We start from the raw sequence: 238,970 nt of genomic DNA, 5'->3' as shown, positions 1-238,970 counted from the left end.
ATCAACTGATGACTAGACAGCTGATGACTAGAGAAATAATCTATATCTATAAAGCTGAAGAGTTTGACTGAATCTGCTAATCTCAGTAACTATCAATCCGTCTCATATGCATTTTGAATCAGACTCGTTATAGGTTGAAGATTATATAACTTCCTAACTTACCTACAGCCCTTTGGAGCGAAGCAGTACAACCGTCAACGAATCCGACAAACTGTTAATTCAACGTAGGTATGAAGGAGGCGTGTACAATGTAGTCAGATGCATTGTATAATCCAAAGCATTTTTGTTTTGCCTATTTTATAATGAAAAAAAATTAAATAAAAATATATCCTATCCTGTTTTCATGGAAAACAATACAAAAACAATCTATCTTTATTTATACGTACTTTATGTCCTATTATACTCATATGGGTATTAACTTTGTCGTATACTTAAACATATGATACCTACTAGAAAATAGCGCTTGGCAGGTAGGTATAAGAGTAGCCGTGGTGTCGTGCCAAACAGGAAGTGTGCATGCGAGGCCGGGACGTGGGGATCGAAGCTTTGCCAAGCGAATCCGAACCATATTTGCATACTGTTTGTATATACAGGCATTTTAATATTCCGAAAAATGTGTATCAGCCTATTTTAATGTCATAGCTTGAAGCGAAATGGAAAGATTCAAGTTTAGGGTATATTCTAAAATTAAGTACGTCTATGTTATTTCTGTACGCCGTGTTTTGAAAATAACGAGAGCTGTTCCTATTTTATCATTAATTAACCCATAATTATACTGCAGTATTTTACGATAACAAATATGAAGCCGAGAATGAGGAAGTAGCGTTTCATATTGCGATTTAGAAAACATTCTCAAAATGTTTTATCACACCGTCATAATTTCTCGTTCCGTAAAAATAACTTTACAAGGAAAACACAAAGTTACGCAAGCCAAAACACAAGAAACATACTGCGTCACGGAACTCATCTTCGGGGATCTTCTATTATTTACGAGCGGAATAAGCCCCATTTTTTATAAAACACGTAAATTTGTCTGGCGGCCGCAATAAATCAGGATGTATTCCGGATTACAGTTAGAGTAATGACTCAAGTCCACCTGGTGAGGGACTGCAATTATTCAGCCATTCGCTCGACCGTACAGAATCCACTTTCGGGTCTTACGTAGGACAGTCTTCTAGATCATGGTTTAGTATATTTAATTATACCTACAAGATGACGTCAAGTAATTTGGGCAAAATGATAATTAGTAAAAAGTAAAAAAAGTAACATCCAGTGAATGTTCCACTACTAAGCAATTCCTTTTCTTCACTTAAGGAGGAGGTTTGGAATTTATTCCATCTCGTTGTTCCAGTGCATTTTATTGGATACACATATGGCTGAATTTCATCCAAAATATTTTGATTTCGTCACGACTATTTCGCTTGCTGAGCACGAAATTAACTTAAAGTATAAATTAAATACTTGCCACTAGACCATATTAGCTAATTTCTCTGTTTACCGAGTGCTTTTAACTAATCTTCGTAAGGAAAGTGAGACATCGACAGACATAAATAAATCCGTCAAACTTTAAGGTGGCTAAATAGCGATATAAGCTCTGAATCAGGAAGATTCAAAAATTGGCATAAGTCTAGTATTTTATAATTATTATACCTCAACTAACTTAATTTACCCGTGGAAGGAACATGTGCACATACTCATTATTTAAGAGAATGACCCATCGCAACAAGTACTAGACATAGGTATGAGAGAAATTGACGATGTAAATAGTTATTTATACATTTAAATAGTCGAAACTAGAACACATATAAGTTGTTATTAGTTTTTTGTTTACCTTCGGATATCTCGTCAAAATTCCAAATATTACCCGCACCACCTAGATGTCCGAAAATTCACTACAGCGCGATTTTTAAGACATTTTCTTCCTCGCACAACCACTCTGTGGAACCAGCTTTCGCCGGCGGAACCAGCTTTTTCCGAACCGATACGACTTGGGAACCTTCAAGAAAAGAGCGTATTCATTCTTTAAAGGCCGGCAACGCACCTGCAAGCCCCCCGATGTTGCAGATGTCCATGGGCGGTGGTAATAATTTTCCATCAGGTGAGCCTCCTGCTCGTTTGCCCCCTGTAACAAAAAAAAAGTTGTTGTAGTTTTGAAAAAAGACTTTGCTTAACTCAAATACGTGTAGAGTGAAAACTCGCAACATTTTTAATTAATAAATTAGTTTTATTAATAAATAATCAAAATAAATCTAGTAAAGAGGAACTTCTTAATAACAAATTGATTACCTTTATCGTGTATAGCCAATTATATGCATTTCATTTTGTTATGTAACTAAGATATATTGGATTAAATAGAAGATAAATACCCATTTCATTTAAAGTTATGTATTTTATTACGTTATACGTACTACGATCAAAAGTAAATTTATCAACTTCTGATAATTACCATTAATACACTTTTTATTTGTTGTGATAAATAATTAATCAGACGAATCGGAAATACCGACGAGTTTTTAAATATTTCTAATGTAATGAAAATTTAAAGCCAAGTCGTATTTTTAGAAAAATAAAATGAATTTCATTACAAGTCGAATAAAAAGTATAATAAATATCTCTTAAGTAGGATCCAGTAATGTGTCACTGCTGGGCAATGTCCTCCTCTCCTCTTAAGGAGTAGCTCATACCACTATGACCTAGTTTTATACATAATTTAGCCTCATACTTGCTGGTTTTCTAAATTTTTTATAAATTATAAACACAACCCACGTACATATATGAAAATTCGATCTTGCTCGGATTTGACCCTCGTTCTTCTTAGCTAAAATCCATGAATTCTACGCACTGGGCTATCTCTATAAATATCTATAATAAGTAAAAACTATAAAGCACGTTTAATCCTACGCCTAGTAACAAAATCCGTGGAAAAGCTGGAGTAACTTTGATAGTCTTTTATGTTGAAATTAAGGCTTCCATGAGAGGTTTATAATTAACGGTCTAATTAGGAACGTGAGACTGCCTACTTTATTAGGTGGCTTGGGTTTCGTGACGCTCTGATGTTTTGATATCGGATTTTGGTACTTTAATTAAGTATTTTCATGTTACAGTCGTTTGTTAACTGGTATTTGAAGATGCTTGGTTAATTATTGCAACTCCGAACTAGGAAAGAAGTGCTTTAAGTTGCATTAATTTTATTTCACTTTTAACTTATATCATTATATAACAAAAAGTTTACACATACAGATCTGATTGACACTCATTTATTTAATGGATATGTTTATACTATGTTCAAAATATACCTATTGCTTATAAGTATATGTAGGGTACATTTCTTAATGAATGTAGTAAAATTTGTTTCAAATGTAATCTCGCCATTTTTTGTTTTACATCACAAATGGGGATAAAGTGTGTGATATAACAAAGGTACCTTGAGTTCTGGCTCTCATGGCATGCATGTGTATTATAATATCTCCTGTGCCAGTCTCTGTCAAGACAGGCTGCCTTGGGAGAAATCAATCTTGAATATATCATATTCATCATAATATTCAGTATAAAAGGTATCGAAACATCTATTAGATAACAAAACATCTAAGAACATCTTGTAAGGAGATAATAATATGAAAGAATTTTGACTTCCTTATTGTAAGTGAAAAGCGGTCATGTGTCTATAATTTTATGATTCCAATATAAATAAATCTCATATCCTAGATCCTATTGAAGGACATTCTCTATACACGAACCAAGCTTCATTATAACCCGTTCAATTTAAAGTTCAATATAAAGCGTTATTTAGTAACAGACATCTTTAATTAATTTAAAAAATCATCACATTTCTCTTTATGAAGGTAAAATAAATAAACAATAAAGAAATTACGATAAGTATATTCTAAAACGACACGGAAAACCGTGTTACCTTACAAAATAATATTATAATATTCTTAAACTTTAGTTTAAAAGTCGGCCAATGAACATTGAATGGTTTAAATTGGGACGTAGAATGGTTAACTATATTATAAAGTAAACATTATTATACTAAACTTATGTTGACCTTCTAAAAAAGTCTTCTAGTCTTCTAATAAAGTCTAACTATTTTTTTTTATTTTATTAGATTTTCCGATAAACATATTTAAGGCAACTTGTACGCGCTAATGTTGACGCCAGTTCAGTTTGTTTAAAAATACACAATATTTCATTACGAGACTTTAGAGAATCATGAAGTAGTAGCTTTATAAAAAATTAAAAATTATTTAAATAATACCCACTTCATTAATTCATCTATATCGACAAAAAAAAAATGTTCTTAAAATATGTATTATACTGACTAAAATACGTTTAAATTGTGCAACCTACAAAACCGTGACAATAAGCTTAACAATAATAATTTGTAAAATCTTTCAAGTTTAGCTATCTTGTGTACGCGCATCCATATTTCGCCGTCGACGGACATATTGAGTTATCTTAATTGGAGGAGGGAACCCACATACAAGCCATCCTGTTCCGACATGAACCTATTAAGGGGGCACCGCATCCATGTAATGAACTAGTATAAGATACATGTTTCATTTGTAAATTACAATTACCTCTTATAACATTAGTACTCCAATTCCTTAACCATTTTAAGATAATTACACTTTTTCTTAAAGGTCACAAATTCATTTAATTCAATTCCATTCTTACGGATACATTGGGATCGTCATCAAATTGTAGATATCCTTCTTCTATTTAGAACGAATAAAAACAACAATAAACGTGTTCATACTTCATTGACTAATTGCTTTAATTACCCCCTTTCTTGGATCAATCACTTTTATGGCTTAATTCTCGAACGGCAACAAAAAAAAACGAACGAACATTAACCTTTGAGCATTCTAAGCAAACATAACTAAGTATAAGTTTCACGTACGAGAACATAAATCCTTCTGTCCACAATATCGAGAAAGACAACTCCCGCGCAGTGCGGACATGCTCCGCGAATCGTGCAAGTACGGCAGATAAGATAAACGCGGTGCGCGTGCGCAGGTCCCCGCCGCGACCGCTAATTAAGTCTTTAACTTCACTACTCATGCTTTTATAGTTTATTTGCTAATAGATTGTTGAGTGCTGCTATAAACTTTGATCGGGTTTAATGCCTTAACGCGATAATGTTGACACCTCGCTGAGTGATTGTTGCGTAGGACGCAAGTTTATTGCGATTATGTCTCAACTTCGTATTCATTTATCAAATTGTTAATACATGAAGATTATTTACTGATATCTTGTTCAGCGATAAATAGCAACGTTATAATGTCCCGCGAATGTGGAGCTAAGTTCATATGACTTTTTATGTTTGATAATTTTTTAAATTATTCACACGGATGACACTGCATGACAATTTCCTTATTAGGTATAATCTCACTATAATAATTATGATATTTATACCTTTCTAAAAATAAATGTAAACATATTTATACCATAATAATAGTATTTAGGTAAATATGAATAGCATATTTTTAATTCTCATTTATATATTTATACAAGTACATATATACAATATAAAATTTGCATTATTCAGCTGAATTGTGAATCTGTAATATTGCACCGACAAAACTTTTTACGATGTTCAGGTAAAAATAAAAATAAATAAAACAAAATACAGATAATAATGTTTGTTGTAACAAAAACGAGTATACGACCGCTGGAATGCACGTAGACAAAGAAGCCTTTGACCAACTCTGTCATAAATGCATGATTTACGCAATTATATTGCAAAGGAGACGATAAATTGCTTTTCACTCTATGGCAACCTACGGTGATACCTCAAGACAAATGTTAACAATTAACTATAAACTCTATTATGAATGCACTAAATGTTATTATCACTTGTAATTCAAAAGTAAATACTGAGTTTCGAGGTTTAGATGTGGTCTGATTATTCACAGATATTGTGTTAAGTGTACCACCCGCTGCCACGAGGTGAAGATAAAAATATACCTTTTTAAAAATGTACAATACATATTTATGACCAGATTTGCATTTACAGGTGATTTTAAGTTTTTTATTGTGTGCAAATTTTTATAAAGAAACGTTTTTTGTGAATGATCGATGATTATTTTACGGACCATAGGCACGTATTGTGCTATTGTTGAAAATGTCTTTTATTTTCATGATATTACAAACATTGTAAGTATGTTTAAATGTTAGAGTAAAATAATAATCTATGAGTTACCCACTGGGCCTGGTCTCTTCTCAAGGTAGTATTGAAGCTTATTTCACCACGCTGCTCCACTTGCAGAACCTGTTGGCGACGTACAGCAGGTGTCATATATATATTTTCATGCTTAGGTAACGTGTAAATATACTAAGGTAACTAGAGCATATAAAGTGAATTATCAATAAAAGATAAATACTCTATATATTATATAAAACAACTATATTATATTTGATTCCTACAAATATTATAAATATAGTCTATACGAATTCTTGGTTTTGAAACGGCTGCAACAATTTTATCTTGTCTAACTATGAGATAAAAAAAAGCATTCGAAGAGTTTCCTTTTCATCCGGTGTCGAAAAAGTTTCACACACCTATACAAATTTAAACATGGCGGGACCATAGGATATAGGTAGTCACCATCGCTCGAATATTTTGTCACTGTAAGAAATTGAAATGATTGCTAGCATAATCAACGTTGGACAATTATCCTGGAAATTATATTGGATACAATCCCTCGTGTCCAAAACTACATTGACTTGCTCAATCTTTTGACCAAACCACGCCAATACGAACGATTGCGGTTTGGTCATGGAGTAGTAGTACTATTATAGTAGTTTTCATTAAAAAAACTGAATCCAACTTAATCAATTGTAGAACTGATGTACTTTGACATTATATTTATTTTATATTCCCACGCGAGAATTTATATTTTTGAAATATATTCCTTAAAATGCAGTACCATAAAACGAACACGATTAGCATCAATTTAACTTCAAACGATCATTATTCTACGTGCGAAAGTATCAACATGACAATTCAAGGCGACCGGCATGAGCAATTGTAGTCTCCATACCTTCCTAATGTCCTGTCAATCATCGCTGCCAGCAGTTGCCCCTGAATACTAACATGTTTTTTTGTTCGATGCCGTTTCACTGAATAACAAGTTGATTATGCGTCACCGACTTCTTTAGTTTAACACCTAGTCTTGTAGTCTGTAGTATATGAGTTACGTTGAAATTTTTATTACAACTACTTCACGTAGATATTTTGTTTCTTTTTGTATGTTATTTTAAATGTCATGTTTAATAATATTTGATATTAATTTAAAGGGAACTTTCTTTGTAAAAGTAAAATCAGGTATCAAAGTACATCGCTATCATATGAAACTATTTAAAATGAATTGTACTTATGTGGTAAGTAAAATCCAAACAAAGGCTTCTTTCTCGATTGAGACGAATGATTGTATAATAGTGAAATAGAATAAAAGTGCTAATACCATCAGGATATCAATATGTATTTTCTAATATTTTTGTAGATGCAGCGTTTCTCGTAATGTTTATATTGTAATGTACGTATTATACATATACTGGCAACTGTTTCATGAAATTTATTTATTAACGGATTCGAACTTCTCACTTTCAGATAAGATTACCGTATATTAAATTAGTCAAATGCTTTTTTATTTTTGTATGTTTCGAGATTTGTTCCAGGAACATGGAATTTGCAAATACTGCGGACTCTAGACTGGAGTGGAATTATTATAATTATAATTATTTGTTTATAGTAGTTAGACAGACTGGTAAATGGGTCACTTGATGGTTAGTGGTCACCACCACCCATAGACGTTGCCACTGTTTATTAACAGTCATTTACATCGCCAATATGGCACCGACCTTGTACACTAAGATGTTATATGTTTGTTACATTGAGTCACTCACCCTTCAAACTGGAACACAACAATGCTAAATGTTGCTGTTTAGCGGTAGAATACATGATTAGTTGGTGGTACGTACCGAGACGGACTTGCACAAAACTTACTTATAATAAATTAAGTTATATAAATATAAAAAAAACAAACATCTTGCAAAATACCCCATTTATTGATAACTAAGGAGAATTACCAAGGGTTAACTAAACTTTAAATTGGAATTGGTGATAAGGTAACTACACATACTAAGTAATATGTGCCAAATTTTGGAAATCGGTCAAACGGTGTCTAAGTTATGTGTCTCGGTCATAATTATACAAATACATACATATTTTTATTTCTTTAGAGCACACGTCGGTTCCTTGAAATCATTTTCTTCACGACCGACCTCGAGATGAATTTTAATACAATTTAGCACTTAAAACAACTACTTAGGACTATTTTTGAGAATTTGAACCAGATGTAACCGGTTATAATCACTCGTTCTATTCATTAGAACATGTCATCTCTTCTTTTAATTCATGTCTATATTTATAAAAGACCTCGTACTAAATGTATCTCTATAAAAGAACCATTAGTATGTAAAAAGGAATATACATAAAATAAAACATACGTAAAATGATTACATCTCAATCCTTTTTAGTAATAAATACTTCAATATTTTTTTTTTGATATTTATATATTTAATTATTGACTTAAATGATTTGAGATAAAGAGGTTTTATATTTATTTCTTTATTCAAGAGTTATCGCGTGTTACTTGTAGGAATAAAATAAAAATATCTTACATTTCTTAATTATAAATGTCGTTAATTTAAAGACCGAAAGTGTTAGTGTAAATTATATTTAAAAAAACAAAAACGAGAAATGACGCTCCAGGAATATTAAGAAATACTTTAAAAATAAAAATCAGATAATATATCTGACATTCATACTTCTTAGATTGGAATAATAATTTAGAAGATTTTTTTTTTGTAATTCGTAGCCGAAAAAACTACTTAATTAATATAGGTATATATTAAAATTATATTAGTATACAGCGTGTTTCGAGTAATGTAAAGTAACACTATTATGCTCCACTTCGTAGCTTAATCAGCTGTAAATTTAAACTATTGACGTGACAATAATAAATTACATTTTTTTTTTTTTTAATTATACCTAAGTAGTAATTTCTTGTGGAATATGATGCAGAGACAATTAAACAATTTCAGAAAAGATTTTATTTTAATATTAATATTTTATATAATATTCTGTTACGCTGATATATAATAGACAAATAGTAAATTAATTTCATAAAAATAATATCTTCTAATGTAAAGCGTGAGTATTTAAGGGAAAGGCAAAAAAACCCGCACACACATTTGCAATGTGCAAACGGACTTCAATAATTCAGCACTTAGAGCACTTGTTTTATTCGCTTTGCCCTTATTTTGTTATTCATAAAAGTTAATGTTCTGATAATTCATAGATTAATTTAGTTTTTATCTTGCATCAGATCGTAAACATTGTAAGCGAGTCTGCGGTAGGCAAAGCGATATATCTAGCTGCCGATTGACGGTTGATCGGTCACGTCTATAGAGCACATATTGACTATTGATTAATTCGATTATTCTGGCGCCTGACATGACGTCACCATTGTAACGTAACTTATACAATCTGACCGGCTACATCATTCTAACAACATTTCGCTTACACACACATAAATATTAATTACCTTTATAAGTCCGTTTGATTCAAATATAAAAAAAATTAAGTAAGCAACTTGGTTGTTTAAACTGTTTTTAAATTATCAAAAAAATGTGCAATAACATATTTTGATGGCAATCTATTTAATTATAGTGAAAATATGTGTATTAATATATTAATATCTTAACAAAATGGTCTCTAATAATTATAATATGCTATTGAAAACGGTTCTTTCAAAACATCTTAAATATTAATACCTACTAATTAATTCTATAGATTGTTGATCAAATAGTACCTACTGTTAAATATACATAAAAATCAATAAACTACATCATTTCCCATTCCATAGGTGATGGTATTTTAACGTTTCCTTATTTATGTTTTCCGTTTGAAACTGGTATTTTAATGAATCATTATAATCAAAGAACCGTATCCGGAGTAGATGAAGAAACACCGTGATGGGTTCAGTACTGTGACATAGTATTGGTGCCGTAGTAAGTCGTATCTATGTGAAATGGCTGTTACTAGTCTATGATACTATTGTCTATACATAGTTCGGCTTATTTGAAATCAGACATAGTACAATTGCGAATTCGGCTTGTAGACCGGACGCGCAATTCACAGGCATGTATTGTTTTAGATTTAGACCCAACGCAGCCCACGTTCGAAAACGCTTATCTATTTCATCTATTCCTTATAAAATACTATCTATAAATTTATATTTGATTATAAAAACGTCGGATATGACGATTTGTATTAGTGACTGAGAAGTATTTATATCAGAATATAAGTGCCTCAGTCTAGTGTCTTATTTTAGCATATCGTTAACAATAAGTTTGACTGTGAATTAAAATCGGTTTCATATGTGTTTTTTTTAATTCAATAATGACGTAACTCACGCCTGTATCAGCTCCTGTTCTATAGGAGAGAGTTGTGTGTTGTATAACAAGCAAATATAGATTGAGATAGATATATATGGAGATGGCTTAGTGGTTAGTACACGTGAATCTTAACTGTGAATCGATGGCTTGTTCGTAACATGGAAAGCACCACGTGCTCGAGGTTGAAGGTAACGTATTGATCGAATGAAAATCTACCACATCAGTCCTTGTAGCAGCGTTGTGGATTAAACCTCAAGGCTTCTTTTCAAAAAGAAATAAGAATGGTAAATACATCTGTTATTTTTTCTTTCCAATTACAATAATTATAGGTATCTAAGATACTAACGTGCACTGTTACGTACTCAAATTATATAGTAATTCATCCTTACATATAAAACTATGTTGATTGATTTTTATTTAATTTTTAATTTGACGGATACATATGTACCTAATAATCTGAAATTAAATGTGAATTTAATACATGATTCCTCTTTTATTTATTCGCAATGTTTCATCATTACTTTTATCATAAATCACTTTCAATGTATTATGTGCAGTTTAATTAAAATGTGTCGATAAACGACACTAAAACACAATATTACGCCGACTTTTGCGCACAAGCCTTAATTAAATAAAATTGAAATGAAAATGCCAAATGGATTTTACGTGCTTTCATTAATGGTTCGTTTCGTATTATTTTCGAACATTTATTATTGTGTGCGTAATGCGAGACCATTATTCATGTCTTGTTTAATAATCTGCTTAAAAACAACATGTTTTCATTACGAATGCCCGACTGCCCAGCCACCAATAATATTTAGCGAGTAACGACAATGTTTGGATACACTTTCAAACGCCGACAAGTGTTCTAATCATATCACTGTTTTCGTTTCTGATTATTGTAAAAATAAATTAATACTATGTAATATTTTTAAGAAGATGCGTTCGGTTGATCTTTATAATAAAGCGAATACAATTTAGTATTATTTTTGTTCTGATTATTGGTGTTGGTGACTAAAAATGTTAGCTTAATTCGTTGGAAAGGGCTATAAAATTCGGTCGCAGCATTTCGTCCAAATTTTATAAAAAATATAAGCAACTGACAACCTTCTATACATTGGACTCCTTCTACAAAGCTATTAAGACTCTTTCGGGTCAGATCTCTAATGATTTCATTTCCATGAGGTTCCTTTTATTTATCTTGTCATTATAAAATAATAACATAGGTAAAAATTTATCGAAAGCGCTGAGGAATAAGTACTGAAGTCATGGCTTCGCTAGGGAAAGTGTTGTAATGTAATAGCTCTCGAAATTTAACTAAAAATTTTTTGTCAAATAACTTAACTGTTTAGCAGACAATGACTCCAGAACATTTGTTAGGGGACCGCGCAATTTTTTACGCGAAACACAGCAATGCGGTACGCTTCGCAGAAAAAAAGGAGGGATGAGAATAAACAGACGACGGCGAATGGCGAGAGAGAGCTCGAATTTTGAATACAAATGTAAATTAGTATCTCCACTAATTACCTCAGCAGACACGTTCAGGGCTATGTGTCTTACGGACTTACGGGGGACATTTAATTTTTTTACAACGACTCGCTGAATCGGTCGCCCGTTTTCTCATTAGCTGCAAATCAATGAGTAATTTGTTGACTTTGCCAGGGAACGTGACCATAATGCTTTTATACTGAATTTTATGGCGATGTTTGAGGTTCTCTGGTTATTTATTACAATTTCTAATACTTTACTTCGACAAAGTTGTGAAAAATGCCAAGTTAATATTATTTTTAATACAATACATAGTTCGTCGTTTGCATATCTCATATATCATTCTTTTCCCTCCATCTATGCTAACCCTTAATAGGCCGGTCAATAAAGCCCGTGAAGGTCAAGTAATTAGTATCATTATGATACTAATTACTAAGCAAGATTTAAGGTTCTTGATACATATAATTATTTGTAGTAAAATTTTTATTTTATTACAAAAATAGTCATCACTCACAAAATTATTTTCTATCTTTACATATTGTTTAAAAGTATTTACTTTTATGACGGGCTCCGTGATGTGTTTTACCGCCAAACATTTAAAAACAACTTCATCGCGCCCAAAGAACATACTCTTCGATAATTCACTATCAAAACCTTTTTACATACATAGGAAAATTATAGTCCCTGCCGCCCGTGGTAAGTTCTCACCAACATTTCACTCATCCTTCCGACCTGGTCAGAGCAATACAAATGATCACTATTTGGCGGTAGAATAATGAATTAGTAGGTATTGAACTTGTGCAAACGCATCTTAATAGGTCAAACTATACAAACAAGTAAAAGCTTGCTTGTATATTGTCGAATGTGTCAACCCTCGTATATCAAATTTTTCCCGCTACATATTTAATGTGTTTGTGACGTCATCTGGTGCGATACTTTTCGTCACTTCGCCACCTGCACACATGTTAAATAATCACAATTCTTGGTGTCATTATATCATAATTATGGTTATTTAAAAAGAGAAAATGTTTTTCACAAACTTGCCTATCTTTAAGTTAATAATTCATCTCATCCTGTCTTTGATACTCAAATATAATTTATTTAATCTTGGGTAGGTGTAAATAAAATTAAAACAATTGGTACACTTGAGTTACAATGTCAGCAGACCATAAGCAGAAGAAGTTTGAAGCGAAAGGTCTACTTAAAACCCTGCTAGGCATTCTTAATGCAGTCACAGAAAATATATTTGGACCAAAAATTTATCCCAGATAGTGGCTCAGAAAGCGTAAACCGTAAAAAATGTAACTAGTACTAAAATGCACATAAGACTGGTATATACAGCTCATATTATAAAAAGCAAACTAAATTGATTATAATAATAATTATAGGATGTACGAAAACATCCTGCAGTCTACCATCAGTAGCAGTTCCATCACTCGACAGATAATCGATAAATAACACCTACTTAGAAATCACTAATTGCTTGAAATTGATAATTATACATAAAATAGATATTTGGTTGCTCTTTTCGTTTTGAACCAGATAGTTAAATTCTATACACGACACAAAGTGAGTTTAATCTACATTCAACACTTCCGGCAACGTTAAATATCTATCTAGTTGATATTTTTGTTTCAGTAATAACAGTTGTTTTCTTTACGATAATTTATTTTTCGACGACATTGTTTCTCATCAATTTACGTTACTAATTGATATGCTATGAAGGTACTCATTAAGGAATTCTGTCATATTTTTGTGAAAGATACTAAGCCGCGTCGCCGTCATTCTGGAAATCATGCAGTTCGAAAAAAAAATACATTTTCGGTCGCTTTGGAATTATTATTATACAATTACAACACAATAAATTACGAAAACATTCCAGCAAATAAAAACGAAACTCGTTTTTAAATATAAAGCGACCTAATTCGGCTTTGACGTTAAGTCACACATATAGTCATGTCACGGACAACATACCGTCGCCTCGGAACAAAAACTACAAGCTCATACGACTCCGTTTTGATTCTTCTTAATTGATAATTGCGAAGTATTCGTGGACTCCTCGGAGGCTGCGTGCTGGTGGACATCTAGAACCGAACTGACGATAACAATGTAAATTCAACGGTTATCTACCGATCGTAATTTTTTATCATCAGCGAGAATTAGTACGTGCTCAATCACCATAAAATAATGACAGGTTAACGAATTTCGAGTGAACGGGTACTTAAAAATTTTAATGGTTTTAATGACGGTCATAGAATATGTCCGCCATTAAAAAATACAGAAATTAACAAAGTGCGACGCGAAGCCCACGGTAACATACCGAATCATGTTAAGTTCCCACCGTCGGCGCGTCCGTCGGAAGTTTTTAAAAGCGTTATCATCTTTTAATTTTCTCGCACACAATTTGCATGTCCCGCTTCAGAGAGAATTTATTGTTAAATTATGCTCTAGAAACTTATTTATAAGGTCTGCGATGTTAATATAAGCAGTTAATTAAGTAAAATACTAACATTTTAAATCGGCAAATTCCCCCATGCTACTAAGTGGTTTACAGTTATCTTCTTAAATTTACAACGTTGCTTTACAAATATGAGAGCAACATAATTAAGTATCAGAGATAATATACCTACTTTTAATAACATACAATTGCTACCGGTTACACGGTCCTCTATTTATTTTGTTAACTTTCTTATAAATTTTCCATTTAAACTGAATCTTAAACATCTCAGTACTGTAGGAGATTTTTAATACTTAATTTATAAGTGTTAGGATTGCACCCCGTAAACTTCGATTAAGTTATACCTACCCTATTGTAATTACTGGGCGATCTACGAAACTAAAGTTTGATATAATTTTTTAAAATATGAAACTGATATTTAAATACTACATCAATACACGATACCAATAACACGAATTTGAAGAATAATATATGTACCAATATAACCACTTTTTATTATTTATATATTTTTTCCGAAATATTAAATACTTGCCAATTGATCATGATTATCTGCGGTTACAACGACAATTAAAAAGAGAAATAAATGATAAATCAGCTTTCATTAAGCATGAAAATATCATAAACCATGGCATTAATAAATAACTCCATTGAATGCTACGAATAATAACAGAGTGCATTGTTCGCATTATATCTAATGTAAGAGACAATTACAAACACAGACGAGGGGTTGAATACATTAATCAGAGGACGAAATTTAAAATTTATTTAGACCCAAATGTTAACTTAATTTTTAACGAATCACCGTTGGCCCATTCGAATATTATCTTACCAACAAGCTGTTCACAGTTTCATTTCATTTTAACATCATTTTTGTTTTCTAGAATTTACTAGAAAGAATAAGTTGAGTAGTACCATCGTGTGAACTTAAACCTGTATACTTTCTGATCAACAAGTATTCGATTAATAAGATTTTAGGAGATTTTTTATTCAAATATTTATAGTAATAGTTGATTTCTAAAATGTGTAATTTCATTCTAATATAATCATTTTGATACGTATAAAGGATTATACAAGTAAGCTGAAGACAGAGTAAACATTATGAAAAGTATGTTAAATAACAATGTTATCTAGACAAGTAGAAGTATTCTGAAAGAAGAAATTCGCAACTCACCGCCGAACACGGGCGTGAAATGTCAGAATGTGCTGTGTGACATTGACCATAATAATTATACAATTTGTTGTTGAAATTGAACAGCTAACTACACGGGATACATTAGATATTGGGCACAAGTCTTTACGAAAATTTAGATGCACTGTTGTATACTCACTCATATAATCCGTTGGGTCGACAAATCCAACCCGATTGAAAAGAGTTCAGGTGCAGGACCAGCGGCTTTGCGTACTTTCCGAGGCACGGGAGGGTACAGACTTACATCTTCCAGGCTCGAGATTGTAACAGCGTATTTTAGGGTAAATGAAATGAGATCGTACTTGAAATATTTATATTTGGAGTGTAATACTAATAATGTATGAGGTAAATAAAAAATAAGATAAAGTATTCGACACAAAAACAAAATGTACCAATAGTAAAATTCGTACAACTCACTATTTAAAATGTAGAGGCCACATAGTCAAAGTTAGTAACGCATTATACGAGACCCAAAACTCTAACAACAGTAGTATGGAAATTTCCATAGAGCGAAACGGCACAAATCAGATGACCGGCACACTGATCATGTAGACATACATACTTAGCTATACATGACAATTATCTAAACTCCCACAATTTAATCTGAGTCAAACTGGCTTGGGTGCAACGTGCCATAAATTATTATGTAGTAAGAATCTTAATAAAGCGGCTCTGGCTTTTGTAATAAATGACGAAACAAAAATAAGGACTGAATACGTAATGCGCGATGGAGCTATCCGTATTATAAACAACGCGTCGCACTCATTTTGTCATTCGAAACAACTTAGCATACGTGAATTTAGTAGCGATGCTTAAGCGGGACTTACACTGGATGCTTTGATGTACGTCCAAAGGAATCACGCAAAGTGGAAACGTCCAGAATAAATCATCCTGTTTTGAATATGTTCATCGAGTTTTAATATTTCTACTATAATCCATTCATGCATTAATAATCAAATAAAAATGTTTTTTATTCATATAGATATATAAGTTTATTTGCATTGTCGATAAGAACTGACTTTTATGAAGAAAGTTTGATGCACAATTGATTAAGTGTCACCGTTCCTCTAATTTGACTCTGTTAGAAGACAACTTTTAATGTCAAATGTTGGAATGTCTCATTTGAGAAGGATTAAAAGAATAACACAGCACCAAGAAATTATATAACGACGGAACGAAAATGAATCTGTGAAATAGTCTTTACGTTTTTCAATGCAACTTCACTCTGGATGAAAAATTTGTTCGGGAAGACTAGTTTTTCATCATAAGGATTATAGTAAGGTAAGTATATATTGTGTACACTTTGGAAAAATTACAGCCACTTATCATTTCAGTCTACATTAGCTCTCAAAAGTCCTTGTATTAAGAAAATACTCGTTTAAATTACATACATCACATACTTTAGCAGCCTGTAAATTTCCCACTGCTGGGCTGAGGCCTCCTCTCCCTTTGAGGAGAAGGTTTGGAGCATATTCCACCACGCTGCTTCAATGCGGGTTGGTGGAATACGCAGGGCAGAATTTCGTTGAAATGTTTTTCTTCACCGCCGAGCACGAGAAGAATTATAAACACAAATTAAGCACATGAAATCCAGTGGTGCTGAAGATGCAGGCGTTCTAACCACTGGGCCATCTCAGCTCAAATAAAACCAAATTATTATAATACAATGAAAAACCGTTTGACAATGAAAATGTTTTAATGTTTTAGTAAATAAATAAACTTCCCTCATTCGGTCATTATATTGTAATGTTTCGTTTCGGAAATAAATTGATAGTGCGGTTTAGACTAAGAACTAGAAAATGGACTTAGTTTCAGCAAAGACATTAAAGTCCCGTGAGTGAAACCGCTTAAGCTTAGACTATTATAAAACTATTAAATTTTAAATTGTTTCTTACAATTAATTTAGTTGAATATAAAAATAAGTATTCTTAGAGAGTAGCATTCATTGGGTTCTTAGATTATAATAGTTTAATTGGTTTATATATAGTTTTTAATTAAGTAAACACCACTTTAATATAGTTTTCGCTATTTCTATAAAAATATTATAAAAATCTTAGCACGTGTTAAGTTTTTATTCGTTATGTAGTCAGTTAATTGCGTGTTAAAAAGATAATATAATAATATCTCTGTCTATTTGTCTGTCTGTCATATGTTATAAGACGACTTCACTAAAATGTACAACAATAATAACGTTGACAAAATCATGTAAATTTTAATTATATTTCAGAACCAATAGTTTAAATTGTTACAACTGTTTTAATTAAAACAGTTGTAATAATTATTATGTCGATATTTTATTTAGATCATGTGACGTCGTTTTGATGTACATCCGAAAGAAAGAATAGTTACTTATTTAGACCGCATATAATATGTATATAGGATATCTCTAATATTGTGTGCTCTAAAGTAGAATATTTTAGACGAAAAAAAATCAATGCAAAAAAACTTTATGTTACTCGTCTCGAAACCTGCTTAACAACTTTATCCTAATGCTAATGTTGATCTTTATTCTCCGTACAGTTTACACTGACTGTTAGCATTAGACTGTATAATGCGTCTTTGCATTTTGTACGAAAAGACTTATTTCCAACTAGATTTGTATCAGTGCCAGGAATAGTAGAACTAACTCGACGCAGAAATAGAAATATGTATTGAACGTAAACATGTTTACAGTTCGTGGGACGATTAAAAAACATTGAGGGGTAAACAATTATTCACCGTTCGGACATTGTTTATTATGTTAGTAATATTTTTCGAGGAAATCCGAGCTATTTCGATGTGTGCGGTCGCGATTACTACGATACAATTACATAGAACTCCAGAAATATAATACGTCACACATATTTATATAAACAAATGAACTGAATAAAGATTTTTTTTTTTAAATTTAACCAGTAGTAACAATAACAACAAGATATGGATACATACATTAATTGTAATTATAAGTACATATATATTTAAATATACATTGTTTTTAAATGTGTTTTTTTTATTTTTGGAATTATTTATTATTTATAAACCTGAGTTGTAGCAATACTTGTGATAAATTATATATTTGTACTGTGAATTGTGCAGACGTTGTAAACGGAGGTATAGGTTATATATTTTTATACCACTGATAATGATATACATAAATTGCGAACATGGCTTGTTCGTATATTTATTTTATAAAGTCCGCTTTTATATTTAGACTACACATTTTAAAATGTTATCATATCAACTATCTTACAGTTCTAGTTAATTAATGTAAACAATTTTTATCAGAAGAAATTCAACGTTTCTAGCGGATAGTCAAAGGACTTTTTATACATCCAAATATTTAAAATAAAAAAAATAAAATAAATTGAATTACACGTCTACAAAAACCTTCTTAATTAAATATAAGCACCTTGTTTCCCACATGATAATATATTCAAATATGGTAAAAAATTCAAATATGAAAACTGCATCTTATTTATTTTCTACCGCTTGGGGAAGTGGGGGTATGAATAGTGTGCATTGGTGGAAAAATACGACTCAGGCACTTAAATCGACAAATAGCTACGTTGCAATTGACAGTGTATTAAACAGCTGCCTGCATGCCAGAATAGCACTGTATCCCCTTTATAAGGACACCTACACATCGTAATGATTTGATTGTCTGTCTGTGTATGATTAATTTGGACCTTATGTACCCTTAGATATTGCCAATGCGTCAACCTCCTTAGTCTCCAGACTAAGCTTGACCCTTTTGCGTGGAATCACACTGACTTACTCACCGGGACACAACGATACGATCCACTTCTATTTAGAGGTCAAATAATACACCAAGTAAAATATTAAAATAATAATCTTAATAATTTTTTAAAGTCAGTAACGTTATGTAAATTAATACCATAATTGTACCACAAGTTAATTAGCAAAGTGGGTGTCATCGAGAATGAGACTAGCCTTTATTGAAGTGCTGCGCAAACGCATTTTTTATAACTATTAAAAATGTAATTATCTAATATATATTATTATACTTAGTAAGGACAGGATGTTCTAGATCGCGCACATTGTCACTGGGGCATGCAAATGAACTGCCTACAAACTGATAACATATTAAATTTACATATATGTATGTATATATTTAATTATGGGTGAACTGTGAGTATATAAATAAATTTATGATTAAATATATAAACATAAAATATAAATTAGTAAATAATGGGTATGTATATTTAAAATTAGATATTTTATTATAATGAGCATTCCAACTTAATATTTACTACTGTTAGACCATAATAAAGTTATTTCACTGCCAAAGCATAATTACAATTTTAAACAAAAAAATTAAATAAAACCCTAAAATTATCATCTATAACCTCTCTTGCAGTGTAAAGGTAATATGTAAAAGGTTCCTTAGACCGGCGGATTTGTCACAGCGCCTAGCGGGTTGCCAGCGAGAACTTTTTCTTTGATAGAGTTCCAATAAATCTGCGCCAAGACCGGCAATGCAGACTCTTGCAGACGTGCTCGGGGAATCTAGAAAATAGTTGCTTTTCCACAGAGAAAATACAATTTTGTTTTGTGCTTTTCATAATATTAACGCGACATATAAACCGAATCGACCGGTTATCGATATATTTTCACTGAAGACGTAATATGTATGTGAATAAATACATTCTAAAATTGAAATTTATTTCATCGTCAAATAGTATTCTAGTTCTGATTTTTAAATAATTTCGTAATTATAAATAAGATAGATAGATTAAATGCTATAGATAAACAACGTATAAACTTGCTTGAAACCTATTTTACTGCTATTTATCAAATTTATTCGAGTCTAATACGGTCCCTAAATACAATATTTATGTATTTTCATACAGTTTCATACTTTGTTCACGATGTCCTCTCGAGCGCTATACATATCCATTTTACTTTGATACGCGAAAATTCTTAATCTTCTCTTATTTGTCCTTTTTCTGTTTAAATAAAAGAGAACCGAAGGTTCTCGCTTCGTTGGTTGCACGGATACGCGGAGTAGCGAATATGAATAATGCATTTTTGTTTTGGATTTTTATGAGAAAAGTTTTGATTATTTTCAGTTCGGTGGCAAGTAGGTAGAAATATAATATCAGAGCAGGCGGGACTCTTCGATGCGCAGCTCGAATAATTGGCAAAACTCTCGTTTTAGAGGTAGGAATGGATTGCTTCGCTATAAATTTCGAGTGGGAAAGTTATTTGTAGTTCATAACAATTGATTTACTTCTGTGTACGAAAGATATGCTATCATATGGCACTAGGTACTCACTTTGACAATATTTACGTAGTAATTAATAGTCGATTAAATAAATAAGAAAAATGATTTGATAGTAAAAATGACTTTACGTTTGGGCCTCACGGGTTTCCAAATTTCATTTTGCAGCGTCAATCAGTTATATACCTGGTCGTGAAAATAATATGAGCACGTTATAATAGAACTATCACATGGTTTATGTATAAAATATTATATGAATATTATTTATCAGAAAAACTAATTGAAATATACTATTTTGAAGACTTATTTTTTTCATCGACATTCAAAACAAAGACAATATATTACTTTAACTTATGAATTTATTATATATATATATATATATAAATATATATATATATATATAAATATATATATATATATATATATTAAATGTTTCTACAATGTATATTAAAATTATAAACGTGAAAGTAAACTTGAGTGTTTGTTATTTTACTTCGCCGCGGTTAAAACAATCGTTGAAATGTTACAAAGAGGTAGCCTCCTCCATCGAATAAGGCGTAATATAGATAACATGATTTACTTATTCTTCATTATTTTTGCGTTGGTGACTCGCTTGTACAATATATACCGAAGATAGCACAGCGGATGCAACACGTCGATCTTAGAGAGATCCCAGAGATCGGGAGTTTGAATTCGATAAGTATGACGTTCAAGTGCTTAATTTGTTTTTATATCTGATTATGATCAATCCATCGCACGGGAGTGTTTTGCCCATCGGTGGGAAGATTAGATTGTTACCCACTCCCTATACTAAAATATATAAAAGTAAACGAAAACGTTCATACTATGATATTACTGATCTACCCAAACCTAGAATGTATATAATATATTCCTATTAAACGTGTATTATTTATGTTTGTTTATAATTGTTTTCGTCGCGCCTTTCGGGGGCATAAATCAGAAGTTATAGTGAGCTGCGAACGGGATATAACAAAAAGTACAAAAATAAGTAAGCAATAAATCGATCTCGGTACATTTATCATGTTAGTTATTGTTTGTGCTACGACAGTGGAGGGACGTGCTTCAGTTTCGCCGCAATTCGGACTGGACTACAGCTGGAACTACTGGCAAATACACACATGATCTATGGACAGAATATATACATACTATATATAAATTATGAACTGAATTGAACTTTGACCTTTGTTAAAATTATTATCGTTCATTTTTTACCATTATTCATTTAGGAGTCTTCCTATTTATCAAAAATTCTGACACATTATTACAAAAATCGGTTATTTATTGTCTGTAATTAATGAATAAAATAAGTATATATGTTACTGTAAAAGCTCGAACTAAGGTAAATCTTAAGATTTTCCAGTAAAACCTAAGATTTACCGACATGAGTTGGTAAATGTAAGTATTTAATATAAAGGGACGACTATTTCGGACTTTTATCATTCCAACCTAACCCAACCTAACATGTTAATCCTAAGATTTACCAAGTGAATGATGGTAAAAGTTCGAATCCCAAAGTTATATGGACATTTACCATTCATAGTCGGTAAATCTTAGGTTTAACTGGAAAATCTTAAGATTTACCGTAGTTCGAGCTTTTACAGTAACATATATACTAGTTAGTTTTGTCAACAAGATTAAAGTGAGTTCTTTGTTTCCAGTTCAGTTGTGTAGAACAGACTAAAAATTCATAATTCAATTTTAGTGTTTGTATAATTGTCTATTAATATAAAAGTCACAGATTCAATTCTGGCAGTTAAACTGTTTTTTTATTTAATTAGAAGGGAATAAACATTAAAAGTATTAAGCCGATGAGAACAGTCAAAGTTTATTATTCTTACAAAAATCAAATGTATAAAAAAAATACTTTAATATGACATAGCTAACAAATATAGCTCAACAAAATTAAGAACGAAGCTATGAAAGAATAAAAGACTATAAAATAGTCATGCATTCAAATATAAATCATAAAAGTTGTTTTGCTTACAAAATTATTGCACTACATAAATATGAATACACTGGTAACTTTAAGTATATCGCTCGTATTTATATGTTTTCTGTCGATTTGTTTATCCGGTAGTCTTTCTACATACTCGAATATATCTGATAAACATTTGAAACTCACTCACGCGATACACAGCTTCCGATAAGAATGTCGGCCTGATCGACACTGTTTACGTAAAACGCACCCGTGTTCTTTCGTTTTAATTTATTTTTAAAAAGCTATCTGTCTCTGTTTCGCACGGGTAGAATAAAGGCTACATAAAACTTTTATATCATAATCAATATTATTATATATTAAAGCTTCCAGTTAACATGATATTTTCTGACGTCATCAACAGTTATCCTCAAATTTCAACTGATTTATACAATACCAAAATTAAATATAATTACACCTTAACCTTCCTCATGAATCACTCCATCTATTGCAGAAAACTGTATGAAAGTCTGTACCGTTAACCGTTCCCTCTTACAGCAGCTGGCTATATATTTATATATATATATATGGGTGTATAATATATAATTCAAATGTGAGTGCACCGTTTTTATATGGTAATTATTTCATACAAAAACGATTTTCACATAGCATATCTCTTTTAGTAAGTGATTTGACGTATAAGGTAGATAATTTAATTATTACTGCCTCTTATTTAATTTTACCTTTTAGTGTATGATGGTTTTGTATTTTAAGCATTAATTCTTGTTGTAGTATTAGGAAAAATATACTTACTTTTGTTTTGAAAATACCCGCAGATAACAGGTACAAATAAAAGTAATGCTCATTTTGATTTTGGTAACTTGCAAATAGACATAGATACATTTTAAAAAGGCATTTATTTTGTAATGACAACAGACAATTTCTATATACAGATAAAATGAGCAGGTAAAAATATCATATTATCTATAATACAAGTGTCATGTCTTTATAATAATAACAACTGTATTTTGCTCTTCGTTTAATATGTAAGTAATCAATTTTATGTGCTATATTTAAATCGATTATTCAACAACTTTGTAACTTATCGTTAAATTGTAAGAGAATCGAAAACATTACGACCGTCCGATGGCTCTGCGTCGGCTCCCGACTGTCCGCACGCGTCCAGCGACCGAATTTCGTGATTCTACACACACCTTAATTCGCCGAGATTGAACGATTAAACAAGTAATTAAGTATCGACGCTCATTCTGTCGTGGCGACTTTCAAATTTGCATGTTAAACGAAGTTTAACTTTAGTTTTTATTTTGCACCCCGTATTGAGATGCTTGCGTGCTTCGCCTCCGGTTCGATAATAAGCGACAATTTCAACCTTATTTATTAATGTAATAGAGTGTATTATAGATAGTGTTAACAGTAACAGTCAATGATGGTCTTTTTAATTGTATTATTCGCATCAGGGTTAAGGCGTAGAGATCGCATGCTTCGATTTTACAAAGTCACAATTTGAGTCTGATAACTTTGTCAAAACCGAAATTAAAAAGTAAAAATAAAACGTTTAATTTGATACGGATATAAATTGTATTTATACATAGTTATATACCTTTGTAACCTAATTTACTTTCTTATGTTACAGTCATATTTAAATAATACTTTCAGTTCATTGTGATGGTTCCTAATTCCCATAAATACAATAATATATATCCAACTACTTGATAAAGCCTCCTCTCCTATTAAGGATAAGTTAATTCCTTACACTACTCGTACCCTAACTGGGTGAACTAAGCTTAGAACTTTGAAACATTACGTATAATATTTTTGCTATACATTACAATATATAACCACAAATGAAGATTTTGACTATATCAAGTTCTCGACTGTCTAGTACCAAGTTTTGGATGGTAAGATCCATAATCTTAACCAAAAATAATGGGTAAGTTAATTCTAACCTATAATATTTTTTTAAATAAAGAAATAATAACGGTTTATACGAAATTTATTATTATTTTGTTTTCAATAAAATAAGTGAATATTACATTGAATTTCATTTTTTTTTGTTCGTTGTAATTTAGCGTTGGTCACTGAGTTAAGCGTAGCTCCTACAGGAAAAGGAAATAAATTACGTACTTACGTCGGTAAGCCATATTAAGCGACCCCAATTAGTCGAGATGTAATATATGGTTATATAATATATAATTTTGTTTTGAGGGGGAATCGATTCCACGTTAGCGGCCGGCGGTCAAGCTTTAAAATATTAAGGGGCCTCTAATCTCCCATGATTGAATTTGCGTTTTCACTACCCCTTTACGGCTTCCCTAACTTTAACGGTAACTCTGTACTACAATTATACATAACATAAATACATGACAATATGTATCTGAATTTTCTTTGATTAAAATAAGACGAAGATCTCACATGTTATCTATAATGTTTATTTGCTATACAAGCTACTGGATTTATAAGTTTCAATAAAATACAAGTTTCCCAACATCGATATAAATAAAAACAAGTTTCGTTTAGGAATTGCAATTAAATAAATTAACTAGTGTCCAAATATTTCTATTGCAATATCATCGATGTAGAATCGAGTTAACGCCGAGAACCGGTAGTATATTATAAGCATATGAAATAAATCTAAAGGCTGTACACAAAGCGTGCGGGAGCCCGATAGCGCATCCAAAGCCGGAGGAACGAAAATTAGCATTTTAATAAATACACACCCTTTACAACATACCGTCTATAAATCCGGGCTGATCTTTATAATCAAATTCAAACACATTACTCTTATTTTGTACGTGGAAAGCCGCTGTGAAAATGGTTTGCTAGCTCTCGTGTTTTTGAAAGAAAATTTATTTCGACCGCTATAAATTTGTATGGTTTCAATATTTTATTGTAATTTCGACGATTTATCGGCGATTTTACAGATTTTATAGTAATATTAATTAATTTAAATCTCATTTTATCTGTCAAATATATATGTACATAATATAATTTACTTTTAAAATTAGTCATCTTTTTATATGATGGAATACATTTACAATATTAAACGAATGATATGGAATGATAGGTGTTTTAAAACTGATGTCATTTTAACTACGTTGTGGCAAATATTTCACGAACATACACTTAATTTGTTCGACGTTTCGGCGAAATTGCATTCGGTCACGAATTCAGTCATAGATTGTAACCCATGGATAATATTAAAACCAAAAAGTTTGGTTTAATAGAAAAACCAGAATATATTTATTGCTGGTGTATGCCCGTTAGAGGTCAATTGTTATACGGACAAATATAAATTGGTAATTTGTATTGATATGCTCCGGGTTAAAGGATAAGTAAAGTTGTTTGTTAACTACTGGGTTAAAGACTGTTATCTTGACGCGATACATACAGACTTACTCGTTATGATTTTCACCGTAGTCGAAATTAAATATAATTAAGCATCTGAAATTACAGTGATCCTTGCCAAGTTTTGAACTCACAGTCTTCGGTTTAATTTCGGTTCATATCTTCTATCTGCTGAGCTTAGATGGACTACTCGAAGGCCGAGTGAACCAGTGTATTTAAAGGCACTAATCTTAAGTCTGGTTAGAGGCACATTGTCGGTCTAAGAAGTCATTAAAGAAAAGAAAATGTATCTGACTAATTTGATACACTTAATAATAGTCAAAAATACACGCGCAAAGTTCATTCTTAAACTAAATAATTACCTACTTTTCAATATAATACATTTATTTCAAATTATCAAATAAATGTATTGATTTATAAATGACCTAATGTATTCTGCAAAGTACATTTTAATGGTAAATGCCCATAGATATTGGCATCACAAGAGGCAATGAGACATTCTTTACATTACTAGAGTGCTGTCAACCGAGGGATCTGAGTTATTTCCTTTGTGCTAGTAATTATATTAGCTCGGTTTGAATGAAAATATTCTTTTTGATTCTATCGAGAATAAACGACAACAAACTTAATAATACTATATTATGATGTTAAAGGATTTTTTCATTCAGCTATAATGATCATTATTTGTGTTAATTAAATATAATTAAATTATGATTTAATCTGTATGAAAACAATCTCGCAATGATTACGTTAGTATAGATAAGATGGTATCACATACTTAGACTGTCTACGACCGTCAGACGTCAGTGTCTCGGTAGCTATTGTAGAACTACAAAACGAACCAGCAGGTGCTTGGTCGCACGTTCATAGATATTTCCAGCCATTGTCGCTCCGTTTGATCACGCTAACGTGTCATATATGTCTTCCAATGTAAACTTATATCCTCTTATACGTCATAATAATTTATACGTGTTATTGTAAGCTGCAAGGTATGATTTTTTCATTTCAATACAGATAGAAATACGATTTATATTTTCAGTCAAAAACTATATTAAAATTTCCAACATCAGTCTAACCACTGTATACCAAAGTATTATTGATAAATTATATATAAAATTATAGTTAAACAAAAGGCACATGTAATCGTGGAGCACATGTTACTTATACAGTACAATATACATGATACTATTAAGTTAAGCAAGTGGATCGCGGTCATCGTAATCTTGGATAAGGGCTGCTGCATAAATCAGGGGGTGACGCCTCGGGCCTTCACTTTATCTACTGCGGGTGACGCTCGCCCTACACGGAATAGTTATACTGGAAGCAACAATGTACAATTAAAAGGAAAAAATACATTTTTTGATTTTGTTGTTAACGCGAATTAAAAACTGTTAAAAAATGAGTACATTTAAAAATGCTCATTGTATTTTGCTTATTACTTCTTTTGATAAAGCTCTGTATAGATAATTTTCAGTACTAATTAGGCACTTAAAATCTATACACACCTTTAGTAATTCTAAAGAACTTTTTACATTACTTGAAGGTTTTTTATTCGATGCAATCAAACCTAAATTGTTGTTTACCTATATTTACATTTTAATCCGTCTTATTAAGTTATAAACATTATCATTGTCTTATAATCTAAAAGATCCTAAAGATCTTAAAGCTTTCATATCTTTTATAAGCAAACGAAACTCAAAAAAAGTTTTACTCTTTAATAAAATTGAAAAAGATTATAGTCATTAAAGGTCCTTGATAATATTTTAAAATTTATGAAATAATTACACATAAAATGATTTATAAATCGTATACATGTTACTCTATACAAGATTATTTACAGTAAAAAGCTGGATATATATTTTTTATGGTATAGGTAGACGAGTAATTCGCGCTGTAAGAAATATTAACCATTCCTTACATCAATCACCCATGGGTCCACAACCTTGGGAACTAAGATGTTATGTCCCTCGCGTTCGTTACACTGGCTCACTCACCCTTCGATCCGGAACACATCAACACTGAGTACTGCTGTTGGGCGGTAGAATATCTGATGAGTGACTGGTACCTACTCAGACAGACTTGCACAAAACCCTACCACCCAGCATTGTGGATATTGTATTTCTTTGATTCCATATGGATAAATAATCTTAATTTAAAATACACTTATAATACAAAAAGAGCAACTGCCGTGTTTGATCATCGTCATTGTGTTAAATACACATTGTACAAATGTTTGTAACAGCAAAGTATAAAAAGGTTTATACAATAATATAAGTCCATACTATGACTTTTATAAGTACATTATAGTTACATGTTTTGTGAAGTTTAATTAATCACATTTTATATATAAAAGTAATTGAAACAAAATTGACTTTTAGATATATGATAGTTATTACTATTAACTCCAAACTAAGAGTGATAATAGTCACATCTAGTATATTTACATTGGTGTGCTATAATTGCGGCCCGCCTCGCCCCTGAACACCTCTGACCTCCTGAAACTTGCAGCCGATCACAATAATTTATTAACGTACAGCGATTTAGTGCAGCTTTAGACAATGGAAAAAGAGACTTAATTATTTACTGATCGCGTAAAAACCTGTGTAATTCAGTGATTAGTATTTTTTTTTATTCCAATTACTTTGTTGTGTATTTCATTATGGTTATAAATGACTTTTAAAATTTAATGAGCCGAGATGGCCTACTGATAAGAGTACTCGATACTATGACAAGGATTGCGCATACAAATCCATTAAATATATATACCTACCTAAAAATGGGCTACTTATTTCAGATTTATGTACAACATTAAGTCAACTTAACACATACCTTACATATTTTTTTTCAGGTGGATTTTTTAAAAAATAAACTTTTTTTTATTATCATTTTTTTATGTACAATAATAGATATGTAACATTAATCGTTACAGGCACTAACCATGATAATTTTCAATTTGAAAATATTAAATAAAACTTGATCATATATTTTATAAAAGAGTATTGTATAATATTGTATAATATTTACTATAACATACTCGTCGAGACGTTACAGTAATAAATTAATGTTACCTCTAATAAATAGGTACTAAGGTCCTCACATTAAGAGGCCCATCACGGGTATCATGTATATAATTCCCCGATTTATATTTCACAACTACTATTCAGGACTAGCTAAAGGCCCAAAATTAAATATTATACCAATAAAAGGGATAATAATGGCTTCCCCCGCATCCGACCGCGCCGATAATTCCTCCGCTCGCTTCCCTATAAATATATCTTCGACATTTTGAAGTCGCACAGAGTTGGTATATTTCATAATAACCTGAGGCGAGACAGGAACCAGTTCGCCCTTCAAGCCGGCGCAATAAAGGGAATCCCTATAAACGTGCTAGGCGTCTATGTCCCTTCTTATAAATATCAATTTATACGCCACGTCAAATACGGGTAAAGCCTGGCCATTTTCAGGTTACGAATCGTCCGCCATACGTCTTCTAAGCTCTCGATAAATCTCCATTTTTTTCCTTGAAATTTTACATGGAACAGACCGCACAGCGCTGTGGGTAATTACCGAGATGGATGGTTTTTACTTAAAAAGTCTCTCTTTAGAACCCTATTTTGCATATTTTCCTTGCTTTTATACAATTCTCATGTCGGACCTAATTTCTGTTATGTGTTTAATTAAAATATTTAAGCACGCGCTGAGTACATACATACATTAAGATATACGTAAGCAAGAGCTGAGTATAAATCCAATGATGTTATGGCGAAAATCTTGTAAAATACGCTCCTGAAAGCATGTTTAAACATCCTTTACTTTATTGCTTAGATACACAGCAGCCAAAACACAAATTCCGCGCGGCGTTACACCAATTGCGAAACGCGAATCCAAGTTGACATTAACATTCATTAAATACCGTTCCTGACTTAAATTTCGAGTCAACAGACAAAAATAGAGCGATATTTTAAAAGGATTTACGGTACAAATATATGTTAAGTTTGCCAGATATATTATATTTGGGGTTGGTCCCGAGATGAGGGGGTACGTGAAAACATTCGACTACGTGCCTTAGCATAATGCCTTTGAAAGGGCGCTGTGGATGCTAAGCTTCCGTAATTCGTCTTCAAGGAATCCCTAATTTGAAATGTGGATGAGTCTCGAAATACCGAGAGGTAAATAACAGGATAAATTTTAACCCTAGACGCTGGTAAAAAGAGCCAAAATGGTCCACAAGATAGTTCTAGCGAATCTCACACTGTGGCTAATATTAAAAGTCAGTTAAATAAAACTAAGTTTTCATGTGCTTCATTTCTTTCATCACATCGCATGGAACGAAAACATCTCCGATAACTGTGACCAAGAAGTATCCGTCTGAATGATATCAGTCCATTCATCCATAATGAATCAGCATGATGGAACCATTTTTAACTGGATATGGTTTTTCTTGTTAGTGGAAGGTTTATAAGCATTATTTACTCTTCTAGCTTTTCTAAATCATGGACCTTTACCATACAGATAAAAACATACATGATATGCTATTCATAGTTAAAATCTAATATTTTATGTGATTTCATCAGAATAAATCCTCAATACAAGAAATTTATGTTAAAACAAAAAAAAAAAACAAAATGTGACAAAATCAGAAAGTTTTTCTTCATTAAAACCCCAGTAGCGTCCGTGGATTTAAAATTTTCGCCAGCAACTTGTCCGGGATTAGAGACTAACCGGCGGATATCTTAAATGTGAATCTGCTGTAAACAAATTCGTGAGCGCGTCTGAATTTATGGGTTTATTTATCATTAACAAATTATTATTAGAGCGGTTTTCGCCTTTTTGTTGCTGCTTTATGATATTCTGTTTAATTATAATTTCCGTTTAGTACCAAAAGCATATTTTATTTTTTTCATTATATAGTCGTTTCATTATATTATCGATGTCGACTTTTTATTTTCTGGTTAAATTTGTATTACATTAAACTAAAATCGATCGTTTTTAGTCTTAAATATCGAATTAAATAATCATAATAGTTTATTTATTAATAATTCAGTCGGTTTTTAACAAAAAAAGATCAAATCAAATTTTAATTTTATTCAAGTAAATTTTACAATAAAGCATTTTTGAATCGTAAATATTTTAACTCTACCACCTTTCGGAAAACAGACTCCAGCGAGAAGAAACGACATCAAACTCAAATAGTTGCTCTTTTATCCATGACAATAACCATTTGAAATCATTATACAGTCTGCGGCATTACCGTATCATATAATAATTTCTTAAAAGTGTTTTCATTACAGTGCGTATTTCCAAAAATCCTTATTATCATACCTTAAATAATTCCTTAATAGTAAATCCCAAGTATGGCGTTTATACCGTGCCGCGATAGACGGTCCTAAGGGCGAACAATGCCCATCTGTGCCCGCTTCCAAGATTCAATTAAATTTTTACTGAAGATTATCACGCAGCGACGTGAAGAAGTGGGTTGAACTATTACGTGTCGTATACATTATTGGATTATACAATTTACATGCATAATCATGTTTATTATAATATTAAGCTATTATGTTAATAGTTTTTTTTTTTTTTAATTATAGTGTTTAATAAATAATATACTAATATTGACGGTTAAAAGCTTTTACAAATAGTACCCAGTCAGAGTTTGAAAAAATATTCTGTATAATAATATAATTATAACTTAAATACATTCTTTTTCTTTATTTTTTATGTAGATAACTCTAAGACTAAGGACACGGACGCTTAGTCTCTGAAGATTTAACTTCATAGATCGTCATAAATTTTCCAATACATATTTAATGCTCACGAAAAATTTCAGAATAAATATATTGTTTTGATATTCGTGTTTTGACATTTGCGATGTCAACAAGATATCTATTACATCATTGATATTATCGTTGAACGAACGAGAGAGAAAATGATATTATTAAAAATAAATGTAGCTAGGTACGTATTAAATATCTAATAGTTACATGAGAATTATTTTAATTAAAATATAATACAGATCAAAATTAAAAATAGATAATATTAATATATTTACTAAGATATTTATGTCTTTCAATCCTAGTTATAGTTTTATATTCTGTGTTCATTTGTGACAGCCCTGATCGAGGTCGTAAATGAAAAATAAACATGCGTTGAGCTTTATGTGTCGTGATGTCATACGAATTATCATTGTTTGCGAGTTCACACGGCTCTCTACGATTACTTATACATACGAAGTGTTAATTCGTTTGTATGAACAAGAAATACCGAAAAAGAAAATTAAAAAGAATAAAATTAATTTTTACTTATGTAAATTGGAATTCGAAAACATTTGAAAGTCACGTGTTATATTACAACCGGAGGTAGCTTTTTCCAGGACCGTCCGTACGACCGATTTATCAATTATTCAACCGTCAAGTATCAATACTCTGAATTACATTGTTCCGATTTGGATGATGTTTAGTCAGTGTGATTATAGTCACGATGGAAATATTTTAGATCCTATGGTTGGTGACGTATTGACGGTAAATAATAGCTTACTTCTTGCTGTACCGATACCTAGTAGTATATAGTATAATAGAATCAAGGGCCTGTATATATAATTTTACTATTACTGGGAGTAACAAGGCAATTTTTTTTAGGAATGTAATATTGATACGTTTTATACAAATAAGTTTCACTTCTGTTACATATCAACTATTTATATATATTTATTTTTATATGAAACATAGCTAGGTACATATGTATGTTTTATGTGAATATTTTCCAAATAAAACAAATTATTGATTATGAGAGATAATTCTGTCTCGATGTTCAAATTTCACAAGAACGAAGGCATACATTTATCGTATATAAAAATAGCGCATCCATAAAAGTTAATAATACTAAAGGTGTACATTTTCAATATAAAAAGTGCATTTAAGCTAAATTTTACTTGAATAGAACTATGTCAAAGTATAAGTATGCGACTGGAATGTTCAAACAAAATTAATATAGCTAATTTTATTTGTGCATAATTAGATCAAACTGGTTTTTATATACTTAATAGTTAGGACCAGTTATGAATGTTATTTCTTAACAAGTACGATAATTATTAAATGTCATTGCTTTGAGATTTATTAGCTTGATTTATTAACAAACTCATTTACATAAACAGAGAAATACTCATTTTCTAATAATCGTTTAAGACAAATATGTAGTGAGTCATGAGTATGAACAAATATAAGAATTTATTGATATACTATCTAGTATTAGAATTATGAAGGTGTTACGGTTGTAAATATAATATGAAAAACTAAAAATTGCTGGATGTTATTACGTATTTTGTTATAAAATGTATTCTCGTATAGTATCTGTGCTCATATTGGGTATGATGGTTGCTTGAATTTTGATAACTCTACAAGTACAAGCAGATAGAGTGACTTACCTAGCACTATTCGCAGAGACCTCAACCGCGGGAAATAAAAAAAATCGCGATATATTTTTGACGCAGCGCTTTTGTCCAAAATTTTCTTATGCTAAATTATATGACATTTTGAACGGTAACGTTTAGTAAACGACTTTGAAATTTTGTGTCGATTAAAAATATTTATATGAACACGATTTAGTTTAATCCATAGACGGACTTACATAAATTAAAGTATCTGTGAAGAATAATATATTTTTCTTGAACTTATTCGCCATAAACTATTTCTTACTTTCATTTGACATCAGCAGACGTATTTTTACAATACGACTCGGGCGCCACCTTCTGTACTTTAATGGTACCTACATACTATTAGAAACTTTGCCACGCCAACAAAAACTGTACAAAGTTTCAACTCCACTGGATGATCGAAAAGTTATAGAAAGAGAATAACTTAGTTTATTTATATAGACTCATTATATCATACATATTCATAATTATTTATTCAATAAAGATACCACAAAGTAATACTTTTATAAACCCAAAACAAATTACCATAGGAAAGAGATTGAAAAGTTTTCCTACTCTCATACCCATTATAAGTTTTCCAAGAAAAACGCTTTTCGTACACACGTCGCTCGCAGTTTTTTCTCGGCGCACTTTTCTAAGTGCCATAAATCTTTCACGTAAATAATTGAAACGATATTTTATGCCAAAACATTCTGCGGGTAGGGAGATGTCGCGAGTACCACCTGCCGCCCTCTCTCCTAACTAGTACCACTTCCACTTCCCACTTTAATTTGGTTGCGTAATGTATTTTCAATTACATTCAAAGTAGAAACGTGATTTGTTGTTGAGCTGTGGGAGATCAGTAGATAAATTCTTTCTTTGCCTAATTTAAACTCGCCTGAAATATCGAATATTTAATAGCTTCAAATATCAACTTTTCTATTACGAAAAACTTAACTAATACATATTATAAAAATGAAGTAAGTTTCAAATTATTTATTTAATACTTGCAATTTCATTGTTTTATTATGAAAAAAATATATATTAAAAAAACTCATCACTAATAATAATAATTTAATTCTTAATATATAAAATAGATTTTTATGCAGTTTAATCAATGCATTCTACAATACAAATAACAGTATACGTTTTAGTCATAATTATAGGTACTTCACTATGATAGCGATTAGACCATATTCAGAGCACAAAAAATATTTAATAATTGGAAATTTCGAGTGGTATCTAAAAGGCTGTAAATAAAAGAATAGCTTTATATCTAACTAAGAACACAAATGAAATACAGCAGAAATAGCTCAGTAGATGGAACAACTGAAAAATATCACGAGAAAATCAGCATAAGCCGAGTAAAATTCTGCTACATATCATTTCCACGAATGTTCTGACGATCAGAACGCTGAAGTATGCGTCTAATCGTATGCTAAAGAGAGGAGACCTGTGCCCAAATTTGGGATATTCATAGTAAATAATTATTCCATTTTATTTATATAATACAATAAAAAACTAAACGTAAGATTGAGAATGATTTCAATTATCTTGTTTAATATAAATATGCTGCCATTATCTTACATACAAATTACCTGTTATAAATGTATTAAAAGCACTATAGGATCAGATAATGACCTTCGTCGAAACCGCAATATTCACAGCGTCATAAATAAATGCTCACTTTTTCACATCGGACGGGAAATTTATCATTTTGTTGAACGTTACTTTTCTTCCTCTTTTTGTGCATCTCAAGTCACACATTTGAGCACCATTTATTTCTCCATTCGACGTAGCATTACGCCTTACGCGGTTTGATGAAGGTATCGTTATGTGATATCTGATAATAAAACGCTCGAGTTGCTTCGATTTGCATGTTTTTGAATTGAATTTATTTATATCTTTATAATGTTAAAAGACGTTTAAGCCAGTTATATATAACATTCGTTTATCATACAATTTTTTTCTTAAAGCTATTATTAATAAATTAGCAGATATTTTTGTTTGTAATTGCTAATCAAAGAAACTACTAAATTAATATATAAATATAACTTACAGTAGAACATACAGCGCGTTTAGAAGAACCTTTTTGCATTTATATGCTCAATTCAATAATGTTATTATTATTATATAAATAGCTACGCTTTTCAGTTTTACGGCTCTAAATTAAGACTATTGACGTGACAAGTTTGAATCAAATCAATCAAAATTAATAAATAGTTAAGCTTAATGGATAATTTTCGTGTTCATCCAATTTATTAAGTTATATATAAAACATAATGTATTTTTTACAACGTTAATAAATTTTAACGCAGTGTGTTTACGATACAAAAATACATTAACAAGCCGTTAAACATTTTTAAACCCTTTAATTTACTCAATCAGTCAACACACGTGACCGATGAAGCGAATTTCGCTCATTGTTCGGATTGATTTTTTAAAAATTGAACATGATTTCAATGGAGGCGATTCTATCGTTTTGTATTCTCTTTATAAGTGCATTATATTTTGTTTGAGGCAATAAGTCATACGTGTAATGAATAAGGGCGATTTGTTTTGGATCCGTCCAAATTTATGGACGATATCGGGCTTTTTACAAGCGTTTTTCTCCTCATTCCGCCATTGTGATCGCCTTTTTCTGTCCCTTTATCCTGGCCCGTAGTTTTTTTATCGTCCTCAACACTGACACTTTACGAGTTATTAATTGGTTGTCACAAGTTTATTTATTTCTCTATTTTGACAGTGGAACGTTTTTCGTCGTACATTATGGAAGCCGGATTGAAAATCTATCATATTCAGGTTGTCGTAAATTCGCCGTGATATAGTGCGTTACACGGTAATAACTCTGCGAATGCGTCGACTAGTGCGGACGGATGTGACGCGCGTTAAATAATGACGTTGGATATTAAAATGGCCGCCGAATATGGATTTTTGGGATTGCACATACCATTGTATTGTATATAGACATGCTGATATACCAAATGCCTAGTACCCTGTTTTACAGTAGGATTAATAATTAATGTTCTAAAATTGTTAATTAGTTTTTTTAAGCAGATGTAATTTCAGGTTAAGATCAAATATTTCGGCATTGTCATTACTAACATGCTTACCATACCAACTTTAAGAATTTAATCGCTGTCCTGCGTTGCTCTAATTAATTTAACTTGTTTCTTTGTACCCTAGTATATGAAGTATTGCTTACTATAGAAAAGCAGGCGGATGGGTGGTGTCCGAGTGGATTGACCAGCTCTGAGCGTTACCGACACTAAATAGTAGACATAGTATGATGTTATTAACATAAATAACTACCCGACCTAAGTTCTTTTGCGCACAACTAGTTTTTTGTGTCGTTTTCAGTACAATTACACAGATGCAAGGGATAAGACTTCAAAGCATTTATACGCCTTCATTTATTCTTGGTGAACATTGTGGTTCGGTACTTAACATTACTTTGCTTTTTATCCTTGTACAATGTGCACATGTCGAACCTCCCTTTTTAAGGTTGTACCATCATTAAGAGGCCTACATATAAAAGACATGATCGAGATATTTGTTGCTTCATAATATACATATGTTTCCCTTAGTTGGTTAGTTTTAACAATTCACCTTATTTATTTATAACGATTTTTATATTTAAATCGGTTATATGTTTTCTTTGTCAAAATAACAAGGACATAAGTAAAGTTTTAATGTTAAGGTTACAGTTAATAAAATGTAAAGTGGCTTATGACATTACAGACAAGTGATCAAAACTATAAGTGACTTATGGAAGTGTAATCAATAAGGTAAGTATCTTAATCCTTCTATACTAATTATCGTAATAAATTACGCTTATTTAAGATACAAAAATATCAATACTAGAATAAATATGAATATCATCAATGTTAACATTCATCTAAGCCCACTTAATAACCAGAAGGCGTTATGGAACGTATCCTGAAGCGATTCCTTACGCAATACTAACATTCATAATGTATGTATGTGCAAAGGTCTGTATGGTATTTTCCCGTCTTATGTAGGTTCTTTTTTTCAGCTATAAAGCATTGTTGGCTGCTTTATTCCTTGATTTATAAGAGACGTTGGAAAGACAAATAGCTGGATTGTGTTCCAAATTTTTAAAGGCACATTTCGTTTCGCGCACACTCGCACCCCCACTGTAATACGTTAGCTGATCTGATTAGTCTTGGTCCTTGCAGGCATATATATGACCTACTCACATATTATAACGTATTATATATATACAAATAAATTTACCATTTATAATGCATTTATATTGATTCGTTTTGATGTAACTACCAAATTATTAAAATGAATACCTCCTCGGTTGAACCTAAAAATAATATATTCAGCAATAATGTAAATAAATACCTAAATCAAATAGTAAGAAATTCAAGTATCAAAATGGTTTGATTCAGTAATAAAGTGTTACTTAGAAACCCCTTATTAAAATGTGTTTTTCCAGAGACTTCTCGCTGCTTAGCCGAAGCGCCACCTATCGGCCTGTTAGAGAGATTTAATGGGAAATTCTCTCATTTCTATCGGTTTTACAGCGAGATTTATAACCGCTTCGGAACTTTTTCCATACAATTCAGCTTTCGCGGATTTATGCCAGACTTGTAATTGCTCTTGGTTAACATAATGTCAATATCAGAAATACATTTGTAGAAATATTTATAAAGAAATTATATAATACAATTAAAATACTAATTATTTAAAGATCAGTAACTTATCTTAGCCTAGAGGTCGTATTTGATAAATTAAAATTCTTAACATTGTCGGTTAAAAAAAAACAAAAAAAAAAATGGTTGTCAAACAGACGAGAAAAAAGTACTGAATTAATTTGCCTTTGCCTCTTTATATAGATGACGCATAATCCATCCCAATAAAATGATCTTCGTTCTATAATTAGGCTCATTAACTACTAATTTTTAAAAACCCATTTAGGTAAGATTGAGTTCCATCGCCACATCTACATACTTATATATATATATCAATAAAAAACTTCATCGTTTTTAATTCGAGCAAGCACAAAAGATTTCAAATGCTTTGTTTTAAGTTCCTATTATATTATATATTCGTTATATTTATTATATATGTTATTATAGCGTGTTGAACTACTCTCTATTTTTTTCCGTAATAAGCCCAGCAACTGTGCATTAATAGGATGTTACTAAATTTTATTTATTTACTAAATAATTATTCTATATAATCTCTCTTGAAATGGTACTAATAAAAGTCTATATATATGTAATGTATATATTTTTAAATTTCTAAGACAAGTGAAAGTGATTTTAAGTAATGCAGTTGCAAGGTGAAGCGTAGAGCCTTCTATTATGCTTAGGATACACTGACAGGAAAATTAGATTACGTCGGGAGCAACGTGCCTCCTGCTTATTTAATCTATGCTTGGTTTATAATGGTTTTTTGCGGTAGAAGAATATCTATTACCGTAATTAAATATGAATCATTAAATCTTATAAGAAAAACAAATTTGTTTGTAAAAAAAATATAAATAAAAATAAAATAAATCACTTTGACGTTTTTTTGTTTATTATATCCAAACGAACTGTAATCATTTTTTTATAAAAACTGAATTAAAGGCTTTTTAAAAGATCAATAAAATATAACTGTTAAACAACAAACTACACTTAAAGTTCTTACAGTGAATCAAATAGTAAAAGAACTCTATCTTCAAACATCTTCGGAGATCTTCCATCAAACTAACCAATTGAAAGTGAACACTTAACTGCGATCGCGACTTAATTTTTACCCCATAAAAGCGCCCCACGAATCGCGATACGGTATGGAAATTCGCCTCCCGTTGTCGGCAATATTCGACAATATTCGGGCGAACGTGCGTCCCGCGCTAAATTGCCTATTTATTCTTAACTTCATATATTACTTTACGCGTGTTGTCTGCGCAAAGCAATATTTATTGTTTGACCGTTATTGCGTCAAATGACGTATTGGTCGTACGTATAACCGTATAGGTTAAGGATGGTATACGCGTGACGTATACGCTGTTAGGCAACGATTCTTGTAATTGGCGATACTGGCGTGTCAAAGAAAACCGGTAGATGTCGCTCAAAGTTTTGAGCCTTTTATCCATTTTTTTATTCCAAGTTGTTTTTTTTGCCTATCGTGTTCGCGAACGAATGATAAAATCAGCACAATATAGTGAATGAGAAAGACTATTTATTGTTAGATGAATAAAGTAACAAGTACATAGGTATTTTCATTATTCTTCATATCGTCGTTCGGGGATGTCCGCTTATTTCAATATCGGAGAAAATAGAAAAACATATGAGTTATAAAGTAATTAATATAATCAGATAGCATCAATATTACAGTAAAAAATAAGCTTATATGATATCAACATTTCTAGTAGATTAGATTACCTATAGCATCAATTCTCCTATTCAAGAATGAAAGTTTCTCTCGGAAATAATATAATAACGATTCCTGTCATTATAATGGTTCCTTCCACTTAGGAGTATAATAGTGATTTTTGTATTAAATACTTTCCTAACGTCTGTAGGGGAGTAATGAATGCTTGTTATTTATGAGCCGCAGACTGGCAGACGATAGATAACGTCCCACCCAATATCATATCGCCATTACATTCGGTTACTGAATGAGTTATGCGAGTTCTGTTACTGTAAGTGTGTTATTTCAGGTTTTAATACCGATTTTGTTTTGTTTTAATCATGTACCAAGAAAGTAAAATTAAAATAACACCCTGTAAATATCACACTGCTGGACGCGGGCCTTCAGACCTCTCAAGGACCAGATTCTTTGAATTCAATCCACTATGTTGCTCTAATACAAGTAGAATATGGCAGAATTTCTAACGACACACGCCAAATTTATTTACAAAAGCTAGAAACAAATAAAAAAAAAAACGACTCGCTTGTTTTTGAGTTGAGGTGACTAGTCCACCTTGGCTCTTCCCTCCGGTTTCATATGTGCACCCATTCGAATAGAACTAGTAAATTCACAAAGTTCTCAAAAACTCAGTACTTCTCAGAACCTATTGAACCATTTGCGAGAAGTTTCTTTACATACGCATGCTGATAATTTAGACAAAATATACAAACGTGGATCTGAAATAGAGGTTAAGTTTAAGGAAAACTGTGGAAAAAGATTAATTATCAATCATGCAGGTTTATTTTTCAAGCATTTATGCTTGAAAAATAAACCTGCATGTTTTCAATTCTGAGATGCATTTACCCTACAATTGGGCCCCGTAGCGTAAATTAATGTTCAATTCTTTAACAGCATGGAATAGACTGCTCGCTGACGAGCAATGTTTACAAACTATTATTTTACTTTAAAAAAATCTAAGATTTAATTTTATGAAGACGATAGAACATACAGTTAATAAAAGTTTTCAGATATTCATGACTCTATAAATGAAATTGATACTTACGTAATAAAGAAACGATATACATTATTACTGTAAAAAAGAAAAACACCCATTTTACGCTTCGGCGAGAGAATAGGAATAAGTTGACAGGGACTTCGTCTCTGAATTATGTTTCTCAAGATAAACGACGTGGGCGAAATGAAGTCGCGACCCCCCAACCCCCTCCTCCCTCCACGAAGGCAGAGGACATAAATTTTGAAGAAAAATCCGCGACGGTTTCGCTCCGAACGTGTGATTTGGATTATTAATTGAAGTCGTTGCTGTTAAAGTTTTATTTGATTCAAGTACTTTGTATCTAATTTGTATAAATATTGCGACACATCATTAATTACTAAGAAGGAAAACATAATTCATATCGTTCTTTATAATCTCGACGTCAACTGTTTTACTTACGATGATAAAATACATGAATTGAGGTCATGAAAAAGTTATTAATTTAATACGACTCATAGATCAAGTCGATTGATATTTTTTTTATAAGTATTATAATCATGTGAATAAAAACGTAACTAAACCAGTCGATAAAAATCATCTGAAACACGAACTCGTTTATTAAACGCGGAAATTCTTATAAAGAAATAAAAGTCGTATAGCGTCCGAGTTCACCCAATAAACATCCATTGAACAGCTATTATATATGGAAACTGATAAATATTTCACACATGACTTTTATATAGGACGTCAAACAACTAATAATCGTGTCGTTCGACCGAAACTTCGTCAATCACTTCATCCTTTTATATCCAATGGGCCTTTTTACTGTTTTTCTTACATTAATAATGGCGGCTATCTTCAGAAACGAATCTTCGCTGACCTGTATTATTGTCATAGGGAAATTTACAGCGTTCATTTATTTGCCAATGTCCCCTCTTATTTTCCGTTCGAGGCCAATCCGATAGATGCTACTGTTGAAAATTTTTCGTAAGCAGCAATACGTCTTGTCGCGAGCCCTATCTTTGGGCGAACATTCGACGGTCGCCCCTATAAGAGGCTCATAGAGTAGCGTAGGTACTTAGATGTGACAAACTATTTAATTAGGTCTACGCAAATTTAGTCATTTTTAAAAACCGGTTTAATATTTTTACCTTAATTTAAATGCAACCTGCACTACACACACTTAAAGATTAAAGATTGATCATATTTTTATATGTGATTGTGACATTAACACTTTATGTTAAATATTATTTGGAAATGTTCCCATTTAAACAACATTTTCGCAAGTTTTAACTCTTATTAATATTTTTATACAACTTGCTTTATGATTAACGAAGGAGCGTATTTAATTAGCTTCTTAGTAGCATAGCTAAATTAAAAAAAATTTTATAAAGATAAAGTTTTTAGGTATATTAAGTTATTAGAAACAAAACTTTTAAGTAAACATTACAGTACTATATTTAATTAATTAATTCTAGAAGATTCGTCTATAATTTGCCTACGCTTTATTTCGTCCCCCCTCTCCGAACCGCACCCTCCGATCTCCCGACGTAGCTAAAACCACTTGTGCCAATTTTCTCAGGGACTTCTTCCACTTAACTTGAGCTCCTACATCTACCGACCTCGATGATGTATCTCAATCCGAAAGAAAAACGAAACGTGTTTTATGTTAACGAGGATAAGATTCAAGTTTGCTCGCATAAAATTATGGCTATTGGACCAACGTTGCTCTGTATTGGATACTTGGATATAAGTTTATAGGTTCTATAATTTTTTTCTTTGGTCTCTACATTGTAATGAGATTATTTAAGTATTAGCTCTTAGCAAATATAGTCAATTAAATTAATATTCTGAAAAAAAGTTATGTTTAAACGAGTAAATAATTAAAATTGTCTCTAAATTAACATGATATGTATTTTAAATGCAATAATTATTAACATCGCTGCTACGGGCACTTATTTCAATGTAAACAAGTTACACCGAGGCAAATTTCCATAATTCTTATTCTTAGATCAAACATGTGTTTAAATGTCGACAGAAGATCTCGTAAATTAAATAAAAAACATATTATGTATTTTTAAAATGTTGGATACATCACAATGAATCAACGAACCGTATCAAAAAACGAAGTATCACAAACTCGAAAGAGGAACTCGGTCGAAAAAAAACTGACTCATCCGCGATCATTATCCACGGTCCTTTTATTTCTTGTCACATGTAGGTAAATTATTTCTTAGCGTCATAACTCTGGGTCCCGACCTAAGGCCACGGCCACACTGAGTCCAATAAATCTCGCCTGTCGGGATCAGGTGACACCACCTTCTTTATGTTTTTTCCCAAGCCGTTTTACGGAAAAGATAAAAATCTTTACATATTTTGACGCTGCTTTACGGGGCTTATTCTCAAATTACGCGCGGCCATTACATAATACTCAGAATCATTTTTGAAGGCAGATTAAGGCTATGGTTACGAGAACAGAATATTTTTTTAATTATTTCATAGTAACTCGCTTCGAGTTATTTAAGTAAGTTTTTTATCTCACGTAGAAAAATTTTAATAGATTCATGCTGCTTAAAATATGTTTTAGTTTACAGTATGTAAAGAACAGATAGAGTGGTAGGCACTCTATCTGTAAGTTTGAAGGAAGGAAAATTAAAACGTAAATGAAACAATCTCACTGTGTTAAAATAATGTTGCGACACATTGATGGCACTGACATTCATATTTAGTTGTTGTCCTAACAATGAAATCGTGGTTTTACAAAAACGACCTTATATTAATAATAATAAAGCAGAAATTTCGATATCTGTTTAGACTAAATAGAACTTACTCCGCGCAAAGTGACACACTGCGCCCATCAATCGCGGTGTTTGCTTAAAACCGTCCTAAACGAAACGGCAAAGGTTACAGAAAATACGATCTGGTCAGAGAAAAATTTGTGCTCTTTTCCATTGCCCTGGACCGACGACTGGCGTCAAAGAATTACTGCGAACACGAGCGATGTATAAAACATTAGTAGATACAGAAAAGTACCGGAGCGTACTGACTGGCGTCTATGTACCGTACACCGCACTGGGCAAAACGAAAATATATTACTTTTCCGAAGATTTAGGAGTGTTTGGACCGAACAATAATGTCCGGCTTTTGTGGAAAAAGATAGATGGCGATGCATAGGTTACATGGAGCGGAGTTCTCCTTTTGTGAACGAATGAAACTTTAGCTTGGTTTGCTATGTTAGCGTTATTAATAATATTTACGAGTGTGTTACGTCTTGTATTCAAAAGGATAAAAATATTCTCACATTTTCTTGCAACTTGTATGTACGTTAAAACTTATATTAATATAAGTCTTAATATGGCTGAAAAATAAATATAAAGTATTATATGAATAATTTAAATATCTACTGGTAATAATTTACTGTCAAATGTCGTCCGGTTAATTTGAATATCGTTGCGTAAAAAATTGCCTCTAAAACAAGCTCATATCACAACATCCGATGTGAATAAATCTTTATTTTTTTATACCGATATGCCTACAGGGTGTTTAAGTTATACTTTAATAATTCAATACATCGCTGAATTTTATTAATAGCCTATTAGAATGCCCGAAGCGGCAATAGTTTTTCTTTTAATGTGAAGACGTTTTCGATGTCAAGTAATTTATGCGTAAATAGGTAGATAAAACTAAAACAAACTCTTATTGCAAATCTTCAATTATAGCTTAGTCTAGAAATATTCACAAAGGCCTTTGTAAGGTTAAGAGACACAAGTAAAACGCTTTGATTAATTGCTTCGTACATTTTCCATTATAATGGATTGATCGTTCCCAAGGCTAAATCTCTAATGACTTTATACACAAAACATTGACGTTTTTTTTCTTTTTAATAAGCCGTATATTTTCCCATACTAATATCTCGGTATCAAACTTCACACCTTTTTTTCTACAGTTATCGACACTTTAACGACGTGTTTATGTGTGAGAAAGAGACAGGGATAATGAGTAGATCATTCTTTTAGCTTTCCATCGAAGGAACGCATGTGCATCGTGACTTGAAGTGGAATCACTTATTAGTGAACAGGGCCGGGGTAGGACACTTGTAGTATATTAATCTGCATATTAACTCCATACTGTCTCTTTTGTTATATGGAATACCATGCCACTGTATTGGAAACGGTTTTCCATATGAATATAGAACGGAAAGTAAATTGATGGCTCGTGCGAGGTCTATAGAATTGGCATAGTTAGAAATATTTTCACTTGATTATTTTCCAAGTCTAAAACCAACTATTATATGTGTGAGTTTACAAGTATAATATATTAAGATTGTGTATTTATGATACTGATGAAAAAGATGTCCAGTTTTTTTTTTAGGCATAAGTTAATTCATTGTTTGTTGAATAGATTAAATTTGTCGAATTGTTTTGTATATGAATGCCTGGGGAGTTACTTGATCCAATAAAAATTAAAATAAAATCTTTGTATGATTATCCTTCAATTTAAACGTTTTGAGTAGACTCTTATTATATCCATTCGAAGCCCGAATGGGTAGTTAATGAGTAAATCATAATTAATTTTAAATAGAATAGAACTGAACGTTGACGAGACCGTTTGTATCAAAAACACAAGCACTATTGATTTTTCAAGTGATTTTTTTAATCAAACTTGTATTTGGTGAAATCATTTTGAAAACCCTACAAACGTACTTATACCAATATGCAATCCGCAACCAAGAGCATGTAAGTTTGCAGGTTCGATTCTGAACTCTACTTTCATTTCAACTATTGTCATATCCACACCAAAAACAAACTTTGGAATTAAATTGATAACAAATCAATTTCAACATTTCATTTCGAAATTTAATTTAATTTCATACCTCGCTTTTCAAAGATTAAACTAGGTATATATTTTATGGTAAAGTTATTATTTTTTTTTATAATTGCATTCTAGTATGACAGGTGAAATTTGTGCACAGCCACAAACAGCTCAGTTGCGAAACAGGCGGTCGAAACTCGAAAACAACAATGTACTTAGAAATATTAAACACCCACATCGATAAAATAATACCAAATAAACTCTAGTTCTTTAAAGATATTTAATTCAATGACTCATTCCAGTCTTCTGCATCTGTAATTCAATTGACTATTCATATACCCATTTAATTGAAGTATTAACAATACTTTACATTGTACTTGTAAAGTCGCCTTTGTATGAAAAGTAATGCATATCATTTTTTTATTTATTAGTAGTATTTGCAGCTTAGGGGTAGGGCTTGGTCCAAGCCCGTCTGGGTAGGTATCACCCACTCGTCATATATTCTAGCCAAGCAGCAATACCTACTTTGTATTGTTGTGTTATAGTTTGAAAAGTGAGCGAGCCAGTACCCATTGGCACAAGGCACATAAAATCACAGTTCCCAAGATTGGTGGTGCATTGGTGAAGTAAGGAACTATTAAAATTTCTTACGACGCAATGTCTATGGACAGTGGTGACAACTTACTGTCAAGTGGCCCATTTGCAAGAAAAGGTAGTTAATTTGATGCAAACTTGGATTTTTGAAACATTGTACTAAAAAAGTACCTATTTCTATAACTATATTTTACCTATTTCAATATATTAAGTGGAAGTGTACCTATCTATAAACTTTATATTTCGGTACAAACGTAATATATTATTAAAAAGTATTTTAATAATTACATGATCTGTATAAAACCAAAGATATTTATATCATGAGTATGTTAAGATTTTTACTATTCTGTCTTATAAATAATACCTACATTTAGTTAATTATAAGTTACCAAACAGAAAAAAAAACATTATTAGTATGTTTTTTACAACCAAAGATATGAGTTTCATAGTAGGTATTCATCGCTTGATCCTCTCCTGTCTCATGCCTTAATAATTAATGTGTATAAAATAAATATAAAAACTTATATAATAAATAGCATATTTATATAAGCCTAACTCTTCCAGTAGTTGAACATTTCATCCTACATCTACGTTCATAAGTCATTTAACTAGAAACTGAATTTGGTGTGAAGTGGGCCTTTAATTTATTGGATTAAGGGCTGTTCCCGCTAAGTCGCCACCTGTAGAACCTCGCTTCAATGACTTTAATAAAGTAAGGAGTACCAGTCAACACGAGTAATTATGATAGCTACTGACTGTAAAAAGATATTAAGATAAGACTCGTAATTGTGTTTTAGTTAGTAATGGCTCTTGTAATTACTTCCCGATTAGTTTAGGTTGATTTAGTACTTTAAAAAAATACCGTAATTTTGATAAAGATAATATACCTCTATTTTTAATTAAATTTATTTCATTCTACCAACATTATCGACGAAAGACCGAATAGAAAAAATTAAATCAACACTAAACTCGATCGACAAGATAAAGAAACGACTTAAAAATTGAATATTTTTAATTACTATTTTAAATTATTTATTTATTTTCATAGTTGCTAGCTCCGCTACTACGGCGCCATGCTCGCGACTGCCGTACCCTCTCCACGCTGCACGCGCTCCCCGCCCATAAACATGTCACTTCAGGCCGCATGCCGCGATTTACGACTTCTCACTCTAACTCGCCCATAACTCTGCCAAACAAAAGGGAAAGCTATACGCTCAACAGTCCCAAGCGGATAGTTTAATTTACACACACAGATGTAATGAAATGAGCTAGTATGCGACTCAAAGCGCGTGTATATCGTTATTTTTCAGATGAAACTCTACTTTTTAAAGCAATTTTATAATTTCACAGATTATAGAAGTAATGTAGAATAAGAAAGTATTTATAATTGTATGAAGTGTATATGAATGTATTTATTTATTAGTGAATTTTGCTGGAGTTGGTTCTAATAAATTTGCATATACTGTAGAAACCTTGTCCTCGGTGTATCAGCAGGTCCGTTACGTTAAAGTTAACCGTCGGCAAAGAGTGTAATATTTTCATCCCTTTCCAACTCGCAATTCCCAGATCGTAAATCTCGAAATGGCCGCATGTAGGTTACGCACGCCATCCGCGCGATTTGAGAGGGAGCACATAAACTATAGTTTTCTCTGTTTTATTGCCTGTTTTACTGTGCGATAAAGGAGACGAGAGTATATCGTTAAAATCAGCTGTTTGGGGTATGCTTCAAACGTGCTCAGGAATGTGGCGAACGAAATGTACTGTGCAATGACATGAAAGATGCTCTACTTTGATGTATTTTATTTTATTAAAACAAGAACTTATAACTCAAATCAAATTAACGATATTTTCATATCATAAAAAACATAGATGAGAAACAAGTAATTTAATTTAATGTAAACCAAATATTAAGATTCGAGGGTAGGTCCGAACTTACAAGTTAAAACTTCCAAGAACCATTTGGTAAAATTCTTCATAATCGTAATCTTTACGTGTAACTAAAGAGAATAATTGAGAAAAATAAATTGTAAGTTTTTTTACTAAATAAGGCTTTTAGAATATCTTGTAAATACCGACATTGTGGGTTTGTCTATTAGTTTTAAATTAGGGGTCATGAAAATTGATATTAAGTTGAATTGAAAATAAGTTTCAAATAAAAAAAAAAACATGTATGTACTACTTACATTTGAGTTTATAAAACAGATAGACCAATGGCATTGAACTGTAGTTCAAAGGTAAAGAGGTAAAATAGGCTGAAGGTTATCTTTACTTTTATAGCTAGAAACATAGAAATTGGTTCTAATAAGGATATTAATTTTTGTCGTTAGTAAAAATTCGAGCAAGAGGGGGTAAAATGAAAGTTGCATCTTGGAAAGGATTACTATTTGTTTTGTTGTTAAGGTCATGTATCGCCATTATGCATTTGAGATACGACAAAGTATAAAATAGAGCTTCAACTTTTAAGAGAATTCCATTTCTGGACTTTTCCTATTTCTGGAGGTTAATGAACATCGTCACTTAAACACACTTATTATAAGGCTATTTTTGCTTCAACACTTGTATTCGATACATGAAATTCTTGATACAAATAGTATAATACATAATTATTAGAGAGATGATACTTATACCGTACTCCTTTGCGGTGCTTGGATTGGAGAATGGATTCATGCTATAAGCTCTTTATTTATAGTACTTAAAACGAAAAGTGATAAAATACCAAAGATACATATCAAAGAAATTAAAATTCTAACCCTTACTCAATGCTCAGTTGATGGTATTGCAACATTTTAACGAATTGCGTTATGGTCTTCTTAAGCTGCAGCGTTTTCCACAAGAATTTACCTAAGTATGATCATAGGTATATGATCAATGATCATATTTAAACGATGCCCAGTAGAGCATCGTTGTACCTATAGTACCTTCCTACGAATATGAGCTAGAAATATATATATTGAGGTAGTGAATCTGCTTATAATTATAGGCAGATTCAAACAAAAACCTGAGAAACTTATTTCGGCTATAAAAAATTTTTAGGGCTCTATTTTTGCATTAATAGTTTTTTAACTTTATTGTTATATCTAAAAGTACTCTATTCTAAACACAATTTTGGTGTAGTGAATTGGTAAATTTGAGATGTGACATGAAGCACCTGGTCTATATTTTCAATGTAATGTACCATAAAATCGTTGGACGGATGTGTACTAAATACTCCAGTATCCTTTTTAAAATATCCAGTGTCTGAGATTTTCTCTTCGGTTATTATTCTAATCTACGAATGAATGTACTAGAATAATAATTATTAAAATATTTGTTTTATTTGTAAATTATTAAATATATGTCAGAAGGGTAACATAATGGATGCGTAAATAATTATGAGTTTTCATAAACAATACGCTTATACATCTGATGTTAACAAAACTATTAATTCATGTTTGTCCTACGTACAAATGAGAAATAAAACTAACGACTGCACAAATATAAGCAAGTTTTATTTGATTATCATTATTTTTCTATACTCCTAGTCAAATTTTAGTTTTCAAATTTTATTTTACATTCAGAAATATTAAAGGCACTTGTTTACTTGTTTCCAATGGCTTGGAAAAAAATAGATACATCAGACCTGAGTGTACCCAGCGATAGGAACTCACCGAGATTGTTGTTTATATCTAATATTTTTTGCTTACTTAAAAGTTATTTGTAAAAATATTTTATATGAAACAGTCATTATTACACCATTTTTTTTTTAATCTTTAGCACACAAACTATTCCAACATATTAATTTGATTATAAAAAAATATACACTTAATTAGGAGGAAATATTATTCCTTGATAATTAATAGTAGCAACCCAACTACTTTATTACTACTACTTTAAAAATATTGTAAAATAATCATAATCATAACACACATAAAACTTTATTACAGAGTTTTAAATTTCGATAACACCAATCAATTTTATACAATTCAAAAGTATATGCAAACTATTTACACCATAAGGTATGACACAACAGCGCTGCGACAGTGACAGATGAGACTGACGCTCATCTCAACGCATCCACATTGGTGGGGATAAGAAGATGGCGACCAAAAATAACGCTCTCATTGGTGGACTCAATTTATTGCCTAAACCTTTAGTAATAATATTGTATTTGTACAGGTATCAAATATTTTTATCTACTGCTGACTTAAATTTGGATAAAAAAAGTATAAGGTAACAATTTTCACAAAATTCATATTACATACATTAAATCTAGCATTTTTTTTAAATTTATTATTATTATTATATTTTCGAATTTGGGCACTTTTTATTTTAATGTTTTTTTACTTAGCCATATTTTTGTTCTTTTATTATTAATACGTTAATTATGATGATTGACGAATTTATTATCATGATATTATGGATTGGTAATAAAATCTCCAGATATAGCAGGTCTTATATAAGTTATTACCAATTAATTGATTAAATAAGAAAAATAAAATGAATTAAATCTTGTTAAATATACGTATTTCCAATAATTCATATTCACACTTAACTTAAATGAAATATCTTTGTCTTGAATAACAAGTTTCAATAACTTTTAACTAATTTGAATAAAATTATAAATAAACGATATTTTTTATATTTAAATTATATTATTTATTATATTATATTATTTAAACTATACTATTTATATTTTTATTCAAATTTAACAGTTTTACAAAAATATGCAATACTGTGTAATTGGTAATTTGTAATCTATTAATTATTCCATTGGTTTAATTATTCACATTTCAATAAATTGTTTAAATTAATTAAAAACCGAACAATACAATACCTTTTTGTGATACAAAAAATCAATAGGTACTTATTTAATTTTGAATTTGAAATATCTAACGTAAGTTCTTAATAAAAACATAAATTATTTTTTGTACCTTTATATATTTATGATTATGATAATATATTTTATTCGATATTATTTTATTTACATTTCAGTACAAGACATAATATATATTTTAGCTATTGAATGAAAATAAAATACAGTTTACAAAAAACTTACTAAAACACGTTATAATAAAGTAAAAATTATCTTTAAATAGATTTCCTACCTATTCGTATTTATGAATGTAATTACAGTAAATATAATGGCGGCTTCTTTTTACTGGTAATATGTTTTTGTATCGGTTGTCTTAAAGTATTTATCGCTAGTAATTTGTATAGTGGTTATAATAATATACACTTATACCAGTGCTTGGTATATGTATACATTAAGTACTGTAACGCGTATAGTATCGCGGCCTTTTCTTTTAATTATAGTGATGTCATTGGGTTTCACTTCATGTGCAAAATGACAAATTACTCGAAAGTGCAAAGGTTGGTAAAAATTTAGCTCTATTACTATCCATTACATATATGTACATCTATCTAACATAATGTAAAGCATATAATATGAATGAGTTTTATAAATGTATTTTTTTTTTTACTTAATATATCATTATGGCTTACTATAAAAGGTATAATTAACATAATTACAATTCCAATATTTTTATAATATATAAAGCACGTGCTTGCGCATGCGCATCATATTTTTGCTACTTTTGCGCGAATGAACGGAGCACAAGAGAAAGCCTGGATAAATGTGTAAATTATTTATTGTATATAATCATAAACTCAAACATATTATTTGTACAGTTGAACTTTTTAGGCATTTATTAATTGCTTATTTCTGTTTCGAAGTAGGTAATTTATTTCAGTTTTTACTTAAAATGAATACCCAAGTTGAATTTAATCTACATTTCAGATCATACTTTAAAATCACCAAATCATTTGATATATATATTTTCCAAGTAGAGCAACTTGCTTGTCGCGCGTTATGCTATCAACGTCTGGTGCATCGAACGATACACCAAGAAACTTTACGACGCCGCACTTGCTCGGATCGGCCGTGCTACGGGCGACCACGGCCGATACAATTCTATCGCGCGCTTCGAACGGACCGTTCAATTAATCGCTCCGATTAACGTTGTCTCTCGGACATCAATGGTGTCGGATTAACGGAGGGTGGTGGTGTCCTTTTCTGTTGGTCGCAGATTTAGTGCGGCGCCGCGGCGTGCGGCGTCGCTTGGCGGGGGGTGCGGCGTCGCTCGTAAAGCATCGGTCGGCACACTCTACTGACGCGCGCCTTGGCGACTACGCGTTGCGTAACACACCGCGCCATAAACAACACGACGTGCTCGCCTCCGCACCTGACGGTCGCTCGCACCGCTTACCCACGTGCGTCCGACACATTACGTATTGCGCTCATGCCCTGTCTAAAACGCTGACACGTGACTTGACGAGTGAAACTCTCGGAACTCTTTTATTCGGTAGAACTGTGAGTTTTGTGAAGAAGTTTTTACCAAGCGGGATGCCGCGACCCCGTTTGCCGACGGCGAACGGCGGCCGCTCCGCTTAAGGTGAGTTTATTGCCGATTTATAGCTCCCAACTTTACCCGCTTGGGAGTAAAGGGTCCGAAACAAGTTTTGTTTACTAAACAAACTTATCCACGGCGACGGTTCGCCGTATGATGATGTTTGGTAATGATTGTAATTGCCTATTAAATTCAATGCGTTAGCAATAAATAGCCCTACACTAATGGCGGAAGCGTTTACGATGCATCAAAAGTAGCGATTTTTGTTTTGCTATCATAACGATATTAGGAAATTGGGTAGTACTTGTATGAGTATTTTAATAAGTAATATATTTGTAGGTTTTAATTAAAATCATCAATTAATATAAAAACGTAATAGATTTAGAACTCATCGTATCATTACTGCAAGTCGTTAATCCAGTTTATAAATAAGTTTAGAAGTTAAACAATCTAATAAAATGAACCTACTCTAAAGTAATAAATAGAACCGCCCGCTGTTAAAGTAATCGAATAACAGTATGTTTAGAAAATAGCTTACACTTTGTAAATACAATCTTATATTCATTTAATTGATCATTTTCATAACGTGTGCTCAAGGCACACCGAAACATAAATACTGTATTTTAAATTATTCATAAACAAATAAGGTTATAAGTAAAATTAAAAAAAAAAAAACTCTTTTGAAATGTAATACGGGCTTCTAATGGGAGTTCATCATGAAAAGTTCCAACTAACTTGGGGTAATAGATAATTGCTCAAATTATACGAATGCACAAGCAAGGTACTTATTTCCTTGTCATAAGGTACAAAATAGAATATTCACCTTTTCCAACCATGTTATGTAGATTTCATTTACTTAAAATTTCAATCCTTATCATTTAATTACTTTAGAATGATTTCAAAGTTACCTATACATTATCATCTTACAGTAGCAATTAAAAATACACATAATTACTGTAGATGCGTTAATACCAAATAACTACTTTATATCAGTTACATACAGTTCAGTTTCGTTTGTTTTCAAAAACAAATTCATTACTCTTAAGTACTTCATAAGTAAAAGGTATTGGTTAAGAATCTATTAAAAAGGTTTGATAAGAAGTATATACATATATCCAATTGGGAAGATGATATAGACCTTATCGAGTTTCAACAAACATTAAATAGATAAAAAAAATAATTACTTTTGGAATGTCATTGATAAGGAATTGGTATATTGGTATGTCAAATTAAATAGACATCCAAGTTTTTATTCATGGAGTACAATGGGCATACTTATATTCGTTGTAATTATAATAACATAAATCTTAAAAACATATTTTATGTAACATTACAATGTCAGTAATAAAGTCGGGAATGTCTGTAGGTATTTGGTAAAATGAAGTAATTAGTAATCAAAAATTGTAGTAAGCTTGTAGAACTAGTAAAAACAATTCGTTAGTAATACAAAAAAGGTTGTATATTATTTAGTCAAGTTTGTACTTTGTTAGGTATTTATTTGCAAAATGTGTTTAAAAATATTTTTAATATTTACAATAATAACTTAATGGCGCCAGTTCTAATATTTAGTTCTCTTTCTACAATTACATCTATAATAAGTAAATTAATATCACACGTTTTTACCGTTTTTTGTTTTCTTTTGAATTATTATTGTACTTTAAGAGTAGTATCAGAAGTTTTTAGACATCATTTGTTTTGAATAAATTTTGATCCATGATATATTTTAGCCTTTTTTTCTGATAAAATTGAACGTTCCAAAATTTTTTTTACCTATAATTCCAAGACTAGATAAATGCAATTATGCTTTGAAGTTAAAGGCTTGAATTGTTTGCTTTGAGAAAGAAAAAAAATTATCATCTTTTAAGTGTACCTTGTTTTTGTTAATTATAGCTTTAAACCTACACTAAGTATTATAAAGATTCAACACATTAATTCTTTATACATCACCTCAAGCTCAGACTAGTATATTATTTATTGATTATTAATTGGCAAACATAAATAATAATTAATACATTACATTTATCTTCTGAAGATTGAATATAATCATGTATAACACTTGCATAAAAAAAACTAATTTTATAAACATTGTGCCATTTTTTGTTAAATATCTAAACATAATACTATTAATAACTTTTAATAATATAAATAAGAATTATTTATTTAATTTATCAAACATCTCTACAATATTTTGTGAACTTTTGAAGCCAACCTCATTAGTCAGTGTTAAGTTCCAGTAAAATTATTTGAAGAGTTCATCCGTTATTTCTATCATAAAACAGACAAATGAGATAGATATATAAATAAAATGAGTTTCTTACTTAAAAAATTAAATATAATTAATTTTATGTAATACTTCAAAGTTATAATAGAACTACCTCTCAATTACATTAGAATAGGTATTATGTAGTTAGTATTAAGCTAGAAGTAGGTATATTTTTTGGAGATAGGATTGTCAATATGGTATTTTTTTAATTTTTAATAGAAACAGTTAACACACATATCTAGTATGTAGTATATGTAGTAGGTAGGTATATGATGTCATGAATATACAACGTACCTACTTAGGTATCATTTTTAAAAAAAAAATATTGTATAATGAGAGTCCTTTAATTTAAAAACGAATGTATGAAATATGTTCCCAATGAAATATTCTTGGTGGAACATGGACATCAGAAATATGAATTTTTACATTTTTTACATAATTCGAAAGATAAAAAATGTAATCATCACTGTTACTTCTTCCCACACATCGTTAAGAAAATTATCACAAGCATTGTGCCAACACGTTTTAAAGTGTCAATCTAATTTAGTGCTAGCTCGCAATGAATCGTGTAAAACAAGTTGAAATGTAGACACATTATTTTTATAAACGGATTTAAGACAAAAACGTGAATAGGCCAGTTTATCAAGCCCATCATTCCTTGACCGAACTTCCTCAAGACTAGTTAAAAAACTAGTTCATGGTGTTTCGACGACTGCGCGAGCGCAATTCTCTCTTTGAAATTCTGCGCATGCGTATAGCCATATTCGTCTTATTTCCCATCACCTCTGTTAGATCTCAATCTCAGCTTATTATTCAGTGTCGCTTCTTACTACAGTGTTTGTAAATTCAACTATTGAAGAAGTCAATTTTAAGGTTGAAATATAAGTTATAACGGTTATTGTGCGGTTAACAGCACTTGGTTTTATATAAAATCAAAATGCAAAACTATGTGGAAAAATAAAACTCGAAATACACTTGAATGACGTGGTATTTAGTTAAGTATTGCGTGCATCTATACCATTCATCGGTTTATTCCGCTTAAGTACGTATTTCGCTAAGCGAGTTTTATATAAAAAATAAAACTTTTACTATTAAACGTATTATTAAAAAATGATTAATGTGCGACTTCTTTTGAATAAATATGATTGATGTTTTACATTGAAAATAGAGACTTTATTCAGGTAATAAATCTTTAAATGTTTTGTTCAAGCTTTCTTAATATAATTAGTTATTTGAAAAAAAAAAAGAAAAATAAAAACGTTTTTAATAAACTACATAGTTTTGAGTTAAAAGTAGAATAGTTATGAAATAGATAAATATAATAGATATCATGAAATTGTCTTGGAACCAATAAATTATCATCCTAATAAGTTAATGAGTGATTCCAACAATTCTTCCTTTTATATGTTCGGTCCCAAGTGCCAATGATGCCGGTTGGCAGTCGTTATTACCGTATAAGTCCACAAGAGCATCTGCCTATAGCGAATTTGATTAAAATTCATGTTTGTTTATCGTATATTTATTTTAAATGGGAAACACACCATTTAGATGCGGCAAATTGTAGAATAACCTTTTTTAATGATTAATTGTAAAGATTTTCTTCAAACGAAACAAAGGAATATCTTTTTCAACATAACTAGAATACTATTACCAATAATCAACTTCCTGATTTTTTAAAAGTAAATGATACGGACATACCCACATACGAAAAGGCATGGTAAGACGCCAATAAATTAAAGACAAACAGGAATGTCTATAAATAAAGCAACTTTGTACTGTTAAATCGAGCTCCGTATGCAGCTCACGTGCGGCAACTCATCGCTATCGAATTTTTAATTTCGACAAAAAAATCGATTCGAAGCGTCAAACATGCGCACAAACAGGTGAACGTCTTACCTCCCGCGGTACTCGTAAAAAATCAATGGTTAAAAATGCAAGTATCGCCTCACGATCATATCTACTTGAGACACGTCGCGAGAGACAAATTGCACTCACATCAAACGTCACCGATCGTCCCCGTGTCGGACGGAATAAGCAAATAGCCGATTGTTTAGATCGAAGTAGCATATTACGGGGATTCCGTCCCACCGGTCCGGCAACAAAACGCAAATTGGCTTATCGCTAGAAACCGTGAGGAACCGTAAACCGGACCGTAAAGCACCGCACTTCAGCTTTAAATCCGCATAATTATCCTATAGGCTATAAATTGTACGGTGTGGGTGCACGCGTCGTTTGTATTCTCATTGGTGCCTTGTATGTTACAACATCATTGAATCGTTTATACTATAATGGAAATTTTTCAAATTATTACTTATTATAAAACGACGTAATGTATGAAAACGAATTATAAGTTATTTATTTAAAAAATGCTAATTAATTACTAATTACAATCCACTTTTTAAAACAGTACTCAATAAATATTTATATTCCAATATCTTTAGACCTTATTTTCAAAACACAAGATTATATCAATAATAAAAAATAAAACATTTTATGTAGCTTAATTAGTATGTAGTATAATATGTCACACTGATTGCATTAAAATAAATTTGAATAGTTTAGTTTATAAACATAAGTTTGTATTTGGTAAGCTCAAATCAATCTTGTCCGTATTTTTGTCTATGATTTAAAGATGTTTTGACCTCAGTTCAGATAATGAATGAGCCGGTCGTAAACGCCGGAGTCAAGAGAACATTAATGTCAATAAAAAAGCCATAAACTCTATTAGCCATCATAAACTCGCCGCATCTGTTCAATAACTCGTTTCGCGTACAAAGTGTTAATTATTCGATTATTGTAATATCGATAATACGACAAATCGATGTATTTGCTTCGGTATTACTCATAAAAAAATCAATATGCATTCGTTTACAGCTAATTTATTTTATCTATTGTGAATTAATCGTTTTGAAATATCACTCTATTTTAAAATGAAATAATACTAAGAATTTGCAAGCTTCATTTTTTTCGTACGTTCCCTGAGAGCAGTAAATTCTCTTGTCGAATGATAGTATTTTTAGATAAAGAACACGGAAACGAACTTTTGTAATGAACCTCACAAATAGAGCCATAAATAAACGCAAGGTGCTATAATGTTACTTTGGCCACAATTCTTCAAAATATTATCGACGCATAAATTCATTGTACAATTGATTACCATAATAATTCGTTACCTGTAAGCAGGTGAATTGTTTAAAATTGACAATGCCTGCGTCGATTTGTGCAACACATTCTTTTACCACGGGACACTTCTATTGTTGTACGTTCTTTACTTTTTTACGACTTAACGGACCTTCGAGAGAAAATTGTAAATATAACGGCTCAGTTGATTTTGCATCTTTGCATTGTTCAACGTTATAACACAAAAGCTTACATTTTGCCGTTTTTTGTCGGTCGCTGTTAGACATTGCTGTATTTTGTTTAATAATTCGTTACTGTTATCTAATTTCTGAACACATGTTTTGAGATTTTTATTGTTTTAATTTAGAATATATATTATTTTACTGTTCTCAATTGCTTCTGTGCGATTTCATGTTTCTATTCGTGTTGTTTTTTTATTTTCTTTGACTTTTGTTTCGATGAATGATACTTGTTTTAAACGTCTTTACAATGACTAGAAATGTTAATGTTTACATTTTAAACAAAAAGGAAATAAATTAAAAAAATTTTTGAAACGTATTCTGTATTTCAAAAATATAAGATAACGTAAATTTATACAAAAAATCGTTTAAATTGTTTGTCTAATTTCGTTAAGCCCCGAAGGGTGGCTTGGTACTTTCTTATTATTTATACATAAGAAACTTTGTCGGTCCGTCGAAGGAGTGTGGTGGTGCGGCTCGAAAATTGTAATATTTCAAAATTACTCAAGAGTCGCGTTCGCTTGAATAATGCGATAACTTTGTGAGGGTTGCCTCACCCCGTGCGTGCCTCCCGGCTTTGAACTTCTGTTCCCGAGTTTGATCAAAATATACTCTCAAAAGTTGATTCGTTTAATTAAAGACATTGTATATTCCTCTAAGACACTTAGAAACGGTTATAGCTAACTAAATGACGATTTAATAGTTTTTTCGCTAAGTTACTGGTTTATATATACTTTTCTTTAGTTGTATGTAGTATTTTTGAATTTGTAAATAAGTAGTAACAACTGATCAGCAGATTTTTTAGTTTATAATAATTGTACATATTAAATATCTATTTAAATCGACTAAAATAGCGATAGAGTAGCCATATAATATTTTAATAAATATCTCAATTTCTTAAAATATATTTTCCGTTGAAGTCTCGCAGAGTTTTCATATGACCCACGGACATTCGAAGAAAGCATACCGCGACCGAACCGTTAAAATCCTAACTGAATAAGTCGGTATAAACGTATGGTTTATTATGGCTATATAGTTCCTGGAGGCCGCACGTGCTTGCAGCCATGTGACAAACCGGTCTTAAGTAAGCCTAGTAACCTCCAAACGACTTACGTGAGCCATAGTGATTCCTCAATTCACTTTTAGTCGCCCTTATTGTGCGCTTGTGGGAAACTAAAAATCGTGTGAAAATTTTATCGCATGTCCATATAATTGTTCCTCAATGAAAATACGGTTAGTGCGTATAGCCGTACTAATAGTTACCGTAATTTTACAGTAAGTGTATGATTATAATCATTACTTTAAACATACTTTCTTAATAAATATTTAAAGTTGTTTATCTTTTTAATTGAAATGCTAATATCAATGTGTCTTGGGAATAATCTGTTTCGCATGTTAAGTACATTTATACGTATATCATACATATATAATTGCTAAGCTTATAAATGTTACCTAAAATATTGTTATATCTTAGCTTCAGAAATATGACTTAAATATAACAATTTCAATAAACGTTTCTGAAACTAATAACAACGGATATATTTCACATAATCCGAAACAGAAATTCGCAATTATCACAGAACATTATGCAAAAATTTGTTAAGTCATATCTAACCTACTTTTGCATTTGTAGAATTATTATATTAAATCGTAATCGGGTTTATGAAACAAAGCTATATAGCTTATCAGAAATGGTATTCTAGACAAGTAACCAACTTAAATATTTTATCTTACATCTCATGTGCTCCTACAAAGTTAGGTATGATTCATCTAGAAAATCCCAATGTCTTTGTTTTAGTTTATTTCCATTATGTTTTGATTTATTATACCCATGAATCATATTTACATACATATAATAATAAAACTATATTTTAAATGTGTCTAAATGTTTTATGCTTAAAATATTTGTTCAAGAATTTTTATCTTGAATGAAATAAAAACAAACATGAAATAAAATATGACAATTCAGTTATTCCTATAAGGAAACACAATATTAAAATATATATATATATATATATATATATATATATATATATATATATATATATATATATATATATTTACATCAAGTAGTCGTGATGATATTTTAAATAAAATAATTTAAAAAAATATATCATTTTAACCTAACAATTATTACAAGATTACGACAAGTGTGTGCATAATTTAAAAAAAAACAGAATCAAGAATCAACGAACACGGTACAATTAAAAAAAAAAAATAATTAAGGTTCACTACACACTCACTGGCTTGAGCCAATAACTCGCGTTAACGTATTTTATTCTCGCATATTAAATAGTTCTTGAGTTCAGTTACAACTGGAGCGGAACCTGTACCGACTAGCATTGTCTTATTGTTACTTCGGTTTTAAAACACGCGAATTATGACACGATTATTATGAAATTGTAATTACTATTAAAACATAACGTGTAAAGCTATCACAAATAACGATGATTAACTAAACTTAACAGTTGAAACTGTTTCTGTATTGCTGCATTTATTTTTTGTTTAAATTGGATGACCGACTATAAAAGAAAACTTAAATATACGTAGTGAAAATAAAACGTGTACACTTTTATAATTGTTTAATATAATTTATTTTATAGTATTGTCATAATAAAATTGTGACGAAGCTTAATATAAACAATTATTCATAATTATTTACTTACATCAATTTAATCATTTAGCATGAAGAAAAAAATTACCTAATAATTAATGTCGACTAATTGTCATGTAATAGATACGGTTTAATCAAGCGGTATAAGCCGTTCGGCCTACGTTTATTTGCAAGTTATATTGATTATTTGAAGTAATATTCTGGAATATATTTATGACAATGATAATGTGGGCCACGAGCCGAGGCCCAGTGCTGATTATCTTATTTTTTCAAACGGGTATGCTCATAACACGATTGTTCTAGGAGTATAGTAGTTCATGCCACTTAAAAGCAGTATAAATAAACATATGTTAATAACATCAATGTTGGAAATCCTCTTGACGATATAGTTACTTATAGTATCATAAATTCAAGCTAACAATATTAGACGAAAGTTTTAAATCCACACGCGACTGAGTTCTCGTATAAGGCCGTATCTTTAATTGAATATTCTCGTAAGTCGACTGTAACCGCACCTTCAAGTTCGTTCTCAAAACATGAAGTATTCCCAACTCCGAGAATTCCTAGAACTTGCCTCGTCTCGTTACAACGCTCGCCGCAAAACCTCTTCTTATTCATGCTCCTACTTTATTCCATTTGCGGGCAACTTCCAGTTCTGTAGCTGAAATTTTTAAGTATAGCGTGTGATATGAATTTTCTTTTGATTTTATAATTCACGCGTTATATAAGCGTACCTACCTTAGACTGTTCAGTTTCGAAACTGAGTAACTATCTAGGAATTATTTAGTCGTCTAGATTAAAAAGCATGTCCAGTATTGAAAGATATGGTGTGAAATAACAATAAAACCGTCCTAAAATGATTGTTCTAAGTTTTATAATTTTTCAAACCACATTTTAAGGTGCAGTTAGAGAAAAAATACATAAATTATTTTTATTTAATTGATATTCATTATTATACTACGCAATAAAAAAATAATAGCATGTAATTTTATAAGCGTCGATTAAAAGAAATCCATGATTGCACTGGGATAATATGCACTACGTCACTAATTGTAACTTCTTCTGTGCTCAAAGTTTTTTTAAAGATATCAATGATTCGTTCGATAACTAAGTGAAGAACAAGCAAGTGCATGCCATTATAAGATTGGATTCCCCTAGAACCTTGAACATACACGCAACAAGTAATCCATAATAAAAACTATAAGTTAGTCAAGAATAATTCTCATAACAAAGTTCTATTTTTTGCAAAGTTGATTTGATTCTTCGTAATAGAAAGAAAGCGAGGATAAAAAATTGTGTTTACGGAAACCAATAAATACGGTTACGGCGGCGTAAATAATTGGGTAAATTTTTTTAATACGCTGTCTTACGTCAGTCACACCTAGGAATCATAGCTGGTTCCGTTCACGATAACGACATGAGTGGAAATATTATATCAAAATCACATTTGATATAGCATATCCAATTAAAATAAAAAAAAGTGTACATCGCTTTCTAGAATTCGATACACGCAATTGAAAGGTGTCAGAAAAACGCTTGCAATTCTATGAAAATGCATCGCAGCGAAGAAACCTGCCGTGGAATACCATGTGCTGTTCGTCAATAAACAATATCGATAATAATTCGTTTCAATGGAATTTAATCTTTGTCAGTATTGGTTTAATGTGCAATTTGTTTTGGTTGACAAATGGCTCTTATGTTATTATATTATGTTACCTTAATTGTTTCCACTTTTTGTGCGTGCAAGGTGCGGATATAGGTATCTACCACTTTACCAGGCATGTATAAACGCGTCTATCCAATTTATTATTATAGGTGGTCTAGCACGTATAGATCCGTTTTTATACTTTTCTCGTATACGCGCTGTAGGTACTATCCGCATTAATATTTATGAGAGAATTTAATTTAATAAAGTTTACGGTGAAATGTACATTGTTCGTGATTACTATCAAAACCAAATGGAATGTTTGGCATGTTAAAAATACGAAAAAGTTTTAACTTGTTTTTAAACAAAAGATCACTGAAGCGTAAAGCAATGCATTTATAATTTGAATATGTTTTATATAGAAATTGCAAAAAACCGACGGTTTTAACATTGCGCTTAACCGTTACAAAGTAATTGACTTATTTTTTGTTATTTTTAATTATAAACGCTAATTAAATCTGAGCGATAGTCGCTTGTTTTTTATTTTCATTGTACGTAACTTTGAAAAGGAACACTTTGGTAATAAACATTTTCTTAAATATAAATCTGAATACATCTAGACGTAGGTACCTATTAATTTAGTTATCAGAATTCAAATTTCAAGAAGATTTCAAAACGTAATAAGATTTATATACGAACTATAAAAAAAATCATTATCTAATTTAAGACCTTTTGTTAAATCTACGTCAGTAGAAGTGTAAACCTACGTCATTTGTATTTTTTTACATAAAATAAAAAGATGTAATTATATTCATATATTTCGTAAATAGTCAAGAATACGTTTTTTTCTGTATTTAACATTAGCGCATACTATGAATGTTAACACCATAACATTTTATTCGATAATGGCACTTATGTTTTAAGATATAGAACACATATTTAGCCAAGTGAAATAAAAGTATTGAAAAATAAAATATATATAATTGTATTGAAAAAGTTACTAAAATTATTATTGAGAGAGACAGTAGGAAATGTTTACTTTTGCAATAGAAACATTTAGATTGGATTTCTTTTTTGTTTTTTTTTTAATCATTCTTGATGTCGGTATGAAGCGATACCAAAGGTTGAAGTTTAACTGTTGCACAGATGTATTCGTTTCTTTTGGAAGTAAGTGTGGTCAACCCTAAAATATGTTACGACATTATGTACATCAAGCTCTTTTTAAAAATATTCTCAAATTCCTCTCACTAACCTTCATAATATCGCCTGCTTCTAACACAACTGTGCGAAAAAAGTCTTTTTTAGTGATGTGACTCCTTACACGATTATTTATACGTATTATATTTTCAGTCTACAAAGTATAGAATTATTTTCAATTAACCACGACGTAGGTAATTCAACCCGCGGCTCGGACACCTTAGACATTTGTTATTAAGACCTTTAAAAAAAAAAACTATCACTACCTATTATACATAGCAGTCGTATATTACTATTTATCTTATAAATGATGTATTTGGTGTAATATACTCTAAATTAATCTCTTTAATTAATTGTTATTAGATTTATGTTATTAAAATAGATCAGAATTATTATTTTGATAAACAATTATGTATATTATGAGAATTGTACAAAACATGTTATTACAAATATCTTTACATAATCAGGTATGGCTACATATATGTAAAAATATTTGTTAAAGGTTGAATAGTAGTAGTGAAGTGTTAGGTGATCATAGATTTTTTAATTAATTAATATGATATCTTAAATATTCGGTTCTAAATCGTTCTACAACTCGTGTTTAAAATCCACGCGTTTTCCACTGTACCATGTAATATCAACAAACACAACACATACAAAAAATTATGGTTATGTTATCTATAATTATATCGATATAGGTGTTACAACACTTAATATTAGAAAATAATATTTTTATTTTATTCGCCGTTCGACGCCAGTCATATACCTAATTGTCTTTACAAATAATGTAGTATATTTAACCCAAAATAAGCAATATACATAGGTAGGTATAATTAAATATGCGTGATTAAGAGATACGTCTTATTTTATTTTATTTACTTCCCGATAGCATTGCCACCTAACAGTTCCAATCCAAACCATCGAGGGTCCCAATACACGCACAAAAAAATCTTTGAAACTGGTAGAACTGATTAGGAACAGTTCAGTTACATATATGCGTTCAGAAGATTTATATACATAAAGATTAAATCAAAATTTTTGATAGCTATTTACATTGAATAATTGATTAATATATATAAATCAAAATGAAATACTGACCATTGTGACGACTTTTGTACATAATACCTATATTTAAAATAAACATAGTAAGTAGTAAACTAGTTATTATAAATAATAATATCTGATATAAGATATTATTAAATTTATTAGTTACTTTAGCCTATAATCATTTAAAGGAACACATTAAATTCACTTTCAATAATGGTTTTATTGCTGATAGTAATTGTGTATGTCGGTATCATCGGTTCGGTTTTAGTATTACCGAATTAAACGATACACTTCATACAAAATATACATAATTTTGGTATCAAAATATCTGTATTGTAAGTTTTGATTAAATAAAATGTCGATCTCAATTCGATGATATTGGTCTTTGATTATATATATGTGTTGATGGAAACTATCAAATCAAAAAAATGTCCGATAGCTTTTGGTCATTTTTAACTATAGTTATATTAATGTGCGTGTATTTAATATACACGCACACTAATAAAGCAGTATGACGTTTGGAGATTATCAAGCGTCACGCACACAAAGATAATAAAGTGGACTCGTATGTTTTAGTTATTTTATAGTGTGACACTCTATATACGAGTATAATTAATCTAAGATTTTGATATATAAAACTAAGAATCAACTGTCTTAGATGCGGACAGAATAAAACAGGAATATATCGAGAATTAATCGAGGCTGAACTTACGTTAATAATTTGATAAAAATATCAAATATACTACAGATTTTCAAATATAACGAATATTAAACTAAGTCGATTACTATGATCACTATCTATTATCGCTATCACAGCTAACAATTACTAAACTCGTCTAAGTGCCTCGTACTGAGACCTCGCTCTTCATACTGATTAGTCGCGGACCTAAATAGACGCTATAATTAAACAGAAGTTACTTTCAATTTCAACGCTATTAATACGAAGAAACAACGACCATTTTAACCCAACTTATGCGACTCCACACGCACGTACATTTTCATTTAATTTTGTATTAATTGCATTGTTCTATTAATACATTATTCTCCCGATGTACTTTTATACCATTTTTTTTTTCTATATAGAAAAGAATCGTGTGAGTATCGCGCATAGCTTAAACTATATGCCACAGAAACTTGGAATTTTCCGAAGGTCTCCCTTCGGTTCGTAGTGTAAAAGAGTATGGATAAATCAAGCGAAATTTTGTTTCGGTTTCGGCTCTCTCGCATCCGTAAATATTAATATTAAATCGAACTGATCACATTGTATTCCTTTTTTTAAATATAGTCGTATTCAATTCTGGGGTACGACATAAATATTGCGCTGTGAACGAACTACTAATTAATATATATTTTTTATGGGACAGCGGGCCAAATGGAGGCGGCTAAATAGACTAGCAAAATTGATAATATTAATTTAAAATCCATTTATCTGTATTTAATATGGAATCTATTTTTAATACGAAATGTCAACGATCTCGATACAAAAGCACCGTCTTTAATTAACATAATTAAATATCTATATTAGCGTCGATAAATTTCAATAATTCCGTTAATTAGGAAAGTCACTATCTAATTTCATTAAATAAATAATTAACACTCAAAACAAGTCCAGATCCATAAAGCATATTAACTCCGTTATAAAGCCTATATACATTGATAGCATTTCTTTGGCCGTAAGCCCTCGGACATAAATCTAAATATCACATAGGATCAACTAATTAATTATACCGCTGCTAAAATTGTTCACGCAACTCTGCCTGCACATAAATAGGTACTTGTATGTAATGTAGGCTATTAATGGCTCATAAACTCTCTAGTGTGATCGTGTCTACTTAGTGGCTTTGAGTTAACATAATTTTGTAAAATCCTCAGAGAAATATAGTTAATTGATGATTCCGCTGCGCCCCTGTCGTTGGATTGATTTTTTTTTAATTTGTGACGGTTGCCTTTTAACCATCAATCAAGTGTGTAGCTTTCGGTTTTGTTTCAAAGTAAATTTACTTTTAGTATTTTTTACTTTCGTTTTTTGAGCACTTATTTTATATACATAGGTAGATAGGTACCTACATAAAAATGTAGAGTAATAAAGGTCAAAAGTCAATTATATTGCAATAATACGTTGAGCTTAAAAATTATTAAATAAATATACTTAAGTTAATATATTGTAGTCTTTCCTGTAAACTTTATGGGATTCTTCAATACAATCTTGTAGTTTAAATTGAGCATAATAAGCATTTAGGGCGCAGATTTCCTTCTCAATTCGTTGACATAATTTAAGTCATAATAAAATTGTTATAGTTATAATTAACTTATATATATTACAACAACCAAATCAGGCATGGTATATGTTTTTTAAAACACAATGTATGTATTTTTTATTGCAGATATTTAGTGTGAAGAATTATTTCATATATTAATAATAGATCCATTAATTTATTATGAACAAAAGTTACATACTTCAAGTCAAAACTTGATCCTTGAGAGCAGAGACTTTAGCCCAGCATCAAGTTCCTGTATTATAATAGATTCTTATAAAATATCTAAGTATTATTGAACAATATAATTTTTGTACGCCCTATTACGACTATCAACGAATATTTCACGGTCTTTTATAATGTTAATATATTTTTAACGATATGTAATTTTTATCTAATCTTTCAAATTTAAAAATGCCATCCTAACTAATATTGAAAAGGTAGTAAGTGAGTTTGATTATTTGTTTGTCTGTCTTTATCATCGTTAAATATAGTTTATCTTAAATTTAGTTTAAGTCACAGGAACTAGTCTCTATATAAATGTGTTCAGTTTTTGTGAACGGTTGATTCGTAGCTTCAATATTTATGGATAGTTTCAAGTAGGCGATGCTAACTCTGATTACAACGTTAGACTGTTTTGCCTAATTGGAATGTAAATTGCTTTGACATTTTGATAAATTGTTGGTTCTTCACATGCAACTTTTAATATATTTTTTTCGTATTTCGTCTAATATTTTTTTATTAATAGGCGTTGAAGTTTTTGCGTCTGCTATTAAAGGATGAGTTCAATCCTCTATGTTTAACACGAGGTATTTGCATTCGTGTATGAACCTACCTCAATAATATATTAATCTATTTCTAATGTAATTATATAATAAAATAATAATAAATCAACTCAATTAACTATAATAATACAGATAGTTTCTTAAATCAAATATTATATTAACTTTGGATTTACACTAAAGCTCTACTGTGACATTTGATGCCAAGAAAATAGTCCATTGTTGAATGCACGACTTTGACATTTTAATATATCTAGCCTGTATTTTATTACGGATATACTTCATTCAAGAGTTTACAGTTCCCCGTTATAAATCTTTTTTAAAATAGTGTCAATCCCAGCGTAAGATTCATGCAAAGACGAAAATAACATGAACATACACAAGTGTGACGTCTGTCTTCGTTGAGACTCACATGAAGACTGACATAAAGTCAACGATGACTTATGTTTCGAATGCGCTGTCTAATTAGGCGCAGGCGCATCTCATTCTATGTAAATTTGAGACGGTCTACTGAATGAATGATAGGCATTATTTTTATCGCCGCAATCTCAAATTGTTTGTAGGCTTGAACAAACAAATTTTTGAATAAACAGCGCATGATTGGAATTAACGAGCCTCTGAGTTAAATTTTAAGTATAGTACATGTGGATTTAAAGCTTAATACGGTAAATTAAATGGTAACGAGAAGTGACGCAGGTGATTTAATACCTTGCTACACTTTTAATTAGTTCTTAAAAAGTTCATCATCAATGCTCTTTCTTTCGAACTAAACGTAATTATTCTTAATAGCCTATACCATGATAACCTCATCAATTTATTCACGAAATAGTTACTTCGAAACTAAGTAGATTTGTCCAAATCCTTGCCGTCTGAGCCGTCGCATGGTACGAGGCCGAGGACGAGTAATGTTATGAGCAAGCCATTATTGTCTCGCCCCATACCGTAAAACATTACGCAGTCGGGCCGACCTCGAGATAAACTAAGAGCTGCCAAAACCTCCAAACAAATTAAAAGTTTTATTTAGACGTTAATTTTATATATGTTTTGTATTTATAATAAATATTTTCACCGCAACGTACCTAAAAAACGACCGGATAAAACTTCTCGGTGCATGCCATAAATCTTTTCCTATTATATTCTTCCTGGATCATTTAATTTATTGGCCTAACAATATGTGAACTAATGAACAAGAAGTGACAACAAAGTGTGTAATAAATACGGGCGTTCGAGACATATGTTAAATGTCAAATATTTTTATTATTTATTTTTTGTCGGTGCGTTTTAACAGCTCTATGAAGTTATTTGAGTGAAACCGTTTAGGATCAACTGGAGGTTTTTGCCAAGCGGTAAAAGATGGTGAGATCTTATGGGAACAAAAGAGTTATCAATAACATTCAATCTGATATTTTAGTTCCTAACTTTCATGTAATAACTGTTATTTCTATTAGTTATCGATACGTTTATTTTGTGTACACAATATTGAATATGAAATTGTCTCTTAAACATTCGATAATATATGCAACGTGTTCACATCACTAATTAATATTTACTTGTATAGTTTAATGTCAAATTATCTTACAAATTAATATGGAACTTTGGCCTTATGGAGGTTGGTATATAGGTACGTACCTACTCGTGAATATTTGTACTAGGAACATATCGACGTCGAAAATCTCATAATTGGTGGACTAAATTTATTTTATTTGCTATCATAGTTTTGAATCGATAAGATATAAAAGCTGAAATTGTCACGTCTGTCCAGTTTGACAAGCACGAAATCGCCAAACACAAAGCGAGCGTCAACATAAACTAACATCCGGCGAACGCTGATGTATTGCAGCCGCAGAACTATGGAAACAAATCTCTCTGTGTAATAATTTATGAGCGCAATATTGCTCCGCAGTTTCAAAACAAACAAACAAAAACAGAAGCGCGACCCGCGATAAAAGATGTCGCCACACTCTCGTGGGCCTCACTTTAAAGATAGACTAGCCAGTGCATAGATTAGGAAACAAACAAGACGCGCCGGCAAATAAAGGAAGCGCAAGCGACTGGCCAATCACTGCACGGGGCGTAATTATAGCTTCTGCTCAAATTAGGAGCGACGTTTCTTGCGCGTGCTAATTGAACTCAGAATTAACTGCACAAGCATCAGCCGAAATGTCTCGTCTTATCTTTATTGATGCCTGCTGCAGACGCAACAACCGATTTCATTAAACTCTCGCAATGCTTACAAGTACGAGAACTTAAGAGTGTAACTTAATAAAATCGATTTAAATAATTAGCCCAAGAGTTGTTCGAAATTTGGATTTAAATATGAGTCACCAGAAAACAAATTAAACGACCACTGTTCGTGCTAGGGTTGCCAGCTCGATAAAATGTTTAAAATTACTGGGTGCCTATCGTCATTCCTGGCTCAATTATTAAAAAACGGACGCGCATTGCGTGAGAGTGCGTCCTTGTCCCGCGTGATTTTTGTCAATATAGCTATCCTTCTCACGCGGCGAACAGCCGCTGCGTCCGCGCCTTCGATAATCGCGGAATGCGCCGGCTGACTTCAGTCGAGCGGCGCTCATAGACAATTTAAATTGGAGAAATTGGTAGCCGAGTAGTTCGAGGAACTGGTAATAACGGACAAATGTCGACGTATGTAGATAGCGCATTCACTTGACAATATATTACCAACTTCACCACTGTCAATATCTATTCATATTTATTAACAATGACAAGTGCATGAAACACAGACACGGGAATAATTCATGCAATTTGCATATTATGAAGAATACAGACATACTCGTCCTATAGAGACCTTCCTTCTATATAAGTCATGTTATAATACATCGTAACGGTTTATTCATTTTTGTTTCTTTGTAGAATAAACGTTACATGTTTCGCGTAAACGTGATGATTTTAAAGTAAAACTTTTTACATTTTGAACAGTACGACGTCCTTAGAATTTCAAACGAAGCAAAATTTACAAAACCCTCCACGAATGACCAAAGAAAAAGTCCCAAACTAAACCGTTTACTCTCGAGAAAATTTTCAAGTAGTCTTGAGCACTGTATTAAGGGTAGCATAATAAGGCTTTCTGGATTAGGTGTAGCGCTCTTGAGTGAGAATAAACCCAAGGGAAATCCTGGCTCGCAGCTTTCCACTAATTTATTGCTTCTCCAACGACCAACGGCCTTTTGTATCGGATCTGCCGGCAACTGAAAATATATTTCTGGATGGATTAACATTTATAACACTTGGTAATTAGTGAGGTCAGGTACTTTTGCTTTCACCGCTTTCGGCTTCTAAGTCTTATGTTCATAAATATATCTTTATACTAAATACGTTTGATATTTCTGTTCATGAGTCACTTAGAAAATTTAAAATAAACGTCTTAATGTAATAGAAGTGTTTGTTTTAATTAGTTAATTTTATTTTTAATAAACTGTACAAGAAACTTAATGTTACGAAAGAGTCATACAAGTGATCGGAATAAAATTTCCAAAGGGAGGAGTCGAGTTATTAAAAGAATAATAACAACACATCGAAGCTTACGAAAATAAATTCCTGAAGTATATCAAGGACGTGTGTGTTAAACAGACATTATTCGTGTCCATCCTATTACGCCGTCGTAATTTACTTTAAGGTAAACACAGTTCCAATCGCCTTTCCGTTCTTAACAGACTTTTTGGTAAGAAACGGAATCAGAAATAACAAATAGTTTGGATAGCAGCCATTGAAAACAAAGACACAAGTGCGTCTATATATTACTGTCCGAGAAATGAATTGATTTAATGAGATCTTAAACTAATTGGATTTATACGGTTCGCTTGCATTTACTCTCTGCTGTAAGATAAACGTGCTGTTCCCATCTTAACTTATCCCCGTTCTGTTGAGACAGCCCTGTCGGAAAATAAATTAAGGATTATATACAACATTGTTTTGGCTTTGAACTTACGAGCGTGCCTTAGTGCAAGCAGCGCTTATTTTTTATGTTATTTAAGTGAAATATTTAATCCACTATTATTAAAAACGAATCTATTGTTATTTTAATACAAATAAATAAACAACACGCTTTATTCACCACCATTTTGATACAGCGTAAGTTTATAATGATTATGAGTTAAATTCATAAAGAAAGGAAAAATTATAATCGAGTTATTTATTAGAATGTTTAATAGGTGTATGATATTCATTAAAATTGTTTTGTAAACTTAAAGAGTCAGATATACTTATTTATATTTGATGTAATAAGCGAGGGTAATGGTATTTAAACAAAGAAAGTTGCAAAGGTCAGAAACATAAATAAAATTTCTTCATTCGTTTACTAACAAAATTGTATTGAAAGAGGATCAGTTATACGATTGTACCTTCTTATAAATTGTATAAAGAATAAATAGTAATTACATAAACTGTATCGCAAATACGCGGATATATATTTTTAGCTGGGACGGAATTTCGACATTCCGTAGCCGCTTCTAATCGGTAGTAGTGAATTAGTGCGATGCACACACGTTTGTAGTGTGGAGACACTTCATTATGGGGGCAGGACATAAATCAGGACTTCTAATATTAAACGTGCCTTCGTGAGGCAAATTGCGAGCCTGTCTGCGACCGTGCGGTCGGCTGGTAACCATAGTCGAGCTGATGAAGTGACAATATGTTTATGACCCGTAAAAATGTATTAGGTGCGAATTGATCGATGAATATAGCTTCATTTGTATGGATTTAGTAATTTGTCGTGTACATAGTTGGATTAATTTATTGACAGATATAGTATGTTTACGATAAGCCTGTCAGTTTGCCAATAAATAGCGTCGCCTGCACGTGTTCTCATATAAAGAGACGTATTTACTCTTAATCGTATGATTATATTTTATTTTTAATAAGTAACGCGTAATAATTTATTTGAAAATAGAACATTAAAAATCCATTTAATCTAATATATGGCGTGTCTAACAAAACGAAAATATCAATGATTATACTTTCCTTCCACATTGTTATCATAATTTCCATATAATTTAATTTCTGCCATCATCTAAATGAGATAAAAAAAAAACTCCCAAAAATTGTTTTAATTTATTTTTGTACCGCTAGAGATAAATCGCGGGGCCCTCAGATGTTCCTACTAATGTGATTTTAATGTACCCAGTCAACGTCTTCTATATTTTGTGTGATCTGTATTCTTACACACCCCATAAGAAAAACGGAGGCACTAGGGACAATTGTTACATTTGCTAAATAAACGATTATATTAAAAGAAAAATTAAACGTAAGTAATTTCGTATCTTATTAACGTTGTTAAGCGGGTGAATTTGTTTCTTTCTGACGTCACCAATTTGACATTCGAAAAAAGAAGACAAACAATTATGTAAACTTACGTCATACAACGTTTATTACCAGGGGGTATTTGTCACAATATACTCTTTAAATATTTTATTGCAATTTATTTTTTAATGTTCGTATTAAAACATTGTTAACTAATAAAACAATTCTAAAAACAAAACTATATTTAATTCATTTATATTTTAATTATATTATATTTCACATCTCTATAAAGATATTACGGTATTTAATTTTAAAAAATAAAATACAATGAAAAAAAAAATTACGCTAATTTTTATATAGAACATTAATTGTTATAATATAGTATATCAAGCTAGTTCCTACTAAATTGAAACGTATTATATTATAAAGTGAATGCACATTTATATTTACTTTATAGGTTATAATTAATAGGTGTTGTAATTGCGAAAAAATGTTTTATCGTTGAATCTATGTCATTACATTCTAAATAACCTGTCATTACACAGCGCGTGGCCACCGTATTACTGTTAATGGTATAAATCACATAGTTGTATGGAAATTACATAGTATTATTACGCGATTTATAAAGAATTTCATAAAATATGAACGAACTATTTTAATCTTTATTTTTTATTTGTCTGGTATTCTTATGAGATGCAGTTATTTTTATCTTTGCTTATTTTTATATGTTATGTTTTATATAAATGTTAGTTGATATTAAACGATGTTAGTGCGTAAATATCAAACAGATAAATAAAAATGAGGCATAGGGGGAGAATTTGCAAAGGAGCAATTTATATTATTTTTATCTTTTTTTGACACTATTTGCCCCCGTTCGGCGTGCTGGAGACAGGGGCGGTTCGAGAGTCGTTTAGGTTTTAGTCCCCTTTCTGACCCCTAAAGATGTGGAATGGAGAAGCGAATTAAAAATACCTAACATTGTCGTGTTTCATCGCTTAAGATGACACACGTGTGTTTTCTTAATAATAAGTTTTTTTTTTTTACTTTTTTACGTAATCAAATTAAAATTGAAATAAATAAAGGCAAGGAATATTTAAGGCAACTAGTTAAACTGCCTCTTTAAACTTAGTAATTCTTGTTTTTACTATGGGTAAGTTGCGAAAAATATACAAAATAATATCGATATCATATAAGAGGATAATAAAGCCGCTGCAGCCGATTGAACGCATAAGTTTTTTATGAATGTTGAAGTTGGAATGTGGAATGACGACATTATGTCTGACCCTCGAGATGTTTGCGAGCATATTGACGCTTTTTCACTCGAGAGATATTGTCTTTGAGTCCATTACAACAATCGAGCGGTTGAACGTGCTTCAAATGGATCGGAAAATGTTTGGATGTATGAAATTATTTTTGTCGCGACGCCTCCTGTGGCGTAGACTTTTATTTGCCAATGAATCAACGCCCTACTGATATATTGCCGCGTTGTCGACGCATGTTCTCTATTACGTTTTTTGTGAGTGCATTAATTTTTTTTTTTTTTCTGGTAATTTGCTGATGCTGTTCTTCCATCGTAAATAAACTGTTCGTTTCCCTACTTTATTTTAAAAGTAGAGCCAAATTCATTGCTAACATAGGAATTTCATTAATTCGGTGTCTAAAATTCTAATAATAGTGTATCCAATTTGTAATAGTGTATTGTGAAGTCTTTTGTAATACAAAATTTGTTTAATTTATTTTTAACCGATATAAGTTATTTTTAACCGATATAATTTTTAAATAAAATTAGTTACATACAATGAACATAAATTCTAAATGTATCTATATTGGAAATCAATGAACTCGTAGACAACACACGCACACGTACCTACCACACATGCCTACTATTTTATTAATAATGATAGCTCGAATAAAAAAAACGTTATCTTGACTATTAATAGAAAAGTTTAAAATGTTTAGAAAAATCTATCAAGTAAATTACAAAGATAGAGGCTACAAGACAAATTTAACATTGTTCCCACAATCGCTCTGGATAGATCGAATCGGCTCTGATAACGAGTTTCTCCATACGTGTAAAGATAATGAAACTTCATTTAATTTTATGCTTAATTTCATACATAGGATGTATTGGCGTTAGAGGTTAAGTACTTTACGATTTGCAATAGAACATACTTGATTTATAACCGGTTTAAACTAGTTTAATTATGGAATAGATAATTTTCGAAAGACTATCGAAATAATAATTAATCTTGAAAATAAATGTAAACAAATTGTTAATAAAATACAAGTACACTTACAAAGTAACACGGTAATAAAGTGATAACCAGAAATAAATGAATAAATAACTAAATAAACGTAGTTATTCTTGGTAACTGTAGGTGGTATTTTTAAACATAAGTAAGTTATATTTTTATTGAAATTATTTATAAAATTTTATGATAATTATATTTTCAAGATTATTTTAGCTTATCTACTAATACTAACACATCAGTCTAGTAGAGAATTAATTAGCGTTAAGCGTATCGTGTAATTTAATTCTGTTGTTGTATTTTGTTTTCGTCTAGCAAGGCAGACGAGGAATTGGCTCACGTGATCATTAGTGATTCAAGGTCAGCTTGGCCAATAAACACTGGCACTGCAAGAAATATAAACCACTCCTCACACTGTCAACTGACAATGTGCAATCAACTATCCCAACCGAGATTTTATGCCATTTGTGATTTTAACCATAGACATTCTCACCTTCACACTGAATGTTTAGTGGTTTGTGTTAAGCCCTTGGTGATAATGTTGTCCTCCTAACCGATTTCGAGCGCTTAGGCTAACAAAAATTCATGATTACTGCGCGGGACCTACGACATTGCAGTGTGTGCGCTAATATGATAGGATTCAAACAGGATAAATTATATTTTAAATAAATTAAAATAATTTAACCGTTGGTAAAGAGTAACTTCTGAGCTTCTTGCCGAAACTTATCGATAGAATTTAAATTTAGAATCAATGGTAACTCTTAATTTTAAATGAATCTTATAAAATTACGATTCATAAGTGCTTGTAAGGACTTTTGTTAGTAATTTTGATTTTATGTAAAATAAATAAGCTTCGTCTTATTTTTAAAAATTTAATACTTTGATTCAGGAAGCTTCTTAAGAGCAACAATTTCTGGTGTAACCAGCATTCTGGCGGATATTCCCTCCCCCAAAAAATATTTTTAAGATACCTTCTAGCATGCCACCGGTGAGGCGTTACTCCTTCTGCACCCGGGTTAAGACGGGCCTGCTTCAATGATAAATATTTGCTTAGATTTTTGACCATGTGCAGACATGGGACATAGATTATCCTAGAAGAAACTGTAGTATAGTTCTCACATGAGAAACTTTAGAAATTTTCTTAGGCTAGTAAAAATAGGCAATTTAAAAAAATATTGTTGTATAATTTAAACACGTGTTGTACGTGAGGGTACATGTACGTTATGCATTAAAACTTTCTCGAGTTAAAAGTAAAGTTCGGCTGACACGTTATCCGCATTAAACAAATATATACCCAATTAACTTTTTATTTATGGACTAAGGAATTTTTAAAATGCATTAGCCGTTTACGTTCACAAAAGTAAGCTTTCAAAATAACTCTGATTAAATATTTAGGGTTATATTGAAATATTTTTGTCATTATTATGAACATACTACATAATACTTTGCATTTTAAATTAAAAAAAAATCTATTTGTTCATAACTTTACTAAAAAAAAAGTAAATATAGTTTTTTATTATTTTGTACTTACAAAAGTTTTAGCACTGTTATAATAAGTGTAAGATTAAATTGTCCAACAAGCTGACATCAAAAATTTAAGATAGATTAGTCATCAATTTTAATGGTACTCATATTTTCGCAAAGACTTCCACACAATGATTATACTAAAATTCTGTCTAAGTGTATCTCACAGATATGAAACCTGTGTTTACAAACGTATGCTGTTTCTGAACAATGAAGTAAATCTTACGAATTAAAAAAGGTAACTTAACATTTTTATAAGATCTACTCCAAATAACATAGTAATATTGAGGATTATAATTTTGGATCAATCGTTACGGAGATATTTTAAAAGATTTCAAACCGATTTATCATATCTTAAATCCAAGTTAAAAGCCCCGGGTTATATCGATCCTAAACTTGTAACGCGTAATTCATGTGGCAACTTAAAACAGTGTCTAACATAACACATGGCGCAGACACATAGTTGTAGAAAGCAATAATTTATCCTCCTCATCCCAACTATTCCCTTGGCTCAAATATACATCTATGTATCTTACATTCGGTTACATGAATTTATCCCTGGAACGGCCTTGGGCGCAGATTCTTTATGGAAATGAGCGTACATTGTTGTTCAGTTTGTTATTGAGTTACGCAAAATTAATTCTTGCTTTAAAATTTGTGTTAGAACAAATGACTCGATCTTAAGAGGTGTGACGCGGCACTTGCCTCGCATAAGAATCTAAACTGTGTTGAAACTTCTTTGTGTTAGAATCTGTACTGGTTTTAAAGACATATTTTTTTTCCTTTTCATCGTTAAATCACAGTGAATCTGAAGTGAATAAACCTATATATCGTTCTTTTTTATATGACAACAACGTATATTATCAATTATCAATAATTAATATGTACCTACGTTTAATAAAGTATTTACAGTGTAAGTTTTCACATCACAAATTCATTATTTTACTTTAGTAAGCGTATCGTAAAACTTGCGTGTATTATTTTGTTAGTAAATTTTGTATTAGTGTGCTGAATGTTCATAATGCCTCATCTAGTTAACGTTAACTCTATAAAGCTACCAAATATGAAAGTTACTCGCGAACAGCACACGCGCCGCACAATATATCAAGTTTTGATTCGGCCGCGCAATAAACAATACAATATATCAATACGAAGCACACGGTGGCGAAATTTGAGTGTAGCGAGTGCGTAATACATATTTATGTACGAAACTTATAGTAGGCTTTATAAAGTTGTTCCATTTGTTATTTTATTTCGAAGTGTAAACGCTGAGAGCCAATAAGATTGTTATTAAAGATAGAGTCCGATTCGACATCTTGAAGAATTACGGAGCTGTCGGTCGGAGTAATTTCTTATTTAGCAGTTGTTTATAGTTGATGATAATATTGCTTTCGTTGCATAAATATTGGTATAACGATTGTTGAAAATATTTTAACCAGAGATGAATTATGTTTAAAGTACGTACGAACAATACGTATGAAAGCGTAGACGAAATACAATTTGAGATACATACATAAGAAAAAGTAAAAATTAAATTAATAGTCTGTAACCATGCCTCCTGGCCTCCTCTCCGTTAGAGCGGAAGGTGCTTATTCTACTGCTCTAATGAGGATTGGTGTATGCCTGATTATAAACCAACTCAGATTTCCTCAAGATGTTTTCCTTCTCCACCGAACACGAGATGAATTATAAACAGAAATTAAGCACATGAAAATTCAATGGTGCTTGCCCGGGCTTGCACCCACAATTTTACGTTTAAATTTAAGATTTTAGTCTTCTTATCACTGGGCCATCTCGGTTTATAAATTAATTACTTCATGAATACTATAGGTATAGTATTGTTCCACATGTGAATTAACGCGAACCGCCTTAATACAGTTGCAGCCGCACGTACCCATCGTATTTTGCAGTAAAACCGCAATTTATATAAAAATATTTAGAAGTAAATAATTCATATACGATATACGCATTTATAATATTTTTTAAATTTTGATTTAAGAAACAGTTCTGAGTTTAAAACTTTTGTAAAATTAAAGCGTTATGAAATATATTTTGGTATACCTATAAGTATATCTATAAGTATAAAAAAAAATAGTAATTTCGCTGTAAAATATTACATATAATATATTTTAAGTGTGCAATACGCAGTTACGTCGTTCACGTAAGTATACAAGCACAGCCTCAATCCGCTACACGGGATTGTTTTAAACTTTGATTAATTCGCTACTGGAACCTTGTTGCCAGTTGATTAGTTCTGTTGTTTACTTGTTTAAAGAACTTTCTTTGTTTGCTGTATCGAATGGTAGATGGTAAGAATTTTATTTGAAAATGCAATTAGGTGCTTCATTGATTTTTATTTTGCTATTTCAATAGCACGTGAACGAGATTAATAAAGACATCATAAGATATTTACTACTATTTAATGTCTTTCAGGTAAGACATTATTTAATTGACATCACTTTGTATGTACTCAAATCTCGGATAAGAGTAACTACTGAGTTTCTTGCCATTTTTTTTGCCGTTTTTGTAAGTTTTATTTTTCTTTGAAGCACCTTTGTGCTTCTTTTATTTAAAATAAATTCAAAGACTACTTGAATAAAGTATATTTTTAATTTCATATTCTAAGGTCTGTTTATAATAATTTCCTTCGGACGTTCATTGCAGTTTTCTATTAATAGAAATATGCATTGAGTATCATTTTTCGTATCTTTCTCTCCTTATTTTATTATTTGCAAGTTCTAGTAAAATAAGTATTATCAAGACCCGCTTAAGCTGTAAGAATAAGTCTATCAATCCATTTCTATATAATACATAAACTGTGTATACCCAAATATATATTCTTATCAACTAAACATTCATAACTCCTTGATCAGCTTTTCGGTAAAGACGGTAGATGAGTATGAAACATGACAACTTATGTGTGTCTTTGATGAGACGCCTGACTTTCTTCTTCTACTATTATAAGCAATAAACTTAAAAGGTTCAACAGTTTAATGAAACGGAATCAAAACAATAATGAGTAAATAGTCCTACACAATAAAGGAAATCCAATTTTATTTAACTTCATAGATCGAAATTTGAGAAAACGTTATTACTTGCCTTATTGGTCTGCCGACTTTCGCAAATGTACAAATTCGTTTAGTTTAGTTAACTTATATAGCCTTTTGATACAGCAAAATCTTTGATTGATCGTGCATTTTTAATATAAAATGCATAATAATGTTCGCATGTCCGACGCAAAGCCACCCGGCGTGACAACTCTGAGGCGTCTTATCTCGCGAATTACATTAATTAGAGGTGTGGGGGTAATTAATATTAATTAAAATCACCTTTTAGCTCGCTACACTGAATGCGTATCACAGTTAATAAATTTACTCGGCGCATCGGCCACTGGCTGCAGCTGATAAAGACAAACTGACAGGACTTTGGTTCTTCTTCGAGCGAAAGTGAGCTTTATTATTTAAGATATAAGGTTTAATTGAACCGTAAATAGCCTACATCAGTGCAAAAAATGTGACTATGCGGATACTTGGTTTTAAAGTTAAGTGTACTTCAAGGTTTTTTTTTATCTTGAAGTAAAGTTAAAGTTTATCTGTTAATAATTATTATCGATATAGAATTTGATCAATAAATATTAATATAGTTAAAAAAATATATATTTTATTTTGGTGTTCTGTACGCATTTTCTATTTTAGTATTATATTAAATTTATTATGCTTCAAAAGAGTTAACTTTTTCTGTCTCATGTTAATTACGATCGATTATTTTAATTACTTCTTCTTCTGTAATAACAGCCGCCGGCCAATTAATTAGTTTACGATATAACTACTATAATTTAATTATATTTAATTACTTGACTCGACTAAGGAAATAATTTTCCTTATTACGAAAAAAGATCGAAAATTAAATAATTTTTATTTTGAGTTTAAAAATAAAATAAATGTATATAACTGCGTTGATATACCTATGTATAATAAAGAATGTTAAAAATATTGAAAACTAAACTAATATATTCGTCGACATTCGCCGGTGATTGTTTGACGTTATATATTAGAATATTATATTCATAAATGATCAGATATATCGCATAAATTTTTAAATAATTTTATACGAACACCAATTTCGAAATAGAAAGGGTTAACATATTATTCGTTTGCCTATTAAAAGCGGGTCGTTTTATGAAAATTAAATACGGGGACCATACCCTTTGTCTATGACCACATGTGTGGGATATGCAAATGACGTATCGGATGTTAGAACACAATACCTACTAGATTAAAACTTTATATATTCGTAACTGTTGCATAGTATAATTGTATAAATTGTCATTGCGTAATGAAATTATGCAATTATATACTCGAAATAGTAACTACAGCTGTTTATGTAAGTACGACTTTTATTATTTTATTAATGGTGATTATGTTGTATAGATAGATAGTCTATTGAAAATATTGCGTTAATTTTAAACTATATATGCTGAGTTAGACTTGCACTGAATATATTTTGAAGTTGATTTTGTGTTTCTATTTGCATTATTAACTTCGTTCACAATCAATGAGGAAAACATCGTGAGAAAACCTTCCTGTATATAATACATTTTTCCAAGTTCTGAGACATCCATAGCACATGTATCCGCAAATCTATATCTATTTACATAAGCGCGCTCCTCCACGTTGAATTACCAGCGTTTTAATAAATTAAAACTATACTAATAGATTTTCATTTATATTTTTTTGTTGTCTAACTCTTAGCCCTCTCACATAAATCTTTTAAGGACGAGCCATATTATCTAAACGTGTAGTTGAACCTTTATGAATTAAGCAACGACTATGATGTATAATATCGTCATAGAACAGAAGATAGTCCTAGAAAACTCCATACAGAAATGCACAATAACTATTAAGGATAGTACCACGATACGAAGAAGTTTGACAACGTAATGTTTGTATAATGTTGTACATTCAACAACCGGAATATCTGAATTAGATGGCATATTAGTTGTGGTACATAAAGTATCGTCAAAATCTTACCTGAATGTTCTTAATAGTTATGTATTCCCAGTGTTTTTTCATGTGACAATGGTAATGTTGTGACAAAGGAATTGATTTTCTTTGGCATTTCAATTTTTATTCTTAATTTAATTATTAAATTTTAATCATCTTTTTTATTATTTTTTATATTATAAAAAAAATTGTTCGTCTTTTAATTCGAATAGCTTGAATTTCACGACAGGAAAATATTAGCAGATGCGTCGTTAAAAAGATAACGACTCTTTTAAAACGGCTCACAAAACAATGTACCTAAAAATCACTTAAGATTCCACAGATTACACAAATATACCGCTTGGAAATACCTATCTAATTCAATATTGTAACCTTCCACTATTTTGAGCTTTATAAAAGTTTGTTGGTTTTTTTCGTTTCTCGAATATTATTTCAATGTTACAATCGTTCCGTGAGTCATTTGTAAAGTATACATGTGAATGCAGTAAATTTATCATTCTGACATTTGAACACATTCTGGTTGAAACGAAATTGCACGATAATTTTGATTAGAATCCGACTGGAAGTGATGACGGATCGAAATATATGTCTTTTTAAAAAGTTTCATTATTTCATATTTATTGGTGGATTTTTAGTTCGTCTGGACAGTTACCAACTACTCACATTCTAGTATTAAAATAATAGCTTGTATTGTGATTTTGTTTTAAGAGTGGGACATTGGCTCTAAGACACTTTATGAAACATTAACCGTTCCTTACAAAGCTATATCATCAATGCGTCACAAATGTTAACTAAGATTGTTCCTTATATACATACATACATATATTTGATGATGATCTTGAAATAGTTTTATTGTATAGGAAACTGAACTTAATAAATTATCCTCACCGACGTATACAAGACGAAATAGTAACACTTCCCGTTAAATATATTTTTGTATTCATAAATTCGAAATGATAGCATAAATAAAAGCATTATTTCGTTTAACTATTTACTGGTTTAATTTAATCTTAATTAATTTTGTAATTACCATATTCAAATTTTCTCGCATAAATAGTAATTAAATTAGCTTGTTTTTTGTTAACATGTAATAGATAGAAACTTATGGTGTGAGACAGTTTAATTTTGTTTCGCCTTATTTATTACATGAGGTTTATATCAAACGTGTATTTATATATATTTATAGCTACCGATAGAGTTACTACACATTTTTAATCTATTTATACAAAGTAAATATCGAAAATACAACTGATAATATCGTATAAATAGATAATAATGAAAAAATGTATATTGATTTTTTATTTATGTACATACTAGTGTTACACAAAACTCTCTTCTATGCGTTAAGTTGATTGAACTTAAAGAGGGTAAATGATCGACAAGTTCACTCGTGTCTGATAGTAAATTGAGGAAACCACTTATCAACCTCGTTGACAAATCTCTGATGAGATCTAGCAGCAACTTGATAACCTATATAACAGAAACAATAATGGCATTCCATAAACATTAGTGAGATACGGCGTGAGGAGACAAATTAACTGACAATTGTGGAGAAGAAAATTATCAAATTTCGAGTTGTCAACGCGAGTTGCTATAGTTCCTAGGTAACCTAGCCAGGACCTACCTAGGAGACCTAGGTACTTTATTTTGTGTAATTATAAGCGATATTCTGGCTAATTGATAGTAATGACAAAAACAGAAACAGTCAGCTATTTCTGTGGATAGGCTTCCTGTTCATTGAAAGATTCAATTTATACTCAAAAGTTTGCTTTGTGTTATTGACAGCTAAAGAACAATAACAACTAATTATAATCAAATATATTGGATTAAATATTAACTTATATGCTTTAATCGTGCGATAAGATATTTCTACATAAGATCTATGTATTTTAGAAGCGCTTATAGGAGAGGTGTTCGAGAAAGTGGAACGTTACATGTTCACCTTGTACGAGTACGCCTATGAAATACTAAATTAATCTTATAATTCTACGTTCAGATTCTGATTACCGATAACCGTTAATCATTAATTTCAATTACACCTTAATTAATTTTATTCATTCGAAATTTATGAGAGGTACAGAAGAATAAATATTTTGGTGTTAAAAATTATAGTAAAAAAAAAAAAATTAAGCTACAATACAGTTCGATGTCACCCTTCATATTTGTGAAGAAAAAGACACGATTGCGTGATACATATTACAATGATATAAGGGTAAATTATATTCACCACATAAACCGCAATAGACAATGTGGAATCAAAACTTTTATCCAGTACCCCCAGTTCGTCTTAACCCCTCAACCCTTTCTATTCGGCTCATAAAATTGGCGAAACGTACAAAAATACGAACATAATGCCATTTGCATAATGTTTTGAGCTTTGTTTTTTCATAGAGCCTTGGGTCTCAAATGTCACCGCAGACCAAGGGTGCGAAAACATCCATAATGGGGTGTTGAGTATATTAAAAATCGTTTCGCATCCTTTGCATTCCATTTCCATTCTTAAGGTTATAAAATGCCGTCAAGTCTGAATTACGAGGGGATCATGAAATACTATCGTTATAATTTTAATACAATGTTATGGGTGTTAAAAGGTAGTTTGTGCGACTCAAGACAAATTTGTCTTAAACAATCATGCGTCTAAGATCGGCATGTCGTCGTCAGCCCAAACTCTTTTATCATCAGAATTTAATCAGTTAATTAATTATTAGCAACTATCCCGATTGTAATATCCGTCATCTGACACAGTGGAAGAAATATGCATGAATTTTTGATTAATTCAAATTGTTTTTTATATATTTTTTCTATATATTAAATTCATTATCCTCCTGCTCTTATCCCAATTTTACTTGGGTTCGGCGCAGCATGTCTTTTACTTCCATATTTCTCTGTCGGACGTCAGCTCACAAGTAGCATTCTTTCTAACCATATCGTCTTTCACACAATCCATCCATCGTTTCTTTGGTCATCCCCTACCTCTATATCCCTCCACACCCATGCTCAAGATCTTCCTCACAACATGATCCTCATTCCTCCGCATAACATGCCCATACCATGACTCGGTTTCCACATAGCTTCTTTTTCTTTTTCTATGTATTAAATTAATTGCACCAAAACAATAGCACAATTTAATATTTAATTTGATATTTAATATTATCAAATTTAATATTTAACACAATTTAATTTAATAAAAGTTTTTGCATTACTATTTTAAAAACAGTTTAAATTAAAATAAATTTCTTAATATTGGTAAGATTTGTATTTTTTCAAATGGCGTACCCAAAATGTCAGCACGAGCTTAATATATAAAGCAAATCGAATGTCTTTGCTCAAATATACTAATTTGGAAAATTCTCATATTAATATAAACTTTAGAATTGTCATCTGTTGATTCATAATATGATAATGATTGTTGCATTATTCAAATAAAAGTTCAAGGCTTATCGATTCACATAGCTCCTAAAAACAAGTTTAGAAACAGTTTATTTATCTAGAGACATAAATCTTAGTTTAGTAAATGAGTTAGTGATGTAAGACGACACGTAGGTAAACATTTAAATCGTAAGGACAGGTTAGGCAAAGAGCAGTGTAGTGACCTTAGAGGCAAAAGCGAAAGTGAGGCGAAACTGGGGAAGTCCGACAACGACTAGAAAATTAAATAGGTCGTGATGTTTGCACGTGAAGAGCATTAAATGCCACTGTTCAGTTATATGTCATTAATTTCGATTTCAATCCTTAACTCGATAAAAATAAGGATTATATTTGTATAATCGTCATAAGTCTGTCGATACGAGACGTCTATAAGAATTGCTAAAAAGGGATCAGGAAAACATAGCTGTGAAAGTGATAAAAAACAAAAGTTTTAATATCTGTGTCGCGCGTGTTTCTTGACTATACGTATCGTCAGAAATTTGGAGAATGTTAAATATAATGTGGAAATTAAATTAAATTTTAAAGTATTCTACTAATAGACTTTGCCCAACTTCGTCTAGTGGTAGGATTTTAAAACAAAGTTTAAACGGGAGAGTGAGCCAGTGTTATTTAAAAAAATTCACAAAATACATATCATCTGATTTCCCATGATCAGTGATAGTGTATACTAATAGTTAGACGGCAGGCGATATTACTGCCATTGTCTATGGGCGGTGGTGATAATTCACTAGATAATTAATCAACTCATTTGTTAGTCGGTCTTTCTTTTACATATAATTTAAAGTTTACGAAAAAGTATTTAATACAAGACGAACTCAATACCTATACCCTATTTCCTATGGAATATGGAAATTAAATATATAATGCAGAAATACTTGCGATAGATACAATGCAATATTTTTAACGATATATGAGACGCATTAAAAGAAAAATAAAAAGGGCATTATTAATAATTCGCGAATTTTCCAATACTTAAGAAAATCAAGATTCAGCGTTTAAACGTCAGTAGACTTGAAGTCTACACGAGCGGATGTAGTAGTCGTTCCGGCAATAACAGTTCCGGTACCGACACTCGACTCGCTTCCGTCGTCGACGAGGAAACGGCTTCCTCCCGATTGTTTATGCCTTCGACAAATATCAACTGACAAGAGAAGAACATAGTACTAATCTATGATATATTGCTTAATCTGTATTGATTTGTTTATTCAGTATTTAACAAACTAAATGATAGATAAACCAGACTTATTATATACCGTTGGAATTAAATTAAGAGATTAAACAACATGAACTAATAGATAGATATTCTTAGATTCAGATCTTATAGACTATAATTTGTAAAACTAAGTAAACTAAATATACTTATGGTGGCATCAGATGGGAATCATAATTTATAGCTGTTAGAATATGGAAATTGTGGCGCCTGCTGCAATGAAAGGGCCTCGAATGTTTTTAATCTGGCGCAAAATTAATGAAGATTCCGTTATTTAATTTTCGGAGAATTGTGGTATTCTGAATATTTCGAGTTTACTGTACAATTTTGTTACAACGTTTAATCCGCTTTCGTTTCGCATGCGTGCATATAAATCAAGTGTTTGTTTTTACATACCTTAGGGTGAATCACGTGATTTATGTTATGGATGCGGTTTAAGCTCTTTTGAGTTAGAATATATATGTACATCAAGAGTAAAACAGATATTGTATTCAACGACAATCAATAAGTAATATTGCACCCCATAATGGAATTCTTTTACATACCGCCCCCCTAGAAAACCAATAAGAACAATAATAAATAACTCTTATCATATTTCGAGTATGCTCCTGGTCGCATCGCGAGAGATCCAAACCAATATATCACCAGGAATTTACGAGGCAAGATACGACAGGAAAATTGCAAGAATGGTGGCGCAATCTATCTTAGTTGGGTTCCTTGGGGGAGGCTGGGGTGGCTCAGGAGCGCGGTGGGCCGGGGCGAGGGGACGAAGGGGAAACTTCGAGAGGTTATTAGTCCAAGCATCTGTTGTTGAGCGGGGGCGTGATGAAACTGCTCGGGTACAAGCTAACAAATCTAATTGCTCAGTAGGCGCCCGTGTATAGTCGTGGCTGACAAATGGCCCCTCATGTGGCTGCGCGGTACACGGCAGCAATTTGTTAAACGCACAGGTCACCGTGGGTGATTTAAGATTTTATATTAAATAGTAACATTTCAATCATGCTTACAATATTCTTAAACGCTTCTATATTTGATTGTCTTGATTGATGAAGTAGAGTTATATCAAACATTTGTTATGAAAAAAATTTACAGCTAAAAAATGCGTTCTTTTACATTTAAGTACGTTTACGTTTTTTTTTTGAGCATAGAATTGCAATATATTTAAAGCAAAATGAGAATAACTTACACATGAAATTTTAAAATAAGAAAGCTTAAAATAAGATTTATTACATCAGAAATAGGTATATTAGGTGTACATTATGAAACTAAAATAAAAATTTTCGAAAAATTTAGTTTTGGCATTTTAATAGTATTGAAAATGATTATTAACAAATTTTCAAACTATTAATGTGATCGTGTTATAAGATATATCTTTCATTCACTTCGAAACTCTCATGAAATTCAAATACCGTCATATTAACATTTTCAGTTAGCTTCGTTTTATGATTTTCTTTCATTGAAATGAAACTTTCGTACTTATAAAAGAGTAACAAAATAAATTTAAGAAACGTCAAAAATGTTGAGGATTCCACGAGATTATTCAACGAATCTTTGTCTATTTCATAGAACGGAGAGTCTAATATTTTTATATTGAGGTCCTGCTTGACGTAAGATAACGAAATACGAAAAGTTTAGTTCTACCGTGTACCCACCTCATACAATCTTTTTATGCTTATCTTTCTGTGATTTATGAGTTGTTCGGCGTCCGACAACGGGAAAGAAAGGAGGTATACAAAAGTAATTTATTTTTTACGTTTGTTTTTCTTGTCTTTCCATCCGTGCGTGTACTGGCCAGGCAAACATGTTTTTGAAGTTGGCATTTTTGAGTTGTCGCGTATGATTTATGGGTGACCCGGAGTGTGGGCGGTGCTTAACTCGATCGGTATTTTGGTACATATATAAATCACTGTATATAAATCTCTTATAAACCTTCATCTCTTTATTGGGCCTGACATGAAAAACTTATAACGCACATTGCATTATGATTAAAGTAAGTACTTTTTTTAATGTAGAGTACCTAATTAATAAGTATGATTCATTTTCGTTTCAGGTATGCATTGGGTGTTATGAAATTGAGAGAAAGCTGTGGTTTTGGGTAAATAGAATACATTAAAATATTTATGCTTATAAGTCAAGGGCCTAAGACTTTTAAATTCTGAGGTTAATGACACATGAAGTAGCTACAAAGGGTTAATTACTTTAGATATTACTTTTTTAATGTGGCTTATAATTTTGTATACCTACGTTTTAATATTTGTGTTTTAACAATCTTAAGAACTTGTTTATTTTAAATAACAAGTCTCACTGAAATAGGCTAGACATTTGACCAGTTAATTGTTATTTCATTAACTAATTCGGTTTAAACATTTAAGCTCATATAATATGTATTCGTTTTCTGAATTAAGTATTATTTTTATTCTAAAGCTTTAAAATTTTATAATACCTATAGGACTTTCTATTCAATAAAACCGTTTCATATGAAATTTAAGTTTTGTACAAAGCGTATCAAGGAAAACGTTTTAGACTATCATAACAAACCCTATGTAACCTGCTCTAGCAACATTGTTGCGTGACAAAGAACAATTTCAAAAACATCGAAAAAGATATTCGAGTAAGACCTAAAGCGTCGTTCACAATGCACGCGTCACATTGGATATATCAAAAAACTGCCCGCGGGCAATGTTTGCAAAAGTGCATGCATTATGAAGATTGCAAATCTAGCCGAGCCAAGCAGGCGGGCTAACGCTCGTTGCCAAAAATCACACGATAAATAATACAGAGCCAAGCTGCATGCATTATAGCACTACCTTATCTTAGTGAATTTGAAGCCAAGAATTGTCCATTAAATATACATTAAAATTACCTGTCTCGAATGAAAAATAAGCGAAATTTACGACTGTTGCCTTGGACTATAATAAGGGCTTCGATTTCACTCAAAACATTTAGGCGATATGACTTGAAGATATCTTTTCGTATGCACATAGCCTTATAACTAATTTAGTTGGAGTAAAATCTTATTATGTCTATCATAATTGACAGATAAATCAAATACGGGTAAAGCTAAAACGTCTGTCATGTGAAGCAATCCTCTTTGTATACCGATAGTCCTATATACTTTATTTTATATATGATTGTAGAAACATATTGAAATGAGTTGCAATTATTTATTCCGTTCGCGTCTATATACCACAACCTCCTCGATTAGATGCGTCGCGGATAATATTGTATAACTGGGATTTCTTCCAAGAAACTAGTTCTTATATAATTTGGGTTTTTTCTTCTTTTATAGACGTTGAGTTATTTTATAAATAAAAAAATACTATTATAAATTTACATAAAAGGTTTATTAAATTTTTGCAAAAATAAAATATATTTGAAACCAATATTTTCTTAGAGCACTTATTAAGAACTAACGCTATTTTGAAAATCTATTGTGATTTAAAATTGTTACCACAGATTCGGAATGCGGTTTCTAACAAAAAGGAAACCAACCACCACACAGGAAATTTAGCACTTAGCTCACTCACCTATAGTATAGTTGTAGGAGGTTAGGTTACAAAATATTCACCAGTAGCTGTACAGAGCTTTTCTATGCTTTTATTTTTTTTTTTCTAATGAAGATAGTAAGCCAACCTAATTATCAGTAACAAGCATAAAACTCTCATATACTGGTTAATTTGAACATTTCATTGACATATCCAGTAACTTAAACATTCATTTATTTCATAAAAGATCTTTCATTTTTCAATTTAAAGAATTTTTTTTTTTGCAACCAATCAGCAGTTCCATTTCCATTTGTATATCTTCGCATCTAATGGACATACATAAGCAGGGAAATGGACTTACATATCTTTTAATTTCATGTTTCAGGTTGCTTACAATTTTCACATTCTTATGTCTATCACTGACAGCACAATATTGAGAAGGAAGACATCAATGTTACTCGAAATCGCGTGTCAATTCAAGTCCACGTTCATATTGATATGATACAATAAATAATACGGTTTCACAAGTTCCCATGTCCTACCTATACCGGACATGCCTCTCAAAGTGCCAACATATCAGCCCACTCATTGTCAACATCATTGTCCATTGGAAACTGCCAAGATTACTCCAGTTGAAAGCATACCATTGGTTTCTATTTACGAGTATATCTACGAATTCTTCACAATGGTAAGCTATTGTTAATTACTGACGAAAATTTAATTAGATTATCTGTTTAGTTTACAAAACAAGGTTATTGCGATATTGTAACATTTTTAGAGAATCGATGTACCAAAGAAATATGTATTAAAATTATAAAGTAAAATTATATATATGCAGATATAAGTAGAAAGAAACATTGTTTTTGAGCAGCTGAGTGAGTAATTGTAATAATTATTTCTCAGATATTTATCATGATCTGAAACCAATGGTAGGGGCTCTTCATCACCGGCTCGCTGCCAACGTTCGCCGATTGTTATTCAGCAGCGCACCGCGACGCATGCATACAACGAATACGCAATGTGGGGAATTTTCGCATACGCCGCATACACGCCTCGTCACGGCGTCACATGCATGTCATCGAAGATAGTCATTGACAAGTTTTTATTTTCGTCGGGTAAATAACTAAATTTACAAAGTTAACATTCACAAACAGACACATATTTTTTTGATTTTACCAAACATATATCAACACTGACGACTAAGTGACTGACGAAGGGTAGGAGCGATGGTATTCTATTTCACCTGTAATAGTTGATTATTATATTCTATCACTCTACTAACAAATAGTAATGATTAGAACTCCCGTGTTCCAGTTTGAAAGAATACACTGAACTGTCACATTATTTGTTCATCAACAACTTAAATTCTTCTAAAAAATATGAAACTAAAACCAAAAACAAAAATTATAATTTGTTTTTATAAATATTGGACAACATCACATACATTACTCTGATCCCAATGTGAGTAACTAAAGCACTTGTGTTATGAAAAATCAGAAGTAACGACGGTATCACAAACACCTAGACCGAAGACGACATAGAAAACTAATGAACCTTTTCTACGTCGACTCGGCCGGGAATCGAATCCGGGAAATTCGGAGTGGCGTACCCATGAAAACCGGTGTACACACTACTCGACCACGGAGATCGTCAATTTCTGTACTTATCATCCTTATTTATAGTGTTAACATAAATGTACATTTTCATCAGTAGGTAGCCTACTAACTACCGATGAAAATGTACATTGTTCCAAGATAATTGAAAATATTTTTATCAAATAATATAATCGTCCAATGCTTAATCGACTAATTAAAGAAGACATATAGCTGAGCTTATATAGCAAGCTATGAAACGGTAAACGAAATTGTATTCACATCGAAATATTATTCAAGTCGCTCGGAAGTCAATAAAATAATAGTACCGAATCCTCCAGCGTATACGGAGTCATACACTATAGGACGGTGTTTGTTCAAACAATGAAACTCATAAACTATCTTGGACTCGGAATACTGTGTCCTGTGCATGATCTGTATCCCAATCTAATTACAATGCATTTTAATTAAATTTAGTTTATATCAATGAATATAAAGAATATTTTCGTATATAATTACAAAAAAACATAACATGAATAAGTAATACTTATAAAGTATCTTTAGCAACAACGTAAATTGCTACATAGTGGGTACAGGTTATTTTCTGCTACTAGAAAAAAAAAAGGACGGCGGAACTGTTGGACTGAGTAGGTATATAATATTCATGGCATGTTCATAAATTTTAAATGTTTAACGTTTTCTCAAAGCGAGCTTAACTAATTTCTAGATAAATAAATCATTCACATATGAGTTTTAAACAATTTTTTTTTTAAACCAGTGTGTAACATTCCCAACGGTATTATGTTTGGTAGCGCGATTATGTTTATGTTTAAAACATACCGTATATTACGTTTGTTACGTAAAAACCGTTAAATATATTATTCAATTGATAAATTTATTCAAGGCACACTGTAATCTAGAAGGCAAGTCACAGGCTGTCCTCCTATTAGCTTTGGATTTCAAGTAGTCCCGACTTGTCTCTAGCCCTTCGCATACACTCAACACATGAATGAGAGCGCGCTATTGAGTACAGACAAACTGACAGATGCATTCGTTCCCATGTAGGTTAGAAAACACAAGTGCCTTGAATGTCACATGGCATACACTTGAATAGCTACGTCTTGATACAACGGACTTTAATATGATCCGATACGTTGTATAAAAATAAATACGTTATACCGTATCGACGTTTTTAAATTACAATCGTGACTTTCCTGTACACGATGAAAGCTTACGGCGATGTTTTATTTAAAGAGAGGCGCGAGGGTCATAAATCATTACCTGTCTTTCAGTACGATTGTTCGATTATATTTTAAAGAATAAATCGTAACAGAATGGAAACCTAATTGCGATCGGATCATTGTCGTCAATAGTAATAAAGAACCAGTTTCGTTTATTATAAATTTACAGTTGTATTCACGCATGTAAGATAAATATTTAATGCGTATTATAAATGAAATGTAAGATAAGTCTGAAGGCGCTAATTATAATAAGTATGAAATGGAACGCAATTAATTTAATTTGTTCAGTCGCTGTTATTACCATTGGAATTAGGTAAAACTGGTTGAGAGTTAAATAAGAAGTGGATTTCAAAAAGTCCTGTTCGAAAATCAGATTCAGCGAAGTGCAAAAGTAGACACGAAAACAATCGCTTATTAATGTACCGTCAGCAAAACATCGCTTGAATCGAAATGATAACATTAATGTTCTTGCATTAGGGGCACGTATGAGTCGGTCGTGTCGAAAGTATCGCTTTTGCAAGGAATTGAACTCGGAATTATTTTCATAGGTTATCATATACTTCCCGATTTTTATATTTGTTTACAGATAATATATTATTTACGCAAAAGTATTGGAATTAATAACTTTTTAATCATCTGGACTCGAAAACTCAATATTTATTAATTGTTGTTCAGAGTTCAATCTTAATGTCTTCATCAATAACTGATAATTTATGTACAGCACGATCGGTACAAGACAAAATTGCGGCCGCCGGCTCCCCTTTGTAATCAGTGCAGAATTATAAAGCCATTGCAACACCGCGGGCACTGTTCCCTGAGTTATTAAGAAAGTTATATCTCAATGAAGTTATTCGACGAACGATTCCAACGTTCCGTATGCAAGATTCCTTTAAAACGCACGCGAGCCGAGGTAGAGAAAGGCAAAAATTATTTTTGTGATAACAATTATGTGTCACCGTCTTGAAACACTTAATTACATTGAACGAATTTTTTTGAATCTCGAAACTGACAAAAACATCTTTAAACTGTCACAATTAAAACAATTATCTTTCGTATGTAACCGCCTAAAAGTGCTAATAGGTTTGACAAAACAGTTGAGCAGTGTATAAAAAAAACAAAAAACGTAATGACCGAAGGACATTTTTTATTGCTCTATCGATCTTTGCTAACGATCGTCACATTGTAATATAACATTAAATAAAACAGTAATCTTTCTGTTACTATTAAAGCATATGTATTCAGAAAGATTTATATAGCCGAAGGTAATGATGATACATATTACCCGCCAGCTCAGAACTGATCGACCATGCCTCTTGTTTACGACGGACGAACCTTCGAGCACTCGAGAGTTTCGGTGGCTATTTTAAACTGCCTCTTTTATTAGTTTTAAAAAAGGCCGTTTAGATTAGAGCGTTCGATGGTTAGTGGCTTATTGGTATTTGAAATATTAGGTGGGAGGAATGGCACTCCTGAAGTATTAATAGCCGTTTTATGGAGTAGCGTTTGTTCATGTGTGATTATATAATCCGAATTTATCGCTTAACTAACATTTTTATTACGTAAATATTTTTTTAAATGAATTGTATAAATCAAGCTAATTAGGAATAACACGTCATTAAGAAATATAAAATAACTAAGCATTATTAAAAAGAACTGATTATAATTAAAACAAAACGATATTAAAATCGATAAGATTAATTACTTGCGTAAAATCGATTAGTGCCCTTGCATCGTTTTCGCTAAATAAAACAACTATGCATGCTATCGTAACCAATACAGAAATAATGAAACCCGTTCCCCAATATTTTCATCGAGTTCATTCGATGCAGCTATATTCAATATTCTTCCATAAGAACATTACAAGTTGCACGTATGTACTCATATCGTTCTAATTATATTAATTATTACCATTACAATGTAATCGCAATCATTATTATGGAATAAATAGTTATTAATTTTATTGAGCGAAAGATACACTACTTGCAACTTGTAGTGGTAAAGATTTATTTTATTAATTATTTGAAATAATGTAATTTAACACTGTAGGTATTACACAGTTTACGCTATAATTAAGAACTATTAATTATTGTACGTAAGTAAGAATTATGACTGTTTTTACGTTTAATTGTAACAATTTAATGATAAAGGAAGACAAAATGTTCATTTACTTGAGGCACGTTAAGAGCTCATTGTTCGTATTTTTCATTCGCAGTGTTCCTCCAAATTCAGAGATAAAACAAATAAAAACTACACCGATTTAAAGCATTTCTCTCACTGGCGCAGTTTGTCATTTACCTCACCCTTATCGATACACTGCCAGATAGTCCCGTGTTTATGTCGCTTAAATTAAATTGCTTGTGTTGATTATAGTGACGTTCCTTTACATATACCCAAATTTATGCCCCCGGACCACGACCCCGATACATCTCACGTCTGTTTTTTACCGAGAGATCATTTGTTTAGTTGTTTTGATCATTATTTTCAAGACTATCCTCGCGGAATAAAAATCGATTCGGCCGAAACGAAGAAACATCGAGCAATAACAACAAAACATAAAGTGGCAAGTAACGCCCATCGAGTCGAGAGGGCCGTAATAAAATTATATACTCATAAAAATCAATATAAACACCACAACATTCTATAAAAGCCGCTACGGTTTAACTTAACGTCTTCATTAGCCTCCTCACGACCTCCCGATTGCGAGAACTCGATGCAATTTTCGAATCGAGTCAAGTCGTTGTCGGCTCCGTAATTTGCGTTGTTCGAGTCCCGATTTGTCGGCCGGGACGAGTATTCCGAGAGCGTCCGACAGTTTCTATACCGACTAGAAAGGTAATTTTCAAACGTGAGCGATTGGCGCTTTTGTAGAGTCGAGGTGCTCGAGCACTATGGTGTAATTGAGGCTTTGAGGCAGGCCGTAATTTTAAAATTACATCAATTGAGAACCTACCTTTTACTATAATTGATGCAATAAAACCTAGCGATTCATTTGCTTGAGTATTAATAGAAAACAAATGGTATTTGTGCAGATCCTAAGACTAACCGGTGGTTAATGCAATTATTAGAACTATTCAAAATTCTATGGCAAAAAAGAATACTTTAATTTTCCGTAACCATTACATCGCTGGAGATAATTGTACAACCTGCGTCCTGGAGTATTCGTACAACGGAATGATTTATGATTTGGGGCTAGTTAATTGTATTTCTCTCCTAAAAAACGCTATGCATTATCTCCCAGCGGCCGACAGGTAACAAATCTTGCTTTTTCAAATATTATTACTCATCGCATTCGATTTGGGAGCGGGCGAGCTACGAAAGCTATATCACCACCTACTCGGTATCCCGCTGCTCACAGTATTCTTTGGTCCCCCAAACTTTAATCAAATGCAACACACATTCATCTATTCGTCTCTCTTCCGCGCGTATCGAATAGACGATGTTAGACTATCGCTGTCTCGTGCCCCACTAAAATAGACTTTGCCCAAGCGCACTACTCGTGTCAAAAGTTTTGTGTAGTAATGGCTTACGAAATTTTCCCCTACCTCGTGACTTTTTTGTACAGTTGAGAACGAGTGTTGGGGTCGTAGAGTTGTGTTAGAATTTTTTTTTTTTAAATAGAACTTCGATACGATGTTTATTGTGGAATAGATTTTAGTGCACTGCGCGGCAGATGCCTTCTCACCGCTAGGTGCGTTCCGACTCTATTATATTATGGGCAACAGTGTCAGTTGTAAATAAGGATTTGTATAGACCAAACGTATCGAACAAGTGAGCGTAAAGCTTTATTAACATCATTAATTAATTAATAAAGATGATTAAAATTATATTATATTAAAAGATATTATAGTGATCTAATAAGAAACGTAGATGAACACGTGTATTCGTGTATTCTGTGATAACGAAGATTATTTACTAGTGCATTAGTGTCATCATTAATTTTAATAAGTGCTTTATAAAAGGCTTTAAAAGGATTTATAATAATTGTAAGTATTACATTAATGATAATATCGTTAATTTTATATTGTTTCTAAAACCAATACCTAAGTATTTACAGTTAATATGGTATATAATATCGTATATACCTATACTATGTATGTTCATAAATATAACGCAATAATCAATGCATTTGTATATTATTGTTTACAATATATTCATATGTTGTAAATGTGATAATTTATTCACAAATTACATATTTTTATGGCAATATAAATATGTAATTTTGAACAGTAAGTTATGTGTCAAATAGTTTAGAACCAAACTAAAACCATAAACTTAAACAATCAAAGATAAATGTAAAAATATGTTTTTCTTAGATGTAGAAATTATAATATAATAAACAAACAAAAAATATTGGCGGCTAAAGTCCAAGTCTTTAAAGATCGAGTTGGAATGTATCGAGATAAAAGATGTCATCCAGAATCTTGGACCTTAAAGCGAAACCGTACTTTTAGACACAGTGTCACCGTAATACCGACCGTAAGTTAATCACGTTTGAGATCGATTTCCTTTAACAAAATTCAAAGGTCGCTTTAAGTTTTTTCGACAAAGGTCTGAGACCAAAGTTTTGACCTAGCGTTTGGAATTCATAAAATCAAAGCCGCGTCCAGTATGTAGCGTCATTCCACGAAAAAGACTGAGTTTTATTTCTTTATAATATAAATGTTTTATATTTCATACAGAGATCATCTTAATAAGTAAACAAATCGTAAAAATAACATTACGTGCTATGAATACCAAAAACATAGCAAGCGAACAATATTCGAGGTGCCTGAACTGAATTCACAGCTTTTATCACTTAGGTATTTTTGTCAGCGACTTCCTCAGATAGCGAAGGCTTTCTCAGCCGCGAGGAAATGAAATTCTTATCGTTCCTCGGTAGAAAGAAGCTCACTTCTTTCAGTTATCCGCGCAGGAAATATATGGGGGAGTAGACGCGACGCTCGCAATAACCAACATCTGATTGCTTAAAGGAATCGCGGGAAAATCTCTCGCTCAATCTAAATAATGTATCCTGTTAAACATTTTTGGCTAGCTGGGGTTTTGTGCTACACAATAGAATTATAAGGACGTAAATGTATATTATATTTTCATAATAGAAAAAAGGTAATTTTACTACAGTAGTTTTTAATGTGGTATTTTTGTATTTGATGAAGACAGTCAAGAACAACGGCTGCTTAAAAAATAGCTCTAATCTATTTAACCGGATTACGTTATAGCATTAAGCGCTTAAAAATTTACTTAACACGTATCATGATTATGCATATTCAGAACGGTTTTAAGTTGAAAATCACAAAACGCGCTTAAAAACTTTCAACAATGATGTCCCCTTTTTCATTCTGACGCTACACAAAATTTACGATCGGTCCGCGAGAGCGGGCATTGCGTGCCTGATGTTTCTAAAAATGTGTCAAACTTTTTACAAACTTCTTTCATTTAGCTGCGTCCGGCCTTCCACTGTAGCCTTGTGAGATATTTTTTCTATTGTTTGTTTTTTAGTTGCTATTGAAATGTCTTCGAGATAAGAGATTTTGACTTACGTAAAAACTGGACACCGAATGGGATAATGAAATTTCTCCTTTCTCTGAAATTTCTATTGTATAAATACATTTTTGTCTTTTCAAACGTCACAGCTTGACTTTATTCGTCGTTTAGAATAATAATGAAACGATCAAATTTTATTTAAAAAAATAACTTGCGACTTAAAATTTACGATTTAAGTTGAAATTGATAATACTAATTGCGTCAATACGTCAATGCGGTGCGTTGTGAAATTGTGTCTATGGTGATAATATTTAAATTTTCATTGAATTATTCAGCCATTTTTATTTATCAGCGTGCACAAGGCCTATTTTGCATAATCGGTTTATTTTAAAAGTCTCTACCGAGCCGTTCGGGCGGCGATCCTAAACCGGTTGAAGAATTAGGTTCTACTTTGAGTCATGGGGATGGGGACATGTACATTGTAAATAAAATAACCATCATTCAGCCGTTCGATACATACAACAAAATATTGTTTTATAATATTATCGATTTTTAAATAAATATCGATAAAGACGATAAAATATTATTGAAATTAATATTCTATTATATTCTCAATCAATTCTCAATCTAAATCAATAGATTTTTATATAAAAAATTAGTAATGCAGCTTGACAAGATAATGGTGAAGTCCAATGGAATGAAGTTGCAAATTCAACTCGGAAACCTACAATATAATCGATATCGCTGTTTGGACATAACAATGATAATGGAATTAATTAAGTCGGATGTGTAATTTACAATGAATTCCACAAGATGAAATGATACCGTATTGTACTATTATAATTAAATGAAAACTTAAATAAATATTATTAATTCATTTTATAATAAAAATATTTAAATGAAGACTTCATATCATTCATTTATATTTTGTAATGCATGCAATAAAAATATTAATTATGAAATACAAATACAATATAGCATTTTTTATTATATTCTATTGAATTCCGATACTTTTATTACTATTTGTTTAAGTTTGAATAAAGAACATAATTTGTTTTTAAATCAACTCATTTAATCTAATCACAATAGAATAATATAAAACCAATATCACGGGTAACATAAACAATAATTAAGAGTAAAGGAAAAATTAATTAATTTAAAATCATTTAAATTAAATCAATATTTAAAACTCGTATTAAAATTTATAAATGAATACGAAATACTCAGCAGTCGTTTTCAATTTTATTCAAATCATTTCTATAATTTTGTTTAAAATTTAAAATTCGAACATTCGTCGCCATTTGTTTTTACCATTTGACACCGCATACCTAACTCCGACATGTTTATGTGCTTACATAGCAATAAACTTCTCAAAACTACTACCAATCGACAGTCGAAAATGTAAAAATATATAATACCATAAAGTAAACACGTGGCATTAGACACGCCTGAAATGGTATATCGAATTCAACTAAGCATCATATGCTAATTACGTAGCTCCACACAAAACGCTTTAAGACATTCGACCGGTGTTCATATTACGACTTATTCGAATTTCAAATTTAGAGATGCGTAGGCGCACAAGAATTAGGTGATGTTTAAAAAGATTAAAATCGGTCTCGCGCTTGAGTAGGAAGAACTTGATTTATTGCCTTATCTAATATAAATTTTGCTGTTCATGTCGAATTTACCGACTAATGAGACCCTGGGGAAACCGTTAGCACATACTTTGAGAATCACTGCCTAAATCAAAATGACACGTAGAGTAGCTCGGTTAATTGGGCTTAACGCTCGAAAGTGACATTTAATTTACCAGAGAGCGATGTGACGACGTCAATTAAAATTAAAAAATGGGCGTTATTTACCTACATTCTAATCTAAGACTGATACATTTTGATCTATTATGAGAATATTTTTTCCGCGATAGGTCCGGTCCGTATAATTAAATAGATCTAGATAGCTGTTGCCGCCTTGCTTCACTGTGCGTAAATAAACCTTTACCATATATTTTTTACAATTAAAAATTGATTATGTATCATAATCATAAATAGAAAGTCTAAGTTTATATCTAATTTAAAATGTATCTATTTATATAATGATTGGATGGACTCTCTAGTATTAAATGATCTTTTATGTATAATTTTGGTTTTTAAAAATTACTTCGGCCATACCTGCACATCTATTTACGCATCAAAATATAAGGGTGGGTGTACATAGCGGTCACAGCTGCCCGCCTGTTAACTGACAACTTTTAGATTAGGACCCCTTCCACCAGCCGCGCCCCCAAATTGAGAGTCGTGCCGCGCCGCTCTAAATTAGTAACGGTTTCCAAATTGCTTTTTAATTTCGACTCCTTTATTAACAGTTTTTTTAGAATCACTCGCATCTTTAACTAAATATTTTTTATATTAATTTCAAAATGAAACCGTTGAAATAAAATGAAATCGTACGCAAAAATAAAATACATTTTTGTTTATGGTTGTTTAAAGCAGCGATGTTGTTTGTTTAATATTTATAGCAATAAAACGCATCGGTTCAATATTGAGTTACAAGTAACAAGAACATTCGGACGTTGAGAAATCTTTCATCTCGTCGGCATCGTTGCGCGGCAGTTATTCATTGTTGTATGATTGTGTTCTTTTTTTGTTCGGGCACCGATCCCCAGCCGCGCGCCTCGGCCCAGCCCTAGCTGAGTTTCGTGGCCCAACCCTAATTTTAATGGCTGCTTGACCGACACATCCGGGTAACTTAGTATGGAATAGATTTCTTTAAGATAATAATCATTGTAATATTAACATCATTTAAATTAATTTTTAAATCTTCATATAAAACAAAACAGATTTTTATAAATTATTTTTGATATTATTTATGCAAAAAATAATATTTATCTTTAATCTGAATACGATAAGCTTAATCCATAAGACTAAGCAGATCTCAGCAGAACAGGTAGCATAAAGTGTTAATCGTTTATTTTTTGCTATCGTTATAATGTTCAATCAACATGCAATACGGAGCTAGTATCCACTTTTTAGTAATACCTAGGCAGTCCTACTACGTGTCAATGCGAATTATAACACTAGAGGCGTAACTAATTGCCGTAATTAAACAGCAATAAATCAGTCATTTATGGACAACGCTATGCAACTACACTATTCCTCATATTTTTTATTCACAACTAATGTACAGAAATGTCTTAGGTTAACAATAAAAAGCAATTTTGTAATACCAAATACATCTCGTATTAATTATAAAATATTCATTGCTTTCCCTTGTGCAAATATTGCATAATAGTATTAATTTATTTATACGACATCAATATTTATATTAGTTATATAAATGTAATTTCAGTTACAACGATACATTATTCATATATAATTATATGAAGTCAAATATAAACCGCATGAATTATACTTGAAGATAAATAATATAGAGTTAGCATAATATTATCTTCATTTTCAATTACGCAGGCAGTAAAACATATGCGAGACTTAAATAAACCACTTAAACGTAAAGCATGCATTAATATCAGTATTGAAGATAGCTTCTAAATTAATTAACCCTCGCGGATTGGATTCCTATGTTGGTACGCATTAATACAAAGTATAAGTCATCGAAGCTGCACTCATGGCACTCGTGGCAACCCTTCCGCGCAAGCTGATGCATGAATTACGAGTGTGTCGGACGGGCCTCAGCGACCCCGCCGCCCGTGTCGGATCGATAGACGCTTTTTGTTATATTCAACCCGTAATTGCTGAAAAGTTTTCACGCCGTAGCGCCGGTCACGCGTATTTTATTACTATGAAATTGAATTATTTATGACGCCATGCACGACAGAGCGACCATTGTGAGCGGGACGCGGCCGCCGCTGAATTTTAATATTGAAATTATGTATTTTCGGTACCCGCGGAATTGCGAGATTAGTATCGGCGAGGTTACACGCTCGTCACAAAATGACGTATCTAGAAGCTTAATGCGTCCGCTCCAAAGCCTTGCTCGAGATTTATGTATATCCAATGCCGGTCGCCTAATCCCGCTTCTGGCCGGGTCAATCCGGCCCCGGAAAAGGTTTTCCCGGTTATTTTCCGTGGAACTTTTAATCCCACCGAATACCGACATACATCATAGAGGATTAAGAGGTTTAAATTGGAAGTTACCGACGTCCGAAATAAATTTAAATCGGCTGGCAGTCTGTATTGTGATATCGGTGCCGATGCTAAATGGGAAACGATATTACCCAGCAAGTAAATCTTCTGTAGGCTTTAGCTTAGCGTGGCGGTTAATTCGATATGTGTGTCCAAAGCCGATATTGTTGCGCGGTTTATATTATCTCGATTACGAAATTATTATATTTATTTTTTTCAACGTTAAGTTAAAATATGAATAACATTGAATGTACATATTTTTATCAATAAATACATGAGTGGTCTAGCTTTATTTTAGACCATAAAAAGACAAAAGACATTTTTGTAAAAAAAAAAACAACTTGATGTAAGTAGATTAAAAACATCGTAATCCACCAACAGCATCGAAGCAGTGTTGGAATATGTTTCAAGTATCTCCTCAAAAGGGGAGGAGGCTTTAGTCCAGCAGAGCGACATTACAGGCTGTTACTTTATCCCTGGGGCCGTTGCATCCCTACCCGATTACGAAATGAAATTAAAAGGTCGTCAATAAGGGTATAGTAAATCATGTGAAAACCTCTAGCTCGGCGTATTCGACCCTCCGGAGTGGACTTGGTAACACCTGACCGAACATTGATTTATACAATTGTTATATCGATACGAGGCTCAAATTATGTAATAATAATAATAATATATGGTCGTTAAAAAATTGCAATGTTTCTTGGTAGAATCTCTTCGTTGGTTCAAACCAAACAGATCATCTATTCATTAATCTCGTTCGAAGTATTTTGTAACTATGATGTTATTCACTTAAAATGTATGTGTTGATGTTGGAATTTCAACATAGGTACCGTACCTAATATCAATTATTTCTCACTCATTTATTTTTTACATGAATAATAATATGGATTATATTATATATTTAGTTTAACGAAGAACATATTAAATATATCAGTTAAAATTCAACTATAATAATGTTTTATTACCATCGGGTAGGTCAATTTAAACCATCTAAGGACCGACTCAAAATATTTATATATATAAAGATAAATAATTACATCAATGAAGTCATTAACTCTATAAAATGTTTTATCATTTTGCAATAATTATAGATAAAGTAGTCTTTGACACTCTTCTAACAAACGCTGATAATAACAATATGATAATACATCTATATTCAAAACCATTATACACGAACCAGTAAGGCACAGTAACAACTTTTTAGTTTAAAAATAATTAAAAAAAAATGTATTGATACATGTTATATAAATAGATACAGTATAATTACATCAATATACACAAAGTTCATGATAATTAGTTCCAACACCAAAAATAGCTAAGTTAGAAATGTTTACTCTCGTAGGTATTGTAGCGAGCTAGATTATGTACTGCGCATCCTGGACACGGAATTGGGTACGTAAATCATTAATCAGCTTGCTCATTTGTTCCCGCCGAAATTATTTATGTGTTCGTGCGTGTTAGCGTTCGCGTTACCTCTTTAAAACGCCGTTACAGCCGTCTGCTAGTCCGTTGTGTAGATAAATCTGCACAGATTATATTGCATTATTACATACACTTTAAGATATTTTTAATTGGATATTTTGAAAATAGAATGAAAATATTACGCGGCATTTCCTAAATATAAGATGCGTATTTTGAAACTACATTCTAAATTCAAAAATATTATAAGAGTATTGTCTAAAAAAAACGCAAACGTTTTTATAATGAAGTAGAAGAAAATAATTCTTTAATTATAAAGATACAAAAGATTGGTTGTAAGATAATAAAACTGTATCTCACTTTTGTGCTATACAATTATTGATATGATAAAATATTTACAGTTATGGTAATCATTTAGTTATGTAATAAATAGTCTTTTTTATATTCTTGTTAATCTGTATGTAAAACAAATGCTAGTTTATACTAAGTAGTATAACTCTTGTGTCATTATAGATTTAAGAAAATACTCAAATACTATAACGAATTCAGCAGTAAGCGAAAATAATTTTATAAGTATGTAACACAAAACACTTTCCGTATAGTTCTATATTTAAATAGGTGCTTACAATATTTACTGATTTTATTAATATCAACATTCATTTTAAATAATACACAACTACTATAAATAACTATTTATATAATATAAACATATCGTTATAAATATTAGTTTATTTAAATAAATCGATTAATTATTTGAAATACAAACTGCTGTCTATCTTAATGTTGCAACTGATTGTATCAAATCGTATTTTGTTCTATAAGAAATGTCTAAAACATTCCATGAACTGTTGGTAAAATGTTATTTAGAACGGTTTTAACAGTTGCTATTTACGATACGAATTCTTTGCTAAAATTCCGGACATATATTTAATTTTTAGCCGAAGTAATTGCAAACATTCCAAAAGTTGGTCCCCTTGACCGTTAAAGGGTAAAATAGACCTCGATCTATATTACGACCCTTTAAGAGTTCCTCGAAATAATTACTTTATAACCAACACTAATTTCATTGAAATACTTCACCTCTAATTTATTTTTCTGTATATAGTTCATTGTGAAATATTAAAAAACAATATTAACGTAATTTTTTGTTCTATTTCTTTCGAGAATGATAATCTTGCGGCCTAAAAGGTCTTCGACCTCACTAATTTAATTAAACATTATAATTCTAAACGAGTACCGCGGAAACACGCACCTATTATACATTTATTTATCAAACTCACTAAGTATGTGTATTATGTGGATAAATTAAATGGCCTATCTCAACCATAATCTGAGAACAAGGCCGACCGTCTATTGTCATCGTTCCGTTTAGTTTACCTTTAATTACATAGGCGGTTTAACCTCGACTAGATAAAGGTGAAGAATGCACTTATCTGCTGCCCTAAGTTGGGCAAGGGATAAATAATTAATATATTAGACTGAATAGTGAGTACTCGCATGCTGGGTGGGCCGTAATTGCGCTAATTACGTCAATACGTCAGTCATTGCGATGAATTATTAATGCTTTCCTATTTATGTTGTGATAAACTGCCGCGGTATCAACTGGGGCATTTTTAACACGTTTGTTAGTACTTATGTAATATTTATTAGCCTGTAATAAAAGTTCAATAAAAATTCCAATACTTTTTATACCAAATTAGTTCTTCTATCCGCCACTAGATGGCACTGTTCTAAACAGTGTAGTTTTCTAATCAGATAACAGAACGCATAATCTCGCTGCTATTTTTAATCTATATTTTATTACGTAGTTGCGATGGCTTATTGATACGTTAATATAAATGTAAGCAAACTGGTGCGTAATAGTAATAGAAGCGTTAATCATACTGTGGACAAGATTGAGATAGCGACCACTGCCCCGTGGTTCAATATAACGGCACTAGAGGGCGTGATTTATGACACTTTTGATGTCCGCTTAATTCGTTCACCGCCTCTTAATGACACGTTAAACTGTATTATTACGCGGTTATTTAGTTAAGGTTAATTTTATTGACACTCCAAAATCCATTACTTTTTATTTTGGATGAGCTTTTTAACGCCGTTTTTATAAACTATTTCCGGATAACGAATGCTTCACTTTTGTTTAAATGTTATTGAAAATGTTTTAGTTTTATCGTAACCGATTTCAAGTATAAATTGGGAGCAGTTCGGTCTATTATGGGTACGGTTTCTTAATAATAATACAAGCAGGGGTAGTGCACCCCTAAAAATTAAAAATGGCTGCCAGAGAAGCACTCTCGATTGGTGGCTATAACTCATGCCGCCGCCAGGGTTGTGCGTCATTTGTCTATGTCACCCCCCGCCCCCTTCGAGAATGCTCTGGCAAGAAAGGGGACAACTGATCTATTGTATACCTATAAACAAAATTCGGCCATTCATTGTGGTGTACCTTAGTATTATCTTAAGAAATATTTTAAATACAAAATGTATTCAAATAGCTTAAGTCTAGGCAAAAGATACGGATATAATATTATTTTACAATATATATAATTATAATATTTATGTATAAAATAATTAATACTTACTTAATAATTGATCAAAATAACATTGGTTAATTTTAAATATAAATAAAAACACAAATAATTTAGTTGATTATTTTCTATGCTTAAATTGTTACATAAGTGAATTATATAAGTATTTATATAAATAACTATTGATTCATGAGTATAAAATTGACTCGTACTCTATCTAAAATAAACCCTAAATTTAATTAGTTCGAAACCGCAGTTATCGTGTCTGTAAACAACTGTTTTTCTAAAATTTTACTAAATATTAAAATTGTATAATAAACATAACCTAAGTCCTGGTTTTAAGACAATTACTCTTTTCATTTTTAACTCGAAAAAAGAAAAACTTTTTGTCATTTTTATAACATGGCGATTCTAACTGTCGTTTGGATTGTAGAATTGTATAAAATAAAGAAAAAATGTAATTAGAATTAAAGAAGCGCATATTTGGTTTACGTAGGCAATTTGTTGGAATTTTTAAGTTTTTCATAAAACAAAATACAACAATTACTCCATCAAGTAGTTTCTTCGTTTAATAAAGTTTTCTATATAAAATATTTGATCCATGCACTTAGGTCTATGTTTTCAACTCATACATAGAATTGACAAGATAAATTATGAGCATATCTTGTGACTTATTGACATTCATTTGACATATTGTTGCCAACTAAATCTGTGTACATACATCGTCGCGATAAGATACGTACGAACTTATACATTTACGTCTAATGACTTTTTCCATGTCACCTAAAATAATCTTAATCTATGTTTATGAATACGCCACAACAATAACTCAGAGGGACTGGTTTAACCTCCGATTACGTTTCTATTAAAAACAATATTAGGCAACATTGTTCGTGAAAAGAATTTTTCGTACTGTTTCGCTGTTTGTCAAAGCAATAAGGTCCAAAGTAGATATGAGGTTTCCAGCTTAGAGAGCAAAGGAAACTTTGCGTTGGCTACTTCGCGTGACAGAACGCAGTATCGGAACGCACCGCACGCACTTTAACAAAATTATTTTAATAAACCAGGTTAGGTGGTTGTTTTGATTATGCCCCGAAAATCAGGAAGAAATGTGTAAAGTTATACGACGAGACCTTGTATATTTTTCAACGAAATTCCTTTGGCACTTGTAAGAAATGCTAATGTTATGTTAATGTTTTAAATTTATATATGTAAGAATTTCATGCTATTTTTATATGTTAATATTAGGTTGAGATGCGTTGAATTTAGAACCGAATAGTGAATTTTATTTCACAAGTCATTCGCAGTCGTAAAAAGTAGCAGGTAAGTCTGTTCGTATAATAAAGTTGACAAAATATTGAATAAACAAGTTTTTAATGGTACGAACTTAAAACTATGGCGTGGGAATCACTGTCACCGTATTTCGTGGAATGCTGCTGTTGGATGTTGTCTGTATATTATGGAATTTTATGTTTTCTACTTATCTTAATTTTATAAAGAAATCTTTAGAAATTATACCCAGAAATTATTATAAGTCATGCTTATTATATCCTTGATGTAATAAAGTTACTTGATATGGTCAGTGATAAGAGAGTTATATTTAACTTGTTCTACTATTTCATTATATTATTATATTAATAACTATATTATAATATAACTTCATAAATAAAATAAAGAACATTTCATGAGGTTTTATTGAAAAAAAAAAGATATTTATTTGTTACAGTCTCCAGCAACAAAAATTCAGCAGTTTATAAATTAGTTGCAACATTTGACCCAAACATATTTTCAGGTGATGTTTATGTCTTTGTCTATGAAAGCCATGTCTTTTTATAAAAGCTTATAAAAAGACAATGTCCTGATTGACTGACTGTTGACGCACACGTTAAGCTATACAGAGGCTTTGGATTCTACGAAAACCTTCATGCGTAGGACAGATGCGTTCTAAGAATAAAACATGAAAATTTTATTTAAAGGAGTCAAAGAGCACTCTTTAAGCACATTTTACTCAATCACTATTTGATTCAATTCTCTTTTGAGCACAACAAGACAAATTTATATCGTCGTATAAAAAGTACATATAAATTTTGGATACTAAGTTTCGTGTCGGTTCTTCTCGGTAGCATCTACTTTCCAAACCATTGGCTGCAGTGTGAATTTGCAAGGAATCACTTCGTAACTCACTCTGGAAATATTGACAACCGATTTACGGTGACACGCCATTTTGATACGTGTTTCCTTTAAATTTTCGAATCGCTTAAGCATTCGCTCGATTCTGCTTAAGCATTAAATTAATTGTAAAAGTACATTACAAGAGTAAGTGAGTTTATAAGACCTTACTTGAATAAAGTATACATACTTTTATTTTTGATTTCGCCTGACCTGCCGTAGTTTTCACTAGTATATTACTTTTTAATTACCTTAGTCGAGACCGTGACTTGTAGTTCTAGTTGCTTATAAATACTTTTAAAAAGCAAAAGAGATAGTATTCACCAGTCCAATAAATCAATGTTTATCAACAATAATACCAATTAATAACAAATTCGCCTAAACACTATATTACGTAATACGGATTTTAGTCAAATGATCGCAAACTCAAATCAGATCACAAATTTTTCATGCGTTGGTTAATTGATCTAGTACCAAGTACCTACTACCCAGAAGTAAGGCCATTGTCCAGAAGTGGGATTTTAACGGTAATATTTACTCAACTATGTCTGTTAAAATCGAACCAAAATTATTCATAATATATATTTTTTAAGTACTAAGTAATTATATCTATTTTATTTGAATGTTTAATCTATACATAACATTATAAGGATCAAATCGCGAACGCCGTCTAGTTCCGTATAAAATACTTTCGCAATCTTTTCAAAAGCAAAGGATACTTAAAACGTGCCTTCGTATAAAAGCGCATCGCCTTTATTTCTATTAAGTCCAACAAGAGTTGACCAAAAATAAATCACTGACGACAACTCTATCTTTGAAACAACAAAGCATTCGCATTCGCAACGATTATTATCTCTAAAACAAACTTAATGCATTTACGGCTAGTAGCGACACGGTCTAGAGACATTTTACTAACCTACCAATTAAACAATGCGCTTATTCTGATATTTATAACCGGGATATAGAGTTTAATTTCATTCGTCCCATCTATGTTATTGCATATGAGTATAAACCAAATTGTATTTGCTGTTGGCTTGAACCTTAAGATGATAAATATAAGTTCCATATTTGTTTGTTTCGTATAAATAATATGTGGGTTAATAAATAGTAAGAGCCAGTCGTGATCAAGGATCGTGATTGCAACACCGCACTGCGTGCCCTTTGGACACGGGTTCCGTAGCCGTGAAAAATCACTTGAACATATGCAAGCTGGCTGCCTCCCTCCGCGACGTTCTAATCTATTGCACCGACAGCAAAAACTTTCATCTCACCGTGCAAGAAATATTAATTATAATTAACATTAAATGCTAGTTAGTTAATTAACATGTAAATCTAAAAAAACCTATACCCAACGTAAATTTTTCGCAGTATATGCATATTTTTTGTATATATTTTGCGTTACTAGGTGGTTTTCGAAGAGGTAAATATATTTTTTGAACACATTATTTTAACAGTATTACTTTAAGAGGTAAAGCCAGCAAAATTTCGTGATCATTGTCTAAAGACATTTTATATACATCAATACTCGTTAAAACAAATAAATCTTAGGAAGCTCACTTTGAAATCCTCCAACAATAGAATTTAACAACCCACAGTAGTAAATTATTCATCAAATCAACAAATATAAAAGATACAATAAAGTATCGATATATTTATTAATGGTAATAAAATAATTGAATATAGTCTAAAAGCGCTTAAACTGGAACGAAAGAGTCAACTTAACAGCTCAATTTCGTTCAAGCGTAGTTCGATATGTTTTGATGGTATCGATAATGTCAAATGCTTATTTATTTAACATTCGAACACCGAAGTGCGACCAGTAAGGCGCACAAGGGATCATAAAACATTATAGCTCTATTCTATTCGATACGTGATAACTCCTGGAGCATTTGTTCGGTGAATTTTAATGTAGGGCTCACTGGTGCCAGCCTGACACCGATTAACTTCCGGGAAGTATATGACGATTACAGATTTTTTATTTATATTTAAGACTTTGCGATTCCTTTCAAATCATTCATTCGTTCTATCTGTTTATAAAAATCTATAATTCGTTGTAATCAATTTTTGAAATTACCAATATTTTTTTACTTACCTGCATTGTCATAATATTTTTTTATTTAAATTGATAAATATTTATTTTAGCGGTTATAATTATCTTAAAACACAGAAATAGGAAAGTATTTTTCATTTCAATTAATTTATTTATCAGTTTTCAATGTTTTTGTTTTTTTTAAATATCGTAAGTGCTGAACAAATATTAATTTAATACAACAAATACGTACATATATGTATATCAGAAATTTCTGAAATAAATACAAATAAAAACGATAGCAAGTGAATTGAATGAATAATTTACATGCGTTTTTAAACTTCTAAGGGATCGATTTGTCAATTTAATAAATTCAATTGTCAACAACATTTATATAAGGAGTTGCTAGTGCGAATGTGGTCGGTAACTTTTTGCTACATCACTATTTATAGAATATTTTATGAGTTGTCAACAAATTATCAGCGGCATACATAATTAATAATACATGAAAATAAAGCATCTTCAGGTGTTAAGAAATATTTGAAAAAACATTTATTTAAAATGATAGTGCTTTAAAATACTACAGTATTTCTCTTATATCTACTAAAAGAAGAATACGAAATCCCTATTACTATTATACAGGGTTATTGGTAATTCGACGTATTCCCGTTAGGAGGTGATAGGGGTGACTATTTGCGATAATTTTAACCCCCATATTAACGTGCACAGGATTAAAATGATAATACAGGATTCAAATGATAATACAAAATGTCTTAATTGTAACTTAGCTACTGAACTGTTTATGAATCCAAATTTAATTTTAAATTTGTATTAAGTAAGTAAGTTAAGTAAATAAGTAAGTATTTTTACATTAGTTATTATTTTAAATCAATTTTGTGGGAATTTTAAAGAGAGACCTTTAGTACGAATTCGGTCATGTTCGAATACGAATTGCCGCCAGCGTACTTTCTGATCATTTTATTTCGGTTGCTTTGAAATAAATTCCTAGTTTTTATACATTTTCGGAAAGCAAATTAAACGATTATTTTTTTTAAATAATCTGCAGAACAAGTTTCATAATGATTTTTTTTGTTTTGCAGGCATATTTGAGGGCAAAAAAAAAATTGAAATAATATCGTTTTCCGTCTCGCATTTTTAAATTGGACCGATAATTATTGTTTAAATATTGAAAAATATCCAGTGTTTAATCGTTTTTATAAATCAGAAGAAAAAAGTAGATTTTAATCGAAACCTTTTTTTTTAATAAATTTTTGAAGTTGCAATTTTAACTTATTTTGAAAAAATCTAAAAAACGTGATAACTCAAAAACGGTTCACTTTTGCATCATGCATATGGGGGTTAAAATTATCCCAAATAGTCACCCCTATCACCTCCTAACGGGAATACGTCGAATTACCAATAATCCTATATATGCGAAAGTTGATATTGATTAAAGATATTCTTCACGCTGAAACCGTTGAACCGATTTAAATGAAATTTGGTATACAGACAGTTTGAGTTCCGGGGAACAACATAGGTTATTTTTTAATTACTTAAATCATCATTTAAGGGTGTGAACAGGGTGTGACAGTTTGTTTGGAGAATCAATCATTTCTTAAGTAAAGAATATAACATTTATTATAATTTAACTTTTTATTGACTAAAATAAAGTTATAAGTTTGTGCGTTCTTGACTGATCAAATAAAAAAGAAGAGGATTTAACTTATTTAAGGACCTTTATATATGCTGTATGGGTGGCAAGGCGCGGGTTCAGCTAGTGTATATAATAAATGTTTTTATAATAGAACAAGCATTTATACGCCTATTAAATTTATTAGATATAAGACTTGAATTATAAATATAAGTACTTTAAAACTAATAAAAATGTTCGAACTCTCCATTAAGTCGATATATGTTTGTTATAAAATTGCGTGTTTGAAATAATAATTATATTTCGTTAAGTACGTGACACCTCATTGTTGGATTTTATTAACGGTTATTTATTATTGAATATTAATATCTCTAATAGACCCGAACTAAATAGATTATTTATGCACAATCACGCCTTCATAATTCTCATCATAAAATAAAATAAATTCAACAAAGTAATTCACGAAATGTAAAACGTGATAGTCGTGTTTTAGTTTATTTTCAAAATAACAATTGAATTTGGAATAATTGTATAAGTTAATATACCTATATTTTTTAAATTTATGTCAACTTTAATAAGTTACTTTCTATATATTTTTTAATCTATATTAATTTGTTAATTCAATTCGTAATTACTTTTTTGTTTAATCTGTACTAATATGATAATAAACTATATATCATATAGTCTTGGGCAGTAACTGACTCCCGAAATACAGCTAATGTTAATACAATAAATAATAATTATGTTTGATCTTATCCGAAATATCACAAGCCCATAAATAATATTAGGTCATTTAATTTAATAAAACTGTAAAATAAATTAATCGGTGTAAACTGTATTTTATTCCATAAATAGTTTTTTATTTTAATTAAATAATTTGCTTCTTATCTACAACATGAATAGTCTGATACTAAATGTTTTATTACTAGCAAACATAAAATAATTATTAATTAAATACTATAAAAATACACTTTTTAATTTTAGATTACACTCATATAAATACGGACGATCTGATATCATTAACATTTATATATAATTTGCTCTCTATTATTTTTACAAACATTATATTATCTTAACTTAAATGTAATCAACAATATCAGAATTTAAACCACACAAGGTTTTTAAACTATTCCTAATAATGATCTTACTAATTTTTAAAATTAAAAGTAAGTATATGTAATTAAACAGTGTTATTTTGCAAATATACGACGATAATATTTTATACACGCTAAACATTTCTAAATGAATTCAATATTTTATTTTACTTATTTTTATTTTATTTTCGGGAAAACATACAGCATAGTAAACTACACAAACATTTGATACCAATAATGTCTTACATAAGCCAACAAAGTTTCCATTGTTACATTAAAACATTATAATCCATATAATCCTTTAATATACAACAATAGATTATCATACAAATACATACCTATTGGTTTAGGACAACACGTTACATCAGGTGAAGTTAGCGGATAATATATATTGAGACTAATTTAATTACCAATTGGAACAAATAAAAATATACATATATATGTTTAGTGAAACTTGGTTACTTTTTGAACAATTTTTTTATCAGATTAAACTTGCGTCTAGTCAACATTCAAAGTATCAAAAGTATTGTGTTGATGTACAATAAAGAATACTAACATTTTGTAATTAAATATTATTATGAATTAAACATTATTTGATTATCCTAGTATCCGTAGAATTGGGATATACATATTTAATCATTCGTTAGCATACCAATCTGCATGCGTAACGCCGAATGATGGCCAACTGAAATTAATAATTTCAGTTCTGAGTAATTAACGTTGAAAACAGATTTTGGTGACGACGTTAAAGCAGAAATATATATATTCTTTATATACTAAAGAAAACAAACTTATAGTCTTCTCTTGATGCGAAGTGATGTATTTATTCATTTTGTCATCGCTATGGTCTTCTGTCATTGAGAATCGATTTCAAAATAAGCTAAAAAAAACTTAATTTTAGTTTCGTGATTTAATTTAAAAATTACATTTGAATGATTTATAAATCAGTTTGTCATTTTCATATGTAACTTATCTTTATCCCTACTAATATTATAAATGCGAAAGTAACTCTGTCTGTTAATTCTTTTTGATTAAACCGCTGAATCGATTTAGATGAAATCTGGGATGGAGATAGTTTGAGTCCCAGGGAAGGAGATAGTAAAGCAGAGGTAGAGAGAGCTAGTTATACACAATTATAATTTGAGAGTCGTTTTAAATATATTATAATGAAGTCCTCCTTTAGAAATCGTGTTATCACTCTGCTGTTTAACAACAAATATTTTTATATATTTGTGTTAGATTTATTGTTGCAACGTAATTTTCTTTAGGATTTTAACACTAGACAACCCGCTGGTCTAATGTAATCGCTGGACAGATTAAAAATATCATGAAACGTATCAATTATCCCTTCATAATTTTGTTTCGTTAGAGTCAAATTAAAATAAATTTTTATTGCTATATAATTTTTTTTTATCTGCATATTAATATGTGAAGCTATGTAAAGCATATTGAACGCACGGACGAGTATGAGAATTGGCATAGTTGAAGATTACATAGAGATGGAGCACAGAAAGCTAAAATTTATACATAATATGTTTTACTTCAACTACTTTAATAAAACAAATCATTTGTATTTTACGTTTATATCGCCAATGATATTTTCATTTCTATGACTTCTTAAATTACGGTTGAATTTCGACCAATCGATGGTTAGACGTCGTAGAATTCCGTGAGATATTTAAATACGTATATATTATTTAGATATTTTTCGACCGAAAGATTTTTCTTAAGCGTTATCTATTTGTAGAATAGGTAGAAAATACGTAGTTAGCACTCAAAGTCGATGTATATAATCGCACAAAAAATGTTTGCTATAATCATATTATGGAACTATGTGAATGTTAATAACGCCATTAAATTATAATAATGATAGTTTTATGACCGGGCTATGTCTGTTTCATCTGCGTCGGTTAATACTTAATAAAGTAACTAAGTATGACATATTTTTTGCGATTATTAGTCATTATTAATGTGTTATGAGACCTTTACGACTAATTTAAACACTGTAACACTTTTTAATAGAATTCATTTGGGACGTTGAAGGATTACGTAAACAACATATCACCCACTTCGATATAGAAATGTGTCTTTATAATCACTTCAATTGTTGATGATAATCGTGTCCATACACAATTGATATAGACAAAAGTACCTTCAAATTTAGCAGGGTTATTTTCAAAACTGTGAAATTATAATTTCATGAGTACTTCACAATTACAAGGAACTTTTTTAATTTTTTTAAATCTACGATGACGTACAATCGATATTTATTCTAAAAATATGAAAAACTATTATGTATTAACATAAATGGCTTAAGTCGATGCATTTGTATGGACTAATTTTGTTTTATTTTATATTTGGTATATCCATTCATGCTTTGAATTAATCCACAATACTCGTATATAAATTTATATCTACCGGAAATTAGAACACTTTAACGAAGTGGAGTATATGTGTGAATTATTCCTTCCCAAGTCAGTATAATATAAAATATAAACAGTTGGAGAAGGCTCCATTAATCACGTTCTCTGGATAATAAAATTATAATCAACCTTTATATCTCGTTACTGCGGTAACTAACTGACGAAGATACGGTTCATTTATTTTTACGTATTGGTAATTATGTAACACATCATAAAACAAAAACAAAGGAATCTGAAAAAAAACCTTAAGGGTGGTTGCGTGAAAAAAATCTAACGATGCATGAAGTTATTGAAGTTTTTATAATAAACAACTGAATGTGTTTCTGTTGTAAAGTAAGATTAATCATGAATAAATAAACACTTTCCCTTTAATGTTGCCGTCTTAATAAAAATGCTTAAAAAATCGCTGTTTAAACATAAAAAATCAAGACTATGAGGATCATTTAAATAGCGCAGTTAGACATAACTTAATACGTAGTTATTAGATAGTTATACGGAGGTAGGTACTTCGAGTTGCTGAATTATGTGTGTGATCATTATCTATATATATCTTTTAACCATAAGTCATCTAAATCACGTATATTATACAATCTATAAATATCGTCCATAATTACGAAACACTTTTGTAACATTGCCATAGCGCACACGAAATAACTCATATTTCATTGGGATTATTTCAAAATCCCCGGTCACACCTCCGAATTATTCGTGATCGACACGCGCGAACCTTCCCTCAATTATTTGTCAGACACATTGATATGCGAAATGACGCCGAGTTTCGCACGTTGCATACATACGATTAAAAAATCGTCGCTGTAGGTGACCGGAGTGTAGTCAGCTTTAATTTAATAGATATAGCGTCACATACCGACTCCTAATTGTCTAATTTGTAGCGAAAACAAGGCATGGTTTGACGGGCGAATATATTACTATGGTATGCAGAAGGACTTTCTTTTGGAGCGGGAAATAAACAAGACCCGTAGAGCATAATAAGCAGGATTACGATTTTAGGCCTTGTTTTAAGGTGACCTCTTAGCAATGCTTTAGATACTTAGACCACGTAGTCAATCTAGTCGAGAACACAGAAAGAGTTAGTTATTTATAAAATACACTTTAAATATCGAACGAATCATCGCATTTGTATCATCAAAGAAACAATAATTAAGCAATAAAAAACTATATCACATGCCTTTGTATATACCAAATACGAATATTAATGACTAACTAAATAATTCATAGCGTTAACTATATTTTTCAATAGTAGATATGCCTCCACTCTAATATAACGGTAGCTGTTATTTAAACAACACTAAATCACCACATCACGAAGCTCCGACTATTTTAAGGTATGATAACAAAACACCTTTTAACTTTCCAGTCACAGCGCCGATCCGTTAAACATATATCGCTTCAAGACCTAGGTAGTATAGCGTTTTAGGGCGAAAAGCAATCAAAATTTCCTATTGTTTCACCGCCTGGTGCGTCCGAGCATTTATATTCTCTGTATGTTTGATAGCACCAGGTATAAGCCGTCATATCACACGGGTGGCCCGAGACTTGATACCTAACGCCGTAAAACTAGTACTGACTATGAATACGAAACTTATATGAATCTCCTAAGCCTACTAATAAGTGATTCATGCTCATTAGTCCTGTTGAATCAATTGTTTGTGTCAGCTTTTTGACTTGTTTATTTACAACTGATCCCATAAGCCGATTCGTAATCGTAAAAAATACCACGTAAGAAATTGTAATGATAAAAATGCGATCTAAATCTAATAAGGCTAATTGCGAGCGGTGAAATTGAATATTAATGAAATTAAATAAAACGAATAAAATATTTTATGAAAAATCAGATAAAAATGTTCTGTGTAATGAATTAAAAAATATATATCTGTTGAAAAAGAAACTCAAGTCGTAAACAATGTAAATTAAGTGTCATCTGATAAAACATATTACGATTACAATTTAAACTGGACATCGACCATTTCCGGTCCGATATCAATAAAAACCACCTTTCCTTAAAGAAACCAACTGAATAATACAAAAATATTCCTCCATTATTACACCACTTGAATATTAATAAACGTAAGTGCCTTAATTTTATAGTCGATGTTAACACAATCAAGATAACATCCGCCACAGGAGCCGATGGTACGTGGTCGTCGTATGTCGACTTTGATTTATGACTTTGGTAAAATTTGACACAGGACGTAAATGTTAAGTTTAAATTTTTATCTCAATTTACTGAGACTCCGCTCGTGGCAGTCGAATTTACGTCTTTCGATTTATTACGCTCTATAAACATCGCCAAACTAAAACAAGCATGTTCTCACAGCGGTAAAATAAAGACAAAAGACGACATCCATAAATCGCTGCTGAAAAGTAACCAAAGCATTATACAGTTGCATAACAGTACAGTAACAGTAAATAAAAAGAGGCAAAAGGAGCAAAACTGCACGAAACTGTGCGCTTTTAAATACGGACGACGTTGAGCGCGGGTAAGGCAAAGACATTTATGTTCACTAAACAAGTAGTAAAAGTCACTACTTGAGCGTTTTTATGGCACTCATAAATGTCAGATTGTGCGCCGGGGTTTAGCGGCCCGCACGCTCGGGACTACCCGAACGTTTGAGGCGCCCCTTAATTGATTCCACGCGTTTTTCAATTTGTTCGCCTTAATGATTTCGTTTACATATTTTTATGACAATCGTATACCGTTTGTTACACCTGCTTCTTTTCTTTTTTCAGGTGAGCGTTTTGGTGCTTTCATTTATAAAACGGTAATCCAGTTTTAAGGTGAGTTTTATTTAAATACATCTTTAGTATTTACCAAACAAAATGTTTTCCAACCGACCCTTGTTCCTTACTTACATTCAAAATTTCTATAATTATTCATCGCATGAAATGGTATAACAAGAACGTCGACTGTAAAAGGAAACGGTTCGCGTGGACAGACGTGAGAATAGCGTGAGTTTTCACCGCAGGCTCACTATGCAAATTATTGCATCATTAAACACCTTGCTCGAGCTTTTGCGTTAGATTGACACTGGTAATGTCACTTATCTCGCTAACTTAGGGCTAGTCCAACCTTCTATCAAAACGAACTAGATTTGCTTTCAGTATCTCATTATAAAGAATTTATTACATATTTTTTTTTATTTTGAGACCCACCATTTAACTTGCCACTTTTAAAATCGTATATTTGAAGACACTAGCGCCTGAGACAGTCCCACCCATTTAATAAGTACGTATGTACGTACCTAATTTTAATGTTATTTATAAGTCATGATATATGTATGTATATTACTGGTAATGGTTCTAATAATAAAAAAATACTAACAATAATAGAACGTTTGGTCTATAAGACGTTTAGAAATTCAAGTCAGGTTTTTCAAGCTTGAGGAACTTCGTAAACATTTAAGAGCGATACAAGAAACAACAAGTCACAAACTGAAAGTCCGTTTGCGACGATTGTTTTATCCTAAACGGGATATAGCTTGGCTTATCTCTTTACTTTATTCCCTCAAACACAACCTATAATAAAATGGTCTTGGACTTGTATCGAATCACGACAACATATTTATTATAAGGCATATCCACAAAAAAACATAAGTAATCGCTTTGTGAGTAAACAAAAAGTTATAAATCTATATGAATATGTCATATATATGTAGGTATGTACGACATTTACAGGGAGACGTATTAAAACTTCTTCGTTACAATTTTTTTACATGAATATTACAATTATTCGAATTATGTAGTAACATTGATTTAAGCAGATTTTTTTAGGAAACGCCGAAGTTAGTCATGTCATGATATTACAAACACACAATCTTTAATTCATCAGCTTAATAAAACTTGGCAAGTCATAAAAATACTACACAAGTTTATTTGTGTTATGCTATAAAATAAACATTGTATCAAATGAAATGCACTCTTTTTATTTACGTCTAACTAGTTGTCTATTACCAAGGTTAGATTTACCGCTCGTGGATTTGTTCCATCGGATGCATTTGATTGGCATTTGTTCAATTATAGTAAAAGGTGTTCGCTGTCTTGTCTTGTTTGTTAGAAGTTGATAGGGCGAACTTGATATTCGTAATGCGTGACACTCGTAACGGTTTAGCTATAGGCTTCTAATGCGCTCCATGTATTTATTTATATTAGCATTGGATTTTTAATTTTGTCAAAATTAATAACTGATCATCGTAAACACTCGTGGACTTGTGAACACATTTTTGAAACAGTTCGAATAGTCTTCAATAAAAATATGTTGATCTTGATTTTTTTAATAAATTGCTAATAGAATATATAATTAAAATTAGCACAGTTGATTACAAAGAAAAATATAATTGTTTTTTTTTTGAGAATTTCTTGTGAAAAATTTCAATTTATTCGAACAGGTTAAATACTTATATCCTAATGTTTGATTGACTGGAAATTTAGTTATACCACCATTTACTGTTCAAATCACCCTTATCCCTCTCGAGGTATTTTATATTAAGTTCTGATCAAAACTGCTTACCTTCCATCCAAGGTTTTAAACCAAAATGTTTGTCAATAACGAATACTCATCATGAGCAATATGCACCGAGCAAGTAGCTACTTACTGATCAATCCTCTGATCTGATTAGCAACGTTTATTTGATAATCTAATGTCCATATATTCCACATAAGTATTCTTTACCCAGTATGCTTTTTTTCTATACTTGTAAATCTATTATTAGTGTTAGTGAAACAGTATAATCAGGCACAAGGTTTATGTTTGAACAATGAAAAGACAACAAGACATGTCTGTATTTTAGCTCAAATAAAAATAAAATCATTGTGCTTTAGTTATTATAATTGTTTCTTATTTATCTTCGCATCGGCAACTGAAATTAATATAATAAAATAAATCAATTGAAAACAAAAGTGTTTTCACTTAAACATTATAGTATAGTTCTTTGTGTGTTTATGTTGTATATATTAGGAGACGTGATAAACATTCGATATGCCAGTCACTTCGTACTAACGTTATTCGTTTTGATAAAATCGCAATGTTGAGACAATGACAATAAAATCACGATAAAGTTGCGGTGTTCTCTGAATATAAGTGATATAACTTCTATAACTTTGTTTCCCGAACGTATTTCTCTACTCGCAATGAACGTAGAAGAAAATACTTATGAAAATACTTACGACTATCAACTATAACGACATTATAATTTTTTTCTTTTATTATACTGATATAACTTCTACTGAATTAAATGAAATGTAAATTTTAAATTTCGATAAACTTTCAAAAGAATAAGAATCTTGTGTTCGGTAAATAATTATATTGTAAATATGTTAAAATTGTATGTACTTAAGTCTTATGAAGTTTGGATAGGTTTCGTTGTCTGTCACGATCATGTGATCCGTTACCTGTTCTATTGGTTCTTAATTATTTATTTGTTATCACAGATCATATAATTTAACATATAATCGTACACATTTAAATGTAAATGTAACATTAAATTGTATGAATTGAAATTTGACACCTTCCTATGTTTCTGCTCAAAAAGATAGGAGGTAGAATTGGATATTCATCACCATCCTCCTGCCCTTATCCCAAAAAATTATAAATCTATATGAATATGTCATATATATGTAGGTATGTACGACATTTACAAGGAGACATATTAAAACTTCTTCGTTACAACTATTTTACATGAATATTACAATTATTGGATATTATTTCATAAAAAAAGAACAAAATATTAATAAAAAAAATACTCATATCATAGTTTCAATATATTCGGTCAAAACACACTACGAATTTATAAATTCAAATTTTTCACCGAATTTTACTCGAGTCAATGTACAAGATGCTGTTGTCAAATACAAAATGAAATTTACGCTACGAGAAGAAACTCCGATACAGTTTTACTAAATCAGGCGAGTGCCAAGCACTTTCTACTCCTTGCAATTCTATTTGTTATCTTACTACGTGCGATTATTACATGAATACTAGATTATATCTAGATTCAATACGAGACGATTTCCAATAAATATACTAGGAATGCGTATTTACGGAAATAGAATATTTTATCTACATAATTACCACTAGAATAGAATAATATCGAAGCTATTTTATGTATTAAATACTGCACACACAAAATTTACATCGAAATCGTCTTATTCATTATCACTATCGATATTAATATATATATATTTATATATGACATATGTAAAAGGTTATTGATAAAATGAAAGGTTGTCGAAAGAGTAACAGGACAATTATTGATGAAACATTATTCTAATTACTAAAGCTATTGAATCAATTATCACATCGTTAAAAACACTTCACATTTATCAAGGTATTAATTTAAAGCTAGTGTTATATTAATGTTAATGAATAAGGCATTTTTGTCTATATTAAATTTAAGATATTAAAAATGTTTTACCACCAGTTCGTTTTCATATAAATATAATTTACAAAAATATATAAATTTAACGGATATATTCTTTTTCAGTAATATAGTTTATGAAATAACGCAAAATATAAGTTCAATGCTGTTTCTTGTCTGCAGTGACCAATTCATAAAATAAAGAAAATAAATATATTTGAATACAGAATGTTTTCGATTTTTAAAGATGCATGAAGTGTGACAATTAGTCAAAGTTCAAAATTATTTTACTAACAGTTAAAATAGTTTAAACAATTTTGAATACTAAGTAACTAGATATTTCAAATTAACTTGCAGTATTTGTAGCATAAGTTTTATAGCGAAGAGAAGTGAGCGTTAAATGTCGTTTTACGACCTTTGGTTTGCGAATGTTAAGTGGAACCATGGGAATAGACTTCAACAGTGGTTACAGATGACCTGTGGATGAAGTCATGATAGATAAATACTTAAATTATAAAAGTTTTATTTACAAATGTAATAATTCTTGTAAACTGTATTTTATTTAATTAAAAATGTAATAAAAATCCTTGGAATGCAATATATAATTACAAAGACGATGAAATATAATAAAATAAATAAAACAAAGTCGCAGTAGTTCTGTAGTATAATATTGCCATTGAAAATGTTTTCGCTTGCAACATTTTCGATTATCTTATCTAAAGGCTGTCGTGTTGAAGGCTTGAGATAATTCCAGAATCGCTTGCTTCGTGCGTGGTTCCTTTAACAGAATTACGTGAAGAATTAAAGGAACAATATTGAAAATAGCTAATCACCGGCGCATAGGCGCGTCGGGGAACCAATCGTAATGGCGCGAGAGTGCATGTCCGCGATCGTAGCTACGATAGCATTGTGCGGCCTGCGCAAGCGCCGATCGCGTCGCCGATTGGGGAACCCTGTCGCTTACGTGTCGCCTCTCGCCCCTATCTCACCCCACATCGCACGCAAATTATAATCGATACCATTATTGTAATATCCGAGTAACATTTGCACCTCTATTGTTTCTCATCTTAACCTCTTTGTCTTAGAGGAAGGCCTTTCTTGCTATTTTAATTGTTCGTGTCAACGGTACAAATATTATTTTTTATCATCCTCAGCATTATAATAAGGTCGATGATGACGTGTGGACTTATTAATTGATCGTCCACGGGTCATTAGTGTTCGCTTCTGACAAACCGTTCATTCGTATCAGCGACGATGTCCAATTTAAGAAGCCGTCGCGTCTACACGTACTTGACAGGTGAGTTGTCGTAAAAAAGACGTATTTTCTTACGATGTTTATATCATTCCCAAGTAACCTTTGGAAGGCATCGCTTTTGGCGCGTTCGTACATCGGGTTAAATTCACATGGCCAAGAATTATGATTTAATAGCAACGAGCTGCCAGCTCTTATAGTCATTACGCTTAAAATATTGTAATTGGATAATTTGTCTGATTTTTATCTTTTCAATTACGCCTGTGACTCGTTTTATTTTATTAAAATATTTATCGAGTGTAATGTTACATTACATATTAACTCGAATGTTTTTATTGGCGCCTAATGAACACTTATGTAATTTGAATATAAATTATTATTTTCACTCACTTGCGTGTATATAAATACACACACGTATTTGTAATATGCGTATATGTATATAGATACCAATATTTCATTACACGAAACATTATAATCGATTTCTTTCTCAGCACAATCAGAACGAGATATGGGCGTGTGCAGCCGCCACTGTCCTCATAAATCTCGCCACTTGCAAATTTATTGTTCCAACTCATAAATACTGTGTAGCTGTAAAGTCTTCATTCGTATACTCAATAAGATTGTCTCAATCAGAGCTCGCCATATAAGTACAATGCGAGCGAAATATAATCGTTAAATTAATGAGCAAAGTTCCAGAACGTAAGATCTTTGAAAATAAATACCTCCGTTTTTTTTTTAAAACGTATCACTTAATTTTTTTTTATGTTAACATTTTCGAAATGTATTAACGTTAATTAACTATAGAAATAATTAAACAAGTTGTTAATGAAGTTATTAAGAAGATAATTAATTATATTAGTATTGTCGTTAATAGATCTGATCGCCTTTCCAGGTTGACTAATTATGACTAGTCTAGACTATAAAATTTCCAAACAAATGAAGAAACAGGTGAAAGTTCGTATAAACAAGGTCAGTGTGCTAAGGCATCACGCGAGACACAACAGCTGTTACGTAAAAGAGCGTTAACGGCTCCGAGCTATAAATTGACACGATATAAGGTCAGGGTCCCCATATAAACGTTCAGTGCTCGATGCACTACACCGCAAAGTGGTCATTCGTTTCAAATAAATTACCATGTAATGGCACGTTAATTTGCATACTCTGTCCAACGTTACCGCAATCTCAACACTGCAAAAACAACTCTATATTCTCCTCCTTAAAATATGTTTCTCATGAAGTATTCGATTTCATTCAAAAGCTCTGACTGTGGCGCTGCTGTAGCGGACAATCTGTGAACTACATGCTTTTTTGGAAGTTCATGCACCATCCCAGAGATGGCGTTAGAATAGCGTAAAGCTCGTTGAGGTACGCTAAGGGTGGCGCGAGGGTGCAAATGGTTCGTGTTAAAGTTATAGGGGTGACTCGCAAAAATATTCAACTCTTTTGTACGATTTTGTAGAGATGGCGCGACTGTACGTGTGCGACAAGAGGCTGCTAGTTAAGTTACTATTAGGTACGTTTGCAACTTCAAATCCGAAAGTGTTACCTTCCTAAATGTACCGGTTAATGAGGTTTAACTTTTTTGATATGACACGTGAAAGGATGTTGTTTAAGATTTTATTACGATCCTACCTATAAGCGTTACAAAAAAAAATCGTAGCAGATACGAAATATTAATTATTTGATTCGGCGTGCGGTTTTACAGACGTTTTCAATTGGAATTACTTTCTAAAATCTATACTAACACAAGTGCTCAAAATTAATCTATTAGCAAAACATTTTCCAAAAGTAATTCTTACGTTTCTATGATTAGAATTTCGTCTTATACTATCGTCGTAATAAAAAACTCGTCCTAATTTTTATAATGATTGGATTGAAACGACGAAAGAAGAGTTCTACCCGAGTTACATTATAAGTACTCGAAACATCATAAACTATGCGTCGGTTCAAGACTGTTTATAAACGGTCCTATTATTCTAATTCTGACAATAAAAGTGAAAGCTTCAAACTTCATGCAAATTCCGATTGATGTAAACATACCTGACTTCCTTAGTTTTTACTGTTGCATAATCGTTGACAAAGAGAGTCGTAAATTTCATCTCCTACGGGAGCCAAGTCGTTTCTTTGCCGGATGTTTTTGATTATTGTTCACCTTTTTTTTTTCAATTACCTGTGGATATTAATGAATAGGATTTGAAATAGTAGTAAATTTAGTATTGTGTTCGATTTTCGAATGTAAACTTTTTTTTTTTTAAATAGCGTAGACCTCTGTCAGTATGTAGTTTTAGTGAAATATTTAAAGATTTCCATGAATAAATAAGTTCCTTTAATAAATATGAAATAGTCTACAGGTCGAAATTAATTGCACTGTAAAATTATTTTGTCTTACACAGAAATACAAAAACCTCTATTAATTAACGCCTTTTTCTCAAGTATCATGTGGGTATGCGGATAATTACACGCGCATAAAACAGGCCAACTAATATTTTTATAGAAGTCATTTCAACTTAGTACTGTAGGTGTTTTCTTAAGTATTCCAGTATTGAAATAGTTACATGTAAACTACTTTTTATAACTTCATATAAACGTTTAACATAAGACCTAACAATGTTGTAGCATAAATTTGTATCGTACTTTTTTACATCAATAACAGCCGCTATGACTTAGTTGAAAGTAAACGTGAGCTGTAATGGAAATTCACGAGTTCTAGCCCGAGCAATTATGTTTTCTATGTGCTAAATGTGTAGCAGTTCATCTTGTTATCGTTTATAAATTAGAAATGTGCGTTTAGTTTGTTGCGCTTGTATGTTTTCATTTTAAAGGTTGGTTACAATTTTAATAACTTTCTGATGTTAGTATTGCATTTTATTGATAAGTCTTTAATAGTACAAGGATTGTGTGTCTCAGTGTAAGAAGAAAATTTGATGTCTGTTATACTACGGGAAAACAATAATAAACTTAAAGGTGTAAATAATTTTATTTACACAGTGTTGACGTTGACTGTTCTCATGTTGCTGTTAGTACCTAAACAATAAAATGATTAACAAACATAAAAGATTTCATATCGCATTCAAAACAACGTCGAGCGAACAATCGCACTCCTCAAACAATTACACCCCTGCCCATAAATACAAAGACAATCCAAGCATACATCCGAGAAATTTAGTCGTCTACGCTAAGCAAACATATGATTTATAGATAAACACGGGACCGATGACGTTTCCACACCATAAATCGCGCCCTCAAGGCGGACATTGGGCGTATATGAAGAGGATTCTACTATGAATACGTGTATTTGTACACTAAGCTGCATGAAGACTTCTCAGCGATGGTATACCGTTCACACTGGGTATGGACTTGTGTGGAAGTATAAATCTGGTGCATCCGGATACCAACCATGCCGGTAGTGAAGACGATTATTCACTGAACATCGAGTTCAGTTGCACTTGCAAGTTTAGTAGGTATTATCAATAGTATATCTATATTGATTAAATATTGAATACTTAAACTTATTTGCCCACGCCGGTATCTGACATGTAAGAATTAATTTAGGTGTAAAATTTATTTAGAAATTTCGACAATATTAATTCTACTTTCAGCGAACCGTGAATTGCTGAATGATATTTTAAACAGATAATATGGCTAAAAAAATACATAGCTAGAGAAAATATAAAGCTTAATAAACTAGGGAATCTAGAATGTTGCTTATCACAGTCGTTGTTAGCTTCACTTGCTTACAAAAATCTGAAAATATACGAATAATAAATATAGTTGATCTAAAACAATTTATAAAATAATGATGTGAATTTTTTGTTAAGAATTTAACTTACGTATAATATAGACTACAAACACAATAGTCTTTTGTGTTTTTTTTTATTCATAAGACATTAACAAATTAACACAACACCGTGATCTTAAGTCCCTATTTGTTTATGAAGGTGACCTATTTCACCTCTAGCAAAATACTAATTGAATTTACAAGATAACATCGTGATTCGGATATAATTCAAGTAAAATACCTACGAAAACTACCAACAAAGATAAATGGTTTAATAAACCTGTGAAACAAATCGGCTTTAGAATTATCTAAGCTTTACAATAAACGCTAAGGTTTTTTTTATTCGTTATAATTAACAAGAAATTTCTCAGAAATTGCAATAAAATCCTACTTACCATATTTTTATAATAACAATTTTGGAGATTTAGAATAATTGTACCGTTATGAAAAGGTTAATGCACTTTACAATTTCGAAATAAATCTTATATTTAAAGTGCATAAATTTAGTATCAAAGAGATTTTAATTTGCGGTAAATATGGCTTCAGTGATCTAAATTTAAATAATTTATGCAAAATTTATAATCTTTTCGTTATTTGTAATATTTGAGCTTGAGACTTGCCTCGATTTGTTTTTAATGAACTAGGAATAAATAGTTTAATTTAATAGACTACGCTTTATAAAATATTATATGAATTATAAAAAAGCTATTTGTTTATTTCCATATGAGTGTAATTGTATACAGTTGTTAGGTATATACATATATATATATAGTTACATATAACTTGATTAGTGCAAAAAGTGACCTTCACCTAATCACCTGGCTTGTAAGAAGTCATTCAAATAACTTATATTTAATTTTTTTAAATATCAATTCGTCTCTTAAAATAAGCATTTTCACACATCAATAATTTTTCTAATCCCAGAATCACATAGCTAATACGCGTGCCTCGTAAATCAGCTTGCCATTTTTGTTTTCAACGCACCGATAACTCTTTTGTCATAGGGCGATGTAGGCGCAGGGCAATGGAGTTATTTATATCGTATTTTCTTTGTAGAAGAAAATTTTCCTTTCTGTTCGGTTCACGGGTCAGTGATCAGATTCCTGACTGCCTTAGGTTGCGTAACGTTACAAATCCAGAAGGATGCTAATGAAATTAGTTCATCGTATCAAAAAACTAAATTACTTATTTATTATTAAACTTTTATTTCATTTAACATTCCATAATTTTAAATTTCGAATTTTTAACTTAATTTTTTTTTTAAAAGATACGTTTGTCCATGCCTAGAAATAATTTCTATCGTATAAAATTGAACACACTTGTTCACCTTTTTCATATTGTTAAACTCTATATTAATATCGATGGACTGCGAAATGATTAATGATATAAATTCTAAATTTATTCTTTACAAAAATATTTACAATCGCGCAGAAACCCAAGCTGTTTTCAGATACCTCCCTATACCCCATACATCTAGGCACCCTACGGTTACTTCACCACTGTGTCCATTGAACGCCCCAAGGAAATAATTGTTTATTTTCAACAGCTAAGAACCCGGTCCACTGCGAACGATATCATTATTTTAATGTAGGTATATATTAATCCAACCGATAAGTGAGTTTCAGTGACGAATATTTAACACGTTGAAATATTTCGATTGATAAAAAAGTAGAGAAAAACTGTACATCGTTAATAATATAATAAATAAAGTTCATGATTATTTTATATTATATAAAAAGTAATTATATTATACATATAAAAAGTACCATCAACAAAATAAAACACAGCGAGAAAACGTTTCCGATCCCATCGAAGAACTAATACGTATGCAAAACATTTTCAGTAGTGTTTTCGTGTTAACACAATATTCGTAATAATCATTACATTGCATGACTAACAGTTTCCTTAGGTATTTTGTTTGGCAATTTAGGTTCCACAATGATGTAAACATACCAGACCACGCCATATAAAGCCGGCCACACAGGCAGCAACAGCGATAAGCTTTGAGATTAAATTCTTACATCGTAAGCTCAGAAACGACTAATTTAGAAATGCCATATACGGAAAAATAAATTTGCCACGTTATAAATGTTTACATAGCTTAATTTGATCACTTTATTCTATATTTTAATAAAATATAAAAAAAGTATTCGAATGTTATAATGATAAAAAATTTAAATTATATTAATTGCAAATTTATTCAAAGTTGGCGATAAGATTTTGTCTAAAAAGTTACGACATTTAATGTAGTTTTTTTTTTTAATTTCAAAATTTTATAAATTATTTTGATATTAACTAAATATTTAAATAAGAACATACCATTAAAACAATTCTCTTTGGTATATCATAATCGTAATAAATGGTTCACCATTTTTCTTTAAATTATGAGTCATGTTAAACCTTCTATACTTACATTTATTGATTTTTATTATAGTTATACATTAAATATTTATTAGTTTATTTTATTTTTACACTGCTACTATATTTATGTTATGTTATTGTAAATATAAATAAACCAATTATTTTATTAAAAAAAAATATTGGAAATTTATTGAAAAGTTTTCATTGGTTGAAATTCTATAATCAATTTGCGCAAAACGTTATACATATAGAGGGTGATAAATAAAGGTACATAGAGTAAAGCGGGGCATAGACAACAATAGCAAATGTCGGGGCTCACTCGCGAGCATTGTAGCGTGGCGCGGGAGGCGTTACGAATCAATGGAGGGAATTATCGGCACTGCTGCTCTGTTGAGCCTCCGTTTCCTTGAAAAAACTTTGAAACATCAATATTTATAAAAATAATAAATAATTAATTTTTAAAACCTCTACAATAGAATAAGTTTTTATTAAAATTTATAATTCGATAAATTAGTATTTTTTTCATATTGTCATCGCTATTGATGTTTACATTACTTTCATATTTAATGTCCCGTTTACTTTACTGTGAGTTCGTATATGATTAAAATAATATATTGATGAGATTTTAAATTATAAAAATTGTTACAAAATACATAACATAAGTTTCATTCGCGACGTATGAATAAGTTTGTAATATCAAAGCATTAGAAATCTAATTTTCTTGATTTGTGATTCAACATTTTATAAAATTTTATAAATATGTGTGTTGTATGTTTCAAATACTCATGATAATGTTTATTCTAAACAATTTGGATTCGATTAATAATGTCATAATGACCAATTAAAAAAAAATATTTTTTCCTGTTTATACAAATATGTTATATTATTTGCATCTCTATGGTTTCCTCTGCGCCAGATTAGTCCGTCCCACGCAGCGTATCGGTTGAAGAGGTAAATGAAATGCTATCCGGAGGGGAAAACTTAAATTACTGAATTTGAGGGTCAAAGAAATAAGTCTTTCGAAGACACAAACGACACGCCGCATTGAATCGATTGATTTAAACTTTTCTTGTAATTCTCGCTTCAGGCGTTTGTTGTGGACGATAAATATAAGCACTTACTTAATGTAAGTACCATTCTAGTCGAGTACCTAATAAATAATTGCTTTATAAACGATCATTATAAATTGTAATTTGGTATATTATTATTTATTTCAAAATATAGTGATTTATAAGGATGTCAATTTGAATGTCTCGTGGCCATTTGAAAATTACCTAAAAACGCTTTATTATATTACAATTTATTATCGCACGTACTACAAATTTACATACTTTTATAAATACACTTTTAAAAGCTCAGCGAGACAGATGACCGAATTTACAAATAAAGTTATTAAGATATAGGAAGTAATAAAATACGCGTAAAAACTTTTAAAACCCTACGATATAAAGCGTTTGATAAATGCATCGCATCACTTTGATACCGTTTGAAATTAGGGAAGGGTCGTAATGACCCGTTTACTGTTATCTTTAAACATCGCTACCACAAACCAGCTCTATCTAGTTTGGCAATTTTAAATTTTACGTCATAATCCTATACGTGCCGTAAAAAAAGGTATCGGGAACAATTTAGAATAAAAAAATTACCATTCGAAATTTATCATTCAATTTTATACTTTAAGTTTTTTTATTAAAGTTTGAGTTAATGTAAACACATAATATAGCATATATAGCAATGAAACATCTGCCGTTATGACTTGGAACCGACTCACGCGCATTCGAAATTTTTGAAAAAAGAACCGACGGCAACAGATGCGACATGTCGGATTCCTACAAGCAGATGTTTATAAATTCCCTCATCATAGATTAAGCTCTTGGATTCCTTTTGTTTTTGCTCGTTTATTGAACAATATAGCGCCTTTAAATGGTGGTGCTTTGTATAGTGATATGCGGGCAAGATAATGCTGATAATTAGTCTGTCTTGTTCCATTATACGTTAAACTACATTTTGCACGGAAGAGTTATACGGTTCGCTATCCGCGTATATTATTGTAATTGTTGACATGATAGTTTTATGCCTTCGCCGAAAAAATGTGTAATAACTTAACTTTCACGTTTTAATAATATGTCTTAGAAACTTGCGGTGAAATAAGTAAAAGTATAGCGGTTTTATATCTAATTTCATTCCATTGATAACAATGATATAAAGCGATCAGAGTGTTAATGGAATGATTAGTCACGCCGTGGGACGATGATTAACTCCAGGTTGCAGGATGAGATTGGTTGTGCGTGGGGAAAGAGGCAATATTGAAGTAAGGAGGCCTTCCGAAGCAGATCTTTGTTGAACATCATAAAAAAGTAAAAGCAAACAAGAGCCTATTTATTGAATTTAATATGATATGCACTTAAAAAAATAATTGCGGTTGAATTTTATTATTGATCTTGCCACCCCTTCAGACGGATACAATAAGGTTCTATTTACAACTTTTAGATTAAAGAAGTAATATGAAAAGAAAATTTTATGCTTTTTCCCGCTAGTGAAGTTGAAACCATCGGATTTTCTATAATATGCGTATGATTTATATAAACATTTCTCTTTAATCATTCTTCTCATTTATGAATTCTGAATTAAAATCCGTTGCAGATACAGAAGGCAGGAAGCAACTTTATTTTATACTAAGTAGATACTTATTTATCTATTTATAGTGTAAATCTTGAGTCATTTTTAATTGATATTTAACGTAATAACTAAACTTAAATTATACTGTACTTCATTTAACCCTACTCTACTTTCGCTACATATATTAATTCGTTACAATTAAATGTATCAACAAATATAAATAAATTCAACAAATACGAATCCTACGTTATTTTATATTCTGTATAATCTCGTAAAGCATATACGCGTTGTCGCTGTCCATCATTTATTTCGATATATTAATTCAAGAATTGCCGGGTGACATTTACTTATAAAAAAAAAAACATCCGGATGGTGTTTTTAAGTGAGTCAGTGAGTGTTTACAATACATCTCTTGCGCAGGGTCTAAGAAACAAATTGTGAAGGAATATTCATGTTCTGTTATATGTAGACACACTACACAGTACAGTAAAATAAACTTCAAACAATTTCCTTTAACGAAGAGGAGGCGTTGGATCAGTAGTGGGTTCATAACTGTCTATATGATTTTATTATAAAATCAAACATCTCATGCAGTGTTTTCTTTTATGAAATAAGTATGCAGCCGGATTCCATTGATGCTAAATAGTCATGAGCAAACACATTGACGCTGTTAGAAATATTCACCTTCCCGCGTATCACCTTTATATCCCTTAACAATACGAAGAATTGCTGTTTGGTGGTAGAATATCAGATGAGTGAGATACCGAGACCAAGAGTATTTGCGAAGTCGAAAACTTTAAAACCTTTCTACAAAAAAGATACCAAGTTTATCTACTCTTATTATTATAACACTGAAGCGAGTTTAATGTAATTTAAAATGCTCTCAAAAGTGACTAACTTATTAATTTTTACAGTCTCATGAACTTTAAAAAAAAAAAGATAAAATATTTATTTAATTTGATACTTCATGTTTATTTACTTCCAAAATATCTGTACCTCATCACATCATGACTATTTCTCTATCATTTATTTCGATACATAAATATTTAAAAGAAAATAAGGTGGGTGGACCATGGAAGGCCACGATCCTTTGAAGGCCAAACTATTGAAAATTCGTAGTTATTGACATGTAAAGACATATTCCTTCGCTATACACTAAGATGCGTCAAAATCAAGGCCACCGATGCAGCGGCAAGGCGCATGCACTGCTATTGTGGCTGTGCGACCTCATGCTTGGTAGACTTTGTCGTCGACGTTACACTTGTTAACCGCGCGTACAGAAAAGCAAAGGTTTTTAGTTTAATAACGTATTATTATCTCATATTTGTTAAGTAAATTATCGTATAAGGATATGTTTATGGTATTTCAGAAAAATAAAATAGTTTTGCCTCGATATAAGTTAAAATATTGGTAGTATTCTTAGGAAAGTCGTTGGTTCCTCATAAGGCCAATCAAAAATTTGACGGTTGGCCTTTCTAGGGTACATTACAAGGAACTTCTACAAACCATATAACGTATGAACAGTTACTTTTTAGTTATAAATACGTACCGTTACAGTTAAAACAATGTTTTATATTTATAATATTTTTATTTATAAGGCTTATTAAAATTTTTAAGTCATATTATCACAGCGAATCAAACGTTTTGCAAAACTGGGTGTACCGCTTACGCCTAAATTTATCAGGAAACAAGCCTTTTTATTTTGAAAGAGGTTTAAAATTAAAAACACTTTCAATATGTATGCTCAAGAATGGCCGGATACAAATGGTTCAATATGTTTTTGGCTCGAAACCCATCTATTTCAAAAAGAAAACTCCAGCTTATGAATCCAGCTAGAGCTCAAAAAATAAATAAGCCCATTGTAAAACACCAATTTGAAGAATTTCACTTCTTAAAAAAGTAATTGATAATAACTGTTAATTTGGCCTTCTTAGGAACATTTTGGCCTTACAAAGAACGGACCCATAAGAAGGCCATTTTAGGTAAATAAAAAAAGTTTTAAATTTTATTAAAAAACGCGTTAGCAAGTTATTTGATGTCAATATAATACTCATTACTACTATTTTTAAATTCCCATTAATATATTCTTAGTTATAGGATGGTGTTCAAGTAATGTTCGTTGCGTTCTTTATAGATGATAAAAACATATTGAGCGTTTAATATTTCGCTTAGATGAAAGAGCTTATTATGTAATTTTAGTAAAAGCAGATATATCAATTGTTACAGTTCTATTTGTAAGTTTAACGACTGATGTCTAATATTGGCCTTGTTTGGAGCCGTGTTCCTTGCAAGGCCATTTGGAAGAGCTTAATAAAACTAGATTTAAATAAAAAGTGATTAAAGCTAGCTTAAAAAAAGTGATTTATATGGTACACAATAAAACAAAGTATTACTTAAAAATTTTATTCCTTCATTTATCCAGTTAATTAACGAATAAAAAGTGTTTACTCGTTAAGGTGGCCTTCCATGGTCCACCCACCTTATATCAAATGAAGCCAAACTGTAATAGAGTTTTTCAGATATTTGGAAATAGAAGTAGATATTACAGATAACCAAAACGAATTATAAATTCGTTATGTCGATAAAAACTTTAACGAACTTTTGTAATTGTAGAACGTTGTGCCAACGTTGAGTTGAAATTTCATGGTCAATTTTTATACAGCGTGGAGGTTGGAGTTGCCTTAATCTGAATTACTTTTAACTGTCGTTCGACATGCAACCTTTGCGTGGTCTAAAATTAGACGAAAGAGGGAAATGCTCTAAGATCCTTGAATTAAATATACCCAATCAAATGGAAAGCTAATATATATATATAAAGTAATACATACAGGCTTTTAAAATTAATACTAACATATAAAAAATAAAAAAAAACCAACACCTTGCTGTAATAAAGAAGATTTTTATTTAAAATCATTCAGCGATTTCGGCGTATTTTACAATTTTTTTTTAACTTGATTGTCGGTTGTTTTGACAAACCCATAACTATCGAAATACGGCTGTTTATACAATATATTATGAATAACTCTGCGTAGATATACATATATGTTGGTTCTCTCTGTAGTCCACATGTGATGTAGCTAACGTTTCCTGCATTCTTTTATTCGCGTGACGTCACCGATTGCTATGGTGAGTAGCTCCGTACAATAGCCACGGGCGAATCCGGCCGCGCCCTATAGCTATAGGAATATAATATTTATGAGGGGTACGGAACTCTATAATTACATTGATTCGGGAATTGGATTCGACGCCCAAATATTATTCAACTTTTTTTAAACATGCACCTAAAACTTTAAATTTAAAAAAAAATACAAATTTTATATTTCACTTTTTGTATAAAGTACAACAGAGTTCGCGAAGATAATGAACCGAAAGGGAAAGTGGATATGCCACGTGATTGTGGAGTCCCGTTGGCACCGTACCTGTTGCAGTCTTATTTACGACCCAAAACAATCGCTTTATCTCGCCCCGTCCATATAATGCGGCCGTAAAACCCGATTCTTTACACGATTCAACATTTATAGCCTCTTGCATAACAACTTTTGTTTATAAACAATAGTTTTCAAGGACTCCGGGCTACCTTACGAATAACCGGTGGATTTTGTTTAGTTGCAAATTTACGCGCGCAGGGTAGAGGTCCGAGAAACGGCACCGCGAATTATCAGTTGTAATTGCCTTATTAAAATTCAAATGCCGTCCCTGTCATTACAAACTATAAGTGCTATTTATTACTTTATTATAGTAACGTTTACGTAATAATAATGAGGTGTTGATAAACAAAACGATTCTCATTTGCAATACGTAACAAAGAGCGATAACCTGAGAGTAAATTAATAGCCATACCACGAGACGAAATATATTAAGGCCGCTGAGTGATATTTGTATTGTTTGACATTTATCGTACCGAGAAACACAAATAAGTGATGTGCATCCTAATTTATCTGTTCGCTAATTTTATGTGAGGGCAGAGACAAATATAAGTGATTTGATCAAAAAAGTTATGACTCGTATTAATAAACATAAAATATTGTAACGAAAGTGTATCAAAATTGCACTGTCGATCGTGTAGCAAAAACAAAAGTCTCATCGCTACAAAAAATGGACAAAAACTGTTCTTGACGCGGGTAATGGCGGCCGAAGCGCTAGGAGGGGAGAGTGGGGGACAAAAAACTAATAATAACAGTGTGTGTCACCCCATCACCGCCGTGTCCCATTTCGCCGCACCTACCCGCCCGTCACTCGTGTGAACTTTGTAAGCCATGTTTGATCTAAAGATTTCTTACGTATTTAAAATTAAATATTCCGCCTCATTCAAATAGGCGCTATTTAAATAGTGCCGATCGTGATAAGATAAAGTTAATTAATTGCGTTTCTTCAAGTAATTTTTTCAACTTTTTTTGGTATTAAATCACTGTAATAGGAGGAAAAGAATAGATTATAATTTGTGTAGAGATATTTGATTTACGCCTCGCATTTAGCGGCTATTATCGAGGTAGCTCAAGTAGGTAATCGTTCGGTGTAATCTAACGTAATTATAACATACCTCAGCTAGTGTAAGTCACGATTTGAACTATCTGGCGTGGCGAGAGTTTTAAAAGTAAAGTCCTTGTTAAGCTGTATACATAGCAAAAGTTAGTGAGATAGGTTTCGATAGCGTGGCCCGAATCTGATTATAATCGCGGCCAACTCTTTAAGTTGAGGCTACACTCGATTGTTTTTTTCTAATGATTATTTTATTATTTGGATTTTTTCTTTAGTGGCATTAACTTTATTGAAATTAGAAACATTATGAACTTGTTTATTTATTGTCAAATATTTACCACTGCTTCGGAAAGTAAAAATGAATCTCAGTTCTAAAAAGAAGTTTTGAACAAAATTCAGCGAGAGGGGACAGGGACTTTATCAAACAATTTTATTAACGATTAATATTACCGTATTGCCATAAATATGCCTCGAAGAAATCACTAAATTTCCTAATGTATGATATATAAAAAAATCATTAGTTTTAGAATAACTTTACACACACAAACTTTTTTTTATGTTATTGTAAACATATTAATATCCTATTACATAATCTTATGTTAAGCAATAAAATAAATAAAGCAAATTAGTCAGTACAGTAAAACGTATATAATATACTTATATACGTAATATAAATACGTAATAATCATTAGTTAAATATTATTTTAAGCAATAATGTCTTTCTTTATTTCCTTGAAATGAATATTTTTACAAAATTATTAATTAAACAGCATGCGGCCAGTCAGTGATTTTTTTTTTATAATTATCATCTAATCAGTAAGGTTAGCATGTTATAAAATATAAATAGAAATAAATATTTACATAATCTCCATGATTTAATAAATTGTCAATTGGATATATAAAGTTAAAAAAATTGTAGATGAAAATTTAATCATAACATGCTTTTCAATTCATTTATTCAACATGATCAATTTAAAATAGTATTTATATATTTATAATTAAAAAATACACATCAAAACGTAAATTACGGAGTCAAGTGTGCAGCCAACCTTAAATTGAGACCGTGAGTTAAAGCGGCCGATAATCCTGGATGTAAACACGCGAAACACGATCACCTCCCAGAGACCGCCTTCCATCGTTCTTGGTAGAATGTATATAATTCCCCAGAAAATGCTGAACGATTTTAAGCAAGCGTTTACTGTAAGAAGTCAGTGGTAATAAGTATGAAGTGTTTGATAGAAGTAAGTTCTTTATAACAAATTTTATTCTAAATCTAAAAAAAACATTAAAATTGACAAAGGGACAACGAGAACGCTAAATTAAATTCAAATATCGAATGAGGAAGTTGCCACCGCCCCCTCGCGTCTCCGCGAGATTTATTATATTTGTCCTACGCTTATTTCATTACCGCCTGTCCCGTGGATCCAAAAGAGACCGTTACATTTTTAAATATCGATTCGGTATCGATTTTGAATGGGTATTATATTAGATGTGTATAAACTAGATTTTAATTTTTACTTAAAACCTCTTTACTTAAAATATCTTTTTATTTCAGGTACGGTAGCTGAATGGTGACTAAATTTTAAAGTTACGATTTTAGACTAATTTCCTAATTTTAAAGTGCATAAGACAAGACGGACAATATAAGGTAATTTATGAATTTTATAGGAAGTTGAGTTTAAGGGCTGCAGCTTTATTTACAATAAGGAATGAATATGCTTTTCAATTTAATAGTATTTTAAAGTTTTTAACTATGCATACTACGTAAGGAAAATTCATGACAACATAAATAATTAAATTTTGAAGGAATTTGTTTGTGCAATTTAATCTGTCGTTTTCACGCATAAAATTACTTATGAATAGAAAGCAATGAATGATTACCTATCTCGTTCTCACTTCAGTACAACATTATCAATCTAACGCGAATCGAACAATAGCTCGCATGTTTGATTTATACAGTCGTTCAGTAGAAACATTACGTGTAATTATAGTTTGACTGCTTAACCTTAATGCTTTTTATTAAATTTTAATTAATCATTTTTCATTCAATAAATCTCCTTCGATATAATAATTAATTTTATAATTTGCATAAACTTTATAATCACCTTGACATTAAAATTATTTACAATGGAAAAATTAACATCAATTTAAGAACTATTCGGGTTTGTTTGTGTTTTAAGCTAGTATTTAAATTAATCAGAAAGTTAATATAAACACTGATCGAATATTATTCATATTTAGGAAGTTTTTTTCATCAAAGAATTATTACTGTATTTATGTATTATATGCCAATAAGTTTAATGACCATAGAAATATACTTATTTTACATTAAATAACGAAAAACAAAAGATGTGGATAAAAAATTTAATTATTGCTACATCGACGTATCTACGGCAGCATCTGTAACGCAACCGAACTGTCAATTGTCAACAAATCCCAAGACGTTTCGCTCGCGCTACACCTCCACAAAAGCCGAACAGAAGTAGGAGCTCAGCTCACGAGGTTTTCAAGGGTGGTGGCTTTCGGCGGGAAAGCGGCTCGAAGGGTGGGGGAGGGGGCGTGATGGCTCGTATTGATTTAGTGCCGTCGTCGACGGAGCTATGTAGGTGGGAAAGTATCGCTTTGTCGCTTGATGCGCTTTCTTAAACGGTAGGTGTTAGTATGAAGAATATAGTTGTTAGAAGTTAGTTCCTTTGTTAACTTGGCGTTTAATTGTTAGAACTATGGGGTAAACAATTAGTACTATGACATACTATTTCTTAAAAATATGTTAAACTTCAAAAGGATTACTTAATGATTAGACTGATCATAAATAAGTAACGTGAAACATGTAATAAAGAAAATCATACTATTTTATGCTCTTATGCTCGAGCAAAGGTTTTAATATTAATAATAATATTGTATTAATAATATTATATAATAATTGATAAATAATTATTTCAAAAATAGCCTTAAATGACAACACATTAATTGAAAGTGGTTTACAAGAAAAATGATATTCCTCTAAATTCATCAATTAAACTAAAAATTTGATTTGACATTGCTTGCAAAATGAGACTGGTTTTCTTTCCTAATAAGAAAATAATTTTGCTGCAAAGCGCTTTCCTGAGCTGCAGCGCTGAATTCCCCTGAGGCGCTCCGGCGTCGAAGATTTAAATGGATATTTAACTTTAGTCTCAAGGAACCCAAAGTCTATTGCTTTTAACGTCCTCGGACAGATAGGTTTTTTCTTTATAAACTGGCGAAGCTTTTAGCAAATGTTTTTAAAATGACTGGAATTAAAAAAAATACTCCGAACTGTTTGTTTTTAATCCTTGGCATACTCTATCAAGGACGTTCTGAAGATGAAAATAAGTAGTTAATAAAAGATTGGTCAATTTGAGTATCTCTTCGAGTAATTTTTTATACGAATTGCTATTTAGTTCAGCTAAGGATAAATTGCTAACAATTTGTTTTAGTGTTCCTCATGCTGGCATAAATATTTAATAACCAATAACTGCCCATAAAAGATATAAAACACGACATCAATTTCAACCTTTCAAATTTCAACTTAAGGCTTTTCAACCTTACAACATTGTCATTTTCATCAAAGTATTTTGTATCCCATCACGATCCCAGTTAGTACGAACGGCATTCAAGAATAAGGTACATGAAGATGTTTGGCTTCCACTGTTTTATTATGTTTGGGAATAACTAAGCAGGTCACATCACAGATATTTTATTGACATTCATTTCTCACGATTCAGGTTTGATGAACGATTTACTACTTTCTATTAGCGTGCATTTGGGAAAATAAATTAGAATCAATTTATCGAAATGAGTTGAAAATTAAAAAGTAAAAAATTGATATAATTTGATCGACATAATTTAAAACGATTTGTTAATTATATTTAAAACGAATTACATAATTCTTATAGTGAAAGTGAATAAGTTCATTCATTGCCCTAACATCATCATATTTTAAAATTTTACATACAATAGGCTGCTATGTCCCTGGTGTCTGGTATCATTATGAAGAAAAATATATATGTAATTATGTCCTCCTTGGCATGCCCGGCGAGTCTTGTGTTGGAACTAACTTGCTTCCTAAAATTGGCTGTTGAAACCAGATTTAGTTTTAAAAATCTAGTTGTAGGGCGCAGGTGATTGGCAATTGGCGTTAGAATAGCTGATGGGAGAGTAATACTTTTCCAGGAGGAACACAAAGCCCTACAATAAAAAAAAATGTTAACCGCTATGCCCATTATAGAATCAAGACTCTTTCGTGCAATATACAACTTGAAAGTTTTTGCAATAAGATCGATTTGGGAAAGTTTAAATATAAACAATCTTACGTGTGTTGAGGAATATATAATTCTATTACTTGTTTTGTAAATATGAATGTTAATGAACGAGTGTTTGTTTGGGTATAAATTCTTAAATAAATATTTCGTCGTCCATGTATTTTTTATCGATTTATCTATTAGGAAGGCAACGGTACATAATAAACAAAACTATTATTAAATTTAAATTAAAGAAAGATATGATTAATATATAGTACACATTAAGGCTAAATAAAGATGCAGTTTATAAAATTGACAATGACGATATCGGCTTCACACCAGACAAAAAAACCCAAACATTAAAAACAAAATTAAATATGTTAACAAATAAATAAAAATAAGCTATAAAGACAATGTTGAGTATTGCTTCCAATTTCCCATTAAATGGGGCTCGTCCATTTTTCGTAGGACTTTCGATTTTGATAACATTTATGTATAATACCTCTCCCAGTATTTTCCTGTCACTAAGACCTGTTTATCGTTGAAGCAGGTTTGTTTACAATGATTACATCTGACCTTTGTAACTTGTCTAGATTAATTAGTGGCCAGAGTTTATGATCACCGATGCTTCATGAAGTAACTGTATTGTCCGATGTCTTATGCGAGATAAAAATCTAACTATTTACGCATTGCAATTAGTCATTTTAATTGCTAATGCACACTAGTAAGTATAAGACGTGGTTACAGGCTGTTATAACATTTTACTTAATCATTTCCTCACTCAAACACAAATTGTCATTTTTTTTTATTTCATCACAAGCATGATGTCAAATTCTTACAGTCTAAATAAATTATCAAATAGTATGAACATAAATAATATTATATATATTTTAATAGAAAGCGCACTATTATTAAACTTATACTTGGTCAATGAACTGTTAAAAATGTTCTAAAAAATACCCGGTTTCGTAAACCTGTGCGGGCGTAAAAATTTATGACCGCTGAGTTTGCGCCTACGTAGCCGGTCTTGGGTTCGCTTCCTACTCAAGATAATTATCATTTTAATTAGCTATCGTAAAATTCTACCAAAACTATTGTTTTAACTCGCTCGTGAGGTAAGACCTTGTAATTATATTATATCATAATTTAGTTTTTTTATTAATGAAAAACAACAGTTTCCATGATAATAAAACTTTATCAACACATCTTTAGATTACAATAATAAAATACTTTCAACGAATAGGTTTCTAAATTTAAAAAGTAAAGTGAGTTTCAATTCATTGATAAATTATTTTTAAAATCGACTCACTAAGCGCGCACGTCACATTCAAAATTTAAAAGGTGAAGGCCTCCTATTTTATTAAGAAGAAGTTCTTGGAGCTTGATCCGTCACGCTATTTTACTGCGACGTCGTGCATAACGTTAAATATAACATAGCCATGTTAGCACAAATGTTTGGAATATGGTAATCAATACACATTAATTGAAAGAAAGCAGCTATTTATTATATAAATATTTCTTTCTTATAGAACACGCTGTAGGTACATTATTTATCCAATTAAATTTATATGCCACAGAGTATCAAGGAGAAAGAATTAATCGTCACAATTGTCACAGATTATCGCGAAATTATTATTAATGTCAAAGAATAAGAATATATTTACATACACATTATTCGATAGCGCAGTAAACTTATAAGGTTGTGTTCGCTATATATTGATAAATTCATAAAACTTTTTATACTAAATTCATCTCTTTATCATAGGCGCTACTACTTGATATTTGCGATTCAAAAAGTCACCCGCCAGGTAGGACTTTCGAGTGATCTTTTATTTATAACTACGTAAGAATTTTTTTAGCCCCTACTATTGTTCTTTTGAATAAAATTGATAATCCAACAAAAATACATACATATTATAAATGAAAGAGTTTGTTAATAGGTTAATATATATTTGACTATACAAAGGTATAGATATTATTATTTTTTAATTCTGATCTTTCCACCGAATAACAATACTGTTAGTGGGCCAGCGTAACAGCCTCAAGGAAATAACATTTTAGATCACTTAAATGACGGCGCATTGATGTTGGAAGATTGAAGGAGTGGTTTATAATTCTGATAGATTAATTATTATGAATTAATTTTCTTAAACATTTAAAATCAATCGTTATAATTATGCTAAACTAACATTTTGTTAAACAACAACGCGTAACTTAGGCCGTTTTTCCATTCTAATCAGATTTACGTCGACAGAATACATTAATACTAATATCTACAAGCGTTTTTGTCGATAATTCGATTGCAAATAATTATCGAGTTCGAATTGGATACGTACAATAGTAGTGAACCTATAAGGCCGGAAACCAGCGGGTGTCCTCTCCCGTAATTATATTCACGGCTGATATTTTTGAACTTTCACGTGAGTTCTTATTTTTTCGGAATATCTTTTTTTTCTAAACTTTTTGATTTACGCTGTGAGTTGGATTCGGTGAATGTCGGGTAGTGTCGAAAGCTTTATACGACTTCCAAATTTATTTTGTCTTAAGCGATCTTTTGACATTGTCGTATACACATTTAGATATAACATCCGATACATGACATATATTAACGTACATACTAACTTAATGTAACGTGTCAAATGAAACGGATCGGCGTAATGTTTGACTACTATTATTCGTGGTATTTTTAAATAAGGAAAATTTGTAAATAAATGTAGGTATATTTCTATAAGGGTTTTCATAGAAATTTACCGACAAGGTCCAGACGCGTCCGACGTAAATCTTTTTTCCTTTCGGGCCGGAAGAAGTGCAAGGGAGCGAAAACTAACAGAAAAGAAATGGGCTCGCTTCTCTAGCACTTGACTGAACTAATTGTTTTAGTTGGAAAACAAATGTTGATACAAAGTATATTGTAACTAATGTAAGAAAACTCCTTTCTATAGTTTAAATTACTTTAATTATTTATTAATAAGTCAGACTGAATCGTTATTTCATTATTTATGTTTATCTTTGTGATCAAATAGAAAAACCGCCATTTTATTTTTCTCAATAACATTTTTTTTTAAATCGTGCCATATCTGCCATTTTTATTCCCACAGATAATAAAATCTTAAGTTGTATCATAAGTTCATTAACAAAAACGTCCGATTTCAGTAGACATAAATAATTATTGATTCGAAATATAAAGTAATTAATAAAATTAATATTCCAAATTATAACACTACGATTCTCATTCGCATATACTGAGTAGGAATAAGATCGTTATTACCTAATTGGAACCAAATTAAATAAACTTTCTAAATTTGTTATTGAAAGACAACATAAACTAAGATTTTTAGATTATATTTTTCTTACATATTAAATTATAAGGCGCTCTTTTTGTTTACGTTAGAGAATATAATGACAATCATAAAATATTTGAACAGATGCCAAATGTTACTAATAAAAATAAATATATAGCTGATTATAAAATAAATAAATAGTAAAATATGACATAATTAATTAAATATGTAGAAATGAAATAGACGTGTTAATCAGAGTCGACAATGGCCTAGAATAAGTTAATAATCCAATTAAAATTTCCTTCGACTTCTGTCCTGGGTCGTGTTACAAATTCGTATAAATCTCTTCGAACTCGTCCGACGGAAATAGCACTTCGTCCGTTAATAAATCACAGTCTATTTAAGCAATCCCAAACGAAAAATCAAAAATAAGCTGAATACATGTCGCCTAATACATAAGTCTGTCACGTGAAATAAGATTAAATCTTTTTGGTAATGTTTTAATTTTTTTTTTTTTTAATAAAACAAATTGAAATACTTGAATGTACGTTTTTTGTGTCGACAATTTTTTTATTGAAATAAATAAGGTATTAATCGGCGCCATAAGCAGTTAAAATCGCGTCCAGCTCTATTGAACTGAATAAAATTATTTCTTATGAAATGATCGGCATTCGAAATGAGCTTCGACTTGTTGCTTTGTTCTAGATATTTCACATTATAAGTCTAAAATCTTCCTTAGCATTCAAAGGTCTACTTGAATCTAAAACTTTTGATAGTAGCATACCGTGGGAATGATATCAAATTGAATGCCAAAGGAAATACAAATCAGTTAAACCAGTTTAAATGGTGAAATCAACGCTACGAAATTAATTTGAGAGAAAAATTTACTGATCTCTCAAATTTATCTGGGATTTTGCGCATTTTATCGCTCCAATAAATGTCAGCCACCGATCTTTTTGACGTAATTATCGTGAGTGCTAAATTCCGGACAATTTGATTCGTTTTACGTTTTTACTTATTTCATTATCATATTAAATACGTAAATATGAAAAATTAAATAAAATTAATTCATCATAACATTTCTATTTTAATTTCATTGAATTTCATTACAAAATCTTGCTATTATTTTTAGTGAAACATTTTACATTTATTATAAAATCCTATGTATATGCAAACAGAGTTTTTTTATTTACAGTTCAAACATTTCGAAAACTCTGACTAATTAATATTATGGCGCCTTAAAATGACAAATAAAAGAGCAGTTAAAATTTAGATAACTTAAAGTTTCGTAAACCAGTTATATTCAGTTACACTTATCTCGTTGTTAAATATTGTTGACGGCGTACAAAACTGACCGATGTAATTACCGACATTTACAACCTCCGATAACGTTTAATTAATAATTTCTTTGCAACTCTTTGTATAAATCGTAATTTAAAAAAAAAAGCAAATGCGTTATAATTTATTCCAATGACGTTTCAACGGATCGCAATCGTATTTTTGGTTTTTTTTTTTTTTCATATACATAATACGATTATGTGAGTTTCGTGAATGGGGGCTTTTGTGCATGATTAATATTTTTATTGACTATGTTGAATTTATTTTATCTGTGGCTTACGCCTGACGTCACTGGATGAAAAGGAATTCCGGAGTGTAAAATATAGCCGATCGCCACCGCGTGGTACAGATACAATGTCCGTTACATACCAACAGTAGCTTACTAAAAATATGATTTTATTATTATCATAAAAATGTCAACACGAAAGAGGTTATATATATATTTACGAAATATTTTTTAAATTACGAATAAATTAATTGTTTAATGCCGATTATAGAAATAAAAAAATATATGATATATGCAATGCAAAGTTTTCATATAAATGGTTATTTTACTGTTACGTAGGTACCGTTTCGTCTGTGAAGCGTTAGACAAGTTCTGTAATTAATTGTAAGAGCCGATTGTACCGACGACAGGGGAATGATCCATTAGATTTATTGGCTCTTATGCTCTGATTCAAGATCGGAGCTATTTGCAAGTTGGTTCAATCGTCAACTATGCGGTGAAAACAAAAAGAAATATGTGAATGAAACATTATCGTCAATATTACATTGACAGAAAATGATAAAAGGAATTTTATGAGTTTCCCAATGTTTATTAATGCACGTGTTCTTAGAAACGCCTCTCACTTACATAGAGAATATGCAGTGATTCACACTAATCATTTATTAAGTAAATACATTTGAACGATATTACGTTCGACAGTGCATAGCTTCAAGTTCGATTTGAAAATAAATAACGTTTGAAAAGGAAAGGAAATTCGATCAAGAGATGCTGATCTTCTTATACGTAATTTTAAAATTTGAGATTTTTTTGTTACGATATACTAAAGTGAGCGTTATCAATAAACAAATCGACACGTACATTGATGAGCTATATCAATGTTCGCAACGAAAATCGTTGGTGGCACACACTTAATCATGTATGTGCACCTGCCGGCATACATATTCATTAGCGCGGTATCGCCCCAGTCAATATCAATGACTGTTTTCGCGACATCGCAATGGATACGCAGATAAAATGAATATATTTGAATTAAATGCTAAGTAATAATAAATACCACTTATATTAATCAAATGTAAGTTATAGAAAATATTATACGCAATTGAATAACTTAGAAGACTATAAGTTAGTGTTGATAGAATTGTCATTTAGTTTTGTAAAATGTAAATTTTAAGCGGGTTGTGTACAATTAAAAAATAATTTTGATTTTCTTTTGAATTAATGCTAAATTAAAATATAAGATTAGAATATATATTTATTTACTTTTTCAATTGTTTTTTTTTTTATTTAGAATCTAGATTCAAGCAATTAAGCACTAGGTATAATAAAATTAAACTAAAAAAAAACTGGATAATTACACTTACTTCGAACAAACATTGCACTTTCGAATAAGTAAAAACTATTTAAATAAGAGAAATCGGGTCTTAAAATATAATACATTAATTAATAATTTCAAAAACTACCGCTATATAAGAGATTTAATAAAGAACAATAGCGATATGCAAATATCACCAATTAGAATTGTTACATAGGAACAATAAAGAAAAATTCAACCCAACTGATTCAATTTAAAATGAGACTCGTCTCGGTTCCGCTTGGGCCGCGTCGATCGGGACGAAATTGAAATGAGAAAAAAAATTGCAGGGAATAAATAAAAATAGAGATCCCGCTACAGAGCAAGTCGCCGTTGAAATGAAAATAAAACAGCAGAACGCTTTTTGTGGACGAAATAAATTAAAAAGTGTGTCGCGATTTTGAGCGTAACAACAAGCGAGTTTTTCGTCCCGAACTCTATGCCAATGGTATTCCGTTAATGGTATTTAGATAGCTCCAGTTTGGATGCCTGTTTGATTTACTTACAATCTTTATACGTTTGATACAATTGAGCCATTTCATTTATTATGGTGAGATTTAATCAAGATTATGATAATTGAATCAACATTGATTAACATGTCAATTGTTTTAATTCGATAGTTATTAATTTAAAAAAAACATATACAGATTCAAAACACTATCCACAAAAAGTAACTTGATCTTACCTTTTGATCAAAATGCGGCTGTATTTATTGTAACAAGAACATTGTTTATTTACTTGTGGAAGTTAAAAAAACATCATGTTTCCGATCCGGTATTCCTTTTAACGCGATAGGTGTTTAGCCACTAAAATATTCTTTAATTTGCGACTCTAAAAATAAATAAATTCCACCTACAAATTTATCATTCAAGTTTTTAGTATAATCATGAAATTTGATGTTCGATATTCAATATCACAAGCCCCATTTTTAAACGAGAAGGTATATAATATATTTTTTTCTTTTCACTAATTGACATATTGCGTGTTCAAAATATGTTTACAAAACGTAATCATATTCAATGCAGTGAAAAACAGTAGACATATATAAAGGGAGAAAGTTTTACCTAAATTATATTTGTGGGCCGTCACGCTTTCCCGTGGAGGGGGCGATTAGAGGGGTCCTTTGAGCCCGCTGGGGCGGTATCTATAGGTATTGAATGCTGATTGACATTTTTTTCTGCTCTTAGTTTTTTAATTTGCTTTAATTTTATCTGTAAGATAAAGTAAATAAACATTTATTAGATTTGTTTACAAATAAGTTGTTGACTTAATATTTTAAAAAGTAAAAAAAAATACCTATGCTGGTCTAATGTACACCAGCTCTGGAAATAAATCTATTTCCGATTATTTATTAATCACAAATATATAATTTGTTATATATATATTTACTATTTTAAATAATCATTATTTCACATTACTAATTTCTTACATCTATTTTGTATATTTAGACAAACAAAACAATTGAACATGAAAAATATGTTACGCATTGTCCTCCCTATACATAGGAGTCGCTTGTAATCCGACCGCCACTTAGGTCGTGGGGGCAATCCGCTATATACGCATCTAACACTTACGTAGTTTTCTCTAGGAGCAAAATTACACTTAGCTACTAGTGTAACTCATTTATTGTTAAATCGTAATGTATTGTTTAGATTCTAATTCAATGATAAACGTTTGTTCATTTTCTAATTAAGCTACTAGTACATATTGTCAAATATTATAAGCTGATACATCAGCCAATTTCACACCAAACCCACCGCTCTAGATTTCGAGTTCCACTTGGTGTACGATATTTTAATAACCATTGAGAAAATTAATTCATATCGCAAATAGAAAACCAAAAGTTTGCACAGGAAAAGTTTATCAAGTTTGCTTTTATTCAGGAATAATCTACATTTCACATTTATACGAAAAGCGTAAAAAAGCCAAGTAGTCCAAACTCAAACTAGCTCAAAACAATAGGTATGGAGAAAGTTTCGCCCAACAGAGAGGCCGTCCTCAAAGAGAGCGTTTAGAGGCGTGAGAAGATGCTATCCCGGCAAGAAAGTTTAGTAAGAATTTTTAATCAGGCGTCGTTAGGGTGTACTGTAGTAGAGAGTGCGGGGGTGGCGGGGCGGCGTCGCGGCGGCGGCCGGCAGTGCGCCGCGCGCGGCCGACGCGCCGCCCGCCCAGCAGTCGCCCGCGCTCGCCGCCGCTCGCGAACACGCCGCAGTCGCGCGCCACCGCCGCCGCCGTCGCGATGCCGTCACGCGCTCGAACCGCCGCGAGACACGCCACGCTCGCGCTCTGAGCTCGCGCGCGACACCGCACGAAACTGAATAAGTTCGACAAATCCTCCTCCTACCTGGACCACTATATAGACGGACGAGTGAATCTCGCCACCGGTGATAGTTCTACACAAGTTTTTCATTTTCTAGTACAAAATTGTATAATATCCTCGGTAGAGAGATGAGATTAGTATTTTTTAAAGTACAAAATATTGTAATATAGCAGCGCTGTAGCGTCTATAGATTACCTTTTAATAAATACAGGGTCAGTTTTGTATGAATTCATTGTGATTGTAGTTTAAGTCGCCGAAACAATATAGCCACTCTTCATACCGTTTAGAGATTACTGGAATCATTTTAGGTAAGTTCCTGATAAGAGACATGTGAGAATATACAATTGAACAACACTTATAATCGACTTACCTTCTTACACACAAATTCACATTTAGCTTTATCTTTAATATGAAAAAGTAAATAAATGCACCACGACCGGTTACAATATTAAAAAGATAAACAAGCGAGATATATATTTTTCCGTCTAGACTGTCGAGTGATGATTGCTGTCGAGAGTCGACAATGAGCTCATCATTTCGGTGTTATAGTAGTCTCCTAAATCACTATTTGAGTGCCGGGCGACAAGACTTCGCTGCTTGCAATCCACAAATTGTTTGTCCCGCCCCTAACAATGTAAATTTAGAACGAACGAATGCCGATCGTAAATCGAACGCTTCGCGATTGTTTTGAATATAGCAATGAAATGTTGCAGCGCCTAAGAACCGATGAATGCAGTGCTATGTTCGCGCCGAAATCAAGATAAATCTTTTGTTTTCATTTGAGCTGGCAAATGCGTTCTATCGATGCTTTCAACAGAATACACCTGATAATCAAATCAATGCCTTATTAACATAAAGCGCATATAAACATAATTATATACAGATAAACGGAAGCAAATTTCCTTTTTTTGTGGCAATAAATAACGCATCTTAGTCTGTGAACATCAAATTAGGAACGATGTTCGACCTTTTGCTTTCGATGTGTGAACATTTTCCCACATACACATTACCTAATTTGCAGCTTAATGTTACATTAGAGATGGTCTTAAGCCCATGGGAATGTTCGATACGAGTGAAAAAAAGTGCACTTCGTTTTATCTTTTGTCAAGATTAACAAGAATAGAAAAGATTTAATGTCTTGGAATCATTTTAATTCATCTTTCTCTTTCTTTATATCGCGTTGTTTATTTTTTGTCTCAACTTTCATTATGCTGCAGGTTGATTATCAACGTAATATATGTAATAACTAGGCAACAGTCAAAAATATTATGATAGTTAAGTTCCAGTAATATTATGTTTTTAATGAGGTATATGTACCATTTAACCATAGAACACTATTATCAGAGTGATATTCAAATATATCATGCCACAATTATTTTAAGGTTAAATCACTTTATTCCATGTAAAACATTACATAAAAAAAACTTTTTTACGAAACAGTTTCAATTTAAAAAAAAAAAACAGTTATTTTGTGTTAAAACAAAAATGAGTACTTACCGAAATTTATTATATCTTTTTGAACTAAAACATCAATAAATGGAACGTGCATTTTACGTAAAGAACAATAAGCCACTAAATCATAATTCGTTCTTTGTTAAGAAAAATACAAAGGAAATGAAACTAGCCTAGTTTTTAAGTAAAAGACGCTTGGGGCTAACGGTGTAAGACATCGCGAAAGGTCCCTTAAAGGTAACAATGACGAACCATGACTTGAATGAGCTTGCGCAAGTTTTTGTCGGATATAATCTGAACGCGCTGAAGATACTGTTGTTGTGTTTGACGTTATTGTCGCCAGGGTGGCAAGTGAAAGCGAGTCTTATTGTGATTTTAACAAGCAGAACCAACCGCCTGTATTCATTGAAAAGCTATTGAAAATTGCATTGCAAAATCATAGCAAATTTATTTATTTATAAATAAAGTATGTAAGTACTAATTAGTAATTTGTATAAATTTTAAATGGCAAAAGGGTTTCGATATTTAATAATGATATCAATAAATGATAGACATCTAAATTATTGCTAATATATTAAACATTTCATATCAATAAATTGAATCATAAACTTATCGATTAAAATCAATAAACACTATAAATAAATTTAAAAGTTGCCTAACAAGTCGTTATTTTAGAAATCATAAATTATGCTCAGTAAGAAGGTATTTTGAAATAATATTTTTTTATAGATAACGGATTCTGAGCATGTTGTGAAGCAAGCGTTGACAAGTCTCGGGCCCTGACCCCGTTCGTGACTTTTAAATTCTCATCCGAGGTCCACTTCCTTTTTTACACTTATCTATAGTATAATTTCAAACCACAAAAGTTATTATATAAATTTACATAAAAATGTTAATTTCAAATAAAAAAATAAATGTTGTTTTTATAAAATGTAAAAATTAAACGTTTTTTTATGCGCAATACACTTTATTTGAACTACGAAAACATTGATATCACCAACACACTGCTAGTGCCATTTGCGTCTGAGTGTGTAATAAATCATTCTCAAAACGAGTAATTAAAATACTGGTGGTGGAATCAGGCATTTTGAATATACGCGTGGCAGTGAGCGATGCAAAAACACGAAAGTGATATTGCACGCCCGGCGGAAATATGAAAACAGTGGAAAATTGCAATTGAAAAAATAGCACGCGACAAACCCCGCGTTTTTATTGGTCCATGTCGCTTACGACGTTTCGAATAAACATTATTAATTTATTTAGAAATCAACTTATATCTGGACATGAACATAACTTTTAATTTAAGTTTATTGACTTTTTTATTCAAATCGATTCTAATTTAACTAAAATACGATACCAAATTCAGAAAGCAATTTTAAAATAATAAATTAAATTTTTATTTTCAAATACCTAGATTTAGTTTTTACGTCTAAATTTAATTGCCACGCGTACTGATTATATAAATTAGCATATCGTTATATCTGGTTAAAAAGGCATTTTGTTATTTTATCTCACATGTAGCCAAGCTATAAAACGAGTAATTAAAATTGTATCGCGTCAGAACTGGTAAAACTAGCTCATAAACTAAAATAATACTAGAATCTGACAGAGTGACAGTTATCTTAGAAACGATCATAAAACAAGTAATTACAGCTATAATCTCATTAAAACAATTAGGGTTAGTAGTACGGCTTTGTAAAATGGTTTGTGGGTCTATAAGCCATAAAGACTTTACGACCCAACAACATTCGTTTGTCAGGTGAGATTGCTCAATGTATAGAATACGAGATTCTCATGGCTTCATATCCATTCAAACATCTTGCATTTCTAAGTTTTCATGTTTGAGATAAAAATTATATAGAGATAGTTATAAATCATCCCATACTCGATTGTGAAGGAAAACATCGAGATTTAACCTTTTCGGTGATGCGAATGAAACTAAATAATACGACGTAGCCAAGTTAATATTGGCAGCTTATTCATTATTGTTTATTGTATTGCATAAGTTATTATTTTTATTAATTATCTTGCTTAATTATTTTAAGTTAAAAATAATTTTATGACATTTAAAATGTTCTACGGCTATATTTTAGTATAATTTCATAATCAAAACAATGTCAATTTTAAATTCGTAATTCGAAACTGTACAGTAATGAATCACAGTCTTGATTGAACAAGAATTCATTATTTTTATATCATGCTTTTTTTGGTGTTATTATGATATTCAAATTAATTCGAATTTCAATTAAAATCAATAACACTTTAATTATGATAATTTTATTTTCCAATTATTTTTTCTCTAAATTCACTTATCTGTAATAAGTGCTTTCAATGCGAATATTAACTGTACTGACCAAATATATGTTTTATAATACACATAATTATTGTTTAAAACTTATCATATTAAATTTAAATAGGACGGTTGTTTATTACTTGATGTTTTTGAAACTACACACAAAACTAACAATAGACCTTCTAAAAAAAACACATGTTGAAAATATATCAAATAATTCAAATGTAAAAACGATTTTTTTATTCAGATTTATTGATACAAATACCCAATTCTTGTTTTTCAAGGTCTTATGTTTTTCGTCGTCAAGAAACCCAGTGAATCACTCGTCCAGTTTATTATTGTCAATTAAATTGTGTAAAAGCTTATGTCGCATGTTCAATCACATTTATATTGAGCGATTTTACAAATTTAATAGTAATTACTGTTATAGTTTGAATATGTCTCACTAATTTTAATTGACCTCCTCTCTGTGCAGAGAAAAGATTCGCTCTTTTGCGGATTGGCGACTGGTTACATAACTAAGTTATCATTCAATGTTTTATTATCATTGTACTTTTGTTCGCCGTAAAATCACAAATTAATTATTATCAGTATAAATTCATCATATAAACACACGAACTTAAATATATTCGATTCCGAGTTATTGATTGACATATTATAATTAAATTAATTAATTTAACAAAAATGTCATTCGAAAATTAAATGGAAATACATTAAATTCTATCAGCATTTATAGCCAATTAAGCAAACCTAGGTGCTATCTACCCCATCTCAGTGAAGACAACACTTTCGTGTAACAACATTGCGTGACTGTTAACACAGAGATTCTTGTTGTAGGGCACGCCGACTATTTTAAATTGTTATGTATCTCATTCAGCATCTAACGTATGGATGTTTCGTAGCGATCAAGACGTTTATGATGGCGATATTTATTATACTAGTCCGTTTAATGTCTTTATAAATTCAGTTTTAAATGAAATCATAATAAGTGTTTATTTGAATAAGCTCGTTTATAGCTCAGATCATTCGAATGTTTGAATATTATATTAAATATACACTCATCATCAAGTTATCGACTTGTTTTATTAATTATAAATAAAATATTATTGTAATTATCATATTTAATTTTTTATCGCTGTTATTACAAACGTAAGTTTTTTCTTCTGAGGAAAGAATATATATAAAGATTATTACTTTTATTTGAAAAGTAATTTATAGCGATTTTTATCAGTAAGAGTGATACTGATAGCTATAAAAAGTTTAATTAACGCGTTGAGTGCAAATATGGTCTTAAAATCCGGTCTCTTAAGTGTTAATATCGGATAAAAAGTAGTAGCGATCTTGTGTGTTTACTTATTAAGTTAACAGCGGGTCACTACTGTTCTAGTTGATGGTTGGGAACTTCTTGCGTTTTTTAAGAAGCCGAGTACATTAGCCGAATACTAATGTTGTGTTGCGTCGGTACTGATGAAAGGTGCGACAAGACAATATCACGCGATAAATTTCACTCGTAATTTCTATTGTGATTAAATACAGACATAAAATAACATCGTGAGGCATTGTGGTGAGTTTCTTCTTTTATAAGAGTACTGGCTGAAATTTTCTAATATCTGAGGAGAGTAGAAAGCCATCCTTAAATTTGCTTCGTTCAATCCCGCCTGCTTGCTATGCAGGGCGGCGCGGTACGCTCTGATTTTTGCCCGATGTCGACACTGAGCTCGAAATGTATTAGCGGATTTAACGCCTACGGAATAAGTGCTGTGAATCGAACGATTTGTGACGAGAATTCACTATTAGATAATGTTGTGTACTCTAACTGATTTTTATTTTATATATTCTTAAAAAAACACTGTTTATTCTAATACTAGAAAATGACCTACTCTCCTCGTAAATGTGGTTGGAGCTTAATCCACTACGCTGTCTCACGGTAGATAGTTGGTTATATGTGACAAAATTTTATAGACCGTATGGTTTTCGGTACGTTACCTCACCACGAACATGAGGTAAATTGAACATTAATTGAGAACATAAAAATAAGTGCTCGCTCGGCTTTGAATCTGTGCTTTTGGTGAGGATCATAATGTTCTAACCTGTCTATATAGGTTGGTTTTCTATTATTAAATATACACATAACAATTTATATAACCATCATACACAAAACATAAAATATTACATTGTTAAGTCACTATAAGAGCAATTAAAAACAATGTATAGCATTGATCACCTTTGTATGTTATTATCTAATACTGAACGCGTGGAACAGAACTCGGTATCAAGGCATTCGAAGGCATTCGAAGGCAAAACAAGTATGATTACAAGCACCTGCTCAACGCGTATGTAACCATACACAAACAATTTGAAGATAGGAAGTAGGCGTAAACACGCTTATCATTTGAATCAACCAGCCACCGAGTTATTAAATATGACTCATCAAATTAGCAATTTAATTACTCGGCAACAATATCATATCTAGCTGGTCCACCTCCTATCAAACATTTAATTTTCAGACTACTTTATTTTCAAGACTATTTTTTAATTAATTTTGACCTTAATTAATTAATTAATTAGTTCAGAATATTTTTATTACGATTTATGTATTATTGATTTTCTTATACTCATTTTTAATGTTAGGAAATTAACCTTTTTGTAAAGGTAATAGAGAATTCTTTAAATACTTTCATGTAACTTTATGACAATTTTAATTGCAAAAACATTATAATGATTATACGAAAAATGTCGTGTAAACATGTCGAGTATCATTATGTCATTTAAGATTTTATTTTTCAACGAATGTTTTTACAATATATATTAATGGAGGCACTATCATCGGAATGTATTTAAGGTATTCGATGTGTTGAAAGATAATCAGGTACTTATGTGTTTATTTCATACCTCGCTAACTGTCACGTGGTTATTTAATAAGAAAAAAGCTTTATTTACAATTTAATTATGTGTATGTGTGTCTGATTTTTAATCTGAACATGTTTAATTGTTACAATTGATCAAATATAACGATTTATGTAAACATTTCATTAAAGTGATATTTGGGGAGCACATTTTTATGAGATTTATTTTAAAATTTGTACATTATTTAAAATCAAATTATAATTATATCAATGCTATTAAGATACTCGCTTTCAAATTGTATATTCACATATTTAATTAGATACGTTGTGCATCGTATTGCAAAGCAAATATAAACGGGTGTTCGAACTAATACTAACAATGATGTAGTTGCTGTCTATAAATTCTATTTCTACTATTTTATTTTATAAAAAACGTAGTGGTCCATTGATAAGAACACGCGGGTCCCACCGAAGATTGTTCATTAATAACCCCGCAGTAGGTACCCACAGCTCAAGAGCTTAAATTGACCAACAGAAATCTTTTATTTATTAGATAATCTTAAGACAAGTAGATGTATAAGGTAAATTAAATAATAAAATATATATTATTTACCAATCCGAAGTGGAACAGCGCGGTTAAACGCCAACCTTCTTAAAAGGAGATGAGGCCAAAATTTACCCAATGGTGGGACATTAATTGCTGTTATTGTTATTCATTTTCGCCATACTAATGCAACTATATTTTTTATTATTTCAACTATTATTGTAAAGGTCTATATACATCTTATCTGTCTGGTCTATATTTAAAGAAAGTAAAAACCTATAAGAGTAATTGAAACAAATATAGAACAAGAATTTTATCTTACATTAAGTACCAACTTATATTCTCTGTCATTCAATATGACGAAAACCAGTAGCGGTCGGCGACTTTTTCCTCAGTGCCCTAATGCGATGTTATCAGTGGAAGGGCGAAGGGTCGTCGGCGAGCTTTGCCACTTAAAGGGACCTATTTATATCCATACTCAGACGACAGATTCGATGGACAACGAAGCATCTGCTTGACAACTTTTTTTTTAATATTAACATAACGGTATATGTTATGCAAATCAATGTCATTAGGGGAATCCGTTTTGCAAATCGAATCATTTTTTTTATGCAAACATGATGAGAATTTAAATAAAAACTTTTTGCGAAATGTTTGAATCGAATTGTTTGTTTAAACGCAATCATTTTAGTATGTTTTATTGAAGCTACCTGCGTGGTGCAAGGGCGAGCTACTAGTCATGATATAAAACATAATATCATAATCCAACCTACTCATAAGCAGCCATTCATTAAAACCAGATGTTAAATAAGCAATTAAGTAGAGTAAATGTGTTCATACGATACATTTGGACATTTATCGTAAGCATTAGCTACCATTTCGATGATGCGCCGGTCTAATTTACATAAGTAGATGTATTATGTTATAAGGGCCGCCTTGTAATAACTTTATTAGCTTTTGTTCATTATATTTTATCTCTTAGTTCATATTTATTTACTAATAAAATCTATATATAGTTTATGGTGTGATTCATTTTATTTTATTAATTTTAAATAGAACCCAATATACTATATTCATGTAATCAATATTCCATGAAACGATAGGTTTTTTTTTATTATTTATTTTATATAAAAAATCGATAACCGATTTTCTAATTATCTATTGTCACGAATAAAAAAACAGGACGTACACAACTACGATACAAAAGCGCAAAATCCCTTGTGCAACGCTCCTCCAACAAAATCTCTTTAGATACAAACTGCAACGGTAAAAAGCGTTGAACTTCTACACAAAAGCTCTCAGGTAAGTATACCATGTAATAGTAGTGCCGTTTATAGAATGGGATAGTCTTAACCTACGTGTGAGATGAAGATAGGCATTCGTTCTGAGCGCGAGCGGGATGGGTGTATGCGACTCGCTTGCTCCCTTACGGCTTAGAGCTCAGCTGTCTGCCCCGAGCGGTGATGTTTGAAACACGGGACAGGCGGAGCTTAGCTACAAATCACTCAATGTCACATTTTGACATTTGAGATATTAGGTCTTTTTTCTATAACTCTGCCACCTCTGCTCTAGATACACTACAAAGTAGGTATAGACTTGAGTATTTGAAGTAATCAACCATTGAAGTAAATATTAAAAACATATGTCAAATATGTCACAGGTTATATTGAATCGTTAAAGCCATATCTGTGCATAGCTACTCTGTGTCTGACCATTAAGAATTCTCACGCCTCATCACTGCAGCCATAAAATTTACGATAGTCGAGTTAACATTGTTGTCGCGGCTTTTTTAAAATTCGAATACAAACGGTCAGACAGAGACCTTTAACTAAAGAATTGTAACAAACTTTATTAGACCTTTCCGTTTTGGATTCTTGATTAACAATAATCATAGCTAGGAGGGTCATTTGTAGATGGTTGGGCATGGTTCAAGGAAGTGCCCTCAAATTGATCAGTCGTGGTTATAAAAGTCCAGCAGTATAATGTCTCTATAGCCGTAACTGTTCGCTGTATTTATATTTATATTCCATATCGAAGAGTTTATAATTGAATAAAAATTGACATCATGATAATGATTTAAAAATTGTAGTAAATTATAATTACCGAATTAATTACAGGAAATAATTTGTAAAACTATTTCGTGCGCTATTTTAACACTAGAAATACCATTTAATTTGGCAAAACTTAGATATGGTCGAAATTCACAACACGTGTTGGAACATGGTAGGAACCACATTGTTAAGAATTACGCAAAATGTCTAAACAGTCTCAAGCTTTGTCTAAAACAATAAGCTATATTATGGACATAATAAATTCTAACTTAAAACTTGAAATGTTAAACCGCATGATCTTTTCGCCGTTATACTTTTCAAAGCAGCGGGGATCCAGAGAATATTTGACTATTTTAATCGCTTTGAGCTCTATTGCTTTCACATAAGGTATAATATCGAATAGTTAAACTTGAAAATAATATTCGAAAATGTTACTTCACGCATTCTAATTCTGCATTTTTAGTTTTTACCCATAGACAAAACAATACGTATAATGAATAAGATAATACGCAATTACGAGCGAATTGTTGTACAATTTCGTTTTGTTACTTTAATGTGATTCTAAAATAATTTATGACGCAGTAAACCACGGAATATGATTCTTTTTAAGTTATCGTAGACAATGAATTCTTCAACCGCTTTCATTGTTTCACGTGTGAGCAAGTTTTCTATACAATTTAAGCGTTTTAGATCATTGATATATTGACAGATATCATTGAAATCATTCAAAGGTCAAATGACGCAAGCAGATTTTTGTCCTTCTAAATATCCGTTTAGTACAGGACGTTTATACATTCACACACGTCAATATATTAAAAACCAACTACCAATGAATCATTAAAAAACCTTGCCTATTTTTAATTGATCATAAAAGGTCAATCTAAATTGGTCATATTATGTTAATCTCTTAATCAATTCCGAGTGTAATGATATAATATTTTACGCATGTAACGACGTATGTGTCCGGGTAATACCTAACTAAGGCGCAAACTCGTCTGACGAAGGTTGTCTAATATAGTCGACCCCCGGTGAGTTAAGACGGTGTGATGGATTGTCGCTATATTGAAAACCAATAGGTACTGTTATTGCATAGTGTGTGGTCACGCGAGTAACAAGATTATACGTCGCTTAATTTGATTAAATTCCTTTTATTGTTCCCCACTAAATTAAAATGTTGATTCAATGCTGGTCGGGGCAGAGATAATTTATATAAGTTGCTTTTATGTTATCACGCAATTTTTAGTCATACGTACAAGTACCTACTGTAGTTAAATTGGGTGCTTTCACGTTCTAACAGTACAGGAGTTTGTGTACATATAAATAATGAAACGAGACATGCCTTTCATTTAACAACGTTCAATTTAATTAAATTATATCGACACTAATTAAACAAATAACAATGTTACAAAATACAATTAAAAACCACCTCCAATAAATATGTTTCATAACAGTAATATCGTCATAAAATACCTTCCTACTTTACGATCGTTCGGAATTATTTAGTAGTGCGTGTTGCGGTCAGGTTAGGCCTGCTTAGTCTCGCTATGTTAACTTTATGATGCCTCAATTATTGTAACAGCCGATGGATAGATTATTCTATAAACGCATAATAACAATGTAAAACATACCTTACGCGTTAATATCAAAGTACAAATTTATTTAAACCGAAACACGCATATAGATTATGAAATTTGCGTATCGCATTTCATTTCAGTCTTAAGATTCGCTCCGCGCTTACACAATAAAGTAATTAATCTGGTGCTGCCTGTTTATAGAAGTAACGGGTTAGCGTTTAGTATCTCGCCTCGCTCATGTGGCTGTGTGCAAAATTTCATTAAGGTCAGCGGAGAGCTTGAGACATTTAATCTCGTAACTGTAAATGCAAACTAGGTTATAACTGAACACTAGCATGTGTGAATTTGAATATTAAATATACGCTATAAAAGATAACATTATAAGGAACACCGTATAGTTTCCTCTGTGACATTTCCCAGCTAATAAAAATATTTTATTTATACATAAAATTAAAATAATAACAAGATCCGACAAATTTATAAGGTTACTTTAATATAAAGTAATATATTTTTGTAAATATGTAACTAATTATTTATGTAAATAATGGAACATGTGGATTTTAATGAACTTCGTACGAACGGAAATAAGAAACGTGTAAGTTTAATTACATTTAAAAAGGTTATAAATGTGATTTTATTAAATCAACTGAAATTATGTTGAAATCTATACATTTGTCTACCAGTCGTTAATATCTTGACATTTAATTCAACTACGATAAATCTAATACATAATTTTACAGACATATTAAATAATTGCTTTGATTAGTGGATTTATTTACGTTAAGCATATAAATATAAATGTTATTGGAAAGCATTTTATACGTAATAATATATAATTTATGACTAATTTTTTTACGAGATGACTTTACCGGATTTCAATTAATCTATTTAATGTTGTACTCGTTACGTAAATTATACATATTACGAAGTTATATGCTTAAAAACTAAGTGTAACATCTGAAATTAAAAACAGCTATGAGTGTATATATCAAAGCGAATTATATGATTCAAAATCCCGAAGGTTATACAGAATACAAACCGATAATCGAACAAGGCCGGCCCGGCCCGATGTTCTTAGAAAAACAAAAGAGATTACTCATCCCACCTCTCGAACTCTATCTGAGAATTCCTTGAACGCGCCACCGCGCCCTGTAGCGATAGCACATAGATTTTTAAAAAACTTTAAATATAAAAAAAAAGAAACTTGAACTGGTACTTATGAAATAGATCGTATTTCATTAAACTTGTGACTTGTTTCAACCTGGCTAGGAAATAGATTCGCAACCGAAATACAAACGACTTGACAAATACATCTTGTTATATTTATTTGATTAAAGCTTTAAATTAATGTAGAAGCGTCACGTCGTTAATACTGTATTAATTACAAAATATATATCGTACGATCTCTAAGATTCTATCCGTACCAACCCCAAGTCCGTAAGACGAGAGCGTAAGACGGAGTACAGAGAAAGTTTGAGTGACGTACCCCCTCCACCGCCACCTCGCCCCCTTCGAGGATTTATGGCGCCATATTGGATTGGGACAAGATGACACGATGCCCGGATAATTTGGGCAATGGTATCACGTGACGGGTGCCCGAATTGTGAAACGGCTCTTTAATTATCATACTCGAGAGTAAACTCGCTTCATGCCAATTCTCAGTAGATTGGTATCGAAGTTATGACTTGATAAGCGATTTTTATTGACTATTTATTCGCTGAATATTCGCATTCGCTACTTGAGAATAATAAATATAAATTATCACTCGATTTATAAACATAAGTCCACAAGTTTTTACGACTAATTCCTCATTACAAATGCAAAGAACTCCAATAACATATTCATAAGCTTTTTACTTAGCCCTCGAATGAAAGATGTTATAAACAAAGCGAATTCATCGGTGAGGCAATAAATAACAGGCGGGTGCACGCACTCGCGCGCAGCGTCTGATGTCTTGACACGCATGCGCCCGTTTTGCGTGCCAAAACACTGCATCTATGCAGGCGATTCAGAATATAGATTCTGACAGAAAAAATATAATATACATTTATATTATTTATTTATTTTTACACCGAACTAACTTATTTTTAAATTTTAGTACATAACTTACCAGCTGCTGACGCAATAATTCCCAAGTAACAAGGCTATCACCAGAGTGCTAGTGACTAGGCAAACCAAGGGTGCGAATGTTGCAAAAACAGAGATCTCGTTAAGATGACAATTTATGGGTTGTTTTTGCTAAATGAAAATAGTCGCGAGCCGTGAACTGAGCAGACCTTTTTTGATTTTCTTAATGGAATCTTTACGCAAGGGATTTGTGTCGAGCGAAACGTTTAAGCTCTTCCGTTTTTAATAATAGGCAAAAGTTTGATTTGTACAGCTGCCTTAGTTTTCTTTATTTAAAAAAAAAACATTTGTTTTTTTAATGGAGTAATCACCGTTACGAAAAAAAACTGATTTATTTTCAAAATTGACAATGATATTACACAAATATGTCAAATGGGACATAATAATATAACTTAAGTCTGTAGATTTAATTATTTCTTGCGACTTAATGAATTAAATTCTTACAATATAAGTAAAAATAGTAGAATCAAGCTAAGGAAAAATCGATATAGTACAGATAACTTAACCTTATTCAAATAGAATGTTGAAAAACATAAAATTACAAAAATTTATGTTTTAATTGCTTGTCACTTAATTAATACCAAAAGAAACTCCATAAAGTAGACGCAGAATTCTTTCGTAATAAGGCAAAGAATCGGAAACATTTCACGATTTATGACAAAGCAAATTTCGTTTCCGTATCTCTTTTCTCATTGTTTTTTCTTGTTTGTGTTATTTACCACAGCTCTTAGTGCTTAAAGAAAAAAGAAAACTTTAAAGCCATATTTGCTAATACAAATATAAAAAAAAACATTGTGGTACAGACTTTTTTTAGGTGTTTAAATTTCATCTATTTTTATTGAATCGCTTTAAATATTCACTCGCTTTATATTGACATTATTTATAACAGCGGTCCTTTAATACTAAAAAATATTATACGTTGAAGCACAATAAAATTGAATAGAATTATTAAAAATAAAATGTAAATCGCTTAAAGCTGATATTTTGTTTAAAGTTTTAATACTGATCGTTTACGTTTGATATAAATGAATATTACCGCCATAAAGATATCAGCAATACAAATTAAGATTTGAAAACGCTATAATTCATTTCGAAATTTTACTACGTGCTGTAAGTATTAATTAATAAATCACTTTTAAGTTTTTCTTACTTTTCTTATCTTAAAATTCTATTAAAATAGTTTTGATCGACATCAGACCTAGATATGAGTTCTTATAGAAGCAGCCCACGGGAGTTTTGCGAGCGCTACGGAGGCGACTACAAACCATCCTTTTGTCCCGTTTTCCTGCCACGCTTTCCTTAACGGATGTTGCCTTCTCGCTCGCACGTCACTTGAAAACTGTGGAGTTGCATTTTAAGCTACCGGCTTATGTATCACACGTAATAATTACATGAACCTGATTGTTTAAAAATATAAATAAAAAAAAAATGCACTTAAATTTTCTTTTCATCGGACCTGCTTTTATTAAGTGCCTGTGAACTTTATTAATTATATAAAAAGAAATATATGTATATATGACCACTGTGAAGGCTTAATCGTCAAATATAATTCTGAAGAAGGTGTGTTGACGGAAATTTAACTAGCTGAATGCACTCTCCATAGTTTCATAGTTCGTCTCACGTCGTTCTATTTTCTTTACTTCACTTTATTTTCTCCCTTTGCCTCCTGCTGCTTCCGTACCGTGGACACTTTTGGTTAGTTTGTTCTGTTTTCCGTCTAATAAATAATAAAACCAGCACTAGGTACACACGAATTGTCGCTCAGATATTTACTCGTAAACAGAGAAATGTAAACAGAGGCGTTTGGTTATATGTATATATCTTCATTTTATTGTACATATGTATTATAGGCACAAAATATATAACATATAAAATCTCTAATTGGCGATGCAACGTAAGAAATAATTTACCTATAACGATTATTGTGGCAGAGTTAGCAGGTGATGATGGTGGTTTTGTTATATTTAATAGTATATATAAAAAAATTATCCCAATATTTCTGGTCTCATAAACCAGTACTAAACATAAACCAGTAATGGAAAAGTATAAAAATTTATAACTCCATACGTTATTTACAATTAAAAAAATTAATGCTCAGAGCACAAAGCCTTAAGAAAATGACAATAAGTTTGAGTATTGCCTTAAATTATTATTATATAGATAAAAATACTGGATTATGTTTCTAGAAAAAATAAAGACTTTGATCAAAAATGTATAAACATATGACACTAAAATCTTTATGTCAAAAAACCCTCAATGCTCTATAAAATAGCTTATCTCTTTATATATTTAAAAAACATTAATCACGTCTGCGAGCTGTTTTTAAATAAAATCGTAAACTTTATTAGAATTTTACGATCATAAATTAATAAACCATACGACTATCTAATCGAAAACCACAATGCTTATGATGCATATTGAATGCGAATACGTTTCATATTCACAAATAGCGTTTTGATTTTCTATTAGTCGATTATCATACGTGAATTAAAATCAGATAATTCTAGTGATGACTCGTATTAGTTCACGTATCTGCTATATCCTATACAATGGATCAAAACACAATGAGCAGTTGTCACTGCGTACGATTTTTCACTTATCAATGTTTGGCACGCGTGAGCTTTAATGTGTTCCCGATAAATAGATCCTATATAGCGGGGCAAGTCATTGATAATTGAATACATTGATTTATGTCATAACCATATAATACGCATACAAAACAATTCCACCGTAAACTTGATCGATTCTGTTTAGATTGACGATAAAAAAATTGCAGTTGCGTCCACAATGATAAAAATTTAATTCGATTCGCCGTCGAAATTTTGACATGCTTCAAATACTTAAATACGTAAAGGTCGCTTGTTCTCGATAAGTTATTTATTATTTTATTATTCATATATATTATTCTAATAATTTTATTTTTATTTAATATTATATACATATATAATAAAATGTGAGTTACCACAGCGAAATACGCATTTTCTTTGTTTTAATAAATCGTTCTAAATTCAAAATGTGGTTTTAAAAAGCAAAGGAAAAATATAGGTTGTATATAAGCGTTGCCTCGATCGCTCTGATCCGAAAGAATCAATTTTATTGGTAAAACAAGCGCGCTGTTGATTTATGTCCTCGGAGCGTGGCTTCGCGATAGCGTGTCACCGCCGCGTTCGCGCCTCGCTCTAGAATGTGCTAGAATTTTCTTTGTGCTTAGTACAAGCTGGCTAGTAAAACATTTTAGTGGAATTAAAAAGCTTCCCCGCAAAATATTTTCTTGGATATGCATGCGGTTTCACATTTACCTTCCTGCCTACTAACTGACGGATACTATTACCGTTAATAGCAACATAAATAAAAGGGGAACTTAAAAAAAATGTTTAACAGTCGACTTTGGCTTCGTAACTCAAACAGCAATGAGCGTAAATTAGAAATAATTTATCAATTCAATTGCTTTATTCATACGCATTCCTAAAGAGCTTCGAAGTACAATTACACTGTTCCGTACGTAGGTACATTTGAGGCAGGTGAAACCATTACCATAGACGCAACTCTTCGAGCTAATCAATACAAAACATTTATTCACATCCCGTTTATCACAATCGACGACTATTCCTATTAATTTGCACGTTTAGTGCCAATTTGCTGTATTTTTTAATCATTTGTCATCGTTAACGAACGCTGAATTACTCATCATACGCATAGCATAAGTCAAGCGCCCTCCAGAAGAATATAAATTATGTCTTTAGTTCTTGAACAGACGTTAAGCTATTGAAATTTCTTTCTTTCGATGCTATAACAGCTACGCGTCGTAAATTCTGACAATGTCGTCACTAATGTGTTCGTTTCGCTATATCTGACTCTTAATGATCTGAAGTCTATAAAAGGTTAAAGAATATAACGCTCAGTAAACGATGATTAAATAAATTTTATTTATTTAACTTTCACGATATAGTTTCTCATAGGCGGTTTGTCTTTATGGTATAAAGGTCAATTTCATTACTGAACAAAAACACTAGTACCGTGTTAGTAGAATTGCGCAACTGTTATATTATTATATTGTAACAGAAATATCTCGAGCGAAAGCTACCAGATCAAAAAGGATTAAGGTCACGTATGTCGGATAATATTAAGTGGACGTAGATATGCCGTTTTCGTGACTTAGATATGAAACTGATAGCAATGCATGTTATTACTAAATGCAAAAAGAATATGCTTTAAGATAATAGCACCGTTGTGAGTGAGGCTTTAAATTTTAATACATTTTCCAAGTGACCCTCTTCATTATTATTTAAATTCCTAAATAATTACTCGAAAACTAGTGTAAAAGTTACTTGAATAAGTATATAGAAAATAAAAAGCGACAAAAACTTCTACAACCACTATCCAATTTTGGCTTCAATTTCCAACCGCGCTGGGAACTGTTTAAATCATGCGCGTGCGCCGAAAATAAACTGCACCGCTTCTCCGCTGCACAGTAAATTCAACGCTAATTTACAACCCCTCTATGTTATAAATAAATAAATATTAGTCGCTACTATATCCTCAGCTGACAAAATGTGCCACCTCTCGTATGCTGCTGTCATAACAGTTCCTTAGTTGTGGGTACACTCAATTAATTGCCTTGACGATATCCGATACCATTTCTTTGTAAAAGTCTTGGCCGTTTATATTAGTTATATACTATAATATAATAATTCCTTAACGGCTTTTCCAATTATTATAATTTGCAATTAATTGCAATTACAAATTGTCCAATTTGCTAACTAATTGATAGTTCCAAAATATATTATTTTCAAAAATAGATGTTTAAACAATGCGGGTGACGGGAAACAAACAGTAGAATTTTAATTATACGTTCAAACACAGCGTTCTTATAACACAATGACGTATCAAACCGCCATTAAAACGCAACATTGTTGTGAAAACTGTCAGAAGCTTTCAGGTTAAACTTTAATTAATACTAAATGAGCCAGTGAGCCACAAATTATTATGCTACTTTCGATTGCAGAGTTGTTATTGAGTGCCAAGTGGATTGAATTAAGGGAACAGCCGTGTGGTTTACGTGCCAGGGATCATAGGCAGTGGTATTGTAGTACGAATTCTCAGCCGCTGTTATCATTAATCTTGTAGAAATTCGAAAAACAATGATAGAATTAGGCAGCGCGTACACGTTTAAATTTTAACAAAACTTTAGTTAGTAGTGATGAGATTAATAACAGTTGTCGATTATAAATATACCTAGTGATATTGGAAAATTAATTTATTCTAATTAATTTACAATATTAGATTATCAGGATGAGAAATCTTTGAAGAAAAATGAGGTAGTTATAAGACTGGCTTACCTTATAGTTAAATATTTTTATGATCCATTAAACAAAACGATTAAAGGGTTCATCAAGAAAAGTAATCGATCAGTTTTTTGTTTACTTTTGCGTGTTTAAATATTTAACATGACTTCATTCGAATTTATTGTTATTGCAAAGCCTTTGAGCGTTTAAATATTGTGTGCACTTATCTTGAGGCTATAATATTCCAAACGAGTCGACAGCTGCTCCTGTTTTACCAGTCTCTTTTCTAATTTGCGATCGGCTAGAATTCTTTTTCATAGAAGTCAGCGTACAACAATGTGCGTCTTGGTGGAATTTTATTACCATACATATAGTAATAAAATTCAATTTTATCGACTGTCTAGATTAGACAAACGTCTTATTTACGATAAGGGTTAATAACATAAACTAGGATTCAGTTCAATTCTTGCTTAATGGCTTATAGTTGTGCCAAGAGTTGACAGCAACTTAAAATAGATATACATGTGTATTTCTCAAAGTGAAACTGACAGGGACAAGGGCGTAGAAGTATAATAGAAAATACTATTTTTTGTAACTATATGTACGAGTACATAACAAGATTTTAAAATTCCATACTTTTTACTATAGCAGGTTTGACATTTCGATTTATTAAATGAGTTTCATGTCGAGTACTGAATTATCCTCTTGTTATCTTCGGCATTCCTACTAGCTACCGTTGACGGTTTATAAAGCGATATGATACCAATCTCAATCGATACCGACCGGCTTCTGCATTAGATCTTACATCTATACAAGTAAGGAAGTGGTAACTTATATAATGCGTAAATCTTATATCGATATAACGTCCATCTCTATTGATATCTCGCGATTCGCTGCCAGCGGGCGGAGCAAGCGCGGTGCCAAGTATGGCGGGCGCGTTAATGTACCGACGCTTCGTCACATGTTTTTATTGTGGTCTGCACGGGCGTCGGTGCTATTAGGCAATCTATGCATGGACGCCACACACAGAGCGAAATGTCAGACACATACTAAAGGTTGTGCCGTGAGATTATTTATATTGGTGTCAAATTAATGATCTGAAAAAAATATATATCGTAATATTTTTTAGAAGCAAAAGTCGTATTGGAGAATTATCATTGGCAAAATAGCCAGAAATCATTTTAGGAATTATTATTAACCAAATAAAATATAAAACATCCACTAGCAATTAAATCCCAAACTGTGAAAAATTTAACAGAGTCACGATTTCACAAGAATAAAAAGTTTTCAGCGAAAAGACCACAAAAAGTTCTCCGTCTTAAAATGAAAACCATTTTAATATTTACTCACATGATCAATTACTTCTAATAATGTCACCCACACGTGTTTAACTGAATGCACTATTTATTAAATTAATTTATTAAGATTGATCGACTATTCATAATATCTTAAAGTTGATTTCAATCAAAGTTTTTGGTTTGACCTAACTAACAAGGAATGCGTTATCGAAAACAAACACCTGCCGTCTTTTGTTTAACTGTCGTTGGCCTTTCTACTTTTATTGTATACGTGCATGCAATTTTAATTTTCGCAACGAACACCCACGTCGTATTCGGCTTTACGATTTCGATATATCGTTACGCAATTTGTAAATCAATTACTTTAACAGGACAGATATAGACTACTAAAATCGATTTCTATTTGATTATTTTAAAAGATAAACTGCGAACTGATGGTAAATAAAGCATCGGCTTGTTTAATCAAATGTACATATATTTATGTAGTGTTTGATTTCTTACTTAAATACTGCGTCGTAAGAGAATTTTTATAATATCAACGTGGCACTAAATATAATCAATCACACCATAGTCGGAGATTATAAATATTTCAGATCAGGTAATGATTATTGTTACAAGTTGAAAAAAGGAGAGCGGATCAAATCAGAATCTGAATCAGGATCGAGTAACAACCTCACATGTAACACGACGTACGGTAGGCAGCGCCGAGAAATAGGTATATTTGCTCCATTTCGACCTTTACGCTCATTATAATAGAGGTTTAGAGCTTGCGTGGGTTTGTGTATACATTATGTGCGGGGAACGGCCCATCATGTTTTATTTATTCGCGGCGGAGTAATAGAGTCGTGCCGTGAGACCGGCCGGCACGTTTTTTGCAGACCGTAAGGCCTTGTATTGAGACGTCTTTGGATGCTGATGTCTTGTTGCCTGTCCGGACCACATCCGACATGACGGAGGCACTTATTTTTCAATGTCCTCGTTTAAATAACACTATAAAGTCGTTAACGCTTCGCAATATGGTCCATGGATAAAATATTTGAAAGATTTTAACAATTATTGAAATATTACGAGTTATTACTAATTTGTAAAGTACATTTTATGTTATATATTGCTAAATAAATAGAGCTAAGTACAAATACCGAAATTTGGGGTGTGTATTTTTCATCATACGACCAACCTATCCAGACAGCTGCAAGAGGATATTAAAAATCCATTCATCACAGTTAAAGCAAAAAATAAGAATTCAGATTCACACTCGAACACCGCGACTGCGAAATCTGGAGAGACGAGGAGGTATTTCCATTCAACCCCCGCCCGCCAGGGTGGTGGGGCCACCCTTTTGACAGGAAATGATTGTCTAATATTAGCTTTGTTATAAGGTTCCTCTTTAGGGATTCGAGCATACCTTTTCTGACATTCCGAAATGGCCGGACATCGATTTTTAGTTTACAAAATACGTAAAAGATACACAACACATTTAGATAAAGAAAATAATTCTGCCGAAAGACAAAATTTATCGCAGTCGCCTATAATCATGTGATGATTATACGCTCCGTGAAAACATAGATAGCTATAAATTACGGAAGAATTTCGGGTCAACGTCCGCGCCTAGGCGACTACGGCTCAAAAAAATTCTGAACACCCCCGATTATCACAACAAAAACCCGCCGCGCGTTTTCTTCGAAATAAACGGATGAGTTTTATTTTGAATAAAATTTATCGGTGCGACATCTATTTCGGCGCGGCTTTCGTCAACACCGGTAACGATTACGAACCGAATAGACGGCCTATGAATAGTGTAGCGTCACACAGTGTGGGTATCGTCGCTGACAGATTTGTGAAATACATACGAATCCAACATGGTTCCGTTAGATTTTTAATCCCACAGACTGATAAATTACAATCTATTTTTTAAAATGTATCATTAGTTTGCGACGATGTGTATATTCTACGTTAACGTGAGTAATTGCAGTTTAAGCTTTGAAATCGGTTTTTCTTAAATTGGTGTAAATATTATTATTACATTAACGATTACAGTGTTTTACAGGCATAAATAAAAAAGTATTGAAATCAAATAAATTCCACAATACAGGGGATGTGACAAAAAACATGTGAATTTTGAAACAATGAAATGAAATCGATAACAATTGATTTCAGCATTTTCATTCGTTTCATTTTGCGTTTTACCGCAGAAAATTTTGTTGAATCTGCAATAATATGAAACTCGCATATTGCGATTTCGCTTGTAGATAACAGAAATAATGGGGTTCAAAAATGAAATTAATTCCAGGTTGATGATTTCAAATTGAAAAGTCACATCGGCTCGCGCCATAATTCATGATCCTGAAACGTGTCCGGGCGGCTGTGTCGGACGCGGCAGTAATAGGGTTGACGATTTCTTATTAGTTCTTAAATAAACGATGCATTTGAATTAATATACCTGTAGTTCAATTAATATAAAAAGTGATTATTTTTTAAATTTAAAATAGAAGCAATAGAGCAAGGTCAAACAATATGTCTCAGGACAATTTTAGAAGGCGTGTTCTTTTTTTTAATCTTTGTATGTTATGTTAATAATTTATTAATTAATTTACTAAATGTTACAAGTTTAATTTATGTAAAATTACGAAAAAATAAAGGTTGAATTTGGTAGGAAATGAAAGATATAAAAATACAGATAAGCTCGACGTAAATGTTAAGAGATTTTTATCAATTTAGAACAACCAAATTCATCATGAGGTAAAACTTATAGCTTCTAAGTGTATAATTTTTTTTAAATAGTTATGAGCAATGGTAATACTACACGTCTAAATATTTTATATTTGATTTTTTTTTCTATTTATTTAACTGCCATAATGAATTCCATTTGAATACAATAGCTTATCCAATGTAACCAGACTTTTCATTGTTTTCACTAACCCTTCATAACGGGTAGCGATATATCAAAATTATGTAAACACCTCGTGTCAAACCCTACCCGCTTCTTTGACGGAGATCTTCCCGCTACTAAATACGATGTGTTAGAATATGCATGAGCGCTTATAAATGTAACTTTGGTTCATACTTAGTATGTTATAAACGTAAATCGATATTAAATCTTCGGTTGCTATGGGTATATCAGTAAATCAAAATTATGTAAATATTAACTGTCAACCCTAGCCGCTCATTGTCAAGTTTGTCGGACGTCTTTCCGCTCCGCCACGCGTGCTATCTTTACTCGAATATACATGAACGGTCACAAGAGTAACTCCTAATTCAAAGTATGTTAAGATATGTATTATACCTAACTGGTACTATTTCAACTACATCGAGTTGTATATTTACTCAAGAGTATTTTTACAGACTTGGACGTTCAATGCGGTCTTAATCAAACATTTGAACGTCATGCTTAGACGAAGATATTTTACAAATAATATGTGAGTATTAAATGTATCATTGCGTTAAATATATTTAATAGTTTATAAGTAAAGTTTCGTCGGCAACCCTATTCCCGGTTCATTGTCACAGTCTTTTGTCGGAGGTCTGTCCGCCTCACCACGCGTGATATCTGTGCTGGAGTATGCAACGCGAACAACTGATGTTAGTTACCTTTTATTTTTTTTATCTGTTATAACTCTGTCGAATAACCAATAAAAAAAATCATAAGTTGAATGATGTTTTTACGATTTTTTTGATATATATACCGATGTACATTAAGTTGAGCTTTACTAACTCTTGAATAAAGAAATTGTATGTAAGGTAGATAGCAGTTAACTGCAGTTCTGTTGGAACTCTCTTTCATTTTTAAGCCGCCTTACTAGTAATACGCTATTTATTTACATACATCATGATACTTTTACTGTTATCATAATTATATTGTCACTTATCACATCTAATATTTCACGATGACGTTATCCAGAACAAATTCGAATTTGTTCTTATAGAACAGATCAAAACATATCAAGATGGTATGTCATTTTATACATGTCCTAAATCCTATCCAAATTGGTAAAATGGTGTCTATTTAAATTCGCTCGGTTAATGGGAAATCCTGTAGTTGACTAATTAAATGAATTTTCTAGAATGTCGAGAAATATTCTCAAAAATTTACGCTGCTCGCACCTGTCTTCCTTCCCTGACAGTTTACTGTATGTAAAAACTAATTTTACGCTCGTATGAAAATTCAAAAACATTTTTGAAAATCGTGAAGCCTTGGGATGAAATAACTGAATAAATTACTTATAGCAGATATCAAGTATATATATTTTTTGCAAGCTTTAGTTGATATATATTAAGGTAGAAGCTTAGAACGTAATGATAATTACAATATTATACAGAGAGATTGTATGTTCAATAACATTAAACTCAGAAGCTACCGATCAGATTCATAATAATCTTTACGTTATATACGTTTATTGAGGGAGGTTACGGGCAACATAAATCGACGCCACGACCCTGAAGAACGAAGCCGTAACCTTAAACGTCATCAATCTGACGAACTGTAAGCCGATACTCATCATGAGAAGGAAATGGTCATCTATAAACCAAACAGAACGCAAATAAAATCACAGTGTAGTAACTAACCATTAGTTTCTATGCATGTGGTGTATATGTTAATTTTTACATTAGCAGCCAGTAAATTTCACACTGCTGGGCTAAGGCCTCATCTCCCTCTGAGGAGAAGGTTTTGGAGCATATTCCACCACGCTGCTCCAATGCGGATAGGTAGAATACACATGTGGCAGAATTTCGTTGAAATTAGACACATGCAGGTTTCCTCACAATGTTTTCCTTCACTGCAGAGTAGGAGATGAATTATAAACACAAATTAAGCACATGAAAATTCAGTGGTGCTTGCCTGAGTTTGAACCCGAAATCAACGGTTCAGATGCACGCGTTCTAACCACTGGGCCATCTCGGCTCTCGGGCCATCTCGTCTCTCGACTTTTGTACGCCACTGACTATATTTTTACTTTTAGATATGATGGTAAATGAAATTGAAATCCGTTTGAATACAATATTCAAACTTCAGGTTGCATAAGAATATTTTCGTACCTTCTAAGAAATTTTATGGATTCCAACGTGAAAACTAAATGTATGTAAATACTAGTAGCAGCACTCATGTTTAATGCAGTCGCTTGTCATGAACATTTGTCGGTAGCACTATTTCAAACCTTTCTACAAACTCCAAGTTACACCGCAATATGTTTTTGACGTTAATATTAAACTTGAGCCTTAATTTTCCATAAAACGTTTTTTTTTTTTTCAAAAACAAACTGTCTGGAAATAAATTGTATACATATATCTAAGTATTTATATAAATTAAGAATACTCCATAATAATTTAAAATATCGCATAAAAATTATCATTCTTTCTTTCATCAATCTAGTAGATTATTAACACTGCGAGAGAATCTAAATTATACAATTACGTCGAAATTAATTTTGGTACATAGCAATCCGCTATTGTTCTCTGAAGCTACCGGACCAAATTAATTCCGAGTCAAGGTTTTTATTTTAATAGTCTCAGTGACGTTGAAAAATATGAATGGCGTAACATGTTAATCCAACTAATTATTACTCCTACGAGATAATTAGAAAAAGCCTCGTAAATCATTTCATCCAAAAGTCTTAAGCTATGTAACGCCGCGAGGTTTCTGAGGAATTACAATAGAAATATTTCTGTCCTTATCCCGTATTGACTCTTAACGAAAGTCGGAAAGAGAAAGCTCTGTTCGCTCATACTGCCGAAAAACGAGCCCATAATTTGCCTGCACGAAAATTTGATAATAAATCATAATAGTTTTAGACAGAGCGAGGGTAAAAAAATGAACCAAATTGGAAAGTGAATTGTAAGGCACGGCGAGGTTAGCCTGTTATTAGAGCAATTATGTTATTATGTTTGCCGTATCTAATCTGAAAAAACTAAATTGGAGTCGGCCGCTGCCGGCAAATGCTCGATAAGTTCAATCATTTCTACTTGTGGGTCGCACGAAATTCGTTGCGGAAGCAATAAGAAACACGAAAATTCCGACTAAATTGTACAATAATATATAGCTAGCTGACGCAAAAGTGAATATTTCGATGAACAAAAACTGGGGTAAGGTTATATTGAAACCCCGTTTCGCCATGGTCCATAGTTGGGACAAATTAAAAAGGGTGCTCCGATGTGTACACATTACAAAGTTCACGTTTTAAAACCCCTAGCCCTTTAATATCCCTCACTTAAGTAATATTTCATCCGATATGACCGTAATTGAAGCAATGTGTTCAGAGTTCATTAAAATAAAATACTTATGTGTTATAGAAAAAAGTTCATATTAGATTGTTGATATGCGGGTTGATAAGAGATATGGCATGAATATTGAACAATTGCCTCTTTCACAATTTGTATCTTCAGCACACATTGAAAACAGGTTTATCCGTGTAACTTACGAGCACGTTTTGTCTTTTTATTTAAAAACACGTCCTATTGTATTAACAAAATATCAAATATGAATACCAAATAAGGGTAGGGACAAAAGAAAAACTGCCATCTTTTTAATTTATGCGTAAACGAGTACATGAAAAAGTAATAATAGGTGCGTGTTTGGTAAATATATTAATGTAATAACTCTCTCAGGGCATTTAAAAGTTACGGGGGTCTATTTTCAGAAATTTCACGGTAGATATATCATTTCGGTGTCGTGGAAAATTGGTAACATCTTCATCGTTATTGTGAAGTGGTTACGGTTTTTAATGTTCATGACGGTTTTGTGAAGATGGGTTAATTCAGTTTACAATAGTAATTGAGCTGTCTGTGACCACTGACAATTAAAACTACCATCATATTTATTTACTCCTATAGATATGTTACGTACATAGTATAGTATGTTGGCTTTACAGATAAAAAACTATTTAAATATTCTCCCTGTTCTCGTAATACGTAATGTTGTTTTTAATAAGTAGACGATAAAAATGCAATAAATTAATTTTTATTAATTTTATTCATCTTTTGTTTATGAAACGAATAAAGTCCATTCAACTTATTTCTGCGTTTTTATCATATTAATTAATTGTTGTCTTAAATAATTGTACGGTATTTTAATATTTTATCAAATTTATTATTATTGCCATCCGACCGTTTAGAGCGTCGTTTTGATGTATATTTTTATGACGTACGATTTGTAATATTGTTGCGAGCCTTTGAAAATAAATCGCGCGCCAAAATGGCGCTATGATTTAAGATCATCAGTCATCATCATAGTAATCATAGTATCGTATTAAATGACTGATCGCTATGATTACTACTTCAAGATAAATGTATTGCATTGTAAGTCCAGGAGCAACATAAAAATCTTACAGAATAATAGTAAAACTAAATGCCATACAATTTTTCATCTACAAATTGTAGTCGTATCAATGCAACGTCAAATATAAAAACATATAGAGCCCCTGCGTCACATTTTATGACTCCAATGAACTTGACCATAAATATAGGTATCTCCTCCGCTGCACTGACCCACTTATCAGCTTGGATCACTCTTGACCGTGTCTCCATATCAGAGCGAATGAACTAAACACACAACAGGTCACATGATAACAAGTGACAACGACTTTTTGAATTATATTTTTCCTGTAAGCATACGACAAATGTTCAATGATGTCGTTTGAATAATCGAAAACTGTTCTGATTGGTTGAAAATTTGAAATTAATGTGATTTTTTCCGTTTGTTACAGGTAAGCTGGAACAGCCCGCATTTACACCGTTCACATAATCTACGGTTGGCTGACGGAAACGAATTCGAAATTTAAATTACCATTTACCTTAGTGATCGTTTGTTTTGTCACGTGGCTGCCACCCGATAAACAGTTCAATCGTGATTTACATAAAGTCGTATTTCAATTTCGCACGAATATCGTACAGAGCTTCGAATAGGTATGCACATGTGTTGGCGACAGCTGAAATCAAAGGAAAGTTCTCTCGTAGCTTTTTTATAATAAATGTTTTGCATATAATATTATTAATTGATGGTATACAAAATAATGCCATTAGCGTTGCTTATGTCACAAAAACTCTTTTTTATACGTATCATAATTATTATAAACTCGAATATAAATCTATTCTTTCATCGAATGTCAAATCAGATTTGTACCGGCGTAATTGATGGGCTGTGTCTATAATATCTTAACTAAATAATCGTTTTTGTTTAATAAAGTTCTTATGAATATTAAATAAGAAATCATTCATTTGATTGGAATCAAGTAAGCAAAAACGTATCTCCTTATAACGTTTCCCGCCCATCCGTAGCGCAACGCTGCATGCGTTCACACGCATTCGGATAATCTTTCATGTGATCGGCCACATAGGCGCGTGTACCGTCACTTATAACCAGCCATTTTGTAAAACCGATACAGTTCACATTCCCTTTTGCAGTTGAGCATCATTTCGTCTGGCCGCGTTAAAAGCACGCTGCATGTTCGCACTCCCACCCGCCACAACACAAACGCCTAGCATGTATGAATCATGAAACTGTCCGTGTGTGGGTGCCCGTACGTTCGCGCTCGGCTGGAGACTGTCAGTGTGTTTGTGTCCCGCGTTGCACGCGCGCGCGTCTGTGTGCGTACCCACTCATGGCAGCGGACTATGACGGCTCGTAGATTTGACAGCTAGCTCAATGCGGGTTCAGACGTTCATTATACACCGACCGATGTAATATCGTGAAATTGTTGACAGTTTATTTACGTGCGAAAAGGACAGTGGTGCCGTGTGAAGTTTAGCCAAAAATTCCGTTGTGATATATTTAATTGCAAGTTTTCGCGCGAACTTGAACTTGACTTCCGCCAAGTCCAGTTTCCCGATTGATATGTGACATGCCCGTTTCAAGTATTTATTTATCATGTTCGCAATTAGATGCGCTTCGTTGAAAATCGTTCTAAGGGGCAACGGAATGAATAAAATATCGCTAGCGATTTGGTGGTCCCAACTAGACGGAATGGTAACTCTATTTGAGGAGTTGAAAAAATAAATTGGACACTAATGAGACGAGTTGGAGTACACCGATTAATTATGACAAGAATGAGGTGATATTCGAAATTATCGTTAATTTTCGAATAATAGTGATGTGAAGATAGAAAACATTAATCTTAAGAACCAGTGCGAGTTTAGTTTTTGACATTTTATTACGTAGTATTTAGCAATTTAATTTTTTTTATTTCTTTAATATAATAGTTTTGGATAACCGTTCCTTTCAATGGATTAAGTGGATTATTAATTGGTGAGTTATAATATAATATAATCTAACATAGATAGTTTCAGGAAAATATATAATAGTTACTCAATAACACGCAACTATTAATTTAAAATAAAAAAAAAATGCATCATTAAGAAAAACAGTACAGTACATATAAGTGAATTGATATTATACTAATTACACATGAAATAATCGTTTTAAATATGTTCATACAGAAGTATTTATGCTAACAAGACGTTAATAATTTATAATCGATTTATCAGAATATACTTACAGCAATAAATTATCGATTTAAATGTACATAATGATTTATATTAAACAGAAAAATAAGTGAATATATGCAAAATACAAAACAGCTGTAACGATGTCGGCTTTCTTGTACATTGCGGATGCCAAGACGAATACAGACATTTATATAAATAGGCATAAATATTGTTTCCTTCATACGTCACCGTTTCAGAGCAGGTATATTAAGGGTGCAACGTCATTTATCAAACAGATCACCTTAAACGAAAAAAAAACAAACTAAATAGAGTTGTCTATGGTAGTTTTAGCAACGCCCCAAAATGGCTGTTAATCATTTATTTTTTTTATAAATATAAAAAACTGAGATCTCTTAAGATTGACATAATGATTGACTTTTAAAATGGCGTTGATTATGTGCGATCATTTTAAATATTTATGGATTCAATTTTAAAAAGATACATTCAAATCGACTTTAGTCGATCTATTTTAGAAATAATTTATATTATTTGTAGCCTATAGGTTACAATTTATGTAAATTATATATAAAAACAAACAATGCAAAAGGCATTACACTTATTGCAACGTCGGCCAAGCAAGACGCACTAATGTGTACGTTTATAACGTACTAATAAGTCACTGTAATAGATAGATAAATATTATTAAAACGGTTTTAGTATTATAACAAGTAGCAGTTACCATCGTTATAGAAATATACCATCAAGCGTGTTAAATTATCATATTCCGTAGGAGCGTCGGCTATTTAATCTATAATATAATGCATTCAAAAAATAAGGCAGACAATCTTAACTTTTTAGAGAAAATACTTATCTGTATTGTTGCAGTTATTTACGTTTATATACAAAATTGATTTATTTATCTTTCTGGAATAACCTATGAGTTGTGTTAAAAAAATCTGGATCGACTGATAAGATTTAGGGAATAGACAAAAATACTTCTGTTAATTTTTATTATTCTTATATAAATTTGTAACAAAAAGAAACATTAAGATTTATTTTTTATTCTTATTTTACTTATGGATAAAATTGTAGTGAATGTAGATGACAAAAGTATAATTATTCAATATAAACACCAAGTAAAATAAAAAAAAATATTTCCATAAAAGAACCCTTCCAATTACTTAAAATAAAGATTAATAATAGATAACATTTTATTAAAATTCATATTAGTACTACTTCATATTACAAAATAAAAACATTAAAATTATGTTAGGTACTTGTTATGAATAATCACCTGTTACTTTTCTGTCAAAACGAAGTTAAACTACGGTTAAAAATTAAAATGTATGGTTTCCAATTGCGAACATCCTATATTGTAATAGTGTTGATTTAAATAAATAGGTGTTACAATAAATATCATTAAAGTATAAACTAAATTGTAGCACGTTTAAATTCGACTCTATTATACCCATTGTTCTAAAAGGCTAGTTTAGGAATCACGAATGTTGACAATCACATATTTGAAACATTTTTGAGATAAGAAATCTTTTTTATTAAAGTACATCACAATATTCGTTTGTTTGTTGTTACATTATAAACGTATTTTTTATATTCATTCAATCCTTGAAAGTAACAATTAATTATCATTACTTCTATTAATTTTATTAGTAAAAATGTAAACGAATTCATTATAATGATAAAAAGAAAACTATGTGACACATTAAATATATCGATTTATCACAATTGATAAGAATCGATTTAATTAAACTCTATATCGATATTTGCATATCTTACTAATATATTCAATATAAAAATAGGGCAACGCTGTTTGTCGCGTTCGTTGTTAAAGAAATTCAGTCCGACAACATGTACATGTAATTCAAACTAGGTGGTATTCGAGTGGCTATTATAGTAACGGTCTCTTTCACCGCTATCTTATGCTGACCATCGGTGAACTGCTTTTTTAAACTACCTTAATAAAGTGTACAACATGTAAGATTTTAATGTTCACACTGAGATTTGGTTGATGCGATAATGCAGCGTGACTGCGCGCACGACTTTCTATGAAACTAGAGAAATCACGGCTTTTTCTTAATACAAATTTTGTATGCCCTTTATAATATTGTTGCGTAACCAAAGAAAGTTTTGTATAACTTGGATTTAGAACTGTTTACGGCTTTATTTACATAATGATGTATACGACTTTAGACTACTAATTGCAATATAAAATTTAACCGTCAAACGACTCCTCCATTTTACTTATAAATCATTAGGTTTCAAATTAGAATTGAAATATTGTAGACAATTATTCAATATAACAATTTGCCTTATCAAAATTTGTCATGTATCGTTTTTCATTAGATATGCCATCACCTTTAAGGCCTGCTTTATCGTAACAGCGAGAGGGGTATTATAATAATTTATAAAATGTAAATATTAAAACGCAAGGAGTATTTATAGCATTGATCGTGATAAAGCTATTTGTTGCGTTTCTAAATGTCATCGCAGTTCTTGTTGTAAACGTCAATTTGTATTCTCTATCGGAAACTTGTCAGAACGTCCCTATCATTGATAAACTTCTAAAGTATATTGTATTGTTCCAGAAATAATAAATTGTAAAACAATGTTAACGTTTTACTGATGGGAATTTAATAAACAATAAATAAAAATATAAAGTCTCAGATACATACTTTATATGCAATTAAGAGTTTAACATGGAAGTTTAAATAATACCAGTATTACCTACCTCCTATAGTAGTTAAGAAATGTCTATTTTGGAAGTTGCATAATTTCATAAAGTCATTGTGTTCGATTTTCGAAACTTTTTTTGTGTTATTCTTGAAATAAAAGTACAAAATTTTGACCTCGAAATGTCATTAAAACCTCGAACCAGACTAGGATGAATAAAATGTATCATTTACTTACTTTGATTTATTGAAGAGATTATTTAAAAAAATATAATGACAGATAAAACAGATTATATTTACCTGGTAATAAAATTAAAATTGATTCCTCCTCATTGTTAAGTTTTATCTACTTAGACACTTTCGACCTCTATTAGAAACGCGATAAGGCCGTGACAGTTTTTTATTATAACAATTATCACTCCATTATTTTTTTAAACCCTGTTTAAAATATTTATTAATTTAAAATAAGGAATATTACTGAAATAGTTTTACATTAGAAATGATAATTTACGGCTTAATTTATGTACAACAAAGCAATTACTAAAATAAAGGAGATATTATGTATATCGGAAATGTCAGTATATTATTTGAATATTCCCTGACATTTATTGATAAGCGCAGGGATCTGTTAAACATGGTGCGTTAACAGTCACGGGTTCGATCTCTAAATATTTTATATTAACTCGCAGAGTTGTGGCGGTCTTAACATCAGCAAAGATTTTCTTCGTAGACGTAGTTAAAATTAAGGGGTTTATAACGTATTTGGGTCGTATTTTAGTAATTCAGTTGCTTAGCGATAGATAGTCAAACAAATCCCGATTAATAATAGGCAAACATGGATACTATTAAAACTAAAGATTCGATAAAAAATTTTTAATTATACCTTTTAAAGCTAATTCGCCGAACCACGTGAACTTAAATATCACTAGCCTTGTGGTTTCAATTGCACTGGTTCACTTTCAAGTCGAAATATAGTAAAATAAGGTACTGATCTTGAGTGGTAAAATAACCTGATTAGTGGGTGGTACCTACCTAGTCAAGTTTGCACACAGCCCATAAGTAATGGGTATATTCTAGAACTTAATACTTGACACAGATTACGTATTCCATAATATCAAAATGTTTATATAATTTAATGACTTTATTTAATTTAATATGTTACAATGTATAAGTCAAAATCTTAAAGTAAGACACAACTAACCAAAAATACTGAAATAATACGTGTAATAGCTGTCAAATTAAAGCGAATTTTAAAGTGAAGTTTTTTGAACTGTTATAAAGTATAAGTTAACATGTCGAATACGTTTAAATACTGTACAAATGCTTGTACGTCTCTTATGAACAAAGTGCGTACTGCGTACGGTGATACTGCAAGGGTTGAATCCAACACCGCAACGTGTGTATCCAGCACATATTTTTCCACAATTTAATTCGACAAGTGCCTCTTTACATGCGAGATCAATTATAATAAGCACATTTTAACTCAGTGGTACTATAATATATTCTATCCACTGGGCGATATAATTTTATAAGTGGAACTTTTTTTTTTAAAGAAACACAATATTAAATATAAATTGTACACAAATTAAAATCTTCGTTTAATTTCCCGTCAACATCGTCGCCGCTAAACGCTTGAATGCAATGATTACGCCCACGTATCATTAATTTAATATCATTTGTTCGTGTCATCGGCTCCGACTATCGTATTTCATTAAATATTTTAATTAACTCTATATTATACATTGTCAAATTTAAGTTTTTTTTTTGTGATTAATCGGAATGGCGCAGTCGTGACATTTTATTATTACAAACAGTTTTTGTTCCTCTTTAAAAACGTTAATATATCATTATGAAGTGACTGAAAGTATTTTTATATTCTATATTTTAAATGATTCCATAGATAGTTCAAAAAAAGCAAATATCGTTTATTTATGACTATTTTAATACGTTAAAAGTATAGTATAGTTAGGGATTGCGATATCTAAACATAGAAATGTAATTGTCATGTGATATTGAAAAATATAATAATAACTCTTTTCATAAAATACCACAAAAGCCAGCGACAAATTCTTTCAGTAGGCAAAGTTAATACATAATGCATAAACAAACAGCGAACATCGGAAACACGTGTAGCTTAGCACAAGTTACATTGTTATCGATTACAAAAAAAAAAAACGAATCGCGAAGATAAATTGCTAAATAAAGATAATGCGTTGATTTCAAGTTTGACATCCGAAGTCGGTAAAATTAATGTGCATTATAGACCCGTAACGCCCGCTCGTTTGTAAAACGAATTTGTAAAATTATCGGACCGTCTGAATATCAATTTTAGTTCGATGTATCGTTATTATGGTAAGTCATTTTATTATGAAACACTTACATGCAGGTATACATTTTGTTTTTATTGTTATGAAAATGAAGAGGTGTTTATTTGTGTTGTGACTGTCTGTATGAATAGATTCGATTCATTAATCGTTTTGTAATTGTTCTTATGCCGAATGTCTATTTATCACCATTAATCCAAAATCTCAGTCTGTTTAAAAAAAAACGAAACCCACACAAAGCGAACCAAAACAATGGCTAAATATTTAAAATATTTAGATCCTAGAGACGTGACTAAGATCGATCTCAATAATAAATCTATCAAATATCTCCATCAATAATTGCTATAAATAGTTGAAGTATATAACATAGCAGCCGTATCAGGCGTCGAAGTAATTCATCGATGTCCGGATGTAAAATGTGTCTTGTCAAACAAGCGAGGCGACTGCTAACACTTGAATGTAGGTCAGTGTATCGAAACAGTGTTAACGGATTAAAAAGCTAAGAATGCGGTCTTAGGAAAACTTGCGTGTGAAAATACCCTTAGGACTTAACCGCACTTGCGGTTCATAGTTACTTAAGCTTGTATAAAAATTAACTTAAAGTCATCTTATATCATTTGATTGTAAAAATTGTTGTTGGTACATAAACATTAATTATTAAAATAATTTATAATATAGATAAAAAAGTTCATTATAACTATAATCAAACCGTTTAATAATATTCTGTCTAACTGTAAATATAAAGAGCACAGATAACAAAAAAAATTAATATGGCGATGGTGGTCTTTAACATTATATACTAAAAAAAATCTGGGATATAATATTTAAAAATAATTTAATTCCATATTCAAAATCAACGCAAACGGAATCGTGGGCACAGCGGCTACATTAAGATTAATTATCTGTTGATATTAATTAAATCATAAGCTTTAATCGCAGATGTGGTTCTGGCTTAATAATATGTATGGTAAACGATGTTACATGGCAATATCATTAATTCGAAAGTAAAAATTATACTCACGTGATTAAATAAACTTAGTGTATAATCAAACTAAAGCGATTTAAAAATATGTTCATTTTCAAATTGACGTTCGTTAATAAATCGATTTAAATCTAAAAGAAAATGAAATAAAAAAAATGATACCACTGGCTCCTTGTGAGGAGAAGGTTTGGAGCTTATTCCACCACACTATTCCAAAGCGGGTTAATGGGTGTACATGTAGAAATACTATCTCACACATGCAGATTTCCTCGTTTTCATTCGCCGCCCAGAAAGCAATGGATTATAAACACATTGAGCAATGAATAAACAATAGTGCTTGCCCAATTCAGTTGGCTGTAACCCGCAATCTTCATTTAAGAAACAATTTTTCCAACCATTGAGCTATCTCAGTTTCCTCTTACTTTAAAAGATAACAGTAAAATATATATACTTTAAATAATAACAGTGTACGTTTAGGCACTCACAATTAACGGTACTTAATACATATGTATTAAATTTCAAATTAAACATCTTACAGAATCGATGGTGGCGATAAAAAACAATCCCAAATTACATATGAGCAATGTTCGCTCCCGCCGGCTATTGTGTTATAAATTAAAATCCCACTGTTATTTTAAAATACGTCCGTATAATAACAATACACGAAACATCCGAAACGCTAAATGCGCTGAAACAATTTAAAGCGCTTAAATTTGTATTGACTACTTAATTTATTCTTAAAAAAAATATAAGACCTTCAGGGAGTACGAGTTTTTTTTAAATCCTTATTTTGATATGAACTTGTTTAAATATTTATATTTTTTTGTTTTGTGATAATTTTTACCTTTGTTTTGTTGCTTTGTGTATTGAAAAACTTTGTGTTTAGTCTTATTTTTGTAAAGCGATAAATTAATTTCGCTTATTTTTAACTAACATTAATATATATACTTGCTTGTCCATATCCGCTCCCTTTTAGGATTAAATTCGATTTTAGTATTGTCGTTGGAAACGACTCATCCATTCGATTTCGTAATCTCATTCAAAAAGTTTAACATTAAAAAAGAACGATCCATCAATGTCGCGAACAAACTAAACTGTAATCAAATAATATTAGTAAGATTACATTGAGTTGACTTTAGTTTGTTAAATTAACTTCGAAAAATAAAATCAACGATATTAATAAATACATTTCATATGTAATGGAATCTCACGAATGCAACAATATTTAAGACTGGATAGTGCGTGTGCTTAAGACTGGATTCTGGCTCTGGTATCTGCAATTGAAGTGTAGTTCGCCAAAATAAACAGATTACTTGTATTAATGCATCTGAATACTAATATTAGTGAATCGAATACAACGACAAATAACTCTAGGCTAGAATTAAATAAATATTTAATAGTTTTAACGGGACTTCATTATGATAAATTTGTAGGTAAAAAGTTTAAATACAATTTCATGAATTACATTTTGGTATTAGTACATTTACTAAGAAAAGTTGGGTTCCCAGATTTTGTTTTTGCCTTTGTTAATATTATTTAAATACTAATAAGTACGTGTAAGTGATTTTTTATAATTAATTATTATTATTAACTAAAATTAATTGCGTCAAAACATTAATTAATTCTACAGTCTGGTACGGAGTACGGACGCTTTGATACTAAAAGTTTTGAAACAAAAATCTAAAGTTCTCAAATACTTACAGAAAATTGCCCAAAAGAAAAATATATCTATATTTATTAATAAGTCACAGTATCTGCTCCTGCAGTAAATTTATAAAATTTTTCGTAAGTTTAGTTTTTTATAAAAAATGTAACGTATCTAATTACCTAATATAACAATATAAACCTTTTTCAAATAAAATTGTTCTTTAAACTTTTAAATTTAGGAAAATTTTAAGAAAATTATTAGAAATTTTAAACACGTTCTATTATTTATAAATGTTCAAAACTTATAAATAAAACCTAGGTAGGTACATATAGGACGATGCATAATATTTCATCAAATTTACAATAAAATAATATACGAATAAGGTTTGTCATGCTCATCATTTAAATTAATCTTTTATCTATTTCGGGATCTATTTAGTCCTGAAACGTAAATTTATATTAATAGTAGGTACATTGCTAACCATTCTAATTAATTTTTAAATACCAATTCTACGCTAAAATTTAAACCAAATAAAATAAAATAAAAACCTGTAATCATTACACAATGTTTACGTGAATATCGAATTTATTAAGGTGACATATTCACTAATGGCTACTTTATTTAATCACCGTAATTCATATTTGTCCTTAAAGAATACGCTAACAGATGTTATAATAAATTTTAGCGCGTACAAAATTGTTTAAATCGATTATCATTAATCGGGTTCCGAAGCTATACCGTAATGAGATGATTCGATCCACTTTGCGCTCTCTGCCACCTATAATGTAAAATACTTTTTCGACTTATTAAATTTACATACTGACCATGTATAAAATTAATGACAGTTTGTATTGTAATTAACACATTAGTGTTCCTTATTTAAAATTGTCACGTCAATAGTTTTTTTTTTCTTTTTAATAAATACCTTTCCATAAATTTTTAATTTCTTGTGATAGTTTATTTGAGTCGATTCTAGCAATTGAATTTGGAACGTGTTCTATATAGCAGGTGGAAGAAAAATTTCGCATTCATTTAAGGAGCGTGTGACATTTGTAGTTATGTCAGAATTGTCAATGGAAATTCCGTTTAGCCACGGTTATCTTTCAATAGTTAATCGACACTGCTTCACATTGATATCTGCTTGTATTGCTGTTGTTGTTTCTGATCGTAATTATATATTATGTTGTATGTATAGAATCTATTTCATGAATATCAGTACTGAAAGTATCTATACTTCAATACTAGTATTATAAATGCGGAAGTAACTCTGTCTGTCTGTCTGTCGGTCTGTGTCTTGCTCTTTCAGCATTTAATAAAATTTAATAAAACGTATATCATATTAGTTATGAAGTAAGCTTGAACTCCAACGACAGTCATTAAAACGCGAGCAAAGCCGCGGGCGACTACTAGTTCTATTTAAGTATATTACAGTATCCAGATACAACAGTACTTGACATGCTTGAGAGTCACAGATAAACATTGTTAATTTTGTACAGCGTGTATGTGTCTCAGTTATAATATACAATTTATAATACAGCCATCTTATAAATTGTATCACAGACTACACCGCCGGATGAGTTCATCCGGAGACGGTCACATAACATATACTCGAAAAAGTTTAATTAAGTTTTGTTCATGAATTATGCAATCAACTAATAAAGTAATCTTCCAAAGAAGTAAATCCAAAGATTTTGGCAAAACATCGCTTACAAAAATACATCGCTAAAAATTGAACCACGTAAACGTACTAGTGGTTTCATTTATTAGTGAACACTCTTTCAGGACTAACCCACCCAAACTATGCCTTCATACACATCAATACAACATGATCTAAAATCATAAATATCAATCGTTCAATCAATTCGATATACGTGACAGATGTTTTGCTCAAAATGTGTATTGTCCACATACAAAGATTGCGCCTGAAATTATCAATTCACGTCCAAAGAAGTTACACTTCTTTAATTATTAGTTCGTTTCAAATTACAATTTTACTATTTGTATCATATGGATTATGTCATTATTGTATAAATTTACCTAGTCATGTTTGATTATTGTAAAATACACCGTTCATTACAATAATATCGTCAATACCAGTCGCCTCTTTTCCCGCTGTTTCAGCTGAGCAAATACGTCTGATAAGTATAATTTATTTACCGAATTATTAAACACTTAACTACGAATATACTATATGTCTAATCGATGATACAAATTACCATTTTCATACAATTAACAGACATTTTACAATAAAGAACATCGACGGGACAATTTATAAACATTGTTTGTCGGATATTTAGACTGATTTATCTCTTTCTTACATTATTGTTTTGACATTTGAAAGAAGAGGATGGAGTTAACGTTAATCATATCAAGCAAATTTTATACATTGAGCCGCAATTATACTAAGATCACCTGGACGCAGTTTGTCACTATATCAATTGATGACTATTCCATTGAAGTCCTTCGAGTACTTATTAAATAATATACATTTAAGTTTAATTCTGTAACGTTACATATGTAAACGTACTCGCATTCGATCTTGAAATTTGACTACCTGCTTAAAGAAGTTTGTAATTATTCAATTAATTATTTAGTATCGTAAACTTCACTACATCATAAGCAGTATTGATTACATTTCATAATGACCTACTTAGGATTTACTATATGAAAGAAATTTTCAATATCAATAATTCCGTAATTAATAGATACAGATCATGTTTTAAAATTTAATAAAAAATAGGGCCTATCACTCATATTTACCAGTTTATACGTTTGGGGGAAAAAGCGAAGTGTTTGTATTTGTGAATTATATGGGGAGAATACTTACTTTGAATTTGAAATATATTTTATGAATATATCTATGTAATTTTATTGATTAAATAACTAAGAACTAAAGTAAATTGATTATACTAAAATGATTCTCCGAGCCTAGTATGATAAAGTATATTTTGATTATTACTCTAAATATCTTCTTTAAATACAAACAGTAATTAGTTGTCGACATTTAAAACTTACTTAATTTTTTAAAACAACGGATCTATTACAATAACTTCGAAATGTGGCTCATTATGTCTCATTTACTATGAAATTGATATGTATTTTATATGCTAATGAACTAAGAATTTATTTAAAACGATAACACGTGCTTATAAATGAATGTTCATCTCCAGTTTCGTTTTCTCTTAATTATAATAAAAACGCATAAAAACTGTATTAACGTCTTTATACTAAATCTATTATAAAAACTTGTCAATTAAAAAAGAAAATATAGGTATATTATTTTAATCGATAAATGAATGTTGTATTTTATAGAAATACGAGTCATTTATAGTTTTAAATAATAAATATAATTTGATATTTAATTTAAAAACGTAAACATAAATACAGACAATGTCAAAAAATCGATCTTCGAAATGAATCGGTATTTAATTCTATAAACGGCACATCACTTTAGGAGGGTGGTGAACGCAGTTAAAAATGTATATCGATTAAAAATGATATCAACCAAAAAGGTTTTATTAGTCGGATAAGATTTAAAACGCTGATAGCATTCTGAATAAAATTGTAATTATAGTCGATATAAAAATTATAATCATAATGATTTGTTAGACACAAGATTGTGTTATGATTAATATTGATTGACGTTAAATTTATTGCTCGTGATTTGCAAAATAAAACAAAGAATTACGAATGATTATGCATATTTTTTTTTTTTTTTAATTCCTTAACCAAACGCCAACTAGCAATAGGCGTAGTGATGTGCCTCGCGAGGTGTTCCCGCGATAACTGCGCCGTGTCACGCGACGAGCTCCGCCCATCCTCACGCACTGACTGACTTTGTTTTACTTTTATGAATTATGAATTACTATAACCGTGTTGTTAATACTCGGAATAAAACTATTTATACATAACGGTCGATCAAGTTTTCTTAACTTTTTATATTTTAAGTCTTAAAGTAAACCTAGTGGTTTAATTTTATTACCATTTATAAAATATTTACCTTTAAATATTCGATAGTGAAAACAGTAATCTACCTTGTTCCGAAAAATGAGTGATAAATAACTTCATCAGCAATAAAGACAGATGCATTCCCTACTCGAAACATAATCGTGTTTAATAAACAACGCTTGTAACAATAATAATCAGATGTTGCGATCCAAACGCGTCAATATTACTCAAACATCTAATAGAGTCCAAGTGCAGAGCGCTAGCACTCGTTCTTGATAAACGGCGGCCATCACTGAGCGGCACGGCCTATTATGAGAGCGTGACGTCACCGCCCCGCCCCCCACCTCCCGCTTCAATCAAACCGGGAACCCTCGTCATGCCCCCACCCCACGTTCCGCTTTACTGACTCCGCATTTTTTCTCATAATAATAACGTCGAAAAAATCGCACAAAAAATCTCGACAGACGCGGCGATTCTCATTCCGTCCCATCCCTACCGTGTCGTTCGTCTTTTTGCCAGTCGTGCAGCATGGAATTCCAAAATTGAATTTAGAATAAGCTGTGCGTCCAAAAAGTTTTCAAAGTTGCAAATGTAGAGCCAAAACGATTTTATTTCGAATAAAGTTAACGTTTTTATGTCAAATAAATAATTATTGCACATGTAAAAGCTTAATATTCATTTAAATAAATCATATTCAATGTTATTACAGTGTAATGCAATTTAAGTGCAAAACGAAATGCAGATTATGTCTAAGAAATAATCATGTAGGGTAGAGATTATTAATTGTTTTCCTTAAATCGTTAATGAACCATTTATATACATTTAATACATATCCATGATTAAGTTCGCTTCAAATTAATTTTTTTGAATGGATCCAACTTTGAAATTGAACGATACACAGCCATATTTTTTACTCTTAACATACCTTGATGATTAAATAAATAATAATTATATTTTTAAATTGGTACATGTTCAAATAACAGAGAACACATGATTATGACTTTATAATAAAGTCATAATCAAATAGTAATTAATCTTATAGCATTTTACATTCTTGTTTGAAAATCACATTTTAAATATAATTTGCGATTCCAATAGGAATTTAATTCTCGAAACATATTGTAATAGTTACTTTTAAAATCTTATTGGAATAATGTTATCGAACAAAGAATATACTTTTTCTGACAAATATGGTGTTGACCTTTATATAAAATATTTTCTTTCAAATTAAATAGTGTAAATTATTGTATATTATTTTATGAATACAATTTTAAGTACTTTTTAAATATATTTATAATTAAATTAGATATGCCACCTATTATTGAAAGGCTACCAATAAAAACTTATTTCCTATTCGGCAACAGATGTCGCTAGTGTGTAAATTTTGTAAACTTTAAAGTTGTTTGAAGTAGTTTGTTTAACTTTTAACAGATGGTGCTGTCACATATTATTTTACGCGTAACAACAGATAGCAAAAAAGCATTTAAAAAATATTATAGATTTTTGACAAGATCAAAATAGACAATTTACTATATATTTTTGATAGTGTACCTATAAATAAAAAATAAATTAATATAGAAACATAGTAAGTTAAATAAAGAAGAAATTTGATGATAAATGTTTTTTTTTATATATATATAGTTAATGAAATGACATTTATTAAGAAGATGTAAACATTTTCCTTGGGTTACTAAAATTCCTCTGAATAATTTTAAAATAATTTTGTATATATTTTTTTATTAAATCACAAAAGACGCACCAAATACTGATTTTTGAGTTACTAAGCTTGTGGCCCGATATCCATAGCAGTACATATGTAGATAGATAGATGTCGCTATGCAACTAGTTTTTACTTTATCTAATAGATGGCGCTAAATCTTATTTATATTTTGAAAGCATAAATAAATATTTGTATTATTGTAAGAGAATCATTTATTTCTATTTAGCTACAGTTATTATAATTTATTACTTACATGTTTTTACTTATTTCAAAGGGATTTTTTATACTGGTATAATAACACCTCAAATGTAACAAACACTATAAATAAATATTAAAGTATCAAATACTTATTATGCCAGTCGGAAAGTATATTTTTAATGGCACAAATAACCAATATATGAGCGAAATTAATATGTAGAAATCACCAAATGGCTGCATTGATGTAAACATAACATAATAACTAGTCGGGTAAAAATGCAATAATTCATAGCACGTGCCAACTTAACATCTAAGCACTAACCAGTATAGATCTAGCAATTGTGGTCCACCACTATTGTCTAAGTACGCCTACAAAGTTCGCAATATGCAATTACAAAGGTATCTTGCAATAAATCAACTCGCACGATATAACAATTAGCTGGCACGAGAGCAATGTTAATTAAACAGCAATAATACGGCGACAACAGCTCAGCTTACTTCGAAACTAAGTAATGAAAACTGAATTTACTGAAGTTTAAGTCCAATTTCAAACGGTTTTTTATAGGTTAGGAAATGAAATGTTCCAAGTTTTAGGATGTAAATTTAGTGTAAACATTTATTTTTGATATAAGTAGCTATATCTTATTTAAGTTTAGTGTTTTATAATGGACTATAGTATAGTAATAAACCTAGATCTTTTGAGACTGAATTATATTTTTAAGTTAGACTTAGTATCTTAATTTTAATAAAAAATACTGTAGATACAATTAGTTGTAGACTCTTTCAACGGTTGCAAGAAAATTATAAAAGTTTTTGGAAACTTTTCGGTTCTATAAAAAGAGGAATCAATTACTTAATCTTATAACTTAGACAATCTTATTTATACACTTATTACGTTCACATTAAATATAAAAACATGCTGAAAGGGACTATAAATCAAAACTAATAATCCAGTTGAATCCAGTTAAATATGCATTAGTGAAAAGTCTGTATATAAATAATCAAAAACGAAACAGTTCAATGACTTTTAATTCTCTATTTATCAGAATTATATATAATTTTTATACCTTTTGACGAGCTTGAGTGTTATCGAAACATTCAATAAATATATGGTTTTCGTCTATTGTTCAATAATAATTTCGAGCGATTCTGTGCGAACACTAATATATTTAAATTGAAAAGAAAAATGTGAAAAGAGCAGAATGTTAATAGATAGTGAATTTGAAAAACTGGCAAATTAATTATAGATAATTAATTTCTAATATCGCTCAACCCTTCAAAGATCATTATGCTCCATGACCGTTCAGGAATGCGAGACATTTTGATTGCGCGGCCCGTAATTGATTGCGTTCGCTTTGATTAACAGATTCCCCACTACCTGATGTTGTATACTATAACTGATATGGATATCGAAATAAAACAAGAATCTGCTAATATATTATGTCACTGATATTTATCTACGATTGCAAAAAGTTTGAAATATTTTTATGTCAGTATAAAATGTTGCTAAACTAGTTTTTCTTTAGGAAGTAAGAGATGTTATTGATTACAGGATTATGTATATTTGGATTAATCTTTGGTCGTATTTAGAGACAAGAGTATATTATATTTCTCTATATAAATATTTTGTATTTTGTAATAAAAATATATAGATATTGTTGACATATTATAAGAAGAGTTGAGTGAGTGCTATAAAGTAAGATCACGGTGTGAGATATGCCTTATTAAGGTAGTAAGTGAAGATAGGACGAGAGATCAATATTATTGGGAGATATTAACACATTACTTTGACTTCAAATAAAAGACGAGCTAATCATGATTTTTTTTTTTTGCACCGATTGAATAATTTATACAAAATGTAATCACACAAAGCCCCATTAAAACCTCCTTACAGCGAACATCATAATAACGTAAACATTGTCACGTGTACATGACAATTCCGTTAACCTCATGAAAAATTATGAATCCTATGTGGAACGCAACTTGTATGATTAAATTCAGAAGTTGGGCCCCGTAATTAGCGGTACATCGCATTTCACTCAAGCTCGTTCTGACCCGGATTTACTCTGGGGGGTAGTTTACAACTGGCTTTTTGATTTAAGGAAAAATTCCTTTTTATGTCAACCGTACAGGTGGGCTCGTTAAATTTTGAAGACCATCACAACGTTATATGGGACAATTGTATTTTTTATAATATGAAAAGTTCTTTTGATGTTTGCTCTGTTATATGGATCAATCTATGGGTGAGCCATATAAAATCAACTTAATGTAGTAATGATGATATTATTTTTTAATAATTATACTTGTACTATTGAATAGCTGAAAATAATGACTTGTATCTAATTAATTAATATTAAAACAACTTATGCAAAATTATGGCATAAGTAATGACGTAGGTACGTACTAAGTACACACCCGATTCTACTTCACTTCTTCCTGTTTTTTGTACAACCTACATTTACTAAAATAAAAAATGAATAATTTATATTATTGCAGAACTTGTGACAGTTCCATTAAAGAGTTTTATCGTTACAATGTATTTGAAATTGTGGTATTTCATCATTCTATTTTTTAATATTCTTTCGAATTTTTGTCTTTGCCATGACATATAATCTTTTTTTCTTAAAATTATCCGTTTTTCAATAGAAATACATAAGTGGTATTATCAGTCCACAGTCAATATAAAGTTAAATAATAAAAATCGCTCATAAAACATTTAATTAACAGTAATCTGATTCATATTTGTCCTGATAAATTTATACTCAAACAAATATAGGTCTTTAAACAAATGCCGTAATTAGTAGCAGATCTAAAGAAACAACTTTAAGATTAATACGTACGGGTTTAGTAATTAATGAATGTCTCATAGATACGCCTCTATTCCTTCGCAATGTTTTAGACGTCCTTTCGAAGTAGCTCAAATACTTTTCATTATAGTTTTCACCTGACTATTGCTGTTTTGGCTTTAAATTAGTTATGAATTTTTAAAATCGTTATGTATATGTTTTTTCTTTGTTTAGTTCATTGTGGTTGTTGTTGATTAATCTTGTAGTTAGCTTACATCCGGTCAATACAAAACTTTGAAGAATTTCCTATGTTTAGCAAACGAAACGCTTTTTATAAAAATATAAATTAATTACGTAAAATTTATTTAAAGATTTATGCATATCTATTATAGAGAAGTTTATTAATTAATAAAATAATATACGTCAATTTCATAGACAATTATATTTGATTTAATATTAAAAAATCTATCTAGATACCTAGATACGAACTAGGTTTATTAATATAGCCCCTTTCTTCCGCTTTCATGTCTGTACGTCAAAAATAAATCAAAAACACTTAACGATCCCACAATAGCGCTCTAATTGACAAATAGTGGAAATGATAAATACAAGCGCTGAGAATTACCTAAAATACCTTCTTTGATCGTCATTTGATTAACAGCTACCGACCGACGAACGAGAAATGGCATTAATATTCTTTTTAATTCGGTCCACACTATATTACGTACACAGAACAAATGTTGTTTTGGAAATGACATCGAATAACGTATTAAATACGTAATACTTAAAACGCAAATCCTTTGAATACAATTATTGTGAAAACCTTTTTTTTTTTTTATTACTATATGTGAATATTAATATTTTTTTATTAAGCTATAGTTTTTGCATATCACTTCTAATATCCAGTGTTCTATGAGTTAGATAATGTATTTTAGTGTGATTTATGTAAAACTAGCACTTTAAATATGTGAGCTGTATCGTGGTTTTCGCGGTAACGCGTAGCAACCGAATGATATACCAATATGTAATTTTTCAATTATAACAGCATAGTTATTTATTACCTGTATCACATATACCGGAGGCCATTGGACATTTATTTAACGTCGGACGCGACATCTATTTCGCGATGTTAACACTTCGTTTGATGATTCTCATTAGATTCGATGTTCATTTTTTTCGTTTTAATAAATCCGTATCATTTATCTTAAAAAATAAGTTCCGCTACAATTTCAATTAATTCCAAGTAACAAAGTCTATATAATAAATTGCACATTTCGTCAAATAATTAATAAACATCGTCGGATTTGTGAAATGAACGAAAATACAATATTATATTTTCATTAAATCACTACAAAGAAATGTATTCAAGTATCAAACACGTAAACATTCTTACGAAACATACGAGTTATTTATTTTTATGTTTAAAAAAGATACTAAGCTTGAAAACGCTACAACCTTTGACTCCTTCCAGGAAGACAACATTTTTCCATAAACTTAGTGGCAAACTAATTACCTCTCATATTGTATATAAACACCGTAAACAAATTATTAGCATACGAATGTGATCCTTAAAGTAGTCGTCGTAGAGATCAAATTACCGTATAGCCGTATAGGTCAGCGTGGACGTATCAAAAGGGCATGAGAACGCCTTGCTCTAAGTCTGACTCAGAACCAGTCGTGAAATAAATCAAACCGGCATACTCGGTTATCAAATTATCAAAAGCACGTGAGTCTGTTAATTTCCTCGTCGGTCAGTTTAAAGACATGTTCCTTGAACCGGGTCTCGCTCCGAGATTTTATCGTAAACTCGTAATTGCAGACTAGAAACATTAGCTCATATACGTTAAAGATTAAAAAAATAGATTAGCAATCGAGTAACTAATACATTTTGGGTTAGTGTTAACCTGTACTTAATTCGTAATCGTTTAATTATAATTATTAATAAATCATTAATTATTTTGACGAACAAGCAATCAATCTCTTTCAAAGGGTTATATAAGATTTAAAAATTAGTTTCATTTATTTCTTTATTCAAATTCAAAACATAAACTGCTTTACAATTCATAGATTTAATTAAATTTTTAATCATGGTTTGTACTTAAGTATGGTTTGAATCTTAGCAGGCTCCACATGAGTCCACTTAATTATTCATCTCTAAAGTAGGCTTTCGTGTTCTATTGATAATTCAATCGAGTCAATTACAAGTCTATATTTATATAAGAATGTAAATATTTTCACGAAACTAAGAGAAAATGAATTATTAATGAGTTGTCCATGAATATGACTGCGCTGTAGGCCCCTGCATAATAAATCTTAATGCAGAAGTTTTTAATGAATCAAGATATTTTAAACGTGTAGTACTTCGTAGATTGGACACAGCTAGTGGTTGGAATGTAAATGGAAATTGAAAATTAAAAAAATGCGAGGGTCGTATCCCGCGGGGGTGCCGCTAAATCGTAAATTTAAATTGTCCATCCCTCAACATGCAAATTTTCCGAATAGACATACTTTTCAATTGTGTCTTGGCACTGAACAATTGCTATTCGAAAGAATTAGACTTTGTATTTGAAATATAGGTTTTAAACGTATTACCGTTACCAACATAAGAAATAGTAACATAACTGGAAAAGCCTATATATTTACTTATTACCTTTATGAATTAAATTAAAATAAACATATTTTTACTTTTTATTTATATCCAAACTTAGGGAGTAGTATTTGTGATGAACAGTATTGTTTAAAGAGAGGCCGCCATCATTAACTGTCGCTAATGAAGCTTGAATCTTTGGGTTTTAAATAAGTGAGGCAACCTTTAGGGGCGGTACGATTTTCGAGTACCTAAGGCGTACAATTTTTTACTCAATATATGACTTTAACAAACCATATCAAAACATGCGACGACGTGACTTTTGAACGACGTACTGAATCTTTTCAGTAGCGAAGACGTAGCAAATGGTCGTAAACAAGATTATCTGCGGACACTTCTCACAGTTCTCAGATATTGTCTAAAATATGTTTTTTTTTTCTCATGATGTACAATATTAGTATACATTTTACTAGCAATGACATTTTGTAAATTCTAGTAGCTGTCGTATTAAGTACGTCATAAATTTCACACTTAAGAACCAGTAGTTTTAGATGTGATGATAACGTCGCGATTTCGGTGGCACTTGTCCCTCAAAATTCAAATTAACGTCAGTGTAATGTTATGTTGTCGGGCAGCAGTACGGTTGTCACTCATGCTCCATCAACTGCTGCGAAATGTCGAGGATGTGACACCGGGTCAGCCACGTGTCGTACAAGACGTGACATTATTTCATCTTTCTGTCTCATTTTTCTGAATTCGCTTCTTCGTGGCTGGTTCGTTTCATAATGTACCGTTTAGTTATTTCAAACGTAGGGGGCCATATTGCAATCATATTGACACTAATAGGCGTTTACTCAAAACTCATAAGGTTTTATGAATGCATATGGGCTATCGGTAGTAAGCTGTTCATTTTGTTGTGAACTGTTAGTTCAGTGGCAACACGAAACGCCTCGGGCAACTCAGTAAGCTCGCCAATAATAACATTCTAACGATCGATAGCAGTTAAATATCCCATACCAATTAAAAATAGTTTATTTATATCCAACTAAGTGCATCAATCTGATCTTTTCAGATTCGCCGAGTTTCTGATGAGGATACACCGTCCGCTGGTACATCGTGAAACAACTTCAGTGGGATCAATCGCTGCTGTGTAGTGAATGGAATCCGAAGTGCTTGTGTAGTGACTGATAGCGTGATAGTGTCGGCCTTAGTGGCCGAAGTCCTGCGACGGAAGATACGGACGCGAGCCACGCGGGCTGCGGGCCCGCGATGAGCGCTAACAACTGCGACAGCATGACATATTTCTCAAACGCTTACATGCCAGACATGAGGAACGGTGGTGGACACGATCATCAACAAGCACATGCGCACTATGGCGCTGTGCCACAGCAGGGACACGAGATGGAGGGATGCGACCAGCAGCTCAGGCCGGCGCAGCATCATTACCCCGCGCAGCCAGCACCTGGAATGCCTTACCCAAGGTTTCCACCCTATGACAGGTTGGGGTATTATCAACAAATGGAACAAAATGGATACCGGCCTGATAGTCCATCTCAGATGGGACACATGGGTCCAAAAACAGATGGTTACGGCCCAAATGGTCATCAACCCCCAACTCCTGCAGTCTACACGTCTTGCAAGCTACAGGCAGCAGCAGCTACGGCTGGTGGAGTGCCTGGAAGTCCCCCTTTGGAGCAGGCACAGCAGATGCCGCATCACATGCATCCCCAGCAACATATGGCCCAGCATGGGATGCCACCACACCAGCAACACCTCATGTACCCTGTGGACGACATGCAGCATCAGACACAGATGCCTCCCATGCATCAGCAGTCAATGCACGCGCAACAGGCACCTCCTCAACAACCCCCGCCAAATACCAATGCGTCGCTGCCCAGTCCACTTTACCCTTGGATGCGAAGTCAGTTCGGTAAGTGTGAATTTGTTATATCAATCTTACATTTAAAATTGAAAAAGTATGACTATTCTCAAGATCTTTTCGGTAGTCGTGTTACGTTAAAAGTAAAAGTTAATTGGGTCTGACGATTTGCACAATATACTAACAGGTAGCTAAGAAGTAATACAAAGTAATTTCCAAATTCATTTATGCCCCACGTGCGCATTGATGACGAACAAAAGTGCCAAAAACAATGCCGTCCGCTCTAATCCCGGGTTATTTATGGGCTGAACAACCATTCAAAAGGAATTTCACTTTTCATAAAATTTACAACTTCGAACACAAAAGCGCTCACCTTCTGTTTTGCTGACGCCGATCGTGAACAATGCGGTTTCGAGTTACGCTACCGTCTCCTACTGTTTTTGAAATTGTCTAAGATTTAATTTATGGGCAAGTTGGTGATTTTACATTACTCCATTGTGATCGGTGTCATCATTGAAAGTGCTCTAATGCATGCAATTTTAGTTTGGTCCGTACATTCGCGCTTGCTACTTAAACTAATGGCAGCATGTTCAACAATCCTTGAAGCGCGCGAGTGATGTACATACAAGTGCAGTAGTGATGTGTAACGTGGAGTATCTCATCTATTAAGTGAAATTTCAATTGAATTGACATTAACATTTCACCATATCAAATATAGTTCAGGTACATTTTTAATAATTAATTTTGATACTTTTTGTTTTAGTATTTACCAACTCTTACGATCACTGTAATAACAACACTACAGTTGTCTTTTGTCTGACGTTAGAGTCTTACAATATTAAACACTAAACTAAAGCGATATAATTATAAGTTTACAGGATTAACCGCAAAAGATCTTTAAATTTTTTTAGATTTCTTACACATCTCACTGAGTTCATTGATAAGGTCATTATTTAAGCAACAAAATTTTACAACGATACAAGCCTTAGTATAAATTTACTTCTGAAACAGCTCAGTATTAGCTATATGTGTAAATAACAATCCGAATCGATTCGCATTAATATTATCAATAAGACATCATACGTTCATTAAAAAAAAAAAACCTATTCAAACAAAGTGTCTCTGAGATTGTGATCACTATCCAGTTAAACAGGAATTCTAACGTATTTATGAGAAAATGATAATTAAGATTGTGAAATCTTTCATCTTTCTAAGTAGGATTACCAAAAGGTATCTTAGAAAATGAATTAAAATATTTATCATTAATCGAATATATATATATTATTATTAATTATATTTAATACTAAAAATTAAAACATTCACGGAAGTAGAATGACTAATATGCTGCCTAAAATATTTCCTCTTTGTATTTTATAGGTCAATAATAGATATTAAAATTGTATTTCATTTCATTCTGTCTATTTTAAAAATAAAAATTGTTTGCATATTCTCATTATTTTGTTCAGAGTTTTCAATGTAGTTATTTGTGCAGTATTGAGTAGTAGATTATATTCTGAATTATAAAAGTTATACGTTAAGTTCAAAATAAAAGCTAGATTTGGGTGCAAAGAGGACGGAAATAAAAAGGTTTGACTGTTACTAATATTTGCATGCGTTTTTATTTCCAAAAATAAATGAATACATTGTTTTGCTATCCCTACATAGTTACAAGGCGTTTAACCTCGTTCTTCTTCAATTGGAAGAAATTAGCGTTGAAACCTTTGTAAGTCATAACTGTTATCTCGATGGATTCCATGTAAGATAAGCCGTGCCAATTTTGATTCAGCTCTTAGAACCTCCTTAGATCAAGTAAATTAATAAGAAGATTCAAGCATTTGATGTGACAGAGATTTATTATTATTGTAGGTTTTCGTAACGTAGGTAATAAAAGCATTTGAGATGATGCATTAAATCCGACAGCTGATCGTGTATCATTTAGGGTCAATTCATTTTGTATTTGATATTCGTTGACTTTAAAAATGTGTGTATTTATTTCGTTCAAAAGATAGTAACAACTTGTTAAAATATTAAGTAGTAAATATTCCTAAAGAAGGTTTAAACCATTCACTATTTCTCCATTTCATGGTTAACATTATGCAAAAAGCAATGGAAATAATTAAATTTTGTTAACAAAAATAGGTAAAATTAATATTGTATATTTTTTTTAGAAAGGGATATATATTTTTTTCTGATTGAATGAAAAATTGTATCGTTATGGAATAAAAGAATTAACGAAGAACTTCGTTATGTAGATAATAACATGGTTTATAATTAAGTTACATAATTACATATCAACAATTTCTTGAGTTGATATCAATTTTGGTTGTACGTGTATTTGTTACAGGTACGTAATTTACACTAAACGGGAAGAAATACCAGATAAAAATGTCAAATAGAACCACTTAAATATAATACTACTACTTTAAATAGGTACCTAAACTTATTTGTAATAATTATGATAACGATTATGTAAATGTATTGCTTATTATGTATTACACTAATTGATTTACAAATATAATAATAAAAATGAAAGACACTAACAAGAATACTTGAAAGTATCAAGACGATGCAGAGAAAAGATAATTATGAACTATAAAAAGCGTACTTGAAAAAGGTTCAAACACGACGACAATATTATTAGAGAATGAAAAATCCAACGTACTCTAAACAGTAGCATTAACCGCACTTTAAACTAAGTTTAAAGTCCTCATACATACTTGAAACTTCATCATTAATAATCTTCGAAATTCGTCTGCCATTTGGAAAAAAAATGAACCAATGGGAACGTGGCTTATGTTGTTTTAAAATAGATCGCTTCGCTCGTAGCAGACAAGTCGTTAATCATTGAGGAACAGAATCTTACACCTACTCACTAATATGTAATAATATCCATCTGCTCTGCGATTTATATACAATACAGCTTATGTGGATTGAAAGGATATCGTATGACCAATTAACTTGCTCTAAATTCCGTTTCATCAAAATATACTCTTGATTTGAAATGAAAATATATATAGTATTGTTTAATGATATTCAACCATGGGTCCTGTTTACCTTATTAAACATTTTATTTTTATTAATATAGGAAAATTATATTTTGATTTTTATGTTTTAAATTATTCATAGTATTAAGAAACCGTAGTTGAAATTACATATAAAATTCAGCCTTAAGAATGCAAATTTTCGTAATAATTTATTGCCATTGTAGTACCTACATTATATTATTTTAAGCTTATAGCGTTATTGACTAACGGCACAGAAAGATAGAGTTACCTAGTCGAGAGAAGGTAGACCGCGATAAGTCGGCGCAAATCGAGGTGGAAATGGAAATATAATGGAAATCGCCTCCCCCCCTAAGCCCCCGCGTACCTCCTCTCCGCATACAATGCCGAATGGACGACTTGTTACATTTCATTGTTCAGTTATCAGCCCGAAGGCTTTTGTGAAGGCCCGATGATTGAATACAAGAATTTGTTTTGCTGCCTGCTTCTGATTTTCTACGTTTGCGAATGAAAGCCGAGATCGTTTGGTATTAAACGGAATGAGTGTTCGTAAGATTTTGTTGGCAACTCAGCGACTTCTAGAAAATAATATAGTTTTAAAGTTAAACAAAATTATTCCATTTATTTTTCGAATTGTCATATTATGACAAATTTTCGTAAAAAAATGTATACAAATCATAGTTAAAGTATTTAACGCACTAAGATTTACATATAGGTAAATATATTTATTGCGTAAATAGGCGGCCGATTAAATGGGCCACCTGATGGTAAGCGGGCACTTCTGCCTATATATCTACCTACATTGGCGCCGTAACGATAACATTTTAGCTTATAAATATCACATCAATATTGAACGTCTGTATTTGTATCAATAAAAAAGTAGGTTTTTTTAAAGCAACCAAACGCTTTACAGAAACGCATAAATGATTCCGTATTAAACTGTTAAGTAAAGCCACGCTTGGCATTTTTAAGGCTGAAGATGTATACTACAGATGGCGTCATCTCCATTAAACGTACTTATTGAGGAAATACAATGACATAATAGAAACGCACATTATTTTTCCGCGTTTCCGAACGAAACCATTTACCTACTCACGGGTGATAAGAGCCATTGTGGATTTCATTCACCACTGATCGATTGCCGATTGTCGCTTTAACAATGACGATGAATGCTTCCTTAGATTGAAGTTCCGATTCTTTAGTAACAGGGGCTCCCCTTCAATCTTGGTACGCATGAAAGCAACTTGATTTCTCGAAATGCTCGTGAAATTACGAAGACTTTAGATATTTTCAATAGTGCAATTAAGAATCATCGTAAGATATAATTTATATCGAGACGAAATTAAATTTAACTAGAAAATGTTTATCTGTTTTCCTTACGGATATTTTTATCGTAAACTCCTTGGATTTACATTGTTCTACTTACTAGTAATAAATGCATAGGTATATAATATTATAAATAAATATTTTAAACATTTATTAAATTTATCCGTAATTTACAAAAAGACCTTACTTCATAACTAAATTTATATTAATATACACACCTACATAGATCATTTTTAAGAAAAAGTAATAAAAGTTCATTACAATAATTGATTTGAGTGATAAAAAGTTTAATATAAAACAAAGATTCATCTAATTTTAAACAACGTCTTAATTATAAACAATGTTTAGTGAGTGTTGGGTTGACATTGATTTGTCTCTTCTCCTTCTACTGTTCTTGATTTGATATTCAAAAGAAGAAGACGGCGTTGTTCAACTAGCCACGTCCTAAACAACATTGTATATAAATTCAAAAAATCCACATTCGCCCTAAAACCGTAATTTGTTTATAAATTTCAAAATAACGCTCAATATTAATAAGTATTATAAATGCGAAAGTAACTCTGTCTGTACTTCACGGCCAAACGCGAGAATCGAATTTGATAAAATGAACATAGGCTACTTTTTTATCTGGCGACTAATTCCAATATCGCGAGCGAAACCGCGTGTGACTGTTAATATGAAAACATTTACGTCTGTAAATCTGTTTAACTATTATTAAATGAAGGAAAGCTATTCTTTTCGTAGCTTCCCCTTGTTTACACATGCTGTTATTTGCATAAATATTTTTTTTTATTCAGAGGGGTGTAGTGACTGTAAAAATACAAATCTAATTTCGTTCACCGCGAGCTTTCCGGTGCGGCCCGGTTTAGCCCGGTAGTGCCTCAGACGTTGAAGGATGGTTTTCGCTCTTCTTATTATTTTTGAGTTCAAAGACGCCGAAACAGGATACAGAAAATAGAAATACAGTTTTAGATCGATGTATTTATAATAGTTATAGTTTATTTGAGTGTATTCTGTTGAACTAGTGATTATTTTAAGAAATTTAATAAGCGCTTTTTATAACTATTAATTTCGAATAGAGATTTTTTATCATTTATTTATTTAAAATTACAATATCCATATTTTACATTTAGAGTAAGAACGTAGATTTCGTAAAATTCAGTGATATGTATTTCAACCAAAAAATGTACACAACATTCACAAATTTTAACATGTAAACTAATTTTAAAATATTTTATAATATAGACAAGACGACAACGACAGAAAATATGGATATTAATGAGTACTGTTTAAAGCCGGTCTAAGTAAGCTATAATTTTTGGAATTTATTCACCGAACAATGTGACTCGTGAAATATGTCGATCATATAATATCAATATGTTTAAGAGTCATCTTATTAAAATATGACAGATTCATATATATTTTTTAATAGAATGAATGTAATAGTATCAAAACAGTATTCCTTCGTTAATAACTAGTCTTATGCAAACTACTGCAGCTTTAAAGTTCAACGTAATAGTACTGCCGTTGATTAATAGATGGCGCTGTAAAACGAAATATGATATTACATGGTTCCACATTACCAATTTAGAAAAACTAAATTACGTCGAAAATTTAATAGACAACATATAAAAAAACATATAAGACACCGGATATATCTAGTAGCCTATTTTTTGTATAATATATTTGTATTGGTATTTTAAGTATCCGTTGAAAACTATGCAGGTATCTGAGCCTAAAATGTTTTATATACCTACATAGATAAAAACTACGGAATAGTTTTTGACGAACAAAAAATCGGGTCTTATTAAAAACCATTACATCCTATAATTACACGCCTACATCGAAAAACGCCAATCCCATTAATTCATGTCTGACGATGGAGAACACACACATAGGCAAGGATCAAAAGGGTGAACACACACGCAGAAAATGTTGAACATAATATTGTATTGCCCTATAAAAATATATTTCATTAATTTAAAAAAGGGTTTTATCAATTTTATTACTTTCGAATAGTAGCAGATTTTATATTTGTCATTTTTAACTGTCATTTGGTAAAAAATTAACATTGATATTTTATATAAACAAAATTAATCTAAGTAGATATTATTTAAAAATAGACTTAAACGATAAATGATATAGATTATTAATTTAATCGTAACATATAGTTATTTTCGTTTCATTTCGTCAGCACTTTCTCGATACTTCGCATGTTGTCCCGAAATATCAACTACGAAATTGACTAAACTGCAAACTTTGAAAGAAAGTTCTATTATCTGGCAACATTCTAAGAAGCTATCTATCTCTTTTCATCGCGATATCACCATCGCTCTCTCACACGAAGTTGGGATAGCTTGCCCTACATTAATTAAACGTCGGGTTAGGATGCCAATCAAACTTTGACCGCCGCTAAGCCGATGAAGCCGAACTTATTATGTGGTATTAAAATTCAATTTTCTAACCCGAAGCATTTCGAATTGAAATGGATTCGTAATAACATGGAATCATTAGGATATTAAACGCCATATAGCTAATGAGTATCCGTAACATGCGCCCTGCTATTATTATATGTAGTTACCGTTTAATAACATGTACATATGGATGATAATGTATCTCATTAGAGATAAAAGTTAGTATCATTAGTGAAATAAAAAACCTTGTATCACATGGCTCGTACACATGTGCAAGTCAACGGGGGCACATAAATCATAGTATATCATAGTTATTCTTATACGTAGTCATATCGACGGGCGGAAAAAAACCCCTCGTTTCCTGCCCGGGGATCACACATGACCGGGCTGTCTATCTGCCAGACCCGTGTCAAATATTCTCTGGAGCGGAGACCGCCCCCAGGCGTCCGGCAAGGGAGCCTCCTGGGGCCTGCCGTCCCGCGGCGAACCTCATCTCAGACCCTTAATGCGTTCAATATAACTAGATGAATTTTTCCGTGTCCGTTCATAACCACCTCACATTGAAATCGAATAACTACTTGTATGTAAATGCAATCCGTGCTGTCGCTACGGTCGGAAAAGTAACTTACACAATCAGGGTTGTTCGTGATTGAATACTCTCTATTTCATTAAGATTTTCGTGTTCATGACGGGCGTTGAAAAATCGCCCTCGCCAACACCTTTCATAACTTTTCGCTTCGTGATCCGAAGCAATTACTCATATTCTATCGCCTTCTCAAATATTCATTCTTGTTTTCTACAGCAAATTATTGTAATGGTTCCAACAGGCTGTAATTAGACTGAGGAAGGGAGCAATGTTATTTTTGAAATAGCTGTTTTTTCGATTATCTAAAAGCGCTATTAGTTTATTACCCGTCTAGTTAATTACTTTGATAAAAAATAGAAGTGAAAACGTATGTATAGATCGAAACCGTATAAAATATGGGATTGAAATTAATTACACGCGTAGGTAGTGTGGGTGGCGGAATGGTGGAGTGGCGGTGTGAATGGCTCGGTGGCGAGGTCGGGTAGGATGTCGCGTCGACAGGCGGAGTCGGGCGGCGAACAAAGCTCGCCAGCCTAACAAAGACGTCACCGGCCGTGGCTGCGACGCGGAGTTATGGCATCCATTGTGCGCAACAATACCCAACAAACGAGTTTGTATAAGCTATTAGGTACGCGCATTAATATATATTTTTTGTTCGCCTGAAAATTTAGCATTCCATTACGAGGGAGAGAAATGAAACGCCCGCCGCATGAATTATATTAAAATATATTTGAATATTTCATTTGACACCTTTTTTGCGGGCGGAATTTCGTTCAATCCCCGGCTCGAGTCGCGTAATTTTTAGCGTACACCGAAGCGAAATTTTCGGTGAATAACATTCCATTTCGGATGCGAAACACGACGGGAATCAGCGTCGACACAACACTGACTGATGGCTCTGTATTCGCGATATAAATTCTTTTCGAGGTCCGACCAAATGTGTTTTGTTATGATTTTTGATTACAACCGTGGAATACATTTTCCTTGATATTAATAAACGTGTAAATTGACGCGATTCGTATCTTTCTCACAGATGCCTTGTATCTTTGATATTGACAAAAGCACTTTTATATATAGTGGTGTGGTATTAATAAGTCACTTAAAATATATATATTAATAATATTCACCATTCCGACAGATGATTCAGATTATAATTCGATAATATCAGTAGATAATGAATGATAAGTATAAGTCGACTTCCAGCGGCAATGAATTATATATGCATACAGCCTACAAACTTCATGTTTCTTTATATTTCATTCAAAACATACAGAAACGCCGATTGTGTGTATTGTTATGGAATGCGAAATAAACACCATGATATTTAGTAATTTCAGTGTATGCTGATATAACTTTTTAAATCTTAAAATAAACTAAGGTCTTATCGGAAAATAACGAGTCTTCACTGTACCATTCATTATCACACATGCCATTTTGGAATAGTAACTGAATTATCCAACTAAGGAAAGGTACATAATAAATTCAATTTTGAGACATAAAACAGACAGAGACAGAGACAGAAAACATTGTAGTACTGGGAAATATAAGAGTTCACAAACATCCGCGGGAATAACCCTGGCACTAGGCAATAAAAAATTAATTAAAAAAAAAACTCGCCACAAGGTAACACATAGAGAAACTTATTTAAAATATTTAATCAAAGAGAAAACATCTATACATAGATCAATAAATAAGAACTCTTTCGTAATCAATTTATGGAATACAAAAATAATGCAATGAAATTTTATTAAAATACATATTATAAAATAAATAATAACAACAAATTAAACGATTTTCGAAATCAATTTAAGTCTAATATGTACGTATAGTACGTCTGAATAGCTTTGAATCTAGAATCTGAAAGACCGATTACTTACAAATACGCTGCCTATATATTCGACTATAGTAAGAGTCATTAGGCCGTTCGTGAACATATTTTGTTACTTCGTATACATAGACTGCGTCCGCCCAACGTCTATGATTAATGAATATAAAGCTAAAAGGTACTCGTAGTAAGTTTTCTTATGCCATTTGATTTCAAATCACGAATGCTCCTTATCTTCTAAATAGTATGTAATGTACTTTATTTTATTTAAAAAAACTTTACATGAATTTGTTTTATTTTAATACTTATTATGTATATATATATATATATATATTACCTTTCCTTGTTGAATGATAATAAATATTATAAATACATTTTAACATTGTTATTGAGAAAATTTGTGTGATTAGCTGTTACGCGATAAAACTTAAATCAAGGCGATTAAAGGAATATTTTTTAATTATAAAATTTAAATGATAATGATTTAATTTACCTAAGCCCACTAAAGGACGAAAGGAGCAGGGGTAACAGCATAACACGTATATACATAGTTTATATTTGTTTATCTATTTTATATTGTTGTATATTAAAACATTCATATTCAATTACCACTCTCAGTCGTTGAAGGTTTTAACCAAAACGCCTTTAAACGGATACATAAATGATTTTGTCAGTAAACTTTTTAATAAGGACATATTAGAGTACTTGATCGATATTAGTACACCAATCATTGTAATCTGCTTATAATTGCCTGGTATGAGTGGTCACCATAGACTAGTACTGCAAGAAGTGTAAGCGACTTCTTGGTGTTCAGAGGTTAAATCACTACCCAACGGCATTTAAGATAATGTTATGTAATATGTACTGTACGTGTAATTGTATTACCTACTTCGGTAATACAGGTTATTGTGGTTTGATGGTAGTGTCTGGGTGGTACCTACCCGGACCTGCACTAAGCCTAATCGATTAATTGTTTGGATAAAGTTATTTTTACCAAAGAAAAACTAAATGTTTTGTTTTTATATATACATATATATAACCTGTTATTTTTTAGTCTTGATTTATCTTACTTAACATCTTCGTATATGAGTTAACTAATTTTATATCATGTGCTTCAAGTAGATAGCAGTAAAAGTATCAGCGTTCGCTACTAAGCGCTAAGAGCAGGATCGCCGGTTTTTTCAATCACAATGAAATATTTTAAGACGTATTTTCTAGACTATATATGTGTGTCTTTCAGAAACAATATACTTACCACCCATACGAAAATTAATGATTAACATTTTTGACAAATTTATTTAGTTTTGCGTGAAACCGATACTAGGCACGGAATATCTTTTTTTATGATATTATAAAACTTGAATATGGATTTTATACTATATATTCTTATAATATTCATTCAAAAGACTTATTTTATCTTACACTAACAATTAAGCAAAGTTTGACCTTCACTTCCCAGCGATCGCTTAAACCAGCAATTTTATTTACGACGTGTAAGCGTTTAAGAGAAATTGCATTAATATGAATACCCGTTTGATATCATGTACGGTGTTGCAATACACAGAATGGCATGTTAATTCCATAACAGCATAAATAACAGACTTTGGCAAAAAAAACTGAACCCAGCGACTCAAAGAATAAAGTTATAATTCGATTGTGTTCATATCGTGTTTTATTATGATTTCATTGCATTCGAACGTATGAAATTGTAGGACATGAATTATGGATTGTCGATATCGCTTCAAGCTGTTGCTATATTTTTTTCATATTCCTCTGACGCGATACCGCAACGAATTAAATTAAAATCTCTTTTCACTTGTCATCCCTTGATGAATTTGATATTTAGGCTTTTATTTCGTCAAATATTTTTAATGAATGCTTTATTGGTAATAATATCATGGAATAGGTACATGTATACGACAAAAGCTTGACTTGCGATTTCATACGTTCGTGTCATAAACTATATCTTCTTTAATTATCTTAATTTGTATGGCATCTGTGTCAATTCGCTGTTAAACATCAGCGTTTAAATTAGACTGTGAAATATATTTTAGTATATCATGTATTTCAAATAATCTTACACGCTTCTTTTATACCTACTGCGTTTTTATTTATTTCGTCGATGCACTCACTTCATCGCACATTTTTTTAAAGATATTCGTTCAATCTTAAAAATAATAATACATTATTTGTTTAATTTTACTTGATGGCCCAGTGTCGAGAATCTCTAACTTGGTGTTGAAGGTAAACATCGTGAACCTGACTGAATTAATTTCTGCCATATATAATCAATTGCATCCAAGCTTTAGAACAGCCTCGTAAAATTAACTGCAAATCTTCTCTTCAAGAGCAGAGGAAGTCTGCCTCACCGTGAGACATAATAAAAGCTTTTTTCCTTTTATTTTTTTAATCGGCATGAAAAAAGGAATATTTCTCAATTTGGATGTTTATATTTTCACGAATAGATTTGCAAAATTCTTTAATTTTGTTTGAAATAGGTTATTCCGAAATAGTCGTTTTAAATTTCGTAATGATGACTTTCGGAGAAGAGCAACTGACAGCAAATCATTTGTGATTGCTGCCATATATGTTATTGAAGGTTTTTTTGTTAGAATACTTTTATATGCATGTAAAAACCACTCTACCTTGAAACATTTCAAGAACACGAAGTCCTTGATGTAGGAACCATACTGCTTTTTAAGCATGCACGAATATGAACAACTTCATTGAAACAACGATATAGTAAAAATGTGAGGTTTAAACTTATAAGTATGTTATTCTTTGTGCTCTCGTACAGTGTATAAAGTTGCCTTATAGAGAATGCCTGTAATATTAGTGTTTAAAAAAAAAGTATTATACAAATAAATAATAAATATTCGTATCATTGGGTAGGGTTACTGGATTTTTCGACCCTTTAACTTCTGTGCCCTGCCCCCTATCGCGCACGTAATCAGTACAAATGTGATTCGAGATAGTATGAACCCGGTCAATATTTTAGCACGCACTTTATCCTGATAAATGTTACCTGACCCTTAGGTCTTAGGATTAGTTTTATAATCTTTCGGCAATCGCAGTGCAAGTGCAGATCCAGATTAAAATTTTAAATCAAACAATAACTTCTTGAAAATAATATTAAAGCAATTAAACTATGTAGTTTTCGCGGACTTCTGCCTAATCATTTATAAAAATCATGTACCTAAATAAAGAAATTGAGAATATCATTATGAATCTATAAAGAATTATTTGTATTCGATTTGTAATGAAATCACTTCAAGAGTTCTCAATCTCACGCGTGTCCACGCTAGTTGTGAAGCGAGCCTGACTTTGTTCCCCCGCTTTGATTTATGCGCGCCCGGCGACACATGCAGCGTTGCGCCCGACGTACGACGCCCCAACTGCGATTCTGTACGAAGAACACGAGCGGGCGAAACGCGACGTTTTAATTGAGCGTTTGTTTATCCACGAGTTGAATGATTTATTATTTTAGTGAAACTTCCTCGGGAGTGGTGAGAGCAGATTTTAAATGTCGATTTTTGTGCAACATTTCTTTATGTGGATAGCATTTTTTTATGTTTATAACGCAGAAGTAGTTTAACTATAATTTATACTTATGATGTATATTTAATAAGTTGTTGTTATGCATAGATTAAAAATAGTAGTATATTTACATTGATTTGCAGAAATCTAAATAACTAATTCTCAATAATTACTTGGAGAAGGTAATGATAGGGCCAAGGAGCACATAGAACAATTTAAATCACCGATGCTTCCGATTTAAAGTATTTTATTATAACATTTAAAATAATAAGAATAATAATAATAATCATTACTTTAGATATATTTCTAACTTGATTTCCAACTATAAAAAAAGTCAGTCAAAACATTCGATTAAAACGTTTAAGTATTTATTCGTGTGACTAAATTAAGCGGTTTCTCTCGGGCCGCGGGCGTCTTGCCCGCTCAGACGCGTCCTTAATGCTCTTATTACGTACGGTTTAAATCTGACGTCGGGATCATGTTTTATGCATCTGAGTGCGCGATGAAACCGCCAGTGTAATATATAAAGCCCGTTGGGAAGGGGATTTCATGAGCTCTATCGTATATGATTTTGCTTCACGTCTTTTGCTTGACGTAAAATTCAGTTTTAGTTGTAGATGCTGCTCGTGTAGCCGTAAATATTGTCCAGCTTATTGTTTAAAACATTTTAGAACACTCTATCGTCTCCTTGAAGTATTAGGAGTAAAATATGTTTGCTGTAATATCATGAAAGGAAAGTAATCATGTATTTATTAAAACCATATATGAAAATAAATTATAAGAATGCCGTTTAATTCGATATTGATATTTTGATTGATTCTCACTCAATCGTTCCAATCAATGACGCTAAAGCTAGTTGGCGGATGTTTTAATGACAAGTCTGGTGATCTTTTGCATTCTTGAATGCAACCCAAAATACGAGTACGATGAGGCTGTTATCAATTTCCTGAGCAACAAGTGGGCGATAATTTTGAATCCAATGTTGCAAGTCCTGGTACTTGTACGGAACACTGGATCCCTTTCATGCACTTTCACTCTTTGTTAAAATGTCTCTTAATATATTAGCCATCGATTTTATTACGTATAATTTCAAAGCAGATATAACGGAGACAAATGAAAAGTGGACGTGAAGATTTTACAAATAAAATGCTTAATCTAAGAACACGCACTGTGGTATCTTTGACTGTTCCGAATCGTTTCTTAAACTTATCATTAGCAATACTTGACACTTTGTTTGTTCCAATAAGCAGAAATTAAAGATAGATACTTGGCGTTGATTTGTCACACTGAAAGTTTACAAAACGTCGCGTTAATCATAGCGACGTCGTATTCGTTTTTTTTCTAAGTTATGAATATTGTCTTTCTGGGAAACAGTGGGCAGGGCGACGTTATTCGCAATGTAATCCAAGTTTCGTGTCGGATTTTCTTCGAAGTTCGCGTGTTTATCTTGTATTGCAAGTTGTTTGCGTGTTTCCGTTGAAACGAAAATAATCAACCGAGTTCAACATTATAGACAACTTTGCGAAATTTCATTTTCTACTGCCCGAGGTCTGTTTATAAATTGCTTTATAATTTAAATAAGTCTTATGCGTTACACATTTATCGTTATCTGTAATGATGTTTACGAAAGTTCGGTTATTGATGTCGACATAATAATGAATGGAACTAATTAATTATATTAAAAAGAGAATCTTGTTCGAAGATCAAATTCTCTACAATTTAGATGCAGTTTGTTATACTCTCAGTATATCATTCGAACACTTTTTGCTCCAAAGTCTGTTCAGCGTCAGATTTGTCGTATTTTCAATTTGAAACTTAAATTACAGTTCACGGCATATTCTAAACGTGTATAATGGGCTTCGTATCTTCTCGAAGAATAATGATTACAAAATGAAAAAGCCCTGAGGCGTCTTAAATTATTTTAATTGGCTTCGGTAGCGATGTGGCCGCATCTCCTCAGATAAATATGCGTATCGTTTGAGGAATATTTTATGACAGATTTCTGCAATATCGTCAGACACGCCATATGTCTCAATACGTGAAATCCATCAATAATTCAGGTTTTATATTTTTTATTTTATGTTATTGGATTATAATTCGCACGCAAGATATCAATATCAGATTAATTATCTTTGAAATTGATTATTTTTTATTTAATTATTGTATTTTTGGTCTTGTATTTCTGTGAAAATGACAACGTTTCGTTTTCTTAAGTAAGGTAGATTGTACTCATCATCGTTGTTTTATTAATTTATATAGTTATTCGATTACCGTATTTTGTGCATTCAATTAGAAATAATAATGAAACAGGATAATCTGCTCGTAAAGCAAAATCCGTGATATTATTAGTATTTAATAATTATATTAATGTTAACTTCGTATGATCCATTAAACTTAGTACCACCGACAGCCAAGAGAAATGCCGAACAAGCAAAAACAATTAACAAATTGATAAGCTCAGAACAATTTTCAATTAACTTCGCCGGCAGTGTTCGCTTTAACAAATAACCACCATTTGTCAGAGATGCCTATGCAGTTTTTAACGTTATGTTAATAGCGGGGCTGGTCCGTTAATTTAACTCATATATTTTTTGGAATTTAATAACATTTGCTCTTATCTGATTTCAGAACGGAAGCGGGGACGGCAAACGTATACCCGGTACCAGACGCTCGAACTTGAGAAGGAGTTCCACTTCAACCGGTACCTGACGCGGAGGAGACGAATCGAGATAGCGCACGCGCTGTGCCTCACCGAACGCCAGATTAAAATCTGGTTCCAGAACCGGCGCATGAAGTGGAAGAAAGAAAACAAGACCAAAGGCGAGCCCGGCTCCGGAGACGAACCGGACAACATGAGTCCGCCCACCTCGCCACAGTAAAAGCCTTTAGCTTAGTCGATGGTCCGAGTGAAGGATCGGTCCGTTTCAGATTTAACCCAACGACACTGAGTTGGTTTGTGTCCATTTATTTTCATATAACGTTGAATTTTGTGCACCGGAATGATGAATCTGAAACGATCGATCCGGCGGCCGAAGTTACTAGATCAGTTTAATTTGTATAAATTGTATGTTGGACTTTTCATGATAATATTACATTATAACTAATACGTAACTTAGTGACTTGGCATAAAGAGTAATGATAGTGTGATGAAGAGATTTTTACAGTTGTTAAGTATAAATTAATTTATAGAACAATCTCAATACCAATAATTACCAAAAAAGCAGTGTCTATGATTAGTAAAACTGCATCAACGCTGATGTGATTGTCAACATTATGTACCTAGTTTGGATATTATTTAAAAACTGCAGTTAAACATGTTTCTCTGACATATTATTTCCTTGACGTTAAAACAAAGTGCTTGGTTTTTTTTCTCTCTATACATTTTAACAGATTTCATGATGTGAAATGTACTTATCGGTTACGGAAAAAAAATCTCTTTAATACTATTAATTTATCCGGCTCGAGCACTTTGTAACAAATTGATAAAAAAAAAAAAACTATTAATATTGAATTACAAAACCATAAGGACCTCTTATAATTAACCATTGATAAGAAGGCAATTAGTAACGATATTGTTATTATTTAATATATTTGATGTTTTATTTCTAATTAAGCTATCGAAATGCTATTTTGTACATATAAAAAAAAATTATAATTTTTAGATTTTATGATTATGTACAATTGTTTTAGTGTGAATAATATTATTGATATGAACTTGAAATCAACTAGTTCTCTAATCGATCTTACAGGAACTAGTGTTTTTATTTTGTGAATCTTCTCTGATTTTAACTCTTACTTCGTAGTTGGAAAGGCCAGTTCTACAAGTGCAATGTATACGATTTTTCGATGACACATATACGTAATTATAACTGATAATAAATTCATAGGAAGTCTATTTAATATTATTATTAAAAGTTGAAAGGGTGAAGCTTGAGAAACTTAACGCACTTTATTGTATACGGACGAGAGTTTGTAGCAATACGATGATGAAAAATTAAACAAAAAAAAACACTTAAATTCGAGTATCATGTATACAGAGAAATTCACTTATAATTGTAATTATTATAGTGAAACAAAAGTTACCTTCGATCCGTAGGTGCGGTGGAATTTACTTTTTATCTTCATTTGAACCTATATGAGATGAATCTAAGTAGGTACGGGAGGGAAGTGTACACAGTATACCAAAGTTAGAAAATAAACTGATTGATCAGTGATATAAAGCCTCGGACACAGAGAGGCGAATTTTATTCGGCCATTTCAAATTATACGAGTCTCGGAGACTAGAATGGTATTTTTATAAAATCATTGCCTAACGAAACCAATATACGTAAATATCGAACATTAATTATTTACTTGTAACTTGATAGTCTTACGAATAAGTACTGTTGAAACAGAGTGTTGTCTGAGATGTGGGAATCGGGATCCGTTATACGTTTGTCGATATATTGTAAACTATTTATTGTAAATTGTTTTATTTTTCACATAGATCTTAACTAGAGAAAGTTTTTAATAAGAACTCAGTGAGCCCGTTTCTTCTTACACATAATTTTTATTTGTGCTGTGTTCGTTAAGTAATGTAAATTAATAATTGTATATTGTCGATATTTACATTATATTTATTTATTGATTTTGCTTTAGGTTCGCTAATTCACGTCTTTATTATGAATTGGACAGTGTCGATGGCTGTCTGGCTGGGATGCATTTTGTTAATATGATTTAAAATTTGCTCAAATATTTTCAATTTATATTGTATTTATATAGTTGAACAATGTTCGCTTGCGTTTATCGTTTTATAACATTTTATGGGACATTGTACCAGAAATATAACAAACGTTTTCACTAAGTGCAATCTGAATAAATCCCTTGCCAGATGGAATATATTTGGTTTGTAAAATAAAAAAAAAAAAGAAATAATATTAGTTTTATAAAATTTAAATTAAGTTTCGAATGTTAAGTCTACTGACTGTTCTTGAATTAAAAAAAAAAATTAGGTCCGTAGAAAAGTTACTGGGAGCCTAATTGGATCGATTTTATTTACCATAATTTCCTATCAATTCAAAATTTATGAAATATAACTATAATTAGTAACTTAATAAGGTTAGGCGAGACGATATTGTCATAAATATATAAATACATGAAATTAATAAAGCATAATGATTGTAATTACAGATTTTTATTGTACCATTACCTTGTTTTACTCAATTTTCACCAATTCAATCAATCCATCAATTAAAAAAAAACACCCACAGACCATATTATATAAACCTAAAACATATTACGTTTACTTTTATTATAAAAAAAAACTACTCAAATAATGTATCATTAATATATATATAATTTGGATTATATAGCTGTACCTTATACAATTTTTTTTTTTTTAAATATATGTAAAAAATATGTGAAGAGCATTAAATATTGAATACGAAAATGTCTCATCAAAGATCCGAGGAAGTTTTCAAAATTAACCATTAGATGTCGCTACTAGTAGCAACAACTTTATCTTATAAATGTTTCGTATTCGAGTTCCGAGTGAGTATCGTGTTATAGAAAGTTAATGTTACATCGAATCAGAATTTCGTGTAACGTGTAGGAAATTTCATAAATGTAGCGATTTAACGACGAAATAATGAATCGCGTGTAGGCTCCGCTCTTGCCGTGTCAGTCACGACCGATTGGGCGGCCCGAATGTTAAAATTGCTTTTTTGTTTCGACACGAACCTTATGTATTACTGTCTAGGTGTGGCTGACGCTAATGACTATTTAATAATCTCCCTTCCTACGCTGAAGGCGAACCATTATGTAAGGTGAACTAATGCGATTTTGACAAGTTCGAAATTGAGGCAATTATGGTTTTGCAGGGTTTTAAATAGCCATGTATTTGTCTGTATGACGTTTCATATAAGATTTATGTGGCGGAAGTAGTTTGAATGATGGTGATTTTTTAGTTTGATGTTTGATGATAGAATTAAAGGGGAATTATGTTATAGCGTAATTGTATTTACGCCGTGCCGACATCAAAGTTTTTTTCTGCCATACAATTATAAACAATTAATATAAAAGATAAATAAATATTAGATTAATAAATATTACAATATTACTTTCTTCTTTAAAAAATTAAAGAAGAAAGTAATATTGTACAACAACGAAATAATTTTGATCTAATAAATTATCTAAATAATTATTCAGAAATGCTCTATATAATTAAAGTATCAAAAGTGTCTCTACACATTTGTCTTGTTGCATCGCGAATATATCTGTGAGTTGAAAGGTCAGAGTAAATTGGTCAGTCAGTCATCTTACAAATGATAGCCAAGTGTGATTTATGGCCCCTCAGATGTGCCATTGCACTTGATTCAAATTGGGTTCACGGCCATACTGAGATAGCGTTGTTCATATGTACACACTTAGGAACTAGTTTACTATGAAATATTTTCATTGAATCTATCTATTTATTTTTATTATCTATTATAATCTTAATTTTAACTCATCAATCTGAATGACGTCATGATACTTTTTACTTAATTTTAATTAATATTTATTCCTGGTGAATATTGTAAGTGTATGATTATTTGAAGTTATTTTATAAGATATATTATTTATTAAAAATAAGTAAAAAAATATATTTATAAGGTGTTTGAGTTTAATTTGTTTTCTTATGACTTTGTCAAATTGAATTGTGTTATATTGTAATGTTTGAAACAGCATTTGATATTAGAGAGATTCCTCGCAAACTATCGCCTGTAGGCAAGAAACTGAGATTCGATTTTGAACATAATCTTGCAGTAGGTACCGCCTGACTAACGAGCATTCGTCTGTAATATAAAAAACCAAGATTCAATTTTGAGCATTCGCTTGCAGACAAGTAGGTTGTTTTTACTATGTCGGACGAATTGTATCCTTACAAGTTGCGCACTGTAATGCTCAACTTCTTACTCCGTTATGCAATAATCGCATCTGAATTGTTACAGCACAGGCGAATGCTCTCGATGAGGGGCCCTGATATGAAAATAATTACTAGGTAATTGTAGGTACGCCTTAAAAAAAATATAATTTTAAGATATACATTTGTATGATGGGAACTTTGTTGAAAATTAACATAATTGAACATCAAAAATATGACTCTAATTTATTAAACATCATATAACTATCAATACAAATTGTCTTGTAATAAATACAAATATATTAATAATATTACGTTTAACAAAATTAAAAAAAAAATAACACAGTTATTCTACTAATTATATGGAATACTATGTACAGTTGAACTAGGTAAATGCTTTGTTAAGCTGTCATGAAAATTATACATAATTTTTATTTATATTTTAAATACACAACACTGTGCTTATTTTAATATGTTACTATATAAACTGTCTATCTCTGTGTCTTATAAAATTCATGAATAAAACTAGGTTGTGTTATGTTTAGGGGTAAATTTTCTAATCGGAAAATTTCACAATTTTATTTACAAAAAAATATTCACAAAAGTATTGTTATAATACTCCAATAGCTCATTGGTTAACCTAAAACAACCTTGTTAAAGGTAGGTTTGATTTAAACCCACCATTATGTAATTAGGTTTAATTTACTTAACAGGGGCTTTATTGATTATAGGAATAATACCCACTCTATAAAACATCGGTTATTAAATGTCAAAAATCGAACTCATTTATAAAAAGAATGGTAGGTACCTAAGAATGGTAATTGGTTGATATATTTAGATTACTTACATTAATTTTATCAAAAACAGGCTATCCTGACAATAAAAGCATTAATACGTATTACATCTTAAGTATCCCAAGTAAATCACTAATAAAAATAAATAATGGTTATTCAAAATCAAATTTCTTGCTCATATGTCGCTTCAGGCGCTTTAAAATCACTAAACAACCGGTCCCCAAACATCATATTAAAAGTATAGATTCTGATGAAGACATAAATCACAAGCGATCTTTCACGAGCGACCTTGCCTCATAACATTCAATTTTATTGACTGCAATAAACCAAAGCAATGGTTAAATCAACGCCGCTGTATCGATAAACACCTCGTAAATATCTTCTCTCACTTTCTCGCAAACGTAATAAACTTTAGGTCAAAAAAGGACAAAGGTGTCGTCTCTTCATTGCGCTGGTACAGAAAATAGTTTATGAGAGCTTTGCTTCTTGACTTTTATTTAATTAAAGACTCTAAGTGGATGGCAATAGGGTTCGATGTTGATTATTTTATTCGATTTATAGGTTTTAAATAGGTCCTTAAATCGCAATAACGATTTGTTTATATATGCCTGTGTGAAGTCGGCGAACATTTGTAAGATTTTAATTTATGACATTATGTTATGACATTTATTATCGGTGTGTGAATGGAGGATAAATTGATATAACGGAATTTATTGAATTTAAATTTATAAAATATATTTTTTAAATGGAGTGTGACTTCAATAATTATTCACATTATTAATTTATTAATCGGATTTTTTTACACTATTTAGTTTAAGTTGTATATTATAAATATTATTGAAACTGTAATATATTTGTATGATGTGTAGCAAATTGTTGCATATTGTGTATTTAATTATTGTATAAAATAGGTAAATTGATTTAATTCATCTTCGTATTTATCACAAGTTAAAAATTTTAAATGTCACTGATTTTTCATTATTAGGACTCTACCATGGTATTCCAAATTCAAAAATTGGCGCGTTTGCCAGCCATTTTGTTTTGGGCGGTTCCCCTGCACGCCCCGCCCCGCTCCCACCACACCCCAGCGGCGGCAACTCGGACGCAGCCCAACTCATTTGTTATAATGTACACTAGGCAGCAAAGGTTATGGATAGAAAACCATATTAATAAAACATTATCATCTATTGAACAGACAAGCTAATGTTGAGAATATGAATTTTGTATTAAATTGTTTATATTTTTTATTGCACTTTTGGGTGAATCAGTGGTCAAATCAGAAGAAAAATTTATATAATTTTGTGTATATAAATAGAAAAATCTGTAATCAAATATGTAAAAACGTAAAATTAACACACAATGTTGCTATCATCCAAAATAATTTAATAGGTACCTTTCCAACTTCATTAGTTATGAAGTTATTTGAGAATTATTTGAACATCTAAAAATTCTTTTGTCGTAGCTATGACATACTAAATCCTTCAAACAACCGTTCCATAACCCAAATACATTTAAACTTACCAATAAATAACACGTCATTTACAAATGCATCGTTGATTGCGTTTTTCAAACAATACTCATACAGTGTTGGTATTAAGTAGTGAGTATAATATGCTCTGCGTATATACCAACTTTACTAAATATTACTATTGTTGTGAAGAATAATTTTCATTCGCATATGAAGTTCTCTTCAATCGACATGGTTTCGACAAAACATGACAGTCTAGGAATATGTAAGAACTAGGTACACCACTGATTCTAAGTTACTTCAATGTATTTCCTTTTTTATTCTCTATCAAAAATGTAATTATTCCATTTGAGTAAAATAATTTAAATATGTATGGGATACTGAAGAAAGTACACCTAATAATAAATGAATTGAGAAACTTGACAGCGCTGGATACAGATCAAGCGCATTTAAAGATGACATCGACTGAGGTGTGTCTGTCTCCTTTCCATATATGGTAAGTAATATATTTCTATCCTTGTTGTTAATTTTTTTCCTACTTTCATCTCAAAATGAAACGGCAGAGGGGGTGACTGAGTTTAACGAGAGGGACGTATGGAGCACCTATCTACGAACGAAGTAGGTGACTACAAGTAATATACACTTACGCAGATTTAAATATAGATATACCCTGTTATCAGGTCTGAAAATGTACTCTTTAACATTAAAATCAGAAATAACATTTGATATATCTTCATAATTTATATATAAATACAGTTTTTAAACGGAAATCCGCATATTAGATACGGTTCTACATAACTATATTATGTATACAATATAATCTAATAAAACATATTCATTCCTAGAGCATAAGCACGTGAAATATCTGTAGGTATTGTCGTACTAACTACCTACACATTCGGATAAAAATATCGAATTTAATTTTAGAAGTATGTTTTTTTATTGTATTGTTATTACAAATTGTGTTCCTCTGGTTGCCTTTATCGAGACAACGATACAGGGTGTAAAACTATAAGATTTTATAGTAGGTACACAGGCGTCTACGCAATGAGGGAACGTTTTAATTACATCACTCTCATAATGTCACTACATTTCAGTAAGAGATCATGCTTCTTTTCTTCTTCATTCAGCTTTACGTGCATTTTGAGGCATTGTCACTGTTAAATCGGGGTATAAAAAGGAAACAAAAATAAAATAAAACTGTATATTTTTATTGGCCCAATTCATACAAATATAACCCAATACGACGAGTGATTGGTACAAATGGATACATATCCAAGCATACCATAATTTATTTACATTATTAAACTGAGCACAATTTTTTACAAGACATTACATTTTCAACTCATTTTCAAATTTCTACCGATACAAGAAATCGAAAACGATGGATCAACACACTCTCGACATTCGTGACGAGACCACTGACTGAACGAACAATTTGTATGGCTAATACAAATGTTTGTTAAGAGTGCAATGAAATTCCCAAATTTTAATTAATATCGATATATTAAAAGCTGGCCAGTGACACACAAAACTATCGTTTTTACCCGAAATTTCAACAAAAGATTCTTAAAATTTCTATGTTTGAGGGTAGATTCATATTTTTTTCTTAACATCACTCGCTCCTAATCCTCATTTAGCGTGTGCATCCTTCTATGGAAACTCGTAATATATATCTTTTTATCTATATAAAAGAATGTAATAACATCAAAATGTGTTTGTAAAACAAAGCACAGATTAAAAAGCGATTAGAAAAAAAGTTAATTCTTTAGATACCTGGAGTTTTTACTATTGTAGTGACTTAATGATAATATCATTATTAGATACTCAGAACAAAAAGTATTTATTGTTGCAGAAAAATAAACTTAATGCCCTTCAACGATGTCGCTACATCAAGGCAATTAAAACATCATCAGCTAAGATAATAAGTCTCGATTAATGATACTTTAATGATTATGGCTCAGCTCTAGCCGACAAAGTGTGAAAAGGTTATCATTATGTTTGAAAAATGATATGTATATGAAAAGCGTTGAAAACATCAAAATTTTTGATGACACACATTCGAGATAGATCATTCGAATTCAAATTTCATTTAAATACACAAATTTTGATACATATTTCCCATTAAAGATCAAAGTCACCATAAAAATATGTAGGTACTTGCTTTGAATAGCTTTTAATGAAAAGCTTCCTAAAAATAATACCTAAAGCTATTTTAGTAAGCTTTTTTCTATAACTAACCTTAAAATCTTAAATTACTAGATTCCAAAAACCAAAGGAAGTACCAAATTTTCATTAGCTACTAATTAGTAATATTAAAAAAAAAAAATGTCGAAGGTATTCGACATTTAACCGTCGGAAGTCCGCAAATAGCCGCCGTCGGGAATAGACCGTCGACTCCGTTGCTGAAAGAGTACAGTTGCAACATTGTGCTTTATTTATGTTCTCATATTGTAACGGCTTAATCACTTGGCAGCAAAGATCTTAAGGTGACGCTCGTCATGAAATATCTATAAATCAAAAAAATATTACGCGTGCAACTGAGGGCACCCAATGAAAATACTAAAATGTATCTTTATCAGAAACGTTACAAGGAAACGTTGCATTCGAAATCGAAAATAATATGTGGTAGCAAAATGAAGCTTCCAATTTCAAAAATGTTCCAGGGTATAAACCTGTTTTATGCTAACAGATTCAGAGATACCTGCTTTGCATTGAATTTATATAATTAGGGTATCATTATAATTTCCTTGGTAGTGTGAGTCGAGCTGAAAAAGTGATTGGGTTTTCTGTCAATAATTTGTCAGTAGCAGTTATGAATTTGGAAGCTCGCAATGTTTACATTACCGTACCTTAGAATGCATGTAAACTCATTGGTCCTTGAACTCTCTTCGTTCGAGTGAGATTGTCGATCTATTGTATAGAGTGAGTGTTGAGTGAGCAAATAGAGTATACTTGGATGGATGTAATTACCATATAATAATGTAAAACGCAATGTTCTGACTGGCTGATTATTCAACTTCTTAATCTGCAATATGTAGGTACAAATGAAATTTTAAGGAACCTTACTTAGACGAAATATTCGGAATTTTTCTCGTTAAAGAAGTGTCAATATGCAACCTTGTCAAAGTGACTCCTGAAATACAGTTAAATATAGTTTAGTAGTCAGAGTAACATATAATTGTATCTTACTATCATATTGCAATAATAATAATTATTATAAAAAGTCATTTTTCTCTGTACATCCAAGTAGAAAAAAAAAACGTTTTTGAGGTTAGAGTCACGTTCTGAAAGTGTATGTTGTAACGAATTCGAATGTAACTTCTGAATAATCTCCAAAAAATTTCACATAAAATCTTCTTCGTTTCGACTAGACTTGTAAATTTGAATAGAAATTGCAGTACAAATACCTCTTCAATGTAACCCGTGTCCGATACTTACATTAGACTACACTACAGACTTAGCACATATCAGTCAACATTTTGCAGAATGTTATTAATTAATTTTTAATCAAATAATTTATAACTACCTATACGTTAAAGGTATTTAAATATAACAAAATACGCTATCTGCTTATCAACTAAACAGTGATGATTCTAAAGTTAATTCATAGCAATGATTTCCCGGAAATTGATATAAATTTTATTCTTCGTGACAAGGAGGAACAAGGATGGATATATTGTATGTATTAAAACAACATTTAAATAAAGCTTTATTTTGGTAGCGCAATAAATTGTAATGATAATAAGTAGGTATAAATTTTGTTCTTTATTAAAATTCTTAAAAAAAAATACACGAAATACACACTCACAATAGCACGAAAGTAATTTAGTTTCTACACCATTTTTAATAAATGTTCGTTACATAAATATGCTTTAACATTATTTACAAAGGGACTCATTGAAACAGTCAAATTTGTATTATTTTTGTAATTATAAAATTACTTTTTTAAATACCTAAAACTATATGTCAGTCGGTAGATCATTAGACTCGTATGTTGTATACCTTCAAAGATTTATAACACACACCGATAGAGCTATATTTCGTACATATTAAAAAGTATAATTTTGTGTCCAAATATAGTATCATTCGTTAAAATCATACCTTTGTTACGATTTCATCATTAATTATAAAAAGTTGAAACATTTTTGTAATGTTTGTCTAATTAACTTGCAAGAGTAAGGTTTTCGTCTAATTAACTCGGTCAAATAATCTTACAGATTCGGTTTATAATTATAATTGGCCAGAAATATTCCACGAATATTATTTGAAAAAAGAACTTGTTCGAAACAATAAGTATTCCAAACCACGAGAGAAAGAACCTACGGAATTCCAATTACTTATATTAAGTTTACAAATAACAGAACTGTTATAGTAACAGTATAATAAAACAGTATTGGGTTATCTATTACTGTTCTAAATAATAAATAAGTATGTTTTACTATGATATATAATAATTTGTTTTTAAGTACCGATACCTCACTTTGCTGTCGGAAATTGTACGTTTTTTAAAAATAAAACAAGGTATGTTTATAGACTTCAAAACACTTATCAGTAGATTTTATCCTCCTCATAAATAATATAACTTTGTATGTGTTTAAACAAATCTTATCTTGGTTAAATTAAGCAAAAAGCTCTTCTTTTTATCGAAGGACTTGAAGGACTGTTTATTTAAAGCACTTCTTGCTTAATATAAACAATACAATATTAGCGAAATAGAATTATAAATAATATCTGAAACGGGGACGTCGCTGAAAGACTTTACTGCTACGCTTTCCTTTGTCAAACGAAGGTCGGTTCACATCATTTGCATGACGGCGTCGTGATTAAAGTCACGTTTATTTACTTATGTCACGCCGTACCACTGGTACCCTAATGTCTCACTTTCGAATAGCAATACGCCGCGCATGCATTTAATGTTTGTTAATTTAAATATCCTATCTCATAACTATATTAACCGTTGAATGACAGTCATTAAAAGCCAATATAAAAACTAACAGTCGAATTTTCGAGATGTTTGTATTTCTTTATCTCTTTAGGTTAAGTTTGGAAGTGTCAGTTATTAAGTTGCAATTTTTGACTATATACAAATCTACCTCGGGATTATAATTAAGCAATGAATTATATATTAAAATGTTCAATTATATGAAATTAAGATTACATCATAGAGTATTGAACATAACGCAAAAATCAGCTACGAAATCACAACTAATAAAAAATATATATAAAATATGTTCAGACGAATTGTAAACTGTGTCCTTTTTTGAAGTTAATTAAAAAGGAGAGAATAAATAATACATTACATTTGTAAAAACGTAACAAATAATAGTTACGCAAATATTCTGTTAACATACAAGTTTTCTTCAGTAATCTGCGACGCCATTGTTAACCTCAGTACATTGATATATGCGCAGGATATAAATTCTGTTCTGAGCTACATAGCTGTATAGCCGGCGCGAGATTCAAATAGGCGGCTGTCGAACGTTTTCCGTTTAATATCCGCTCCGGATTCTCATTCTGTATTCCAGCTTCACTCCACTTGTCTGGACTTATTAAGCTGTTGGATGGTTCGTGGATGTACTTTAGGTTGGTATTTTCTACACTATAATCGCTAAAGTATGTATTATATTTGTGCATATTGGGAATCTTAGTTAAGGTTTATTCATATTGAATGACATTTTTTATGAAATATTGCAATTGATAAAAATTAAGCCGTATTCCTTGCAATACTTAAGTTTGGAGTTTTAATTGTTATTATAATTTATCAAGACAGCGATGGACACGTGGAACTATGAACATTTTAACTGGCCAGCTATTACGCGTCTAAAATTACAACTTTGTAACACAAAAATAGATAGAGAACTATTTAAAAGCATTAAACTTTTTCCTTTCAACCTTTCCATGCTTAAATTTTATATGACAATTAATCAATTAATTAATCTACGCGCCTACGATTTTTTTAATATAAATCAATATCTCGTACTGACAGGTATTCGAGTACATACTCTCGGGTAGGAAAATAAATCAAATATCGTATCAATAGCGTCATGGAATTTCCTTCGTTGAAGGAACAAATAATTCGATCTCGTATACGTTGAAAGAGCAACTATTTCTAAGTTATGCGGCTCTCAGGCGAGCCTGCTGCGACCAGCGTGGGGTAATTTAATAAAGATAATCCGGCAGATAACGTCTGCCTCACCTATCTTATGTGTCCCACAGAAATAAAGTGCTTTAAAATTTGCCACATATACCTACGTGGGTGAAAATTATCTTATTACATATTGCTGCAGATCGATCGAATTTGTCTATTCCGGGAATGAACAGGGTCCTTAGTTAAATATCACAATTGAAAATTAATTTTATTTTATTGCAACGAAGACAGTAAAATATTCGTTTTAAAAAAAAGTCTTCTTTTTAATTTAGATATTTTCGGATGTTGCTATGTAGTAATACAGCAATTAATGTAAATGAGTATTCTGATATTCATTTTATTATTTCATAAGATAATTTTAAGTAAATGAAGATAGACCCAGTGTATAGAATCTGTGGATCGTATACGTAGATCGCGGTGTCAAATTTGTGCAAGTCCCTCTGAGTTTTTATTTACCGTTCATTGAAGAAAGTTTGATCTCGGCATAAATATCGTAAGGAAATTGCATGTATCCGACGAAATTTTAACTCATTTGTAAAAAACTTCGTGCTTCGCTTTGGGATCATTCACGAAACCTTAACCCTTTAAAGTGAGTTTTTGTCCAGTAGTGGGATATTTAAAAGCTGTTACTTTACTTTTTTATGATTATCAATAAGGTGATCAGCGATTCGATTAAGCCGCACTTCAGATGGATAGATGTTTACACATCATTAGCAAAATGTAACCTAAGATGTACGAACTTCAGTGTTGCAATTATAATGTTTTTATAGTCGAATTTTAATTAGAAATCCATAAATATAAAACTAAAACTCGATATGAAAGTACGTCTACAGTTACTGGCGTGTAGGAACTGGCGTGGCCCGTAACAAAGGGCCAGTTGTATGATTAATGCGGATTTCCCGTCGAAGTTAAACGCGCAACTGCACGCGTATTTGCTTTATTAAGATTTAGATATAATAATGATCACTTAGATTAACTAATCATTATATTTTTAATAAATACGAAAAGGTCAGATGAGTTACGAATAGTCTTTCTGTCTTTAGTAAAGTTTTGGTTTGAAACTTTTTGGCATGATTAATATCTTATTTATTAAAATACTATGCTTACTGTAATATTATTTCTAAGATTGTTAATAAAATATACATTGAAAATTACAAATTTAATTGTTTGGTCTGAGAAACTAAAATCGTTTATGGACCATAGAATTTTGGTTGTGCTACCTACCCATTACATCTGTAGAAATCTGTTTCTAAGGTTCTCATATTTTCCGAATGTTATTTCGATATTATCGGTTATGTAGGCAACACGATTGTCGATCTACACTTACGTTCGTTTTTTTCACTTCACTCTCGAACACGTGGACAAATTCGAATTGTCGTAACAAAAACCGTTATCAACCATAGTGTAGTTAAGCTTATTATGCAGATGAATTCATTTCATACATATCGATATATTAAGACCGAAGTAATTTGATCTACCCTGCCTCTTTGTTTTTCTTTAATTTGTGACGATATAAGAAAAAAATCTTCTGTATTAAGAGGTCTTAATACGCTGGATGAGGTATCAGAGTTTGAGGTGAGCGGCTCTATTGTCGCAGGCCATTGATTAATGTCGTAGTTTATCTACCGATATGACAACAATGGCGTCTTACCCGAATGCCTTAATGCGTTCTGCCTCTATGTTTTATTTACTCTACATTTACATATATACATGGTGCTAGTCGTATAATTTTTTTTTATCATATCTCGATTCACAGTTGCTACCAGCTTATCTTATTTCCACCTGAAATAAAAAGGAAAACAGAATGATTAGTTATTATTAAAACTTATCATAAATTTAATGAATGTGACGTAATAGTTCTCACTACTTTCTTTTGTTCTTTTAATTTACATACATGCTTAATTTATGTTACCGAACCCATTTTTAATTAAGATTAACTTATTATGAGATTTAGAAACTTGATAATTATAGAATTCGTTGTATGTACTGTAATATTGATTAAATTAAATCGTTCGGCCGGAATTAAAATAATCTATATATTTATTTAAAGTTTTTCTTTTATACACCCTGTATCCCGGTTAAACATATAAAAGTAAGCGTCACTCAAGCGCTTGACAAACGACATTGCAGCTCAGTCCCATTATATGCAAATGTTCTCTCTCATGTTTTGAGACTTTGATAACTACTATTGATTGATATGAATGATTTTTTATCCGTCTTTAGTTCCTTTTTCTATGATAAACGACTATTGTTAATATCATAGCGACTGCAAAGAAGAGATGTATTTACATATGTTAGTATTACATAATATTTAGTTTTGGATGGTTTTGGATAAGAGAAATAAAATACAATGTGAATTTAAAAGAAATACTATTACTTTAATTTTGATATTAAATTATTTAAAATAATGTTACTTTTGCAACAAATTTTGTGTAATATCAATGCATACCTAACATTCTTTGATCTGATTTTTGTAATAAAATTTATTTACTATAAAATAAATTTTGCACAAAAAATATCAAACTAGAGCCTATAATATTTGTAAAAATTAAATTAGGTATACCCATATCTGTTCCATTTACGAAATTCGTGAAGGTGTCAACATCGCTTTCATCGCGAGGGGAGCTCATACGCAGGCTGTTCAATGTCAGGTGTGCAGGACGCAGGCAGGATGTGTCTGGAGATAATAAAGAAAGATATAAGAATCCAGCTTTTATAAACAAATTTAGCCACGGGTGGTTTCTTGCAATTTGGTATAACAAGAATCGTTAATTTTCGGCACACGTATAGGCATTAATTATTTAATTAAATACTCACAATTCCATTAAAATATATATACTTTTTTTATTGGATTTAATAATAACCTATTAATTTTTATTTAAATTTAAATTTCGGTAGATAGCCCATGTTTTATCGCGCTATTGATTGAGTACTGGAAAATGGTACCTGGCGATTAGAAGGAATTTTCAATTATAGACTACACACTAGTATGATGTTTGATAAGTGGTTTGACCAGCTATTATCATTATACAGTGTGTTTCGATTTTTTGTTTTTGTATTATATAGGCGGATGGTCAAATGATTCACCTGGTGGTAAGTGTTCACAACCAACGATTGACGTTTGCACCGTAAAAAATATTAACCATTCCTCATATAGCTAATTCACCATCGACCTTTGGAGCCTCAATATTTTGCCCCTCGTGCCTGTAGTTACTATGTTTCAATCACCCTTCTACACGAGATACAACAATAAGTATTGCTTGGCTAGAATCTATGATGAGTGGGTGGTACTTACCCAGATAGGTTTGCACAAAGCCCTACCACCAAGAAATAATAAGTCTAATATAAAATATTTTCAAAATAATATTCACGTTGTTTTAACATTGATAAATTGACCCGAAGTTGTAACACTTTTCGTGTTCACGACAACTTAGTCTGACCGTGACTAGAATGATCTGTCGTAGATATTATTTTAATAAATATAATCGAATAAACTTGGTTATATAATGTTTTATAAACATACTAGATTATTTTATCGAAATATTTCCTAGTACATTTTTATACTTTGGAAAATAAACTTTACAATTTTTTAACTTTTTATTTGTATAAATCTGGAGTGTTAAAACATAAAAATAATACAATTCATGATTCCAGTAATGACCTTAAGAAAAAATAAACATGCATGATAGATTCAGATTAAAAGAAATATTTCTATATTATTTCTGATGATAGATTTCGTTCAAATGTTTCTTTTAGTCAAACTTGTAGTGAACTAAAACACAAACGATATCAGTATTTCAACGACATATTTTTTTTACATAATACGTAATGTAAATATTTTTTACATTTTCTCCATTTTCTTTTAAGATACAATGTTGTTTCAAACCATTTAGGTGGTTTCATCCAAAAGAAACTAATGATTACAAGATAATGCGTAAGAAATGAAAGGAGGAAGAAACGCTTTCTTACGTCCTTTCTGAAAAAGTGAAAAAAAGGTTTCGTGATGGAGAAAAGAAAAAAAGGCGAATTTCGTCTCAGGAGAGTAAGACTGCAAAGCCTGAGTATCTGTTACAGCCCAAAAGACAACAAGAACAGATAAAATACGAAATAATTTGAACTCAATCTCAAGGGATACAAAGTTTATTATACAATAATTATTTTATTGCCTGTTTTAGATATCTTCTGTATACATAACAGCGACATATCCGTGACTAGTGTGAGAGAGAGGAAAAGACAAATGAAAAGAGATAGGAATATGGCATTTTGATTAATACGTAGTCATTGCTCAGAGCGGGCTGTGTACCATTGCTAAGTAATGACCACTCCATAAAGACATGGTTAAGGTTAAAAGAAAATTACTTTATCAACGCCTTGTTTTAAATAAATATCCTGTTTCAGGAAATATTATTGTTGTTTCCAATACAAGAAATTGAGTTGTTCCAATGTTAAAGATTCAGCCGCTTTATTGATAGCTACAAGACTGATGTATTATTGAGTTCATTTATTTTTTTTAAATAGGTGGTAACTGATAAGGTGGTGATTTTTAGTTTGAATAATGATGTCATTATTAGATAGGAATGGATGTATAATTAAATTAAATGAATATGAACGGAACAAGATATTTAAACGATAATAAATCTCAATTTTATTATTGAAAAATGTGATTTTTTCTATTTCTGTTTTTAAACGTGTCGGTAAAGTTGACTTGTAAATTGAAGTAAATTATTGCCAGTCAAAAATATTGCTAATTTATACGATATAAAGTAAGTAACGTTATTATTAAGTACGTAACCTGGCTGTATAATTTTATATATAGACAACATTTATGCATATTTATCGTTTGTATAAAATATAATATCAACATGTACATAATAATTATCGAGCCCTTGTTCATTCATTGTATTTAAACGTTAAAAAAACGGTCGTCGACAAGGACAAAAACTTCGTAATGTAACCATGACTCTCATTGGCCAAAAAGGGTTGAGCTGTCAGATTGTCTTCTTCCAAAGGAATGAAAAATAAGTCAAGATAATCTGTGACAGATTCGTCTTACTAAAAAAGCCGACGCTTGACATAGATAAATATGATTATTCAGGTATTTTAACCTTGATATTTCGTTTCGTGTTTTAATTGCCTGAATTCTCACAACGTGTGTCGTATGATGGATTTTATTAGGATTTTTTTTCGTTGATAAAATTAAGGTGTTTTTTATGAATCACGGTAATCTAACAGTAGCTTAATGTAGCGAGGATAATAGCTACGTAATAATTTTTAAAATGCACAACCGTAATTATGTAGACATGTACATACCTACGTGTATTAAGTTACATATATTTGATTACAGAATTTGATATAATTAAAAATTTTGATGATAACCTTTATTTAATTATTAAAAGACTGACAGATAAATAAATCAAAATGAATGATATGAAATTTTAAAATTTTAAAATAATTTAAATTAGCAGATGTAAAGTTCAAAGACATTCGCCGTCAAGAGTTCTGTAGGATATCAATTATATATGGCTAGGTGAGGCCAGCAGGCCGTTAGCTGGAATGGTCTCGCCATTACCGACTAATTCCTTGCCATTTGCCTGCGGCCGCGCGGAGGCGACGGTCAACCGATTGTTTGCTGGGACTCCGAAACTGATGTGATTTTGTTTGTGTATTTACTGAGTCCGTTGAATATATTTAATACAGTGTGCTACTATATTTCAACCTTTAGAAATAATTGCTTGATTCAAAAGCGATATCGAATTATTTTACATTCTATAGTAGACTCAAGTTAACATTTTTAATAAAGTAATTAACCTGTAAATGTCCCACTCCTGGGACTCCGCTAATTATAATGAAAAGGCATGGTAGTAATTTCACCACAATTCACCAATGCTTGGTGGCTTGGTGGTACACATGTGACAGTTTCATTAAAATTAGACACATGCTAGTTTCCTTCTCCATCGTGCACGACATTAAGTATTAACACAAATTAAGCACATGAAAATTCAGTGGTGCTTATACCCACCATCATTGGTTAAGATGCACGTTTTCTAATCACTGCACCATTTTCACGGCTTTTTTATTTTAATGAATTGATTAATTTTTAGAGAAAATAGAGTTACGATCAATAAATTGATTTGATGATGATAATAACTTGTATAAACGATTTAGGTATAAATAGATAAGAAACACTAGAGGTGGCAAGTTAAGAAGTTAAGCTTTAAATAAAATATTACCTAATACTAACAGACTCTGTCTAGTAAGACTTGTTTGGACAACGTTTCTATATCTAACATAATCGATATATATTCGTATTGGGTACATTATTATTTTGATTTATAAAAAAAACATATTGAGCAGTATATGTTGTTACGAGATAAAATGTACTAGGACATCAGTTGTATAGAAGGCTTGAACGCCAAGTCATTATTATGCACAGTGGGTCACGCAGCACTTAAAATGGTTGCGCCATTACAGGATAATCTCGCGTCATTTGCTCGTGGCTACTATTAGAATGTAGTTGTTATTTTGATTATTTAAATGTTACGTTTAAATTCCAGCTTTGAATTCAGTGTAAGTTTATTGATATGTCATTATATTACATATCGTTACAGAAAACATATAATGAGTTCATAATGCGGATTATCTTTTTGTATAAGAATGAATGGAAATCTATGATTTCTTTTTCTTTTATGATAAAAAATAGTAGGTTATTAGTAGGCCGTACTTTTTATTTTTTATGACCAGGTCTTATTCAAGCTTGTCATATGTCAAAATTCAAAGCAGGTGAAACTGTGTTTTTAACGCTGCATCTTCTGGTAAAGGTTTTATGTATACTGTTTTATTTGTTTTTTTTTTCAGTTAGGGATTTAAAAAACGTCTCCTTTTTTATTATTACAGATTAGGTAAAATTGGTACACTTTCTATCCATTCGAATTATTATATATGCCTATCTAAAGGTTTTCTGAAAATAATTGCTGTTTTTGAAAAAAAACCTCTTTTTGTTTCTGTATTCCTTATGCCTTTTATTTTACTTGCATTGATAAAAAATGTATATTTATATTCCATTGCATTGTTGGTAATTAAAACTACTAGTAAAATATATATGAGATTATAAAATTGCATAGAAAAATGTGAATTGTTGTATGCATATCTATTATTATGTTATTATTTTGACGTTTGGTTATATTTAAAAATAATCTTTCGAGTTTTATTTGGAATTGATTTTGTATTTAATACAATATTACATATTCAGAAACATGTCTCATGATGAATTCTAACTCATGTAAATTTGTCAACCCGCAGCAAAAGACATCTACTCAACTGGTGACTTTTTAGCCCAAGTAAAATATCCATATTTTAACTGTATTTTATTTTTATAAAATGAAACTCGAAAGCGCTTCAAGCGTACTGGCTTAGCACTAACTAATTACATAGCTGTTTTAATTACAAATATTATTACCACTGTCCAAGTTTTATATCTAGTGGTCACGTTTGCTAGTATAATCAGGCACTATCAGGAATATAGCCTTTTTCTTACACTGTCATTAATGCGTTGCCAACCACGAGACCATAATAATATAGAGTATTAAATGTATGTATTTACTACTAAAATAAATAGTATGTATAATTAGGTTCTTAACAAATATTATTTTATCGAGTGCAGTAGTTCTATTTACATAAATGTCTAAATACAGAATATATGTAATAATTTAATTTGGTCATTAGATAATATAAATGAAAGAAAAGTTGGCAAGTCGACTATGAACTTGAACTATGAAAGTGTTCGGTAAACGTCATTCTTCATACGCAAGTGAAACTAAAACAAAAGTAGAGAGGGCATGTAGCGGCGTGTCGCACCCCCATCAATCACTTGCAATATTTTCTATTGGTTCGTAATCTGTGTGCCCAAACTTCGCCCTAGAGGGACGTTGGCCTGTATGGGACAAAAATCGACTCTCACGGAAATTATATTGATATTCAATACACAATAAATGGCCGCTGTCAAAAACTTGCTGTTCGCTCCTACGGTCATCCCTAAGCTATCTGTGTCATTTGCCATTGGAAACGCAGCAGCATCTCTCTCTTTCTCCCACCTTAGAGGGCTTAGGAACGAAAGAGATAACTATGTATAGTGGGTTTAGCGCGCCTTTGTCACAAGGACTGAACTAATTTTTCATCATACGGCCCACGACAGTTACAAATGCGCCCGAACTGTCTCCTTCTTTAATAATACTTTTTATTTTTTTCAAGGGTAGTTCGCCCTCCGACGAGTGAAGATTTTCATCCGCGCGGGGAAAAATTGGAAGCAGCTTAAAATGCTATTTGTTTCTAAAGCTCTATAATACTGTTCTAATTAAACATTAGGTACAGATGTTTGACGAACAAAAATAAAATCGTAGGAACGGAAATGGAGATTTTTGTATTTACGTAGTTTGATAAAATTATACGAAAGCATTATTTTTATTATAATGGCTAGAAATTAGCTGGATCTCATACAGAAATCGATTCAAAATTCATAAATAATTCAAAAGAACCGAGAGATACTTACTGCGTACTCATTATTAAAAAAAAAACTAATAAATAAGTACCTATAATTCAAATAAAGGTATTTATTTATTTGAACAAATTATGCAGACTTAATATTAAATTAAATGCCAAAAACATTCACTTCCAATCAACCCTAATCGAACAAAGAGTATAGTGTCGTAATTCCAAGAAAAGGAAATAAATTAACAACAACTCCAACAACGTAACGTAAACTAGCACACACGATACACGAATTTATATAGATACAACTAGTTATCGCCCGCGGCTTTAGTCACGTTGTAGTCAAGTCAAAGACAAAAATCTTTATTCAATATAGAAGTGATTACACTTCCTTATTGATAGTCAAAATTATACCACCGGTTCGGAAATTAACACCTCGGACCAGAGAAAATCCAGCGAAAGAAAGTCAGCGGGATATATATTATTTTTTTAAATTTCGTTAATCAACCTAAGATTTACCGATATGAGTTGGTAAATGTAAGTATTTATTATAAAGGGACGATTTTTTCGGACTTTTACCATTCCAACCTAACCTAACCTAACATGTAAATCCTAAGATTTACCAAGTGAATGATGGTAAAAGTTCGAATCCCAAGGTTTTATGGACATTTACCATTCATAATCGATAAATCTTAGGTTTTACTGGTAAATCTTAAGATTTACCGTAGTTCGAGCTTTTACAGTAACATATACATAGGGGTTGGTCGTCAGTTGTTGGGTATAAAAAAAGGTTTTTTATGGACTTCAAGCTTGCTTCATTGTGGTTTCAAGTGGTTTAAGAGACAGACAGAGTTACTTTCACATTTACCATATTAGTATATATTAGTGAACAACCTTCATTCTGCCATTGAAATGTATACGTATTATTTTCGGTCTAAATTGAAAGTGTGTTGGTTTGCAAATCGCTTCTTCTTAAGGTTTTTATTTCTAAGTTTAAAACGGGTTCATCATGAAGTTTTTACTGTTTCTATATTGTACATTCTTCGTGCTAAATGTTAGTTTAATCAAAATGTAAACTACGCGACGCTATACATAGTGATGATGTTTGTTTATTTGTATCCGATTCGCACAAAAAATACTTCAGGATGAACATACGATTTATGACTTGTTTATATAATGAACATATTTTGAGATATTTGTAAGTTTTCAACCATTTGTAGGTCTCCAAAATGCCCCTAAAAAATCTACGGACGTAACACTACGATCGAATAGATGACTAATTGCATCATAATATAATGAAAATTATTATTATAACAATTTTTTACCCTTGCGGATGTAATTTAGATAATATTATTTCAGTACATTTAAAATGCAATGAATTTAATCTCTCTTCTTCTCAGATATAATACAAACTAAAGCAAAGCGGAGACTGCAAGTGTAAGGAACGTTTTCGACGCAATATTTTTAATACATGGCCACAACACCCTCTGCATTATAATTCGGCACCCCAGATCAGCTCCGCGCCGATCAATCACTGTACGAATCTGTCATGTTCGGTTTATGAGAAAAATTGTTAGGATGCGTCTTACCCCAGCCTCCCCATCCTTATGGTAAACAGTTGCGTTAGTTTATATAGCACTGATATAAGACTTATTAATAAATAATGTGAGAGTATTGGTCTTTTTATTGATATTTATTCACGTTTTCACTTCTATATATTTTAAGAGCGGTTATTTTTCTAATTCATTCGTAATTTATTTAAATATAACTTATATGACTTAACTAACAAAAAAATACTGTCTGTATCCCATTGTGTATAAACGAATTCTAGACATTTAATTTCATCAGATTTCGTGCAGCTGTTCGATTCTGATTGTGTAACAATTATCCAAATACACGAAGTTTTGTATAAATAGGTACCTATTAGTAAGATATGTAATTATAAGTAAGATGTGTTCAATGTTTCGAAGTATAAGTTGAAAATAAATTAGATTTGACTAAAAACGGATTATAATTTTGAATAAAGATAACTTGAAAATACCTAATGTAAGAATATACGACTAGATTTCTCTAGATATTATTTTATTTTATTAATTATAAAAAAATACCGTATGATCTTAACACACTCGAATAATTTCACTCACCGGGTTTCAAAATAACCGAAAAATCTACAAACATTTGAAGGAAATGCTTTTCCCGACATCATTTGTCTAAGCATCGGAGGGTCAATGCGACGGTTCCCACGCCGAACCTTCTAAGAAACCAAGCACTATTTACAGTTTCTTAACGAAAATTACATGAAAAATCGCGTCTATTACGATAGCAATAAAGTTTATTTTTGAATAACTACCTTTTTTGGTATTACACTTACGTATTTGCGAAGCTATAGGTATTTCGAGTGCGCTAATCGACTAGAAAAAATATTTGCCGATTCGGCTCCCGCTTTTTGCTACTGATAAATGATCTCGGAATATGTATCTTGTAATTCGGTAGATTTCCTTTTCTTTCATTAAGCAACTGTCGGTAAATTACTTTCTATTGAATTACAAGAAAAATGTTTTTTTTTCGTAAAAAGGTTTCATACTAAAGCCCTTCAGCCTGAGACATAACGCTTAGTACGATAATTTAACTAAATTATGATGTTCGTTTTATTTTAGATAAAATGTTTTAAGGCAAAGAGTTTTTTTAAATATACATTTAATAATAAAGGTTTGTGTAAAGCAAGTGTCTAAATACGTATAATTATGTTAAAATATATTGTATACATTACCTACGTTTAGCTTTAATAATTATGACTGACATTCTTTATTATTTGATACATTTGCGGGATTATTTTTGTTTATTTATATGAATGACTTAACTTTCCATTACTTTTGTCTATAAATTAGTATCATTATGTACATATATATACAAATCATAAAATTGGAGTGTCTGTTTGTAATATTAGAACAACCACTTTTTACTAAATGCATATGTATGTATACACGATACATACCAAAATAACATTTTTTGTCTGACTGTCTGTTTGTTCCGGCTAATCTCTGGAAAGTCTGGATCGATTTTGACGAGACTTTCACTAGCAGATAGCTGATATAATAAGGAGTAACGTAGGCTACTTTTATTTTAGAATAATATAATATATAAAATAATAATAAAGTCACACTGCAATTTCCAAATACTGTCCGTAGTATAAAATAACATGCGGTTTATGTTTCTCTAATAATAAATAAAAAAATACGTAAAGAAGTATTCATTAGGCATTTAAATCATTGGATATCCTGTATTCCGTTACAACTAAGTTAAATTACGATTTAAAGTCATTGTTTATATCGTGGAAATGAAAGTCCTTTAAACATTCCTACTTTCAAGTTTTGTTAATTAAGAACACTTACTTAATATTGTAATAAACTAGCTCCTCCATAGATTTGGTACGGGAATACTGAT

General features: G+C 31.3%; 1 protein-coding gene across 4 annotated transcripts; it reads left to right on the top strand.

The window, feature by feature from the left end:
• The first annotated feature begins 52,224 nt into the window (after positions 1 to 52,224).
• LOC113392927 (homeotic protein antennapedia-like) lies at positions 52,225 to 216,912 on the top strand. 4 transcript variants are annotated; one of them, XM_064216546.1, is made up of 4 exons: positions 96,580 to 96,822; positions 118,527 to 118,574; positions 198,253 to 199,110; positions 214,378 to 216,912. In XM_064216546.1, the coding sequence occupies exons 3-4, from the start codon at positions 198,450 to 198,452 to the stop codon at positions 214,626 to 214,628; spliced, it is 912 nt and encodes a 303-aa protein (XP_064072616.1). In that variant the 5' UTR covers positions 96,580 to 96,822; positions 118,527 to 118,574; positions 198,253 to 198,449; the 3' UTR covers positions 214,629 to 216,912. The 4 variants fall into 4 exon arrangements, with proteins under 4 accessions (XP_026485339.1, XP_064072616.1, XP_026485340.1 ...); XM_026629554.2 differs by lacking the exons at positions 96,580 to 96,822; positions 118,527 to 118,574 and adding an exon at positions 52,225 to 52,730; XM_026629555.2 differs by lacking the exons at positions 96,580 to 96,822; positions 118,527 to 118,574 and adding an exon at positions 149,293 to 149,724.
• Positions 216,913 to 238,970: the final 22,058 nt, after the last annotated feature.

Source organism: Vanessa tameamea, chromosome 12, assembly GCF_037043105.1.
Source record: "Vanessa tameamea isolate UH-Manoa-2023 chromosome 12, ilVanTame1 primary haplotype, whole genome shotgun sequence".
NCBI lineage: Eukaryota > Metazoa > Arthropoda > Insecta > Lepidoptera > Nymphalidae > Vanessa > Vanessa tameamea.
Note: the sequence above shows the minus strand (reverse complement) of the source record. Positions and strands in the feature narration are given on the sequence as shown.

What these genes read in the sequence shown, in the direction of transcription:
- LOC113392927 (XM_026629554.2), top strand. Translation starts at nt 198,450, where the DNA reads ATGAGCGCTAACAACTGCGACAGCATGACATATTTCTCAAACGCTTAC. An exon ending in TTGGATGCGAAGTCAGTTCG is followed by an intron (nt 199,111 to 214,377) that starts GTAAGTGTGAAT and finishes ATCTGATTTCAG; the next exon opens with AACGGAAGCGGGGACGGCAA.